The 288,358-nt window shown below is 41.1% G+C and overlaps 2 protein-coding genes and 2 pseudogenes across 12 annotated transcripts; 2 read left to right on the forward strand and 2 right to left on the reverse strand.

Annotated features, from left to right (window-relative positions):
- Window positions 1-1,393: 1,393 nt before the first annotated feature.
- On the forward strand, window positions 1,394-28,852 carry SSR1 (signal sequence receptor subunit 1). Of its 2 annotated transcripts, XM_016161011.2 has the most exons (9): window positions 1,394-1,568; window positions 4,087-4,199; window positions 8,439-8,526; window positions 9,816-10,078; window positions 11,467-11,543; window positions 12,271-12,349; window positions 13,957-14,050; window positions 14,335-14,349; window positions 21,752-28,852. In XM_016161011.2, exons 1-9 carry the CDS (start codon window positions 1,490-1,492, stop codon window positions 21,817-21,819), a joined length of 876 nt encoding a protein of 291 aa, XP_016016497.1. In that variant the 5' UTR covers window positions 1,394-1,489; the 3' UTR covers window positions 21,820-28,852. The 2 variants fall into 2 exon arrangements, with proteins under 2 accessions (XP_016016497.1, XP_016016498.1); XM_016161012.2 differs by lacking the exon at window positions 14,335-14,349 and having other exon boundaries at window positions 1,396-1,568.
- A 25,066-nt stretch (window positions 28,853-53,918) lies between these two features.
- On the reverse strand, window positions 53,919-219,030 carry RREB1 (ras responsive element binding protein 1). Of its 10 annotated transcripts, none has more exons than XM_016161001.2 (13): window positions 179,440-179,703; window positions 121,264-121,381; window positions 118,666-118,787; window positions 117,839-118,051; window positions 112,604-112,693; window positions 111,444-111,607; window positions 91,078-91,222; window positions 90,359-90,495; window positions 75,777-75,966; window positions 71,903-74,825; window positions 64,465-64,629; window positions 58,928-59,740; window positions 53,919-57,429 (listed from the first exon to the last, which is right to left on the reverse strand). In XM_016161001.2, the coding sequence occupies exons 4-13, from the start codon at window positions 118,007-118,009 to the stop codon at window positions 56,915-56,917; spliced, it is 5,313 nt and encodes a 1,770-aa protein (XP_016016487.2). In that variant the 5' UTR covers window positions 118,010-118,051; window positions 118,666-118,787; window positions 121,264-121,381; window positions 179,440-179,703; the 3' UTR covers window positions 53,919-56,914. The 10 variants fall into 10 exon arrangements, with proteins under 10 accessions (XP_016016487.2, XP_016016490.2, XP_036093226.1 ...); XM_016161004.2 differs by adding an exon at window positions 177,004-177,090 and having other exon boundaries at window positions 117,839-118,787; XM_036237333.1 differs by lacking the exon at window positions 179,440-179,703 and adding exons at window positions 177,004-177,090; window positions 178,778-179,422 and having other exon boundaries at window positions 117,839-118,787.
- On the forward strand, window positions 171,223-171,338 carry LOC118604057 (annotated as a pseudogene).
- A 44,877-nt stretch (window positions 219,031-263,907) lies between the features above and the next one.
- Window positions 263,908-264,026, reverse strand: LOC118604141 (annotated as a pseudogene).
- Between the last annotated feature and the right edge of the window lie 24,332 nt (window positions 264,027-288,358).

The raw sequence follows: 288,358 nt of genomic DNA on the forward strand, positions 1-288,358 counted from the left end.
CCTGAGAAGGCAGCTTCTTCTCCAATGAGATAACTCCTTCCTCTGCTTGAGTGTATATAACAGCTTGCCCTTAGCCAGGTGCAGCTTTTTGGAGCTCCCATCTGCTGCCATTGGAGCAACCCTACCTTGTGAGTAATAAACAGCATGTCTTATTCCTCTGATAACTCCTGGTGGCTTTCCCAGAATATCCAAAGTTCAGCTGCTAGTTCCAGGACTGAAGCTCCTGCCTTATAGGGAGTCCCTCCATGTCAGCCAGTTAGTTGCCTTAGTGGCAGCAGGGATGGCATTGGTGGCCTTGCAGAGTGGAGTGGAACAGAGCTGGTTCAGCCTAGCACTATCATGTTGTAACTTTAGCAGAGAGAATTAGTGGCAGTAGCAGCCACAAGCTGCCTTTACAAGGGTCCCAGGGCAAGGAGACCTTGAGCAGAGCCAATGCAGGAGTAGAATAGCAGATGTCCTAGGCCCATGGGGCATGAAGTCTAGAATCAGACTGTTAGGTTCAAATCTTGCCATCTGCCATTGACTATCTTTTAAGTCTTGGGTAAATTATTAACCTTTCTGTGTCTGTTTTCTTCTCAGTAAATAATACCTGGCTCATAGGGATTTTTAGAGATTAAATTAGATTATACATGAAAGCAGTTTCTAAAGGAAACTGATTGGCAATCGTAAGCACACAATAAGGGTTAGCTTGTTTGTTTCATCATCCGTATGACATGTTACACTGGTCCAGTCCAACAGTACCTGGTATTCATATTGTTTAATTGCATGAAATACCAGATTATTGGCAGCAACCCAAAGTCCAAACTAGATGAGAAGGGAACTGAAGGGTATTGTACAGCCTTTGCTGCCCCCATCATATATTTGCCAAATACTTTCTACATGCCAGGCACTGTTCTAGGTGATTTATCTTTGGAATGTCACCTAAAATGTAAGAACTGTCACTATGTGGTCAGAGAGGGAACAAGATTTACCACTGTATATTTTTTATGCTCTTGGGTTTTTTAAAACAAGTATCTATTCCAAAACATATTTTTGCTTCTTAACACCACTATAGTTCATGGTCCTTATATCTCTCTTATTTAAAATCATACAAAGAATTTATTGCTCCGGACACCAGGCCGACCGCCCTTCAAATAAAGTAACCATTAACGATGCTAATAAATTGGAGCGGGATGGGTAGGGTAAGTGACAAATTCCAAGTCGCCAACCTGCACTACGGCGGGAGACTGACTCTCGCGGGAATCTCAGAGGCGAGGACAACAGGCCACGTGATTCCTCGGGCCGCCCACGCACCCCACTGCAGTGAGACGACTCGCAGCCACGTTGGCGGCGTACCTCTGCTAGGGAGGGGGCGTGGCGAAGGCCCGTGCGTGGTACGTGCCGTGCCCCGCCCCTCCCCGTTCGGAGCCCGGATGAAGAGTAACGCCATTACCGCCGGAGCGGTCGAGAACACTCGCGGACCGGGACTGGGCGTCGGACGAGCAGCGCCATGAGACTCCTCCCTCGTCTGCTTCTGCTTCTTTTGTTTGTGTTACCCGCCACCCTCTTGCTCCAAAGCGGCCCTAGAGGTGAGGCGAGGGTAGTGGGTGGCGGGGCTCGGCCGGGAAGGAGATGCCAACGACAGCAAGTTTAAAGCTGGAGGCGGTGGCGACTCCTGGGTCCGGCGTCCACCTCGCCGGGCTCCATCCACCGTCTCCCTGATCACAGGCTCGTACTAGGGGCTGCAGGGCGCGCGGGGCGAGACCCCGTTGGGGCCTCCGCCCCTTCTACGCAGAGTGCTGGACAGTGCAGGGAGAACTTGCTGGGTGGCTGCTGGAGGGCTTGGGCTTGTCCCCTGGCCCCGGACCCGCGCCCGCAGCTGTAGCCGGAGCTGTTGGATCCTCAGCTCGAGGGAGGAAGCGAGAGGGCAGTTGGCACGGCTGCGCCCAGAGCGCGCTGCAGCCCCGCTTTATTTCTTCCTGCCACCTCCTGCACCGCTCCACCCCCATCCCCTCGGCTCTGGGTTGACGTGTCTTTAGTTTCCACGTTAGGAGTCCGCCTTCATTCATTTGCTCAAACCTTTGTTTTCTTAACACCTAAACTCTTAGAGCACTTTTTTTTTTCCTGGTCATTTTGCCGTTTATCAGCACCTGGTCCCTGTGTGTTGCCAGGAGTCTTGATTTCAGAAAAACTACCCATCTTCGTCCCCATTGTCCATCACTGTACTGCCACGAGGACTGAAGAATCCCTTTGGGATGTCTGTTACTTGTGCTCTTTTTTCCTCGCTTTTTTTTTTTTTAATGTAACCATTTTTCGTTTCATGGAATTATGTCCTGAAAAAATAGTCTAATTCGAGTTTAACCTTTTTATTTATATTTATTCCTTCCGACAGTTAAACCTCAAAAATGTGGAGACCTGGCTTCTTGCCCTGGCTCTATTGTGAACTTCGATTTTTCTAATCTGTAAAATGTAGTCTGACTAAGTGATCACTAGAATTCTTCTGATTCTATAAGTTTAAGAAGGCTGTGTGGCAAAATGAATGACAGTGACAGGTATCCACGAGTTGTTTCGCAAAGAAAAGTGACTGGCTTCTATTTAGTGGATAGAAAACCAAGTGTGAAAATTAATCAAAACTTTTAATGAATTTGCAGGTTGAGGGATTCTTAACCATTTGCTTCCTGGTTCGTTCTCATTTGTTTTTTAAAGAAAATTTGCCAGTTCTACTTGGATAAAATTCAGACTATATTTTTTCAGGTTTTAAAACATTTTCTTTTTTTTAAGAAACATCAGTATTTGAACTGGGTATCTTTAAAACTTTTTTTTTTTTTTGGTGAGGAATGGTCTTTCAAAAGATGTTTCCTCTTAAACTTTTCCAATTGAAAATTATTAGATTTCATAGGCACAAAATTGTTATTGGCTAACATTAAATGGTATAACATCCACTGAAGCATGGGGTTAAAAACTGTTATGTCTCATTCCTAAAATTTAAATACAGCTTTAAATTAGGTAGACATAGATTTTTTTCTTACTGGTTTTTGAAAACGACTTGTAAGTTAATGAGGGTACTATTTTAGTCTTTGCTCAGCAAGAAGCTGTTTTTCAGTTCATAATGTGTGATTCAGTGTTCTTCAATATTTTGCTTAAATGTTAACAGCCAGTAAGAACTCAAGGAACTGGACAAGACTTCAAATACATGATCCTTAATATGTAGTTTCTTTCGGGTATTGCAACACATGTGTATACTACCTTTCCCACATCTTTTTTCTTCTACTGAATTGCCACATCATCATTCTTAAAAATGTTGAGTCACTAGAAGTTTGAAATTTCTTTTGAGGATCTTGCCTGAAATAAATTTTATGTGGCTTATTTAGAGTTCTTTTACTTATAAAATGATGTTTTACAAAATCTTGGCATGAGTCATGCTTAACTTTTACTTTGCTATTAAGTGTAGTGGAAATTAAAAATATCTTAAAACATGTTTGAGGCCATATACAAAAATAAATGCATGCTTTCTCTGCAGTCAGCCCTCAAATTACCAGTATAGTTTTTGTTGTTGTTGTTTTACTAAATACTGTGTTTTACACAGGCTAATTTTTACCATGGATACCATACAGATATTTCTCCCTTGGATTTACATGCTGTCATGTTCTAAATTTGAGCTGTAGTCAACTCTAGTAACAATGTTTCTAGCCTAGATATTGAGATTGCTGTTTTCCTTTAGACTTGAATTTTTTTTGTTTTGTTTTATATGGTTAATGACAGGGATTAATTTTGGAATTTCTTACTTTTCAAACAATTATTTTCCTTAATTTGCTTAATAATTTGAATTTTTTATATGGACTTTAAGGTATCTAGTTTTAGGAGTTAATTTTTTCAACTGTTAGGTACTTTTTAAAAATTAAACATCACTTCCTATTAAAATATTAACATGTAGTTAAGACTACTAAGATAAAGATATATGAATATTCTTAGGTGCATTGTAACTTGACATCATTTGAGTGCACTGGGTGATTGAGTTACTTCAAGAGGAAATTTTTGTTGCTTATTCTTGAGATTAAAAAACACTAGTATTCCAGGTTAACTGCTTGTTTTATATTTTATTGTTAGGTCCAGTAGCAGCAGCTCAAGATCTTACAGAAGATGAAGAAACAGTGGAAGATTCAATAATTGAAGATGAAGATGATGAAGCAGAGGTGGAAGAAGATGAACCTACAGATTTGGTTAGTGTTATACATATGATTTAATGCATGTATATATCTAGAATTTATCCTTTTTATAGATGAATTTAGGGTTTAAATTCTTGATTTTAGAGATTTATTATTTTGATAAGTGTGGATCGAAGTTGAGAGACTAGAGACCAGTCCTTGGGGATGGATTGTAAGTATTTTTGGAGACAGGGAGGGAGATCATATGGACGTGACTCTGTAAAGGTAACAGTATAGCGGGAATAGCATTGGACCATTTGTTGAGAGATTAGGGATACAAACTGCTTAGCTTTGTGACCTGGGGTAACTTGTCTCTCTTGGTCTCAGTTTACTTTTTTTTCTTTGAGTGTCTTCTGTGTGCCAAGCACTGTTTTGGATGCTTGGTGAACAAACTAGGCATTTTTTCTGCTGTTATGGGAGTTCATGTTCTTGGATCAGTGTGGAGATGTTTTGGTAGCAGGAAAGTGCGGAGCAGACAAAAAAACTGTATATAAAATCTGTGAAGAGTAAAGGGCTGAGAGAAGATCTTTTAGAAGTCATCCAGCTCTGGTACTTTTATTATAAAATTATAGTATGACACTAAGAACATTGGGCTAGAGTAAAGCTTATTGCAGCATTCTTCTAGCTAATTTCATAGCCTCTCTTGTGCTATGTAATCTATCCTAGACGGATATTTTTGTCTTTCTCTTTTTTATTTGCCACATTTGAAACAGGAATTTTTTTGATTCGAGATTTTTGTCCTTTTTTTTTTTGAGCTTAAACTAAGTCCCTATTTTCTTTTAGGTGACCATGAAAATAATTAGCCTGTATATAGATTTCTGCTCCTCTTTTGACTTGTCCTCCTTTTTATAAAGTATACTTTCCAACCAAGCTAATCTGCTCGCTGTTTTGTCAGTGTTTAAGTTACCATTTTTATGCATCTGCACATATTGTTTCACTTGAATAGACTACCCTAATTTTTGTACTTTTTAAATTCCCCGTACTTCAGGAAACCTTTACTGATTATTATGTGTCAGGCCTTTCACAAGTATGTATACCCATAATTTTAGGGTTTATATTAGGGCTTTACTTCTTCAACCCCATTCATTAGATACATGACTTTTAACTAGATCAACACATTCCTCCATCAGTGATGATAGTAAAGACTTTGCCCTTCTAAAAGTGCTACTCATAGTAAGAATTAGAGTGAACATTGGAAAGAAATCCATCCAGGAATTGAGGGTTAGAGATGGTATTTAGGACTCTGAAATTTGGGCATGTACAGACATTTAGTAATATATTGTTAAAACCACTTTGTTGGAATTGTGGCTCTCTAGCACTGGAATGTACTTAATTGTGGAGGAAGAGAGTAGAGAAGGAAACTATTAATGTCTTTGTTAAATTAACAGTTTAGCTAGAACTTTCCTTTGCCTTGATTATCTCAGCCTTGAGAACTGTTAAGAGTTAAAAGAGCAACTCAAATTTGTCCATTCCTTACCCTGGTCAATGAGTGCAAAAGTGTTAGTGTCTTTTGCTATGTTAATATTCCCCAATCAGAAAAACGGTTAGGGCAGATTGAAACAGGAAGGCAGGGAAAGTGTTTCCTTCCTTTGGACTAAACCATACCAGCAATGGTAGGCTTGTGTGGGACCCTGAAGGCTAAAAAGGATAGGCCCTTAGAGCCAGAGTTGCTACATAGTTACCTCCAAATCCTAAGGTTCTAGAATTTTTCCTGTGGTTCCTCAAGATTTATATGATCAACATATACCTAACTACCTTAGGCATCAAGGAATTGGAGGATATAGAAGGATTCTTTGCCCCTGCTCCTGTCCCATGTCTGGAGTCAAGGGACAAAAATGAGATTTTCCTAAGATCTGAGATACCAATAGCTTATATTTAGATGCAAGTTATTGCTTTATATATTTTCAGTGCAAACTTTTTTTAAGTCACCTTGGGCTTTTCTAACCCCTAATTATTCTTTAATCGCTAAAGCTGTGATTAATCTGTTTCTTTACTCTCCTGGAGATAGGCTTTAGAGCACGGTCTCCAACGTTTTTGGCACCAGGGACCAGTGTTCCTTTGAGAATCTAATGCCTGATGATCTGAGATAGAGTTGAGGTGGTAATGCTAATTCTAGGGAACAGCTAGCTGCAAATACAGATAAGACTTTGCTGGCTCACTACTCACCACCTGCTCTGTGGCCTGGGGGTTGGAGACCAGTTTTAGAGTAAAAGCAGGTAGTAGCAATATACATTTTATGATATACATTTTATGCATTAGCCGTAAAAGAGTTGTTTACCTTTACTTCCATGTACTTGCCAGTTTTCACAATTAGCATTCCAAACATTTAACACTTTCAAACTCTGAAATCAGTCTTTTACAATCTTAGCAACAACTTTACCTTCACTGTCATAAATGAAGACCATCAAGTGTGAACTCTCTTCAGCTTTCTGCTTCTAAATGTATTATTCACTCATACTTTCTGTGTTTTTTTTTAACCAGCATGCTTCTCATCTGTTCATTTCATATTTGTTTTCTTAGTTATTTGGTCCCCTGTATCTAGTAAAACTATTCTTGTTAAGTCACCAGTGACGTAATTGCCAAATTCCTAGCCTGTTTGGCATTGTTATCCTATTTGAGCTCTTTCTAGCATTTGCTAATTACCCCTTTCTTAAGTCCCTTCATGGTGACTTCTTTGGCATCCCTCTTAGTTTTCTCTGCCTACCCGTTTCTGCTAGGTCTCTACTACCTTCTCTTCCTCTGCTCTCTTGTGATTTCAGTCACCACCACCTTACATTTAAAAAAAAATAAAAAATAATGACTTTCAGATCACATGTCTAGTCACCTACCTTACTGTCACTGAGCTTTAAACCTGTATTTTCAGCACTTTGCAGTATAGCACCATCTGGATGCTAAAATTTTATATGTCCAAAATGGAATTTAGCTTATACCATCCATCCCACCTCCATAAATTATTTTTGTTTTGATATGGCCATTTCCCTGTCACTTCCATTCCTTTTTACTCCACAGCCCATTAATTAAAACTTGGGGATGGTTCCTTTTAACTGTTTCTTCAGATATATCATTTTCTCTTTATTCCTACAGCTTACGGTTCCTGTCTTCCTGTCTTTGGTCTCTTTTTCCACTTGTGGGCCTCTTTTCCTAAAAGTGGAAATTTACTATTATTAAATGAAAGTATTATTAAGGATACTTAAAATTCAACATACTATTGCACAGTCATCAAATGAGTGCTTTCTCTCTCAAACGTATGAACCGAGTGTGGGGAATTGAAGTATAGGACAGGCTTTGCCCTTAAGAAGTCTATCTATTGAAAGAAAACATTTTATGTAAATGAAAAGGTAAATGCCAATACACTATGGTGCCCTCCAGCATCTCAATTTATTAAGGGTCTGGACACTTCAAATACTAAATCACTTTGAAATCCTCATTGATACCTGGAGAAATACTGAAGTGAGGTTTTTAAATTTTTCAACTAAAATTGGTTCACATTTTTAAACAACTCTATTGAGGTATAATTTATATATCATAATAGTCACCTGTTTTAAGCATACAATTCATTGATTTTTAGGAAATGTACCAAGTTGTGCAAGTTTAATCCCATTCTAGGATATCATCATCCCAGTATGATCTTTAGTCACCTTTTTTAAAACTATTTCTTCCAGTTGTGTGACGAATTCTCACAGGAATATTTTTCTGTTAATTTAGAAATCTTTTTGGGCTGATGAGGTGTTCTAGAATAGGGTCGTAAAAATGTGGCTGCGTGCCAAATCCAACTGTACCCAGCTTTTATGTATTGTGTCTACTTTCCCACTACAGCCACATGGAAAGGCAGAGTCGAGTAGTTGCAACAGGCCACCTAATTCATGGTTCTCAAAGCAAAAAATATTTGATATCTGGCCCTTTAAAGAAAAAATTTGCCAACCCATGCTCTGGAACCTTGTAGTTCAGTTTGGTTTGAGTACCAGCAACATAGCATTTCCTGGGTGCTTATTAGAAATACAGAATTTAGGCTTCACTCTCGACCTGAATCAGATTTGCAAAATCTTAAAGAGATGGTATGCACATTACTATTTGAGATGAACTGCTCTAGAATTTTTATTTTAACTGATAAGACACAATGAAATTCCTGCCACAGCTAATCCCAACAAAACCCTGGAGAGGCAATATTTTGTCACACATCTTAGAGATGTTGTTATTTTTAAACAGTGGTATTATTTTTTTCCTGTAGTAATCCCTTTTTAATGTTTTTCTTAGGCAGAAGATAAAGAGGAAGAAGATGTATCCGGTGAACCTGAAGCTTCACCAAGTGCAGATACAACTATTTTGTTTGTGAAAGGAGAAGGTAATAGAGAAGTACTAGTTTTAACTTAGATATAGGAATTTTTTAAATGGTAAGTTCACTTTTTTGGGAAGCATTAGTAATGCTTAAGATCTTTATTCCTCTTTTACAAATTATAGTGTAAACATGTATTTTGAAAAAAATACATACTATAAATATATATAATAATACTCATGTCTGTAAGATAGTATTTCTTGCATTTAAATTAAGGGGAAAATAAATACTACCCATTTTAACTAGAAATTAAATGTTTCTTTGAAAGAAACTTTTAAACTTTTTTCACACTGCCACAGTAAATTAACTCATATTTTGAGTAAAAACATTATGAAACATTATATCTGTACAAGTAGGCCTTGGTTGGACCCTAGGTTTCATTAAGAGAAAATAAATATTATGGCTTAAATTTAATGAAAACTATGGCAGGCACTGTTCTGAATACTTTGCATGTATTATTAAATTCTAGCAAATCCTATGAGGTTAGTTACAATTGCTAAACTGAGATTTAGAGAGATTAACAACTTTTCCAGAGTTATCCAGTTAGTAAATACAGTGTGGAGACAGGATTCAGACCCAAAAGCCTGTTCTGACCCCAAAACCTGGGCTATGCTGGGTGAAACCCAGCTGTGTAAACTACAGTATAATTATCGAAGACATTATTTGAAGTTATAATTTTCTTCTCATGTTTTCTGTTTTATTCTCATGTATGTTCAGATTTTATGCCTACAAAAAGTATAATTTGATTAAGAGATCCCCCCCCCCCCGCCCCCCGTTTTGTAGCTGCTTCTGTAGGTCTTCAAATTTGCATTTGACTAATTAATTGCTTAAAGTGGTAGGGATTGCCTGATTTTTTTTTTAAATGTTCTAACAAATATTACAATTTTGGTAAACTTCTTAGACCTGATCTTTTTGTCATTTTTCATTATTTGCACAGATAACAGATAGAACTCAGGGAGAAGTCAACTTCATCATGACATAGCCCCACTGCAAGATAATTTTACTGTCAGAAGTACACCAGTCTCTCTTAGACCACTTGGATGTGTCTGGTCTGAAATGAGATGCTTAATTTAACTCTTAAGTTAAAATGCTGAAATACAAAAGTTACAGTTTTTACATCTAACTCCAGTACTAGTTAGTGTATGACTGGAGTGCTCTATTGAAAGGGATTCTGAAATCAAGTCTACATGCATCAGGAAAAGGTGCCAAAATCTGTTAGTAATGTCTAAATTTTATTTCATGCCCTTTGAACATTTTCTGATCTATCTGTCTCTTTTTTTTTTTCTTATGTTTCTTAGATTTTCCAGCCAATAACATTGTGAAATTCCTGGTAGGCTTTACAAACAAGGGTACAGAAGATTTCATTGTTGAATCCCTAGATGCCTCATTTCGTTATCCTCAGGACTACCAGTTTTATATCCAGAATTTCACAGCTCTTCCTCTGAACACTGTAGTGCCACCCCAGAGACAGGCAACTTTTGAGTACTCCTTCATTCCTGCAGAGCCCATGGGTGGACGACCCTTTGGTCTAGTCATCAACCTGAACTACAAAGATTTGAACGTAAGGACTAATAAATTTTCAGGATTTGTTGTTGTTTTTAAGTTAGAAATATATAAGGACAGCTGACATTTGGATATTCTTGTATTTAATCATTCATGTGCCTGTTTTGTGGTTGAAACTATGATAGGTACCAGGGAGGCAAAGATAAATTGCATGTCTGTCTTCAAGTAGATAATCTACTGGAGGAGATGAATGTTAGCAGGCGATATTGCAACATGATAAGTGATCCATACTAGAGATAAGTGTAAGGTGCTGAAATATGAAAGTGGTAGTAACTGGTTGGATCTTAAAAGGAAAAGGAGCAGTAAAGCACACTGTGGAATCTATTTTTAATGTAATTTTAGTAGTAAGGTTTATGGCTTATGAGAACCAGAAAGCCTAATATAGGCTCTGTTGTGTTTCTTATGATTTTTAATCTATATAGTATATATCCAATGAATGAATGAGAGAAGCCTGCCACAATTGAACTGCTGAGAGTTGACCTCTAGATGCCAACTATTAAGTCCACCTTCATATAAGGACATATTTAAACCATTATCTTTTCAAAGAGTTTTCAGAGAAAGAAATTTTATCCTCTCTTGGAAGCTTTTACAACCTTTCATCATCCTAATGTCAATATTTTTACCCTATGTCTTGCAGTTAGTTTTCTCTTTTTTAAAATTACTTAGTACAGTCGGAAGAATAAGTATGACATTTGTGCAAAGCATCAAACACTGAAAAATAGATATTTATGTAGTGTTCCAGTAATTTCAATATATTTTAAAACTTAAATTGTGTTGAACTGACAAAATTGTTTCAAGATCACAACCGAAAATTATTTTTATCTTGAAAAATCGCTAGCCCATATTTATTATAAAGAAATTCATTTCCAGTCCCTTGTCAGTTTAGAACATAAATTTGACTTTTGTTCAGTTTTAGTTCTTAAAGTGATCTGTTATTGCAGCTACTGCTGTACATATTCATGTTCTTCCTTATTTTGGAGAATTACACACACAAGAAGTTAGGACTTCTGGTTGTGAGAGTGTTCTGTGGGCTTTGTTTCTTTCTGCACATTCTATCTCATTTTTATCTTATCTGGTTCCTCAAGTCCCACCCCCCTTCCCATCCTACCCCCCCCCCCCCCAAAATAGCAGGGGACAACTTTGGCAAAGTTGGAGGCATTTTTTATTTGTGGGAGAAAGTGGCATCATATGTCGAATGCCTGACACAGGATTAGCAACATTACATATGACCTTGTTGAGTCTTCTAAATGATAAAGCTATAGTATATAGTATATCTCTTAGGGTAATGGTTTTAAGAAATCTTATAAGCTTGCATTTTCCCAATATATTTCTTATTTATTTATTTATTTATTTATTTATTTATTTATTTATTTATTTTTTAAACAGGGTAATGTATTCCAAGATGCTGTCTTCAATCAAACAGTTACAATTATCGAAAGAGAGGATGGGTTAGATGGAGAAACGTAAGTGAAAGTTGAAATATGTAGGTCTTGATGTCATTAAGTAGGACTGGAAGACTTGCTCTTGACATATTTTTATTAAATGATGAAAATGGAATGGACTATAGGTTTGGCAAAATCCTTACTGCATAAATCCATACTTTAGATGATTCTTATAACAATACCAAGTTAGGAAAGATACTTGAAAAATTTGTTTTCAAAAGATAGCTTTGGCTTTCCATCCTTCCCCTCTTCTAAATTCTTTTTCATCCCATACTCTTAAACTGCTTACCAGCCTAATCCAAGTTGCATTCCTTTAAGATCGCTATTGAAAACATAAATTATAACATTTTATCTTGAAAAATGTGTCCTTTGTGAATGACATTTCTTATTGTATACTTTTATGTAATTCACCAGAAGTAATTTTCAAAACAAACTGCAAAGTATAGTATTTGAGGGAAATAAAACCCAATGCAAATATAAAGTAGTTTTATTCATTTTAAGTCATATAATTGTTTTTTTTAATTGATTAATTGTTCTTAGAGCTATAGTAAAACTTCATCAAACTTATTCCCTGGATCTTTGTTGAGTTTAAAATATTTTATTCCTTTTCTAAAGACTTATATTGTATAAGCATTATAGATGTAATTAGCTGTGGTGTTTCTTATAAGTTAAAACAGAATTATAGTTTTAATTAGCTGTGGCATTTCTTAGGATTTAAGCCAGTTTATATTTTCTCCTTTTATATCAGAATCTTTATGTATATGTTCCTTGCTGGTCTTGGGCTCTTGGTGGTTATTGGCCTTCATCAACTCCTAGAATCCAGAAAGGTAATTACAGATAAACTCTTATAGCCGTACTTCAAAAATTGTTACAGTACTAAATTAAGTACAGTCTATTTATCCGTGGCTTCTTGCTTTCACTGTGGGTTTATATATTTACAGGTTTGTTGTACCTTTTAAAAATAAAACCGGAAGGTGAGACTTTGGATTTGTGACTTGGATCAGATTAGACTTTTTTACACATGTGCAATTAATGTCCTTTGTCTTTACTCTCCAGAGTTATCTTTACCTACTTGTTATCGTAACTAAATTATACTAGAATTTTTATTAAACTTAGGCATAAGATTTCATTTTTCTATTATACTTTTTCTAGGATGTTATTTTATCTGTAAGCACTTCAGCTTTTATATTCGCTTTAATACTCAAACTGTAAGGTTAATTCCTAATTAGCAATTAAATGATCCTTTTCTTTTGAAAAGACTAAATTATCTGTATTCTATTTGTCTTAACTTCTGTTTTCTTGTTAGGATAGTAAAGTGGCAGCATTAAAGCACCAGCTACAATCATAGTTGCTCTCTATGGACATGCTAGCAAATTCCCCCACTGTCCTCATCTCACTCTCTTCCCTCTCCTGCAGAACAAAACACCCATACTATTTCTCTCAATGGGAAGTATAACATGATTGTGTCAAATATATTAATATCAACTAGCTCCTTATATTAAAATTAACAATTACTGTTATTAATAAGCACTTTTTTAAAATTAAGTTTATTGGGGTGACATTGGTTAATTATATAGGTTTCAAGTGTACAATTCAGTAATATGTCATATGTACATTGCATTGTGTGTTCACCACCCAAAGTCAAATTGCGGCACTTGTTCTTTAAAAGGGAAATACTTAGTGCTTAAATTTCAATTTCCATAACTCTTTGGCTCATTTTCATAATAGCATTTTTGCTATAAATTTGTATGTTCGCTATAATGGCATGTCAGATTTCTTTGCATTTGAATAAAGCCATTTTTTAAATTGTGGTTACCTTTCCATCTACTCAGAATCTCATTTTTGGACTGAATAATTTTTTTTATATAAATAATTGGTTTTTTTGTTTTTTTTTAAGAGCAGAGCTAAAGAATGGAATTGAATTACTTTCAAGCAGTTTTGCTGCAAATACTCTAGGGCCAGTGTTTTAGGCTGTTAGCTTAAATGAGATTTTATGTTTTCATTTCGTTTTATCTATGCCATCTGTTTAAGTATAGCTAACAATGCAGGAATCTGCCTGCATGCATCATTTCAGTAATTATCCTGAATTTTGTTGAATGTATAAATAAATTTATTTTTTAAGATTTGATTTCCCAAGGGAGAGAAAATCATCGTATAAATTGAAATTACTTGGTCCACCAATTGCTTAATAACATATGAAGCTTTGTAGCAGAGGAAAATGTCTTTAAAGCCTAAAAATAAATAATTGTTCTTAAGATTTATTCCTTTTCATACTTTATAATTGGAGCTCGACATGATTTCTCCCTTCTGATTAATAAAAGCTAGAAGAGACCATATTTTTTATTAAGATATTTAACTAGCTTGATAGATCTTTTAAAATTATAGTAAACAATATAACGAAACTCCTTTAAAGTAATGTTTTATGTTCTCTTAGCGCAAGAGACCCATACAGAAAGTAGAGATGGGTACATCAAGTCAGAATGATGTTGACATGAGTTGGATTCCTCAAGAAACTTTAAATCAGATCAGTAAGTACTCTTAATAACTTGGCTGGGAACTTTTTCTCTTTAAGTGGAAATTATATTAAATATTTTAGATTTAGCTAAAGTGCTTGATCATTGCTATTTAACACTTATCTTTTCCATTACTTTAGAATCTAGTATTATGTGATTAATGAGTGCTTAAAATTTTATTCTATCTAGTATTTTTACTCTATAATTTTAAAATGCTTCCAAATCTGCAGTTTATATTCAAATGTGTGAATTCACTACTTTCCTAATCTTTTTCCTGTCTCTTTTTTCTGTTGCTTCAGTGCAGAGTAGAAGAGGTGAGGCAATTTTTTTAATGGTATTGTCTGTGTATTGGGGGCTCTTATATAGCACGTGAATACTTTACAGTAAGTTTAATGAGGAATGGAACTGTTCTCTAACACTATATTTGTTGGAAAAACTAACTACTAACTACCCGCTATAGTTTGAAAGAATAAATCTAAAATACTGCCCGATATTTTACTTAACAGGTATATTTCAGTTTTATTACATATACAAATCGTTAAAATATTAACCTTTATAAAAGAATGTACAATTTTTTCCCCCTAATTGTAAATGGACTTTTTAAAAACATAAAAGCAATAAAGCTTCATTGTAATAAATAATAGCACAGAAGTGAAAAGCTAACATTACCTCTTGGATCAACTAATACCATTTTCCATAAATAATTTGCATTTGTTCATTGTTCTAAGTATTTTTTTACATATATCAGCATATATGTCTTGTTTCTGTGTTTTACACAGTGGCATCATTTTGCACAATTCTACAACTTGAGTTCATGTCTTGGATATATTTTTGTGATAGTTTCTTATATATTTACCTCATTAAATATTCTTTTTAATAACTAGATAGTGTTCTTTTGTATAAATGTGTCGCGATAGTTTAAACCTGTTCTGTATTGAAGGATATTTGTTATTTCTAGTTTTTCACTCTCACAATTAACTCTGTAAGGAGGAAGCTTGTCATATAGCTTAGTAGGAGGAGCCAGGATTTAAATAAGTTTGTACAATTAAATACTGCACCATGCTGTCTAAAATAGTAGTATAAAGATGAGTGGGCTATAATTATCAAATAATACTAAGTGCTCCTATGTAAGCATTTATTTAATAAAACATAATTATATTTAAATGTATGGGATTTTTGAAAGTAGAGATATAATTGACATATAATATTAGTTTTGGGTGTGTAAAATAATGATTTGATGTTTGTGCATACTATAGACTTTATCAAAGTTAAGTCTAGTTAACATCCATCACCACAGTTACAAATTTGTCTTATGATGAGAACTTTTAAGATCTGTGTTACGAACTTTAAATGTGCAATACAGTATCACATCCCCATGACTTACTTATTTTATAACTGGAAGTTTGTACCTTTTGACACCCCCTTCACCTGTTTCACCCACTCCCCACATATGATAGTTTCTTAAAAGTAAAATAGCTAGGTCTAAGAATATGTGCATTTTAATTTTTATGAATAGTTAAGAATGAGGTTTGTACTATGCTAAGGACTTTTGACTTTCCTTCTGGGTTAAAGACAAGCAAGCTATCAGATACTTTAAAGCAGAGAAATAACAAATTTCTGTTTTAAAAGAAATGATAGCTTTTTGAGGATAGCTAGCAAGCAGGAGCTACTGGAAGATGATTTAAAAAAAAAAAAAATGAGTAGGGCCTAAGCTAAGGCAGTAGTGATGGGAGTAAAAAGCAGTAGAAAGTTATTTCAGAAATGGAGCAGACCAGGTTTTTGGTGACTTTTTGGATGTTTTAGGAAGAATGAAATAGTACTCTGAGCTTAGGCAGCGGGTTGGAAGATGGTCCTATTAATGTAGGAAATGTGGGAACAATGAGTAAGCATGAGATGAGTTTGGATTAGATCGGTTGAATATAAGGAGCCCATGGAACTCTACAATGCATCAGAATTACTTACGAAGTATGTATTATGTTTAAATACATTATTTCTTCAAATATATTTTAAATGTCTTACACAGAATTAGCTGAAACTGCTAAAAGCATTAAAAATTATAATTAAAAACTGATGTCACTAACGGCTGTGGAGTCAACTTCTTCAAAAGAATGTTTACATGACAAATAGATTAGGAGGTTAGTTTTGTAGTATCTTTCTCCCTGACATTGTTATTCACGAACTTAAAAGCTGAGTATTGTCACATTTGTAAAGCAAAATTAAAATCATGTATAATTGTTTTCATTAAAAAAATGCTAAGTATCTACTATGTCATAATTACTAGGTTCTGAGTGGTATGTTAAAAAGTTAGTTACTGTTTAGGAATTTACATTTCTACTTGAGCTAAATAAAGCACATTCATTAAATATCTGAATAATCAAAGATAGTATGTTATTATCTGCTAGAATGAATAATATGGATAACTTACACATTAGTAACAGGAGCCATATTAGAGTCAGGAGCGGCCTTGTTGAAGTAAAGAATTTAACTTAAGTTAGGTACCTTCTGTGTGCTAGGTGGTCACTCTGCAAAGTAAGCCTGCTATCTGTATTTACTGCTGAGAAATTACTTGTAAGGAAAAGGCTTCATAACTACATTTATCTCACTCTAAAGCCCATATATTTTTCTCAGTAAGACTTAATAGTCAAAGATTTTTTTTTTTTATAACAGTTGTTTATCTTGCTCAGAATCTGATTGTCTAGCCTGAGTTTTAGGACCACATCTAACCACCAAAGACACTCTTTTCTCTCCCATTTAAGTGAAATTCCTTGTCTTGAAAAAACTTCATTGATAGCAGAACTTTTAAACAGCAGTAAACTAATCTAGTTATCCAATTAAAGTATAAATTTTTTTTTATCAAATTCAAGGTGGTTTTGATACTTTGTCCTTTACAAGCTTATCATTAAGAAGCATGTTATTTGTTGATTGTTTTTTTGGAATTTGAAAATAGCTGAAAGACACACAGCACCCATAACTCACTTTTATAGCAAACTCTGGAAGCCTGGGGCCCCAGACGGAGCCTCATTCTGTGAAATCAAAGAGGCCCTGAGAGCATTTCAGAAATCCGGGACATAGAGGTTAAAGAGAAGGGTGTAAATAAATAAGCGTAGTTGGCAAAAACAATATTTGCTATTTTATAAATTTCTTTTTTTCTATACAATAGTCATTTTTAACTTGCTTTTTTGATATGAGATACTTTAAATTACAGATATAATGACACATGTTGATGTAAGAAACATCCAAACCTGTAGAGACTTTTTATAAGAGTTTATTTCAGCCAAACTGGCTATATGCCAGGAAGCAAGATCTCAAGTGTTCCCATAATGACACTTTCTTTTATACATTTGGAATTAAGGAGGGAATGTAAGGAAGAGTACATGAAATTTAGTAAGGCAGAGAAATCTATGATTGGGTTATAGATTGGTTGACAAGATTAGGTCCTCTTTTGAATGTGGTTATTCTTCCCTGGAGTCTGAAAAAGGCATTTCAAAGGTTTGTTAACCTAGATAAACAAAAACAATGGGTTGGACTTGCTTAAGGAAAAGATAATCTTTTACTAGGGAATTCATAGGCCTGACTACCCACCATGATATTCCCAGTTAGGAATTTATGATCAGATCACCCCGTGAGATTACTTTTGATTAGATTTATTACAGAGCCCTTTTTTATCTACACACTCTACCTCTAAAATATTTTACTTTGCAAAGAAGTAACATTATTCTAACAAACAGCATCCCATTTAAAGATTTATTATTATGAATAGTAACCAGTCTATATTGAAATTCCTTCAGTTTTAAAAATATCCTTCATAACTTTTTTTCCAACATAGGATGATGCATTGCATATGGTGGTTATATCCCTAAATCTTTTAAAATTTACTATAGCTCTAGAAATTGGCCACTTGCCCTGTAGAAAAGGGCTTCTCAAACGTTAATAGTGTACAAATCACTTGAAAATCTTGTTAGAATGCCTGTCTGGATTCAGAAACTCCAGGGTGGGGTTGAGGAGTTGGTGTTTCTAACAAGCTCCTAGGTGACCTATTGATCACACTGAGTAATAAGGATCTAACGTCTCACCTTCCAGATTTGTCCGATAGTTTTCTTCTGGTGTCTTTTAACTAAAATTTATTTAACTTTGAAGATTATAAGCTTGATTAGATTTAAATTGCTCTTTTTTGGCTTCATAGCATATATCATACGTAGCTCATGAGTACTTACTACATCACATCGAGAGACAATATATGATTGTTTCATCATTAGTGATGCTAAATTGAGCACTAGGGTAGTAGCCATGTAATCCTCCCATGTGACTAGGAAAAGTGAGGTCTTTTCTGCTTGTCACCTAGAAATTACTGTGTGATGTTACATTGTTGTCACACAGATGTCCAGTTCTCTAAACCATTCACCAGTTGATAATTCTCTCATGAAGTAATGTTTTAGAGGTTGTGATGATTCTCAGTTGAATTCTTTGGTTTTTACTAACTGCCATTATTTTGTAAAGTAGAGCTTTTCACTCTACTGGGACTTTTTGGTTTCCCTAAAAGGCAGTTCCTACTGAAAAAGCCAAGTTCTTTTTATTTTCCAATTTTCAAGGTAAAGAGTTAATCTAAAAGCCACCCCAATGGTGACAAATGAATGTTTTTTCTTATTTTCCGCCTTTGTTTTTTGATTATTGTCTCTAAATTCAGATTTTCATACAGTGTGTTTTAGTTAACTATATCCTCGTTGATGTTCAAATTGTTACAGTTTCGTATAATGGCTTCCTTTTTGAACTGCCTCGAACTTTATCCCTTCCATCTTCGCATGGTCCCTTACTTGCTGGCTCAGCAAGATAATCCAAACTTGTACTTCTCTGCTGTAGGCATGGACTTAGCTCTTTTTCCAAGGACCCCTGGATGATATAAGTGAAAACTCAGACTTTAAGGATGTCATTGATACTGGGTGACATTGTTTGTAGGCCTGTTCTGTGAACCGAACTAGAAAATGCATATTTTGTAATCATAAAATCATTGATACTTTCAACTTCAACAGTATTTTTAATTTTGTGTGCTTTATTTTTCCTCTTACTACACTTGATTTCTTAAAGTGATTCTTAAACGTCAGCATTTATCAAAATCAACTGGGTTGCTTATTAAGCCTGCCTAGCCCCACCCCCTAGAGGTTCTAGTTGAGTAGGGCTCAGGTGAGACCTAATAAATTTGCATATCTAAGTTCTCAGTGATTTTGAGGCTGCTGGTCCAGACCACACTTTGAGAAACACCGTCTTAGACTATGGTTTTCCTAGAGTAAAGGAATTGAGCCAAATTGCAGGTAATTTAGGGAAAAAATGGCCATTTCTTTCTAAGATAGGACACATACTTTGCATATTTGAAAATAGAATGGAGAAAATGAAGAGAAATTTTGAAGATCATGGTGCAGGAAGTGTGCATGGAAGTGAAGGTACCTCAAACTTTGAGGAATTAACCTTTGGAGAGGGAAGTTGTGAGCAGTAGGATATTTAAGAGGCCAGTATTTAATTTGGCAAGAGCTTTTTCTCATCTCAATCTCATCAGAATGTAAAGGAAGGGAGGGGTGGTTTGAACCAATTTGGATCTATTATTAATAACCTTTTTCCTGATAGTTTTGTAGTTCAAATTAGGGCGCTTCAACTTCCCTAAAGTCTTTTTGACTATAAGCGACAGCTTACCTGATTTTGATAAAGACTATAGGATCTTTGCTTAATTACTAGTATTCTAAGTATATATAGGGAAACCTTAATCAGCAACTATAAGAATGAAGTTTTTTATGTAATTTGACTTTCTTATTTAACTCATAAATCTGTCAGAAAACTTGTGATTTAATGAAAAAGTCCATGTGAAAGCTATTTATATGGCACTGCTCTCTGTAGGTAAGGTAGGAAATTAGATTATGTCATCTAAGAAAGACCAGGTTTAAGTTTCTGCTAACATTTTGCCTTTGTCTTCTAAAAAGGAAAAAAGTTGCTGTAATGATTGAACCACAGTTAGGTGTATTTCTTTAACATCTTTTAAATGGGCAGTGCAGGCATTTTCAGATCTCCAGTCAACATCATGTTTAGGTTTTTTTCTCACTTAAATGATTTCTTTTTTCATAAATTTTTTTTCTTGAAACTTGAAACATTTTGACTTGAATTAGTTGGGCTTTTCTTTTTAAGTTTTTTAGGATTCGAGGGTAGTGGTGGGAGATTGGGCTGAAAAGCATCATTATACATCTCTGTTAATTGTTCTCTGCTGAAATAAAATGTTACTTTCTGGGTGTTTGAGAATTTGGAGCTATTCTCCCAAAAGCTCAGTAACTCCAGAATGCTCTCTTATTCTTTCTCATTTGTCTGTTTCTTAACTTTGATGAACTAGATAGTAGGTGATGAAAGTTTTTTTTCATGCATTATCATGTTTAAAAGCCTGCTGCAGGTCATTGAAATTGTGGAAGTCAGTAATCACCACTTAACGTCTGCCTGGTAACAGCTGTGTTCACACTGATAGCTGTTAGATTCTGAAGTACTTCTTAAATCCTCAAAAATTATATTCAACATATTGTTTATTTTTAAAAATTATTTACAATTGGTCAACTGTGTAAAGGCAGTAGTTCTTAGTCTAGCCTTTTTTGAAACTGATGAAAATTCTAGGCTATCTTCATCAGAAAAATGCTTCTGTGCTCCATTTTAGGCAAGCTGAATCCCTTAAACATAACATTACTAACCTATTTAATAAAGGCCAGTTTTCATGTAATTCATAGAGTTAATATTTGAGTCATTAACTCTTAAGCAGATTTTTAAAAAGAACTAATTTCTAAATATGTTTGATAAAAATCTGTTATGTATTTTTAAATAGGTATGATCTAGTGATTTTAGATAATAAAAATTAAGATCTTTTAGGCACATTATTTTTTCTGTGCCACTGTTCATGAAATGCTTACAAATGAACCCCATATATTGGCAAAACTATCTTTCCAGCCCACTTTTTAACTGGAAAAATAATTACAGTTTGGATTTTGTAATTTATTCCACAAAGAAGGCTTATCTTTCTAACAGAAAAGCGTTCCTATAAAATACAGTGATCAGAAAGGATAGCCCTTCTCTTCTTAAAGATATTAAAAGATTACTCCTCTTACTGGATGGAAGTAAAAGAAACTCACCAATTTATTTTTTAATAGACTCCACTAATACTATAACAAAGAGAAAAAATTAAAAAGATAATGTGTACAGGATGGTTTTAGTATTGCTCTATACTGTCTAATGTCCTTTATCCTACTTATTCCAGATAAATTATGAAATTACCAATATTACACAAACTGCATGGCTATACTTGTAAATGTTGTCTTTAATTTATAACCAATAATAAATTTTTTTGAGCTGCAAAATACCTTTTATACTGTTCCGAAAGTGTTTACTTATGCATGTATGATCATGTTAATTTGTAGAACTTGGGAAGATTTTCAGTAGTGGCTTCATTTTGGTAACCAAGATTAGATCTTCTTCTACTCTAATTGCAAAATTTTTCTTCATTTTAATTGAGTTACTTCATGAAGGATTATTTTAAAGGTTAAAATATCTAAACTAAATAACCATATTATTAGATGGTATTTTTGCATGTTTTTGTTTTTGTTTTTTTTAACTTAATTATAAAGTTAAAGGGAAAAATGTCTTTTGACTCCAACATACTTATTATAGTCAGGCGAGTTAAAACTTTCTCTTTTCTTCCAGATAAAGCTTCACCAAGAAGATTGCCCAGGAAACGGGCACAGAAGAGATCAGTGGGATTTGATGAGTAAATGTTCCTTTGTGCAACAATTCAGTCTTTACTTAACCTGCCCTAATGTTTTTCGGCCTGATGGGAATTAGTGCAGAGAAGCCATATCACCATAGAAGGCAACTACTACTATGTGTGGACTGAGCAATCAGAGTCTATGGCGATAATATTGCTGAAAGTGCACTGCATTCATTTTTCTAAAGTAACATTTAGGTTTTTTTAAAAAACCATTAAAATCTATGTGTGTGCGTGTGTATGTATGTGAGCATTTGGTCTTACCAGAATCATTGTTGAACCTGAAGCATGCCTTTAGAATACTAAGTATATTTTCTCTTCCTTTTTGACATTTTCTGATATTTTCTCCCCAAAATCAATATTTACCCAATGTGATTATAGATGGTCCTGCCTTAGGACTGTTTTAAAGAAAATAATTTGCTTTTTCCTGAGACCAGCTCAAATCCCAGTTGATGGTACAGATTATTAGCATTTGGTTATTACTGTTATTTTACAACAGTATTCTAAAGGCACAAACAGGAGCAGCTGCTTTTTAGCAATAGAATTGTTTTGGTATTTTGCTGCTGTTTACTTTAATAACGCACCTTCAAAAAACTTCCCAAATGAGTTGAAGGAATTTGGGAATCTCTAGCAACAAAATCGTGAAACATGAAAATTCTGCTGATTTGATATATAAAACCAACCCCACTCTCTTTTTATCAAAAGGAAAATGGTATATTTGTGGAAACCGAGTTGTGTTGTCCATCATTGTTCTATTTCTGACCCAAGAGATAGCTTTGAAATGATTTTATACCTACTTAGTGTTTTTTTTAAAGAGATTATTTTTCTCTCCTTAATAGAAGCATTAAGTGCCCTTGGTCTATAGACTAAGCAAAACGTCAGTTAATAATGGCAGAGATGCCTTTCAACTAATTCTAATCTGTTTTTAAAAAAATGAGTTGGGTGTTTTTTAAGTGATTAATCAGTTGCTTTTTATCTAATCTTTTGGGGATTTTGGTCGTTGATATAATCTTTTTTAAGTTAATCTGAAGAATTCCAAAATTTTAAGCACTTAAAATCTAAAGAACTAAATTGGACTTGATCAAATCCTCTTACAGAGTTATTTGCCCTATAGGTAGTAAATTAAGTTTGGCATCATTGTCAGACTGGATAAAGGGTAAAATATAATAGTGTGAACAAATAAGAGGCTTTTTCCTCTGTCCTTAAGCCATATTCTCCCACATGTATTTTGTAAGGAAATGATAAATGAAATTTTATTGGCTGATTAATTCCTGGTTGTCTTCATTATAGTGAACTAACCTCTCTTCACTATTATCCCCACCTATACCCAGGCCTACACAAAAACAAAACACCAAAAAAAATCTTTCCACGTTGCTTAAGTATTTACACATCTGAGCCAAAAACAGTGAAAATAAAATAGAAATTATTAGGTAGTTATTAATCACATTGCAGGTAGGGACCATGGTGTCAAAATATCTATGTTGGCATTGGTGAACTATAAACTTTCTATACCTGTAATATAAAATGTTTGAGTTTTTAATTGGGCTGTATGATCAGTAGTTTATTTTGAAAAGGCTCTATGAGCTCTAAAAAACTGCATGGTTTTTTGTTTAATGTAATATAGGAGACCCTCCATTTTCTCAAAGAATATATTCTCCAAATATTTTTGTGAATGTCCAAGTTTGTGAACCTACTAGAACATAATGCAGTGAGGTGTGATAACAAAATTTAACCTCTGGAGAGTTTTATTGAATACCTGGTGACAGGTGCCAGCCCTTCTGACTCCTAAATAATTTGCCTTACATGTTAGCCCTTCCACTTCTGAGGTTCAAATTAGAGCCTCAGAAATTATTTGTCATGTTTTATTTTTTTAGCATAGATTGGGAACACTTGAAAACTCAGATGCCAGGGGTCTTCTCTTGTATCAGTTAAATGTTTAGCAGAAACTAACTCCATAATAATTGGAATTCAATTCCACACATGGTTTGTTCAAGCACACTTAATAAGTAGCCTATTTTTAATGTCTTTTTTAAATGTAAATATTTGGATGAAGTTTTTCTTTGTTTTGATATATTCATTTGCTGCATCAACCATGGTTTCAGAATTTACCTTTTGAACAGCTTGGTTTCAGAATCTGTAAAATGAACTAAGAATCTTGTGTATTAATTCAGACATGTGAGACTAATGTGTTCATAAAGCATGGATCTTGTTTTGGTTGTATAGCTTCATCATTCATTTCATGGTCTTACATAGTGACTTTTAAGAGCCCTCTAAAGTGTTGGAGGGGGGAAAGGGAAATGGGATCACCAAGGTAGAAGCAGAAGCCTGAGGCCTGAGGAAAACAGCAGTCAGGAGGAAAGGAACTTTGACTTGATTTTAGTGACGTTTTTAATTTTAAATAAGCCTCAGAAAATAGTTACTGACGGAAAAAGGCAAATTTAGATCTTAAAAAAAGAAAAAAACATTAAAAAGCCAGTGCCTTACAGATGTATTTGCAGTGCATCAGCATGGAATTGTATTTTGGCTCTATTTGGGAGAAGTAAATGATGGTAATGTGACAGCGAAACCTTTATTTAATGACTTGTGTTATTTTGGAGCTACAGTAGATAAATGTAATAATATGTGAGGCTCATATGACATTTTTTTTGTGTGTGGTACAATGATATCCATACCCTTGGTATGAAGGAAATTTTACTTGGTTAATGCATTTACATAATGACATAGTTTTTTTTTTTTTTTTTTTTAAAGCTATGTGTTGCAATACACATCTTTCACCAAGAATTTGATAGGTTATACCTTGGTTTTTCAGTCTTAATTTTATTTCCAAAACTAGATGTTAGCTTAAATTTTAAAATATTTCCAAATATGCTTGAGGTAATTTACCACAGTTTGGGACAACATCATTTATAGTTGTAAAATTAATATTTTTTTTTCATTTTATTAAATAAAATCCTACTTTTCTTTGAACTGTCTCCAGCTTAGTGGGAAAAAAAGCTTGACACATAAATAAGACCCTTGTTACTAGTATAAGTGAAATGTTAGGTTTTTTTATTAAGCTGATCTGTTTATAAGAACATCATCATCCTTAGAGGACATTAGGAGGAAAGGGTAAAATTTAAGGATTTACAAACACCTAAATAATAGTTTCATTAGGACGCATGCATTTTACTAATTAGTATTTATTTGCATGATTTTATCCTTTTTTCATTTACAAAGACGCTTGACCTTTTATAGTTATATAATCTGAAGCTCAAGTTCTTTTAGATTTTGGATTTATTTAGGAATATGGCACTAAGGTTTGAGTACCATTTAGCTGCTTCTCCCCCCCCGCCCCCGCCTTTTTTTTTTTAAGGTAGTAGGAAAGGAGCTGCACTGAGTTCTGTTAGGACTTTTCATTCATCATCTCAAAACAACTCACTGAAGGAAGGTGATACTGTTTTCATATAGATGGAAGAAAAATCTGAGTGCTCAGGGTCACACATTGAATATGGATTCAGAACTATCTGATTCTAATTCACACACTCTTTACCCTTCACTGTGTTTAAGATAGAAATTTTTATAAAAAGCATTTGGACAACTTACAAATACTTCATTTTCTGGAATCCAGTCAGAAAGTCCAAATAACCTCCATATTGATTATACTATATATAGACACAAATACACACACTTGCTGTACTGTACAATAGTGCATAAATGCCACTCCAGAAAAATATAAAGCCCCAAAGAGTCTGCTGAGCTGTTATAAATTGATTCTTGTGATATGTATGTATAATTTGAAATTTAACACTTAATTTTTTATATTTCAGTTAATCCACAATACCCTGTTACATCTCAACAATGGCATATTTCTTGAAATGTCCCACTGATTAACAAAAGCATAATCTTTAAAAACATTTTTTTCCAAGTAGACTTCCTAGTTTAATTGGGTTTTCAAGTTATAAAGGGTTGAAAGATTCATCTTCGTGTTAGAGATGATAGCGAAGTATCTGTTCTTAGGTTGCACAACCTAATAGTGGTAGAACTGGGATTACAGGTTAGGTTTCTGTTTGTCTTTTTTCTGTTCAAATAAGGATCTCTCTTAATAGGCACAATGGAGCATTAAAGAGAACACCTGAAGAAAACTCTTATTTGAAACGCATAAGTCACAGCCAAAGATGATTTGACAAGGGCTTCTTTTTGTTCCCCTGCTGTCCTATGTAGATTTTTGTTGTACCTGTGACAATCTGTCATCTTGTTGACATGTCTGTGTCCCTCTGCTGGACTGTGAGTTCTATATCACAATGCCAGGTGGAAACCTATCACGGGTGTTAAAGAACAAAAAATGTGGCCCAGTTTCATTTGCCATTCTTCTGTGAGATTGTGTTCGGAAGTATTGCTGGTGATAACCCAGTCCTACTGGCAGTTCTACAAGGTCGCACAAAGAGAGGTGATATGGTATGCTAGTTTGGGGATTAGGATGTAGTCAGCCCTGGCCACTAACCAGTGATGACTTTCAAAAGGCAGCTCATATCTGGATTCTTAATGTATGCTTTCTAAATTGAGAGATACTTGAAGGGTCAGTCCCAAATTGTCTGATTCTGTTAATTACATACCCTTGCCTAATACAATGATATTAAATCATTCTTCCTTAAATCTCCTTTACTCAGCAAAGGAAGAAAGAACTAAGGTGTAGAATGGACACATGGCAGGCTGCCTGGGTTCAAATCCCAGCTCTCCTCTTCTTAGTTGGAGGCAAGTTATATAACCTCACTGGGCTTCAGTTCGGGGTGTTTAGAACGTTGTTTGGCATGTAGAAAGCTGTGTAAGCGATTGCTGTTGCTGTTGTAAGGCACCATATTGTCATGACATTCCATGAAGTATCTGACAGGGAATCTAATGTAGTCCTTTTGGGGCTTTGGTGTGGAGTGATAGTTAAAAGTCTACTGAATAGAAAAGTTAAACAGTATTCTAACTAAAGAGTAAAAGTCTTAAGACAGTCATGAAATGTGGCTAGTTCTATGGATTTAATAATGAACAGGAATAATAGGGCTGCCAAGAGGAGTTTTTGTTTGCTTTAATAAATCTGGTAAAACCTGCCATCCAATTGAGAATTCTTTTTCAAAACGCTCGAGAGGCTCCATGTTTTCCGTGTCTCCATTTTTGAAACTCAGAATTTCTTTCAGCTTTGGACTGTGAGCCAGCCAAAGAGATTCAGTCTTTATATGTTTTTAGAAATCCATTTGTCTGGTCACCCATACTGTTCACATTTGTCAAAATAGGTGCTGAAGCTCTAAAGACATTTTAGAAAGCAGCATGAGAAATATTTTAGTCAAGAATAGTATTTGGATTGAGCACATATAAAACATCTGCTCTGTGTTCTTTCACATACATTCTTATTTAATCCTCAACTACCCTAGATAGTGGATAATCCCATTTTCCATGATCCACACATACCTGGTTTATACTGAAACCCCTGCCTAGAATTACTCTTTCTGGTCACTACAGTGGCTTTTGACATGTGGCTGATGGCCTGATTTCAAGGAGGAATCCTGTACATGTGCTGTCTTGGTCATGTCTGTACAGTGAAGACTTTGCCAACTGCAGACTACCCAAGGCTTTCACAACTATTAACTGAGTCTTACTCATTGTCACCAGGTTCTTTCTTCCAGATTCTTGAGAAACCTTATCTGCAGGTGTGCACCTGTTTTCCTGTCACCTTTTCCATTTCTGATTTCTTTCCTGTTGTGTCTACCTATACAAAAACCTTCATGCCTTGAATTATTTGCATAACCTTGCCTTTCTAGCTCCGTTCCTGTTTTTGTTATGTTTCCCCCTTTTTTGTCAAAATATCATCTAAGCTATTGGCTTCTTTTTCTTTACCAGGCTTTCAATCTTTTAAATTTCCTTCAATTTAGCTTCCCTGCCCCTCCAAAAACAAAAATAAACAAACAAACAAAAACTGTTCTCTTGGGATCTCATGGCTCTCTACTTGCCAGCCTTCTTCAGTCTTAGTTCTTCAGCCTTGACTTGTGCATCAAACTCATTGATTACCAGCCCCCCAATTCTCTTTAGCTTCTGTGACCTGCTCTTATCTCTTTTTGTTTCCATTGTGTAACCCCAAGCTCAGGCTCATTGCCTCTTTCTCTTAACTAGCCTTTGGAGAGTTCTCATCGCACTTAATCATAGCTTCCTCTGTTAACCATGTTACCTCAATTCTAATTTTCTTGATATAAATTATTAGTGACATTCTATCTGTGATTTGACTTATATTTTTTATTGTGACTCTAACAAATCACGGGTGTTTATTTCCCTCCATAAGCCTCCCCAGTCTTGTCATTCTTCAGTAACATAACTCTCCCATTTATCCAACATTAAATTTTAAAGAGCCCAAGTATGGTGATTTACACATAAGTATATATTAAATATTTACTAATTTTAGCTCTTTTATGAATTAAATTAGATTTCAGGATATTTTGCTACAAAATCTAACAATTTAAGAACTTTAAAGAAATTTGAATTCATTCAATATAAGCAGTGTACCTCTGGTTCAAAATATATATATTTCCTAATTCACTACAGGAGATCACGGGTTTGCTATTTTAATTCTAGCACTTGCACACTTGAAATGTGATTTCTGGCAGTGTGTATTAAGTTATTTATGATAAAAACTGCTGCAACATGAGGTGTTATCTGTTGCCTGAGAATGTTATCTGGCTATCTTTTAGGACTTTGTAGTGAAAGTGAAAGTAGTGAATCCAGAAAACTTGTGCAGCTTTGAGAAATGTTCGTGCTCTATAAGTATCTGGAAATCAGTTTTTTCAGCTTGGCAACCCCAGGAGCATCTTTTTTCCTTGGTTACTTCCATCAGTCTGTCCTACTGCTTAAACTCTTCCTCTGTCCCATCAGATGCATCTTTTTTTAATTAACATATCCCTTAATTAAAGGTGATCTTCAAAGTATTTGTGTGTAATATGAAGTGTTTCCTAAAGTGCCAACGCATATTACTGCTAGGTCTTAAAAGATGAAAAGCACAAGGTGAATCTAAAGTATTAAGCAAAATTTAAAAAAAACTACAATACTGATCTTGATTTTCTTCTGAATTTATAAAAAGTTTCACAGATTTCTGCATATAAAATTTAGACATTTTAAGTAACAGTCTTGTTTTAGAATAAAGATGATTAAAGACGAGTTTTACATGTGTTCTTTGGTTGTCAGCTAGTTGACTTTTCAGGTGATGGTCATAAGACTGCCGCCCACCCACACAGGTGTTGAGAGTTTAGGTTCCCAGTAATTGTAAGGACTACATATTCTGACCATGTAAACATTTTTAAGCAAGCAGAGATGGCCTTCGATTTAACTTCCTAGTCTGTTTTATCAGTAAGCTTTCCTTTTCAAGATGTTACTGTAAGTGATAGATCTGAATTATGTGTTTTTTATAAAAAAAGTAACTTCTGATTAGAGGCTGTACAAAATGTAGATTTAGTCTTTGTAACTATGTAATGTTTTTAGTCTTTTCTGTTGAAAGGAAAAAAATGAATCAGAATATTTAATTAGGACAGTTGAGAACCAACATTTAAATTTCTTCTTTGCAGTGCTTGAATGTTTATTATTAAATTTTAAGATTCATCCAAAATCTGAAAAGAAATATAAAAATTGTTAAAGCAGTTTTTGTGGTAAGGTGGTGGATTTTTTCCTCTTTAAAATGTAATGTGCATATATTTTATAACAGAAGAAATAAAATGTAAAGGTTAAATTTACCTGAGCTTCCTACAATGAGTATGGTAATCACTGTGCTTATGAGCGAGCAGCTTTTCTGTACCCCAAAACGAAAATGAGCCCATTTTTAAAACTTGAGTGTACTGTCACTCTACACATTCAAAGCAAGTCAAGATAGATTATTGCTGGAAAACACTTGAAATTATGTTTCCTTTAAAGGAACCTAAGCTTCCCATTTGTTACTTTTAAAAATTATAAAGCCACCTGCATCTACAGATGGGTTTGTGCCAGGCACTGTGCTAAGTGCTGCCTTTCCTGCCCCACCCTTTGCCTTCCAGTCCCTCTGCACGCAATGGCAGATGAGCCCAGTCCTGCCCTTGCCTGGCTGGAAACCCTCTGCCCCCAGTTGCATTTAGGTAAACATGGAGGGCCACTGTTGCCCGAGGCCCTCCAGGATCTGGTCCTTACCTGCCTCTTTACCTTCTGCTTCCCTCCTGCCCCAACCTTGGCAGTGAATGCCTCTGCCCAGGTCTCAGCCCCAACTCAGCCCCTTCCCTGACCACCTTACCTCATTGAAGGCAAGCACCAGCATCACACCCCCCTGTCTATTGTCCTTCCATTACCTGTCACATTCTTGAAATGTAAGCTTCATGACAGCAAAATTTTGTCTTGATTCTGTTATCAGATCACCAAGTCTAAAAATAATGCATGGCACATGGTAAATGTTTAATAAAAATGATTTATGTATCACAATCGTACAGTGAAATAGATAAATCCCATTTTGCAAATGGGGAAATTGAACACTCAGGTTAAATAACTTACTAAATATCGCTCAACTATTAAAAGGCAAAGCTGAGACTGGAACACAGCTTCACATGATTCTACTGCTTCCCTTAAAATAGGGAAGTTCTCTAGGTGGCCCCCTGGTCACCATTCACTGAAAACTCCAGAGAAAATACTAGGTTGAATTGTCATGCTTTGGATTCACATATGCCAAGTCTCCTATATGCACATATACACAAAACTTTCAGGCTCATGGCTGCATCTTGAGGATTCTAGTGAAGGATGAGAGGTTGAAATGGCCTCTTAGTTACACATTGCAGCTCTTACTGGGAAGCGTTTACCAAAACAAAACTAAGGAAACGGGCCAGCAAGTGCCCAGGAGCTGCTGTAATTGTGATTCCTGTGAAATCCCTTAGGTGAGTTCTAGAAAAGGAAGTGAAACAATAGGGAGAACACAGCCGGAGTTTCGGAATGGAAAGTTAGTTCCTGAATTATGAGTGAATTGTAACCGTAAATATTTTTTCCCTTAAACGCATGACAAGCTTAGTGAATTATACCAAAATGAAACAACTAAATAAGCTCTCCCGGATGCACAAAAGGGGCACACCGACCATTATGAGAACATCATGAGGAAAGAGACTAAAAGGAACTGTCTGTAGACATGCCCGCCCCCTTCAAGTGGTGTTTCAAGTCTAGAGACTAGCTGTGTCATTAACTCTTTTTTCCAAGGGCTGTTTCTTAAAAGGGAATAATTCATTACTGTGACTGTGTTTTTGTTTTCATAATTCTAAATAGGTAGTGTTACTCTACAAGAATTCTCCAAATGATATGAAAGCATTTTAAAGGCATAGCTGTTACTCCCAGGCCCCAGCGTTACTGGTCAGTATGAAGTGCTTTGCTGCCCTCTGCTGCTCATGATTGGTACAGCAGTGAAGAACCCGTTCCCAGGGCTGCCCCTTGGCTTTACCAGAAAGGTGGAGAAGGATTGGGAAGAAGAGAAGACTGTGCGTTAGGAATTGTTCTCTCCTAAACCAAACTACATACTGCAAGCAGCCTGTGCGTGCCTGTGCTCCACCTCTATCCCAAAACTAAACAAGTTAAAGCGAAAAATACTACTTTCGCTAAGACATAAATGAAATAATTTGGATTTTTAAGCAATTTGAACGTGTCAGTAGAAAAATGAATGCTGTAAGAGACACACCCTTGTGGGTCACCTGTAGAACTGGCTGACCCCACTCAGAATGTGCTCTCTAGATTATCTTGTCTCCCAAGAGAGAGACGTGACCTCAGAGGACAGACAAAGCCAACCGCCCCTCTGCCTCCCTCGTGTCCATATATATACACACATGCATGTTTCTTTTGGATGAACTAATTGAATATTTTTATTCATTGAACAGTATAGTGTGATGGTTAGTAGCTGTTGAAATTAGCTCTTGTTTTCATCAAGACTTACCCACTTACTGGCTGGATAACCTTTCGACAAGTCACCTAATTGGTTCCCCCCTATTTCTTCATCTATAAAATGGGGATAATAGTAACTAGAGTTATTAGTTATTAGTAGTCCATAAATGTCAGATGGTTTTGTTGCATTTTTAAAGATACTGCATGTAAATAAGAACCCCAGTGTGTGGCTCAGAATAACCTAATTTTCTCTATAGGGAATGTTTATTTTCCTCATTACACACAATATTCATTTGTCAGCCAACTAAAAACTATCATCAGCAACTTTTTTTTCTAGAACTATGAAGTTCTGTTTAAAAGGTGTGGTCCTTATTTTTTTCTGTACTTAAAGGAGCCTCATATAACAGTCATCCAGTTTCACTTTCTGCCCAGTGCAGGACTCTCCTGCTTAACTGCAGGAGCCCTGTACGGACACCACCTGCGGTTGGGTCTCAACAGCCCATCCCATCTTTGGCCAGCTCAACTGTTACTTCTTTCTTGAACTCAAATAAACGACCCTATAATATATGTCCTGGTTCTGCTCCCCACATACCTGAGGGGGAGGGGGGAATCTTTATTACGACAGTTCTTTATATATTTGAAGAGATCTATCACTTTTTCCTTGTCCGAAATCATCTTTTATTCAGGCTAAGGTAAAAATAATAATCACTTCAACCTACATGAACTTTTTTTCTGAAACGTTCCGATAGAGTAAATGTTCTTGAGGAGAATGCTGCCTTTATTAAGATGATGGAAATTGCCTGGCTACATAAAACTTTACATATTTTATCGAATAATAGAAATTAAAGGGTCCCAAATGATTACTTGAGATACAGGATAAAAATAATCGCCATTAGTTCTCTCCCTCCAAAATGCATTACTTCAATTATTTCTTGATCTTAAGCAGCACTCAAAAATTTAATTGCCCATAAGCGTGGGGGCGGTGGGGGGAAGAGGAGGCATGTTTGAAATGCAGAGTTCAGGGCACCATTCTCAGAGCTTCTGGGCTGGCGCCTAGGATTTGCATTTTAATAAACACCACTGGCTTCCCAAAGCCATACTGCAAAACATTCCCCAGGATCCTGGAGGCACTGCCTGGCTGCCACATAATGAGCTGGTGTACTCTGCCTGCCCTCGGGAAGTCCTTAACTAGCCCTGTGGCAGGACAGCACGTGCACTACAGACAGTAATGGTGAGCCTGGACGGGATTAGTCCCTTTTTCCTTGTCCAGAAGTGGAGCTGCTTCCTTTCCCCCTTCCTATTGTTTTCTATGTTCTTATTGGATGCATGAGAGGCCAACTGAAATTGCCAGTGGTGGTGGTGGTGGTTGACCTTTCTGAGTACTTCCTCTGTTCCAGGGACTCTTCTAAGCCTCTTACCTGTGTTAACTCATTTCGTTCTCAGGGCAAACAGCCCTATTTGACATAGGTTCTAATATCACCATGTTGCAGTTGAGAAGCTTAAAGTACAGAACGATTAAGCAACTTGCTCATGGTCACCCATCTAGTAAGAGATAAGGCCCCCCAAAATTTAGAGACAGGCAGTGGGATGCCAAGAGTCCTGCCTATCCACTCTTGGACCACTCCTGGGAGCCTCGGACTCATCCAGCCAAACACCCACTGTCACAAAGGCCCCTCAACCTCAACATGGGAACTGGACATTTTCCTTCCTTAAATTGCTTTCTCTCAGTATCCGCTCTCTCAGTCGGTGCCATCACTCCCACAGGAGATTGCCTTTCTACAGGGTCTCCTCCATCCTCTTACCTCTTAAATCCAACACTTCTCTGTCCCCGTTATACCACCCTGCTGTTGGCCCTCATCCTGAATGTTTGGGAAGCCCTTAGCTTAGTTCCTGCATGTTAAAGAAGCACTTGATGCGTGCAGTGGCCCCACGTGATTGTGCTGGCGTGACCTCAAGTGCTTGGACCCAGTTTCCTGCTGCCATCTCACCCCCTTCTAACCCGCCACCCACAAATGGCACTGTGATCATTTTAAAATTGCCTTCTTTAGCTGTTCCCCCTGCTTAAAACCTTTCAGCAATTCCCCACAGTCTGCAGGATGCAGACCAAAACCTCTACTCTTGCCTCAGCCAAACCTTCGAACCTGATCCCTCACTAGTCCCTGCTCTGAACTTGTACCCCAGCTGAACCGTGTGTTCCCGTACACCTCCCACCATTGCACAGCGGGCCCTCCCCCTAGACAGAAGATGCTGATACCCTGCACCCTACCAGTTCGAGAGTAACTTGTAATCTTACTGCAATTAAAATAAATTTTTAAATACAGTTTTAAACTCACACAGAAGTTGCAAAATAGTACAAAGAAATTCTCTATATCTTTCACCTGCACCTAGATTATTAATTCGTTAACATTTTGCCACACGTACACATACACACACACACATATTTTTGATCTATTTGCAAGTGAATTGTAGACATCGTGTCCCTTTGCTCCTGACATAGCAGAGTTTATACCCTAACAACAAACACAGTCTCTGACATAACCAAATTACAGTTATCAAAATCAGCAAATTTAACATTAATGCACTGTTTTCTAACCCACAGGCTATGGTCAGATTTCACTAGTTGTCTCAGTAAGACCCATCACAGCTATTTTTCTCCTGGTTCAGAATCCAGGCCCAGATCACGTATTACATTTAGTTGGCATGTCTCCTTAGTCTCCTTTAATCTGAAACATTTCCTCGGTCTTCCAGGATGCCGTTGTTTTTAAAGAATACAGGGTAGTTGTTAGCTTCGCAGGGTGTCCCCAGCTTAGAGGGCCAGAGTGTGCCACTTCCTTGTGATGAGATTCACATTATGCCCTTTTGGCAGGAATCACGTGGAAGCAAGGCCCGGCCCTTCTCAGCGCAGCCAATCAAGAGGCACCAGATGTTGCTGGTGGGTCCCTCTATTGTGATGTTGATACTGGTGACTTGGGAAAGGCGGAGTCTCTTTGAGTTTTTCAACCTCAGTTTTCTTGTCAACTCTTCAAACGAGGCTTTCATAGGACCCCACCCCCATTCCAGGAGCCTATAGTTATGTCAGATGTCTGTTCCCATAATGCCTTAGACTTAATCTCCATTCACATGACTTGACTGAATCCTGGTAGCCATGTGCCTGTCTTTCCCACTCTACTGGAGGCTCAATAAATATTAGTTGAATGAATGAAAGAATGAGTGAGACTATTGGAGGACTGATTCAGTTAAAAGCAAAAACCTTCAAATCTCTCCAGATGAATCTTTCTGCCTTTTTTTTTTTTTTTTCTGCTTTATTTATGGAGCATGGCTAAATTTTTTGATTTCTTTTTATGCCAGATTCTCACCAAATGCATGAAAGTCTGACAAAATCCCACTGTAGAGACACAGTATTTATCCTTCCTTTTGGGAAACCCAGAACAGGCTAATTTTGGAAACTTGGAACCCCCATCCTAGATTTTGCCATTTGTTTCTTCATGGGAGGAAGGGTGAGAGTGAAGGGGGATCCTCTGGGTCTTTTATTGTGTGAAATATTTGGACTCTAAAGAGCAGCATGAAGTGTCTTTCTTAGTAAGACAGGCCCTCGATCCCCGTCCAGACGCAGCCCGCACACCCCAGTAGAGAAGTGACTGAAGGGCTGTCCCGAAGCCTCTCAGGAGATCACTCTCTCCCTTTGTTGTTTCAGACGCAGGAGGAGAGACACGCACTGATGTTGTTGTCAGACCTCTCCTGCAGCTCTGCCACCTTATGGTCTCCAGGTGCCAGGGCTGCGCACTTCGCCAAGGCTGCTACAGGAAAACCCCTGGACGTGTGGTTCCTGGAGACTGGCCATCCTTTTTGCACCGTTTTGCTATTTGTGAAACTTAGAACAGCACCAGTCCACTCAGCTGGACCTTCAACTGCTCCTGCTGAGATTTCACCGCTGGGAATGGCTGTGTAACCAGGGCTTTGTGGCTTATGAATAATAGCTGCTGTGCATTGTTTCTGGGTGGAGAATTCACAGTCAGTCAGGCCTCCTTTGCCAGCCAGTAGGATGGGGGATGTGGGTCCCCACCGGAGAGGACTGGATGAACCCTGCTACCCAAGCTGTAGGTTTATTCAGTTCAGCTTGCTCTTATATAGATGGTGACCGAGGTCAGGAGACAAATGCTCTGGGTGAAGTGAGCTCGTGAGCCCCTGTGACATGAGGGTTGCAACACATGCAGCTTCCAGTTTCATCTTAAGGACATGTTCAAAGATGAGCTGGGTTGGGGAGGGGCCTCCAAAAAGCTTGGGCAACTGCAGCAATCACTGGGGCCTCTGGTGGAGGAAGAGCTTGTTGCTCAAATGGAATAATGCTTCACGTGAATACAAGTCTTCATGCCTTATCAGTGAGTGGGGTCCTTCCACCCTTAACTCTCTGAGGCCTGATTTCTGTGTATGAGTACTCATAATGGGCTCCCCAGGGCTCTTTTATTATGCTGACACGAATTGAGTTGCATTGCATTGAATCGAATTGGACTGAAATAAATTGAATTGAAAGGCCTACAAACAAGTATGAATCTCTTGCTGAGTGCCTCGCCCTGGGGGATCACAGAGGCATAAGACAGTCCCTGTCTGCACTCTAGTTGGGCCTGTAACTATGTTAATGTGGACTTGTGACAAGAACACTTTTATGGATTGTGGCACGAATAGGGAGGGCAGATAGGAGGCTTCAAGAGGAGATGATCTTTGAGCTGAACCTTCAAGTACAGAGTGGGAATTTTGGAGAAAAGCGGGTAAAGGCAAGAAGGACAGTATGGACCCAGGAAATAGCAGGAGCAAAGGCCCATGTGTTTGGGGAATAGAAGAGAGACGGTGATGAAGCAGATGGGGGTAGCTCTCCAGCTGATGATACAGACAGCCATGTGCTCAGACATGTTCATGTGGAGAAACTGCATCGCAAATGTGGCTGTTGAACCACATGCATCAGAATCACTAAAAGCAGAATCTCAGGGAGCTGGCCCAGGAATTCGCGTTTTAAAACAAACTCCGCTAGTGAATTCAAAGTTGGAGACTCATTGTTAGGGGGCGGGAGTGAGCCTCTGCTAGATGATAAGGAGCCACTAAATGATTTTAAGGTGGAAGCATCAAGATTAGTTCCTGTGTCAAGACACTAATTGTAACACTTGAGTGCACATCGGAATCCCCTGGAGGGATTACTGACATGCAGACTGCTGGGCCTACTCCCCAACATTCTGGGTCAGTAAGTCTGGGGAGGGGCCTGGTTCTTTGCTTTGCTGGTAAGTTCCCAGGTGGATGATGCTGATGCTGTTGGGACACAGGCAGTTCAAAGGAGATTGATCTTAGAGAGATTTTGAGGAATCCAGGCAAAATGAAGGAAGCCCCACTGACTCTTCTGAGGCTTTGAGGAGTCAAGATGGTCGCAGTATTTGGAGCACTTAGATTTGACCAGATGCACCTTTCTTATTTATACACCCGCCCTAGGTTTCAAACCGTCTGACAGAAGTGTGGCACTTGGGCATGTGATGGGGCACTTTGGCATTCCACCCTCAGGGTTATGCTGTCTCCCAAGCAGGCCCTGCAGAGGCCTATGAGCTGGGTGCATTTCTAGGAATCCATGCAATGCCTAGATCCCTGCAACCAGAAACAGTCTTGCTTTCCCCTAACATAACAGGTACAATCCCCATATGCCCCTTGGAAGGGCTGTGCTTGCCATCACCCTCGGGCCCGGTCACTGCCTAGAAGTGTATGTAGTAGGCATTTATATATGAGCAGCCTACACAGAACTGAAATCAGGCTCCACTTGAAGTGACAGGTCTGTTCCTGCTACCATCCCGTTTCCCACTGGCAAAGAGCTCAGCACTGCACTCAGGCCCAAAAGAGCAACAAGCCAATTCCCAAATCCCAGCTTCCTGAGTCTGTCTTGCGGGACTGTTCATGGTATCAGTTCTGTATCAGCCAAGGTCCAGTATTTGAACAGGGAAAGTTTTATGTCGCTCTAATGAGGTTAGACTAATAAGGGATTGGTTAGTAAGAAGTAAAGAGAACGCTAAACAGTATAGGAATTACAGTTACAAGGAGCCTCTCCCCTGACGCACTGGAGGAAGAGCCCCACCCCCAGCACCAGGATGAGCGCTCATCTGAGAGAGCACTGCTGCAGGTCAGTGGACGGCTGGCAGGTGTTGGTGGCACCGCACTAGAGGCTTGCTGGAAATCCAGCCTCTAGGCTCCCAGGGTAAGCTGTTCGCAGGGAAGTGTCTTACTAGAGGAAGCTTGCTACAAACCTTCTGAGGGGGATGCCAGAGGAAGGAGTAGGTGCTGGGTGCTGCTGACCAACATGCATCACAGGAGGCGCTGGAGAATCCTCGAACTACTGCAGGAATCAGCTGAGTGAGCATACAGTAACCCAGTCTTCTTGCAATGTCTCTCCACTGCCCTCTGCTGATGAAACTGAGTATTGTCCCAGCAAGCAAAGGACAAATTTTTAAAGGGCCCAGATCCACTTTCTCAGAGCAATCAACAAACGGTGAACTTGGAACTGCACTAAACTAAATTGGCAAGTGACGCAATTCCCAAAGATTGTTTAGTTTTTGACAAAAGAGTCCAGGTTATGGGAGTTTAGCAAATCTATTCTTTGATCAGAGGAACCGACTTGTGGAATTGGAAGGGACATTTAAGAGCTTCTCTGTCAAATCCCTTCACATTACGGGTGCCAGATGACTTGATTCGGGCCATACAGCTAGTTAGGGTAGTCAGAGTGGGAGAGAGGGACCGCCTAACTGTTTTCCTCACTTTTCCATTCTGTCTTCCATAGGGCTTTGCCATTTAAAAAGGCAAGTAGACCACTAACACCTCTTTTACACCCAAGTTGAAAAACCTCATTTAAATGAATAAATACTCCCACCCCAAAGAAAACTCAAGTCACAGGTTGTCTAGTTATAGGCAAGGGGAATATCTTGACTTTCAAAAAGCAAAACAAAACAAAACTCACTTTCTTGTTTTTCTGATCCTATAGAGTTATTTTTAATGAAATGCGAGGAAAAGATAGTGTGACGAATGCAGCCCTTTACAAACTGAGTTTGGCATTGTAGGGCCCAGCAAAGATTTGCTGATTTGATTTATGCCTCACCTGGCACAGTCCTTGGAGCTTGGGCCATGTGTTCTCTTGTGAATATTAAGCTAACCGTTTTCATAGCAATGCTAGTAACGATTCCTCACATTTATTGTACCTGACCTCATGCTATGTGCTTTGCAAGCAGGAGCTCATGAGACTCCACTTTCTTTCTTTTCCTCTAATTCTAAAATAATTTGCTCATCAGGTATCAAGTACACCCAGAAAAATCAAACCATAGAAGTGTCTTAATCTTCTAGGGCTGCCGTGAACAATATCACAGACCATATGGGTTAAACTACAGAAATTTATTTCCTCACAGTCCTAGAGGCTGGATGTCCTGGATCAAGGTGTCATTTGGCAGTGTTGATCTTTCCTGAGGCCCCTCTCCTTGCTTGCAGATGACCGCCTTCTCCCTGTGCCCTCGCACGGTCTTTTCCTGTGCACACACGTGCCTGGTGTGTCCGCGTGTCCAGATTTCCTCTTCTTTTAAGGACACCAGTCAGACTGGATTAGGGCCCACCCTAATGGCCCCACTTTAACTAATCACCTCTTGTAAGGTCCTGTCTCCAAATATAGTCACATTCTGATATACTAGGGGGGATACGATTGAAATCTGGAGGGGGTACGATTTGTCAAAAGTTCAGAAATCACTCAAGTAACATCAACGAATCACTGAGGTAGTGGTACTTAATAAAAGTTTACTGTGCACACACCAAAAAGAGTTTACAAATCGGAGCGTTCAAACCAAAACGTGGGGTGAGGCTCAGGGGTGCATCCTTATAAAGCAGCTTACAAGGTTAGAAAGCGTGGCTGTTTATTGTTCGCAGTGAATGGTTGTCATTTTAGAACGTTCAGTGGTCACCTCATATCAAACTTGGGAACCAGTTCAAGTTCTGACTGATTTCGAGGCATAAGCAAGAAATGACCCAGGTCAAGTTATCTTGCAAAATAAGCTAAAGTTTGTATGACTAAACTGGTTTGTATGTTCAGGGAATCTTCAAGGCTGGTCTCTGTTTGTTTGTTTGTTTGTTTGTTCGTTTTTAACAAATTGAACATATGAATTTGGGTTGAATTCAGCCCATAGCAGGCAGTACTTTTTTTTTTTTTCTATAAACTTGAATATATACGTGGTTACAGGCTTTGAGTAACAGTTTAAGAAGCACCATCTGTCAAATTTCAGCTGCCCTTCTGTACCTCATGATCCTGTTAAGTTTGTCTTCTGATAAACATGTAAGATTGGCAGCCTCCAAACTCTAAAAAATATGTGAAGCCCATTCCACTTTTAAAATTTGAAGTGGCTTCTTGGAGGCCTCTCTCTAGTACCAATAAAAAATTGAACTCTGGACCCAGAATTTCTGTGATATAATGTAGAGGATCTAGTCCAACCACCCTGGGACACAACAGAGACCTACGACTCTCATTGGCTAATGCTCCTTGCACACCCAATGGGTGAAAGGGATTATTCGCTGCCTCCCACAGACAGTGCAGACTTGGAAGAAGAGCTCGCGCTCCCTCACAGAGAGAAGGGGGAAGCTATGTTGTCAGAATCCAGGCCCCTCCTCAGGGCTCAGGTGGGAGCGATGCAGGACTTGCCAAGAGCAGAACTCAGCACTGGGCTTTGCCACAGCTGATCGCCTGCGCCCAGACCCAGGGTCTCCTGTTGCCTTTTAGAAAATGAAATTTTAAAATGAATAGAGAATAGATGATAATTTTGTATGACATGAAGAAGCATTTAAATGGGTCAAGTTAGGGAGACTTTTTCTGTATAATCAGAAATGAAATTAAGGCTTTTCTTGTCCCACTCTGTGAAATAACTATGGCTGCCATCGTCTGAGTCACGGCAGCTTCTGAAAGGGCTTCGTTGTCCCCATGTGATCCTAGATATAGAAGACCGAAGGCCTATCTCAGTGAAGGCCTTAAGTACTCAAAGAGGTCTGGGGACTGTCACTTTCAGGGCCTTCTACTTATTTGAAGCTCTATACACACCTTACATTCTGGGAAGTGGGCATTTTATACCCATTTTGGAATCAGATATAGAGGGTCCAAAGAAGCAGGACCGCATGCAGATTGTGGGGCTGGGATTTGAACCCTGGGCTGTTTGGCTCCAAATCCCAGAAACTTTGCACTGTATCACCCTCCAGGACACCTGTCAGTGGACGGGTCCCAGAGTTCTGCATATTAGAAAGTTCGGGGTGCAGGGGTGGGGTGGGGGTAGGGTTAAAATTCAGCATGTAGCTGAACCTCAGAGACTCTGATGAAATTGACCCTGGGTAGGGTCCCATCATGTGGGATCTAAACAGTAGCCAGGTGAGTCTAATAGGCAGCTAAGGCAGAGAACAACCGCCTTCTATGAAGAGCACTTGGGAATGTCAAAGCTAGTAAGTGTGCTCTCTGTGAAGTGAGTAGGAGTCATTAATTGAAAACTTTCATATCAGCTTGGCTTGGGCAAAGACACCAGTCCTGCCACTGGCCTACTTTAGGGATGAGCCAAAACCTGGCATCCCACCCACTGCCCAGATTATACAGCCGCTCGGGGGTGGCGAATCGGCTTTGTTCCCATCCATAAAATTACAGATACTGAATAGCTAAAATGTGTGGGGCACTGGGCTAACTTTTGGAGGGAACACAAAACAGAAAATTGCTCCAGCCCTGTTCTTCAGTTTAGCTAAGACAGCTCAGCCAAAAAAAGAAAAACAAACAAACAAACAGACAAAAAGACAACATATTGCAATATATGATAAGAATAAAGAACAAAGTGAGTGATCTTTCAAGAACCAGAGTAGTCAGGGAAGGCTTCCAGGAGGGGGTGAGATTGAAGGAGCAGAACTGGACTTGGAAGAATCTGCCAGGAGGGCATGGTGGTGCAGGGGCATAGTGGTCATTAATGGAGTGGTCCATCAGGGGACAGGGTGGGTTGCACCAGCTTTGCGAAGTGGAGTTTGGAGGTCATCCTCCAAGCTCTGAGGCCGTTGGAGGTGTTGGGTAGGGAAGACTCTCGAGGAAGGCTCATCTGGTGTGTGCCAAGACAGATGTTTGCTATCAAGAGACAGGTGAGTGTGAGCCCTGTCTTAATTCCCCCCAACCCCACTGCCCCCCTCACGCATACTCGCCAGGCTTCAGTGCGAAGTGGGTTAACCTTTTCCCAGGAACAGGAGAACTGTATTGCTGCTTTGGGAGGCTCTGCAGGCAGGAGGAAGAGTGCTGCTGTTTCTCTGCCACAGGAGGACCTGGTAAAAGCTACCTCAGATGTCCCCCTTTTCTACTTGAGGCAAGGACTGGGGGTAGAGCACACAAATCAGTTCCTAACCTGCCCTTGCCCCTGCCCCGGGCTGTGGAGCAGGTTGGGCCTTTGCCTTCTTTGGCGAAAAGAAGAGCTGTTCTTTGGACCTTCTTTACTGGCTGCTCCAGCCTAAAAGCTTGAACTCCCCAGTCCTGCCTTTTTTCTCCTTCTCCCAATGGGGTAGACCCTCTTGAGGCATTTGGTTTTTTCACTCTGAGTTTCCCCTATCTAGAAACATCCAAAAACTCAGGGAGTTGACCCTGTCCTGAGTCCCTGCTCTTGGCCACAGCTGATTGACCCAGCCGATTGACCCCAGCCAGCTCAATCAGATGCGCCTGCCTGGGAATTCAGAGGTGACAGAGGGAAACTCAGAGTCCCTGAGGTGCCCAGCGGAGAGAAGAACCTGGACATCCATGGGAGTTACGCCAGTCAGAGTCTGTTTCTGCTGTTTTTCATTCAAAAGAGCCCACGCAACTCCACCTGTCCTTCCCCCACCTCACTGTTCTGCCCGCTCTGTCTCCCTTTTGGGCTCGTCTGCTTCCCTAGCCACTCCTCTCTTCCAGACCCATCCTCAGGCCTTCCAACCCTGGGGGACTCTATCCTGGGATGTTGCAAAGCTACATGGGTCCTCGGCAAGGAGGGCTGCTCTTTGCAGATGATCTCGGGCTGCACCGAAACAGGGGAGCCTCTCATCTGAATTTCTCAGCGCTCCTCCTCGCCTGGAGTCGGGTCAGGGGCCTGCATTTTCTTCTCTTCCTGGGTTCCCATCTCAGAGGAATCTGGCCCTTGTTCTTTAGAGCCAGGTCATCCCTTCTTCCCTGTTTGCCTCCTCTAGGACCTTGGTGAACTTTCTCCCTTGCCTTATCAATGATTTCCCCCCAACTGAGAGAGGGAATGTTTCTCAAACTCCCCCCACCGTGTCCCCCAAAATATTTTCCTAGGTCCTTAAAAGTCTCCCCAGCACTCTGCAATCCCCTCCAGAAACAACCTAACTCGCTCCTTCCCTCCAGTCTCTGCCAAACTCCTTGTCCTCACGTCTTCACCTCTACTCATCCCAGCTGCGTCCATCAGGCTTCTGCCTCCATGCGCCTCCTGCTGGGCGGGTCACAGCAAGGCACCAAACGCAACAGCCTGTCTTCATCTTCCCTGTCCTGGTGGTGGTGGGCACCCCGCCTCCCTTTTTGCAGGCAGTACTGTTCTCCCTGCTTCTCGGAGCTTTTTGTCCTCTTATCCTCCGACTCTTTCTTCCCCAGGGCATCATGTCTCTCTCTGGGTCTCTGTCTCTCTGTCTCTCTTTCCCTCTCTCCCCTCTCCCACTCCCCATTGGCGATCTCATTCACTCTTAGAGCTTCGGGTCCCACATGACTCAAATCCCGCCCTAGCTCTCACCTGTCCCCTAGCTATAGGACATCCCCACCTGGATGCCCGTAGTGGACCCTGAAAATGCTCCCTCTCCTCCTGGTGGCCACTCTTAGTTCTCCTCTTGAGGAATTTTCCATTCAGGAAGTTCAGGGCCATCTGACTTGTCCACTGCTCCACAAATGGCATGTGACTCAGACCAGCCAGAGTAAATAAATCCTGGTGCCTAGCGAGAACTCACTGCTGGGTTTGCTAAACTGTTGAATGTGAGGCTGAGTTCCTGGGGCCACTATTGCTGCCATTCTGGGCACCTTCCTTGAGGATGAAAGCAACATAAAGAAAATGGAGAAGCGAGAAGGGACAAGGCAATTCCAGCGCCATCCTGTGAGCACCTGGGTCCGGCCGTGTGTAAAGCCCGCACTCCGGGACTTTCTGCAAGGTGGCCGACCCAGGCTCATTTGTGTGTAAGCTGGTCTGGGTTGGGCTTCTGTCACTTGCTATCAAAGGCCTCCTCCTAGAGGCGCCCCAAACAAGACTGAACCCACGATGTCCATGACCCAACAGACCAGCTCCTCATCTGGCTTCACTCACGGCCCCGCCTCTTCCAGCCACGCACCCACCCGCGTCTCTGACTGCTGACCTCTCCCTCTCCAATCTCCCACGAGCAGTGCGAAGCGTTCTCTCTCCATCACGCCTCCCTTCTCCATCCCACTCCAAACCCGCATTATCTGTAGCCCAGATGATTTTAATACCTTCCTCGCTGGGCTTCCTGCCCCCACTCCACTCTACACTCTACTGCTTGGATGTTTTCAGACTGCAGCTCTGACCTGCTAAGTGATGTGCGCAATGACCTTCCGTGACTGCACTTGCTACCAGATCCCAGCTCAAGTTTTCAAAGCTCTCCCAATTCCCTATTTCACTTATTCATACATTTTTCACCATCCAGGGTGCGAGTCAGGCAGTATCACTACCTACCCTTCTGCCATCAGCTCACCCCACTCCGGCAGGCTCCGCACCCTGCACCCCACTGCTCCCTGCACCCAGGCCTCCCTGGCATCCCAGCCCCACCATGTCCTTCCGGCCTGTTGAAACTTTCCAAAGTGCCTCTCTCCAGGAGCCTCTGAGTCCCCTTCCGGAAGTATCCTGGCTCCCTCTGAGCACCCACGGTGCCCTGAGCCTCTGCGTCGCTGAACAGTGCTGTCCTCCCACCAGGTTACTTGCCTACATCCCTCCCTCCTAGGCTCCTAGAGAGCAGTCTGTGTCTCTCTCATCTTTGGACTTCCCCTAAGGAAGTCCCCGCACACCCTGCGTGCTCACAGGGATTTGCTGACTGCGATGCCTCCTGGGCCCCAGGTTCCTCTTCATCCTTCCAGGAGGTTCCAACATGCCAGAGAGCCCTGTTTGCTCTTTGCCTGGCCGTGCTGCCCCAACCTTGCTTTCAGAGATAATCACAAAACTCATCTTAGAGAAAGCCAACCTGCAAACACTTTTCCTGCTCCTTTCCTCTCCCACAGTTAAACACAAACTTGCTCACTGCACTGTCCCCAGGTCTCCCTGGGCTTGGCGTCCCACACAACACAATGCAGGGAGGGAGGGCTGAATGGTGGAGCACGGGGAGTTTTTAGGGCGGTGAAACTACTCTGCGCAACACTATAATGGTGGATACACGTCACCATACATTTGTTTAAACCCACAGAGTATGCGGCACCAAGAGTGAGCCCTCGTGTCAACCATGGACTTGGCGATGATGTGTCGACGGAGGTTCATCGATTGTAACAAATGTCCCACTATGATGAGGGGTGTTGATAGTGGGGGAGCCTGCACATGTAGGGGAAAGGGGGTGCACAGGAAATCTCTTCATCTTCTTCTCAGTTATGCCATGAACCTAAAACTGCTCTAAAAAAATAAGTCTTAAAGAAAAAGAGATAATACATAACAGGAAAAATTGGCATGGTATAATTCAGTTTCGATAAAAAAAATTACTGTTTTCCTCTTTTTATTTTTACTGCTCACACCCTCCAGGCCCTACGCCCACATCCTCCCTGGCTTCTGCCCTCACTCTCTTTTTGGCACTGGCAGGTCCCCCTGTGACTCACCTTTCACTATGCCTCCCTCCCCTGCCTTCTCCCTTCGCTCACGGTCACAAAACCTTTCTCACCTCAGCCCTGCCTTTCTCAGGCAGCATCCAAACTCTCGAGAATCACTTACGCTGGGTGAGGGAGGCGGGCCATTCTGCTGGCTGTTGTGGCCCCTGCTGGCCCACAGGTCCCAGGGCTGGAGGAAGGGCACCATCGGCGAGCGGGCACACGCCACACGCAGCAAAGTGCTGCACTTTCACTAAGAGCCCAGGGCAGGCATTGGCACAGGCCTTGTGTGGTAAAGATGGAAGGAAGGCAAACCTAACATTACTGCTGGCTTGACAGAGCCTCACTAGTGCTGATCATGAAACTAGAGACCATTTTCCGTAAAACAGCAAATACTACTGCGTGGAGACCCAAGGGGAGCAAATATGTTCTGGGCTTGAGGTTGGTGGGGAGACAACAGCCCCTAAGGAAACCAGTGGACCAGCCTGAGACACTGAAGTGGGTGCTGGGCCCTGGGGCTGGGGCCAATGAAAACACGCAGCTGGGTTCTGGACCTCTGAGGCGAGCGCCTCAGAGAGAGGAGAATGGAGCAGTGTCGCAGCACCAGCGCTTGGAGTTCGGTGCTCTGAAGGCACCATCTTGGAATTCTTTACGCTTTTATCTCCGAACTGGGTTTTGCGAGTGAAATCCCGTGACACAATGGCATGTGTACTGAGGCTTAGAGCCTTGGCTCGTGCGTGGTCCTGTCTCCCTCCACCTCCTGCCTTCGTGGGATAGAGATTGCCCCTCCCTTGGTCCCTAGTGGAGGCCTGGGTATGGGTGCATGAAAAGTCAGAGTGCGTCCCATATGCCCAGTTTCAAGTGAGGCCTCAGGTAACCTGTGGCCACAAGGATCCCCATGCGTGAGGGAGTGTGACTTTAAATAGCAAAGAAACACTGGAGACAGAGGGTGGGGGGTGAGGGGGATGGGAGGTTGGGGGGGTTGGGGGTGGGGCGGTGGGCAGGGGGAAGAGAGGAAAAGGTTCTTCTTGCTTTTTGAACCAGGGCTCTGCATTTTCATTTGGCACTGGGTCCTGCAAAGCATGCAGCCAACTCTGGCTAAAAAAACAGCAGGGGTCATAAGACAGGTGGCCCAGAGTTCTAGGAAGGCAAGTTACGTGGAGGCACTTGCTTGCTGAACTTGGTGCGGGTATGACTGAGGGCCAGGACTCGGGGACTGTCTTTGACTTCTGGAGCAGTGGTTTTCAAACTTTCCTGGGCTTCAGAATTCTCTGGGAATTTTCTAAGATAGCTAGGCCCCACTTCCTGAGATCTTGAATCAATAGGTCTGAAGCTGAACTTTTAACGAACAATTCAGGGAATTCTTTTTAGTGGGTGGGTGACCCACACTGAGGTGCCTGGTGAGAGGGAGAAGAATGTCCTCTGGAGGTTCTGGCCAGTAGGCGCAGGCGGGGCAGAGGTGGGCTGTCCCTGCAGAGCCCTGCCCACTGCCGAGTTCTGACCCTACGTTTTGGTGTTGTTTGTTGTGCAGCAGAAGAGAGCTGGAATGGTTGGGAATTCACTGAGTAACCTTGGGAATATAGGGATGGCACCCAAATCATATCTGTTTCCATGTTTCACAGAAGCATATGTTGGAGGAGGTCACTGAGAGGACATGACCTCTGGCTGACCCTTGAGCTGACCAGACCTGGGCAATCGGAGACTCCCCACCTCCCCTCCATCTTTGGAATGTATGTTCTACTCACTGTTCGTACGGTGGGAGCCGTTTTCAAGGATGCAGCCTGGAGAGGAAAAGGTGTCATTGAGACCGCCCAAAGGTGCATGTGACTGAGCCCTGCTAAGGCCTCTCTACATACTTTTAAGACCCCGGCAGATGGGTGTGGAGACATGCTATCTTGCAGTTGTCCGAGACGAGCCTCGTGTGTCAGCTCCTTGCTTATTAACCTGCTACCCGCTAATCTGGAGCAGTCTGCCTCTTCCTTCCGCCTCTCCTTGCCCTCTGTGTGCAGGGGCTGCTTTAAGAACCAACAGCACGTGCTGCTCTTTCAGTGGACAACACACCAGCACAGTACCCCATACTGTCCACATTCAGTTCAGAATTTTTCTGGTGGGCAGTTTCAGCCCAACAAGGCCATGCATTAGCTGGCCAACCTGAGCAAATCATTTCAACTCTCCTCTCTGCTCCGATGCGATAAGGATTTTTTTCCTTCCCAACTCATGGGACATGGGTGATGACAAAAACTAAATACAGGAACATACTCTTGCAACGTGCAAAGTGCTGTCAGAACAGGTTCGAGAATAAGAAAGGCCAAAAAAAAAAAAAAAGTTGGGCCTAATTAAACAATCATAATATTCAATGAATAAAAAATGGTGTCGGAAAAGTAAGAAGACTACTTTAATTTTTCTCTTCATATTTTCTTGCAGTTCTCAAAATTTCTAAACTGAGCAGCTATCACTTTTATTTAAAAGCCCCGTGAAAGATCTGTCCCAGGTCCACGGACGAAGGCAGGGCATGGAGAGCAGATGCCTGCCTCTGGCCTCCCCCGCCAGCCTGCGCTGACTCTGCCCCGACAGCCAGCGAGGCTTGAGGCAGCCAAGAGCAAGGGCCACCAGGTATGTCACTTCACATTTGGCTGTGGCTTCCTTCCCGTAAAAGTAAATTGGGAAAGGAGTGCCCGCTGGTTTCTTATTTAAGACACTGACTTCGGCGGCCTGGAATCGAAGGGGACTGTTTTGTTGTTGTTAAAGAGCAACCTTCAATTTTAAGTTTAAAATAAACCCAGTCGTCCTCTCTAGTTCCTGGCTCCTCAGGGAGTTTGGGATGGAAGAGGAGGGGCCAGGCAGCTGGGCTGTCAGCAGCACGTTGGAGTGTCTTTCTCCCTACTTGGTCCCTTCAATGAGCCTTTGTATCCAAGAGTAAGACAAAAGTACAGAAACTGTGAAGGAGATTTTAGGGTGAAGCAAGGGAGTTGTCACCAGAAGGGCCCGGAATCTACACACTCCAGAGTCCTTTCTGGCTTAGAATTCCTCCTCCCCATAGAGCTTCTCTCTTTTAACTGAGAAGCTACAGCCATCTCTGCAGCAGCTGCCAGGGTCACGTTCTTTGGAACCTAGATTTGGGCTCTGGACCAGACTTCTCACACATTCATCGCGTGCACAAATCCGTGGGGCTCCTGTCACCAAGCCGGGCTGTGGACTCGGCAGGTCTGGGCCGGCCAAGGCGCTTGTTTCTAACAAGCTCCGGGGGTGCTGATGCTGCAGGTCTGCAGCCCACACTTTGAGTAACAAGGCTAAAAGGAAGGACTGGGTCTCATCCTGGTGCTGGGGCCGCCCTGCCCCCACACCCTCTGGTAGACAGACTAGGCCTGCACCGCAGTGGAAGAGGCTGAGATCTGGGACTTCCTCCTGACGGAGCCTGATGTGAAGGAGGAGTGAGAGCTCAAGGCGCCTCCCTCCCACAACCCCAGGGTGGGATGTCTGATAAGCACCAAGGCCAAAACAGAGTCCTGGTGGCTGGGAGTGGCGGGTGACTGAACTACACAGCCAAAGGGGGCGGCTACTCTCTGCGACCCGCTTCCGCTTCCGTTGTAGGGAGCATTTTGACGGGCTGGGTGAAGTTGCAACCCCACGCTTCTCCAGTCCAGGTGGGCAGCAGGACAGGTTGCCCCAGGGTGGGAGGCTCCCAGGACTCTCTCCTGGGCCTCTTCTCTTCCCACGATCAAACTGGCGAAAGCCAGGCCTGTGGAAAGGTGGGAAGAACTGCTGTGTTCTAGTGGCCTGGGGCTGACTTGAGATCTTGGGGACTGAATGTGGTGCCAGAAATTGGTCAAGATCAAGGACTTTCCATATGGAGAACCCCTTCCTTGGTTGTTTGTCTTCCACCCCCACCCAGGTGTCCAGCCAGCAGGGCTCTTGGTCACCCAGGGAGGAGGAGGTGGCCTTGAGGGCCGTTCCTGAAGCTCAGTCATCCCCCACAAGCCTCCTCCTCAGGCCGTCCCTCCAACATCTGTGGAATGAATGTGTCCTGTGGAACGTCTGCCCACTTGCCTCCCCAGGCGACAGGTGCGGCATTCTTACGCGGAGACGTGCACAGAAACCACAGTAATGAGAGACGACGACAATTCCTGTCATGCTTACTTGGCAGCAGGTGCTGTCCCAAGCACCTTATGTATATTAAATCATTTGGTCTTCCCCATAGTCCTCTGGTGGGTACTATTGCTACCCTCTTCTTAGAGATGGGGACACTGAGGCACAAGGCCATTCATCTGGCATAAGAGTCAGAGCTGGGATTTGCATGCCAGCCAGCTTGCCCCAAGACCTGGCTCTTGGCCATTTCTCTACTCTGCATCTCTGAGGCAGGGCGGATAGCTGGCTGTGTATTCAGGCAGGAGGACCTGACATTTGAGACCCTCCCCCCAGAGCTGGCTCCCCTCCACCCGCACCCTGGATAAGTTCCCCGCATGTCCCTTATCTGAGCTCCCACATATCAGTCTCTCAGTGTGTTGATTAAACTCCCTGTCTCTCGAAGGTTTAAGGTTTTCCTTTTATAGAGATACTCAAGAGCAGGTCTGCAAATGGAATACTACATAGCCAGTACAAAAATCATATTGTAGTAGTAGAGAAATATTTCTTGATGGGAAGTGTTTATGATCTGTTGCTTAGTAAAAAGTAACAGCTTCCATAACAGTATGCATAGAACGATATCCATTTTATAAAAACTATAGCGGATGTGTATATGTGCACATATGATATATATGTGTGTGTTAACATAGACCACATATATCTAAACGATGAAATGATGAAGCAGTCATCTCTGGATGGCGGGATTATCTGTGAGTTTCTTTTTCTTTGCGCTCTTTTGTATTTTCAAAGTTTCCTGCATTATGCATGTATTACTTCTATAACTAGAAAAAAAAACTTTTTTTCAGAAAAAAAAAGTCCCTGTCTCTCAGACATGCGATGATGTTCTTTCCACTAATATGAGGTTCCTAGAGTAGTCAAATCCATAGAGACAGAAAGTAAAAGGGTGGTTGCCTGGGGCTAAGGGAGGGGATGGGAGTCAGTGTCAGATTTACAAGGTGAATGGTGGTGTTGGGTGCTCAGCAGTGTGAGTGGACTTAGCACTACTTGAAAAAGGGTAAGATGGTAAATTTTGCTGTGTATTTGATCACACACACAAATAACACGTGTCCTTCTAACTTGAGATCAGCAACAAAAGGTAGGTACTCTTTAATGCTATTTTTGGGGGGAGAGGGAATAGCTGCTTGGATCTAAATGTTCAAGGCACAGAGGGACTGATGATTGTCTCATGGGTCAGCAGCACTGACCTTGGAATCAAGGAAGTCAAGGTCAAGCCCAGCCCCACCTCCCACCGGCCATGGCTCCTCCAGCAATGGCCAAATCAGAGAGAGTGATCGGCACGACTGCCCAGGTGGTTGATGTGCTCATGCTCATCTGTTATTGTGGACACATTGTCTGGGGAACGGAGACCTGAAATTGCAGGCAGGGCCATTTGGATTAATGTCCACTCAGCCCATCAAAACTTATCCTATTCAAGCAGAACCATCAGACTGTAGTCAGGAACTTGACATTTTCAGGCTTTCCCTCCCCGTCGGGAACAGTCCCATGAAGGGCACGCGTCTGGTGTTCCAGCCTTTTGCTCTGCCTCTTGTCCCTCATGCATATTTTCAGGGGGTGGCCTGGCAAACTGCAGCTGTAGCTTGCCCTGAAGCCTCTGCTGGGTTCGTGACCTTCAGAGGACAAACAAGCAGGATGGTCCTAACAGTGAGTACATAAGGCTGAGTGTCAGGGTGGTGGGGCAGGCCCAGAAATCACTGTGAGGAGGAGGATGCCGTTTCTTTGGGACCCACCACAGAAAGACTTTTGTGGTCCTGGTCACAGGGACGTCAGTAGCCACGTTCCAGAAAATGGGGTACGTACATGGGGTGGACAGAAAGGATCAAGGATTTCTTCCCTTTTTCTCTTTTTCTTGGCAACATATCCTCTACCGGGGTTATTTTTTCAGGAGTGAAGCCCCCTCTTTTAAAAGTTAATTCCAATCATCTAGAAGTCACAGCTAACCTCCAAGCCTGTTTTCTGGGTAAACTCTCAAAGCTTTGACTTCTCTGTAGCTTGTGTTCTGTCTGATTTGTCATCCATTCCCTGGTGGCTCCCCTTGAAAACATATCCTAAGCCAAACTTCTCGATGACTTCACCCCCGTCACTCTGCTCCAAGCCACTGCCATCTCTTGCCTGCATTACTGTGGCTGCCTCTTGGGGATCTCCCTGCATCTGCCCGCGTCCCCATCACTCCACTGTCATACGCAACCACCGTGCCCTTCCTTCCCTCATCCACTGTCACCCCCTCCCCTTGCTCATCCTTCTCCGGTCATGATGGCTTCCGGAGGGCCCAGGATGGTTCCCGGGGCCTTTCTGTCCGGGGTCCTCCACAGACATCTGGGTGGGAGCTTTCTTACTGCTTGCTGTCCTGAGACCTTTCTGGTCATCATGCCCCGTCTCTTCCAGGCCCCACTCCCTCGTGGCCTACTCTTCCCCTTCGACTTGCACTTCCTCTCTATCGCCCTCCTCCAGTCTATTTACTATTTCCCACGATGAAAATCTAAGTTCCACAAGGAAAAAAAATCCGTTTTGTTTTCTGTTGTATTCTCCATGCCCAGGACAGTGCTTGGCACAGCGGCTGCCCAGCAAACGCTTTGTGGAATCAATGCGTAGTCAATATCACTTGGATACTGAGCCAGAAGAGACGACTCGAACACCCCAAGCTCAGTTTGGGTCATAGGCCTTAGCTGCAGTTTGACAAACACAGAAGTGAAACTGATTTTTAAACATAAGCTCCTTTCATTGTCCCCTTCTAACTGGGAAAGTCGACACCAGTGCCCAGAACGCAGCTGCAGGGCGGAGGCAGAAAGAGCATCATGGCTCCGGGGGCTACCTGTGCTTGACTGGGATTCTCTGAAGGTGCAGCAGAAAACCCAAACCCAATTTTTTGCCTAACAAACATTATTCTTAATGATGAGGCTCAATCACTACTGGAGTCGAAAAATAAATTCTGTAAAAAAATGTCCATCTGTCCGTGCTTGCTTTCTCCTCTTCCAAGACCACTACCGGGAAAACAACACAACCCGAGACCTGGGCCTTCTCCGCCATCTGTCCGGGGTGTCAGCCAGCGCGGAGGACTCACTGAGGGCGCAGTGACGAATGCAGGGGAGAGGGAGGGGATGTGGGAAAGAAAAGGGTGGTAGTGGAGGGCAGCTCATTCCGAGGCTGGAGTCCGCTCAAGGTACCAGTCCAGATGCACTGCATCTGCTTGACATCAGATCTCGACAGGCAGAACTCTTGATAAATTCCATCTTTTCACCTCCAGTAGGCCTTTCCCCATTGTAACCCAGACCCAGGGGGTGTGCTCTGAGGATGGGCAGGCTTTGAGTGGGTACGTTTCCCACATGGTCCGCACTCCGGGTTTTTTCTATCACACTCCAAAGGGCTGCCCCTTCACCCTTCACGTGGACCAAGTACAGTCTGAATTCCCAGGCAGGAAAGTGATTCCATCCATATGGGGGGTGGGGGTGTTGGAAATGTTGCTCATTGGAGGCCAGCAGCACCCAAACCCCACAATCGGAGAGGTTGGGGAGCTTGTTTCTTGTGAGTTGCTTATGTTATAACCAGCTCTGAGTTACTTGGTTGTTTTTCTTTGCACTAGTCAGGACCCTTCACTGGTATCTCAGCACAGCCAGTCTCCTGGGGCTGGTAAGGGAGGAGTGTGTGTGTGTGTGTGAGTACAGGTGCATGTGGCGGTGGGAGAATTCTGGGAAGCTGTTAAAGGCCAAGGCATCGCAACTCATCTTGTTGTGACCCAGTGCTTAGGAACTATGCGTGTTCAACACATTTAAGCAACATCTACTATCGGCTTCCCCTGAGGCCAGCATCCTTCAGAGTTGCTTTTTTGAGTACTCCCAGCTTAGAAGATTGAGGACTCTCTCTGCCCATTTGCTGCTTTACAGGGACAGACCTCCCCCCCGGCCACGTGGTTTTGGACCTGCTCCATTCCCCTGGGGTCATCATATGTCCGGATCCCTCCCTGGATTATCGGGGTTCTTCCTCCCTCAGAGGTAATGCTAGCCTTCTAAGTGGGAAGGGGAGAGGCAGGGTGGACTTAGGTGTTGCTGCCCATAAAAAAAATTTTAGCTATTGCTAAACTAACTCGGGGCCCATCCACTGGCCCTGGGAGAACTCACCCTGTGCACTAGGGATGAAGTCATGACCACAGCCAAGCTCAAGGGGCTGCTGAGTGATGGAGCTTTTGTGGGTACCAGGGATGTCTGTGCTGATGGGAAGCAGGGCAAGCTGAAAGGATTACAGCAAATCACAGGACGATGGTGTGACAGGCAATCTGCCATCTTTAAAATATAACATTTATTGCTTAGATGGTTTGATACAGAACAGCTTTTCTTCTCATTTTGAATTTGGAAGTACTATACAACTGAATACAAAGAGGAACAAAAAGTACCAAAACCAAACTTGTGATTCTGTTCATGTGGCATAAACCAGTTTTGTACATAACACGTAGCAGCAGTTTTTAAGTTCCCTTTAGAAAAATATGAATTCTACACATTTATTATTGTTTCCTGTTTAATGCATGGGCTGAAATCACTAGGATCAACTTCCTTCTTGAAGAAAGAGCGGAGAGGAAAGAGACGAACAGAGGGTTGAAGGTACGACGAATCTTTCTGAAACTGGCATCTGACTGTCACGTAGCTTCCCTGGGACTGCTTGGAAGAAGAAGAGCCCTCTGGGTTTTTTGTTTTGTTTTCACAGCCAGTAGTTTCTTGTAGTGATTGAATCTCTGCATTGTGTCCACAAATCAAAGAGAAAAACAAAAGAGAAAAACTTGCACCTCAAAAAACTTTTCAAAAGATCCACATATATATATATATATTTTTTCTTTTGTGTGTGTGTGTGTGTAAAAGCCCTGAGAGAAGGAGAAAGAGAATCAAACAAAATGTATGGAAACAAATTAGCTGGACATGCAAACTAAGCTATGATTCACCCAGAGTTTAAACAAATCACAAATTTCACAGTTTAATATTGGGGGTGGGGGAGCAGAACAACCAACAAATAATACATCTCTCAACCTCACTAATAAAATGTGGCAAGACCTTATTGACTACAAGGGCACAGATGAAGGCTAAATAAAGCTTTAAATCAATAGTGATTATTGCGAGCTGCAGCCCTGGCTGCATTTGCCAGGGCGATTCCTGCTACATCTCACTGCAGCGTAGAGTTAAGTCATGGCTTCTCCCCACATGTTGCAAGTTTTAGTGTGGAGAGTTGCAAAGAAAAAACAAAACACGAGAAATCCCAAATAATAATAACAACAAAAATAACAACAATCATCATAAAAAATTAAGGGATGCATGAACTGGTTTTAACTAAGCAGACCACACCTGGTATGAAGTGATAGAAGGGGATCACTGGTTCTGATGTGTATTTATCTAGAGTAAATAAAACCTCATTTTGAAACTGGTTCATACATCCCTAATACAGTTAAAAATCATATATACCTCACCATTTTTTCTTTCACATGCAAAGATATCACTTTTCATTATCTCAAGAATATCTATCTTCCTTTGAAGTCTGGGTGGTAGAATTTTGGCCACCAGAAACTGGTGTGGAAGTGGAGAGAAAAGGGTCTGTCTGCACACTTACACTGAGTGTAAAAGGGGAACACTTAGGGACAAAGGGCAGGGGTCCAGGGAGGGGCAGACAGGGGCCGGGGAGGCTCCCCCGGGGCAAGGCGAGAGGATCTGAGTGGTGGAGCAGCACAGGAGGCCCTGGCGACACTAAGCCTCGGGCATCCCAGAGGTTCTGGCTGAAGGACAGGATGCCGAGCACAAGCTCAGCTACAGTAGGACATCTTTCTTTTCACTGCTTGTGGCTACAGTGAGGGAAGTCTATTGCCTGCATTAAGATACTCACAGAAAAAAATCCTGCCTTTTTGCACCCAGGGGTTCAGGCTATTTCAGACACTAGAAACAACATGTTTATCACCAAGCACCAATCCCAAATCGCAGGAAGGTAAATATAAATCTACTTCTCATCTTCAACCTTTCTTGCATGTGCAGTTTCATTACCAGTAGTAGTATTTCCTTGCTCTGCAAATGACAGTAGCACAGGAGGGTAAGGCTTGGGCTGGGTCTGGCAGAAGACCGGTGAGTTACAGGTCTCCGCGCTGCCTGGCTTTCTCAGAAGCCTCGGGCACACGCGCCCTCATGCTCCCCTCTCTGAGCTGCTCCTTGGCGCATGCGGACAGCCACTCATGGCCCCTGCTGGATTCTGCAGTCACAGAAGAAAGGCTTGTCTAAGTACAGTAGAAGAGCTCCCACCCAAGTGGCGAGGAAAGCTGCGGGCAGACGCTTACACGGGGACCCGGGGACAGCCCAGGTCTCCAGGACAAATATTGCCCATTTGTTTCTGCTGACTGCAGAGACCAGCAAACTGATGAACTAAAAATAATAATAATAATAATATTAATAATACATATACCGAAAGGGGGGAAATCAGATACATGACATCTGTGCATGTTCTCCATAGATTAAGTTGCCAGGGTTAACTCTTCTCTGTAAGTGAGGAACAAATGTCTTGAGACTTGAACAGTAATAGCGTGTCTGACGCTGAAAGAGTGGAAACAGGTATGAGGTTGCAGCTAGAATCCTTCCCGGTTTTGGCTTGAACCAAACTGGAAACCTTCATCAACCACATCCTGCAATACCTAGGCCCAAATTATAGCTCCACCATGTAGCAGACAAAAAAGAAAGGAAAAAAAAAAAAAAAGAAAAATAGGGCTATCTGAGAAATGAGCATCTCATCCATGTTTCCTCTGGGAATTTACACGAAATTCACATCATTTTCTTCCAGTTATTGGCTATGGGTGTCCTAGGGCACGTTTTTTTTCTTCTGTTTCCAGCTCACAGAACAAATGTTACTATCACAGATTCGCAAGAACAAGCTCTCACACACCAACACAGAAGGTAACGTTAATGCTTAAATGAAAAGGTCCTCTCCAAATAATTCATTAAAATATCTGCTTTGTTTTTTAAAAAGTCAATACAATGTAACACCCAGGACGACACTGAAGGGCTGGTTAAGTAGTTAAGGCACTCGGACTGTCCGTGCTGTGCTGGTCTCTCGCACGGGCATGTGTAAGGCTATGGCACCGAGCGAGTCGGCCCGCTCCTGCTCGGCTCCCTCTCTCCCTCTCTCTCGCTCTCTTTCACTCCCTGACAGCTGATGGGCCCTGAGGAACCCTCAGGAAACAAGATTCAGGACACTCTGCTCTGCTGGTTCTCGTCTGTGTGCTGGGGGACGGGGTGAGCCGTCATTCCACTCCCAGGAGTGGCGAGGCGCCATCAGCGGCGGCCAGCATGGGGCGGGCAGGCCTCTTGGCGTGCAGCTCCAGCAGGTCTTGCACAAGGGCTGCCGGGCTCTCCGGGTCAGGGTCACCCTGAGGTGCCTGCTCCTTGGGGCTGCCCTCAGAAGCGGCCTTGGGAGCACTCCTGCTGGCTTCAGCCTGCCCGGTAACGGCTGTCCGACCTGCTGCCGCCCTCTCCTCCCTGCGGCTGGCATCCTTGGCCAGGCTCTCCTTCCGGCTCCGGGTGACAGCCACGTGGTTGTTGGCCAACAGGGCTGAGTCAGCCTCGTTCTCTGAGACGGGGTTGTTGCCGCTGTGGGTGGACTCGCTCTCACTGTCCTCCTCACCCCGCTCGTCCTTGTCACTGTCCTTCCCGTGGTGTTTGGCGTGTTTGGCTTTCTGGTGGACCCGCTGATGGCGAACCAGGCTGTGCTTCAAGGTGAAGGTTCGCTCGCAAGTCTGACATTTGTATGGCCTTTCTCCTGGGGCAACAGGGGAAAGAAACTGTCTGTTAACGGCAGGCCACCAGTAACCATCTCTCTGCTCCACACAAGAGCAAGAATGAGAGGAAACCAAGGGGTAGAGGGTGACAGGGGCCTGGATACCCTCTTACTGAAGGAAACCCCCTTACTTGTCTGAACTGGCAAAATGGAGAAACAGATATGCCAGGGGCTATGTTTTCTCTCTTCCTTTCATCTTGCAACCCAGGTTTTTCCTATACTGATCTAGGAACCAGGATCTCAGACGTGGAAACCTCAGAGACATCCAGACCAGCCTGAGAAGAATCTCATGGGAAGACAGCAGCAGCATCCCTCCCACAGGGACAGGCACCATTTGAGGGCTCTGCTGACAGCGGCACCTCCTAATTCCAAGGCACCAGACATGGTGTGTACTGTTATGAAGCAGCTGGGGCCTCCTTCTCATTCACAAACCCTGGGCTGTAAGCAGCTGAGACCACCACCTGCCAGGAACCCAAGAATATCTCTGTTGGGGGGCCAGCCCCGGAGCCCTCCAAATCCCTCAGCCCAGGGCCGAGCTGACTGCACGAGGTGGGGACAGGGTACAGGGAACATGTGTGTGCACCACAGGCTGCAGCCAAAGAGGAAAGCCAAGACCAAGACACAGGGCCTAGATGTTTTTCTTCGTGTGTGTGTAAGTGTGTGGCGGCGGGGGTGGGGAGGGGGCATGATGATGTTTGCATCTTCTGGCTTCCTGCGTATATCCAGGTCCCCTTCTTTCTACTAAAACAATGGCCCATGCTGTGCAGTTAGTTTGTGGCCTCAACTCCATAGGGGCAAGTTCCATGGGAGGTAAGGATGTGTACAGAGCACAGACACGATGACAGGCCTCTGTGGCAACCAGGTGAGGACCCTGTTCAGTCACATCAGCCTAGCTGCTGCAAAGCCAGGACAGGAAGAGCCCCTCACAGGGCAGGTCTGCAGCGAACTTCCCACCTGAATTTGTAATAATGATGAAACGAACCCAGGTGTCTTCCAACAGAGCCCCACAAAGCATCTGTCCCTACTGCCTGTTTCCCAGGCCACACCCCACAGTCCTTACAGGTTCAGGACTTGATGAGCCACAGGCTCCAAAAGCCCAGCACCCACATTCTTATAGGTGCTTATATGAAGACAGCCATCATCCCCATTCTAGAGATAGGAAGACAGAGGCTCAGAGGGCTAAGTGACTCTCAGCGTACTCTCAAGAACTGCTGAGGGACCACTCCACTGCCTCTCTGCACAGAGCCTGTTGCAGGTGCTACGAGAACTGGTCACATTCCTAGTTTAACAGGCACATGTGCAAGCTCAGGCACTGCTTGCTCTCCGGCCCAGGTTTCCTCACTGCTTCAGGGGAGACTCCTCCTGAGTTTCATGGGTCAGAGGAAGAAACGGGAAGCAAACTCACCTTCCTTAACAGGCTTGGGAACGGGTCCCCCTGAACCACCACCACAGCCCCTTAGGAGGCCGGGCCCGTCCTTACCTGTGTGGGACCTCATGTGCCGGGTCAGATCCTGCAGAGACCAGAACCTCTTGTTGCATACTGTGCAGACCTTCTTTCTCTTGTCCGCCTTGCTGGCCACACTTCGGGAGGAGTCTGTCTTTGGCTTCTTATCATCGTCACTTTTAGAGGACTTCTTTTCGACCATGCCTTCCCCGTCGGAGGTGCCCTCAGCCTCCTCACTCTGCTTCTCTGCTGAGCCTTCGGATGTGGCCTCCCCCTCGGCCAAAGGCTCGGGCTTCTCTTCTGGGTCTAGGGCAGGGGTGGTGGGGACAGGCAGTGGCCCTTCGGCCACCCCGCCCTCGCCCTGGCCCTCCCGCGGGAGCATACTCTCCTCTCTGGGCTCCTCACGGCCATGGGCCTTCCTGTGGCGGCTCAGGGTCCCAAGGAACTTGAAGGTCTTGCCACAGACGTCACAGGCATGCTTCTGGTCCTGCTGGGCAGAGCCTCCACTGCCCATGGCACTGGCATCACCCTCGGCCAGCTTGAAGCCCATCAGCTTGCTGGCAAGGTTGAGGTCCAGGCTCTTGTTGCTGACAGTGTCTTCTTCCGGGCCATCTGCATCCTCGTCCTGCTCCTCCACACCACGCTTTCCCTCAGGCTCCAGGTCCTCAGCTTCCCGTTCCTCCCTGTCTACGGGCTGAGCGGTTCCCTGAGTCACCTCCTCTGCGGGGAGCTCCTCTTTGACCTGGCCAGCCTCAGACGCCCCCACTGATGACGGCTGCTCTTTTTCCCGAGAGGTGAGGTCCAGCACTTCGCCTCCTGTGGCTGATGTCTCCATGTCAGACTGGCTGTCTGTGGGAGCAAGCACAAGGGCATGGGTTGAGATCAAATGCTACCACACACGCCTCTTGCAAGGGCTGTTGTGACTCTCAGCCGGATTCCGCCCCCCACCCCCCACCCAACAGAAGCCTGTATCCCAGTCCCAGCAAGGACTTGTCAACGCCCTGAATCCTCAACACCCCGTACTTCTCTGGAGGGCTCGGACAAATCTGGAGTTAACTTATTAAAGGCAGAAAGAGCCTCTACATATACACAAGCTGGGGTCACAGGGCTGACTGTGCCTCGGAACCCCTGCCACACACAGGGATGCTCAGGCCCCAGGAAGGTGTGAGGGACTGAGGGCAGCGCAGACAGAAGGGACGGCGAGAGAGGAAGAGCTGGTGCATTCCAAAGATTCGCAGCGCTGAGGAGGTTGAGGAAGCTGAGCTGTAAAAGTTATTTTTCCAGTGCAGAGATTATACAAACATGCAACATACACAAGACCACCCCAAACCCCCAAACGTGATATCTAATGAAGAAATGACCCAAAGCATGTACTCTGCGTTGTGGTACATGCTCTCGCCAGACGCCCAACTTCTAGGTAGAGTTCCAAGGCAAAAGGAGACGCATGCACACCTGTGGGCCTCTCTGGCTGCTGTCGGGATTCTGTGTGGGGAGTGGAAACATTTCCTGTCTCTTGATTTGTTCCTAGCTGTCCACTCTCCACAGCAAAATCAGATGTGGACAGTCCACCACCTTCTTAAAGGACCGGCACTGTGACAATACCACGACATCAAACAGATGACAATTTTCATTAGAAACACCATCTTTTCTTGATTCAGGTTGAACAAGGGCTTAATGACTTTTGAATTATATCCTATGACAAGGAAGCTGTCTGCTGAGCCCTACTATTAAACTACAGATCCAGTGGCCAGTTTATTAGGCTGACTAAATTCATTGTTTCACAGCAGACAAATTAGACGCACCTACCTCACGGGAGATCCCTGATTACAGCGTGTGAGCCAGCAGATTCACGCACCCCATCTGGACCCTCCCTCACTTGATGTACAACAACGTCCACCCACGTCCATCACTCTGAGTCACATGTGCGATTACTTGCCATCAAGGTGGTCCTGGGACTGGGGGTAAAGGAGCTGGCACTGCCCCTCCTAGGGTCACATCTGTCTGGGGCTTTTGGCTCATCTACAATCCTCTGCTCAGCACTTCCACTTACATCATTTCCTTGGTTTTATTCTGACGGCACCTTTTGGCAAAGACTGTTTATCTCAAGAGATTTCAGAAAAAAATAATTATGGTGTGAATGTAAAATTTCTGACAATGATTTTTGAAAATTATCTAAAAGCTTCAAGATGAATCCTGAGCTATACACACTGATGTCTAGGCTATATTCTAAGGAAAAACTAGATGCTCATTTTCTTGAATCATTCCAATAAGGAGCATCTATTAAATGGAATTTGGTATAAACTCTACAATAAAAATATAAAATGCTCAGTTTCTTATTTGTTGGCTTTGCAATAGTTGCATTTTTAAAAAGAGGTATGATCTCTGGCTACTTTCAATTTATCCCAGTACATTCTAGGTTGTTTCTGTTATTTATTTTTTTTCACCAAAGAATATAGATTATTTTAAAGTTTAACTGTAAGACATATTAAGATGATCTTGGGAAAAGAAAAATGATAATGAACTCTAAAACAAAGATCAGATGGTTCTTACTCCTAGGCCCTTCTTTAGTGACGATAATGGAGAGTTCACCCTAAATGCGATGAAAGGGCAACTCACTGCCTCTGGGGAGCCAAAGGGGCTTGGCTGTGCTCTACCAAACCTCCACTAGGGGGCGTGTTTTAGCAGGGCAGCCTGCGCCCTTCAAATTCCAAGCAACTCCAACTGATTTTTATTAGTGATTCTTGGGGACAATACACTTAAGCTCTTCTCATCGTCTTCTGAATGCCCAGCTGACAATATCGGGTCTCATTTTGACCCCTGCCCTCCTCAACCACTCACACCTCCAAATGACGGGAGCCGAGCTGATGACTTTTATAAGCACTTCCTGTGGTGCAGTCCATGCCAGCACATGGGGTTCTGGGCTGGTAAGGGTTGCCGCCATTCGGGGACAGTTTAAACACCCCCACATTCATGCTGATTTAAAAACTCATATGTAGGTGCCCACAAATACAGAGGCTCCTTCCTTATAAGCACCGTCAGAGAAAGAAGCACCAGTATTCCCCAAGGGCAAAGTGGGCCCACCTCTCTGCCCACAAGAAAGTAAAAACGGAGTTTCAGTTTAACTCTGAATGATCTATATATCCCTTTAAGCTAGAACTGCCTCAATTGTAGTATTGTTAGCATTTCTTTGGGGGAAAAATCTAGGGTGGGTTTTCGTGAAAAACCTAATGTAATGACAAAGTCAGACATACATTATAAAACACTTTTAGGGATTTTAAGAAAATGCAACCCAGGCATATAAACCTAGAAACCCCCTCAAGAACTTCCTTGGTCATTTCCTGCCTTTGCTTTTTTATGGTCTTCCTCTAAGGCCTCACTTTTAACCTCATGGGAGGGAGCGCCTGAAGGAACCCCTTCACCCCTCCATCACACTCACCTGGCTTTAAAAATTCTCCTTGAAATCACTGAACTCCACCTCCCTGACCCTTTTCTCCCCTTCTTAAACCCCAGTCCTCTTTCTTACCATGGATTGTGACCACAGTGAAACCAAACATATATTTTCTCTTTGCCGGTTTCACATTACAACTTTCAGTGAATTCTCTTTTTCCAGAGGTTTTGTCCCTTAAAGAAAACCTACGGAACTCCTGCAGCAGGGCAGAAGTGAGGAAGGGCTCTGACTGGACTTGGAAAGACAAAAACTCTTCACTACAAATTTAAAAACTAAATACACCCACAATGTAAAACAAAGTGCTGAACTGAAGCTAAGACACAAATTCTGATTAGCTTTGTGTCTGCAGGCTTCTACTGCAGCTGCCCCCTCAGAGGTAGGAAGGAGTCTCCGGTTTGGCATTTGTCCTCATGATCAAGAAGTGGAACCCAAAATGTGCATCCAGCACATGGTTATTAAACTTTAAGATCTGTCTGCAACCTTGGGAAACCAAGAGCTCCCCTTGACCACCTCAGATAGCCACTGCTCTTCCTTTGGGACCAGTACAGGTAAAAGAATCACATAGCTGCTTTCTCAACCAGACTGAGGAAATGTGCTAGCCACTAGGTCACACAGCGTCCACTGTTTAAGAGTGATCGTCTGCAGGAAACTCAAGTTCTGCCAGCACTGCTGTGGGTTTCCTGGGGGTTGAAGAGCATACCATCCACCACCTTCGGCTCAAGTGGATTTCCAAGTCATGGCAAAATTCTGTGGGCGTCCACATCTTTCTTTACTCAAAGATCCTTGCAGTTTACGTGGCAATGGAAGCTAGGGGTGGAGCCAGCAAACTGGCCTACATCTTTATACCTTAGAGGGTTTGATCTTAACCAAAGGGCCTGGTAGTTCAAGGACTTGTTTCGCTAGGGTTCAGTGGGAGGTGCAGGGATAAAGCAGAAGGTCTGGATCAAATCTTCTTCCTGGACATACTACCCATCCAGATGCACCCCTCTCCCGGGGTAACTGAGATTTAGAAAAGGGGGCTAGGATTAGAGCCTGACCTTTAGTCCACAGTAACTGGGAGTGGAGGGAGGGGCGACAACTCCCAGACAACACAGAGCCCCATCCCTACCCAATTCTGAGGGAGAGAAGTACAGGACTCAATTACAATCCTAGAAAAATACATTTGGGGAAATTGTATCTGCTTCAAGTAATCGGAACATGCCAAACTTTCAGGATTTACAGAACTGAATCCACGCCTATACTACTGTTACTAGTCAACAGCCAGCTAGCTGTGTGTCTAAGTGACCTGCAGCAGCCAATTTTTAGACTGTGGGGTGGAGGGTGCAGAACCACAGTAGCTGGAGATGGTGAGTGTACTGAACAGAGGACATGAGTAAATACAGAAGCTGTAAGGGTAAAAAAAAAAAACAAAAAAAAAGGTGGCACGAGAGCACTGGCAGCCGTTAATTGCTCTGTAGGGGGCTGGAGGAAGGAAGCGCATATCAGCACAGAAGAATAATAGAATAATACCCGGATTCAGGTCAAGCAGAAATGTGATTAAAGAAAGGACATGCAGAGTGCTTTTTCAAACAAGGCAAAAAAAATTTTTTTTTTTTTTTTAATAACTGGGAAGAGAGTTATTGAAAAGAAAAGCACTCCCAACTCCACCCTGCCCCTCCCTGTCAAGGGCTGGGCATCTAGTTCCTGCAATACCCTGACATCTGGGAGCCCACCCCTGCTCTGCAGGATGCAGCAGAGGCTGGGGTTTGAGAAAACAACAGCCCAAGCCTTTAAGGTTTCACATCCCTTTTAGTTGGGTTCCTACCAAGAGCTAAATCTGTACACCCTCCCTCCTATCCCACCTCCAGCAGGGCCCAAAAGCCTGAACAAAGGGTTCTGCTAGAGAAAGACAGATCTTCCCTAGTAGCTCAGAAAAGCAACCTAGGGGCACTGTCATTGTTTCCCACATCCCCATCCTGCTGTATGCTCCTAGTGCTTGGCAGGGCCCACTCCTCTGGACTGTGGAGTGCTACAGGGAGGTGGCAAAGGCAACCCTGCCATGCTTGGAGGGCTGGAGTTTGCTAGGCAGCTAACCAACTGGCCCTCCTCTCTCCCTCTCATCCTCTCCATCACCTGGAGGCACTACCTGTGCTATCATGGGGTCCAACATCACTCTCTTTTGACTGGGGGATAAGCCCGTTTCTTCTCAGGGAACAGTTGTTAACTCCATGTTTGCGCAACTGGTGGCGTTCACAGTTAGATTTGGTGGAAAAGGAGGCGTCGCATTTTTGACAAGGGAAGGGTTTCTGACCTGAAGCAGGAAAAAAAATAGATATTTATCTGGCTTTCTACTGCAATGAAAAAGAAAGTCGCTTTCGATTCACTCTCCTGGGATTGTTGGCATTTGTTTCCCCCCTCCTCCACCAAGTTTTTTTTTTTTTTTTTTTTTAAATAAAGAAAGCACATTAAAAAAAATACTGAGAACACCAAGTCAAATGATCATCTTTCCTTAGTCTGAGTAGATGGAATGAACGTTTTGATTTCAAAGCACTAAGTTAACAACGAAACCAAGATACATGTTTAAAGTAAAACAGTATTACAATTAAAAATCTTATATAACAACAAAAAGTACATGGATTTTAGGGTACAGCAAGAAAACACCTATAGTCTGCCATAAGGAGAAGTCAGCTTTTAATAATTTCTAGCCTAGCAAGTGCTTTGCATACTGGAAAATCAAATGGGATGCTCAGCCCTCCTGGAGAAACTGGGAACCCCCTGCATGTCTTTTAAGGCCAGTCCTCTCTTCCAGACCTGGATGAGCCTGACCTCCCAAAGAGGACTGGAAATAGTGAGTTCTGACTTCTCAGGCCTCCTTCTGTCTGACTTGCTAAGCAGTCCCGCAGTGACCTCTGCCCAAGGTTACTGTGGCCCTAGCCAGCAAGTCAGAGGAGGTCTGCCCAATACATGAAAAGTTCTTCGTTCCCCTGCTCTAAGCTCTTGCTAGTAGTAAATAAGTGACCAACAAATACTGAGTCAACAAATACTGAGTCTGCATTAGGAGATCAAATCCTCCACTCAACAGACCTGCATGCGAAGAGAAGTCACTGACCAGCTCCCAATCTTAACCAACTCCACTAATGGGATTACCTGTTGAGGGAGAACCATGCCCCTCCTTCCACCCAGGAGTTATCTGCTTTGGTTTGCCTATCCTCTCCTCTTATTTGGATTCCTTTGTGATGTAACACGTTTCAAAATGCAAGCCCGGCTCCTTTGCAACTTGTCCCATTTTTGTCTGGATGAGTGTGAGGGGGGAATGCAGGGGCCCAGACAGAAAGTGTGGACAGAAAGAGGGAAGGGAAGTGATTGATGGGCCTCAGGAGAGAGAAGATGGGGGTAAATTATTCACAATCACTGGGTTCTTGTGTTTCCTCCCAGTATCCAGATTCTAAGGTCCCAGTTTCTAATTTTATAGGGGAAAAAGTTTGTGTACTAATAAATCAGAGTTCAGAGCTGCAGCCCAGTATGACTGTCTTGTAACCTTGGGGTTGCTACAATCAGACACACACGTTAAGAACTGGGAGGAAAAATAAAAAATATAACTGTCATAAGATCCAGCAATTCCACTTCTGGGTATTTATCTGAAGAAAACAAATACTAATTTGAAAAGATACCCCTAGGTTCGCTGCAGCATTACTGTTAACAGCCAAGAAATGGAAGTAACGTAGATGTCCATCAATAGATGAATGGATAAAAAGATGTAATTAATACACACAGTGGAATATTATTTGGCAATAAAAAAGAATAAAATGTTGCTATCTGTGACAACATGGATGAACCTAGAGGGTATTATGATCGGCAAAATAAGACAGAGAAAGATAGCTACCATATGATTTCACTTACATGTGAAATCTAAAAAACAAAACTAATGAATAAATAAAACAGAAACAAGACCCACAGATACAGAGAACAAGCTAATGGTTGCCAAAGTGGAGATGGGAATAAAAAATAACAAAAAAAATTAAATAATAAAAATAAGGCATGACACTAAATGCAAATACATCAACCCAAATTGGATTATCGGCTAGCGGGGAAAAATAGCTCAAAGGATATTTTTGGGTTAACTGATGAAATTTGATTATGACTGTGGATTATGGGGAAATAAAAACTGGCAGGGAAATCAACCTGTGTAGTTCCCTCAAAACACCAATCACAGGGCCTTCGGCATTCCGTTTAGATTACTATGGAAGCACAGGTGCACAAGTCCAGGCACTCACTGCTAATGGACAGCACGGGCCTGGCACCTGGGCTTCGCAGAAGGAAGGACTAGCATTAGCAGCATATAGCAGCATTAGCAGCAGCAGCAGAAGCACTGTCACGTCACACAACTCCACAAAGTGCCGTTCACACAGAGTACACTGGTGTGTGACCCAGCACCGCCAGAATCACCAACCTGCCAAGTTAGAGCATCAGCACTAATCAAAGAAAGGAGGCATTTATTCTCCCCTAAGCTAAAAGACCCTTTCAGGTGATGGTTCCTGAGTTTTTTAAGAATACAAATGCCTGGAACAATCAAAGATCAGGAAATTAGAAACCTGAGAAGGGTGGAATCAGAAATCCAGGAACCCAGCGAGTGTACTTATAAGGAGATGAGAATAAGGGCCTATAGCATAAAAAAGCAAACCCACTGACTGCTTTAAAGTTTCTTTACAAAGCTCAGTAGGTGTTTTCTGCTAAAATAACAATGACCACGTTTTAAACAATTACGCTTTCACGTGAAGATGAGTTTTAAAGTATTTTAATGTTCATTGTGCACCCTCCAAATTATGTTTGCTTTCCACTAAAAACTGAAAATAATAATTATTTGGGCTCTGTTTTAGGTAAGAAGAAAATGCTTTTCCTTTAGCATTTTATTGCTAAGAGGCAACATCATGGCTTCTCTGAGTCAGGCCAGATGAGAGGAAGAAAATTAGGCCAAAAGATAAACAAGTCAGAGGCAAGGACTATGAACTATGACACGATCCTCAATTTCAAATAAAACAATTGGTTTCTTGCTTCTATCTATTACATGATTTACTCTGTAATTTTCAAGTTGGTAAATGTTTCACTTTTATAGCTGCTTTGGACAGCTAGACTGATGTTCCATGATGAAGGTTTGTATTAATGCTAAATTCAGAAAACAATTCAATGACGTCAAAGTATTGTATCAAGTTGTGAAGATTCCTAAAGTGACACTAACAAGAATCTTTAAAAGTTCATATTTCACTATATACATAAATCTTACATTTTAAATAGCAGTATACTCTCTAGATTGCACCATAGGAAAACATAAACCTTTTTATTATTTTATAGTCGTATAGGTTTTTAAAAAACTTAACTGGTGACCTATATAGAAAGTATCAAATGATTTGGTAACTGCCACAAATTAACTCCTTAGCAGGAATGTTTTTAAATGTACCTGTAACCCTAAGGAGTTAGTTACCTTTGTGTCAAAGACCTAAGAGAGTCCCTCTACCCTCCACTTGGTAAATACTATCAACCTGCCAGTTCTCATTTGCATAGAACAGTCAAGAAAGGAAGAGAGAAACTTTATACTAAAAGGTATTATCTGGCAGGCACTGGGGCAATGAGAATAGAAGGAAGAACAATGAGAATAATAAGGTTCATAATGCGGGTTCATGCCTCAGACTTCTCTCCATCACCCTTCCACCCTCGTAGTGAAGGTTTCTTTATTTGGCAGCGGTGCATGCAGGGCTGGCAGGGTTAAAATGGCCAAAGCTGCCACTTAAGGAAGTTAAAGGTAAACAAACACCTGGTGTCAGAAGTGATTTCTGCACTTAGATTTGCAAATCTTATGGATTTCAACTATGATGCCTATGGCCTGTGAGTAGTGAGAAGGGAAGGTAAATGGGGAGGGCTCCAGGCTGGCACAAAAAAAAAAAAAAAAAAAAAGAAAAAAAGAGGGAGGGCGATTAAAACCAACCATGAGAGAATGAGTGAGCCAGGGCTCCCAGAACATCAGAGCTGGCGGGCATCTCAGATATCACTGGGTCCCAACTCCTTCATGTTATGAGGACAGGGTGGACATGGGCTGGCTATGTTTTTCTGGCATTCACACCTCTACTTGTGGCCTAAAAACACATGAGATGCTCACAAAGGGGAAAAGGAAGGAACAATGAACTGTCCCCCACTAAAGAGGCAACACTGCAGGCAGAGAGAGGTAAGGAATCAGGAAATGTCCCCAATCAACAGGATGCTGTGGGCTAGGAGAGGGGTGGAAGGAGGAAATTCAGCTGTGTGTGGAGAGCATGCCACGGGATATAAAATACGACAGCCAACACCAGCTTCCTCATAAGATGCCAGCTCCTAGAACCTGAACCATGCAGACAGGGTTGAAATCAGGTGCCCCTAACCTGCAGCAACAGTGAACCCCTAGCTGGACACTTTAACACCTGGTCTACTCAATGCTGCCTGTTTGGAGGGTGGGGTGGACTGGAAACTTGTCTATCACACAATGTACAGACATTATGATAATGTTTGTTGAGTGGCAGGGAGAAGGCTGACTCTCAAGATAGACACAGTCTGCCTAAATATAATCTAAAACTGGACACTGCTCATAGCTTCTGGCTGGAAAGCAGCTAGATTTTAATGCTACAATTAAAAAAAAAGGAGTACTTCTTCTCTGTATAACACTTGTTCACAAGTTCATTTCAGAATTCATGTTCAAATTTCTCTTAATTACTTTTCTATATGAGCCTTATTCTCATTTCAAAGTTCCTGGAGGGAGCATGTCACAGAAAGCTGGGGAGCTGGGAGCCAGGTAGCTCAGAGATTCTTCAAAGCAGAGTCGCCTACCAGGAAAACGTTGGTCTGTGGAAGAGGGGGTGGATCGATGACTTCCTAGGCTCTGTCAAGCTCTCACATTTGGTGAATAGAAAATGTTCTAACATAGCACCAGACATAGCCAAGCACTCTACAAAATAATTTAACAGAGGTGATGCTGAGACTGTCGCTGGAAGATGAAGCAGTGAAACAGCAGTGAGCGGCAACTTCATGTGTGTTTATGTGTGTGGCTAATGCCATTCTATAGTTATTAAGTCTCTGATTAATAGTATTCTCATCCATAACTGCATGTTACCTTTTTCTCAAACCCCTTCCCAATCTTCCACAATGGGACAAGTGAGGTTACTGGAAGCGGAAGGAGGGATGCCCTGTACATCTTCAGACAGAGGACCAGCAGCCACACCATCCTGACCATGGGGCAGCTGCAGGTATCTTGACCCTGGCTATGAACTCTAGCTCTACTTCTCACTGTTCATATGATCATAGGCAAGTTACTCGATCTTCCTAAGCCTTCATTTCCTCAGGACAAAACGTGGACACTACCACCCTCATGAGGTGGTCATAAAAGACTGGCTCTGAAAGTTTTCTCTACCAACTCTGAATATTTCCCTCATGGGTCAAGGCCTATAATCCCATTCACTACAAGAACATAGTAATGATGGGATGTCAGAGACAGGGCCGAAACAGATACTGCCATCAAGGGTATAGTAACTGTGAAGGGAGAGGTAGGAGAGCATCTGTATTATTTACACCCACTCTGTGCTACGCTGTCTTCAAAAAACCTTCCATCTTTCTTGCTTGGTTTTAGATGCTACCAAATTTTAAACCAACTAGGAAATTTTGGCATTCAAAAGCTAGGCAATCGAAATGACTGGATTCACAGCAGGAACTTCTACCAGGCACCTGCAAAGACACGGGCACAACTCTTGAAAAGGAATCCTGGCTGTGCCAGCCCTCCTGAGGACGACGGTTGGTTCACCAGGAAAATAACGTTTGGGAATGAACAGCCTTATCTGAGGAAAATGTGCACAAGGTCAATCTACTAAGCATAGGACTCCTAGCTGGAGGAAGGTGGTGGGGAGGCTGGGTGATGGCAGCGGGAGTTGGGAGGGCGAGGCAGGACAAGAGCGACACCCATCGTCAGATCCAGACCATCAGCTTTCTGAAAAGCGAGACCAGAAGTACTTCTCCAGACTCTGCAGTTGACAAATAGGTGTAGCAAGAGATATAGCTGTGTGGAGCACTTTCTCTTTAAGATGCAACCTTTCTGAACTGCTGTCCTCATTAGAACTGTTATTTTACTTCGTCAAGCTTAAATGATTTTAAATGGAAGGAAAATGATAGCCTGATAATGTAGCATATACTTTATATATCTAGAAATTCTGGTTCTGGTTAAATGAAACCTCTATGCACAGGCACGCTGGACTGTCACCTTTGGATTCTTGGATGCAAGATCCTACCACACCAGAGAAATGCCGCATCTGTGTGGCAACCAGCCTCAGAGATAGTCCACAGCTTGTGCTCCCTTCCCATCCCCTCTGCATGTTCTCTTCTATCTCCCATTCACAGCAACAGCTTTCTTCTGTGGGCTTCTCCAAAGCATCAAGTGATGATCAACTCTGAATGAAGCATTTCGACCTGGGTACACAGTGCGGCTCACACCCAGTTCCCACCACCTCCTCTCACCACACCGTCATAGGCTTCCTAACTACCTAGGGTTGTCAGACTTAACTAAAAATACAGGTTGCCTAGCTGAATTTGAATTTCTGAAAAATAGCAAATACATTTTTTAATCTATCCCAAATATTACATGAAAAACATGTATACTAAAAACAATTTTTGTTACTTAATTGAAATTCAAATTTAACTGGCATTTGTATTTTATCTGGTAATTTTATACCATATAATTCTTTATTTGGTTTTCGGTTCTATCTTATTAATAGCTGGGTTATCCAAATATTACCTAAAGGTTAAGGATCTCACCCAATTTATCTTAGTTCAATGATATGAATCCTATGTGAAAATTCAGTAACAGAATTAAAGATACTCTGCAGCTAACATTTTGGTAATTTAAGTCTGTTAATTATAATATATTTGTATTTGTGTGTTTCTCCAGAACAGCTGACAATTTTAGTACAAATAAAATTTTTTTAAAATTCTAGAACTATTCATCACTTATTTTCACAATAAACAGGGGAAGATGGGACCACTTTAGTAAACTAAAAAAGAACTGCAAAATTTGTAATATTTCCCTTTAAAAATACATGGCAGCCAAAAGAACCTCACAGAATGTTGAAAATTTTAAAAGATGTCTTGAGAATACCGGGATGCAATTTATTCTAAAATCCTGGCCGAATATCCTGATACGAAGTTCAACTTCTCTCTAGCTGTCTGCTGTGGGTAATGGAGTGGATAATCTTGCTATCCTCTCCAGAAGGGGTGGGGTGGATCCAGTGAGTGAACCTATGGGCCTATGACCATTTTTCTTAAACACCTTACTTTTAAGACCTCCCTTCACCAGCAGCTCCCCGAGGGCTCAGACAATATGAACAGGTCATTCTGGTTACCTGAGCACAGGGCCCCACCAGGCAAGCCCGCTGCTTCTGAGATCGAGGAAGAGAAGCTGGGAATGGGATCGTGGGACAAAGGTCCCATGCTTTTGACCCCACATCTTGTTCTCCCTCACTCTGGCCAGTAGTCCCCCTGCTGGGAAGTAGCAGTCATGGCCTGGCAGGCCCTCTTACCAGTGTGTGTGAGCATGTGCCTCTGGAGGGAGCTAGCCCAAGGGAAGACGCGGGGGCAGTGGGGACAGTTGATCTTCTGTAGGCAGTTGGCATAGGAGTTCCGCTTTGCCCTCAACAGCTTGTCTTCCGGGGGGCTGCCCTGCTCTTCATCACTGTGTCCATTTTGGTCAGTGGGGGCACCGGCCACCTCATCCTGAGCATCATCATCCTCCGCGGTCTGCAAAAATGGACTGAACTTGTTGGTGTCTGTGGTGGCCAGCATCTTCTCAATGCTGGCAAACTCGCCACTAGAATCTAGGTCCACCCCGCCACTGCTGGCACGGGGCCGACTCCTCAGTCCCTTTTTCCGGCCCCTCTTCTTTGACAAACTAGCTGGCCCCTGCTCAGTGGGCGAGGCTGCCTCTGGACTGTTAACAGCAGGGGGTGAGTCGCTGGATTCTTTTTGGCTGGTGTTATCAGTGGGAGTGGTGGTAGCTTTGGGGATGGTGACTCCTAAGCTGTCTGAAGCTGTGGTGTTACTGTTGGTGCTTGTAGGCCCTGGGTCAGCCACCTTGGTTTTCAGCAAGGTGGGAGCTGAGGACACAGATGAGATGATCTGGGCAATGGAGGCCAGTGGGGGCAGCTCTTCTGCCACAGGGGGCTTTGGCAAGAGCAAGGGGGGCTTGGGGCGCAGCGGCCGCAACAAGGCTGGACTGCTTATGAGAGTGGAGTTGCCCAAGATGGGGGAGCTGTTGACGACGGCTGATGAGTAAATGGGGACAGCAAGCTGAACGGAGCCCTGCAGGGGCTGAGCATGGGCTTCTAGAGTGCTGGCTGCCAAAGCTGCTGCTCCTGCAGAGGCCACAGGTTTTTCTAGGATCCCATTGGGCCCCAAGGTCACTGGCAGGGCTGGGCATGGTGGTGGACAGGGAGAGGGTGGCTCCTTGCTCCCTGGTTCCTGCTCAGGGTTCTTGGCTTCGCTGGGAGCAGTCAAATCCTTGTCTCCTCTCCTGAAGTTCTTGGGGATGGACAGGTCAATGGGCTCCATGGAGTAGTCATAGGGGGCCGAAGAAGAGGGGCTCAGAAATAAGGCTGCGTTTTCCTGCTTTACTTGGACCAGGGCCAGGCCCTTCTGGGAAAAGTCCAGGGGCTCATTAAAGTCCACTGTGAAGTTGCTGGCGGGCTCCAATTTGACGGAGACGTGGTGAGGCGGTGGTTGGGCGGGGCCTCCATGAAGATAGCCATTCTGGGACTCCAGGAAGGTGGCAAGGGGCTTTAACTCTCCAAAGGTCCCGTCTCTCTCCTCCATCCTTCCAGAGGCCTCAGACATCGGGGCCTCCTTGGGGCCCAGGCCATCGGCTGCCAAGATGTAGCTTTCAATGTCGTGTTCCGGAACGTGCAGGTGCTGCTTAAGGATGTGGTGGATGCAGTTGCGCTTGGCTGAGAAGGCGGCGCTGCACTCCTTGCACTCGAAGGGCTTGCGGCCTTTGGGGCAACCGCCCAGGCCGCGGCCACAGTGCGTGCGCATGTGGATGCGCAGGGCGCGGTAGTGCTTCAGGTCCTCTCCGCACAGCCGGCACACGGTATCTGGGGAGCAGAAGGCGTCCACCATCTCGGCCGCACTGCTCGTCACATACTCGATGTTCTTCTCAATGTCCTTCCGGGTGGCCTTGAGGTGCTTCTTGCGCAGGTGCCGCTCGCAGTTGGCCTTGACGGTGAAGGGGTAGTGGCAGATCTTGCAGATGTAGGGCCGCTCACCACTGTGTGTGCGCAGGTGGCGGATGAGCGCGGCCTTGTCGGCGGCGATGTAGTCGCAGATGTTGCACTGGTATGGCGAGATGCCCAAGTGGGACCGCACATGCGCGCGCAGTACCCCCGAGAAGGCGAACACCTGGTTGCAGAAGCGGCAGGGGTAGAGCACCTTGCGCATGGCCGGCGATTTCTTGCTGCTGGGGCCCGTCATGATGGCCTTGAGGTCCCCCTCCGTTATCTCCTGCTTAATTTTGGCCTCCATGTTCAGGGGCAGCAGGGCCTCAATGATGCTGTCCTGCTCCAGCTGCATCTTCATCTCGGCCTGGCCTGGCAGTTCCACTCGTGGCTGCTGCAGGAAGAGCTGCATGGCCGTGTTTGGCTGGGCCCCGGACTTGGACTGCAGCAGGTGGGTGCTGGAGGCCACCTCCACGGAGCCTTTGAGGAGCTTCAGGGGCGGCGGGGGGAGGCTGGGGCTAATGCAGCCCGGGGAGGCCTGCTGAGCATTGATGAGAGGAGGGGGCGTGGAGGTGGCCACCACTGTCCGAGGTGTGACCAGGGGCTTTGGCTTCAGAGGGGGCATGTGTTTGAAAATCGCCTGTATAGGGGTGGCAGGGGCCTTGGAGAGAGGCGGAAGACTGATTTGAGGGGGCGCTGAGGCTGCCATCTTCAGGATCTGCTGGATGTCAGCCAGCTCAATGGCAGACTCGCCAGAGATGGGCTTGACCACAATACTACTGTCGGGCTGGATGATGAAGCCCTTCTGAAAGGGCTGCAGGGACAGGTGCTTCATGCTCTCCCTAGTAGCTGGGAGCACTGTGAGCGAGCCGCCCAGGGAAGCAGCTTCAAAAGGAGACAGCCTCAGCATGTTGGTGCAGCCGGGGTCCTGAGGTAGCTGACACTTGAGTGTCTGGAGCTGTATTGCTTGGTTGTCATCTGGCATGGGCTCCTCGACCAGGACGGGCCTGATGTCTTTGGTGTACTGCAGGCCAAGCAAGGCCAGGAAGACCTTCTGGTCCAGGGCGTCACCAGGCAGGGTCTTAGCTTGCAGCCTTTCCTGCCCCTGGTCCGCAGCGACGTGGGTCTGCTTATGCAGGGCAAGTGAGGAGAGCATGGGGAACGCCTTGTCACAGATGTCACAGACAAAACGGTGCTGCTCGCTGATGCACCTTCGCAGGTTTGTTTCACACCAGGCCTGCAAGGAAACCGGGTCAGCAACAGCAAGGAAATAAAGAGGAGGATTTAAAAATCATCACTAAACTGAGATGCAGGAAATATCTGCTGTACGACTGCCCCAGTGTCCAGTCATTCTCCGTAAAATATAAGGAGCTGACCTTTCCCTGCTTGCTAACTCCCACAAAAGATAAGCACCACAAAGCATCTTAAGAATCCTGTTTGCCTGATGAATGACATCAACTCCCAGAGTATCTCAGCAGAGAAGCAATTCAATGCTTCTCTGCTGAGAAGCAATGAAGTATGGTTAAGTAATACTACCATGAAGGTAGGATTTTCTTTTTAAAAATGGGTACCCTGCGAAACTAACTGATGGGGACTACCCACCATCAGTGGAGAACCAGGTACCTCTGTTATACTGGGTAAGTAAGCATGGACTGGGAAGGGGCATGAACGTGCGCCACCTGGGGATTACATGAGTGTACACGTGTGCCTACATATAGGCATACACACATGGAATAATTTATTGAACTTGAGACTTATGCACTTGAAGAATTTCACCCATCCATTTGTCTTATTTTTTGTTGTTGCTTCGTTTATAAATGAAAAAATAAAATGAAGTAACGAATTATAATAAATGAAAAGTAAAAATGATATTTAAAAAGTACAAATTAATTTCTGACGGGGCTGGGGTGGTGGAGGCGAACAATCCAAATCCTAAGAACAGGCAAAAGCACTAATGAGCTAGACCCAAATGCAAGTGAATATGAGACCCAACCACTCAATGAAGACTAAAAAGGCCAAGCTGAATTTCAAGAGGAAAAGTGTTATAAAAACAAAACAAAACAAACAAAAAAACCCCCAAAACTCAACGAACAACACTTTAAGGAAAGGATACCTTAGCGTAAGGAAGTTTAGTCCTACTATGTGGACCACAGAGGTGGTGGCCAATTCTGCCCGCCAATCAGCATACCTGAGAAATCCAAGGAAACTTCCTACAGGAGAAGTCAGTGAATCCTAAGTCATGGAAGCCAGCAGGAATGGAAGGATTGTTCTGGATGAAAGGCCTTCCCATTGCATCTCTGGGAAGCTGTTTGTGGACAAGCGCATTGTGGCGTAGCAATCCTCGATGTGTTCGAAAGGTGATGCAGCAAATGTCACATCTGGGAGAAGAAGGACAGGATACACGGAGGCAGCTAAGACACAATTTCCACCCATCCGTTTATCTTATTTTTTGTTGTTGCTTCATTTATAAATGAAAACCAAATAATATAAGAAATTATAATAAATGAAAAGTAACAATGATATGACATCAAGAAGCCAGTATGCTCACAGTTAGCAATAAAAAAAACTCTCCCTTAAAAAAAAATTTTATATCCTACCAACTTCTAGATATCCAATCTTTGCAGACAGTACAGATGTGTACAAGATGATAACCACTGTTGCAGGCCTACTTTGTTCTTATCTGAATTATGGCACATAGAGTTATCATTTCAAAGGCTTTCTCCTTCCTTCTGCTCAGTGGCTTCTAATTATCGAAAATGTCTAAAAGCCAGAAACTCAAATTTACATAGCATCTGCAGCAATCACATCAGCATCCCTGGTACCTGATCAGGATAAAATGATAATCAAATTCTCCAACTGAAGTAGCAGCATGTGACAGTGATTATGTACTCAATTCTGTTATCATTACAATCACTATCTGAAAAATAACCAGAGTTCCCAACTTTTGAGCACACACTAAGTGCAGGACACCCTACAGGGGCAGTGGGTATGACCTGGCAGGTAGGGAGGTATCCTGACGGTCATTTTACAGATGAAAACATTGAGGCTGAGGTCACATAAGCAGGTAAGATGCAAAGACGAAATGTGAGCCCTGTTCATACTCCACCCTCACCTATCACAAGGATGTCTCTCTTTCCTAGAAAGATCCCACAAATGCAGTCCCTCGAAAGATAACACTTTACTTTAGAGATGACCTCCTCCTTCATCTTAAATGTCCTAGGCCACACCCAGATGCATGATAAACCCCATTTTAAAATACTTTCCCCACTCTTCGCATGAGCGTCATCTTCTAGGTCTTCGCTGAGAAACACCATCTTAAAAACTACACAATCATTAGGATATTATCAAAAACCCATAGACTGGCACTGAATACAGGAGTCACTAGAGCCACATATGGCTATTTAAATTTCCTCAATCACATTAGCCTCATTTTATGGGCTATCATGTCGAGTAGTGCCGACCTAGCACATTTCCATGACCACAGTGCTGTGTGCCAAGCATCGTTCCAGTATTCACATGGACAAGCACACCTTTAATGCAGGTCTTATTGTTTTACAGAGAAAGAACTTGGGGCACAGAGAAGTAAAGCAATCTGCTCAAGGTCACACTGCGCACGCTTTATTGGAAACCTTTTTTTTGCTTTGAAATTCTTCTCTGAAAATAAAGATAACAAAATCACCCGTAAAGCAGCTGAGCTCATTTTCATCTGGTGATGAAAGAAAGAAGTGCCAAGTATGTGCAACTCTGCTCCCCTTATCATGCTGTGGCAGGACACAGTCAATGCAGTCTTGTTGTGTATCTGCCTCTCCTATCTCTCCTGCTAACTTGGCTGCATCTCGTCATCAAAATTCCTGTCATCGTTCAATTAAATTTAGAATACTAGGTTCCTCAGAGCCATGCAAAGCCCAAAACCCTTTTTGAGGGAATTATGCTTAAGCTCATCAACTGTGATAAAGGCTCTGGGGAAGAGATGGTTTCAGAGAGCCCAGAACACCTTTAGGTAATCAAAGTTCTCACAGCTGTGGGCCAAGACAATGCACCTTCTCTCCCTCTCCTGGCTCTGCTCCATGGCAATCTCTGTAGCCCATGCTCTGGACGAACGAACCCCAAACCAGAGGAGCTATTCCCTGCCAAATGTACCAGAGGGCTAAAGCACAGGCTATGAGACAGTCAAATAGGGAAGCTGAATGGCTGCGGCCACTCTGGGTGAGGCTCTACTGGCTGGAATGTATCCAAGTTCCATACTGCGTACTCCAGGCGGCTGCCATTCTTGGGGCCTCACAACTGCTCTGTCCTTTCCTACTGCCCTGGATAGGGTGCTCTTTCCCATCTGTCACCTTGACTCTAGTCCTAGGCTCAAGTGCAACTGCACACTCCACGTGGTCATCAACCCATCACCACGCTATTGGTCAGCTGAAAGCTCTGTACTGAATTGAAAGGATGAAAGTAGAGAAACATCTGAATTGGGGAAATTTATCATTTAACCAGATATTAGTTATTAAGATACTACTGTTCACTTTTTAGTTATGATTATGGTATTTTGGGTATGCTTTAAGAAAAAAGTCCTTTCCCTTTACGGATAGATAATATTTATAAATGAAATGTGTTGCCTGGAAATGGTTTTGAAATTATCTGGGGTGGGGAAGAAATGAAACACAATTGGCTGTGAGTTGATAATTTCTGAAACTGGTGATGAGTGTGTGGGGATCATTAGACTATTCTCTCTACTTCTGCTTATGCTTGAAATGATTCTTAATACATCTAAAAGAAAGATTTCATTACAAATAGCTAGTGACAGTGGGTTGACTTTTTACTTCTTTAAATTTTAACAACGTCCAAACCACTATTTGCAGGAGGTGTTATGTGTGTAGGGGGTACTCAATTTATAAAAACTCCAGAAGAGAAGCCCCTACACTGTCTCACTGTGGCACAGGCAGTGTGAAGGAGCCCATTTTCTTAGCAAGTGTACTGGACAATCGGAGCCTGTTGGAAAAGTGGAGGGGCCAGGGGTCTGGAGGGAGGTGCTGAGCCCAGGCCTCAGAAGGCCCCACAGGCTTGCAGAGAGAGCTACCTAAGACAAATGGGGAGGTCAAATCAAGCCTAAGGCCCATCTGGTTTGGTGCTACATGACCTGGAGATAGTCCAGATTTTCTCTCTCCCTTCCCCTTCCCCTCTGTCCTGTCTAGAGGCATAAAGCAGGTGAGATCAGGGAAGCTGTGGAAGATGGATGCTGGTCTGTACCTTCCCTGGAAAATCAGAGTAGGAGAAAGAAGTAAGGAAGCATGGGCAAGTACAGGCAGTAGAGAGCTGTCGCCCAGTAGGCTCTACAGTGATCTTCCCCACTAAGCCTACACTCACACTTCCCAAATTCATAATTAGCGCTGCCTACATACATTTTGTGTAGAATATTTACAAAATGTTTTAAATTAAAGTTTACCAGTGACCAGACTGTCCTGGATACTGGGACATTGCAACAAATATCTAAGCTCATTCCATCCTAACAACCCAGTAAGACAAACATCATTAGTAAGAATTAGTGATTGTGTGTGATCAATCACACCTGAAGGTCAAGGCCTGTTCCAGTTTACCTTCCCCCTATGAAGACAGCAGAGCTTACTCTGCCTTGCAGAGAGGGGCTCATTAATCAAAGGCAGGAAAAAAGGGGAGGGGGCTCATAATTCATGCATACCTTAATTATTTTATTTAACCTATACAGTTAAATAAACACATACAGTGATCATTACTTGTGAGTTCTATATTTGTGAATCTGCCTATTTGTTAAAATTTATTCGTAAGCCCCAAATTAGTACTCATAGCAAGCACTTTTTTTGATTATTCGTGGACATGCCCAGCACAGTGAAAAATCTGGGTTGCCCTACGCACACATTTCCAGGAGAAGTCACATAAGGAAATGCTCTGCCTTCATGTTTCAGCTCTCATACTGTAAACAAAAGTCTTTTTTGCAGTCTATTTAGCTCCACAGTCTATTTAGTTGTTTTTTGTTGCTTTTTGTTGGAAATTCTGCTGTTGAAAATGGTCCAAGCGTAGTGCTGTAGTGCTGTCTAATGTACCTAAGTGCAAGAAGGCTGTAATATGGAGAAGAGACGTTAGACAAGCTTCATTCAGGTATAAGCTGCAGCAGTGCTATTGGCTGTGATTTCAATGTTAATACGTCAATCGTATTTACTAAATAAGGTGTCTTTAAAAAGAAACACACTTAAAACAAGGCAATGAGATTGCTTAACTGATGAAAATGTTGTGACCCTGTATTTTCTGTAGGAACAATGGTTCAGTATGCACTAATTCTGTATTCCGGGTGACTCTATATAACATAACTACTCTGAATAAAAAGGATTGACCATACATTCATTCACCTGTCTTATGTTTGAGTTTAGTTCCACTGAGTGAAGTTCAATGTCACTGTCGCTGCATGAATCATACTCATAACTTTTGATTTCCAACTTTAGACTCTTTAAAGGTAGAGCAAGAACCTAGATTTCTGCAAACCAAACTAAGCCAGAATTGTAGATTTTTACTTCTCTCAACTATTCATAGATATCTTGCCCACTCTAAAGCTGACAGCAATTAAAGAACCCAATAAAACATACTGTCCAATTTGGACTATACACAAGTCTGCCCAACTCAGTTTTCAGACTATTTAAATAAAAAACAACTGTATTTCATTGGCTTCCATAAAGTTTAATGAAATTATAGCAACTAATTACAAGTATTAGTGACAAACAGGTTGGGAAGGAATAACCTGGACTCACTTGGTAGCACACAAATCAACCATGAAAAGTGAGCAGGTAGGCCTAAAAAGTGGGCTGCAAATTTGTAAACAGTGCACTTAATAATTATTTTTGAGCATGGGTCCCATATCTGTTTGCTGTTTAACTGAGAAATGTGTATTATATATAATATGTATTTATATATACATATACATTTCTATGAATATAATATGCCTTTAAAATTTTCTATTTTAATATTATAAAATATTAGAACATACGGAAAATTTTAAAGGGTCATATAAGAAAGTTCTATTATATTTTCTTGTACCTCAGATTTTTCCGAACACACTCAACTTCTGAGACTATTGCACAAGTGCACAACCTACTGGTCACGAATATTCAGTGTGAGGGACATCATAAGTAGGTTTTATTTATTTATTTTAAAAAAGGAGAGTCTCTCTTAATAGAGCAATCAGAATTTACTGCACTTCTATTGTAGCAATGAATTTTTAATAACACTAAGTTTTCATCACTTATTTCTACATGTCTATCTCCTTCTCTTTTCTCTTTAGCTGCAAATGAAGGTCACTGTATATCTGGCATCTAGGACAGCGTTTCATGCATAGTAAGTACTCAATAAACACAAGGCAGCGTGAACCAGTGCCAAACACAAGCTGTGTGTCCTCTGTGGAAGGCAACTATGGAGCCATGGGGAGATGGGCATAAGGACCAGAGACTCTGGGCGGGGAAGTACAGCATGTGTGACCTTGGACGACTTATCTCTGCATTTCAGTTGCCTGCTATGTAAAATTTCCCAAACAATCCTGATAGGAATCCCCTCATGACTTTATTAAGAAACCAGAATCCAAGTAACCAGAGGATGGGCCTAGGCATCTATATGTGAACAAGCACACCAGGTGATTCATAGTTAGGCAAGTTTGGAAAACAAATTATAGTGAGAATTAAGTGAGAAGATTTCGAATCTATAAACACCTTAAGCTACAAGCCTGTTGGAGCCCTTTACCTTTCCTCCTCTAAGCCTCTGTTTCCCTCATCTGTAATACGGGATCTTCAGAGTTACTATGAATAACAGATACTAACATGCTTTGAAAACTATAAGGTGCTATTTCAAATTTAATCATTATTTTATATTACTAGGAATGACAACAACAAAATCAGAAACAGCTCATTTCCTGGCAATTAGAACTGAAAATTCAGGAAAACAGAATTTTGATTTCAAAAGCAAGTGTTTTTTCTCTTTTCACTCAAGAACTTCACAATTGTCTTTACTACTTATATTTAATCTTGAGACTCATGGGGAGAAACACATGTTCTTCCTGGTCAACCTCTGTCCTATATACAACACCGGCTTCTTCATCACCCCCTACCATTCTCCTGGAGTCACAGCTCACGAAGAGAAGTGAGTACCATTCCAGCCCACACACTCACTCAGAACCTTCTAATAAAGTCTAAGTAAGGCCTTAGATCTACAACTTCACACCTCTGTTTTCATGGGTTTTCAACTAGGGTGCTCCCATTTCACTTCTAAAAAGATAAAGAATGTCAACCCACAAATGAGCAGCTTGAAAACAGCAGAGGAAAAAAAATATGCTTTGAAACCAGAAGCACATTGTGATGCTGGGTAAAAGGAAGAAAAAAAACCCCACAGGAAAACACTGTTTCCCATCTCACGCTTGGAACCTGGTGACGGGCCTTACATAAAACCAGTGTGGAAACCCATCACCCAGGGACATTTGGATCAGTGTTGTCAGCCAGAGACACTCTAGTTCAACCAGCCCTCCCAAGGCCCCCCGGGAAGAATGCTTTGCAACTTTGTTTCTAAGCGGCTCTTCAAGGACAATGAAGGTCATTATACATCTGTAAGCGATGCTCCTAGATCTAGATGCAGAGCTGGCACAGGCACTGTTCTAACCTCACTTGGGCCTGTCAGTCTTCATTAAGGCCACAGCTATTGGTCGAGTGGTCCCTACTACTCTCCCCTTACCCCAGTTTGGGGGACTCTCTCAACTCTGCCAGGAACTCGTGAACAATATGGTTGCAAAATATTTTGATGGAGCAGAACTGTACTTAAATGTTGTAACTGTACTTAGAGTCACAGAAGAGGGGAGCACTATAGGACAATTTCATTTTGCAAAGTGATTCTGACGATGTGCCAGGGGGAAATTTTACAAACCCAAGAGGCTGCTTTCTGATTTTATGGCAACACAGATGGCCCTATGTTAGGAAACTGAGGGTAACTTTTCCAAATGGAAACTTCCCTGTCCGTAAAACAAATCCATTCGGGAGAAAGTGTATCTAGTTGTAGGATTTAAACAAACTAATAGAACCCCATCTACTTCTAAAAATAAAACCCGCTTGCTTAAATCACATATGGAAATAGGTTACTCTAAGGAAAATGAAAATTCATCAGTGGAAAAACTGCAAAAGACAATTTAAATAAAGGTGAGATCACATATGAAACACAGGGATGCATGCTAATGTAGGCATTCAGCTTGTCTTCAAGTTACAAAAGGATAATCACTGGTATGTGAATGTTAAATCATTTTGCTCAAATAAATAGTTTATTTACCTCAAGGCAGTTCACCAGAGCCTATTTCACCCAGAAAACACCTAAATTTCAGCACATGTTAGCAAATGCTGCCATAACAGAGTAAGAAAACTTAATTTAGGATACTGGAGACTTTAGATTTTAGCATTCCCCACTCCCCTACATGTGACATCCTAGCCCCTGAACCATGGGTCCTATCTCTCGCAGGTTCCTAAGGCTGGGGCAGGGGCTCTAGCAGCTCTGTTAGGGGTGGGTGGGAAGGGAGAAGCTATAGCTTTAGGAGTACGCAAGTTGGAGCTCTCTGGAGCAGCAGAGGGGGAAAATAGCTGCCTGCAGCTTAATATCTCCTCTCTCTCCTTCCCTTAGTACCACACCTGTAATGTCACTGAAGGGGCATGAGTATGTGTATAGCACTTATAGGAGAGGGCTGAGGCAGGGGTCCAAGGGCAGGGAAATGCCTCCTGGCAGCATGCAGAGGGGTTAGCCCAGTTTTCACTGTGGACCCTGGTATACAAATGGACAGATGACAGGAATGGGGGAAGCCGCCACTAGGGGCTGGAGGGAGGCACCACAGAGAGCCTGCAACACATACTTATGCCTTTCCTTGCCCTTTCTCCTCTGGAAATCGCACACATGAGCAAAATCCCGCAGCACACCAGCAACGGCCTTGAGATTGGCAGGGTTGGAAATAATGCATTGCTGACACGGTTAAAGAAGTCTGACTTCTACAAGGACAGCAAACTGCCCTTGGTCCTGAAGACACGGAGAGACCCAACCAGCCAGCCAGTGTTCAAACTCTGCCTCTGGCTGCCACAGCAAAGTAAGGGCTAGAACAAGTCGGCTCCTGTTGGCCAAGGAAATAAATATTCTCCTTAGCTGAGGGTTTGTCCTTTCAATTCTCGAAGGATTTTACGGTAAATGGATGATGTTCTTGTTAACAGCCAGATCTACTAGTCTTAAAAAAAAAGTTAAAAATTTAAAGCCATTGAATTGAGAACTGACACGTACCACAGACTGTCCAATGAGGCAGGGCACCACAGCATCTGTTCTTCTCTTTTTTCTTTTTTAAAAGAAAACTGCACAATTTTGGGCTGGGGGTAGAAATGCAATGTGATGTGCTATTATGGTAGTGGCATTCTGTGTACAGAGTAAGGGTATAAAAAGCCTGAAGTAGTCAGCAGTTTGATGGTACTTATGAGAAAAAAACGAACAAACAACTGTCACCATTTAAGGTATCAGCCCTGATAACCACTGACTGAAGCATGTTTCCCAAACAACCTTCCCAAAGATGCTGAAGTGAAAGGAAAGCATGTAGATACATAGAAGATGAAAGAGTCAGGCCTGGAGGCAAATTTATCAGCAATGGGATTTATAGAAATGGAAAACAAGGCCACCAAAGCTTTTTTTTTTTTTTTTTTTTTAACCTTGTGGCTAAATAATTATGGGATTATCTCCTCCAAGTGCTTGCTACCATAATATTTTGTTCATCTGGTGACCTTAACTCTCCAGAACAAGATGAAAACCCTGAAGTCAACAAAAAAAAGCTCAGAGTAGCCCAAAATGATAAAGCTCGGGTGGCTTACTTTTCTATCATTCTATCAATTAATTTTACCTTCATGGCAGGTTAAGGGACCTCAGATGACCCCAACAAGGGCAAAAAAAATTTTTTTTCTATGCTAAGTATACTTTCAAAAGAATGCTTTGGCAAATTTCAAACATCAGGAAACACATTTCTTTAGAATCTCAGGTTTCCTCAACAATGATGGTGGTTCTCTTACTTAAAGGTATCAAGTCCCTTCAAGCTTCTAAATATCTGGCTTTCAACACAGGTGGATTACAAAATTTGGTAGACAGGACTCAAACCAAATTTAAATAGCCACTCAGTTTCCCAATTGTTACAAAAGCAAAACTAGGTAAAAGTGGCTCTTTATAACAATAAAGACTAAAGGACAACCTGCTTTCATGTTCCCTGTCAAATATATAGTACCTGGGAGAAACCTGGGAAGAATTCGACTCCTTCATTTCATTGCAATGGGGCACCCAAAGAATGACACGAAACCGTAACTATAACCATAAATGTAAATGTTGCAAAGCTTAAAATATTAAAAAGGACACATTCTAAATAACAGTATTCATTTAGCCCTTGTTAAGGACTGTGAATTGCTCCCTTTATCCTCACAAGAATCTTCAAATCCATTTTCCAGATGGGGAAACCAAGTCTCAATGTCCCTGAGGCCACGGAGCTGCCAGGCAGTTGGGATGTAGCCAGTGGCTTAACTCCCTGCTACACTGCTAAGCTGTCCATTCAGAAGACAGTTATTTGCAGATGCCCAGCTCCTTCTATAACCCATACCACGTTCTTAATGCCTGGACACTGGACAGGGGCTCAACTGGGAGCCTTTCTTAGCATGAACCCCAGCCTGTCATCGGAACCTGTGAAATACCATGCTGAGAAAGCTGCTGCTCAACCCTCACCACTTCCCTGAGATACTGGATTTCTTGCTCATTATAGTGTTTTAATCAAGAAACTGACATTCCTTTTTTAAAGGGATTTCATGCTTCATTTTTCCTGCTCTGTCTCCGGAGGCAAGAAGGGCTAAGTACAAACAACCTCTCCTCGGAGCCCTGCCCAATTCAGACATTCCTCTCTCCTTGAGCCCACCCTCCCCTCTAGCCCTGTCCCAGCTGAGAACTGACATCCAACAGCTGCACTAATCTCTCCCAGTTGCTGGGAGCAACAGTGCGGGCCCTGTGACAGGGCCCTGGCCAGCAGCGGGTGGCAGCCTGCCCTCCCCACACCCAGGAATCCACCACCCTGCACACTCTGCTCAGACTGTTCAACCAAACCAGTGTGGCGTGAAGCCAGGGCAGGTCTAGGGACTTCACAACAGCAGGGGTTGGGGGAGGCTGGGGTAAGCCCAAGTCACAGAGGCCACTTGGGCAGGGCAGAGAGGGGCAGTCCTGAAAAAGGTGCCTTCAGCTTCCAGGCCCGCTGAGGTGGGTGGGGGTGGGGGTGGGGGTGGGTGTGGGGGTGGAGGGGAGGAAGGAATGTCCTGCCCTCCACCCTCAGCCGCCAGCATCGTTTTAAATCTACTTCCACCTGGCCAAGTCTCAGACCCCTGAGACTCTTGAATACAAGATGCTGACAAATATTTTGTTATACCCCTCCCTTTTTTTAGAATGGCACTTAACAAGAATGGGATCAATGCCATGTTAATTAGTTTGAGGGTCTTACTGCAGGTGATGGGTGTGTGTGTGTGCGGGGGGCAGCGGGGCAGTGCAGTAAAGGGAGTTGAACACGTGAGAATCCAGATGAAAGGTTCTGGTACCTCTTTCTACTACGAACATGAGGGGTAGCCCCCAGCCTACTCTCCACGCCTGCAGCAGCACTTAACCTCCCCTCACAAAGCCATGCCTGTCAGAGCCCACTTGGGTTCCCCACATACTAATTTCTGGCATAGATTTAAGAGAGCATCACGTTAAAATTTAAAATCACCTCACAGACAAGATCGAGAATTAAACCAGAGTGAGGATGGCCTCCACGGGAGGAAACGCAGTGAAGCGCCTCATGATATCTGATGTAAAGTGCTGAGGGAAGCTTCACCTCAGCCAGATCAGGTTCCCTCTGTTTGAACAATAGGCTCCCATGAGCCCCTTGGCCATAAAGGGACCCCCTTCGCTTTGTTTTATAACCACCCCTTTGCTTGTTTTCTTACTGGCCCATAAAGGGCCCTATCTCCAACGTCACCATTTTTTCCCTCAAGTCTGGTCAAATGCCTGACACATACTAAGCATTCAATCATTTCCCGGGTCCATTTTAACTGAAGTAATTTAAAAATTATTTATTAACCTATCTCCTTTAATCAAGAAACCATGTAAGATTATACAGCTTTTGCCAAAGTTTGCCCCCAGCTGCAGCTATATTGCCACGGTGACCAGCTGCCATTCCAGCCATTCTGCCCTGGTCAGCCTGAGAGTACCCATTCATACACAAGACCAAGGGCTTCCGAAGCAAAGCCGCTGCCTTGGCACCCTCTCTGCTATAGGTGGCCTTGTGTTAGACCTGCATTTGTATGGTGAGCTGCTGAGCACTTGAGATACACCTGTTCAAACTGCGATGGCCTGTGATCAAACCACACACCCTGGATTGCAAAGACTTAGTATGTAAACAAGAATGTGAAACGTATCACTGACAATTTTTATACCGTGTCTATGTTGACATTATATTTGGAACATATTGGTATAATCAACAAAGCATGATTGATTTCACCTGTTTCTTAAGTAGCTACTAGAAAATTTAAAATGATACACATGGCTCTCATCCTATTTGTACTCGTCAGTGCTGACCTGGACTTCCCTCTCAGCTAACTTTACTCGCGGCAGCGTACGGCCTGTTACTCTGTTCTATTCTTATAACCAAGGAAGATATTCAACACCCTGAAACATCCTCGCAGAGGGATGTCCTCTTTGCATCCACCTGCTTGCTGAACACTCTTGTCTGTCACCTACAATTCCAAATGCCAGTTCTCAATAAGCCCTGTGTTTCTCCTTGTCTGGGGAGCTGTCCAGAGGGGCCGATTTATCTCTGGTCATGCCAGGGTGCAAGCAATAATGGATACTAAGAACAAGAATCACTACAAGCAGTTCCATGTCTTCTTTTTGCTGTATGCTGACACTTCATTAATTTAAAACACAAGAGAATGGAGATCGGCTTCAGCATTTACACAAGTTTGGATTTCCAATACTTTTTGTTAAGAACAACAGGCACCTTGCCAGCTTTGGGGGTGGAGGTGTAATGGCAGGAGAGAGAGAAGCCAACAGCTGTTTTGAGTTACAAACTTTCTGTTTAAACTGGTAGCATCCATCCCACTGTGGTTCTGCTGCCTTTGGGGTTTGCAGATGGAGTTGGTGTCTATTTTAGCTCTGGGCTAACAAGCAGTTTCTCCCACTAGCTCCTGTCACAGTTCACTGCCTGGCTGGGCCTTGCCGGCTCCTGCCTGCCCCAATGGCCTCCCTCTGATAGCAGGCTATTATGTGGAACAGCAGAGCAGAAAGGAGAAAAGGGAAATTAACTATGTTCTGTAATCAACTCCTTTTGGTTTCTAGACATAAACCCCACCCCACCTAGCAAAAGCCACTAGACAGGGGACGGCCTGCTTGTTCCCCACAATGGACACAAGGCAACCCCTTCTTAATGGCCACTGCCGGCACTGTTGGGTGCATGGTCCAGGGGCTCCAGTGGGAGGGAAGGCTGCCAGGCAACAAAAACTCTCCAGTCAACCCCTCACCAAACGACAGGGTAAGTAAGGAAAATAGGCAGGACTTAAGTTTCAAAAGTTTCAAATTTACAGCCTATTGGCTACTCTGGTGGCCTTGGAGTCATGAAAGTGAATTACCCACCAAACCGTGCAGAAAGGAACAACCCGTGTCAGTGCAATTCCCATCTCAATCCACCTTGGGTAGCAAACCCAGCCTGGAGTAGGTGCTTGTCCAGAAGGCCTTGCTCCAGAAGAACCCACGCCCATGTCCAGGCCAGCATTTAAGAAGGGGAGACTTGAGACCTTCATCTCCCACTGCTATACACGGTGTTATGGACGCTGCAGTCACCCAGAGACCTCTCTGGAGAGTCAAGTTATTTTCGTTGTAGGACAGAATTATCTGAAAGGGGGCAAATGGGTAGTTCCTAATGATATCTGAACACGGAATAAAGCATAGTGTGAAATAACACATAGGAGGGAGCAGTGTGTTTACTATGCAGTACTGGGTCAGATGGCTGTTTGGCAGAAATAGGAGTTGGGGAACCTATGGGCTATCCTTGCCTCTGCCCATGACTGGCCATGTGAGGCTCATCTGGTAAGTTCACCTCTGTTTGCTCAGGTCCTCAGTCTAGACAACTATTTTAATATTCATCACCCACCACAAGCCCACATCCTGGAGATGCTGTGGACATTAATGAAACCATGAAGACAAGTTTATAAATCTCTCAGAACTATAGGCCCTATACACAGACGAGCTAAATGCTTTTTCTTGGTAGACAGAAGAACAACTGTTCAGAGACAGGTTTCGGAATCACAGAATTTAAGGCCTGAAAGGGAACATAGAGGTTATTTGGTCCAGCTCTCCTTCACGGTTCAGATGTAGCTGGTCGAAGTCTCAAGTGAGCAGAGATGAAACTGGGATCCAGGAGTCTGGACAACAGGTCCATGCCCACTCCCACACATCGTGCAACTTCCTCAGACGGGGGAGTTACATGAAGACATTTTATAGCACTCAACTACTCAGTGGTTAAAACTCTTCATACTTTTTCCCCTTAATGGAGGAAGGTCAAGCTAATATGATTAAGGATAATGATATTTGACATGGCTTTAAGTTACCATACAATTAGGCTCTCCCCACTCAACACGAACATCTTTCTTCAGCTTGCTCAGACCTTTTCACTCCTAAGTCGCAACCAAACACGTGTCTTCAGGAAGGAAATGTGGTCTATATACCGGTGAGTCACACACACAGATGTCCAGATTTCTACACTCCCAAGCCATCTTCTGAAACCCAAAGCTGCAGCCATGTAAGTGCTCGCTTCTGCCCTAGGTGACCCTGGCAGACATGCTACTTTCCAGCCTTGTACTGTATCAGATTCCTCGTGGCGCTGTTCTTTTCAATGCTTAAAAACTATGGCATAGATTTTAAAAGTGGCAGTTCTGCACGAAGAGGTTCCAAGTCTATATGCTAAGAACATAGGACTTTCTGCCTGATGAAAAAGGCCCCAGAGAAGACAAAGAAAGAAAGCTGAGTACCCTGCTCCTCAGAACCCCACACTTTGCTGGAAAGTCGTATTACCATCTACGTTTTCTGTCTGGGGGGGCTGAGGATCAGAAAAACTAAAACCAGTGGAGCCCTAAAATTGAGGCCAGACCAGCAGAACGAGCACGTATCACTGTTCTTCTGTGACGGGCTTCACTTTGAGTTGAAGGTCTTGCACAAAGTAGAACCTGGACTTACCCCAAAATGCGTTCTTAGTGTTCTGTGCTACCAGTCCAGTCCAGTCCAAACACCCATGAACAGCTGGTATGCCTTTTGTGTCCTTACCACACACCCGTGCACAGCTAGCAATCATGTGGGTTGCAACACCTTCTGTGTAGACAATGTGTCTGCTGCCCAAAAGCCCCCTGTGAGAGGAGACTCCCCATGCACCGGAGCTCATGGTGATGGCTTCAGGGGCCTCGCTGAGAGTGAAGGAAGCAGACTGAACCTCGGTGAACACACCCTGTGGCTACAGCCACCTTCTCTCACACCCTTCAGCCTGGCTTCTTCCCCACACCATACGCCATTCTGAAAGGCCCTACTAATGTCATCATACCCAAGAAATTTCAGCTGAGTGTGGAGTAATGGGAAATAAGGATGTGTGTCATATGCCAGAACAAACAGGAATGGAAAAGTTTCCAGGGGACAGGTACATTCCACCCTTTCTCCTACCTTAGTGGGTTATCTGAGTGGGTCTCCATATGGGTCTCCAGTCCATACTTGCAAACAAACTCCTTGAAACATACTGGGCAGTGAAAAACTTCATCAGCTTTCTTTTCCAGGTCACCTGACTTCCCATCTTCTACCATCTTAGGGGGGAAAATAAAGTGAAGTCATGAAAGAGGCCTCCCACATGAGTTTGCTTCTGAAGAGAAGATGACATGAAATTCAGAGGCCATCTAAAGAGAAAAGGATGCCTCCCTCCTATGTATTAAAAATGCTACTGACCAGTCCTTTATTCAAATAATAATACTTGCTGAATTCTACCATCCATCTGTCCACCCATCCATCTAGTCACCCTCAACCCACTCGTTCATTCAGCAAATATTTATAAGAGCACCTAGCATCTGACAGGCACTGGGAATAAACCAGTGAGGACGAAAGAGTTCCTAACACTTATGAAACTCCCATTCTAGCTGAAAAAGACAAAAAAAGCACAGAACAATGGAGCAAGCTCTCCATTTCATCAGTGGGCTCAGCAAGGAGGCTCCACAGAGGAAGTGCACAGGTACGTTTTTCTGCAGACACCTTACAGAACAGCATGAAAAAAACAAAAGTAAAAAGGTTCAGATGGATGTCTGCCAGGTCCCCAAACTGCAAAAATAAAGACTAGAGGTATTTCCGCCCCAAGTCCTGTGGTTAGGCGCATCTGTGTTGGGAGCAGAAAGGACCTTTTTAGCAGGTGCTGGGTCTTCTTTCTCCGACTCAGCATCATGACTCAGTTTCCTTTTGGATGAGAGCCGCCTACGTTTCAGTGGGGATGGTGGTGCTGCAGCTGTAGCACTATTAGGGTCCTTTTCATGAATCTTCATATGTCTGGAGAGCACAAACACACACACACAAACACAATGTGATTTAGCAAAAAACTGAATTGGTTTATTTGAAATTTTCTATATTTTATAATAAGGCACTGGCAAATTTTCTTAAGAGATATGGAGTATAATTTATAAAGTGACTTCTGTCTTTTTAAAACCTTATAACCTGAACCCCTCTTGAAGCTCTTGCAACGGCTATCCAAAAAATGTTGCTTAATGTCTTGCTGCCTATTGGGAGACATTTGTGAACTTCACTGGCACTAATGAAATGAAAACAAACTATCTGATGACTAGTTCTAATGCAGACAAAATATTCTCCTATAAAGAAGTCCTAGAAGCTAACCAAGTAATTACTATGTATTTGCCTCCCGGAACTCACACCTCCACGTACCAGTTAGTGTATGTTCTCTCTCTTCTTCTTTCTGAAGCATGTTAGGGGTAAATGTGAGAAGCAGTGACAGAGCAAATGTCTGGAGTGCTTATTAAGACCTGAAAGCCTTTCCATGTTGTTCATGGCATTACATGGATTAACAGATCACGAAAGTAGCTAGGACAATGAAGTGAGTTAATTACATGTTGCGACCCTGACATCTACGGGACTAGGAACACAAATGTAAGTAAGTAGTACATATACGTACAATTTGTATACATACATACGTATTATAAGGAGAGTTTTATGGTGACCTGATTTAAGTGATCTAACTTTATCAAGTTCTAAAACAACCATCCTAACAAGGTTCCAAGACCTATAGGGAAAGAATGACATTACAAAAAATAGTCTCAATTTCCTTACTTTGTGACGTAAAAGGTCGAGTTTTCCTAATTGACAGTCATCATCACCATCATCATCACCTTTGACCAGGGTTAAACTGTGCCACATGTAGGAATGTAGCCATAGCTTTTTATAAATAGCTCTTTTATAAAAGATGATCATAATGGAGAAGTTCTTAGGAACAGAAAAAGACAGTAAAGTTTTCATAAACCATTCTGTCATACTTACCAGGAGTAGCAACAATTCAGGCTCTTAGGCCACTAGAGTCAATGACATTGCTAAGATAATGCCTTTCCCTCACACAACCCCTGTGCTGCAATACCCATGTTTGTTCTGAGCATGTGGAAATAAGATGCTGACAGCTCTTGTTCTGGTTCTACAGACATACTCTAGAATGTGGAGGTGACCCCGCATTAGCCCCCTGCCCAAAGAGCACCAGCCCGACCATCTGTCAGCAGTTTAGATGTAACCTAACTTTTGAGGAAATGAGCCTCAGGGAAGGAGGCTCAGGCCAAACCTCTGCTTCCTTAGCGGGAATCAGTATGGTGGAACAGAAACACACAGCGGGAGAGAATGGAAAAGAATCACAACCATCATGCCCATGTCCACAGAGTTCTTCACTTAGATTATCTGGGAAGGATGCTTTGTTACTAGTTTTTGGTTACTTAAAGCCTCGGGAAAGTTCATGGAAATAAACAGTGCTGCTCAAGTACCTGCTCAAGTCTAAGGTGATTAAGGAGGCCATCACTTATTTTCAGCATTTGGAGAGACATTCCAACTTTAGAAATGCAAAAAAAATTTTTTTTCAAAGCATCTAAGAACTGAGGAAGTATAATAATACTAAGGGATATAAATTAGTACCAAAACCATCCTTTCAATAAATCACTCAAAATCAATTTAAAAAATACCTTTCAAGGCCAAGCCTTTGGATCATGGCCTACAATCTTTTATGGCTTGAACCTGAACCCAGACACTTCCTTTCTGAGTAACTGTGGCCTAAGGTCTAGCGGCTGGTACCAAACTAATAACCAAATTTCATTAGGGAGTGAAGGGCCCAAGGTCAGACACAGAACATTCCCCACCTCCAGTCCTGCCTGTCTTATTCTGAAAAACTGGGGCTGCCCCTGAACTGCGTCACTGCCAAAGGCAGGGAGAGGAGAACAGGTCAAAGCAGTCTCACTCAAGGGCTTGGTGGCAAGTACAAGGCCGCTGAACACATCCACTCATTCCAGTTCTCCTACTGAGCCCAGCTAGAGCCCCAGGCTTGAAGCCCAAGCAATGCTCCAGTCTAGGGTTAAACCTCCAGTTCCTGACCAAGACATGGGGTGTTGCCAATCTTTCCTTTCAGCTACATGGTGACCAACAGCTGCAGGCTCATTTAAGAACTTAATTCAGTCAACAGTTGAACTGCCAGAGTTGGAGGCTCCAGTAATTTCTGAAGTTGGATATGATCTGTAATTACAAGTTTCTCCCCACCATGACCCCTACTTTTCTTCCCTGGCCTCTGATAGCAGGAACGGCAACCTTAGCTGTCCATTTCCTCCTAAATGCTCACAGGAAGTCACCATGATGAGCCAGTCATGGCCTCTTTCCCAAGGAATGTGACCAAAACAGAGAAGAGGGCTGGTGGGGAGGAGACAATTCTATTCCTCTTCTTTAGAAGGCCTGGGTCTGTTTTTGTCTCAGGTTTTATTTCAAGGGCTAATTCATCTAACTTCCGGGTATCTTAAGAATCAATAAATTACAACAAGCCTCAAAACTGGAAGGAAGCTAAGATGCTATCCAACCTCCCACTCAGCACAGAAAGTCCTCTCCACAGCACACCGGGAGACCATCTCCCTGCCTTTGGAAGTGATGCAGTTCAGGGGCAGCCCCAGTTTTTCAGAGACCATCATTTAGTTTGCTTGAATACTTCCTGCCACAAGGACTTCTCCATTTTTAACAGTGCTAATTACTAAAACCATCTTCCCTATGCTGAGTCAAAAATTCCATCCTTCCTTTAAAGTCTACCTGTCCTGGGGGACAACACAGAATCAGTCTATATTCTTTTCTACATGACGGCTCTTCCAGTAGTTCAGGAAGATGACTGCATTTCTCCAAAACTTTCTTAAAACAGTACTCCAGCTCTTTCAACTAGGCCCAAGTCCACTGAGTTATACCAATTAGTACTGACCTTGGATTACGCTCTAGTTTGTAAACGTCTTTCATAAAATGCTGGATCAGAAGTGAACATCAATTTGGATGTAGTCTGAATGAAAGCCACAGGGCTGGGCCCATCACCTCCAGGGGCTGTGTAAACAGAGCTGGAATACCTTTCTGAGTATGTAATGGCAACAATGCACCCTCAATTCCTACTAAGATCCCCATGATTTCTTCATTCAAACTGCTTTCAAGCCACGTCTCCTCTATTCTGTACCCTAAACAGTTAATGCCTTTCATACCTCTCAGATTGGCAAGGATGAGAAATATGCAACGTCAGAGTGGTGAAGTATCTCTCTTGTTCTCTACATTAGCTCCTGGTGACACATAGTAGGTGGTCAATAAATATCTGCCAAAAGGCTAAGTGACTGGAGAGGTGGATGGATACATGAATGAAGTACATGCAGACCATGTTACACTGGCAACATCACCACAACACATGTACTGGAACCCTAACACATTATTGACAGGAGTGAGAACTGGTAATAATAATACCCCTTCTGCAAAAGTCGCTGAGCAAGAGGGACTGAATTTTAAATATGTACACTCTCTTATCCCATTAATTCAACTTCTAGGAATTTGTCTCAAAGAATAACAATTGGAAAAATGTGCAAAGGTTTATGTATAGGTATTGATATACCACAATTCACAGAGGGATATAGTGGAATAACACTAACTACAGAATTTTCAACCAGTTGGTCTTAATATTTTAAACTGACCACCTTGCTTTTCCTCTTTGCCCTTCTACTGTCCACTCACTCTCTCTACACAGCAGGCAGAGTAAGCTTCTAAAACATGGATCAAATCATACCAGTCCTCTGCTTAAATGCCTAGGACAGTCCCGTTCTTGGAAGGAAATTTGGTCTTGGCCTATTTCTCTGACCTCGTTTGGTAGCACTCAACCCCAATCCCACAGCCTTTTTAGGCTTACCAGCTCTCTCTGGGTTCCTCAAACCCTTCCAACTAGTCCGGCCTTCAGGCTGCTCCACCAGACTTTCGAGGGCTGGCTCTTGCCATTCATGTTTCTCGTCAAGTGGCCTACCCCACTCTTGCAGATGCTCACAAGTCTTTTTTTTTTTTTTACTTTCTTTACAGCACACAGCAGTAACTGCAAATATCGTGTATTTACTTGTTGGACTTTCCCTTGGCCTCAATTGAAAATAAGTTCCATTACAGAAAGAAGCCTGTCTCCCTTGTTCTCTGCACTAGTCCCTGGCAGCACATAGTAGGTAGTCAATAAATACTTGCCAAATGGTTGAATGGACGAAAACAAATGAAGTGAGTATTTGCTGAATCACTGAAAGAAAGGAAGGATGAAGTATATGCAGAAAACCTGTCATACTTGCAGTATTATAACAGATGTCTTCAGTTTCCAAGACATCTTATAATTTACTAAGGTTTAATGTTAGCAAACTTGATAAGAGACTATAAATAGTGCTATACTGAAGAGACTTTAATGAAAAACGCCCCAAATGAGGACATATACTAAGTTTTTCTCTACTGGAATTAATCTGTGTTCAGGCATTCAACCACATCTACATTTATAGTAGAGAGAAATTAATGTGAAGTCAAAGTAGGCGACTGCTTTTAGCATAAAACTCTAGAATTTTCTTTTGGAGGCATGCCACATTAATAGTAGAAATCCTGCCACACCGTGGTCTCAGGAAGGAATTTTATCAGAACTCTTTCAGGAGTCAAGTAAAGTTTCCTCTCATTCATAACACCAGGAGGGGCTTTTACAGTAACAAACCAAAACAAATATTGCAGATGTTTCTTAAACTAGGAAAAAAGTCTAAATCTGAGTACTTTTTAGTACTTTATAGGAGCCTACTTTGAATTTTGGGATCGATGTTTATTTCCTCCTGTAAATGTAATTATTCATTTCCTAAAATGTGAAGAGATAAATTGTAGCTAGGGTGGGTTATCTGCAAGAATATGGAATATACCAGACCCATTTCTAAAGCACATCCCTCCCTTCCTTTCCAAACTTCTTTGGTTCCAGTTCCAAACACAGGAACCCTCTGCTGACTTTTCTTAGGTATGTAAATCTGTAGATTTGGAAATGGAGGTAAACTCAACCATTCAAGCACTGGCTTACTCTGAGAAGCAAGCAGGAATGGGGATAGATGAAAAAGCAAATTTTAGTGGAAGATGGTATAGGAGATAGACCATGTGGTGGCAATAAAGTCTTGGGGTGGCCTCAGAGCTGTGAGACATGTTAGAAGCTATATTCTAGTTTTATCATCTAGTAACCATGAAGACTCCCCAAATTATTTAGGTGACCTCAGCTTCAGTTTCTACATCTGTAAAATTCTCAGGAGAATACTACCAGTCTTCCAGAGTACTAATTTTCAAACTGCGGTCCTCTAATGAGTAGCACTGGCATCATCTGGGGAGCCCATTACAAATCAAATGCAAGTTCTCAGGCCCGGCCCCAGCACTCTGGGTTTCCATATGCCTTCCAGGTGATGATACTCATGCCAAATCAAGTGTGAGAGTTATTAGATCACAGGGAAATTCTAACCCTTCATACTGTTTGTGGGTCTGGTTAACTAAGACACTGACATTTTTCTTGGATGTAAACATTAAACCTCTCCCAGGCTCACCTGACAACATACCAGCAGCCCCTGCACAAATTTAGCAGGTATAAATAGATAACAAAAAACGATGTGATGTTTACCATTCGTAAAATATTTGGGATAGAATCATTTGGAAAACTCTCAAGTTTAAAGGATCATTTAGTAGAAGATGTCAAGGCAAATTTCAACCATTCTTCAAATTTTCCCAAATCTAACTTCCGTGTGAAGGTCAAAGCTCAAGTGAGATCTAGATTATTCCAGTATTTGCTAACTTTTCAGTCTTAATTTCCTCATAGGTTTCATTAATCTAGGAGCTGAATTATTTGATCCTCCGAGTTAACAGCATTATAAGGAAGGTCGTTCTTTCAGGACAAAGGACGCGAACTGTACACAAATAGCAAGTAGCACCACTCAGGCCTCCAGGCGGCCAAACTGAAGTCAACAGGCTCCAACAGGATTTTACGGCCTGATTAGAGATACATCTCCACCCCCTACCTGTACCCTGTGCTAGCTTTGCTTTTCCAACAAAGCCTTGTGATAAACGAAGAGGGAATGAATGAGATTTAGAAGCATCACAGCTCTACAACCTATGTTTTGGGCCAAAGAAAAGTAAGCTTCCTGAAAGATGTGTATATGTTTCAAAGGGGAGTTTAAGGGTGGGGAGCTGTGAGTGACACTTGTAATGTCAACCAAGTCCTGTGCCAGAAAATAAGGGGATGGGGAGTGAAGACAGAGGATGGAGATGGACTAAGGGATGGGAGGGGGGTAGGGAAAGGATGGCATGGCATCAACCAAGCCATTCCCAGTGTGGCTCCACCTTTGCACTCAAAGGCACCTTCTAGTAATTCGTGTGTTGTTCAGGTTTAGTCATGCTTATCCAGAAGGCAGGTCACACCAGCTGTGCCTGGGTGTGGAGGAAGGTTGGACAATAGTGTAAGCAGCCTTGCTGACCAAGGAGACAGCACTCCCATAAAGATGTAGAAGTCAGCCTTGCATGAAGTGCAGACCTGAGAGAGGCGTCTCTGCTGTCTGCATGCTGGCTGTGGGAACACCTTGGCCAAGCTGTCCCCAGAGCTCTTGAGAAGCATTTAGTGAAATACTGAGATGCTGAGCCTACTGCACCAGGAGCCAGTAGGATTCTATGACCTCTGACACCAGCACTGTGACTAACACAGGCTAAGGGAAGCTTTGCACCTTAGTAATAACACTCAAGTTTACTCCTGCTGCCTCCACCTCCACTCAGGAGCAAAAGATGAGGGGTGGCTGACTGCAGCTCTGTTGACTGTAGCCAGACATTTTGTGGAGCCATAAAACTCAAGTGTATGAAAAGTTAAAGAATCTTAATTCAAAGTAGAGGTGTGCCAGGGATTCAGTTTCGCATTACTCATTAATAACTGTATTTGCGCTATCTCTAACACTCCTCAGCCCCAGAGCTGCTCTCCAACCCCAACTCAGGGGTGCAGTTCTGGCTGGATCTCCACTTCTGCTCTCCTGTCCCATCAGTTCCCGTCTCCTTTGTCATGTTTGAGAAGGCAATTCCTTCTCCATCTTGGTCTTGCGTAAGACCTTGGTACGAACACTGCCTCGTTGATGGACAGAGCTGGGAGAATGACTCCTGAAGATTATTTTTTCCTTAATGCTCCCAATCTTCCAGCCCCCCTTCAGGTAGGAGAGATAACCTTTCGGCTGTTGCATTCCTCTCCTCTACACTTCCACCTTGATACTGGAAGCTGCTGACCTCGAAACAGAATTGAGGTACAATGTTTTCCAATGGCTTGTCTACTTCGAAAACGGAGAACCCTTCACCGCTCATTTTAAAGCTCCTTCTTCCTTTCCTGATTTTCAAACAGTACAGGGAGCTTGGCAGACGGCCCATGTCAATAAATATCAACCTGTACAAAAACTTGATTCTAGATCTGTTCCTAACTGCCATGTCTTTGAATTAGTATACCCAAAACCCTTTGTATAATTTTTCCTTTGCCCACCCCCTTGTTTTGTTTTATTTTTCATTTGTTGTAACATTCTCCATACATTATCTGGCTCCCTGAACACCTGTATATAATATCCACAAAAGTACATAGCACATATTTCCATATAAAATAAATTCTTAAAAGACAACTGAAAGACCTCAGAGGTTGGATGAGTTGACTTCTCTCTTACCCAAAGAGCACTTTCTCATTCATGCAAAGCTGCAACTGGCCTGCCTGGACCTTCCCTGTGTTAAACTGGAGAAATGATAAGTAGAAAGTTCACTCTCTTTTAGCTATTTTAGGGCAGCTGCCATGTTGAAATGGATTCTTCTCCTTCCTCACACTATACTCCTTCCATTTCTTCAAACTTCCCATATAGGCCAGGTTACTGATTACATACTCAGAGCCGGCCCTGTCCCAGGACTCTGGTACCCACAGTTTTAGGTGATGAAGTCCACGTGAAGTTGACATTCCCAAAATGGCCTCATCAGCTCAAGCCATTACCTCTGAGGGAAACAACCACCACCCCTACGGCTGGAGAATGCCCTTCTGTGGCAAATGACTAAAAAACTACAGTCAATCCAAACCTTAAGCCTAAGCTTCATGGTAGAATAAAAATCCTCAAGTCACCAAGATCTTTTATCACTTCAACCCTGAGGGAATTAGCTTTAGCTTTCTTAAGATGGCAGAAGCTAGTTATTCACATCCTCTTTCTTCTTGCAGAAGAGGAAGAGATGATTATCTCCATAATAAGGTGGTGCCAAGTCACTGTTTGCTGCTCCTCAGCGGCTTGTTCCAAAAGAGGAACAAGAAATGCTTAGACCAGGCCCTTTGAGATGGCCTACCGCGCCACAGAGGGAAATGGAAGGTATGGGCGGTGGAAGCAGAGATGGAGCACCATGAAAAAGAAAGCCATCACCACTATGGGGACACCATTTTATATTATTTAGAGGCTGTCAAAAATAGCTGAGAAGGAACAGGGTACCAAGATCACTTCATCTCTGATTTGAAAGAGAATGAAAATTAATCCAAAGAGAAATGTCACCTGAAAAACCCAACTAGGCAACAGAGCCCCTGCTTTTATCTAAAATGGGATGAATGCGGTACGCATGGCCTCTGCTTGCCATAGGTGACACACATCATCAAATGATGTTGCAGAAAGAGCAGTATGCTGTTCTATCAACAGGCACCCAGAAAGAAAAGGCGCTCAGGAAGACGCGTCCAAGATTTGCTTCTGATCTTAGCTGAACTGCATAACATTGCAGACCTCAATTTTCCCACCTGTAGAATTAGAACGATCCTCTTGAGTGAGCTGGGTTATATAAGCATAAAGAATACGAATTAAATGCTGACACCACATACCAATGAACTAATTATGCAACTGAATCTCTGGTTTAAGGAAATATGAAATCCCTCCCCACTGAAGGCCAACAGGCTCTCCATCAACCCAGAGTCTTGGAGGAAGCAAAGGAGAAAGGCCCATGGGTGCGCACACACACCCAAGTGGGATCCAGTGTGACATATACATATGCTAAGGTTTCTGTGCTGCTGGTTCACTGTTTAGTAGAGGAGTGGGGCAGATTTTATTGCTAATCACCTTCCTTAACAAATCAGAAAAACGTTGACAGTGAGTGGGCACGTTTAGACGTTTGCTAGCACCAGCTTGTTCAGCCCAAACAGGTTGGACGGGTTGAATATTTAAACAAAGGCGGAAAAATGCAAGGTATAAAGAAGGACATGCTGCGGTGGAACTGCAGCCAGCACCTGCAGGTTTAAGTTTGTGATCTAATGCTGGCGATCAGACTTGTTCTCCTCCTCCTCCTCCTCTTCCTCTTTAATACTTTTATATTATAAAACTATATGGGACACACACTTGTGATCTGTTCAAAATTCTCAGGACGTCAGAGAGTGACGTGGTGAGAGAGAAGAACAGGGCCTGTCACACTCCGGAGAAACAGCCAGCTCTCCACTCATCCTACCCTCAGCAAATACATACTTACTTTCTGTGACCTAATTTCTAGCTCACAATCGCCAGGTTATTCAAGTGTGGGCAAGCAAGGATGCTCCAGGTTGTGATGCTATTCAGCAGTTTTATGTGGTACAACTGAGCTTTTGAAATATTTCAACAAGATATGTCAAAACCATCATGCTGTTTGCATTCAAGAGAATATTTCTTTTGCATCTGCTTAATCCCAAAAACAAACTAACAGACAAACACCACTTCTACCAAAACAGAAGAAAATTTAAGTTATAAACAACAGCTTTCCAGCTGGCGAAATGATAACAAACGAACTATGAAGCAAGATTGTGATTTCGAGAATCAGTGATAGGAAAAAAAAGGCCTGACCGGTGTTTAAGACATCCTGAACTTGGATAATTTTATGAGTGAACTGCTCCGTCAGAGAAAAACGCAGAATCAAAAGTGAGCACCAGCCACAAGCACATTTTTTGAATATTTTTTAAAAATATAAATAAATTATTCTGATTGTTAAGGAGTACAAACAAACAAACAAAACCCCAAACAAAGTGGAAGGGCAAATGCTTTAGAGAATGTCAGTTTAGGAAACACAAAAAAGTCTTCAGAGACTGTCAACTGAAATGAATACACTTTCACTTTGCTATTTTTTAATGCTTTTTATCTTACTTGAATAATAAAATTATGTGACAAATCACTCTGACCTTTCCTTTTTAAAAATTTGAGGTATAACTGATACAGCACTATATTAGCTTCTGGTGTACAACATCACGATTTACTATTTGCACACAGATCGTTCTTTTTCTCAGGGAATGGTGATAGCTTCCTACTATTTACAGATTTCTAAAATGTAAAGAATTCTGAAAGGAACTACAAATGTTCATCCAATATAAATGATAATCCACATGAAACATATAAAAAAAAAACAGAACAAGCAATCCCCAAAATGGCATTAAAATAATAATGAGGATTTTCACAGTTCGAAAAAGGAAATTTAGGTATAGGGCACACAACTACTCTATATAACACCACTCAAACACTTCTGGGTTCTTAGAACACAGTTTAATGTAGATCCTCTTGTGGTTGAAAGGCACAGAGTCTTGGTTTTGTAAACTATACTTGCTTACCAGCATGCAAAAAGGAACTGATAGGTTAAATTTTTCAAAGGAAGACAAGAAAGGAAGGGAACTACAATTTGTTGAATATTTTCTGTGAACCAGAGGCTTGGGTATATATTATAACATTTCATTCTCACAATAACTCTGTGAGCAAAACGTTACCCTGATAAAGCTGAAGAGGAGGAGGCTCCTTTTACCATTCTGCGAGCAACTCTTATCGGTCTTAGCCAGAGAGGAAGGAAGAGCTCTCAGGACACACAGACAGGTGGTCTTTATTGAAACCACTATTGAAGTTAAAATAAAAGCAAACAGGTTTCAATTCTGGCCAATGAGATTTAAAGAGAGGCCAAAAACATTTAGATATAATCAAACAACAGAACTGTGATTATTTTTTTTCTGGTTAAAAAGGGTTTCAACACTTATTAAAGAGATAATTTTTAAATTATATCTGAAGTATGTCTGACTATTTCAGTATACAGAGAATTAAATGCACAGGAACAGCTGTGATATCCAAGTACTATCATCAGGAAACTACCAAACATTCACTGAACACCCATTGTATGGAAGAATCGCATGTCTCACACAGTTCATACGGTTATACTGTGTCTGCATTAGTCATTAAAATCTCGTTTATATAAACCCCTCAGCCACCTTTGTACAGAGCCACATGTGTGGTCACAGAGCACTTATCATAGGTGGAGCTGAATATGTTACAATCTTTGAATATCCTTGAAAGACATATTCTGATTTATCTTTCTCCCAAGGGAAAAATACTTAATTGTAGGTAACTGAAATGTTATTATATAATGATTTTTTCCTTCTTTTCAAAACAAATGTACCAAATAAAAGCAGATGTTCATACAGTCCTAAGTAGGGTGATCCACAGATTTTTATCCTACAAGTAATTTCTTCCCATGTGAACTTGCCTGGAGTCTTCCTTCTCTCTCAGGAGTTTGTCAGGGGAGCAGGCACCTGGTGACTAAGACTCATTTCAAGATGGAACTAGCTGAGCCTTTGAGTGGTCACCTCTACTCTTGAGAAGTAGCAAGTTCCACAGCTAGTCACAGAGTGTTTTCAGAAACTCAGTATTACCATGACAGAAGTTCATGGGGGCCCTTCCTCTTGCTGGGCTCTGAGGGTAAAAAAGTGACTGACTATATCCTTCCGAGACACTGTCCTACCTCTGCTCCTTCTGTCCTTTACTGCTGGCCACCTGTTCAGATACCCAAGTTCAGTTGTGCATGCCAAGGGCTGGCTCTGCCTAAGCATCTGAGAGTAGTATGCTAAATTCAGAGTCTCTGAGGTCTCATTTGTCATAGAGCAGGTCACATTTCTGTGCAGCGAATGTTTTCTTCCAGCATAATAGGAACACATAAGCCTCTGTTCCTGAAGACTGTCCATTATCCAGTGGCATCCTCAGGGGCTATGTTCCTCTACTTAGCAACAGAAAAAGTCATGCTTGCTGCAGGAGGAAAGGAAGCCCTTGGAAAACAACTAAAGGATGTTCTAGGGATTTCCCTCCCTCATCTTTACCCCCCCAATACCACAGATGAAATGAGAACACATCTTGCTCTTTGAAGAATAAATGGAGGAGTTAGGGAAGTTTGCTCCTGCCAGTCTTCAGTGTGTCCTTACCCATAACACATACTCCATAGCTCTATAGCTTAAAAGTCTATAGTCTGTAAAACGAGGAGCAAAATATTAGTTAATTTCCTATCGTCCCAAAGTAATTACATTCTGCGAAAGAAAAAATCCTATTTTTTTTCAAATGAGGTCTGTTTTAACCCTCTCAAGTATCATCACTTCTTCATACCCCTGCAGTTCAGCACTTTCTGGGAAGTTTTGCAAATTGCAAAATGCTCAATGCCCTTTTTCCTACAACATACTCTCCCAGAGGGCGTGTTCTGGCTCAGTTTCCCAAGTTTGTTTTGGAAGACGAGCACCGCGCAATCCAAATTTTCAACGTGGGAGCAACTGATAAAGAGTTCTGGAAAGTTAAAAGCTGGAGCCATGATGATGTTTCCATGATACATGTTTTGTACTTGATGGCAACCTACTATTCTGCTCAGGAACTAAGCTGTGGTTAGAAAGGTTTGGGATAAAGGATTTTCAAACCTCAAAAACATGAAAATCCACAGACAGGGAAGTGGCAACTTGAAACACTATACAATAGTAATAAACTGAAAAGGTCTCTACCCCGACCATTTTCAAAATGAGTTAGATATTTATATTGCTCTTGTCTCCCCAGTTACAAAACATTCAATTACTTTAAAAATATTTAAATTTATTTACTAGAATTAAATTATAAGAAGTTATGGGCTTTATCAGAGCTACAAGGCAACTGCCAACATGATTATACAAAATGTAATTTAATGTGCTACCTGCATAATTTAATGTGCCAAGTTTATTTTTTTTTTACTAATATAACAATTCTGCTGCATTATGTGCTTGCTGATGGTCCTCTCATCAAACCAAGATAAAGGAAACGCTATATAAAGACTGACAAGCCTTATAAACAAAGATAACTAACACGTCCTCATACAATGACTAGTGGTCAAAGGAAATTGAGTTGTTCCATAAAGTGGGTGGTGACAAAGAGTACCTCCATATCAGTTAAGAATAACCTGAAACTAAAAAGGAGAGAGTTCTTGGGGTCCATGTTGTAAGATGTATAATGAGGCCTTCTGACTGTTGCAGCAACAAAAATCTGGGATGGAGCCCAGACCTGCCTCCTACAGCAGGCTGCTCAACAGTAAACACGAGGTAGGCAAGGCTTATCTGCAGGAATGTGCACACACGGAGATATGCATCACATGTGCATGTACAGGCGACCTTCAGGACAGGGGGTTGAGCAAAAGGACAGGGCAGGTGAACTGTGTGCTTCTAAACGCAGCGTGTTCCAGACCACCCTTGTAGGATCGAGGCACAGAGAACTGGATCTAGAAATCCACACACCGGGAATCCTGTCATGGCAGGGTCCTCGACCTGTGCCCCTCAGTGAAGAGACTGAGAATCAGAACAGACAACCATGTCACATGAGGCTGGCACAAAAAAGGGGGGCTGGAGTAGGTTATAAACAAGATGAATGGGGACACGGGATGAGGGAATGGTACTCAGGTCACAAGGGAAGTGCAGGCTGGAGGCTCTCTAATCACTTCACTAAGCATGTTCTCCAGTACCCCTCAAGTCAGCTCCTGGCTCTACTCAATTCTAGCTGGTCCACAGATCTTGGGAATTGCAGCAGCAGAAAGAAAATGAGATTAAAAACTTTGGTCTTCAGCACAACTCACAGCTAAATGACATTTTTCCATGCTTTGAAAATCAAGCAAGGATGCAGTTAATTGATTTGGATTTTCAGGATTCTGTTTAATTTCTGTACACACATCCCAGGGCAGCTCTGGTCCCTGATTAACCCAACAAAGGTATGTGCTTAGGAGAGATCACAGCTCACCATTTGAGTCTCGGATTCTGGAACAGATCCGCCAGGGCAAATAAATCTAACTCTACTTTCTCTGGCACATTTTTGTAACTGTTTTCACATTTTTTATAATTTTCCCCCAAAACTAAAGTTTCACCAACAAGTAAAAATGGTTATGATGGTGACTGCTTACCAAAACTCAAATATTCTTTTAACCCATCATTTGTAATTTTCTGCAGAGAATGTAAAAGTAGTGTGATAAACTAAAACAGTCTAAGATTTTGTTAAATTACAGATTTTGTATAGCAAAAAGCAAAACAAAAACAACCTCAATTTATTTTCTGGCATTATATGAAAGTTTACTTGGTATATTTTCCCTCAGTGGCACATACAACAACAATAACAACAGTAGAGTAGTGACCATTTCTTTATAAGTATTATTTAACAAACATCATCCTAAGTGCTTTGCACGTATTGATTCGTGATTCCCCAGAATGCTCTTATGATGCCAATAAAGATATCACTGCCTTCTATGGATGAAGTAACTGAGACACAGAAAGGTCAAATAACTTGTTTAGGGTCACACAGCTAAGAGTGGCCCACCTCTCACAGATTATCACAAGGGTTCCCTTAGCTTTAACAATACAAACTCAGAAACATCCCCTACCTGGGACATTTCCATAGTACACTGTAAGTGCTCAGAATGATTTCAAAATATTACTGCATTTGAGCACAAGCTCTAAATGAGGTTTTACTATGCTATTTTGTTATAAGAATAGAAAAAATAAAGAATTCTAAAGAATTAGGACTAGAACCTAATTCACCAGTCCTTTCCTTCAAATCAAGATGACTCACAAAACATAAAATGAGTACAAAGCCCAAAATCAGCACAAACAAAACATCCCTAAGGCCTGCTTTTAAAAATATTTATAAATAGTAATTTACAAACAACTCCAAGTTACACTGTTCATAAATGAGAAATGTATCTTAGGATAATATCAAGGGCTGTACTATAAAAAATTCAAAATTATTTCTAAGTCTATTCATGTATACCCAAACAATACACCATAATAAAATTTAATAAAAAGCTATTCCATGCTCACCGAATACAGTGTACTATGCTTGTAGGATGGCTTAAGTAGTTTAACAATGAAAATAGGAGACACCAGCCGGACCTAACAGCACATCTAGAGAACACTCTACCCAGCAACAGCAGAATACACATGCTTCTCAAACGGACATGGGACACTCTCCAGGACGAACTACATGCTAGGCCATAAAATGAGTCTAAATTTAAAAGGACTGAAATCATACAAAGTATGTTCACCAACTACAATGGAAATTAATAACTGAGAACGAATCTGGAAAGTCACAAATATATGGAAATTGAACACACTCCTAAATAACTAATGGGTCAAAGAAGAAATCACAAGAAAAATTAGGACATACTTTGAGATAAGTGAAAAAAAAAATACAAATACAAAAACCTGCGGGATGACATTAAAGCAATGTTTAAAGGGACCTTGACAGCTATAAATGCCTATGTTAAGAAAGTAGTTCTCAAATCAATAACCTCATTTTCTCTATCTTAAAACACTAGAAAAAGGGCTAAATAAACCCAAAACAAGCAGAGTGAGGGAAATAATGTTTAGAGTAGTAAATTAATAAGATAATATACCCAAACACCACACCATAATACAATTTAATAAAAAGCTATTCCATGCTCACCAAATACAGTGTACTATGCTTGTAGGATAGTAATAGGATAGCAATAGAGGAAAATCAATGAAACTAAAAGTTGTCTCTTTGAAAAGACCAATAAAATTGACAAATGTTTAGCTAGAATAACTAAGAAAAAAAATAGAGATGACTCACATTATTAAAATCAGGAAAGAAAGAGGGGACAATACTACTGATCCTACAGAATGAAAAGGATTCTAAGGGGATACTATGAACAACTGTATGCCGACCAATTAGATAACATATATAAATGGCCAAATTCCCAGAAAAAACAAAGTACTGAAACTGACTCAAGAAGAAATATAAATGTGAGCAGATCTGTCACAAGTAAAGAGATTGAATTAGTAATTTAAAAACTTCTTAGAAAGGAAAGTCCAGATGGCTTCGCTGGTGAACTCTACTAAATACTTAAAGAATAATTAATATCAACTCTTCACAAACTCTTTCAAAAAACTGAGGAGGAAATACTTCCCAACTCACTTTATGAGGCTAGTATTACTCTGACATAAAAACCGGACATGGACATCACAAGAAAACTACAGACCAATGATCTCTTATGAATACTGGCAAAAACCTTTAATGAAACACTAGCAAACCAAACCCATCATATATGAAAATGATTATATATTGTGACCAAGTGGGATGTATCCCAGGAATAAGGTTAATTTAATATTCAAAACAGAACAGAATGACAAAAAAAAACTTGACCATCTCAGTAAATGCAGAAAAATAATTTGACAAAATCCAATATCCTTTCGTGAAAAAAACACTCAGCAAACTAGGAATAGAAAGGAACCACAAACTGATAAAGGGCATTTATGAAAAACCCCCAATTTCCATCATATTTAATGGGAAAAGACTGAATGCTTTTTCCTGAGGTCAGAAATAAAACAAGGATGTCCATTCTCTTCACTTCTATTTAACACTGCACTGGAGAGTCTAGCCAGGGCTAACAGGGAAAAAATTAAATAAATAAAAGGCAGCCGGATTAGTTTCAAAAGAAGAAGTAAAATTCTCTTTGCAGCCAGAATGATCTTGTATACAGAAAATCCTAAGGAAGCCACTAAACTATTAGAATGAATAAGGTCAGCAACATGGCAGGAAATGAGACAAATATAAATTTTGAACTATGTTTTTATATACTAGCAATGCATAGTCAAAAAATGAAATTAGAAAACAATTCCACTTACAATACCACCAAAAAGAATAAAACACTTAGGAATAAATTTAACAGAATACAAAACTTGCACTCTGAAAACTATAAAACATAGTTGAAAGAAATATAGTAAGACCTATGACGATGGAAAATATCCCGTGGTCGGAGATTTAGTATTGTTCAGATGGCAATGCTCCCAAATTGATCTACATATTTCACAATCTCCATAATTATTCTAGCTTCCTTTTTTTCAGAAATTGACAAGCTGATTCTAAAATTCATATAGAAATGTAAGGAACCCAGAACAGCTACAACAATCTTTAAAAAGATCTAAGTTGGAGGCTCTATATCTCCCAATTTTAAAACTTACCAAAATCTACAGTAATCAGATAATGTTAGCCTCAGGAGAGACAAAGATCAAGAGGACAGAACTGAGAGGACATAAATAAGTTCTTACATTTATGGTCAACTGAATTTTGACAAGGGTGGCATGACAACTCAAGAAGTCTTTTCAACAAATAGTGCAAAAAACTGAACTTGGACTCCATCCTTACGCATACATAAATATTAACTCAAATAGATCACAGACTTAAATCTAAGAACTAAAATTATGAAACTCATGAGATTCTATTTCACGCCTATTAGGATGGCTGTAAAAAGAAAGTTAATAAGTGCTGACGAGGACGTGGAAAAACTAGAATCCTCATACGTTACTGGTGGACATGTAAAAGGATGCATTTGGAGAACAGTGTGGCAGTTCCTTAAAATGTTAAACAATGGAATTACCACATGACCCAGCAATTCTAGTCCTAAGTATCTACCTAGGAGAAATGAAAACATGTGTCCATACGAAGAACTGTTCAATAATGGTCACGGCAGCTTTATTCGTAATAGGCAAAAAGTGGAAATGACTTCAATGTCTACCAACCGATGAAGAGACAAGTAAAATGTGGTAGCCATACAACAGACGATTATTTGACAATACAAACGAATGAATTATTGATACACGCTACAAAATAGCTGAATCTTGAAAACATTATACTAAGTGAAAGAAGCCTGTCACAAAAGACCACATATTATGAGTCTATTTATATGAAATGTCCGGAATATGCAAATCAAGAGACGGCAAGTAGATTAGTGTTTTCCTGGGGCGAGAGGGTAAGAAGTAATGGAAGTAACTGCCAATGGGTGTAGGTTTCTTTTTGGGGTGATGAAAATATCCTAAAATTGACTGTAGTAATGGTTACATAACTCTGAATATACTAAATTCCATTGAACTGCATACTTGAAAAATGAGTGAAATGTATAGTATATAAATTATATCTCATAAAGATGCAAGCAAAATCAATAGAAAGTGTTCAGCCCAGTACCTGATAGTGTACCATAGGTTTAGTTATGATTATCTATAAAATGCATTGTCAGACACATCACAGTAGAAGATAGTAACTTCTACTTTTATAGGTATGTTTACCATTTGTCATATTCAATCATGGATATTGTCTTAAAATGGAAATTTTCCAAATCAGGAGTGACTGGGCCTAATAGCAGCGACGGCTCATGGAGGATCTTATGCAGTAGGTGTCAGGGTTAAAGCAACCAGGAGGAGGGTACTTCTCACTGATGCACCCTTCTCATTCTCTACCAATTTAGAGCTTGCCCCTAGGGAGTTCTACTGAGCAGGGAGGGCTCAGGAGGAGAAAGTGGAGAAACTGCCCAAGGGATCAGGCTAGACCTCTAGGACCAGATTTGGAGAGGGCAAATACGTAAAGGAGGACCTTTTTGGGGGGAACATGGGGAAGATAAGAGAAGCAGGCAAAACAAAATAAAATGACAAACAGAAGGCAAAATGATACAGGCTGATATGGTGGTAAAATGCAAATAGCTAAAATGTAAAATATCATATTAAAAAATGGCTACAGCGTTCACTTCCTTCATTGTACCCAAAAACACTCCTGGAGGAGATGAGGGGGCAAAGAGGATTTAAAGTTCTACATGGGGGAAAAAAGAACAAAAGGCACTTTGTAAAAAGTCTTTAAAATGTTGATACTTTCAGAAAGTCATACTATACCACACTTCTAACAGTTCAGATTGAGAAATCTATAGACTTTACATTATTGCAGCACACTTAGAAATGTAAATAATGATAGGAAACATTTATTGAGTGTTTACCATGCACTGAAATGATTATTTCCTAATCCTCACCCTAGTCCAATGACATGGATACTATCAAAAATCTCATTTTAAAGAGGAGGTAACTGAGGTATGAAGATTAAGTAAGTAACTTGCTCAAGGATGGGAAATTTACAAGTGGCGGAGCTGAGATTTGAAATCAGATGCCTAATTTCAAAATCCAGAAATTTATCACTATATCAGTATGTTCCAAGAAATCATTTTAGATGGAACAAACTGGATTATCTCATATTAGTGTTTACGTATAATAAAACACAAATTTCACAATAACTAATATAATTTTTATAAAGAAAGCAGCCTAATGCGTAGAAAGAAACATGGCAAAGTAAAATTAGAATGATTTTCTGAGAAGGAAAAATTTTGAATCCCTTTAAAAATTTTTCTTGGAGTTCTAATGTTCCTAAAATATGTAAAAAATAAAAATAAAAAAGAACATTAAAAAAAGTGTTTCTGTTCTAATCCCTCAAAACATATGTATATTTTATGAAGTATATTTTCCATTGGTTCATCCCGTGAAATTTTAATATACCCACCCCTCACCCCCCTCCCACTTCTGAGTGAGCCACTTTCTCCCTCAGGAAGTAAATTCCTGACATTTATCAGATCTTTTTTCTTCATTTTATCCTATCTTATCCTATCTTATCCTAAAGCTCCAGGACCAGGCCACTTAACTATTTATTCAAAAAGCCCAGAAATTTTCCACAAAAAAGAGATCTGCAGGGAATCTGGTAGGCATATTCAGGTAGTTTTAAAAAGGCAAGAGTTACTGTGTTATTCCTTGAGCGTTCCTCTGTATCTAATATGTTGTCCACATCTGGCACCCAAACAGAGAAACTCCGATTGGCAAAGGGGGAAAGACTATATATTTCATCCTGATCCCCAAAGGACCAAAGACCTAGCCCAGGTACTTCTGTACTCTGATAAGATACCTCTAATGCACTGGAGATAGTATGCACAAACAAAACCATCTCTGGCTTTTCTATACAGTGAACAGAACTCAGAACTCTTAACGCTTTTTGGGCAAGTCCTCTGATGGCTAAGAGGCCACCTTACTTTCTATCAACTTCTAGATGCTAGCAACCAGGCCAAGGCAACCCTCACCCACCTGTGCATGTTCCCATTGGTGGTAAAAGACTGGCCACACACAGTGCACTTGTAAGGCCTCTCGCCAGAGTGAACCAGCATGTGGCGGTCCAGGGAGCTGGCCGAGCTCAGTGACTTCCCGCAGATGCTGCATGAATGGTCTGCCCCTCCAGTGTCCGTGTTGTGCTGCAGAAAGCAATCACAGTGGTCACTTAAGAAGATGGGTCAAACTTGGTAATGAAAATCCAGAGCTTTATTTAAAAAACCAGCAAAGCTTCTTAGTTATTTTTTTGTTTCATTTTAAATACCTCCCTGAATGTCAAAAGCTACCAGGAACAAAGGCAAATAAATACTTTGTATGGTCTTCTACTCCCATGTTCCGGTTTTGAAAAATACTTCTGCCAAGGCTGAGAGAGAGGTGGAATCTTTGAAGGTCTTCCTTGAAGACACATTCAGATTAACTGACCACATATATTCACACGAACAGAAAGACTCTCAATTATGAAATACAACCCTCACATAAAGTATCACAGTCCATTCTTCAGCTTTGATGACCCAGTCTTGCTCTCAGGGAAAGAGAACTAAACCTGTAGTTTAGAGCATTCTGGCCTCTGATTTTGTTAAGAAGGAACATTTCCATCCAAATTAAGTTACTAAATGACGTACCACATTCTAACTATAATATTGTCAATCCTTCATTGCTGTAGATTCATCAATACTTTGTCAGGAATCAGGCAGAGCAGCGAGAGAGAAGGAGAAATCTCATAACAAAGGAGAAGAGCCAAAAGAGATCCCAATCAAGTCACTTCCCTGCTGCATGACGAAAGATTATTGCAATATAAAAAACAGGGGTCTACGCCTACACTCTCACTGCACTGTGAGGGGATGTGGTTCATAGTGACGAGTCATGTATGATGCAGTCTTCTGTTATATGTGGTCAGTGAACTCTGTTTGCTAAATTTTGAAACGGTATTCTGTGTTGACCTGGGGCTTTGATATAATAACATGAACACACAAAAATTATTTCAGAAGCATCCCTCAAATAATTAAATATTTAAATTAAATAATTAAAATAGTAAATCTAAATTAAACACAGCCACAATTTATTCATTAAGATCGAATCATCTTGTTATTGTTAAATGAAGAATGATTTAAAACAAAAATATAAAAGCAGCAGCAAACCTGACGAATGTGCATAGTTAACTGATGCTGTGTAGTGCAAATCTTTTCACACAGGGGACAGTTATAGGAAGACTTCTCCTCTTTCGTTTCCTGAAAAGATATAATAAAAGGGAGAATCAATTTCACCTCACAGTAAACTAGTGCCTTTTATTTCTGTTATGAGCATTTGAAGCAATGAAACAACTGAAAGCATAGGTTCTGGGGCCTGTCTGGGTAGTAGACTGGGCAAGTCATCATCTTGTTGCCCCTCAGTTTCCTCGTTTGTGAAATGGGAAGAATAATAGCATCCACCACATCACACCATGATGAGAATTAATTCAATCAACATGTGCAAAACACTGGACTAGCGTCCGGCACAGGGTAAGTGCTCAATAAGTATTAGTGTTCTTAATTAATAATTGGTGCTGGTGAAAAATTAAACATCGAGTCATGGCAGAGCTAGAAAAGGAATATATTTCTCCCCAAGTCCAACCAGGGATCCAGCCACTATTTTCTACCTGGTTTTGAGGTCCCCAAGAACACATGAGAGGTAATGAAGATTTCACGACAAACACCCGCCCTCTCAATGGAAGGTCTCAGTACCCAGCTGTGTGCCCAAGAGGCATCGACATGACCCTTTTCACTTGCTGCTAGCATCTGCTTGATGCTACTCATAAATAGTAAATAAGAATAAGAATGCTGGCCTGTGGAAACTGTGATAGGGAATGACAACCCTATCACAAAGGTGATGACAAAAGGACCAGCTCACTACTTCATGTGGAGGCTCATTTTATGTTCCCTCAAAACACATAGGACAAGGTTTCCTCAAGCAATTTATTTTACATTTTTAAGAGAAACGACAAGCTTCTTCACTAGCCACATACTGTAATTCCTCTTACAAAATAATTCATCGAGGAGTGCCATGGATATACCCACCCCATTATTGCCTCCTCACCCACATAGTCCCTAAGCACCATAGGTCTCTGTCCACAGCCCCAGAACTAATGGGATCAAGGCCTGGACACCTCTCCCAGTAATATGGAATTAAGATGCTTAGAGACCTTTAAGATCAGCAGGTTTCCAAAGATTAGGAGAATCACCTGGGGAGCTTTCTGAACTACAGATTTCTAGACCAGGCTTGTGATAGGCTGAATTAGAATCACTGGGGCAAAGGGCCTGAATCCCAGAAATCTGTTTCACAAGCTCCCCAGGACATGTTGGTTTGGGGATGACTAAGTTACTAAGTCATCATGAGCACTTGAATTAAAAGTTCGCACAGGGTTGGGACCTGACCCAGCACTGTGGAAAGCCAAAGCCACGAGATGTTGGTGGGAAAATAGCTAGCCAATGAAAGTGGGAGATTAGGCAGCCCAAGAGAGAGGGAAGAGCTGGGCCCTTGGGCATTTTCAAAAGACCTCTTTTTCCCTGTACTCATTTGAATGAGTTTCTGTTCCTTCCCCAAATATCAATTATTGAATGCATATTATGTGTTAAACTCTGTACATAACAGAAACTGGTTTTTTTCACAATCCCTGAGACAGCCACTATTACAGATCCCATTTGCTGGATGAGGAAACTGGGGCACAGAGAGGCAAGTCACCTGCCCCAAATCAAAAAACTATTACATAGTAGACCCAGGATTAAAACTCAGGCCAGCTGCTTGACAGCCCAGGCCCTAAACCACTATGCTATATAAATCTGACCCCCCACCCCCCACCCCCCAAAAAGAAAAAAAGATTAACTCCAAGGCACAGAAAGGAATCCCCCTTGTGGGTGGCTTATGCGAGATGACAAAAATAAGTCACCCTGAAGACAATAAAAACAAATGGCACCATATACCAGATGGGGTGGAGTGAATGCATGATGATGTCAAGTACATAGCTGCCTACAGTGGTTCTCTCACTCCTCTCCAAAGACTAGTAAGTCTCATTTTAAGCAATACAGTAGTCCATCCCTATCCTCAGTTTCGCTTTTCACCGTTTCAATTACCCAGTCAACCATGGTCCAAAAAAATTAAGCGAACAATTCTAGAAATAAACAATTCATAAGTTTTAAATTGCGCACTGTTCTGAGTTGTGTGATGAAACCTCACACCATCCTGCTCTGCCTGCTTGGGACATGAATCATCCTTTGGTCTAGCATCTCCAAGCTGTATACACTCATTAGCCACTTAATAGCCAACTCAGTTATCAACCATTATGGTATAACTGTGTTTATGTTCAAGGAATGCTCATTTTACTTAGCAATGACCCCAAAGTACAATAGTGATCTAGCAATTTGGATATGCCAAAGAGAAGCAGTGAAGTGCTTACTTTAAGTGAAAAGGTATGTAGAGGAAAAAATATTACACACATATATATATATTTTTCAATACTATTCACTGTTTCAGGCATCCACTGAGGATCTTGGAAAGTATCCCCTGTGGATAAGGAGGGACTAGTGGACAAACCTTTCTCTAGTCTGTGGCAATGCATCTAAGAACTAAGTATACTATATATTTTTTCACTCTCAAATTTTTTAAAAATTACAGATATAAATTCTAAGGAAGTTGTTAACCCAGAGACCATCAAAAAACAACAACAATAACAACAACAACAACAAACTTCCAGTCTCACTCAGTCACCCAAACACTCCTCCCAGACATATAATGTATGTGTGTGTTGGGAGTAGGGTAGGGATCGGGGGGTTTTACCTTCTCAGTTCAGTTCTACTACAGTCAGAATGGAGCTGGCCAAGAATCACCGAACAGATAAAAAAAAAAAAGTAGTAAAAATTAAATAAGGGAACTCGCTATAATAATGAGAAATCTCACAGCCAGGCCAAAGCTCAGTCTTTGAGTATTTCTGTTAAATTATTGGATTAGCGATAACATACTTAAAAGAAATTTTAAAGAAAGATTCATCATAGGATGTAAATAAATGTTAAAAGCCAGGTCTCCAAGTGACTGGCTTCTTGAGGAGGCAAACTGAAAGAAAAATCACCTTTCATTTACCCTGAAGTAGAAACCAGACAAACTGGCATTGGTTCTAGGATTTATCATGATCTGGAACTCAAACTTTCTGAGGCTGGCACTGGCATACTACAGACCATAATAAAGGTCCACAAAATCCATGGTGGTCTGGGAGAAGGAAGTCTGTGTACTCAGATGTAATTTTTATAAGCAAACCAACAGAAAAGGGAGCATCGTGATACTGGAAGAAGCTATATTAGAGAATTTTGAATCCAGTTATTGGGGCCAGGCTTGTGGAAGAAGCACACTTCCTGAGCTGACAGATAAAATTAGCAGCTAATGTGATAACTAACCATTCCATAATGAAACAATCTGGCACCTGTGTCAGCACTGCACAGTGGCTAATCTATCCTGGAACTCAGTGTACTAGCGCTGATGGGACTTCTCCCCAAGGCTCCTTCTCTCAGCCCTCCCCATCCACTCTCAGGTGAGGATGGAGAACCCTCTCCCTCCAACTGCATTATTTTTTGTTTTCTGTTTTGTTTGTTTGTTTGTTTGTTTTTTAAATGCACTGTCATTCTCATGCTACCTCTGGCCCAGACCTCCTTTCAAAAAGGAAGACAGTGCCCCAGGGAACACTGAAGGGCACAGGAGATAAATGCAAAATGGCCCAGGCACATACCTGTACCATCTGCTTTACCACACTTACAGAGTCGCCTCCACTTACCACGTAGGGATGGAAGTGCTGGTGGTCTCCTCTACGGTTCTACCTATAGTCCGTGAACCACTGGAAAAGGACTGGAGCCCGGACTTGTGCCAACTCTGCTTAAGCGGGGGCAATGCTGGGCTATTTAAAGAAGAGCTCATCCTTACCCACTCCACTTTTTCCTTGTGGAACAGAGAAAAAAGAGGAGACAATGGCCTTATCTATCTCATTCATCCTAAAATGCTCACACCTGGCATAGTATCTGGCTGAAGTGAGAGCTAGGTATATGTTGTGAAATGGGTAAATGGATGAATAGATGGACGAATAGATGGATGGATAGACGGTCATGTCAGAGTGGAAATAAACCTTTTCTTCCCAGAGCTAGCACTCCTTCTTGACTCAGGCCACAGTCATACAGGCTGAGTATTTTCTCAGGTACCCATAGGAAGAGAGGCACGCGGAGACAAGGAAAAAAAGAGAGAAAAAGGTATCAATGCTCCAATCCTAAAACATTGGTTAACTCTGCCAAATCTTCAGCTTTGAGAAAGATATGGAGAAAACATACGCTCTCATGCTGCTAGAGGGATTTTAGGCTGGTACAATTTTTCCTGGAGGGCCAGTTATATCCAAAGCCTAAGAATTTATAGACAATCATCATAGATGTGCTCAGAGAATTCTGTATAAGAACAGTCACTGTAGTATTATTAATCAAAAAGAAAATTCACAAAAGCCCAACAGGTTTACTTTTGTTTCCATCCTTGGTATCCAGACAAATTCATAAGCTTGCCTTCTCCTCATTAAATCGGGTAAACCAAAAACTAAATGTGGAAGAGTCAGTTCATATTACATGGATTCAGAAACAAAATGAAAACTATCCTCTCTGCCCTACTCCTTGAGCTTCGTTGAACATCTTGCTAACGAGAGCAACAACTTTTCAAGTGCCCCATTTGTATATTATCTAAAAGATTCATCTTATTTCTCAAGGGAGGGGACACGACTTTTGTAACATCATTGATCTTCCCAATCCCTGCCCACGCATTTACTCTTTCACACTTCTCTTGATCCAATGCCCACTAAGTTCAAAAGGACTAAATTGCCTCTTAAGTGGAATTCTTTGGAGCTAAATTTTCTGCTTTGTCAAGGATGGAAAGCTGGATAGCAGCTCCAGCACAGCCAATACTTATTTGCTCCTTAATCTGAAGAACCTTAAAAAAAATAATCAAGGAGGCGGCTTCGATAAACAAATTAACCAGCTGTGAGCAAGAAAATGAACCATGTCACAGTAGAGAATGCAGTCAAGTTCTTTGCCTTGGCCATCACGTAAAGAAAGCTGGCATTCAAATCAAATTACAGGACAAAGAATCAGGGAGCCTTCACCAGTACTGACAACATGGAAGAAGAAATTTTCTCCGTGAAAGGGAACTGAAATAAGCTATGAAAAGTTTGCTCTTAAAAACAATTATAATCTCTGGGTATGTTTATTTGTTCTGAACACATCCACGATTTGGTCAGGAAGCTGGGGCTCAAGGGAACATCCTTCTCCCAATGTTCTCAGAGACTAAAGCCACCAGACATCATTGCCTAGTGCACAAGAGCTTACCTGGTTCCTTCTGCCAATCCGATTTGGTCCTGGAGGCTTCGTGAGGGACTTGATGCTCTGGGGGCTCCCGCCATTCTCGGCGACCTTCCCTACACTCATTACCGCTGACATCATGGTGTTGATGGAAGACAAGTCTGAACCTTCCAAGCCAATGGGCGAACTTGACGTCATTGGGACAAGGGTTTAAGCTTCTAAGAAGCCTCTTCTATAGAACTGAAAATTGGAAATTGCTGATGTGATCACTGGGAAGTTGAGGCTTCTGTCAGAGCCAGGTGACACTGGCCACGGCTACCGTAACTGTGAGTCAGGTCAAAACCTAAAACCCTCCTTCATCAGTTCAAGCTGATACACTCATAATGACTTAAAAGCTTTCATCTAAAAAAATGTCATACCAAAGAATAATCTTGCTTCCTTTCTAAGCGTATGCAACGCAACTCCTGAAGCCACCTGAGGCAGGTCTCTTTGTCTTTCCTAATCTTCCATTAGGCAGAGTAGAAAAGGCTGACCCAACAATTAGGAAGCTCAGGGAGCTACCACTTGGCCAGCACTCTCCTAATAATCTAATTCATTTGCTATTACACGAATGTTGTATACCTGACAACTAACAATGAAAGTCATCAGGTTTCACTTAACTCCACTGCTGCAATCCAGTGATTTCAACGGGGAGCCTGCATTGTATAAAACAATTGAGATGCCAACCCTACCAGGATTACAACCAAATTTCAAATTAACATAAAAAGACAGTTTCCTGAAAAAAATACAAGTAGATAACATACCTATACCCCAGAAGATAGACAGAAGAAAACCCAGCCCCCACTGTGAATTACCTCCATTTTCTGCCCCAACTGCTATACTATGAGATTTTCCCCTGCTATATCTATCATCCACGTGGAGTAGGAAAGGAGTCTGTGTTTCACTTTTTTTCTTCTTTTGGTATCACTCTTTGACACTAGAAGGGAAACAAAGGCAAAAATGGTCAGTGAATGTCTTTTTAGTGAAGAAAAAACTGAAACCACTTATTTGCCTTAATCTCAGACCACGATATTCATGAGAATATAGAAAACACAAAGAGAGGCAATTTCTAAGTCTTCTTTTTCTTCCCAAACCACATTTTGTGGTTGTTTTTCAACCTTAACTGATGTTCCCTATAGTCACCCTCACTCCCAACAGCCAAAACGATTTTGTGGTATTTTACTTTCTGAAGCCCATATTTATATATATGCGCCAAATTTTCTTTCATATTTTAAACCCCCTCCCCCCATAAGGACGCTCAGACTCTGACTTGACCCATCTGAACCTAAAACTGACCAAAGACAAAGCAGTTGAGGAATTCATTAAGGCTCACTGTCTAGAAAGTACTGGGTTAGACCTAAAGGAAATCAGGTAATGTGAAAAGAATGATCAAAGGGAAAACTGTGGCCCATGGCTACATCAAAACTTACTTCTTCAGTAAGTTTCTATTATATTCCTTACAACTGGAAGTACTATGGCTTCTGTACTATAGGTATGGCCACAAATAAATGATTCCTCTCATTTTATCTGAGATGTTTTATAGCTGAAGCTCTACCATAAGCTGCACACTCTCTTATCCTACAGTGTGCATTAGTAAATTCGACAAATCCACAACTGTGAAGATCATTCTCTCAGCAGCAAAGTGAATGCTTAGGAAACACCAGAAAGAACACTGCTTGTGGTTTCCTCCTCCAACTTTAGGTGATGGGACCCTAGGATATGACAAATGGTAACACCCAGAGCAGCTACAAATGTGTCCAGCACCAACCAGAGCAGAAAAAGCCTGGGAATATAACTTTAATAAGTGATGTTGCCATCGGCTTAGAAGTCCCAAACTAAAATCCTACCAGAAGAGTCATAGAAGATCTCAGGAACAGTACTTTTCTTGTCAAGAGACAAACTGTGCCTTCTTATTAAAAGACAGTTTGAAGATATGAACTCGATGGTTTCCCAAATGGCAGGTGAAAGGACTAATTGGAGAAATATACACCTTAAGGCAACTAATTCAGCCTCACTCTTCACATATTTCCCCGTAAAGAAAAGAAAGTTATGATCCAAATTAAAGGAAAAAACCAAACTGCTGTCTTTCCATGAAGTTTCCTCATGCTAGAAGACCATTTAAACTTATTAAAAATTGTCCTTCAAATGTCCCATTTTTAACTATCTTTGAAAGTTTATTTGGGAGATTTCATTCTAGGAAAAGACATGTGATAGTGCACACATATAAGTGTGCATGCACACACACCTCATTTCTTTTTTAATAGCATTCTAACAAAATTATCATCAGTTCTCTATAATTGCTGTAGTCAATCAGCATGTAAATTATTTGTTTGATTCAAATAAGTGGACACCTTCAATACCAAAATCACCTTCATTCTTTTAAATATACTTCCCCTGTAGTTTTAATGTACAGCAAATTATAAAATAACTGACTAGAATCTTCTTTACTATAGTTATGTTATATCGGTAAAAAGAAAACCTTTCTACCAATTATGGTAGAAATTTAGAAGATTGTCCTATGACTATATTTAGAAAAAAATGTGGTGAGACTTTATGCAAATCTGGCAATAGGTTAAAGTAAACAATCTGAGAACTAAATGTAAAATTTTAAGTTACAAAAAATACATATTTTAATTCTCATCTATACACTAACCAGAAGCCAGTGGCCAGTGTTAATTCTACCTACTGTATGTCTGGCCCCGGACTCTATTGAAGTAATAACCCAAACTAACCTAAAACTGTTGAAACTCCATTCTTAGGGAATGAAAGATAAATTTAACAGTTTAAAGTCCATTTACAAAGCACATTTTTCTTTATGGTTATTTATAGTCTTAATATTTTCATTCTCTCCTTTGCCCCACTTTTTCTCCCTGATAGCACATCAGCATCCCTCCTTCCCCCAACGCAAATAAATAAATAAATAAATAAATAAATAAATAATAATAATAAAAGTAAAAATCACTGGCCCCATTCTAATACAATCTCCTCCAACTGGAATCAGAGAGGACTGGGAACCAAGATGAAATTCCCAAATCACAGATATGAAAAGAAATCATCATCTTCATTGACACTCCCAAGGGGATGGGTCTGGTGTTCCAGTTTTTAACACAAACAGTCTGGATTGGGGGTGGAGAGAGAGAAGCAGGGAATGGAGGTGTCTGCAGTGCTGCTTCTTGTGAGGTAAACACTAGGCACCCTTTCTGAGATTTCTCATCCCATACCCAGGCCCAGTAGGTCAGGAAGAACTAGCAATTCAGTTACAATTTCCCTGTGGTTTTTCGCCAAAGCCTCGGGAGGATCTGGAGAAGAGGGAGGGCAACTCAAAGGGAACATGGGGAGGGAGAGGGAGAGAAAGGAAGACTCAACATTCAAAGTTATTGTGACTCAAGGAAAGCCAATAAAGTTTTACTGACCTGTTTTCTTTGTCTTATCAAGCTGGCTCTTCTTACTAAGGGGCTAGTGCTGGCTGGGCCCAAACGTAAGCAGAGTCACACCTTAAAGCAACCACCTCTGGAGCAGAGTCGAAGCAACCTACAAAAACAGGAAAAGGTGACATTATGAGGGAGTGAGCAACAAAAACGATCCCATCCTGTATCTATTTCTCTACTCAATAGCACCGTGAGTCACAAATTAAGGACAAGAAAACATTTCCCACCCCCTGCCTGCACTTTATAAGCAAGTTTCCAGCTCCTAGGTTGATTTCACCCATTCATCTATCAGCATCCAAGCAAGAAAAGCTGGAGGTGAGTGTGCCCCAGACAGAGAGGAACTCCCAGAGTATGCCCCAACAATGTCACAGGCAACACCACCCGAGAATAGTTTGGACCACTGGCTCCAGGTGGAGCTTCGAGCATCTTAAGCATATTAATGCTGATGGACAGCCAGTTTAAAGAGTAGAGAAGGGCGAGACATCACTAAGGGCTATCAGAAATAGATGAAAAAAAAAAAAAAAAAAGCTGATGAAAGTAAAAAACAAGGAATTAAACGGTCCTGCAATATAAAGGAGAAATTATTTTATCTTTTCCTCTAAGTGATGGGGAATGTATCCATAATAATTCAAATAAGACCAAACGCATATTTTTGTTTTCTGTAGAGAAGATGCAGAAAACTACTCAAATTACAAGCATCCTTCAAGAGACTGAGAATCTCTGCTCTGAGTACAAAGGCCTCAAATGCCTGACCTAGGAGAAAGCTGTCTGGCCCTCTACAAAGTGAGGGGAAACTGGAATGCAGCATTTCCCAGAGCTACGGTGTTCAGCCACACTCTCTAGGTCTCTGTAAACAACATCCCATAGCTAAACTGAAGAGGAGAAAACTGGGAGAAGTAAAAAAGTAAAATAAACAGCCACATGGACAAAACCTGTTGAGAAATATTTGCTTGGCATGTTTTCTCATTTTTATTCCCTTCTAGAGAGTTGGGGAAAGCTGCCCAATCAAGTAACACACCCAGTTATCATCTTGAATCTTACTCACTTTGTCCACGCGTAGTTACTGAGCACTGAGGTGGCAAACTCTTGCTAGACCGGTCTGTTGGAGGTGAGATAGCTCCACCAACCCTTTCAGTTAGAAGCAGCTCCTCACCACTTGACACCATGAAGTTTCTGTCTTTACACATCACTGCTTCAATTTGCCACTGTTTTTCTTTGGGCCTTTGTCTTTTGAAAAGTTCTTTGGATTTTGAACAAAGTATCAAGAAACAAGGAGTGACTCATAGAGAAAGCCCCTGAATGAGGCAGAGACCCTTGAAGCCTAGAGGAACCCTTACTACTACTCCAGTAATTCTCAACATTTCTTGGGGGAAGACCCTCCTTAAGATCCTATGAAAATTATGGACCCTCCCACAGAAAAACATACATAAGCTACATTCAACATTTTCTTTCAGGATCAAGAGTGTCTGAAACTCCTAGAACCCATCAGGGATAAGTAGGAGAAGAATATATAACCCACCTTCTTTTAAACTATGAATGTAATCAATGTTATTAAAATTCCCATAAGGTTTCAGAAATACAGGGAGAAAAAACACCTTTTAAATCATCTCTACATAAAAAAAAAATAGTAAGGTTTCTCTGTTATTCACTTCTTAATTAATAGTAATTTTATTAGGAAGAGTCTAGAAAGGAATAGCTGCATGGTTTATTTCTAGAAACCACTAAGACCTCAGTCAGAATAAGTGAACTGTAGTTCTATACATAATAAAAACATGCCAGAGACAAAATTTTTCCAGAATATTACTAAGACTCTCATTAAAATTTGACCCACACTGTCCCCTCATTTTTTTTTTTTTTAAAGATACTTTAAAAAGTCCAAGGAACCTCCTCAGCATACAAGGGGAACCAAGGGGAGGAGAGGGCCAATCTGAGAGACTTGACCCTGAAACTTCCATCATCTGATCTTGGATGTAAATGATTGGAATACTGAGAATGTCTTGCAATTAAGCTGAGTAACAAAAGTCACTACCCTTTTTGTTTTGGGTTCCATAGGGCAGAAGGGATTCACAGAACTCAGAGTGGAAAAGTACAGGCACTTCTTGGAAGAAAATTCAACATACTCCTTACCTCTATCAACAATGCCTTAGGGGAAAAAAAAAAGAAAAAAGACCTGTGAGGAGAGGCTGTGCCCTAGAAGATGATTCCAGTAGGGGAAATGTGACAGAACACAGGCTGAGGAGGGATGGGAGAAGGGGTGGGTCTCCTGGCTCCTGAGGGAGGATGCTGAGTTTCTGAATTTGCATTCCCACACAGGCTTTGCCCAGATCCAATGCAAGGAGGATGACTTGGAGAGGGCAGAGGTCCATCTGTGAGGCAGGTCCATCTGTGAGGCGGAAGAGAAGGCCAGCCCCTAGCTCAAGAAGAGATAAGGGACAATGCTATGTAAAGCCAGAAAGAAAAGATTAAGGAGCATGTCCCCAGGTCCAAGATAACAAAGAGATGAAAGATAAAAGAGAAGATGCTCTAGAAACAAAGCTTTTCAGCATTTTAAAAACCCTGCAGATTCTTAAAGTGAAATCTAAAATCTGTCCTAAAAAAGATGGTCTCCCAGAAAAGATGGTCTCAGATGCCTGAGATGACAGAAGAGGCCCCCTGGACAATATAATAGTGAGCTTTACAATCCCAAACCAGGATAGATGCAGTGCTGAGCCTGCACAGATGTCCTCAAATACTTGGGATGGCTGATCCACTGATTAGAACAGCCTAGTGAACAGCCTTGTTGGCCGGTTATGGCCAGCCCAGGACAGGCTAAAAGATTTTTAATTGGAGTTCAGATACTAAAATGCTGTGAGCTACTACGGAGTTTAACAACAGTAAGGACGACTCTGTAAAGATGGGCTGAGGCAGAAAGGAAATATTCTTCCCCAGTCTTGGCTAGCTGGGGACAGAACCAAACCAGACTAGATGTTGCACCATGGCACTGCCTGTTCTCCCCTGCCTGCCAAGCTCAGGGCAAAACTGTCTCCTCTAACCAGGACAGCCTCGCGTGTTCTCTGAAGGCTAAGACAGCTGTGATGACGCTCTGAGTTCCAGGAAGTTGATGTGTTTCTTGGCTTAGGGTTCAGTCTATGCCTTGGATAGGGCGGCAACCCATCCAAGTTACCCTCCCCCACTTGCTGACATGGGCTTTGGTCAAATGGAGCCTTAGAGTATCACACAGAGTATTTGAGCAGGCTCTGCACAATCAAGTACTATGAGATGCTCCAGCCAGTTCTGGATCTTCCCCCACTGGGTGAGGAGGGACCACTAAAAGGGGTGATGCACCTCTCAGCTGGCCTGCATTCAAGAGAACAAAGTGTGGCGGGACTGTGGCAACCCTGGGACCCAAGACCAGAAATGTAGGCCTCCCCTTGGGTTGTCTTCTGATCTCTGCTTCAAGACCACAGAATGGAAATGGTCAGACTTTTAAACTGCCATTCAAAGCCCCCCCCCACTCTGGCCTCAGTTTACCTTCTGACCTTCTCACCTAGTGCAGTCCCCAGGGTTATCTCTCTGTCTAGTTTCTTCACCCAGAACATTCCTCTCCCCACCCTATCCCTCAGGGGCCACTTCCCACGTGCAGCCTCCCTGATTCCCACTGACCCCAGGCTCTTTGTTCCAAAATTTAATTCTAGTAGTAGTAGGAGCTAACACTTTAAATAACATGTGCCACATGCTTTAATCTTTATAGCAAGCATTCCACGAGGGGTACAGATGACAAAACTAAGGTGTGGGGGTTAAATAATTTGCCCCCAAGATCATGGAGGTAGAGGGAAATGAATCCAGTTTCTAATCTGCTAAGTTTCTTTTGGACAACATTTGCAACTCCTGGCACATGGCTTCAGAGAACAGATGCGCTCCCCCAGTCACATTCTCTGACTTCTGACAATCATTTTGAGTCATTTCTGCCCTTCCAGACTGCATAGAGCCTGGCCTCCCATTTCCGCCTGTTTCTAGGCAGGAAAAAGGAGCTCTCTCCTCCTATCTTCACTTCTGCCTTTCTCTCTGTGGCAGGAGGCAGGACTGAACTTCCGTCTCAGACTAAAAAATTCATTGCACAGAGTAAGAGTTTGCAACCATTCATTGCCCTTGCTGCACAAAGGAAAGAAGGACTCCACATCCGGCACTGTTGTGTTCTAGAAGTACCTAGGCAAGGAGACGACCGGATGGGACCCCAGGCTCTGCCTGAAATCCCGACAGCACAGTCCTGTCCAAGTGGCTGGATCCAACTGATCCACCAATGTGAGCTCGGGCTCAGAAGTGACCTGCATGTGTTCTCGGTCACTTCTGCTTCCATGGAAACTAAATGCAGACCTGGAGCGAGGAGAAACTCTGATAGGGGAGCCCACACTTTCAGGTGCTGGGGTTCCAACAAGGTATGTGTAGGAAGAAGTGGGAGGCAAAAGATGAGAAACACAGATGGTGGGGACTGAGCAGGCAGAACTACACAGATCAAAAATTAAGCAAACTCCACATGAAAGAAATCTTTTGGTCTCATCTAGTGATTGAGCAGTTAGTTACCTGCCACTGACCCTCCAACAGAGCCACCCATCCGAAAGAATAGTCCCCATCCAGAGCTTTTTTAGAAATGTAGATTCTCAATATATGGAAGTCATTATGTGGTACACCTTAAACTTACACAGTGCTGTATGTTGTTATATCTCAATAAAATTAAATAAAAATGCAGATTCTCAGGCCACACCCCAGAACTGTGGCCTCAAAAACTCCTCTGGGGGGTGGGCTCTGCAGTCCGTGTATTAGCTCCCCCAGGGACTGTGATCCAGCTTGAGAACCAGCACTGGCTTTTTGAAGAATTCTAAAAGAAGTCACCGTGACACAAAACCAAGGATTTCTCCGAAAAACCTTCCTTCTGTGGTGATTTGGAAGGGACCACTGGTTGATCACATCCCTAGAGCAAAAATCAAGGCGCTGGTTCTAATTTCGGCTTTATTTACTACAATAAAATAATAAATAAGTAAGGGGGGATTCATCTATGCTTCCTCAGGAATGGGATGTATCGGATGGATGTGAGCATCAAACAGGGCAGCCCAGCCTACAGTGCACGAGAAACAAAACCCTTCAGCCAGGGCCTCCCCGCAGCTCTAGATCCTCAAAGCCATTTGTCTCCAAAGGCAAGCCCTTTGGCGAGAATTTCCAGGGCTCCTGGACACCCCCAAATTCCTCCCCTTCTTTGCTGTTTCTGGGCACTAAGAATGTCACAAAGGGTGGGTGAAGAGGAAGAATTAGGGAGGATAACCCCAAGGGAAAGCAACTCTACCACCTATGGCTCCTCCCAAGGCCTCAGAACCACTTCACCATCTACTACAGTTTGTCTCTTAATAATGACAAATCAATGAAGGACGAAAATTCAACCAGAGATTATTCCTGCAGCCTAGAGCGACTGCCTCTTACCGACTGGGTAGGTTTCAGGCGCCCCAGTGAATATTAGTACTAACACAAGCTGCTGATGTGACTTTTCAAAAATTATGTTTACTGTCCTCAGGTAAAGGAACACTTTGATATTCAGCAAACTAAGGTGGGGGTGGGGGGGTGGGGGAAGGACCCGCTTACAGGAGAGTGACAGGTTCCATGCTAGAAGCAGTTTCTCTCTTAAAAACCACTTAAGACATTTTAATTGTTCTATTACATACAATTTCAGCAGGGAGGCAAGTATTGACTGGGAAGACAGGGTTCTTGTTTACCAAATTTATCTACCTAAATCAGATTAAATTTACTACTTAAAATATGAACTGCTGGAAAGATAGATTTTCTGGTACATGCTAGATGAAACCATCCTATGATACTCCATTCTTCCTGCACCTCTCTGAAGGGCTCTTGGTTTCTTTAGAGGGAGGAAATGGGACAAAGTCTTGATTATAACCTTTTCTGTCAGTAAAAAAGACAGAAGAAGCTGGCTCCACTTCTTGCAGCTCTTCTCCTTGGAGCAGGTCTTACTGACAGGATCTAACTACTGCCAGACTCGCGAAGGCACCAAGTGGCTGCCACGTGGCAGCCATTTGTTATCCAGGGCCCTGCTCTTCTGAAAGGGGGCCCTGTCCCTCTCCCCAGGTGAGCCAGTCTTTTCCCAAACATTACATTCTGCAGGGGCACCAGGACCAGCACCTTCCTGTCCAACTTAGCAGAAGCCTGTATGGTTCTCTATTCTGCCTGAGGAAGCTGATGAGAAAGGAGGTGGGTAGCAAAAGGGGCCTGAATAAGAGAGCACTCAAGCTGGGCAGAGGAGTACAGGGCCCAGTAGTTAGCTTCACCTACCTCCAGGGCAGGGAAGGGTCTTCCAGGATAAGACAGAATGAGTCAGGACCCCACCCCACCCTAAGAGATACTCTGCTGGCTTATCAGGAAAGGGTGGGGGAGAGGCCTCCAAATCACACATTGGCAGAGGAGTTTAAAAACAGAAAAGAAGGACATTGCTACAATAGAAAATAGGATTTGAGTTAGAGAATATCAGAAGACTAGTGTATATCTAATTACACGTCCCTTCCCCAATAACTAGGGGGCATTAACTATTTGTGACAAAAACTCAAGGCCAGAAAATGTGTTAGGCACTTTACATCTATTTTTCTTCCCCAGATCTTATAAGGTAATGATTATGTTATCTGCTGGGTATTTCATAGCTCCTAAGGGCCAAAGCCAAAATTCGTGTACTTTCTGCTGCACCACAAAACGGATCATTGAAAAATCATTCAGAAAAGGGAGATTAGCAAACTAGAGGATTAGGAAACCAAATCAGGGTAAAACAAGAAATGGCTGAAGGAACTAGAGATGCTCAGCCCATCAAAGAGAAAGAACCGGAACATAGCAAGGCTGAGTGCAAACACCTAGTGCATGGAACAGGGGTACACTCTTCCCATGTGTCCACCATGGCAGAAACAAGGTTTGAGTGGGAAGCACAAAGGAGCAGGTCTGGGACCATAATTCTTTATACCAAAACTTTGAAGGACTGATGTTGCCCATAAAAAGAATGAGGCCTCATAAGGTAATGAGATTGCTATCCCTAAGAGTATTCAAGCAGAGGGTACTGTCGTTAGTGGGAGACCAAATGTCCAGATTCTGTGCTTCTAAGAGGATGGTCCCTTTTTCATAATACTGTAAGATTCCGAAGCATGTACCAGGAGAATAAACCACATCAGTATAACTTAAAAAGCACATGATGTGGAGTCTTAAATCTTGGACTGGAAACTCTGCTTGCCACCAGTGGAGCAACTTTCAGCCTCTGGGCCGCAGTTCTCTCATCCAGAAAATAAAGCTAATGATACTTGCCTTCCATACCTTATGGTACAAAAATCAATCAAAGGAATATTTATTAAAACACTTTACAAATGGTACAGTATCAGCCAGGACGAGCTCCTGATGTTTTGCTCTTTACCTCTTAACATTACAATTCGTTTAGCCCCTGGGGGCCAGCTCTCCCCAATTCCTTAATTTCCCCATGAGCCTCCCCACTGGACTGCCAATCCTTTCAGGGCAGGGGCCAGTTTGATAACCTTAAAAATTTTCTGCTCCAGCCCATAAGTTTAACAAGGAAATATACATATAATTTAGTTTAGCACAAATGCAATCCCATTGACAATAAGTAGAGCACAGTCTGTGACAAGCAGGAAATAAAACCCCTCCCGATTCTATTCACCCACTGAGACAAATCCTAGTGAGTTTCACATTTACTTAATCAAGGAAGTTCACACTGCTAGCTCCCACAAGGACAAGGGTCACTCTTCCATATTCTCCCATACCAATTCCCTCCCAGCTGTAGAATGTGCTACAACACAGCTGACATCCAGCAACTTGCCCCAGACTCTCAGGCAATTGGGACCATAGTAAGTGGCTATTTGGACACTACTCTCAAGTGGATCTCAGTGCCTTCAGTCACATTTACAGCTTAGGGGAGGAAGCTGGGGTAAAGTTCAGTAGCAGTTTGCTGAGAGTTTTAGGCAATATCCTGCAACTCTTTCACAGGCCCTGAGGTGGTGGGGCTGGCCTTTCTGACATGCTCCAGTATAGGGTCAGCAGCTGCAGAAACAGAATTCTCTACTTTTCCCTAAGGTGGAGCTGGATGCAAGCTAAGCTCACCCAGGGCAGGTGGTTAACCTAGGATCTGAGCTTTAAATTCCCAGAATTCAGGGTGGGTCAGCAGGACAGCCCTTATAAAAGCAAAACAACTTTGTGAAAGACAGTGTTGCTTGAAATGCTTCTACCCTAACAGCTCAGAGAAGGCAGTGGAAGGAGATCACATCTTTCCTCGCCCATACGAAAAGCGGTCAGCTGTGGTCAAAATTTCAGTGGGTAACCAGACATTACAAACCATCAGCTGAGAATGACTATGCTCAGTGAATTTACCAGGAGTTCGATGGCCTGTCCTCTAATGCCTTCTAATGGATGACCTTGTTCCCCTCTATTTTGCCTCTAAGAAAATTATTCACCCCTGTATCTATTAAGAAAAACAAATACTCCAAGATATAAAGTGGTTGATAAGTGTTTATCACAAGCCAACCAAATCAAAAACACTAGCAAGCCAATGGATTTTCTTAAAGTAAAACCTGATAGCTGCTCCAGGGCACTGGGAGGGAAGGCTGCTTGTGGGGCAGGTTTCTGTCCCCAACCCAGCACTAGGAGCAGACCAACAGAGGCACCAGGAAAGGAAGGCAACAGTGTGGGATTGGCACGGTCCTAGAGGAAGCCTGAAGCACTCAGGCCTCTTTGGCATTTCTCTCCTAACCTGCTGAGGAGAGGGTGATTAGTTCAGGACAACTGCACTCCCTGGGGTGTCTAATTGCACTATGCTAGACCAGCACAAAGGGCCAAGCCCCCTAGCCCAGCAGGGTCTGAAACAACCATAATGTGCCCAAAGCACATTTGTTCTTTTGTGTGTTGAATAAGCTCACACAGGGCACTGACCATGACCTGGCTCTTCAAGGTGGGTTCACATTTTACAAACCCCACCCTGAGAAAAAGATAACCTATTTGCAAGCTCCTAATGCCTCACCCCAAACAAAGTTACAAAGAAAAGAAAGGAGAATCTGAAAGAGGAGATCATCAGGAGGACAGGTCTCTTCCCTTACCCTCTCCTGTACCTGCGTGAGAGTTCAGCCAGGTTAACAGAGTGCTGGCTGGTGCTCCCACTGGCAAACCAGGTACATAGCCACAGTGCGGGGCTGCTCTGCTTATCTGCTTGACCCACAGCCTGACACTTCTACCCATGGATCAGACACTTTCACAGGTTAATCTCTGGAGCACAAAGATTTGGGAACCCAAGCCAATGCCCATTTACTTCAGCAGTATTTAATGAAAACACTCCCAGTCCAATGGACTGTTTTGGTTAAAAAAGGACTGGCCTCTACCAATATTTTCATGACAGGAAATTGTTTTAGTGCATTTGTGAAACCATGTCCTGCTTCTTTCTCAAAGAGTTCTTTAACATACTTACAATCATAAAGCTGAGGATCTCTTGCTCACCCCCTTCGTTTTACTTGAAGGCCTGTGATAAAGGCACCCTCCTGTTGTTCAAAAAGAACATCCCTGCTCTTTCCTTTTATCTTCCCTTAACAGTTTGCCATCCACTGATAGGAGGGGTCTTGCCTTCAACAGTCCACACTTTTATCTCCCGCTGACCATGCAGCAACATGAAGCCAAGGGCTGGATTTCCTGCAGCTTGCCTAGAGGGGCTGTTTGACTTGTTTAAAATATTACTGGCCTCTAGAACCTTGGAACAATGCCCAAGCAACACCTACCCAGCATCCATTTCAGCTCCAACTTTATAAATCTCCAAGTCCAATGTACCAGCACTCCCTGTGCCTCAGTGTGGGAGAGGCCTGGCCACTTCCAAGAAAGGGAACTCATTTCTGGGCTCACATACATATCTGTTTTCTGTCTGCAGCAAATGGTAAGAACTATCTTCATCGAAGTCCACATACCCCAGAAGGTAGTACCAGTAGCTCAAGTATAGCTCTCAATATTTTTACTACTATTATTAAAACAATTCAGTAGCATTAAATAACCCTTTAACTACTAGAACTTGGAACAGTACACCACACGTGCTTCCTTGCATAAGCAAATGGCTGGGAACACAATGAACCCCTCATCTGTAGAGTAATGAGGCCATGACCTTTGACATCCCTCCCAGGCCTGAGTCTGTGTATCTGAGTTAACTCTACTGGAAAGTCTGCATGTTTTGGGGTCCAGTGTCAAAATCACTTCCACCTGCCTAACACTGTGTGCATTCTGGTGAATATCCAGGACTGGGAATAGCAGCAAACTCCACTTCTTAATCAAGGCAGTCGTGGGACTGCGTGCCACTTTTAGGATGGGTTGGCCAGAGGGAGTACACACATCAGAGCAGAGGACCCTGACTCCCTGCCATCCAAGGCCAGGAGTTCCATTTTATTGGCATCACACCAACATCTCTGAGGTTAATGGGTTCAGGGGATAAGATCAGATGTTTAAAACGGTCCCCCAGTGTTCCTTTCTAGAGTATAAGGAATCTTTCCAAAGTCAATTAAAGAAAAGAAAAACGTCCTTGCCTAAATACCCCTTCACCTCTACAATTGCAGAGGTAAGAAGACTGGGTGGGAGAAAGAGTGATGACAGTATAGGCAAGGCGACAGAGAAAATGGTGGCAAATGAGTGGCAGAAGCCAGGTTACAGATTAAATCCACAACATCAACTTCTATGCCAACACTGCAAAACGAACCTGATATTTTTAGGATCTTTTTTTTATATAAGGCTAGATGACAGAGTAACAAAGAGTGCGCAGAGACCAGAGCAGCCATGCTGTCCTTCTGTAAAACCTAGCACACGTTGCATTCTGTGTGGCCCCTCTCCTATAGCCACAGGACATGGCTCTGTCATTGGCCCATCTGAGAATAGGAGCCAGCTAACCGGTTTGGCGGCAAGCACTCTTTAACATCCTCAATTTCCTCCCAGCCATGAAGTCAGGAACAACCTGTACAGACAAAGAAAGGAGAAAACTTGCGAAACAACGGCATCTACGTGCTCACTAAATATGCCTGAGGAAACTTTCAAAGCCCTTTAAGATGCGATGCTTCATTACAACTCTGGAAAGAAAACGCAGTCCACTACACCCAGGCATGCACACGTTAACACAAACCCAATTTCATGCTCTGCCAGCCCCAGAACTAAAGCGCAGAATTCAAACTATAACTAGAGAGAGTGGCCCTGGTTGCTTAACAGTTTTGGAATTGTAACGGGCACTTTTCCATAAATTCTATTAGAGGCCTGTGACATCCTGGCTTGTTCCCAACCTGGAAACAGAATTTTCCTAAGGAGGGGGGGGAAAAGGTCTAACAGATTATACAATTGCTACCTGGACACAGTGAAAATGCTACTTACAGGATTTAAGAAAAGAAACCTTAGTGTCTCTTTATTCCTTGTAGTTAACCCCTAATGCTGTGCTCTGGCCAAGGCTAGAATAATCCTTTCAAGGCCTCGCCCACAAAAAAACTAATTGCTGTGAAGACTTTTTTTTTTTTTTTTGTACCCTACTAGCTAAGATTCATTTAATTGGATGAGTTTGGAAGACAAATGCTGAAGTAATTCTGCTTCTGCCTATTTTACATAAAGATTTTGAAAGAACCATGCTATTCCTATTCTGTACAACCCAAATTTAAAGCCAAATATTATTTTCATTCATAACATTAGGCAAATGGTCCTTTCATTTTTTTTTTTTTTATCTTGTAGAAAGAGAAAACAAAGGGACACATTAATCCATCAAAGTTCGAGGCCTTAAAATTTTCAGAGCTTCTTCATACTATCTATGGCTCTGGCCAACAAACAAGTTTTATTTTAAAAATGGGTCTCTTTAGTTTCTTGCAGTTGGATTCCAAGGCTACTCCTGCTGCTTTCAGAATGTTCGAACCAAAGTCTAGGAGAGAGTACACGGAAAAATGTGCATTCTCTGCAAGGGGTTAAAATTAGTTGCTTAAGATGTTCTATACTATTTTTGTACCCTAGACATAGAGCAAGATTTGGTATCAATGTAAAGACCTGAAATAGGATGAAGATCGTTCTTGGGCATTAGTCTACTACTGTTCCAGCTGTTAGAACCACCAAAAGCGGAAAGGCAGAGCCCCTAGCCTCAAATGCTGATACTTAGGCTGGGGAGATAGAGTAGACATGACACGAAGAGATAAATTCCAATCTAGGGGAAAATGTTTTATGAGCCAAACACTCTGAGGGCTGCAGGGCTCCCCCGAGGTAAGCCATCAGGCATGATGGCAGTAGGTCAAAAGCGAACCTGAGCTGAAGGAGAGATCTGGCTTTCAGAAGATAGGGCATTCCAGTTAGAAGGAAATGCAGAGGGAAAAGCACAAAGATTCAAGAGGTACATCTGGATGGAGGGAGCACACTGTCATGAAAACATTCTCCTGTCTGTGTTTTTACACTTCTCAAGTGAAATTTAAAAAAAAGTTATTCAGATTCTCACAATGCTGAATTCATTTTATTTTTAAGGTTAAAATGCCCACTTTTCAAATGTGATGATAAAGATGGTAGATGGTAAGACTTTTTTAATGCCCTTATTTGGCAAAAGAAAAAAGTGGCAATCCTGGGTCTAACTGCAAAAGTTCTGCCTTAGGTTTCTGGTTCATGAAAACAAAGCCCTTGGGAGACCTGATTACATTACCACATCGTGCTGTGCTGAAAGGAGGAATAGGAGTGGGGGAAATGGCAAAGATGGGGTTGGCAAAATTAGGTGGAGGTCAGGGTTCCATAGCACAGGGATGGACTTTATTCGAGAGGGAGAGAGTGACCAAGAGGTGTGGAGGGGGTAAAGGGGAGAGAGAAGAGAAAAGGAAGGGGAGGGAGAGGAGAGGAAAGGAGAAAGGAGAGAGAAAGGAGAAGGAATAGAGAGGAAAGGAGGGGAAGGAAAGAAAGAGGAGAGGGTTGGAGAAGAGAGATAGAGGGAGGGAAAAGATACTGATTGGGCTTCTGGCATTAGGAACAGAGAGGGCAGGGCTGCAAGGCAGTTAACTGAGATGCAGAAAAAATTTCCTATACAGGAGAGAATAAAGAGAACACAGCAGGAAGAGACTGGTTGTCCAGTAGCAGGATTAAGAGAGGAGTTCTGTTTAAGAGAAAAACGAAGAACATCCATAGAAAGAAAAAGGTAGGAAAAAGGAAGAGGTCCTAGAGAAGGTAGAAAAAGAGGACCACGGCACTCCCAAGTACTAGGAAGATGAAACACCTGTGATCACAGAATCCATAGCATATATAGCCATATAAATATCAATAAGTATCACTGTCTCATCAGACTCTGCTAAAGAAAAGTGACCATCATAAGCAGCTGATATAGGGGAAAGTGCTTAAAAAGACTTAAGGTTACAAGTCTACACAAAACTTTACCTAAAACAAGAAAAAATCCATCCTTTTTCTCACTTTCACTAACCCTGTAGATACTGAGTTAAAATATTTTATTAAATTGATATGATCTGGAGCAATGCTGTCCAGATGAAAGCTCTATAAAGATGAAAATATTCTCTATATGGGCTCTCCCATGTGGTCATATCCACTAGCCAACATAAACAAGCATTTAGCACTTGCAATGAGACTAATCTGAGTAAAGAACTAAATTTTGAATTTTCATTTAAGTTTAATTTAAACTTAAATACCTACATGTGGCTAGCAGCTATCTGCCTATTGTACTGAATAGCACGGGTCTATACTATTTTTTCTTTCTCCAGTAATCTTAGGTTTCTAGATTGTAGTTCTTCTTCTGTTTGCTGCCTTATTTTGTTTGTTTGCTGCCTGGAGTTTTTAAGCCCTAAGGCAGAAATAAAGATGATCTAATATGGTTTTATCTGTAGGCAGGGGACAGGATCATAAGCTGATCCCAGAAGTAACTTACTTTACCATGATTCTTCATTCTTCTGGTGTTTATCAGCTTCAATGTATAAAGGGAAATAACCCATGAAATCAACAATAGAGGGACATCTCCTAAAGTAGACTGACTTCTCCTAGGTGAGTCATCACCACCCTGTCCCATCTACTCAAAACCTGCTCAGGCCTGGTCCCACCTCAAACGTGAAGGCCAATGTGTGAAAACGTAGGACAAAAAGTTTTTTAAATTACATCAAGTTTAAAAAGCAAGTTAGTACATTTAAGCAGTCTAGTATGATAATGGATTTAATGGATAAAATCTGGAAGATGCAACCTGAAGCGTCATTGAAATATGGTGATTTTCAAAAAAATAAAAGTATAATGTCACTGTAAACTTGATTTTTGTAATTTAAAATGCTTTTTTAAAATACACAAGAAAATAATCAAACTTGAATTCCTTCTTAAAATGTGAAACTATTCCCCTCCTTCCCTCCCCCAATTTATATCTAGTCATAGCCCAGTACCTGGCACACAGTAGGCAGTTGCTTAGTTAATTCTACAAATATGAGCCTATTATGGGCCACCTATGAGGGCTACAGATATGCTTAGGTTCCACAGACAGGTAAAAGATTCATACTGTACATAAAATTTATGTGATATTCATTTTTTTTGGAAAAGAGCCCATAATTTTTTTTTGGGGGGGGGGAGTCCATAAATTTGATCAGACTTTTACAAACCTTCCTTTTTTCTATGATGATGAGCTCAACCATGCAATTCATTTTAAATAGCATCTGACACATACGTGGCAGTAACAATAAGTTAGTGAAATCAATCCCCTAAACAATCTCCCACTGGCTGCCATAAACAGTTAAAATTTCAGAATGGAGCTCATCCTACAGAAAGGAAGGGGGCAGATTCCTGTGCTCACCTCTATGTCCTGCATTTCTATGGTTTTTGTTCCATCCCCTCCCCCAACCCCATTACTCAAAGAATAACAAACTGTTCTACTAACAAGAGCTAGTTTCTTGACTATTAAATTAAAACTTTCTAAATGCATATTGTCACCATCTCTAGGCCATCAAAGGCATGGAGGTTTCCCATAATCCACATATAGGTGTAAATGTGGTCCAAGCATTAGCAATTCCTGGGAATCTCAAAGGGGTCCCAGAATAGTGTGTGGTCTTGTGGAGGATGTTTGTTTTGCAATTAACAAAAAGGTAATGGAGATCTTAGTGAGCCTTTTAAATTGAAGCCAAAAATTAAAACTGAATCCTCTATGCATTGAACAGTTCCTACCTAAATTGCAGTGCATAAATAAAATAAATTGGCTATAAAAGGATTATATCAACTATAAAATTCAAAAGTCACAACCAAGGGAATGGGAAAAATGACTGTAATTAAGAGTGGTAGGCGGGGGGGGGGGGGTGCATCTCTGCCCTTTTCTCATGTATCCTGTGAAGGTAAAAACAAAAAAATCCTTCTGAAAAAAATAAACAAATGAGACCTGCAATCTCCCTTAAAATGATTTCTGGGGGAAAATATTCCACTTAAGGTCTTCGAATATTTCTTGATAAAAATGCACTTGTCATATATCTTAATTAGTTAACTATCCATCTACTACTAGACTTTGGGGGCAGGGTATTCCATGAGCTCACCACCTAGCTGAGAGTAAAAAAGAAAACATGAGAAAATAAAAGAATTAAGCGGTGTCTATGCAATACTAATTTTGAATCCAGAAAAAAACACTGGACTGTGTAAGTGAGGGGATATCAGATATGGGAGATAGGGTGGAAGGAGCTGATACCCAGTAAGGATCACAAGAAGCCAGGAGCCAGGTCCTAATTACAGAGGGTGCATGGGGCAAATTACTAGGAGCTGGGAAAGCTGGGGCAGTAGGGGGTGTCGGCTTGGTGCAGGTGTGAGCTGATGATGTCAGTTTTAAGAAAACCTGTTTGAACACGGTATGGGACTGCAGGGGAGAGAGACCTGACTAGAAATGAGAACAAAGAGAATGGAGAGGGAAAGGTAAACCAGAACACCTTTCAAAGAACTGTGGGACCTGGTGGCAGGCAAGATATACAATGGAAAGAGCAGAGAGAACTATAGATAAGTCGCTCATGCACCTGCTAGATTTCCTTGGCACTACCAATGGTGACTGTTAAGAGGTTGGGCCAAATTCTTTTCAGACACTTGGAAAGTGAAGAAAAGAAGAGTTAGCAGAGGGGAAGGTACTATTGTACTATTGGTACTATGGTACTATTGGTGAGAGATTGGGGCTAATGAGTACTTTGGGATAGACCCCTCCATATATAGGTGAGCCCTGAGCTAGATGAGCTGAGATTCAGAGACAAGAGGGACCAGGATGGAACATGACGAACACTGATTTTAAGCCAGTGAGCTAGGCATAAAGGCTGGTAGTTAATGAGATCCCCAGGAAGGAGGAGAGTGTGTGTGGTGTCCAAATAAATGTGAAAGCATTAGCAATGAAGGGGCATAATCTTTTTGAGTGTAAAAAGATGAGAGTAAAGAAAAGAACATTTGTCAGAGTGCTCAAGGGAGTGCATGGTTAGATGGTCTTAATCTTGAGCACACAGTAGGCACTCAAGTACTGCACTGATAAGTAATCTCAAGAAAACAGGCAGTGGGTCATATGCTGTGAGTAGGAGGAAGAGAAAAGGGGAACTGATGGCTTAAGGAGCAAGGGACTCCATGGAGCTAGCGGGAGGAGCACAGTGGCAGTAGGTGATAGTAAAGGCCTCCCTGTGGCCAGGGACCACAAGGAAACTGAACAGAGAAAGGCCGACTCTCAGTTAGCTCAGGTATTTATAATCACTTGGCCTGGAGGTGCTCTGCAACAAAAATGGTCTCAAGGGAGCAGAGAGGGGGCCCCCCAGAACACCCTCCTCCTCCTTAGGATAAGTCTGGCATCCCGTTTCCTACTCTGGCTGGCTGGCTAAGGAGAAGGGAGGAAAAGCGTGTTATTTCAAATGGTTGCATCTTTTATTCCTGCTATTTGAGGCAAGCCTGTTAACAGATGCCCAATTCACACATGTAGCTGTTCTCCTAAACAGTAAACAAGTGGATTCTCTACAAATACCAGGGGCACCAGGTCTCCCAGAGAGAAAACATTTTCCAAACACCCAACCCAAAATAGTTTTCACTTTTTTTCAGGCTGCAACTTTGCAACTCTAACCCAGATGCACCTCAGTGCAGAATGCCACGGGGACACCACACAAGGCTTACAGGAGCTGGTTCTAAAAAGGCACACAGCCCACCAGGAGCATGGAGTTCATGGGGTTCCCTGCCTTTCTCCTAGGGCAAGCTGCTCTGAGCAAATCTGCTCACAGGGCTCAGTGATTCAATTAGTGTGAATTCAGTTGCTCTTTTTTAGGTCAGTTCTTTCCTCCTTTGTTTAGATCTGACTAAAGATTTACTTCAATTACCCACACTTCTGTTAAAGCACCTAAGCAAATTAAACCATTTAAAGTGAGGATGGGAAAGGAAGTGACAAAGGGAAAAAGCAAAGGAACTGAATCTTTAAAACAGCATAGGCAAATAATCTCTATTCTCTCCCCTCTATTATCTGTTCTCTTAAATTACTAAACTCCTAGACAAGGAATTGTTTCTCAAAGGAAAATTCTAGACTCTAAGTCTGAATGTGAAAACCCCGTGGTTAAGCCCTGGCTTGCAGAAAACTAAAAATTTCAGCAATTCTGGAATGAAATGTTAAGTTCAGAGCTATACAAAGCATAGCAGCTGTTCCTAGCCAACATGAAAACCGAAAGGGGTGATGCTATCTTTATCCTCTACCTAGAGTCAAAGCTGGTACCGTCCTGGGCAGAGCTGCCAAGAAGCTGTCTCAGTTCTAGTTTGCTGAGCACAAGAGACAAAGGAGGCAAGGGAATGCATGGGCCACCAAAGTACACCTAAACAACAAATCATAAACTCTCCTGTAAGAAAGAAAATGCATTTAATAACTAAAAATGTTGAAGAGATACAAGAAAACAGAACTGCTTGAAAAGTAGTTTTTAATGTCATTTGGAAAATACTTTTCAATCCAATCAGTTCAAAATTCAAAAGATTAGATCGCATCTAACTCTACCTCAATATCCCAAATGGAAGAGGGAGAACCCTTTTATCAATTTTCTTGGAAGGACAAACATTTCTCCATTTAAACGCAAGTCTTGCTCATAAAAACTTAACAGAAATCTTCTTCAGACCATCTCATGGGATCAGGCCTCAGATGAGCATCTCAGAGAGGGCAAATGATGATGGAAAATGAAAGACACGAGAAGAATCGAAAGAGAAGGTTATGAGAACAGGCTTCTCATAAGCCTGAAGCTCACACACAGGTTAACTGAAGAAAATGTTCTTCTGGTGAGACTAAAACTACCTCACTCAGAAAACTCTTCCCACTAGTAACTCCATTCTACTTCTAACAACCCTATTCTATTTACTGTTCACTTTTAAATGACTGAGCTACTGCTGCCTAGCTGTGCATCTCCGGGATTGGCCAACACTGTCACCAGCCCACCACACATGTAAACCACCAACGAATGAAGCTGGTGGTAAGCGGACTTAACTTGTAATGTGAACTGCCACTGACACACACTTCCTGCTAATTCTGACACTGTCTCCATTCAAGAAAAAGTCAAAAACTACCACGGGGCCTAGTGGGCTATCACCCTAAGCTTAGCAAGCAGAATTGCACAATTGTTAAGGAGAGGACTCAGGGGCCACATTGCCCAATTCAAATCCTGCTTCTTCTACTTGCCAGCTACGGTAAGTGGCTTGACCTTGTGGCTCTGCTCTTAAGACAGTTACAAAAATTCTTTCTGCCTCAGTTTCGTCATCTATAAGACAGAGACTGATAATACCTACTTCACATGGTTACTGCAAAAAACAAGTTAAATAACCTGTAGTGCTTAAACACAGTCTAAGACATATAGTACAACCCCCGTAAGTGATTGCTATTATTATGTTACGAGCTCACATCTGAGCATACCTTTACGATACAAATACACTAGGCAAGTGCATATCAGTGCTTCAGGGTTGATTCACTAATTATCAGTTAACAGGTGGTAAAGACATTCCACTCATCCAGGGCAGTGGTTTTCAAATGCAGTGGTTTTCAAACTATCATGCATCTAGAGAGCTTTTTGTTAACAGATTTCTGGGCCCCACCCCTAGAGTTTCTGATTCAGAAGGTCTAGGGTAAGGCCCAAGAATCTATGTTTCTCACAAGTTCCCAGGTGATGCTGATGTGCTGGTCTGGAGATCAAACTTTGAGAACCATTACTCTAAAGAACAGTTAACTCCTTATGTTCTATGTTTCAGATCTACACTTTACCCAGTTTATGTGCACAGTAAGCCTAAAATAAGAAAGGAGAAGCAAATATGCCAGTGGCAAAGAGGTTTACTGCTCAGAGACTGTGTTCTTCCACATTGCCTAGCACCCCTACACCTTCGTATGTGGCAAACCACATGACAAGTTCTGGCCAATTGGCTATAAGCAAATATGATATGCATCATTTCCAGTCTGAAGCTTTTAAAAGCTCACGTGTGACCCTCTAGCCTTTCCTTACTGTGGTGACCTGGATGCATGTGTAATGGCAGGGATAGCTATAAGATGACAGCAGCCTGGGTACCTGGGCTGTTTGGAAGGGAGCTTTACTAGAGAGCTGCTAGACCTATAGTGGATTTCACAAGAACAATCAAGAGCATTTTATGGGTTGGGCCACTGATATCTTAAAGCTGCTCTGATACTCAGCAAAGTTTAGCTTATCCTGAATAAAACAATTCTTATCATCATTAGAAAAAGGACCTCCACATCAATACTCGATCCAATCTACCAAACAAAGCTGTGAAAATAAAATCGGCTAGAATTTCTACCCTATTCTCATTCACTTCAATTTGTTAAAATAGATGTTTGTTTAATCTTTTACTTTTTAACCTCCGATTGGGGTCTGTTTCTCACCAAATATAAAAATTCTTCACTGCAACATGATTATGTATGTAACAGTTGCCAGTAATTTAGAAAGCCAAATATGCTAAGAAGTGTTGGAAATGTGAAAAGTAAATACACTGAAGGATTCGGATCAAGAACCCCATGAAACGAAGAATATGAACACACACATACACTACTGGAATCCCTTGACTCTAAAGGGCAGACCAGGAAGAAAGGACTTCAATTTTATTTATTGAATCATATATGAATTGGTAACATTTTGCCCAAATGGGAGGAAGTAATTTCTCAAAAGTAAAAATGTCACCACAGAACCACAAAACTGTTCTTAAAAATATATAACAATTTCTAGTCAACCTAGAAGTTTGCAATTTACCGTGCAGGTAATGAGCTGCCCATGGTATACTATCTTTCAGGCCATGTGGAATTAAACATAATAAAAATTCTCATCTCAAAAAAATTATCACCACACATACAGAGCCAACACAAAGTACAATCCAGAACTCAATTAACTTAAACAAGAAATTTATGAAATACAAAATTAAAAGAATTAAGGATAGAGAATTTAAAAACATATACTGGAATCACATAGGTCCTTCTTGGTTTATAGAGCAAAACAGCACTTCTTTGCAGAGGACTATGAGTGGAATCTACAAACAATCTCAAAAGTGAGAAAATTCTCTAATTCTTTCTATAAATGGCAGGAGAACAGCCCCCTTGTGCACACACACGCACACGCACACATTTGCACACTTTCAAACTCATCTTCAAAGCTCTGTGGCTCTCTGCTCCCCTATTAGCACTGGCAAAGCTCAGTGTTAAAATAAGGGATCTTGCTGCTTCTGGCCTTCTCAATTTCTGAGGCCCTTTGAGTGCCTCATTCTCTGGGTGTGTCACATTCCATCTCTTTAGGTACTTCCACGTGGCCAAAAAGGAAAAAAAGGTAAACACTCATGTAATGCATTTGGTCACATATTACAACTCAGCTGTAAAATCAGAGTTGAAAATAATAAAAAGGCCCCAATGCTAAATGCTGAACTTCTCTAATATGTTTTATAGCTATTTAGCAACCGTTAAGTTTTTTTGGTGAACATATTTTTCTTTTTTTCATTTCTTTCAGGAGGCATGAAAAACAAAAACTTGAAAATTTAAACACCTCTCTGTTTTAAAAAAATCGTATGACACTACCTTTAAAACCTTAGAGTAACCAACAATCTCCACACACAGCCTAAAACAGGGTTACTTCTTTACTTTTAAGGAGCTAACACTGGGTGACATTCTCATAGGATACCAGAGATAATAAGAATAATGTACAATTAGATAATAGGTAGATGTACTAATAATCAAAGAGTTTAAAAAAAAAAAAAACCCTCAGCATCACATCTTGCTAATACTCTCCCGTAGAGCCCCTTAAAACTTCCTATTATTTAGCAAGTTGATTTTATAGCGCTCAAAATGTATCCTCAAATTAGTCACTGTGTGCACCCACAAGAGAAACATAATAGGAAAATCCACCTTTAGAGAATAAAAACCATATAAAAGCAATCTTATAAGACTTTTGTAGTCCAACTTGCTGAGTTTATTTCTTCCATAGTCATGTTAATGAAAGAATCAAGCTATAAGTAAATTCCTGGGAGTTTATAAACATGCTTTATATAACCAAAAGCCCTTTTCCATTTATGCCTAAAGAGGATTGTGGTTGCAGACTTCGTTCTACACATTGTCCACACGTCAGGAATTTACTTGGAAGCTTAATTAACAAGATAGTTCTCTCTATTCCCCCACACCATTCCAGCAGGGCCAGCCAGCTTCTCCCCAGTAGCCCAGTAGCACAGGAACTGCAGTGTGCTCATCGGCAGAGCTGCTCCCTCTGCTCTCACTACTGCTGCCTCCTCCAATGTGCACCCGAATAAATCTTAGGCCATACAAATGTCATGTCTCTGCGATGTGCAACTTTTATGCAGACCTAAGGCCACGACCAAAACCTGTTCTCGGCTAAATGAGCCCCAAATCGGCACATCCCACAGACTCTGAAGTTGCTTCTCTCCACACACTCCTCAGCAGAGACTGCTGCGCGTGCTGCTCTCCTGGGGGCTGGTGCGCAGATCATATGACTACTGAAATCCCTTGGATAAAAGCGAGCATTGTCCACTTTTCCTTAAAATCTCAAAATCCTGGATAAGATCAGCAATCAAGTAACATTTCAATCCTTTAACAGCCTTAAACCAATTGATCAAGTTCTTCTCTTTGGCTCTCAACATACCCCTCCCCTAATAAATAATGAGATGTCCAGGAAAAGCCAGGTTTAGTCAGCTTTTAAAGCAGACTGACAGCATTTACTTTAAATAAAAGATTAGGATTATGAGAAGAAAAGCTTTTAAACAAACAATGTACGTTATAGACTGAGATGCTAATAACTGCCCAACAAATCTCTGTCATGCCTTTAAAGTACTCAGAGGGCATCGGGAGTATTAACTTAAAAGCATGCTCCCCTCCTTCTTCACGTTCAGCCTCCAGTCACACAGATGAGTTCTCTGTGCCTGTGATTCATGGAGGCTGATCTCCAGGCAGCCAGCAGCTGTTTAAATCCATGCCTGGATGTTTTCCTCTCCTGCACCTCCAGCTCCACACTTGTCTGAGGCTTGCCTACCCAATGGATGCTATAAAAGCACATCATCTTAAACTGTGCCAACGTAAGGAGCTACAGGTCACTTCATAGGTTATACACAGAACGAAACACAAACCTTTTCACCCTTTGCCACATCTCTCCTGCAAGCCTCTCTGTGCTGTTCCCACCCAAAGAGTCTGCATGAAGATCTGATCCTCAATTCCTAGGAAGTAATGGTTTTTATTATGTTTCCATCTGCTGTGAATCTCTAACACCCAGAGAATTATTTCCTTCCTATTCCTTATATGCAATCCACATACATTTCCATTCCCTGACAGAGGCACAAACGTGACCATAGGAGAATACTTTCCCCCTTCAACATGACAATCAGGAGGCAGTTCCCATGGACACTCAGAAAGCCAAATTTCAAAACTAATTAAATTTTCAAAGGGAATAATTTCTCTTAAAAAAAAAAAAACATTTGATTCAGGAACAGAAAAGTTTGTACCAACTTTACCCATACGTTAACTGAATTATAGCAAATCTAAGTGCATGAAAGACTTAAACTTAATATTATTAGAAGCTAATATGTATTTAAAATGCATCTGTGATTATTAAACCTTAGGCCCAGCAATGCTCTCAGAGATAATCAAAATGCTTGAAAACCTTTAGTAGGTACTGCCTACCGTGGGGCATTTTCAACCCTGAGATTTCCATGAAAATGCCCACAAATACCTAACAATGTCAAGAGAGATTTTGTTGTGCCACCATGCAGTGCTGCGGTCATCTCCATCTGTAAAACGGAGCCACTGAGAAAAATAAAATTAACAACCTAAAAATTATAATAAACTCTACCAAGTGAACACATTGAATTTTTCAAGTTAGGATTATTTTTCCTGGTTAAAAAAAGTCACATGGACACTACTCCAGGTGACATGTTCAATTCTGAGCACAGAAATGAATTATGGAAGAATACTGAATAAAATGAAGGCAAACTCATGAAAACAGTCCAAGTGACTGCTAAAGTCCCTTCCAGCTCTAAATTCTATGGTTCTTAGAATGAGCCTACAGTTGGGATGAGGGGAGGAAATACCATTCCTTCCCTCCACTTGTCATTTGATGGTTTAAAGCTGATGTATTAAATATTTAAGTTTTCTAAGGCTTTCTTTAAGCTCGGAATTCCTTTTCTTAGAGATAATTCCTCTGGTACCCACCAGAAAGAGGTTTTCACCAGCACCTGCTTTTCAAAAGACATGACCTTTTATGTATTATTTTAGCTAAAAATATGAAAGAATATTTCACATTAGGAATACAGATAAATGACCTAGTAATGGTATTTGGACATCACTGGAATCTGTTAATGAATTACTTTTTTTTCCTACAAATCTGGGCAAAATAAATTATATTTTAGTAATGATTTGAATACAGTGGAACGTTCATCCTAACCCTTTACGTTAACTCATAAAGCAGCTGCACATTACTCAGAGGTGTTCAGAAATTACTTTTCTACATAAAACTCTTGGGTGTAAATCATTCTTAAGTATCTTTCAAACCTTCCCCTCTCCTTAAAGCAGATCATGGTGAATCAATGTATGATTAATCGAACTTTTTTGGGCAGTGACTCAGGATCATTACAATGAACAACTATTACACAAGGAACCTTCTTCGGAAACTAGCATAACATCCCTTCTGCTTCATTTCTGCCCTTGTATCCCATGGCCTCAGCCATGATTTTTTTTAAACTGACATTTCATTGAGAACATTGTGGATGCATATGTAGTTGTAAAACATAACACAGAGGACTCCTCCACTGGCTTTGCCCAGTTTTTCCCCAATGGTAACCAGCCATACTGTTTGCACTCTTTCGTCTCATCTCCTGACATCCTTTCTTATTGCTGTCACTGTACCTCCTTCTGACAGTTTTTCTCCACCCCGAACTACCAACTTTGACTTCTAATTTACTGTTGACTGGAAATGGGAGAAACAAGGTGTTCAGGACCATATCTATAATAAGAATAAACTGCAAAAAAGTGTGGCCTAAAGGATCATCATAAATCAAGAGGAGGGTTAGTACCAGGACTTCCTACACCTGCAAGGCTTTTTTGAAAGCCTTATTTTGCATACCCCCCACATCTCCTGCAGGTTTTCCTTCATTCACATGCTGCATATTCTGGCTCTAAGAATGCCAAATAAGTGACCTCCACATAAGTGATATATTACTTTTTACTCAACTGAATACTAGCTAATTAGTAGTTGTTTCCATACTGGTAACTGGTACTCTTGGCAGTACCCAGGGTCGTATTCTGAACATTTTCTACCAAGCCCTGTTAATACTTTGAAATGAATACGCATAGCCTTTAAAAAATTTTTTTTTTCTGGACTCGCTGATATTTTTGAAGACTTTTAACTCATTAGTCACTTGTACTAATTGGAACAATTCAATTATATAAGTTGAAAAAATAAAGTTCTAAAAAAGATATGATAAAGAACCTAATAAATGTGCTTTAGAGACTTCAGTAAATAAGAAAACTGTCACTTTGTTCTACTGCATTAGGAACTTCTCAAACAAAGAGGCCTGATGGAGGCAGACAGAAAGGGGCTTAACAGCTTATGAAATGGGAAGGGATGGTACAATTAACTGTCACACAGTCAGATATAATTCACTCTGATGAGGCCAAAGAAAGAAAACAAGGCAAAAAGAAAGTGCCCAACTTGTCTCTTTACGTAACACCCAGATATCCCAGCATTGCAAACCACCTTTTCCTCAAGGGTTATCTATGCAAGTGGCCTGAGAAGAAAGGAAATAGCCTTTGGAGGGAAGGGGAAGGAAGGAAAAGAAAAAAAGGAAGAGGAAAAAGCCTCTTATGTGAACCACAAACACCTCCCATGGCTCACTTCAACAAACTGAAGTGCCTATCCTAGGTATTCCAAGGCAAAAAACAACTGCATTTCTTTCTTATTACTGTGCCCTCTCTGCTCCACAGACCCCACCCTGCCAAGTGCAAAACTACTGCCATCAGTTCTGTGGAGAGCTGCATGCTTTGCCCCGGCAATCTGAGGGTGAAGTATTGTAAACACACTAGGACAGTTCGGGGAGGATGGAGAGGAAATGGGGGATGGGAGGGACAACACAAACACTAGAGCAACTTCTCCACTGGTGCCAATAATGCATGTTACAGAGGAGAGCTCACTCTCACAGTGTTAAAAGATGCTCCAAAAACAAACAGTTGAAGACCAGGGATCGTAAAACACAAAATGTGTGTGGTGTTAAAGATACTAAGAAAAACAAGGTTTTTATTCTAAAACAGATGTAGAAAGAGAATTCAGTTTCTCCTCACGTGACAATACAGTTTCTTTAGTTTTCAGAATGCCAGACACACTAGAATCAGAAACATGTTTCAAATAGTGTGACGATGGAAAGGAAAAAAGCCTCCTTCCCCTTCCCTCCAAAAAAAGAAAACAGCAAGCCACACCAGAAATAGTCTGAGCCTGCTGCTAAGCTTGGGAGGATCCGTGCATTACAAGAGGTTCCCTGCAAGATGTGTTATAGGGAGCTCAAGTATGCCTATATATGGTATGTTTACTGTGGAATTGGACACAAACATCATGCAGACATATCACACCAGAATCGGCATTTAAAGAGCACCATTTTTCCGCTTTTTTGGCACAAGATATCCGCTAAATCCAAGCTAACTTCAGATGCTTCAAGGAGCAATGTCTCAAGACTTACTGGCCCTTGGAGCACAGGGACTACCACTCACTGCCCTCCACTTTCCTTCCCAACCTCTCCCCCGCTCTCCTTCCCTCTCACAGGCCATCCACCCCCCCAAGCCCAGAGAGGCATAACTGCACACTGAAGAATGTCTCTGCTGAATGAGGCCAATGTTATATGATGAAGGGCACGGACAAGCGTGCCATCAATTTCTCAAGAAACAGCTGGGAAGGCTGAGGCCTCTTACAAGGCTGCTCATCATCTCAAAGTATTTTCATCACATCAAATGTTCTGCTGGGGGTAGAGGGTGGTGGTTAGGGGATAAACTGAAGATGTTTTAAAGTCCTGGAGAAGAAAAGGGAATGGAGGAGGAAGGCGGGGGAGGGGAGAGGATGGGGAGGTGGGGGGGGGGGCGGGAGAGAAAGAGAGACAGACACCGAGAGAAGGGCTTCATAACTGGCTTTAACAGTCTTGCCCAACCTGTTCTGCGGTATGTTCTGTTAACTCCTTTCTGGCAAATGGATGCAAACAGCAACCCCTTTCTTTCCTCCTCTTTTCCCACAACCATATTGCAATTTAAGGCAGACTTGTAGAGAAAGATCCCAAAGAAAAAGGCTAAACTCATTACTGGCTGGACTCAAACCCATAATTTTTATCATATAGTGTGCAACCTTCACGACCAGCTCCTTGGGCTGTCATCTTGCTGGATAATATCGACTTCCCAGCCCTCCACATCTCAACTCTCCTCCTCCCATTGAAAAAACATAAATTGAGGTTAGGTCCTCAAAAACAGGTAAGTCAGTGTTAGGCTGGGCTAGGCCTAGTTTTCATTCATTTGAACAAAGCACTACATAAGAAGGAAGCATAAAGGTGACGCTTTTTCTTTTTTGCTTCACATTGGACATTTACAGGGTTAACAGATGGCCTGCAGACAAGAAATCTACCTGCTTAGCAACAGAAGCATCAACTAAGCCACACTGGTTGTTTTGACACAGGAAAAGCAGTTTCTACCTGATGAAAATACCTGGTGATGTTTCAGTTGCCGTTTTAAGCAACACACATATTAATCACATGAGAAGAGCAGTCAAGAAACAATGTAATGGGAGAAAAGTCCAATGAGAGTTTACCCGGCTTAAAGGTGTAGATCAAAACCAATCATGAAAATGCAGGACTGCATATGGAAAATGCAAAGAGCAGACTCAAGGCTGAGGAAATTGCTCGTGGAAGTGGTAAGACCTGGGCTCACTTTCCCTTGAACTTACAACTGCTTAGTTTCTACATGGACTTTGAGGCCTATTCAGGCAGTGGGAGATTTAATCATCACAAAAAGGCCGATTTTCCCTTCCATATAGTGAGGGGAAAAAAGCATCAATCTCATGAAAGATTACATACACTTTTTTCCTCAACATGTTAGTATGTCTCAATATTAACAAAAATGCAAATGCAACCCAAGCCTCCAAAACCTCTTTGAAAGACAACAAATATTCCTTAAAAGCTAAGTATCTACTTTAAAATTTAACTACGGAACACTTCTTCATTTTCAGCAAATGATTATTTCATTTTTGAAAGCTCCAGGATTCTAAGGATAGTAGAGTTGGTTGCTGTAGGATGTTTACTGTTTTTTTTTTTTTAACAGAAATTTGTTTTCTTAGCCAGAGCAAAGAAGGCCTAAAAGCAGTAAGAACTCAACAATTTTGCCTAGTTGTTGAATAAGTAAAACACAGCAGAAAAATGTTAATACACTCTTTTAACTAAAATACAATTAAATAAAATGTAAAGAAGGAATACTGTCAAGGTATATATAACAAATACCATTACAGGGCCCAAGAAGGTATATGTGAAAGAAACAAAACAGAAGTAAAAACTTTAATGTTAATGGTATCTTTGTATGTGACCTTGTTTCAAGAGATGAAAAGAATGATAAACTGTTATTTGTAATGACGATATTGAAATATTCTAGAAAATCACATTAAGATTTTGGTTTTGATAGCTTCCCTAAAATTCTAAACTGAAGACACTACTTGATGACAAAGAGATTGTGTATAAAGCTTAAGAATTTAATGACCCAGGAAAAAAACAAAACTTTCTAACTTCAAGGCAATTTAAAATAAAAATTTGAAGTCATATGGTTCTTTGAGGTTATTAAAAAAAGCATGTAAGCAAAATGAAGCCACAAAAATAATTTCCTTTAATAAAGTAAAAGACATGTGCTCATTCAGAACCCCTATACTAACAATTGGAGCAAATTAAACCTTATTTCTGAACTCACATTTCGAAAATGTAAGCTGGGTCAAAGAAACTAGTTTGGATAAAATGGTGGTATTTAAAGCAAAAATCTGGCCTATGCAGAAACCGCACCCCCCCCCCCAACAAAAAAAAGGGAAAGAAAAGGGAGAAAAAAGGCCACAGTGATGCACTCTGGTCACAGGCAGAGTGGGCTGCAAGGCCAGTTGTATCTAACAGTTGTGCTCAAAACAACAAATGGTGCATTCATAAACTGCAAAAGCCGGGGCTGTTCAGAGGCTGTAAAGTCTGCACATGAAATGATGAGCAGCCGACTTTGCTGTTGTTCCACAGTAAAGGAGTAAAAAAAAAGGACTGAATTCAGTTAGAGGCACAGACTGTTCCTTCAGCTGTGGCAAAGTGGTGAGCAAGAGGGTCTAGATAAAGAGGTCCCAAGTACCATATACTCTTTTCTAACAAGAGCTGGGCCTAATGATAATTGAGTAAACACCTCTACATAAGATAATACTGCCAAGAGCCTTGCAAGGAGAAAAGGTCAAGTAGAAACTAGAGTATAGAGCCTCTCCCTATCCTTTTTCATCTCCTACCCTTTTTAAAGAAAATATTCAGCATCCCCAAATCCACAGCTTCAGACCAAAGGATTAAATACCCATAGTCTTACTACCTGTGACATTACCTCTCCATGGTTTTACCAAAAGAAACATCTGGTACCAGCTACTCAGCATCCCTGATAATTGTCAGACTGTCAACTTCTTAAAAAATTAATTAGTGGCATTTACATTTGCCAGTACAGACAGCCTATCAGGGTTCTAGCATAGGTACCACAGTATGTCACTTAATAGGAAACTCAGGGTTGCAACAAGCAAGCATTACATGGAATAATTTCAAGGTTTATATGTCATTTCCTAACTATTTAAAAAAAAAAAAAGAAAGAAAGAAAAAAAAACCTCCCTGTGGCTTAAATGTATTCATTTGCCTCATTAGAAACAACTGTAAAAGTAACCTGTTTGAATCATCAAGAAGCATTTTCCAATGCACAAGCCCCAGCCTTACAACTGACCTACTGAATCTCAAACTCCTGGGGTGAGCACTGGCTGGCATGTGTGTTACGGAAAAGTTTTCACCATTTAAGAATCACTGTTTTGGATGCTGCAGCCAAGTGAAAAGTGATCACAAAAGAGAGCACACCAAAAATAAGACAAATCACAACGTGGAGAGGCTGTGCAATATAAGTAACCAGAATTGTTCTACCATACTATGTTTGTTGCTCATGGAGTAGGAACGAAGTCTCCCTGGTGCAGAAGGCAGTGTCCATGGTTCAGTTAGCTGGCCACCTCGGATTTTGCTCCAGCCACACATCCAAATAAAGAAGCAGGCAGGAGCTGTGTGCATCGTCCACTGTGCCAGCTCACAATGCAGGGCCGCCCAGGGAAGTAGGGCACACTCAGCAGGGTGTCTCGGTGGCAGGTGGCCTTCAACCATCAGAAGTAAGGCTAGTTACCAAATGACCTGTTATCCTCACTAGTCATGTACCACAGTACAGAACATTAAAGAAACTGAATGGGCTCAACATTAACCACTGATTCTGGAGGGAAAATGGGGGCATGCCCCACTTTCAGAAGAAGTACCCAGGGTCTCACTCCAGCACTGCTGTTAAGTGGTCAAGGTTTAAAACGTGAAGCCAGTATGGCTTGTTTAGTTCAATTTCCCTGCTCTGCTCCACTATCAGAAGGCAGGTCATACTACAAAGGAGAAAACAACTGCCCATTACTCTTTTGAAAAGGACAGAAAGGACCAGAAGCCATCCTGCTTCCAAGCTCAGTGCACAGATTCTGTCTCATTACACACAAGCTGCTCTCTTCTTTCTCCTCCACACATTCCTTTTCCCTTACAGTTTCAGGCTTAGTGTTGGTAATGTCCGCACCCCTCCTCCTTGTACTGAAGGGCTCTGGGGGTAATTTTTTTAGCTACAGGCTGTCTTCATTTTAAAATAGCAACCAGGTAAACCAAACGTCTTAACATAGACTACTTCTGCGGAATATATATAAAATGTGAGTGGACAAACTCACACACCTATCCTGAAAGTTATAGTTAAATGGCCTCAAATTGGCCTCCCCCAAAAAAGAGATTTTTCCCAAAGTGCACATATTAAGAGGAATTCATTTTTTAAAAACGAGCTCAATTACTGAACGGGTTCTCTGACGATCTCTGGTCGTTCATTAAATTGCTGTTCGGCCAACGCGGGCTGAGGAGAGCCCGTCGTCTTGGAAGAGAGGCCGGCGCTGCCCACCGGGAAGACCAGCCCCAGGCACCGCCCCCTCCCCGCCCCCGCTGACCTCTCGACCAATAGGCGCCCGCCGCCCTGACTGACGGCCCTGCGGCCCACTCATGGGGCCGCCTAGGGCGGGGGGCCGAGGTGGGGCGAACTGCCCAAGAGGGCCAGAGCTGAACCTGCGTCCCCTTAGACCCCGCCAGCCTTCCACCCACTGGTCACTTGCCACACTCGTCGGGGAATTACATGAGCGAGTACCCTGGGACAACGGCCGATGCACTTTCAGTTTTGCAAACACTTCTGCTGAGATTACGTCCTAGTGCACAAAGGCTCCTTGGCCCCAGGGCAGGGCCGACGTGCCCAGGCCGCCTTCCATCCCGGCGTCCTCCCTGGACCCAGCCAGCCGCCCACCTCTCAGCGTGCCTTCCTGACGCCTGTCCGGGATCACAGGACCCAAATCCGGCCTAACAGCTTCAATTCAGTGCTTCCAGGGAAGGGACACGACCCTACGGAACAACTCTTTTCTCATTTACCCTTCAGAGCTGTCTGCTATAGTCGTCAGGGCAAAGGCAGGGACGACCATGTGGCCAGGGAGCAAAAACGATGCCCAGTGGCAAACTTTATTTGCCCGCTTCCATATATACTGCACTGAATGGCAGGAAGAGAATAATTTTGTCAGTAATTTTTTAAAACTTGCATGCCCTTTTAATTAAAAAGCATAAATCATATTCCTATTTTCGAAAAGGATACAGAGGAGTTTTAAAATATTGCATGATTTCCGAAACAAGCATATTTATTCTATACTTGGGCAATATTTCAATCTAGCACTTAGTTTACGAAATGAAATTAGTTACTAGAAGGTAATCCCAATAACTTTTGAGAAAGGAAACCAAGGAATTCTCTAAAAAGTGGAATCACCATGATAAATGTTATATTTGCTGGGACCTTGAGAACCTTTCATCCTAGAAGGCAGCCCTGAATAAATCTATTTTTTTTTTAATGGAAGAAAAAATGTTTTAAAATCACTTGCTATTCAGAGGGAGTTTCTGAAGAAATCTGTTTTAACCGCAGTACATAAGTGCTAGGCAAAACAGCCTTGTATTAGGCCCACATGTCTCAAGAGAAGCTATTTAGTGTGAAACAATGTGTTTTTTTTTTTTAATTCTCAATAATTTTTAAAAATTCGACATCCTTGTGACCTTGGACTCTCATTTTCATCTGTCTCTTGCAGTTCACTCTCTTTGCTAACCATTCAGCACACTGCGAGTTCTGATAAAAGTAGTTAATGTTTACTAAAACCTGTGCATGAACTGTACTAAACCTGATAGGAGTGAAAAGGCAAAGTTCTGTTAACAGCATCCATGTACAATAAAAAAAAGGTGTGTGTGTGTGGGGGGGGGGAACCTAAGAAGGGAGGAATCATTTTCTTCTTTTAATTTGAACTTAAAATTTCTCACTGATAAATAAGTTGCTATACATCACCAAAGAGGCTTTTCATCTATTTTGTTCTTTTGGGGAAATTTTTGACACAAATATACTTCAATTATTTAATAACATTTTTCTAATTTTTTTTTACGTAATTTAAAACTGAAACCAATCTATTTATATCTCATGTTCTCTCTTTTTTTGAAGATGTAGCTACTGGATCAATAACCAGTTTATATTATACTCTCATTTATTCATCTGAATGGCTGCTTATAGGTAATAGCTGAAGAACTATTTCATGCAAAAATAAATTTAACATTTCAAGGGTTACCAACTAAAATTTTCTTCCCTTGACTCTTTAGTTTTTCAAATGTAAAATTAATTTCAATCTAATCAGATTTTTAATTCTAACATTTTTTAATATTATATGTACTCTAAGTATACTGAGTTAAATATCAGAACTTACTGAAATTTTTACCTTAGTGATAATTTCTTTTTCTCTCATTTCTACACAATCCACTTTTCTCCCATTATCTTAGTTAAAATATTTCAACTTACACACACACACACACACACACACACACACACACACACACACACACACACTGTATCCAGAACAGGATGCTCTCAGGTGTTTAAAGCCAACTTTCTCTCCCCCTGCCCCGCCCCCCCCACCCCCCCTGCTTAAAGGGCAGCAATAGAACCAGTCACCTTGGAAACAAACATCACCCAGTGTTTGCAGAACAAACAATGGTACCTTTTCAGCCAGTACCAGGCAGGCAGGCCAAGGGGCAGCCAGAGCAATTCTGCGCTGTACAGGAGTGTTAACATATTGCATTCATTCAGCACGCGAAAAAGTAGTTCAATACTGAAAATAAAGTGCTCTCAAACATGTGAACCTTTGGCCAGAAACCACAGACAAAGTAAGGTTTAAAGTCAAATTAGGTTACCCCTAGTTAGGAAAAAAATCTTTTCATTTGTACAATTGTTTTATCTGCCTTATAATACATACAAACAACTATACTCTCATCACTGAAAACTACTTTCTCCAGCAACTAGGAAGATGTTGCTTATATTTTTTTAAAGCATGTTTTATCTTATTACTCCTACAAAATCATGTTGTTTTTCCTTTTAACATGCCACCATGTGTACTGTTTTTAAAAACATGTATATTCTCAGCACCTTAACCCACTTGTAAATTTTTGGTACTGATAAGTCTGACTGTAAGCTAAAAAATTAAATTCAAATTTTTTAATGGCACCAAACAGATGTACAAACTTATAAGGGCACTGAGTAACAATAACCACTTTTTGACCTTAGATAACAATTAATAAGCTTCTAATTTATTGGAGACTTATAAAAGCTAATCATTTGTGGTAGCTCAAGTTTTCGGGGAGATTCCTGTTACTGTTTTTAAAAAGTTCTACTGAATAGTTAACTTAAAAAATATGCAGGTGTTCTTCAGAAATTTTAGAACGTTAAATTTAAGTAACAGTTTCCTCCTTATTCTGGGTGCGAGCGGAAATTTTCCTTTTTTCCAATTAAGAGAGAAGGCTGCACCCAAATGAATTATTTGGACAGGAGTTTCATGTCAGTTAAATACCACAGCATTTTCTGTCACCTCCAAACTAAAGGACAAATGCCTAATTAACATGGACCAACATGCAGCTTAAACTGGAAAAGTGCCTGTCCTTTTTCTTTTTTTCTCAAAGACTTAGATCTTTAACATCCTTGAGTTAAAGTGCACAAAAAGTGTCTAATGCCATCTGACTGAGGTGTAAAAGTCTAATTAACTAATGCCTTTTTTGCACTGACAGTAAATCAGTTAACATTATTAATCTTCACTGGGCATAAGTGAGTGAGGAGGGCTATTGAAACGGAGCTAAATGGTTATACTGGGTGCCCTTGAAAATGAAAAGAAACTCTGCAAGTGATGACTGATAATCCTGAAAACTACTGAGAAATACTTTAAAGTACAACCGCTGGGCGCAGCACCAGGCCCGATACTCTAAAAAGTGATGCTGTGGCTCCAGGGCAGGCAGAGAAAGAGGAGGAGTCAGACAGGCCAGGCCTGGCGTCTGAGAAGTGACTCTTGTCTCCCATCCTTTCCTTCCAGCATCACACACAGAGAGCAGAGAGGGTGACCAATGAAAGCAGAACTGGAACCTTACACTCCTTTATCTGATATTGTACCTTTCCGAGTAATTTTTTTAGCTGACCACGCAAAAATTACTACCTGGAGTAGTTTGGGCAAATGAATTCCACATTTTGGCAAGTTAGGCTAGTTTCAATTCGTGAAACAACAACTATTTTAACATTTGGCTTCTTAATTTTATTACCAGCTTAGTAGCCCCCACAATGTATTTGCATATCACACTCATATTAGCAAACCATCAATTTATCAAATGCATTCACTGAATGCCAATACCTGCAGACAAAAAGCCATCAGCTAGACAACTTCTGAACCACAGCTTAGTCAGTACTGAAACAATGGCCGGCCCGTCCCTGCACCCATTCCAGAAGATAGCTCCTTCCCTGGTGACCCAGAGGGCAACAAGGAGGGCATGGACGAGTAAAGCACTTTCTCAATACCTGCTTCTGTCTCCTCCCAAACCTTGCCAGAAAACCAGGAGACAGTTCTGAATGTGAAGAGTCAGCGCTGGACTTTGGGGAAGGAGCTCCCAGTGCTGAGCCACTCCCTTCCCAGAGCCAGATCCAGGGTAATGACCCCAACCACAAGCAGCTTCCTCCATCTTCTTGAAGAACATCTCAAAAGGGCAGAGTTGGGAAAGGAAGTGAAAAAAGGCCCAGGTGCCACATGTCTTTATCTTTTTCCCTCCTCAGTATTTCTAAGTTTCTGTTTCACTGCCCCTTCCCATAAAGGGTATTAAACCAATGCATACCTTTTAAATAAAATTCTACAGAAACACAACAGGTTTGATTAACGGCATGCTTTTACAAGCCACTTGATAATAAAGCACTCTTGGAAGCGGCAGGATTGAGAACTCAATCCATTTTGAAAATAGTTATGCTTTGTAGATTGTAGATTTAAATGTAAATGTCTTTAGAGACTGGTATACAACTTTGTGCACTATTATGCCTAAAAATCATTTTTCTCCTGTTAAAAAAGAAAGTTTATGGAAACCCCCCCTCCTCAAATAACATCTCTTACAAAAAGCTTAGTTGTTTGCTATTATTGCCTAATCACTGGGACCTGAAGCAAGCTACTAAAGAGGGAAAAACCCCAGTTGATTAAATAATTATTCAAAATAAACTGCACTGAAATCTTTAAAATATAATTTATAACTATTTTTTAAAAAGATAATAACATCTATAAAAACAAGGCAAGAGAAGGTGCTGATGGAGTCCCCTTTCAAAGTAAACCTGTTAGAATCAGAATTGTAAAATTACTTTGGAATTCCTGAAATTATGTTTGGAGGGTTTTTTCCTTGGAAACCTTTATGAGGTCAGTGTCAAGAGTAACCACCAACTTCAGTGCATACACAGGAGCCTTGCAGTGGCTGAGTGCACCAGTCAGGGGAAGTACGGGTCCCATTGTACAGATGGCCACACCACCCTGTAACTGAGATCAGCTGACTCTAGTCACATGCCACCTTTCTCACCGGATCCACTTAATGAAGTACGTAATTCGTTTTGCTTACTTTGTAAGAATCCAGTTTTATTATTTGCGGAAAATAATAAATAATGGTCTTTTGGGGGCAGTAGCTTCCCAAACCCTACTCTTCCCCAGGCTCAGCTTATACATGCTTACTGTGCACCCTGATTTGCTAAGAAACTGCTGAAGATTCTCTAGAGCAATTTGAAAAGGCTTTTGAAGCTTGAAATAAAGATTACATTCAATATTCACCACATAAACAGAATGCCTGCTCCCAGCCCTGACTCCTAAGAAAAGGTGGAACATTGGGATGAGTTGCCTTCAGATAACAAGGGGATATCAGTCATGAGGCAGCAGCTTCTATCAGAATCTCAGGGGTTAAGCAATACAAGAACTTTGTTATTGGAGCCCAAGAAGAGTAATATAGGCACCACTGCTGAATAACAATTACTAAGCTGCTAACACCCCATTTTAAAGAGTATAAAATAAGACCACAGGAAAATAGAGATAAGGTTTTCAAGAAAGGTCACCCACTGGTAGGTCTTTTGGTTGCTGCCCTGCCTTAAACTTTCAGGACGCTTAGAATTCCCAGAGTGTGATGGCACTTCTCTTTTATACGAAAACAACAGCTAAATTCACAAAGATTTTTTTCTGTTTGTTTGTTTTTACTGATTAAAAAGAACAATAATGCTACCTAGGGCATCACATGTCACTTCTAAGGCTATGATAAAGAGATTCTGCCCATTTTACAGATGGATAACTTGAGGTGTAGGGTATAGTATCTTTTCATTAACCATAATCAAAGTTGGGCAGGGTTTAGGACCTTAGTCTCCTAGCTAACAAATCCGACCCTCTCTCTAAAGATCATATTAAATTAATTAAAAAGGCAAAGGAAGATAGGTAACGAGGTACGTTGAAATGTTTCTGATTCAATTCACTTCAACATTCCTTCCTTTGAAATTATGAGAATGAGGCGAGGTGGACACCTCTGGAAACTTCAGTAGTGAGCAGGTGGGAACAAAATGCATCTTCCTAACTTATACAATGGCCCTCAAATCCTCCACCCACACAGTCAGTTAGAGAATTTCACTTGGCTTTCAGAACTGGTCTAATTGTTATTTCCCTAACATTAGATTTTACTTATTCATATGCAGAATCTATTTTCCACCAACACAGGAGACTCCAGGGAGTTACTCTGAGGGGTCCACTTATTTATATGTTCATCATGTATCTTCAAACCAAGTAAATCATTCATATATTTGTACTATTATTTGGCTAGTGTATGAAGATGCTGATGTAATTAATATAAATTCCACTGAAAGCATTATTTTAAAGAATTTTTTTAAGAGCTTCCCAACAAATTCTAAAAACATAAAAATATGTTTGCTCTGGAAAAAAATTTTACAGTAAAAGAGGTCCTTATATTTGAAAAGATTGGGAATAACTGCTCTTAAATGTCCAAATAACATTACATTGATTAAAACAAAATATTCAATGAAAAACATAACCACAGGTTAATAACATATAAATTCATCCACTAACTTCACAATACAGTATCCTATAAGACAGAAAACACCCTCCTCTCATGAGAATTTGACCCTTTAGAAGGACTCTTTGAACTGCTCAATTTGTCTTTCCTAGGTAACTCATTTGTTTGGAGTAATAAGATGATAGATCATATGCTAATAAAAAAATAAATACATTTTGTTCGGTGTAGTATTTTCCTCTATAGAATAAGTCGATTCTCGATTAACTGTATATTTATATATTTAAAGTAAAAATTTTAATCCCACATTGGCTTCATTTAACCCAAGAAAAATACCCTTCCTTACCTTACACAATAAATACCCAGGGAATGTAAAATAATTAAAACATTAGCCTAACAAATTATGCCACATTAAAACAGCCCAACAAATGAAGCCACATAATGTTGACTTTCATGTCTAAGAACATTTGATTATATAATTTCACCAATTTTTGATATGGTATAATTTAAGGCATGTACAAAAATGAACTTTTTATTGTCCACATATATAATAAATCTCATTTCTGTAATATGTCTATATAGCCATATGGGACCATTTAGAAGGAGATATATAATAAAGTTATCTCTGACTCATGAGAGGAAATAATTTTACTTTCTTTTCCTTTATGTTTTATTAGATTTTTCTTTTTTATTCATTTAGAATTTTTCTATGGTGAATATGAGTTATATGGGCAGTGAAATAAAAACCTAATGGGAAAAACAATTTTTATACTTAGGAATATTCCTTTGTAATCTGACTGACAGGATGACAGGAGGTTTTTATTTTCTTCACACTCCCTCGTATTATCTATAGTGAATATGAACATTTTACAATGAGAAAATGTTTACACAGTATATAATTCTGATTTATCACTCTTGGTGGGTTATTGATATGTAACCTGATAACTAACATCCTTAGTATTAATGATAGCTCCATCACCCAAGTGTTCAGATGAGCCCACAGAGAATCTAACTCCAGGCACCTAGACTTGGCAAGGTTGCTAACTTTGAAGAGACTCTAACACTCAAGACCAAAGGTTCCCCTCAGCCCTGCCCCTGCATCTCTCCCAGCCTCATGTTCCTCACTTGCAAATTACAGGAGTATAAAGAGGATAACTAACTGTGACCCCTGAGGCCCCTTCCGGTACAATATTCTGATTATAAACAGAGAAGATGCAAATATAGTTTAATCAAATCTTGCCAGTCATAACCACTTGCCCAGAGTAGATTTAAACTGATTTTACCAACTTTACTACTTGTATCACTTGATAGATAGTACAGCAAAAACAGGAACATCAGATTAATAAAACATGTTTTTTAAAAGTTTTAGTGGCTAGCAAATTTTCAGCTTGTTAATTTGTATGGCAACCCTGCCCCAAATGAAGGCATACGCAGACAAGAGACCTGAAATATAACAAATGCAAGGCCACTTATCGAATGTTTACACTCACTGTGTCAGGTCCTGGGTAAGTATTTATAGTGCTTTATATCATGCCCTACAATCCCATGACATAGATCTGATTACTCCCTAAATTTTATAGGTGTAAAAAAATATATCTGTTAAAAAAAAAAAAAGGGGGTCTGTGGCATGAAGAGCAAAAGTTGTTTTCGACTGCAGTGCGTGCCTATGGGCAAGTTACCCACTGCGCTGTCTCAATGCCTCCACCTAAAAAACAGGTAAAATAACCCCTGCCTCATTCACTCATTCAACAAATACTGACTGATCATCCAAGATGTGCCAGACACTAAGGTAGGTGCTTAGCATCATGGGTGAACAAAACAAGTAAAAAGGGACAAAAAGCTCTCTTGGAGCTTACACCCTAGTACACCCTAGGAAAATAGGTAATAAATATGTGACTAAAACATAGTGGGTGTCTGATGAACATCGGCTCTCTCTCTTCCCCTTACAGAAGTGGAAAAAACACTGGAAAACGAATCCAATAGAAGCCACCAGCTTTTAAGTTAGCCCCAAAGTAGAAATTTTTATTTAGTAAACAAGAGCACTCGTACTGAAGTACATTGGCTGGGCTCAAAGTCTGACTCTGTCTTATGGCCGGAGTGACCTCAGGCAAGTTATTTAAACTCTCTTAAGCCTCAGCTTTCCCATCCATAAAATGGGAGATGATGACCTCATAAGATTGATGCAACGATTATATAAGGCCAAGTACAAAAGAGCAGGGAGTATAGTGCCTCCTATACATTAAGGGTAGCTGGTATGATTAGGACCTCCTCTTCAAACCCCATCTTCCGTATCTGCAAAATGTGGACAATTACACCAGTTTGGTAAGGCTGTTGTGAGGACTACAAATATAATGCACAGAAAGCACCTAACACAACTGGCACATAAGATGGTACATATTTACTTCTTTAAAATGACTATTAACACAAATGAATGGGGAGAGAGCATGGATGGCATCCCCATCGGCAGAGCTCCAAGAGAAACAGCTGGGGAGGCCGTACCCGGGGTTAGAAGCCAGGGAAGAGCACTTTGCTCTTAACATAGGTATGAGTTATGTTCACAGAGCGGGATCAGAAGCAGATGATTGTGAAATGACAAATCAACCAAATCTGAGTCACCAGGGTGGCATCCAGAGTGTGTGGATTATGTAGGCCCTGGCTCTGGCCATTTTTCCTTCAGCCACTTCCAGCGTCATTAGAGGGCTGAAGGAGCAAAGGAAAGGAGTGGAAAGGGATTTATACTTTGCAGATTTCTAGAGGGTAGAAATGACTGGGGGGTTTATCAGTAAAGCTCAGACATCCAGACCTCCTGTTGCCCTCAGTTAGGGCAGGAGAGGGCACCCCTTCTCTCCTTTTGGGCTGTGGCAGAAAATACCAGCATATTTATCACCACCAGGAATGCAAAACACTAAAACCCTGAAAACTGGAGTAGGTAGGGGGTAGGCTGGGCTCAAGTCCCACCCACAGCTGCAACACCTAGGCAGGTGTTCACAGTGCTCTGGGCCAGGTTTCCACATACCACAGAACACACGTGCTAGGAAAGCTTTCAGCCCTACCTTCAGTTAGCCGGTGTTACTAACATATAAACCAATAGGCCGACATTGTAAACATGATACTTAAGTAAACAAGCCCTCAAAGAGATAGACCAGACCAAATGGATCTGAACCCAAATCTCCTATGTCAGGGCCCAAACTGAAAACAGGTCTCCTGTCACCCTATGTACCCTTCTCACCATGCATCATCCTCTTAAGGGTAGCTAACCAGGAGTTAGTAGCTAAGAAGTCAAATTCAAAGCCAGAGTATGTGATTCACCTTTAAAACAAGTCTATGGCTGTAAAGAAATAAAGCCTGCCTGTGTGTGTACATCACTCCAGTGGCCTTAGGCAATTCAGAGATCCTGAGTGCTACTTGGTTCATCCTGTACCAGCTGACGTGGGATTCACTCCCCGCCTCCGGCCAGAAATAAACAGTGAAGTGAGCCACAGCAGCCACCCAAGCACAGGCATGGCCTCTCCCCCTGTTCTGAGGATACCTCCAAAGCCTCATCAGATCAGCCAGCCACTTCTTGACTTAAAAGCTTGGAACTCCCTCCCACTTACAGGAAAAAAGTCTCACTTCTGCTCCACACCCCCACTCTGCCCCAGGTAGCCCTCCAACCCGATAATCTTCCAGTACGCGGTCCTTGGCCCCAAATTACACCCGAAACTCCAACCTACCCTGCCCTTTACTGCCTGGACAAGAGCCTATGCTTTTGCTTTTTCTGTAAGCCTCAGCCTTTCCAGGGGAACCTGGCTCAGGTCTATACTGCACTGCAAATTCCATTCATAATGTAAACTCCCAAAGGCAAGAACCACCATGCTCTACCATGCCTAAATGCAGGAGTTGCTCAATTAGAGATACTACATACGAATTGTGAAGTATTCAAATAATGTGTTATGCTGTTTAAAAATCAAGACAAAAGAACCAAGTTAAGGTTAAGAATTGCTGGACTAGAACTCTCCAGGTACCAAGGTCTAATGAGATTTCGTGTAACAAAAGAACATCTCTTAAGCCTGTGGAGATGGGCCATAAACTTTCTTAGTGGTCTGTGGCTGCAAGATCTCAGAAACGGGAACACCTCTAAGCTTGTTTCCTGTCTTGAAAAAAGGAGAATAATACCTATACCTCAATCGTGGAATAACACATGCAACCACCCAACACAAGCACTGGGCATGACAGAGCCTTCCTTCTCTCACTAATACGTCCTGGCTGGTCACACAGGCAAAAGGAACTCGGCAGCACTTTCAGATTCCTCCCCACACGAATTCCCCTCCTGGGCCCCAAAGCCCTGCTACAGCTTACCAGCATCCCACTTCCTCCTGCATAATTCTAGCTCAAATGAGAGAACACATTAAAAAACAAAACTAAACAAAAAAAGGTTGCCAACAGTTCATTAAATCATAACATTTAAGTCATTTTTAGGTGATGAAATTGTTAAAGTTAAGGTATGTGTTCTATCCAGCCTACCAAATCCACAGGGGCCTACCCAATTTTTCACAACCTTCTCAGTCAGGTCTGTGGGTACTTGCTTTGAAATGTATAAAATCATGCATACAAAAAAGTGATTATATCCTCCCCAGAGAACACTCTAAAAACCTAAGAGTAAAAGGCAATATTGTATCTCTATAATAATTACTAAACCACTAATTGTCTTTGAGGCCTGCTATCTGATTCCCTTCACATTCCCGTCCTGGATTTTTTAAGCGTTGGGTGGCACACAGCACTCCCTTTTCCTGGCTGGCTGAGCTCATCTGTAGTGAGGGAGTTGGAAAGTCCAGCAGAGGCCTGGGAACATATGAGGGGTAGAGCAGTTACCTAGACGAGTGCAAATACTATGCAGGTGAGCATGCGCTCTGCTCAAAGTCAGCCCCACCTTTATAAACAGATTCTATCTCCACCAGCAGCTTTCAGCCCCTAAGCTGGGTCATCAAGATGGCAAATAGCTAGCCCCCACTTGCTCTCTCCTCCAAGCCTACATTCACTCCCAGCTGACAAACTGGTGATAATAATGAATAAACAGTCCCTTCCAACAACCAATGTCCACCCTCAATATCTGAGAGAAAAAAATGATTCTCTCCTCTTTTTCCACTACTTGATGAGCTTCAATACCAAGGAGTACAACATAGCTAAGGGAGTTTAAACACAATTAAACTGAATTCCATTTGCTGAAAATAAAGGCTCCATCTTTCTAATTATTTAACAACACTTCAGATGGCTGCCCACAGGTTCTAGGATGAAAAATCTCTTGGGGTTAAAACAAAAGAGAGAGGGAGGGAAGAAACTACTCTGTTAAACATGGCACGAAATTCCAACTTCATTCTGCACTTTACTGAACTGTTTCCTCTACAGACTGCCTAATTTTTTTTAAAGGGTTACTAGTGTTCTCTCTGAGACAGAGCTACTCACATCACAGCCCTGCTTCAAAGCATTTGACAGCCCACAACTGCCTACACAACTGAGCCTGTCTGTTTTTCTAGTCGCCTCTCAACAACCCTCTCATCCCAACTCAACGTAGCACCCGCGGCCCTATTCCCTAGTCACTCTCCTGCCCCATCCTGTCTATCCCCAAAGAAACCTCACATTTTTGTACTACAGGATCTGTAGTTACACTGTTATTTTGCCTAGAAGTTCATTTTCCTTTCCCCACGTTTCTCCACATGGTCAGCTCTTCACATTTGAAGACATCACTTCCTCTTTTCCAGACCACTTCCCACTTCCAGGTCCTCTGCCTGTCCTGGTGTCTCTACTGGTTTGATGCACTGGTAAATTTTAGGGCAAGGACCATGTTGTACTCATCTTTGCATCCCCAATGTGCCTGGGGCTACAAGAACGGGTTCCTGATACAGGGAAGCCAATGGTGGTATTCCATAGATGAGAAAAAAGGAGCATAGAATGCTGATTTCCCACTCCAGATTTCTTTTCATTATTGTTCTGCTGAAACTAGCAAATGCCAAGAGCAAACTGACAATTATTATAATAACAATAGTAAATAGAAGATAGCTCAGTTATAACTGAGCTGGTGGCACAAAAGGCTGAAATTTTCTATTTGTTACTAATTTCAAAACAATCCTTCTGCATAGACCCACCACAGAAACAGGAAATAGGCCATCAAGTGCTCATCATTAATTCAAGATCTGCCAGTTCCATAACCTGCTCAGGCACCCCCACAAAAGTGCAGGAACAACACACACTGGTGACCTGCCCCCCCCCCCATCCCAAAAACATCCTGAGAGAGACTGGACATTCTCTTATTACTGTTCTGCAGTGTGCATGGCTCCTACTGCTTAAAAAGCAAAGCAAAAACAAAAAACAAAAAACAAAACCAAAAATACCTTCTACAGGCAATCTTCGAATACAGACAAATTTTAAGATTAGGTTAGTAATTATATCAATTCAATTGCTGTTCCTATTTCACGAGTACCCCCAGATCATGGGCCTCTTATACTGCTAATCCTGACTACCAATACCAATTTCATGACAAAATCTTGAATTTATACATTAAATGACAATAATCTATTATAACATAAAACAACAAGAAGCCTATTTACAAGGCACTGGCCTTACAGAAACCCAAAGCAACATAAAATCCCCCAAATGCTTATAGTGCTTAAAGTTCCAGGCTCCTCAGAAGTGGCTGACACACTATTCTTACTTTCAAACAAAGCTCAAGGACTTTTAGTGAGGTTAAAAGTGGGTATCCACAATCATTTGAGAGACTAATGCACACTCCCCTGCCCACCACAGAGGACTAGCAGAAGACCCACCATGTGAAAGACAATTTCCCTTTCATTGGAAGCCCTTGAATTGGAACGTGGGGAAAATTTTACCCTCCAACAGGATTTGTACAAAGCTGCACCCTACCCCTCCACAGGATCTCTCCTACAGTGCTGGCCCGAGACACTGTGGGGACAGCCACTTCCCCACTGGCTGACCTGTGAACCAGCACCATTTCTGCAAGTCTCCCCTCCTGATCTTCCACAGAAGTGATGGTCTAACTCACTTTGTCAAATACTGGGTAGAATGGCCTGTTTCACAAGTAAGTTTTAATCTGCTATTTCCAGAAGCCAGCAACCTGTCACATATTTGTTCTTGCCCACCTTTCCCCTTGAAGTGTACCACAGAGCTCTGCACACTGCATGTTTTCAAGGGATATTTATTTGGTGCCTGTATCATGACATTATGAAAGGCGGTTTGACAGTGGCTGCAAGCACAGGCTCTGGAGTCAGGCTGCACTGCTTCCTACTAGCTGGCTGCCTCTCTGGGTCTCAATTTCCTCATCTGAATAATGGGGTTAATAATTGTTCCCGCATCACAGGATCAAAGACTTGTGAGGAATGAATGAGATGACTCATGTCAAGGATTTAGGACTATGGTAACTAGTACCTGCTCAAGTAATGCTAGATCTTATTTCTACTATTCTCACTACTACCATGCTGAGAGTTTTTACACACTGAAAAGCCTAACAACCAAAAAAGGGTGAAAATTAAAGTGGAATAACTTAACGACTTATCAGATTGGAGTCATATGAATTAAGTCTAGCAAGCGCAGAAGAGAAACTGAAAGACTTAACTTCTGGTTTATCTGATTTACAGCAAATATAAGGGGGTCTATAACTCAAATACCTATGTTAAACTTATTTAAATGTATCCTAGGTAGATCCTCTTGTAACATGAATAACTACCTCATCGTTTCTGCTGTTTGAGGCTGGATTACTATGTATTTCTATGTTTTCTGTGGAGATACAGGAAGTAGTACTTCTACTATCAGACTTCCCAGAGACAAGCTAGCCAAAGATGCCTTTTCCAAAATTCCATTTACCATAAAAATAACAATGAAATAAAGTGCTGGGCCATTTTGATCATGTTCTCTAAATAAAATAATTTGACCAGTGCTAACCACACCACATCCTCAATACACATAAACTCCCCCCTTTTTATCTTGACTACACCACAACGTGGACACATGACCGCACACCATCTACACTCCACTGGACTGGTAAAGACACAAAGCAAGCTTCAGAAGACACATGCCATGATTATTCACCCACATCAACATCGAGAGATGCTCAAAAAGAAAAACAAAACAACAACAAAAACAAGAAGAGGGGTAACCACCCGTTTCCAGCACTTACCGCTACAACATGACCCACCATGTACGGCACTCACCCATCCTAAAGCAGAGCAGCCACTTTCCTGAGGAAAAAGTAGTCTTTCCAGCATGTATCCCCATGCCACACTCTTAGCATGATCACAATGGCTTTGGGTTCAAAATGAAGGGACATATCACAGACACTCTTAATATGCATCACATGATGTGGGCCTGACTGTTTTTGAACTTCTCTGAAGAAATCTCACTAAAATTCCAAAGGATGTATTTCTTTATTAACTTGTTTAATCAACCTCTTCAAGAGCTTTACATAAATATACTCAATTTTCGTTCAATTGGTCTTAACACAGCAGATGGTCTAACACATCCAGAAGGCAGCCAAGTAGAAGACATTCTAACATCCCAAAGGTTAGGGAACCTAACACCACAAGCCCCTCAAAAGCCAACACCAGGGATGCAAGTGCACAACTGTTTAAAGAGAAGGAAATTACCCAATAGATAGAGGCATCATCACCACTATCTAGCAGTTATGGATGGGTTATCTAAAAGTGAGTTTATATACGTTTGCCGCCAGTACTGACACCAATTCTGGATATCCATTACAAGGTCATTATCTAGTGAGCTACATTTGCAATAAACTTATTTGACCTCCAAATCCACCGTTTTGCTTGGGTCACAGTGAGGTGAAAGACTGAGTTGTTTGCACAATATCTTAAGGTTAAAATTTTCTAAAAACATGTTTAAACTCAGTTTTAAAAACTTTTCTTCCCAGCATCTCCTTACCAAGCTATTTCAATGAGAAAAAAAAAAAAAAAAAATGGGAGGGGGCAAAGACTTTGTTGAGTTTTTCCCTAATCAGTTAATCTTATCAAAAAGTAAGATTGGAATAAAGTGTGACCTGTTCCATGCTCCCGAGCAAGAGATGGAAAATCATGTTCTCCCCAATGTGAGCAAGTGACCAGTGTTATCTGGTGCCTAGTGAGAACTTCAAGTTACATTGGTCAGGACTAATACCATCAAGAAGCGTCTCCTGAGGTTTTCAGGAATCATTTGGATGACGTCAGGGAAAAGCATTACCCAAATCTGGGAGCATTGCTCAGACTTTCTTGTGAGATAGTCTTAAAGGATGGGTGTCCCAGTTCACACACAAAGGAATGGCTGTGCAGGCAAGAGAGGCAGGCACGCCCTCACAGAAGCAGGAATTCCAGTACAGGGGACAGTAACTGAGGGTAGCACTCACCGAGTGGGCCCAGAACACTCACTGATGGAACTCCCTGAGGGTCAGGGTGCACAAGGCAGCATGCCTGTGCTTCAGCTTATAGTTTTTACCTACTCGGCGGAAAACACATCACTTTTTTATCTGGTTCCACAAAGATTTTGTTTGCCTTGAAAAAAGTTAATTAACACAGTAAAAAAAAAAACAAGGACTGCCTGGGGGTAGCAAGTCTGCCATCACCAGAGGTGTTCAAAAATAGGCTAGACAATTGCTCAGTGGGGACAAACTCCATTCCTTATGGAAGGGATTAAATCTTTTTGACACCCACACATCTAGTGTAAAGTCCTAGCAGACAGCAGATACACAAGTTTTGTTTACTGAATGAACCTTGTTTTCACAGATTACTGCTCAAGCAAAATAATAGTGGTGTTGGTCTAACTAAAACACTCAGAGCATCAGGTGACCACTGAGAAACTAAGAAAATGGAAAATCAGGTCGTGAAAGGAGTCCTGACATTCCTAAGTAAAAGGCTCTAGCAATCTGAGTCCTAACTTTGTTCTTATCTGAAGCCTCTTCCCCTGTGCTTATGAATCAAACAGATAAAACATCACTAAAACAAACAGCAACTTAAATGCTCTTCAGATTTAATTTTATATCTCATCTGAAAATCATTCAGAAGCTCAGGCTATCTATAAGAAATCATCCATGTTCCTTCTTGCACCAGGAAATTAAAAGGAAGAAGGAAAAGGAGAAAAGGGAAGAAAGGAGGAGGCCATTCATTTGTTTCCAAGTGAGGAACATAACTTCCCTTTTCACTTTTCTAAGTACTTTTTTTCATGCTTCATCCATGCCAAGTATATAATTTTTAAACAATGAAAACGTAATACAAGTAGAGAAAATGCTTTAAAAATCTAAAAAAATAACAATTTAGCTCTTTATAAAGGTAAGAGATGTATCTTGCTCATAATAAACCTTGCTTTATCCTGCTTTCTGATGTCAGAGAAAGGTGTATCAGCACCCACTCACCACCAAAGCCAGAGATCTGGAAGTCATCTCTCTCTTCCCCCACCCCTCCCCATTCTACCCCACCCAGCAACAAGTCCTTCCTACTGCTTAAATCTCTATCAAACCCATTTTAGCCTCCCTATCTCTCTTGCCACCATACTCCACTGGTTTTCAGGGTTTTGAAAAACTAGTCTTCTCATCAGTCTTGAAAACAGAAAGCAAATTAGTTGACTCCTTCTGGTCTAATCTAGTCTATTCTCTACTCTGGGCAGGAGTAGTGTTTTAAAATGCAGATCTCATCATGCCATTCCTTGGCCTAACACTCTTATGGCTTCCCAGAGTTCTTGAAAAAAAATTCAAATAAATGTGAGCTACAAGCAGTGTGTTCTAGCCACCACCAGCCTTACTATGCATGTCATTCACTCCTTCTGTGTCTTTTCTCCCTCCACACACACACTGCGCTTCACACTTCTGTGGACATACCCTCCACTCCAACCTCAGAACCTTTGTGTAAGCTTTCTCCAACATACTCCCATTCTCTTCACCATTCTTCAGCTATTAGCTCAAATGCTACTTCGGTAGGATGCCTTCCTTGACCTGCCTCCCAGCATCCTCTGGTCCTCCCTCCCACAGATACGGAGGCCAAACTTCACCTCATATGTTGTCTTAACTTTTAGCACTTAGCACAGACACAAATGACTTAGTGGTTGGATGTCTCTTTTAACATCTATGAAGCAGCTATCCACTGTCTCTCATATTAGTAATCTTGGTTCTTATCACAGCCCTCACATAGTAGATATTGAAATATTTATTAAATAAAAATCAGTAATAAAGATCTATAAATGTTTTTATTTATTTATTTTAAATGTTTTAAAAAAATAACACCATAAGGTTGGCAAATGTAAGGCTGTTTTCCAAAAGGATACTGAATCTGATACTAAATCCAACTTGATAAAATATTTTAGTTAAAGGGGGTTGTAAAGTTTTGCTAAGCTCTTGAACCATAACTTTTTCTTAGAAACCTTATTTCCATGATTTTAGTACAAATTAAATTCAGAGATGTAAGAGTTAAGCCTCCTTTAAATTATACTTGGTTTAAAATTTTAAGTAGAATAAATTAATGCAATATAGGTTTAACTAATCAAGTCGTGAAAAATCTGTTTGAGATATTCACTAAACAGTTTTATATAGTTTTCTCTTAAAACAATTGAAAGCCCTATGGCAGATGAGAAAATGACTTTAAAAATGTTTTAATTCCCTATTTTAAAAGGAAACCCGTTCACGGGATTCAAAAGTAAAGGTACAGAAGCAAAACACCTCTCACCCCATCTTCCTGGTACCTCCTCTATTTCTGGAAATATAGGTACCTCTTTTAAAAGAAAGTTCCCTTAAAACCATGAAAATTATTTTCTAAAAAAAGATCTATAATTAATTTCTATCAAGTATGTATATTATGCACACACACAAACCAAAAAAGCAAGACTCATACCCCACAGGTTTCTGGTTTGGTATTTCTTTTTAAATCCAACGAGTAATGGGGGAAAAAAATAAAAGTTAAATTATACATAGCCCAACACTCCTATTAACTTATACCACTAATGAAACAAAAATTTAACTAAGCAGAGAAAATGCGCCCACACACTGGAGCTCTGAAAACGATTCTGGTCTTTGATCGGTGTGCCCTTCTCTCCTATTTTAACGTAAAATTCAAACCAAGAGCCATGAAAAGTGGTTATAAGTAGCAAAGACCCAAGTGTGACTGTTTTAGTTCAGACACTAACAAAGACTTTTCTCTTAAATTTCAAATAAATTAAGCTGAGAAAACTTTTATTTTAAAATGTCTGTAATTAAAAATTCTTTCTTACCAGTGTGCACTTAGCACCAAATTTCTGCATGATGAGTGTGCTGAAAATGTTAGTTCTATTTTCTTCTCTTACTTTGTACTAATATTTAGGACTTAGCTTCTAAATTACATGTGCTCTTCTCCAAAAATAACCTGCACTTCTTCAAAAACTCTTGTGTTTGTATTAGAAAACAGCTCCAATCAACACACATTATCGAATAAGGACCAACTGTGTAACCTTTAAGCTAGGTACAGAAGATGGGAAAATATGATTAAAGTCCCCTCCCTATTCTCAAGGTGGGGATAACATGTATGTCAGCAGGTAAATTACAACAGACAGACTGGACAGACAGGGGTAAGAGTTATTCTGGGTGAAGGACCTAATTCTCCCTGCAAGAGGTGGTATTTGAGATGCGTATTAAAAAAAAAATTTAAGGACATGGTTCCATAGTGTAGTGGTTAGCACATCTGCTTTACATGCAGAAGGTCCTGGGTTCACACCCCAGTGGAGCCACGGCCCATGGTCTATAGCCTTGCCACCCTGAACAAGCCCAATGTCTGATCTTGGAAGCTAAGCAGGGTTGGGCCTGGTTAGTACTTGGATGGGAGACCACTTAGGAAGATCAGGTGCTGTAGGCATAAATAATAATAAATAAAAAAAAGATTTAAGAAATGTTTGCTGGGGATGGGGACAAAACATAATAACTAATCCAAGCATAAGCAGAAGCAGTGAGGTATTATTCAGGTATTATTTAGTGTGGCAATTATATAGGAGAAAGTAGCAAGAGCTGAAACTAGAAAGACAGTTTGGAAACTGATGACAACAGTCCTTGTGTGCCACGTTGAGGAGTTTGGATATCTTCCTGTAGACAAAAGAGAGCCAAGCGATGTTTTATAGGAGGCAAACACCATGTCCAGCTTTAGTTTTAGAGCAGAGAATGAACTGGAGTAGGGAGGCATGGGTGGCAGGAAATTAACTTAGGAGGCATTTGTGACATAATAAAGACCTTAGGTCACGAGCAGTGGGATAGGCAATATCAGAGTCAGATTGGAGAGAAATTCTAGGGAGGGTCTGTTGACTGAATGTGGGGCTGAGAGAGACGTGCGTCAAGGATAGCAACATGATTTCTGGCCTGGAAGACTGGGTAAATGGTGCATTTCAGATTACCTCCTAGAAGTGAGGGAGATGACTTACCTTCCTTTACAAGTTGCCTCTGAGATACCTACAGGTGATCCAGGTAACAATATGTCCCAGTTTGGGAAAAACTTTAAATGGAGATAGGGAGCAGGGAGTTGCCCATTTATAGGTTAGAGAAAAGGGAAGAAAAGAAAGGCACCAGAATCCACAGCTCCTAACAGGTACAGGAGGGCACAGGTAGCTTTAGAGCAGGTCACTCACTAAACACCTTCAAGAGATACCCTTCTAGAAGGTAAGTGGGAGTCCAGGCTGTTTTAGGGCCAATTATCACTTCCCACCACAGGCAGCCCCCTTCTTTTCGAGATTCTGTCTCTCTCTTCCTGCCTGCCTCCTTCTCTGTACCAGAGTTTGTTTCATCCTCGCCTCTTGCCTCTTGCCTAGGCTTGGGGGGACCCAGAATAAATGTCACCTAAGGCTAAAAAATCACTCCTGTCACAATCCAAAACATTTCTGGTCTGAGAAAATTCAATTTTATATTTGTACACCACATATTTTTTTCTTTAAATCAACCACCTTTTTGTGTATTTGAGGTCCAGGAGTCCCGAGAATATAAAAATAACCATGGCCTCTTCCCCATTGTTCCTTCCCCTCATCTTTTCCAGTCCTGGTAGCAGTCTACTGTTCACCCTCTCAAGAGAAGATGTATAGACAGAAGACCAGACTCAAAAACACTACCCTGTAAAAAGGGCAGTTAGTTATGTAAGAATTTTGCAAAAACTTGAAAAAACAAAATAAGGGAGACTATGAATGCAGAAACATGAACTGTCAGACGAGTAAGGGCTAGTTCTGATGCTTTTTTAAAAGGGTGGGTGGAGGTATACTCTACATAAGTTAAAACATGAGGATGGATTGGCAGCTGAGAGCACCAGAGCAAGGTTCCTAAATGACTAAAGAAACAACTCGGAACGCTGAGCCACCTACCAGAGCAGTTTCCCTGTGCCAATGAATCTAGTTTGTTTTAGAAACAGATGAGTTCTAGAACTTTTATTTACGAAGAGGTTTTTAAAATACATTTAATACCATTTAATGTTTCCCCAATCCCAAATTTTCTGCGAAACCTTGTACTTGCCAACCAAGGTATCTTATAGGCATGTAATAATTACTTGGTTTATGAAACTTTGTATGTCCAAATATACCGCATGCAATACTATGAATACACCAAGGCCACCTGTACATACCACACAGGCTGGATGACTACAGTACCTTTAAAGCAGGATTTCTCATTCTCCACTGACATTTGGGACTGAGTAATCCTTTGTTGTGGGGCCATCACTGTGAGATGGATAGCAGTATCTCAGGCCTCTACCCACTTAAGGCCAGTACCACCCCTCCCCCAGCAATCAAAAATGTCTCCAGACACTGCCAAATGCCCCCTGAAGGCAAAACCGCCAAGTTGAGAACCACTGCTTTAAAGGGAGAGTCCAAAGCTTACAGCCTGCCTTTCCTTAAAAGCCAGCCCTATGTGAACTTCGCTGAGTCTCTCAGCTCTCAAAGCAAAAAAAAAAAAAAAAAAAAAAAGTGCTACCTTCCCTGATTTGAACCAACTCCTAGGCAAATTCTGCCTAAAGGAACAGAATTGTGCACAATTCTGGAAAGGAAATCCAGAGTGGGCACCCACAAAGCTTCCTGAGCTCAAAATATACTACTTTCTTCCATATATAGATTTTGACTTTCTGGGATATTTATTTCACCCTTACAACAACCCTGCAAAGAAAACCTACTGAAAAAAATGGGTAAAATCACATTCATCAACAGAAATGCTGCCAAAGGTTAAAAAGTTTTTTTTTAATTGCCTTACATCTTCAAATTCGACCACAGAATGAAAAGGATCTGGTCTCATTTTAAAAATACACACAAAGATAAAGAGGGACTGTATAATGCTCAGTCTTCTGAGGCCAAGCTGTCTAAAAAGCAGGTGTTGTACCGAGTTAGGCTGGGGTTAGAAGTTTTAGGTCCTAGGCTTGATTTATTATCAGCTACTGGGTGGAAATTGGCACAGTTATAAAATGGGTTAATATACTCACTCGACCCCTCACTGTGCTGCTCTGAGGATAAAACTGCAATCTTTCTTAAGGGCCTTTATAAAAGCAGGTGAAGTTAACTTTGCCCAAGGTACACCCTAATGAAAAAGAGAATTTTCAACGTAATTAAAAAACTAAAAGTCTCAAACATTCGTGTAACAATCCTATCCCCAAAGTCTCTGAAAAGTGGGTAAAATCAGATGAGATACGAAGCAGGCCAGGGAAAAAACAAATAGAGCCATTTAAAAGCTTTATCTAATTACCCCCACTGAGACTTTTTCTCTGCAGTCTGGCTGGCTAACAAAGAATGTGAAGGTTTTCATTGGGCTTTTTCCACCCTATCAGGACCACCCGCCCTCATGGAGTCTAAAAGGCCTCAGGTGAATCCTGCAGGAGCAGTCAGTACCCAGTCTTGGGGATTTTACAGAGGCTTTCAAATTCTCTTAGCATTACTTGCTTGAATCACACTGAACAAACAGTCTCCACCCTCTCCCACTTCTTTTGTCTGAAGCACCTATTCACAGGCAGTCACCTTTACTGATGGCTGACTGGCTCACCGATAACCTGAAGTACCATCAGAAACAAGATGCACCAGTAGCTAAAAGGAACAGCTCCCTCTGCCCTCCTCTCAGGGCCTCCCTTCCTCTCCGCTCCACCCCATCTCCACCAACCAAGCGTCAGGGCGCAAACTCCAGCTACACTTGGCTTGACTTCATACCAATAGTCAACACCCAGGGAAGGTGACGAGAAACTGAGACCAGCACAGTCAACGACACTGTCCTGCAGGATAGCTAACATAAAAGGAAAAAGTTCATCACCCTCACTCCCTATCTTCCTCATTCTTCTACCTCAGTCATAATGCAAACACAGCAGATGGTTTTCCTCTCTGTATTCTGCCTCCTATGGGAGTGGGGGAAATTAAAAATAAGTGATGCATTTCAGAAAGCACATCGTATGCCTCCCTCTGTGTTTCATATGGTACACCTTTTACCTCTGATTTATGGGGAGGCCCCCCAGGGTGTGGAAATCACAATATGACTCCTGCTTTTTGAAGAGGCCCATGGCTATTTTTACTTAAAAATCACTTCTTAAGTCAGAGAGAGAAAACTCATTTGTCCTTCCCTGCAAAAGAGCCCATCCAATTTCTTAATTATATTTGGATATAAAAAATATTACTCAACTTTGCCTTTTCAGTAGGTCAGATGTACACAAGTAACCCTGACACAAGGAAACTTCTGACTTATGGTGGAATTGCCCTGTCACAAACCATGGTTTCAGTTTGACTTCAACCATTTTATCTCACTGAAAAACTCCAAGATCCTTTGACATACTTATGGCAAAAATACAATGTAAATCACAATTTTTTCCCTAATATTTGGTCAGTCCTTCCAAAGATACTCTAAAACTAACTATTAAAAAATAAAAATAAAAAATAAAAAATAAAGGTGTTAGGAACTGGGCTGGCTAAAGTGAGATGGAGAAGTGGAGCGAAAAGGAAAAAGACCCCTATCAAAATCTCAGTAAAGGGAGAAGAAAACTATCATCCTGTTATCAGGAGAGACTATACTGCATCCTTCCTATTGATACTATATTACATTCTATCTTTTAAATGCTAATCTGTTTAATAAGGAGTGAAATATGACATTGCTTTATGTATTAGGTAGATGTTCCAAAACAAACTAAACGTTCTGTTAATAAATGAAATATAGTGATGTTACTCACACATATCCTTGGAAAGGGAAAGTTTAACCTAAACACATGGGTAATAGACAAGAAGTCTACTAAGACAAGCTGCCCCATCTGACACCAGAGTTGGTCAGAAAGCATGAACTTCAATTAAAAGGCTTACAAAAGAAAGAGAGATTATTTAAATATGATAAAACTTAACATTTTACTTTTCCGGTCAGAGGACGTGGAGGACTCAGAAATTAATTAAATCTAGTAAATAATGTAAAATGAGGAAAGACTCCCTTTCAAAAATGCTTTGGTTAATTTTAGCATCCTTCTGTTTAGCTGCTTAGCAACCCTTATCCTATGACCTTTTAAGCATCACCTACTTTTCAGAAGGATAATGAATAGAAACATCAAAAGAATTCACTCGGACTGCTTCTACTAACACATTTAACCAATTTTTATAGGACTTAAATTTATGTTAATTATGCCATACAAAACCCTAAAAGAATAGAATTTTTAAAACTTTACTAATCATCAGGAAATATCCTTTGCTGAAGGTAATAAATGATGTTCACAACTGAGTATGAGAAAGCAAGCAAAGATTTCCAAACTGACCTAGGACGTGGACCAACCCAGCAATTCAAAATTGAACAGTAAAAATGAAAGTTACATAATGGCAATTAGCTACTAACTGATATACAGCAAGTAACTAATAAACAGCTGTTATCAGGTGCAGGACTAAGAAGGTTAGGTTTCTTTTCCTCCTTCAACATTTTGTACCTGTCTTGGATGCAAATGAGACCTCAGGAGTCAGCCTGAAGAAATTTAAAATAAAACGCACTTCAATTAAAAGGTCAATTGTTGGGTAAAGCAAACAGTTAGGAATGGATGTACTACCACCTTGCCAGGTGAATCAGACCCATCTTCCCCAATACATTACACTTTTCTTCCATAAAGGCTTAGACTCTTATTTTCTGATGAGAAATATTGAAAAAAAAAACCTAGAGAATGATATGCTATAGGACAGTCATCATTGGCAGCACTTAAGAGTATCACATAACCAGCAAATCCTCTTTAAAAAACAAAACATCCTAAAATGTAACCAGTTTAGCAGTATTTTTAAGAATAATAAAAAAGTGCAAGTTCATTAACAACCTAAAATGGAGCACAAGCAAAACAAATAAATCAAAGGGTTCTCCCTTTCTTTTGTAAAAGGGTGTAGGAGGGAAGGTATTTTTTCACACATTTAAAACTTGATAAAAGCCATTCAAATGTTTAATTCATCAGTGTAACCAAAGCTCAAAACACATCAAAGCAGGATCCATCAGCCAGTACCCAGAAGGCTCACTCCAAAGGTAAAAAAATACACAAAAATAACCTCTACCCCCAAACCATAAAATTAGTGGCTCACCTTTGCATAAATTATTTGAATAATAATTCTGAACCCATTCCTTCAAAAGTTCTTTTTGACTCTTGAAGGAAGCACAGAACTAAACGTCTGCAAAAAAAAAAAAAAAAAAGACGGTTCAGCCAAGACTTCGACCTCTTAGACTTCCGGGTTACATTATGTCTTAGAACCATACCTGCCTACTCAAAAAAGCACCAGAACTGGAGGATGCTTTTAAGGACTGTGAAGGGGGGCACCCTAAAAAACAAAACGAAAACCATTCTTTTCTTTGCAGTTCCCTTTTCTCCACCTTCCACTTCAATTAAACTTATTTCAGAATACACACACACGCATGCACATACTGCACATCTAAAAGGAAAAAAGTCTCAAAAAATATGGGATGCACATTAGCAACTCAGCCTTTGCAGAAATTACCTCATGTCTCCTCTTAAAGACAGTATCCCTATCCAACAGGCAAACTTTATTTCCATTGGCTTTCAAAAGGCTGTTTAAATCTAAATTCTAAAACAAGCATAAAGTTTAATTCTGCTACTAACGAAAACCCTCGGACAGGTTTTTCAGCTTACCAAAAAGTCATATTTTTTATTCACTCTTTTATCCCCTTCTACCACCATCACCATCCGCCCCAAAAGAAGGAAAAACTCCAAAATGCCCCGAATGTGTGCTGCTGCTGGCTCTGAAGCCGTGTAGAATTTCGTAATGGAATGTGAACTGCTCGTCCGGATCTGGGCTCACGTTCTATCTTCTAACCAGTAAGGAGCGAGGGAGGGCAAATCTGCTGAGCAAGGAGAAATACTTTCCTCCTCTTTTATAACCCATCACGGATGCACCGCGGACGCTGGGACGCGAGCTGCACGCGGTGCCTGTCACCCGCCCGCCGGCCAGTCCTCGCGCCCCCTGTGCCCCTCTTCTGCCCGGGGCCGCCCCCAGCCCCCAAAAGTAAAGAATCTGCGCCGAGAAGCAGGCTCGGCTGCCGCGTCCTACACTCCCGTGCCTCGCCCGGCCCCGCGAGCGGCCGGGGAGCGACTCACCACATCCTCGACGCGACCCTCGGCCCCGTTCAGAAAACACGCAGCTTCCCAGGGAGGGGGCTGGCGACGGGAAGGACCTCCCCTGCTCCTTAGCAACCATGAAGGTCGCAGTTTCCTAAGAGACCGCGAGCGGGGAGGGGGCGCGGGGGGCCGGGCCAGAGGCTGGGGGGGGGGCACACTGGGTCCCCAACCTCTCGACGACACTGCCCCTCCGCCCCGGCTCGGCACTGCGGGCCGGGATGGGAGGAGGAAGGGAAGCCCCAGAACTCGCAAAAAATTGGTCCAGCGGGCGGCGGACAAAAGTTTCCGAGCGCGCTCCACAGCTGGGCGGCGAAGCGGGCCCCGGCGGCCGGCCCCGCCTCGGATGCTCCCGGCCTCCTTCCTGTGCTCGTGACGGCGCCGGCCGCCGAGCGCGCCCCCCCCCCGCCCCCCCGCGATGCAGGCTCCGCTCCACACCGATGGCTCCCACGAAAACACGTACACCGCCAACGGAAGGGCAAGGGAACAATACACGGACAGGGCTCTGGCCCCCTCCTCCCCTGGTCACCCGGAGCGGTGGTCTGCGTGACCCCCAGCCACGAGTCGGGAACGCGCGAGGGCGCAGGGCTACCCGCGGCCCCCTCCCGGCCGGCGCCGTCCGCCGGCGAGGATCAAAGTCCGCAGAGCAAGGCGCGGCGGATGCTCCCACCGCTCAGCTCCGAGCGGGCACCCCCGAGCCAGCACCCCAGGCAGGCACCCCCCGATACCTTGCGGCGGCGGGCGGGCGCCGTCATCTCCGCGCAGCTCGGCCCGAGAGGGACTCGAAAGTATGTAGGAGAAAAGTTTCCCCTCCCACATGGGGGGAGGATGTCGGGGGAGCGAGGGCGGAAGATGGAGAGCAACGCTGGGAAGATGTTTCTGGCCGGCTGTGCGTGCACTATCCGAGTCCCCGCGGTGCTGGTTAAAAATAAATTGGGCGGCGGGCGCGGCGGCGCGGGTCGGGCCGGATTCCTGCGCTCGGACGGCTAATATGGATGCGCATCAGGTCCCGGCGGCGGGGCGCTGCGGCGTCCGCGGCGGCTCGCGCTGGGAGCTGGTTGGCAGAGCCGGCAGCTCGGGAAGGGGAAAGGAGCGGAGGAAGGGGAGGAGGAGGAGGGGGAGGAGGAGGAGCGGCCCGGCGCGCTGCCCGAGGGGAGAGGGCTGCCCAGCTCATCCCGGGCCAGCCCCGCCGCCCGAGCGCACGCAGCGCGGCGTGGGGCGCTCGGGTCCTCGGCTCCGGGAAACGGCGAGTTTGAAAAGTACAAAGCGCTCTGCAGACTTCACCCTCCTCCTCATCCCTAAAAGTTCTTTAAAAGGTCGCTCCCGCTCAGCCCCGGACATCTCGCTACCACCCGAGTCCCGCCAGCCGGAACCCGGGGCGCGTACTTACGGCTGGGCAGGGCTCTTGGCTCCCAGGCATGATGCCGTGGGGACCGGTGGGCTTCGGGAAGAGAACGAGGAGAGATGCAAACTTGTTCCGGAAAAGGAATCAAAATGGCGTTTCTGGATGTGCAAAGTTCATCAACTCCGCAGTCACTTCCCCTCCTCCTCTTCTCCCACAGGGAGGGAGGTGGGCGAGGAGCTGGCGACCCCGGCGCCCCAGCCGTCGTCCCGGCCCCCGCCTCGGCCCCCCGCCCAGCTTCCTCGCCCGCACGCTCGGAGACTCGCTCTCCCCCTCTCACCCTGATAAGTAGACACATCACGTGTTGCTCCTGCGAGTCTCCTGGGGACGTGTTACTGAGCGGCCGCGGCGGCGGCGGCGGCGGCGGCTCAAGTTGGGGGGGTGGGAGGGACCGCGGTACCCGCCTGTCTCTCCCGCTCCGATTTTAGCGGGGTGACAGCAGTTTCCATCCTGGGATGGATGGAGGTGGAGTCCCCCACCCCACCCCCACCGCAGACCCAGGTTTGCCTCACGCCCTCCGCAGGCGCCCCGGGCCAGGGGATGGGCCGGGCCGCCCCAGGGAAGGGGGCTCAGCGGCCGCAGCTGAGCGGGATTACGATCAGCCCAGTGCTCACCGGCCGGCCACCTTCTGGCACCTCCGCGCCCCCTCCCCTCCAGACCCTCACTGCAGGCGACTCTCCGCCTCCAGCTTCCCATCACTTCACTCTACGGTTTGTTTCACTGTTTTGACGGGGCGGGGGTGGGGGAGGGACAGGCAGCGACGCCCCAGAGACGCGAGAGGGGCGCCTCGGAGGCCAGGAGGGAGTGACGTGGGGATCGGTGTCCCTGACCCGGCACCTCCCCTCTCAGTCTCTGAGACAAATGGGAGGGTGAGCCCCACCCGCGCCATTTCATCTCCGTGCGGTCCTCGCTTCGCATCCAGGTGGGGCGAATAGATGATGAGGCAGGAGATTAAGGAACCCGTGCTTCACCCCGCCCCCAACTTCTGGCTGTTTCTCTCCCAGGGCCCCGTTCTTCTATCTCTGGTGCTGCCGTCCGATCGTGTCCTCCGTCCAACGAATTCAATGCTGCCTTGACTTTTGTCACATTTCCTTCACTACAGTACCCAACTGATGCTTAAATGGGGGCTGCTGGCCCCCAAGGGGCCAAGGATGGCAGAGGCTCCTACTGCCACAGTGTCCCCACCCCGCGATGGAACGGCTGATGCTGTGTCATCCACATCGCCCTCGGAGGCATCAGGGAAGCCACATGCAATATCTCTTTCTCTCAGAGGGCTCCAGTTTCAACTCTGAAATGCAGGGGCCTCCCTCCTCTGAGCTGCTCTCCATCTCTACAGCTCCCGCCACCAAGCTTAGCCCTGGCTGCTGCGGCCCAAGTTATCGCAGAGCCCAGGGTAAGCAGGCCTGGGCTATGCTTCCTCCCTGAAGCAGCTGACCTGTTTCCAACTGTTAAATAATTTTCCTACAGAGGTTCTGAAAGGGCCTGTTCTCAGCCTTTGGAAACATCTTCAGATAGATAAGGGTGACTGTAGTTGTGGAAAATAAACACCATACAGAAGCCAAATCCTAAAAACAAATATGCCTCTTAACTAGTTGCAGAAACTACTACTGTAAAATTATGCATTTGAAGACTAGTTAAGCAAGACGATGGTATACATACAGAAAACTGGCTACTCTCTACTTACCATGACCTTTGACCCTGATGCCACCACACCAGCTCCTCTGAGAATACCTGCACACCTTACAAAGTTCCAAGGCCAAACATGGGCCTTTAATTTGCAGCCTTTAATGGAACTCTAGTTTTCAGGGCTGCAGACAGAAGTGTCTGTTTAAGGACAAACTAAATAGATGGGTTCTGGCCAAGACAGAACTCTCTAGAACCAGGCAAAAGAAGTTGGACCATTACCTCTGACTTGAGATAAGTAGGCTAAACCACAGCCCAAGAAAAGACTGATTCAGCTGGCTATTTTTCTCTGATGTCCAGTCATCAACATTAAGTTTTCAGAACCTGTTATGTTTCCCATGGTATACTGTTTACTGAGGAAAGCTACCCAGAGAAACTTTTAGTGCTTGCATTTTTCTAAGTCTCCCGTTTCCCCTCCTCCATGTCCCCTAATGTATTATCAAATGCTTTTTTTTTTTTTTTAAGACAGGCCTGCCCCTGGAGGAACTGGGCAAGTCTCTAAACGGGAGTAATAGTTCACACAGTCACCACAGAATTGGTGTTTGGAGCTTCCGAGTTGTACCGTGTTCTGATTAGAAGACAAAGGAAAGGCCATTTAGGGAATGCTACTTTATTCATTTGCCCTGCCTTAGATTCAGGAGTTAACCTTTCCTGGTCTCCCCATTCAGTGGTAGGGTCTGAGCAGGAACAATATCAAAGTTGCAATTTTGCTTGGAATTTAGCTTATTCTGTAAAATACAGTTAAACCTGCAAAGCTACATTACAAATCACCTTTACAATATCACTTAGATAACACTAGCAACTAAAAAAGAGAGAAAACAGTATAAAAGTAACTTTTAAAAATTGAATTCTAATGATAGTGGGCTGTGTTCTTTTTAAGCTAATAAACTTGCAAGTCAAACAACCTCTTCAAAGGTCTATTTATTACTATTACATATAAATGCCATTTATCTGATAAATATTTATCAAACATCTAATAGGTAAAAGGAGTCATGCTATCAAAACCACAATGAGATGCTACTACACACCCACTAGGATAGCTGTAATCAAGACAGATAATAACAAATGTTGGAGAGAATATGGAGAAATTGGAACCCGTATACATTGCTAATTGGAATGTAAAATGATGCTGCCACCTTTAAAAACAGCTTTGCAGTTTCTCAAAATGTTAACCATTGAGTTACCATATGGCCCAGCTGTTCTACTCCCAGATACATATACAAGAGATGAAAGCACATGTCCACACAAGGATGAATGTTCATAGCAGCATTATCCATAATAGCTAAAAAGTATAGTCAACCCGAATATCCATCAACTGATGAATGCATAAACAAAATGTGGTATATCCATACATGGAATATTATTCAGCTATAAAAAGGAATGAAGTACCAATATATGCTGCCACATGGGTCAACCTTGAAAACATGTGAAGTGAAATAAGCCAGACCTCGAAGAACAAATATTGCATGATTCTGTTCATGTAAAATGTCCAGAATAGGCAAATCTATAGAGACAGAAAATATATCGATGTTTGCCTAAGGCTGAGGGTTTGACTTGCTCATATGTATGGGGCTTCTTTTGGGGGTGATAAAAATGTTCTAAAATTGATTGTGGTAATGGTTGTACAACTCTGAATATGTCAAAAACCATTGAAGTATATACTTTAAATGGGTAAATGGTAGGGTATGTAAGTTTTATTTCACTAAAGCTGATGTGTGTGTGTGTGTGTATGTATGTATGTATCTACATAGACATGTGTATATATATGAAATTGTGCTAAGTTCTTTAGAGGCAAAGCAATACAAAAATGTATAATTTTATAATCCATGCCTTAAAAAGAGTTCACAATCTAATCTCTACACATTGAAGTATCATGAAATGCAAATTGATGGCATATAAGAACCATTAAATAGGTACAAAATTCAGGGGATCAGAGAAAATCAGTTACTTCTAGTAATAATTGAGGAAAGCTTGATGGAAGAGAAAGCAATGGAGTTGAGCCATGGAGAATAGATAGAAATGTTGTAGGTGGAGAGTGGGATAAGCAGCAGACACAAAGGCATGATTTTAGCACATCATGGGTCCTGTTCTGAGATCAGCAAGGATTACAGTATGGCTGGATTATAACATACAGGAATATATTGGTGCTGAGACTGAAAGGTAAACAAGCTGCGGCTATCCCACACATCCCATGGAATATGAATATCATCCACGAAAAACCTCAGGTATGAAAGCCTGAACTAGGGTGGAGGTAGAGGGCATGGAGAATAGATAATTAAGAACCACTTCACAGGAAAAACTGACAGAAAAACAACTGGTAGACTGGGTATGTGAGGGTGAAGAAGTGAGAGCCAAGATGATACCTCTGTTTTAGCCAGGTGACTGAGAGAATGAAGGACAGAATGAGAAAATCTAAGGTAGGAGCCCATTGGGGTGGAAAGTAAAAGATTAGGTGATATTGAGTTTGCAGGAGAAAACAATGGAAAACATAGAGTTCTGCCATGGAGCAGAATCAAGAAGAAAATGGATGTGGATGTTGGAGAAGGCTGATTGGATGAGGTGACACTTTCTGCTTAATCTCACAAAATGTGTTACGTGCCCCCGGGGGCGGGGAGGAGGAGGGGGCAGGGGCCTCCAAACAGGGAGGGTGAGTAGTAAGCTCAAGGACACAGAAGTATAAAACAAGGTCAGTTTCCTGAACTGCAAGTATCTCCCTCTGTGGCTGGAGCAGAGGGAGGAGGGGAGGCAGCAAGAGATGGAGCTGAAGAAATAGCCAGTGGGCTAGACCGCCCAGAGCTCTGTGTTCCTCACAGTTTACTTGGACTTTATCCCATGGCGAGGCCCTGAATGGGCTTAAGCAGGAAGGTAGACAGAGCCTCCCTCATGGTACTGTGGAGAAGGGTTTGGAAGACGGGACAAGAAGGCTAGTTAAAAATAGGAGTCCATCTAAGAAACAATATGGACCTAGCAAATCACTGGCTGCAGAAGTGTAGAGGAATAAATGGATTTGAGACATAATTAGGACAGATTCAACAGAATTTGACCCATATGATATGAGAGAAGGGAAAAAAAAATCCCTCGGGAGCACTGACCAACAGGTATGTCACCAAAGAAAGTAAACCACTGTAGCAGTCAGTGGTAGAGTGACAAATGACAGTGTAGGCATTAAAGTGAAAGCAGTAGGACAGGCAGAGGGACTATAGATAGATATTAAAGAGATGGAATCCACTGAGCTTGGTCCCAGTTGGTTGTGGAGTGAGAAGAGGGGAGAATTAAGGAAGGCTTCTCTGATCTCAGTTTTGGCTGTCTAGATGGATGGTGGGTCCACTCACTAGTGGCATAAGTCCTGGGTAGAGGAGGGTGGTATATGAACAATCGAAGGAGATTAGACCCAGGAACAAGGCATGGAGAGACATCTGAGGGACAGAGAGAATGGACAGTGAAGAGCCAGAGGTTGAACCCAGGGAAATCCCTGCAATTAGATGGCTGAAGAAGGAATGACAAGTGCTCTTTTTCCTCTAAAGAAGCAGAACAGCCAAAGAAGTGGGGGCTCCCAAGGGAAAAGGTGGTTGCCTACAAATCAAGGCAAGTAGCTGAAAAGGTGGGTGAAATCTGAGAAAGTAAATTAATTTGAGAGTGGAAGGCAGATGGCCAGAAAACAAGTGGTTAAAGAGTGACTTGAAGAGGAAGTGAAGGTCATGCTCTGTGAGAAGTTAGGAGATAAAAGGGAGAGAAAGGAAAGTGACGGCATACATAATAGCAGCTAATATTTATTGAACACCTTCTATGTGCCAGGCACTGTTCTAAGGGCCTCATGTGTATTATCTTGCTTAATCCCCTCCACCCCCCTACCTGGTAGGTGCTGTTATCATTCCCATTCTGCAACTGACTAAACTGAAATAAAGTCCCAATAGCTGGTACGTGGCAGAACTGAGATGCACACAAGGCAGTCTGACCCCAAAACTCACTCTTTTATTGTTATCACCACCCTTGTTAGTCAATTGAGAATTAGCTTGCTAATAATAATGCCTACTTGATTGTCTTGACTAATCTCAATGAAATGCTCTCGATTGGAGTTTTGCATAATGGCCATTATTATCTGCGCAGTTGTTTAACAAGGATTTAATTGAAAATATAAACATGGTTTCTAACCATCTCTCTTTCTCATCAACTGAGGTTCAACCTTCTTTCTGTTCTCCAAGTATTATGATCCCTATGTGCAGACTATATTCTAAAGCTGTAGCTGGATATTTTATGGTCCCAGTGCAGTAGGCTAGAAATAAACTACCAGAGTTTACCCTCTTGACATCTATAATAGCAGTTCTCAACCAGGGTGATTCTGACCCCCAGGGGATGTTTGGCAATGTCTGGAGACATTTTTGGTCGTTACCAGTTGAGCGAGGGGTACCACTGGTATCTATGAATGGATGCCAGAGATGCTGTTTAACTTTCTACAGTGCACAGGACAGTATCCACAACAAAGAATTACCCAGCCCCAATGGCAGCAGTGCTGAGGCTGAGACTCCCTGCTCAATGGTGCCTTGAAAATTATCTCTAGGAATATCAGAGTCTGGGAAAGGGATTTTAGAATGCGTAAACCACCCAGACCATTTATGTCAACAGGAAAGGAATGTAGATCCAGAGGGCAGAGAATACAGATATATGAAACAGAAACAGCTTTTGAAGGAAGCTGTTTGTGTATCTGTCTATCTATGGCAGAGAAGAAATGAGCCTTAGAAAAAAAGTATACCATGACAGGAGGGAAAGGGAAAAGAATAGTAGAAACATATTAATGGGGAAAAGGCAAGTTGTGGGAGTTCCATCCGATGGCTCTGAATGTGGAAAAGCAGCAGTGCAGGAGAGCCAGGGGAGCCGCATGGGGCTGAGGCTCAAAGACAGAACCAGGTATCAGTGGTAGAAAAGTTCGGCTGTTTTAGCTTCGATGCTGTGGAGCCACGGAGGACAGAAAGCATGTGGGAGGGATAAGTAACAATGGGAAATTGAAATGAGTATAATCCATCACAAGGGGGGTGATACTGGAAGGGGCTGAGACTGAGAACTAGAAGTGGTAGAAAGACATGCGATGAGGAAGAAAAGCATGTTCAGAGGCTGGGAGGGTGAAGCAGGGCACAAGGGAAAGAAGGGGCTGAAAGTGGGGAAACAGGGATGGAGACTTTAGGAGAGAAAGAGAACCGAACGACTTGTGGGATGGAGAAGAAATAATACTCACGGGGTCAAGAAAATGGAGAAAACTATGAAGGACAGAACATGAGTCCTGTCACTGAAAACGAAGGAGATGGGCTTGAAAGGAAAAATGTGAAGTTGGTCTCTAGGGCTACGGTGAAAGAAGGGCATTTCAGAGATCAGTAGATAACTGGGGTATAGATAAGAAACAGGTATAAACTGATGACACCAACATCAAAGGAGGTATTACGGGCTAAATTGTGTCCCCCAAAATTCATGTGTTGAAGTCCTGGCCCCCAGTACCTCAGAATGTGACTCTATTTGGAGATATGGCCGTTACAGAGGTAATGAAGGTAAAATGAGGTCATTGGTGTGGGTCTAATCCAACAGGGCTGATATCCTCATAAGGACACAGACATGCACAGAGGGAAGACCAAGTGAAGACACAGAGAGAGGCAGCATTTACAAGCCAAGAAGAGAGGCCTCAGAAGAAACTGTCATGCCAACAATACCTTGATCTCAGACTTCCAGCCTCTGGAATGTGGAGGAAATAAATTTCTGTTGTTTAAGCCACCTAGCCTGTGGTACTTTGTTACAGCAGCCCAAGCTGACTGACATAGGAAGGATGAACTCGAAGATGGAAAAGACAGTAGAAAACATGTTCATAGACTCCACGATCTGCCCCCGTGAACTGGAAGAACTAGTCTTCCTAAGGAAAGGCTTTGGAAGGAAGTTATATCTCTAAGGAGAAACCATCAGGATGCAGGGGTAGAGCAAGTGCTATGGAGAAGGCTGAGAATTAGTTTCTTAGAACAAGGGGTTCCACAGCTTAATGAATGGGACATCTCTTAAAGAAAGGAACAAGTCTTGGCTAATGATTTCTCTATCCCAGCACCAGCACAGGACTGGAATATTGCAGGTCTGTAATGAATACATTTTGTAAAGTGTGCCTAGGAGGAATAGACATACAGAAAGGTTGAGAATAGCCTGGAAAGGGTTGGGGGCATAAGGGAAGTTGCTGGAGGAAGGGGTTTGTTTAGGAGTGGTGAGTATAGCAGAAGGCTGAAAGGCAAGGGATGAGACATCATTCGGAATTTCCAAATCCCCTTAGTAATAGAGCCAATTAAACTCCAGTGTAGTCATAGGAATGGGCTACTGAGAACACCTTAACATAACTCCTGTTATTCTAAATACATTATTATTTTAGCCACCCAGATAACTTGAGGAATGTATTATTTCTGATGGTTGACAGTTTTCCCTTTAAATGTTAACCATTTAAAGAAGTTTTTTCTAAAATGTATTATGCACTGCCTCACTTTTTCTCTCTTTTCTAAAAAGATCCAAACATAAAATATGATATAATAAATTTCAAATATTTATTGGATTGTCATACAAAGCTAACTTTTTATAAACGAGATTTATATTAGACGACAAGATGGTCACATCCTCAAGAAACTAGACATTCTTGAGATATAGCTGTTTGTTAGCATACCCTAGGACTCCACAGTAAATTCCAATCTGAGTTTTTTGTCTAGTTTTGTTATTTTTCCTCCCTATCTAGCTGTTGCTTGTCACTTCTTTCTGAACTCAGTGTGCCTGCCAATAGCAACCTCCTCTTCCCTTTCTAATTGATTGTTTCTAATCTACAGTGGTTAGGAAACTGGATAACCAAGATTGTTAGAAACATGTAAAAAGTAAGCATGAGCACTAGCATCTCCTTTTTCTGCCAAGAAGCCAAAAGTTGCTTATTTCCTGATTCTCATTGGGTTTTAGGTTGATGAGTTGTTAGGATACTTCTAAATTATAAAACTTGTTTCAAAGATATTAGAATATTAGGGAAGGTTAAAGAACTTGTCTAAGCCAACCTTCCCTCCATGACATTAGTTCATTGCTTATTACAATTTGTAAATGATTTAACTTCATGGAACAGGGAAAGGGCCATTCGTCCTTCCTTCTGACTTTAGACAAGGTAGCAGATTTTTTTTTTTAAATAATTGTACTCTCATTGGATGAAGATTTTTTTCTTTGCCTAAAATACTCATACTATAATTCAATTTTTTGTCTTTGTAAGACTGAATTCTTCATTCACAAACCAGAGTATAAGTAAGTGAAATATTTCTTTAATAAGGAGTACGTATGTGTAATTTTGTGTGTTCAAAGGGAAACACATAAAACCAAAGTAAAAATTTCAATTTCAGTTAAGTAGACCCTAAACGGTACTTATAGGTAGGGACCACTGACAGTGCTTTAGTATTCCCAATGACTCTGTCCACATTGCCTGGCCACTGGTCATCTTGCCCAGAGATAGGTTCCATGTTCCCAGGTCAAAGGATTAGAGTTTTCAACTGTAAAAAGTGCTGAAGAAGTTGCAATAAATCACACAACTAGGTAGCCGTGAAAAACCCTGACCATTTGTATACACTAAAAATAACAATACGTATATCCTAATGGATAGAAAACTCTCTCTCCCTCAGAAAAAAAAAAAAAAGTCATATCGAGTGCTTGTGTGTTATTTCATAGTAAGTAGGAAATTGAGTGATTTTATTTTACCCACTGCCTTTGACTTCTATAAGGCAATGTACTTGGCAATTTCAGGCACTTTATCATATGCACACCTCACAAAAGTAATGGAATATGTGCTCAAAAAAATAAGTATGTGGGTTGATTCTATGTTACTATTTCATGTTACCAGGTAAACTTGACATTCTCTTACTCATTCATTCAACCAGCAATTGGTAGATGCTGATGATGTTCCAGGCTCTATATACAACACTAAAGAAAACACGCATGATCCCTGCCCTGGTGGGTCTTACAGGTTACAGATTTGTTATGTGTTAAACAACAAAATGTAAAGTGAACTTTAAAAGCTACACTATAAGTTGTCTCCTCAATGGGACCCTTTACATTAAAGCCAGTGTATATGTCTGTTGTGGGCTGAATTGGGCCTCTGCCAAGTATGTTGAAGTCATAGCCCCTAGTATCTCAGAATGGAGCTGTATTTGGACACAGGGCCTTTACAGAGGTAATTAAGGTAAAATGAGGCCTTTAGACGGGGCCCGAATCCAAAATGGCTGGTGTCCTTATAATGAGATTCACACCCGCAAGCATGCATGCATGCGCGCACACGCACACACATGCACACACACATACACACGGACACCATGTGAGGACACAGGGAGAGGAAGAGGAGAGGATGACAAGCCAAGGAGAGAGGCCTCAGAAGAAATCAACCCTGCTGACTTTGATCTTGGACCTTTTGTCTCCAGAACTGTGAGGAAATAAATGTCTGTTGCTTAAGCCACCAAGTCTGTATTACTTTGTTATAGCAGCTCTAGCAGACTAATACAACCTCCAAAGCCTACACCTTATCTGCCCCAAGTGTAGGGAATACCTGTAAGCTAGAATAATTTCATCAGAACTATAAGCTAGGATGCTGGGATGCGATCACCAATGTGTAGATATACAGTGGAATGCAAAGGACCTAAAGGAGCCAGACAGTATTAGATAATATTATGGTAAGACAATTTTGTGCTAATCCTACAAGTAAAGGTGAAGCAACCTTTTCAAGAATGTGAAATTAACTACTAAAACTATCATACATCCATGAAATGAACACTCTACAGCTATTAAAATGATCCAGGACAAAGACCAAAGGGATGGCTGCCAGAAGTGAGAGGGGTGAGGAGATGGGTAAAAGGCAGGGGAATATAATCAATAATATTATGATAAATTTGCATGGTGACATAAAACTACTAGAATCGGCCGGGTGATCACATTGTAAGGTATAAAAACATCAAATCACTATATTGTATACCTGAAACTAATATAACTAATATGATGTAGCAACTATACCTAAATAAAATTTTGAAAATGATCCTGGAGAAAATTTTATTTTTAAAGTTTATGATATATTTTTAAGTGAAAAAAGCTGGCTACAAATAGATAATCCCACTTCTGTAAACAACAAAAAGTTATACGCACATAAAAATTTTAAAAAACAGAAGGGGTAGATACCAAAAAGTTAGACAGTGATTATTTCCTGGTAGTGGGATTATGAAGGACTTTCTCTTTCACCATTCTGCTTATCTCTTATTTTCTTATTTCAATAAACAGCCATTGATTTTGTTATAAGGAAAAAAAATAGTTTCATTAAATCCATTACATGAGTGACTATTTTTAATGTCATAAATATCTGTGTCAAAGTCAACGATTTGAAGCAATTATCTACAGAATGTGATAAATGTAGCTCTCTCCACATTAAGTCCATTCTTCTTCCCTACAATTTATCTTTAAACTAATTGCATCAGTTTTTCATATATCTTACAAATTATGGCCATAACATTATGTTATCAGATCATGTTTTATTCATAAATTGAAATCCAAGTTTCAGGGCTTCAACTAAAAGAAGAGTTTTTCTTTCTCCTTCAGTTTCTCGGAAATTGGATTTTATAAAGTGAAATAAGGACTGCATATATACTTGGATATGGCACATTACAGTGAAAAGGGAATCTACTGGGACATGAGACAGCTCTAGGTTCCATCCTGGCTCTATCACTTTCTGGTTGTCACTAATACAAATATCCAATCTGGAGAACTTCGGTCCCCGCAACTATAAAATACCTGGGCACTGTTGTGAAGACTAAAAGAGATGAGTTGCATAAGGCATTCAAAAAAAGCATCTGGCCCATTATAGGTGTACAGTAAACTGCAGCTGTTCTACATTTAAAAAATTGATGTTTAATACTTACATTTTGCAGTCAAACAGTTAAACACATATCTCTTAATTCAATGAGTATTAAAGTTACATAAAATTCCCTACATAATCTTAAAAAAAAAAAGAACAATGCCACATCAAGGTCATTATTTCTTCCATGGCCATGCCATCCTGAACATGCCTGACCTCATTTGATCTTGGAAGCTAAGCAGGGTCGGGCCTGGTTAGTACTTGGATGGTAGGCTTAAAAAAAAAAAAAAAAAAAAAAAAAGAAGTCATTATTTCTTGACTGCTAAATGACCATCATCTATTTATGAGTATGTTTACATAGCTGGATTTACATATGTGTTCATGTGTATGCATAATATGCATATAAGGTGCTTATAAAGTAGAGTTGCTCATAATCATCTTAATGTTATTTACATTATATCATGGTGACAACAACAGACAAAACAGTTATTACCAAAATACTGAGTTGGAAATTTTCTGCAGCATTAAAACAATGGCTTATTTTACAGCAAGGGATACGACTCTATGATTGGTCAAATTGGTCTTGTTGTTTCATATGAATTTGGGATAAGTGCTGATTTTCACATGATTACTTCAACAGAGAACCTGAGGTACACAGAGAGTGAATAATACGCCCAATATAAACAGCTAGGCAGTGGTAGAGCCAGGTGTGGAATACAAGTCCTAGGAATTTGTAGCCAAAGTTCTTTCTACTGCATTACTGAATAAAATGACAAAAAAAAAAAAAAAAAAAAAATTAAATCTTGAGCAGGCTGTAAGTGTGTAATTGCATATAGAAACAAACTTGCAGTTTCAAAGAAAATAGATAGGAGGAAGGGGGGATAAATATATCCAGATATTAAACATGCAATAAAGCTAGAATGCACACATGCTATATATACTATGCTATTGCATCAAAGTAATAATAGACTGATGAATGGAATAATGCAGAAAACCTAGAAGTATCTGATATATGATAAAGATGACATTTCAAATCAGTGGAGAAAAAAGATAGGTTAGTTGGAACAATTAAAAGGGAAAAAAAATTCATACCAAATAGCAACTTCACACAAACTTTACACCACAGGCTAAAATTTATTCCAAGTATTTTAAAGAATTATATGTAAATACAAAATGATAAAAGAACCAGAAGAAAAGTAGGTAAATATTTATTTGATCTTTGGGGGTATAGAAGGGTTTTTTTGTTTGTTTGTTTTAGGGAAAAGGAATAAACTTATACCATAAAGGAAAGATATACATTTTAATTTACATAATGAGTTTAAATTTAAGCACATAAAAAAACATTATAGGCTAAATTGAAAGGGAAATTACAAACTAAGCAAAAAGCGTCTTCACAGGCAGAGTTGGTTAAGAACCAAAGTATAATAAAAGCTACACATTATTGAGCCCTTATGAGGCATAAGACATGCTAAAGGCTTTGCACACAATATCTTATCATAATCCTATATGGAAGATATAATTAGTTTCACTTTTAAAATAAAGAAATGGAGATACTGAGTGGCTAAGAAGTAACATGCCCGAGGTCTCATAACTAACAAGTAGCAGAAGAGATGTGGATGTAACTCTGAGTTCCATGCTCCTAATTTTTATGCTCTACTGACTCTTCTAAGTCAATATAAACAGAACACCTCAATTACAAAATGGGCAAAGGTAATGAGGGAGCAATTTACAAAAGAAAACATATAAATACTTAATAAACATTTTTAATGTTCAGTCTTGGTAGCAATAAAAGGTGTAATAAAATATGCAGTAAGACTCCTCTCCCCCCCCCCATCAAATTAGCAAAAATATTTTAAAATTTCAACCTCTGATTTTGGCAAAGTTGAGGAAAATAGGTATATGTTGTTGTGGGAATGATATTGTTTTCAATTGCCTGGAATAGAAATTTGATAATTTAAGTATTATGTCCTTAAAAATGTATATCTCTTGTAGCCAGTCAGTCCACTACCAAAAAAAGAATTCTAGAAACTTTCCCAAAGAAATATAGACAAAGATATTTGTATAAAGATAGCTGTCATTAAATTACTTGCCATTATGAAAACCTGGAAACAAACTAAAGGTCTACTAATAGGGCTTTGGTACATAAATAGTAAAATAGTCTCGTGATGGAATAACGTGTTAACTATTAGCAATCATGAAGTCTAAGGCTTTAAAATTGGGAAATGTTCAAAATACAAAAAGTGAAAAAAAATCTTACAAAACTGTATGTGCCATTTTCAATTTTTATTTTTGTGCTTGTCCACACTTTCCAAATTTCTACAATAAATATAGATTACTAGAAAACAACTGTTTTTTTAAAAGACCAATAAGCTTGAACCTGAAGAATGCCTAGTTTGTAATTACAGAATTTAAATATGGTTTCTACTTAAAACTTAAATGTTCCAAGTTTCAGTATACATGGGATTTCAAAGTAAGACTCAAAATAAAAGGTTCCTGTGGAACCCAAGCCAGATATAAAAGTAAGATATAGATTTCTACATATAAAGAACCAGTGGTTAGGCCATTAAAAGGAAGATTCCCCCTCTTCCTACCCAGGTCACCCCGAGGAGATTAACTGCTTTTCAGTATTCAAATCCATTAAAGAACCTTAAAGACCTCACACAGAGACAAGTATTTTTAGAGGAAACAATAACCTGCATATTCAAGATAGGATTGATTCTTAATTTCTATTTTTCCTCTTAGGTAACATTAATATTGTAATTTATAAATAGAGTTGTTCAAACCATATGAGTCTTCCAAGGTAATAGGTTTCTAACTTAAAAATACTTAAAGGGTAAGAACTGAAATATCCTTCTCCAATATATAAAGGGCATCCATTTTAAACCACAGCCAACATAATTTAGAGGAATTCCTTTCAAAATAAGAACAAAAATTTCTCAGAAAGAAAAAATTATGTAGTATTGTTCTGCAACAAGACATGAAACAGATAAAGAGATTTAAATATTACAAAGAAAATGTTAACATGATTGTTAATTATAGATACTATCTTTTGTCTGACTAGAAAACTGAAAGAAATTAATGGAAAACTATATTCAAGAGAAAGCTAATAGTAATAGGTATCATTTATTGAAATCCTATATGTCCAACACTGCAGTGTTGTATTTTCAGAGGCAGGCCTCTGGTAAGTAGCAGAGGTGAGATCCAAACCCAAGTCTGACAGATTCCAAAGACTCCACAGACTGTGTTCTTTTCAACGCTTTGCTCTGTAAAGTGGACAACTACATCATACATGTGTGTACTTATGTATGTGCACATGTATACACACACACAAACACACACATACACACACTTCCTATATGAAAGCAATAACCATCACAAAAATCCAATTTAAAAAACCCCATTCACAAAGCAACAAATTCAACAAGGTTTGTGTGTAACTAATAAAAGGGGGGAGGGGAAACACCTAGATACTTAGACATAACCTATACATATATTTGCAATAAGAAATAGAAATGAAGCAAGATTTAGATAGAATTTTATTTTTTAAAGGTATATTCTAAATTTATATGTTAAATGCAATTCTGATCAAAACCTCAACTGGATAAAACATTTTATAGGGAGAAATACAACAAGATAATTCCCACATGCACCTAAAAGTAACAAATAGGTGAGAATAGTGAAGAAAATTTTGCTGAAGAACTACATATTACAACAATTTTAAGTCTATGGTTGACAGAACATGGGATTATGCAAGCAAAAACAAATTAATAGAACAGAATAGATACATTAGGAATAGGTATGTCTAATATGCTTATTAGAAGTCAGTTTATGATCGAGGAAGTACCAGTAATCATCAGAAATGGAAAGAATTCTTAAGTAATTAATTATTGTTGGAATAACTAGCTACCAGTTTGGGGGAAAATATCAAGTTAAGTTCTTACCTCACACCATATACACCAAATAAATGCCTTAGGATTAACCAGAGATGTACTTTCGAAACAGAAAAATAAGGTAAAAACAAAATTTGTCATACGCCTAGAGTGAAAAAAAAAAGTATCATTACCACTAAAGGGGAAAGATAATTTAAAACTTGAATGCAAATAAGGCATGGACTATATAAAATTAGAAATCAAAGGGACATTAAAAAAAGAAAAACCATAAATAGCTTAACTCCATAGAAATATGAACCTTCTCTCTGTCAAAAATAAAAAAGTAAAAAAAAAAAAAATCTTTTGTAACAAAAATTACAAAAGAAATTTATATATTAAGAAAAGTAGTTTTTAATTTTTCTCTATAAAAATACCCAAAGTCCACCAAGATATAATAAAATGAATACTTTCATATGCTATATTGCTAATGGCATTATAAATGGGCATAATCCTTTTAGAAAGGTTTATTTATACACTTTATAGCATATTATTATAACTATTTGTTTAAGGAAAAAAGTAAAAAAGTACTGAAAACGAATTTACCAAAATGATTTTTTAAAATGTCAATGATGAGAATGATTTATATTTTTTCTATTTCCCAAATTTTATGTAATGGCATTACTTTATTATTTTAATAATTTAATTAGACTTGATCTTACCCATATTGAACTTTATGTACTATCTCCTTGTATTAAGGAATCTGGGATTAAAGACACAATTTTCAAAATCATCTAGAAAGCAATCATTCCACTTAAAACATAAACCTGCGATAAATAGGTCTTGCATTTTTCCATTTAGCCTGGAAAACTAATGCTTTTGTGGTAGGTGAGTGTCTTTTTAAAAAACAGTGGAAGGAGTAGGATATCTATGTAAAACTAAAAAATGTGTCAGTGGTGAGATAGCCTCCCAATGAAAGCGCTTCCCTCAACTGGTCAAATTAAGTTCTTTTGCTTCTGATCACATGCTTGGGAGAAAGATCTTCGAGGAATCCCAACCCATCTCAAGCTGCTATAACCTCCTTTCTCCAGGATGGAACTGAGAAGCAAGTCCTAGTCACATGTCTCCTATCTGTAATTGCCCAAAAGAGGCTCAGAGCTTAGCTAGGGCAGAACAGAGCACATGCTTAGATTTCTGGACTCCAGGCAACAAGAAGAGTAAGAAGCCTTCTCTTCCTGCCTTGTTCCATCACAAAGATACAGTAGGAGGGTTCAGCTGTGCATGTCACCAAACACCAACATCAAAGCAACCATTGTCTCAAACCACCATAAGAAACTACCTTACACTCATTAGGATGCCTAGCATCAAAAAAACCCAAAAAACAAAAAACAAACAAACAAACAAAAAAAAACAAAAAACAAAAAACAGAAAATGACAACTGTTGGCAAGGATATAGAGAAAATGAAACCCTTGTGCATTGCTGGTGAGAATGTAAATTAGTACAGCCTCTATGAAAAACACTATGGCAGTTTCTCAAAAAATTAAAAATAGAATTACCCTATGATCCAGCAATTCCACTTCTGCATATATACATAAAAGAATCGAAAGCATATTTTGAACACTCATGATTCATAACAGCCAAAATATGGAAGGAACTCAGGTGTTCCTAGATGAATGGATAAACAGAAGTGGCATATACATACAACAAAATATTATTCAGCTTAAAAAGGAATGATACTTTCTACAACATGGATAGATCTCGAAGACATTATGCTGATTGCAATAAGTCAGACATGAAAGGACAAATGTATGATTCTTCTTACATGAGGTACCTAGAGTAGTCAAATTCATAGAGACAGAAAGAATGGTGAGTGCCAGGGAGGGGCTGGGTGGTGGGGTGATGGGGAGCTAGTGTTTAATGTACACAGAAATGAAAAAGTCCTGGAGATGGATGATAGTGTTGACAGTACAATGTGAAGGTACTTAATGCCACCGAAAAATGGTTAAAATGGTAAATTTTATGTAATATATATTTTACTGACATACATATGTTTATGTATATATATGTATATATGTATATATGTATGTGTGTGTGTGTGTATATATATATATATATATATAGAGAGAGAGAGAGAGAGAGAGCGCGCGACAGAGAGAGAGAGACAGAGAGAGAGAGAGAGGAAGAGGGAAAGAGAAATAGACCATTGTTACAAGAATGCTAAAAGTACCAGTCGTGTTGAGTGAATATTTTATCTGAAGATATAGATTGCTCCTGGCAACATCCCAGTGACACAGCTCATATCTGTGGCTAGGCAAACGGGATATACACTGAGCCACAGCCAGTTCTACGTAACTGAGAGCAGGATCATGCTTGCTTCTTAGGCTTCTCATGACTCAAATCAAAGAACATGGGACGCCACAGGAAACTGAATGCTGGAACCATAAAACAGTGAAGAGCAATTTCCTTATCGCCATCTCTTCAACTTAGAATTTTTTACAAAAGTAATTTATAAAGGGCAAAGTTCTCAGCCCACGGAACTCCTGGGGCTTGGCTCATGTGCTGACAGAGTTCTTTCATGTTCCATAGAGAATACCTGAGAGCCTCTCTCTGTGGAGTTGCAAAGGATGACAGCATATACAAAATGAGGCTAAAATGAGGCGGGCTGCGAAGTCTGGTCTGAGTACTTGCTTCAACAGTCTAAGCTCCAGTTTCAGGGATTATTCTGAGAACTTAATTTAGCTATAGTCAAACATGTCAATTTGTAACTTGCCTAAATAAGTCACCTGTCCCTAAACCAGGGTCCTGAAGCACCATTCAACTCCTCCAGCATTGTTTGCTGTACAAAGATACAAATACACTTTTCTTTTTAAAACTTGGTCCAATGGCTCTGAAGCTGTCTTTAGTCTTCTAAAGACTCTCTGGCCACCTACTGGATTTTTTCAGCACGAGAACTGAGCAGAAAAAGAGCAACTTACTGCCCTTGTTCAAAGGAAAGCGAGAAGAGTCGCAGACTAGAAGCTAGAAAGACTTCATTATTCCGTACCCACAGGGATTTGCAAGAGAATAGCTCAGACAGTCTGTTACTACCCTCCTCTCAAGGAAAAAAAGCCAATTATTTCTCTTACCTAAAGAGTTTAGTAGGAGTGTGCAACATAAAAGCTTCTTTGACATCTTAACCCTAGGCATAAGGAAGGACAAATAAAAGGTGACAAATTCGAGTAATTTTATTTTTTTCTAAGTTACCAGGAAGAAAAAGGATTAAATGACTCGCCAGTTTTTTCACATACAGAAAAAGATTATCAGCTACTTTCACTTTCTAAGGAACAGCTCTAGTCTTCTAAATGAGTTGTGTGTAAGCCATTTAATTTAAATCAAAGTTATTTTAATAGAGAAAGAGGTTAGGAAAAAAACCTTTTCTTTTTTATCCAGAGTATCTTGTTGAATGTGGCGCTAAAGTTCAGAGAGCAAAGATAGAAAAAAATTGAAGTTACAGCTTGTTCAGGAAGAGCACACACACCAAGAGTGAAAGATTCATTGATGAGTTTCTAATTCTCAGGCTGTGTGGTAGAAGAGAAGCAGGTTCAAGGTGGAAGCTGAGAAAGGCTGGACTGAGGGGGAAGGAAGCAGAAGTGTGGCTGTGCTGCAGGACATGCTGGGAACTGGTGATTCAGTCAGTTGTTCCAGCAACGCTGGTCTCAGCTCTGTAAAACAAAGTCCAAAAACTATAATTTTTCAAAAACAGATTGGCATTTGAGGTGCTGGTAGTTAAGAGACTGCTCCTCAGGTGCTAATCCTGACAAGTGGTGTTGCCTCTAACAAGGCCTGAAGAGAGGGTTTCAAATGTATACACGTTAGTGTGGGAAAGATCTCGGGGACCGACGAGAGTAATACACACATACACACATTCAAAATACTCATAATATTCATACATATGAGGAAATGACTTGCTGAAGGTCCAAAGCTACACAAAGCTGGGACTTGGACTCAGGCCTCCTGACTCCCAGCATCAAGCATTCTTCTCACTCCTTGACATCTGAATGTGTTCACTGGTGCTAGCTAGCATCAGTCAGAAAGCGACCTGACAAGGCCACGTTGCTGTGTGCAGGCACCACCAGTGTCTGCTCTGTCTTCAGGATATGTGGCATTGGTACAGACTCTCAGAATCCTGCCAAGCTCTCCAGTCATCTGGTGGCAGCCTGTTCAGTAGTAAAAGAAGTCAGGAAAAGAGGAGAAAGCACCTAAATGGCCAGCGGGCTGGGGCACAAACACACCCAGATGGCCCCCCTGGCTTGCATCTGTCTCCGTCCTTTTCATCTGGCTTAAGCCTTTCTTTCTAGCAGTACCCACAGCGTCTCAAGGCTAGAAACATTACTTTTTACTTTCTGCTCTGTTCTTGTTTCCTTTCCCTTCCATTTTTCCAAACAGCTAAGGATACCTTCATCGACATGATCTCCTTTGGCCTTATTAATGCTAATTGGGGGCGGAGGGGGAGGGGCAAGGGAGGAGAGTTTCAGAGCAACAAAAACTTGCCCTGTAAACAGGTCTGGATTAGGAAGTTGGATACAAATAAAAGTTCACATATACCAAGAGCTCTGACTCAATCTTGAGCCCAGTGGTTTGTCTACATGATCCATTTAACCCTTTGTTATTGCCCTTAGAGACAGATATGTGTCCCATTTTGTGGAAGACAGGTTTAGAGAGGTTAAATTGCCCAAGGCCAGAGTGAGCCTGTCTCACTCTAAAGTCTCCACTTTACCAACATTGTTCCAGAAATCACACCAGTGAGGGTTCCTCTGACTGGGTCAGTCTGTACTTGAAATAAAGATTCTGACTCATTTCAAAGGGGCTGTGGTTAAATTAGAGCAACAAATCTTATGTGCTTTGTTCAGACAACTCTGAACTGTACTGGTCTGCTAAAAAGCACCCTCCTGGACAACAAGCCTTACCTAAGGATAGGAAATGCCAGGTGGAAGGGAGAAGCTGACAACCCATTTTCTAAGAAAGGGGAGTAAATTCACAATTATCCCTTGCCAGCTGAAAACACATTTAGCTGTAAATACCCTACTAGAATCATTATTACCTCTTTCCCCAAACACAAACCAAGACGCAGGATTTGAGAAAGAAAGCTGGGGAAGGGCCGTTATTTAAACTATGGTTGAAAGAATTGTGAGAGGTAAGGAGGACCGTGGGATGAAAGGGAGAAAAACTGTTCTGAGCACAGAAGGATTGTTTTCCTGCCTGCCCCGCGAATGTACCAAAAGTTCACCAAGCTAACAGGACAAAGGTTAGAGAGCGATTGATAAGCTGGGCATGAGATCTGAGACTGAGACTGCTATAGCTATTTAACTGCTATAATGAGTAGCTGCAGGAAAGGAGAGGAAAGCAAGTGAGGCTTCGTTGGCAAGCTAACTATAGTAAGTAATTTTTCAACAGAAGAAACCATCCAGAGGAAACTGGTAAAACTGAATATGCTTTGAACGCATATATGATAAATGCTATTCCTCTCTGCACAGTCTACCATTACCAGTTACCTCTCCATGCTTCATCAGCTACATTTACAATGAGTGTTTCAAATTATAGAAGGATATGCATGGAGTTAGGATGTAACTCAAAATCTGGCAAGCAGAGGCCCTAATTCCATCCTGAAATGAAGACTATTTGTTGGTGTGTATAAATGTGCGTTCTCCATTTAGAAAAGACTTATTTCTAGTTCCTGAGACTTTTGAAAGATCCCAGAATTGGACACAGACTTTGAACTGTTTTCTGGAGGGGCTGATACACAAAGCAGTTACTATACTGGGCTATGACCACAGGTGACAATGTCCTTCTGGCAGATGATGGAGAAAGTTCTCTGGGAATGTGAAAGGGGGAGGGGAGGTGGTGCATCAGAAAGCTCAGAGGAGGCTCCTGGGAACCAGAAGTACCTACCACGGCAGCTGCCAGGAAAACCCCAGTGGCTGAAACTTACTGGCTTTGAAGCCAAAGGTGCTTCTAGACCTATCAGGGTCCAAATAAATCACTTACAGGTCCAGATGACAACAATAACAACCTAGGTGACGCTTAACAATAATCTCTGGCAAAGAAAGATGAGATCTGAAATCTTAACTGGCTGTGGCAGAAAGGTAGTATGAGAAAACAGGCCTTGTGGTGGTCATTGCATTGGCTGTTTTTATGGTGGAAGATTCCCAACCTGGACGTCAAGGTTTCTATACCATTGCTCTCTGTGCCTGTGCAAGAACGTAGTCCAAAGACACACTGCCACAGTATGGCAAGGCCAGTCCCTTTATTTAACATGTGGAGATGGCTAAAGGGGAAGTCTATTGGCTCCTTAAAATAGAAAGATGCTACAAAAATGCACAAATCCTGATTGTCTTATTAGCTGACAACTCAAACAAATTATCTAACCTCTCTTAAGCTTCTGTAGGCTGCCTCCCCCCACCAAAATGTATCTAACCTGAGTTTCAATTTCTTCACTTATAAAGGCATATGATATTATATACTCGATAGGACTGCTATAAAATTAAATAACGCACACAAACACTCAGCACAGGGCTGGGCCCAGAGTGAAGAGTGGTACTCATTTAATCAATTCCAGGCTCAACTGTATAATTGATCTTTTATACAAAGTGCTGCAAATGCTTAAAAATTCTGCTTTCTCGACATACATTTGTTAGAAATAAGTTCCATGAGGGCAGAAACCTTTTCTGTTTTCCTAACTGTCATAATCCCAGTGTTAGCTAAATATCTGTTGCATGAACCCACCCTGACAAAGTGGAGATGCCAACACCATCTGAAACTGTGTGTACTTACTTGTAGGTTTGTGTCCAGGCAGTGATGTAGAAGCACATTTCTAGATCTTAGGGACCTAAGGGTGCACACTGCTCTACGTACTATCATTAATGCTTGGTACCAACACAGTCTACAGTACACATCCTTCTAACACAGGGGGCTCAGACTTTTTGGTCTCAGGACTTCTTTGATGGTCCCGAAGAGCTTTGTTTGTGTTGGTTATATCTATTGGTATTTTCCATTTTATGAATTAATCTAAACCTAATTTTTCTAAAATAACAATGATAAACCAATTACATGTTGACATAAATGGCATACTTTTATGAAAAATAACTCTATTTTCCAAAGTAACACTTAATGAGAAGCATATATTGCTTTACATTTTTGCGAATCTCTTTTATTGCTGGGCTCTAGAGAAGATGACTGAATTCTCTGCAGTCTGTTGTGATATCACACATGCATCCTTTGAGTTGGTCCAGAGAGTAAAAGAGTGAAAAAAGCAAGTTTTATTGTTATAAAAACAGTTCTGAGCTCATGGAAAGACATCAGGGATCTCTCAGGTTTCCCAAACCAGACTTTGAGACCTATTGCTTGACCAGTGATGACAATAAAGCATATTTGCTTCTACTATTAAGGGTGGTTTTATTTTGCCAACATCTGAATTTCAAATTTCAAAGCCGAACCCTATTTTTAATTATTTGCCTCTGTGTATAGCCCTGATTCAGCGGCAATCTGCCAGATTCTCTAGCTAACCTAATAGCAAGGATACATATTTATGTGTGTGTGTGCACGTGTGTGTGTGTCGTGTGTATGTGTGTGTTTGTGTGTGTAAAACATAACTTTTCATGCAAGGGGGCTGCAAACCCAACATGTTCAAAACTGACCTCCTTATCCTACTTCCAAACCTACTCCTCAGTGGTGAGGGTACCATAATTTTTTTAATGAAACACCTCCCCAAAATCAAGTCCTTCATGGCACAGGCCTGCATTCTCTAACTAGAGCTGACACCTAGAAAGTTGACTCTGCCTCAGCTTCTCCCAGGTTCATTTTCCCAAGTACTTCCTAAAAATCATGCTTCCTCCTTAAAGTCTTCTATTGAAAAGTAGTTGAAAATTCTTCTTTCCCCAACCAGCCTAAGCATACGATTCCCATTTACCATGCCACTGATTAGTAGATTTAGAAACTTCATAAATGGATTTATTGGATACATGTAACCAGTCTGTATTAATTTTCATTGTATCATTATTATAAAATAGAAAATAGAATTTCATCAGTTTATGGTCCCTTATAAAACTATTTTTACTAAATCAGGCATTGTTTTTGTGCTACCTATACACACTGATGCAGAGCCTAAGACACAGCCCTATAAATCAGATCATTTTATTACAAGGAATCCCATCACTTTACATAGTTTTCCTTATGAAGACTAATGGAAGAAAGGTCTTTGTGACAAGGATAAAACTGTTTCCCCTGCAAAACTGGCTTGTTTTTATATCACAAGGGCTCTCTGAATCTTACTAATCATTTCACCTATTTGCTTTCAGTGCTAGGAAACTCAAAGCCAGCTCTGAAACCTACACCTAGCAAATGATCTAGATTTCATGACAGCATTTCATGTGCCAACCTTACCCCCAAGCTTTAGCTTACATTTCTACATTAGCCTCAATTCATCTATTTGCTTATTTTAAATACTGTTGTACTATATGTATTTCTGAAATTCCTTTTTGGGATGAATAAATACAAAGTGTGAACCTTTAATTTTTTTCAAACCAAGTTTCCCAGATGAGCCCTTGAAAAAAGTGGGCCAAAGTCAGTTGTAGCAAAGTTGGAAGTAAGGATCCCTACAGGGATTTTTCTATAGTCCATATTATTAACTACACTTCCAGATTCACACGAGCTATTACTTAACATTATAAACTTTTAACTACCACACATCTAATCCACTTTGAGGGTGTTCATTTGCAGAAGCGCTCCTGGGATCAGAGAAAGGAAGAAGAATGCCAAGTAAATTAGACATATTATCTTTTACTACCCACAAATACCTTTAAAATACTATTATTTCCTTCCCATTTGATAAGTGAGAAAACTAAGGTTCTAAAAGGTTAAATAATTTGCCTAACATTACACAGATAGTAAGTGCTGAAGCCAGTTTATGAAACCAGGTCTGTGGTACTCGAATGCTGCTGGGGGTGTGTTCATTTTTGAAATTCTGGGAGCTGTACATTTAGAATATATCCACTTTCCTTTGTGAACATTATAATTCAATAAAATGTTAAAAAGAAAAGAAAAAGGCTCTTCTCTTATATCCCAGTGTGAAGTCAATGGCACGAAATTAGTATGATGTAGAGCAAAAGGACAAAGCAACGAGTTGAAAGCCTCGGCCCTGATGTTACTGTCTTATCTGTTAACTGATGGGATTATTTCTGATGAATGAAATAATAAATTTAATAAATGGATTCTCTGTCAGGTCTCCTTCATTCATATGCTCATTCTCCAAAGACAGTGGGTCAGAGGGATGGCATTAATTAAAACCCATGCCTGTATATCTGAGGCCTCCACAATAAGGTAGGAGGCTTAGAACAGATTGGAAAATAACGATGATGAGAACAACATGTACCTATTCCGTTGATTATCTTTTTATTAGGTTTTCTTCTTCACCATTAAAAACACATATAAGCAAAAGGAATACCCATAAGTAGGTTTTCCACTTTGCTGGGTATTAAACCCTCCTTCGGGCCTGATAATATTTTAGAAGAACTTATCCCAGAATCTGCCAATGTATATTTAGAAATGTAAAATAACTTTATCACTAGCCTAAATAATACATAACAGAGAAGGCAAACCTACCTTTAAAAGAAAGCCCTACCACATGAATCATTTTGAAGTTAAAATTCTTATGGTTTATTCATGACATAATTCAGCCTGATTAAAGCAGCGCCAGTATAAAATCATAGGAAAGAGACAGGATGAAGCTACTGTACTGGGTGTCAGCAACCAGCTTCTAGTCCTGCCACTAACTAGTTACCTTGTACAAGGCACTCAACATGTAGGTTTTTCCTTTCCTTTTCAGTAAGATGGAGACATGGAACTAGATGATTTCTAAGGTTTTTTTCACAACCAAAATTTCTAGTACTCCACAATTTTGAGGTGGCTCAAAAATAATTCTGTCGAATTCCTACCTACATATGACACAATATCAGACACTGAACATTCTTTCATAAAAATTAAGGAGCCTAATTAGGGCACAAAAGGCCACTCCCTTTTGCACAGTGGTAAGTAAATGGAATACTTATGGACAATGCTCTGATGCTCCTTCAAAAACATCTAGGCCTCCTCCAATTCCTAGACATCTGTCAATCTTCTTATAGGCCATGAACCTGTCCATGATAATATTACCTCTGAAGGACTTTTACCTTCAGAGGCCAGGCAAAGGCAACAGAACCAGTGGACAAAAGAGGGAAGCCAAGTAAATGACAAATGACATTATAAGTCATTGAAAAGATCTCTTTAAACCTCAGAGTGATCTTGGTGACTAGGCTGTCTGGGTCACCATCACGTGAAAACACTCTAGAAAACAGGAAATCCTATTTGATTGTATAGTGAAAAGCAGAAAATACAGTGGAACAAGGATAGACTCTGGGGAGAGAGGCATTATCTTCATATCACAAACATGACGTAGAATTTGTATAACCATGGCTAAGTTTTTTATGTCACTAAGCTTTAGTTTCCTGTTCAAATTGATTATTAAGAGAAGTTAATTGAGAGGGTTGCTGTGAGGAATAAATGGGAAAATATGTGTAAAACTATTATCACAATGCCTGGCTCAATGAACAGTACTTTCCTTTATTCTACCCCAAACACTTCTCAACCATGCATGGACATCTGCTAAGAAGTTACTAGTTTGTCTGAGAGACTGTAATTTCTTGTATATGCCTTCCTTGTGCAGAATCCCTAACCCAAACCATGTAAACTCTGAATGCTCAGTAAAGACTTCCTAAAGGAATAATTTATAAGCCACCTAACAATACCAAGGCATGGTTATGATCCAAGTAGACCCTTTGGATCCAATTCTGCTGTAGACCAGTTGGTTTTTGGTGGTGGTGGTGGTGGTGGTGTTTTTTGTTTTTTTTTTCGTAATTAACAATGGTCAGGATTTTGCTTTTTTATTTATTTTTTTTATTTTTTAAATGTTTTTTTTTTAGGCAAGGAAACCCTTGGTTGACATCACAGATTGCAAGGACCTTGTCAGTTTACAATCCCTTATTTTTTAATTTTTTATGCCTACAGCACCTGGTCTTCCTAGGTAGTCTCCCATCCAAGTACTAACCAGGCCTGACCCTGCTTAGCTTGCTTAGCTTCCAAGGATCTTGCTTTAAAGATCCAGAAAGACAATGACAATTCTCTATCAGCTGTTTAACTCTGGGCAAGTTATTTAACCTCTCTGTGCCTCAGTTTCCTCTTCTATAAAATAGCAATGACAGTATTCCATTCCTAGGTTTAAATGTGAAATGCCTGACACATGGCATTTGATAGGTGTCGGCCAAATTATTTCAAACCTTTTGTGAAATTTTTCATTTAAGTGCTATGTGACAATGAAAACCTAAGCCTACCATACCTTCAGCATTGTTACCAGGTCCTATTGACTATCAGTACCACTATTAGTACTAGCAAATCTTTTAAAATATTCAAATCCCTGCCTCATCCAATCCCCCCTCATCTTATTCCCTGGGTCTAGGTCAGGCCCAGAAATCTGCATTTTCAACGAATCCCTGGAGTTAGTCCCAGCTGGTGGTCACTGAACTAACAAATACTCCTCTGGATCATGCTCAAGATCAAATGTTGGGTGATTCCCCTCTCCCTCCAAGAGACAGATTTATGGTTTGGGTAAAAACCATTAAGAACACATTGGTTTTTTCATTGGTTTCACTTTGAGTTTCTGCCTCCTGCAATACAAAGTGAAATCATACCGAGCCTGGCAGTTTGGGTCTTTACCACCCACGTGAGGTAGAGTACCACATGACCAGAAAGCGTAGAACTGAAACCAGAGGAAGACACAAGTCAAGGAGACTCTGTTTTTCCCCTGTACTTTCTTTTTATTAAAATAAAATATAGGTATAACCCGAGATACGTATGTAAAAAATGGAAAAATAACAACATGAGTTTTCGTTCAGAGAAAGCTTACTTATGCTGGATGCAAGTCAATGTGCAAAGTTGTGACTCTAATCTCAAAGGGTGTGGCATCTTTACCACCGAATTTAGGGAAAAATAAGAGCATTGGAAATAAAACCTACAAGGGTCTGAAGTACACTGTGGGTAGTCTATAATCAAATATGGAAATATGATGACCTCATGAATTTAAAAGAAATAATGAACGGAAAATAGCTCAAAAAACAAGATAAAACAGACTGCTAAAATTCTCATGTTTCAGCAACAGAAGTCAAGGGGCTACAACAGTTTAAAATTATCCAAAAATCATAAAATATTCAACTCCATGAAATCAGAGCAACAACTGTGATGGGCAATCACCCAGATGGAAGTGTCCGTATTTCTTGCCTGCTCCTAGCAGTATCTTATGCCACACAAACACTTTGTAATTATCAATCAAACATTACCATAATCAGATAATAAAACACACTAATAAAACAGTAATATTATATACCCTCCAAAAAAACTTTAAAAATACTGTTTATAATAGCATCAAAATTTTTAAGTTCCTAGGAATATATATATTACTTATTTCTATATGTTATACATATATGTAGCCATATTATATACATATATATATAATATGTAATATATATAGTTTTATAAAGAAAATTATAAAACATTCTTGGGACATTGAAGAGGATAAAAATCAAGGTTCGTGCATGCATATAATTCTTACTAGGTGCCAGACACTATTCTAAGCACTTTATACATATTATATGCAACATGTTTAATCACTTAATCCTCTCAATTACCTTACAAGATAGGTACTATTATGATCCCTATTTTATGAGTAAGGAAATTGAGGCAAACTAAGGTTAAATAAATTCTCCAGGGTCATGTGGCCAGTGCAGTGAGGAGTAGAACCATGATCTGAACCCGGGAAGTTGGGTACTATCCTTTTAAAGACTACAGGCTCCCTTTCACTGTGGGAGACTCCCTACTGTAATCATGTCAGTTCTCTCCAAATTGGTGTACAGATTCACTGTAGTCCTAATAAAAACTCCAATAGGTTCTGTTAGGGAATTTGAGCTGTTTCTAAAATTTACATAGAAGGGCAAAAAGCCAAGAACAAGACATGCTTGATGAAGAACTAGGGGGAAGAACATGCTCTCCCAGATATCATGATTCACCATGAAGCTGTGATAATTAAGATAGTGTAGGGCTGGATCAGGGATTGACAAAGAGAGCAGTGCAGTCGAACAGAAAGCACAGAAACAGGTACAGCTCAAATGGCCACTGGTATATGACACAGACAGTATCCCAGACTATGTGAGAAAGATGGGCACCTCAGGAGTGGCTAGACAACCGTTTATCCATTTAAACAAAAAATAAAAATAGACTCCTACCTTACAACATTCACAAAAATTAGTTGCAGATTAATAAAATACAATAAAATAAAACACCAAAGGCACAACTACACAGAATACAGGAGAATATCTTAATGAACCTGGGACAGGGAAGAATTTCTTAAACAAGCTACAAAATGTATTGACTATAAAAGACTGATAAATCCAACAATATTAAAATTAAGAGCCTGTGTGCATCCAAAGGCATCACAAACAGAATAAAAAGACAAGTCGCAAAGTGGCAGAAGATATTTGCAACATATGTAATCGACAAAAGATTCATACTAGAATATATAATGGAGCCCTACAAATCAGTAAGAAAAAGGCAATCCATAGAAAAATGGGCAAAACGTTTGAATAAACACTTAAGAAAAAAGGATATCCAAATGGCTAATATTATTAATCAGAAAAAGCAAATAAAAAACACGATGAGAAACCATATCACATTCATCAGATTGACAAAGTCTCACAACAGCTAGTTGTGGTGAAGATGTGAAGCAAAAAAAACCTCATTCATTATTAGAGGAAGTACAAACTGGAACACTGGAAAATCATTTGGAATTATAGCATAAAGTTAAACATACAAATGCCCTATTGATTCCACAGCCGCCTCCTACATACACCCTAGATAACTTTTGCACATCTCTACCAGGAGACATATATGCATGTGTGTAGTACACACACACACACACACACACACACACACACACACACACACACACGTTCTTACTAGCCTTTTTCATAAAGCCAAAAGCTGAAAACAGTTCAAATGTTCCTCAACAGTAAAATGGATTTATGCAACATTGTAGAATATAGGGATACCAAACAATGAAAACCAATAAACCACAGCTATAGGCATCCACACGGCTGCCTTGCAATTATATTATTGATAAAAAAAACAGACAAGGAAAAAAGTAATATATACCAAACACTTACAAAACTAAATGATGTCATTTAAGGATACCTACATAATAGTAAGCTTCCTATGGAGAGAAAAGGAAGGTGGTTTTGAAGTAGAGAAAGTTCTAAAGCAATGTTCTACTTCTTAATCCGCACGCGAGTTACATGTGTGTCCACTTGCCAATTATTCATTAAACTATATGTATCCATTTGTTACATTGTTCTGCATGTATATTTCATAATTTCTAATCATCTTCTTAAGAAAATGCAATTCATCTTCCTGAATAAGAAAGAGGCCTGCTTTTTAAAAAGAAAAGCATACCACAAACTTTCAAACTTAAAAATTCAAAGATATATTTTGGAAGATAATCCATTAAAGGCAACAAGAATGTTCAATTACAAGGAATCCTAAATAAAAGCAATAACTCACCAAAATCTGATTTTACTACCATTTTTATAAAAGTTAAAAGACAAGGCCTAATAATTAACATGGATGTTGGGCTGTATTATACACTGGAGGAATTATCATTAAAATAATTAGAAAACAGGTATAAGAAATGCAGAGCAGAGCAAATACTTAATGATATTTTAGTCACGTTTAAAGGTAAGCTATAAAATTTAAATATAGCAATACAACTATATTTTTTATTTAATAATGCTTTTACATTTCTTCATATTTCCATCTTCTTCACTTTTTAAAAAAAGAATTATGAGACCTTGTCCAAACCTAAGACTTTCTACTCTGACTGCAACTAAGCACAAAACTTTACAGAAAGTACAAATTACTTCCCCGAATGTCTAAACTAAAACTCTGACAGCAAACAGATTTCTGCTCAGCACAAGTTTTCTGAAACCAGTTCTGCATTTGTTTTTACTAGGAGGCCACTTAAATTTTACCCACTTGTTTAGCTGCAAGGATTGAAACAAAATGTTTGCTGGCAAAACAAACACTGGTTTTAAAATTCTCCACTTGGGCTGCTGGATAAAACACTTGTTTACTGAAACAAATGTTTTATTTGGAAAAGGCCTGCCAGTGTGGACATTTTCCAAGAAATACACCAGGATGTGTTAGGATGGTGATGTCACGCCCTTGATAGAAGCTGGCATTTTAGGGCAACTTCACAAAGTTTACTTTCAAAGAACAAAATAAGAAAACCTATCTGTTTAAAAAAAAAAAAAAAAAGCAACCCCCAAGGTTTAAAATGCTCTTACTGGGTCATTAAATAGGCCTGTTCAAAGCTAATCTCTTTATATAATCAAACGAGTCTTATAAGTGACATCCTAATAATAATTATTATTACTATTTTAGAGCCAAACCTTTCCCTTTATATTTATTCTATGCCTTCCTTCTGGCTCTCCTATGTGACATGGCGTGAAAAACCATTTCTATTGCTATACCCCTGAAATGCCATTTTTCGCCACAAAATAAGGCAAGTCTAACCTGAAGCCCATCCAAGAAGATTTACTTGAGGAAACATCTTAACAGATAGCCTCATAACCCTGTGGTTAGTCTCATATGAAGGCTCCAGTAAATACATGATATTTGACCAAATCAGATTCACTTATGAATATTCCTCAAGTTTCCTGCTAATGTTCAGCAAATAAATAGACCATTATTATAGTCCATAATAATGGTTTCCAAACTTCTTAAAGTATATCTCTCATATTTAAAAAAACATTTTGCATATACCCAAGTATATGCATATTTTAATTTATAAACTATACAGTATTATTAGACATTATAAAACATACAAAAATGGACAGTGCAAAGGACTTAATAAACATTTCTCTAAAAAAAAGACATAAAACTGACCAATAAGTACGTGAAAAGATGCTCAACATCATTAGTCATTAGGGAAATGAAAATCAAAGCCAGGAGATGCTATTTTATAGCCACAAGGATGACTATGATCAAAAACAGAAAATAACAAGGGCTGGGAAAGATGGGGAGAATCATAACCTTCATACATTGTTAACAAGAATGTAAAATGGTATAGCTACTGTGGATAACAGTGTTCCAGTTCCTCAAAATGTTAAACATGAAGTTACCACATGACCCAGCAATTCTATTCCTAGGTACATACCCAAAAGAACTGGAACCAGAGATTGGAACATATGTACAGGCATGTTCACGGCAGTATTATTCAAAATAGCCAAAGTATGAAAACCACCCAAATGTCCATCAAGAGATGAATGGATAAACAAAATGTGGTTACGGAGACAATGAAATGTTATTCACCCATAAAAAGAAATGAAGTACTGATACATGCTACAACGTGGATAAACTTTGAAAACATTATGCTAAGTGAAATAAGCCATACCCCAAAGGACATATGTTATATGACTGCACTTATAGGAAATATCTAGAATGGGCATAAAAGACAGAAAGTAGATTAGAGGGTAAAAGTGGACATGGGGAGTTACTGCTTAATGGGTGAGGTTTCTGTTTGGAGTGATACAAATTTTGGAAATAAGAAAGTGGTAACAGCTGTACAACACACTGAATGTAATTAATGCCACTGAATTGTACTCTTAAATACGATTACAATAGCAAGATTTATATTATATCTAACTATTTTGCCACAATTTTAACAAAGTAAAAAAAAAAAAAAAAGGACAAACTGAAAATACAATAGCGGTGCAAAGATTTTTGTACCACATTCTAGTGGGTCACCCTGCATTCTATAGGACTGGGCAGGAGGTGTGGGGAGCATTCTCAAAGTCAAACCAAGAATTAGCGAATTGGATATGGGGTAGAGGGAATACTAGGGAAATAACAGGGTCTGAGTTTTGGTAATGCTTACAATCAAAAATAATTTTATTTTTATTTTTAATTCCAAAGGAAAGAGGACCCCTTTTCTGTAACCTTTCCATCCAACTAAATCCAAACCATCTGTGAGTTCTCCCCATACCTCACATCACAGACATGGAGATCTGAATCACTGCAAAAATACCAGGAAAAGCCTCTTCATGTCTACTACAGTGTTCAAGCACTACCTTACAAAACAGACTGTGTGCTTTTTAAATTGTTTTGTGGTCTCAGGTAAGACCCAAGTCCAACTTAAAATATTCCTTTTAAAAGCTGTTTTCAAAGTCATTTTCATCACTTTTCCCCCCTCAGACTCAAAGCATCAATCATGGGGAAAGGTGACAGGAAATAATAAAAAGATTAACAGCTCAACATCAAGAAGCACCTATAGTGCCTATGCTGAAAGTGTCGAATGTGAGGCTGGCCGAGGACCAAGGTAATCAAAAGCTAAATACACATGAGTCTGAGGGCTAGGCTGACATTTCAGGAGGCAGAAGGCCCTGTTACACACAGAAATGACAAAGCAAAGGGGCATGGCTGTAGAACAATACATTTCTGTACTGACACACAGCATAGAAATGTCCTACGTTTACCACAGTTTCACCATGAAACAGACTCATTGTACATTGTGGGATGGTTTGACTTTAAAAGCTGAAATACCTTTATATAGCAAAATGTAAATACTTGGCTTTAAAAGAAAAGTCGAAATTGAGACTCCCAAGACCATCTAAACTTGCATTTTGTGTAGGTTTGTGATGTGGCAATATGAATTAACTGCTGCTTTCCTTTTGGAAAATCCATTGAAGCTCATGATTACACTGCATAGGGAAGGACAAATATCTTCTAAAACTGCAATACGAAATAGTTGATTCGCACCCTTGAAATCCCTTAAGGTATTGACTCCCAAGATAATCCTTTAGAGAAGGCGCTCATTTGAAATACTATATTTCAAAAAGCTATATAAAGTCTGCTTCTAAACAGAATCAGTAAATTATATTGGGTGTGGGTGTGTGATTATATTGGATTGTGATTATGTAGGTATTCATACAAAAGAACCTATCTTCCAGTTCCTGATGAAACTCTAAATTGCCCATGCCTCCTATTGCTACCGTACTTCTACTGGTAATTAAGTCTCACCACAAAATCCTGGCTTTTAAAAGATGAATCCTCCAAGCACAGAGAAATATATATTACGAATATTCTCGTTTCAGAAAATCATTCAGTTTTAGTTCCAACACTGATATTGTTTCAACACTCTTTTCTCAAAGACCTCTAGCATGGTATATTAAAAAAAAAAAAAAAAAAAAGTTGCCAAACTGGTTTTAACACATCTTCTCAGGACTGATAAGTAAAAGTTTACTAAAGCAGTCTTGGAGAAGGTAAACTCTGGAGAAGGATTCTGTAAGTTTTCTCAAATTCGGCAGCACTTTTTAAATGGACGGCTGTTAAATAAACTATAAATCTCCAAAGCCAGGAGAGATAAATGAAGGCATATCTCCTTCGGTAAAACACAAACTCACAACTTCTTTGGAGCTGCAGTTGACATCCTGTTGGACTGACTAGCTTCAAACCTGTTTTGTGGGTATTATGAATGACTGAGTATAAACAGTAAGGGGTTGTGAGAATAAATTTTTTAATGTTAAAAAAAAAAAGTGAGCTGTTAATAGAACTCCAACGAAAGCAATGATGTTTCTAATATTCCTTGTGAATCTAAACCATTAACCTTAAAAACTTTCCTTTAGTGATGTGATCACCTACATGATAATGAATTTAGAGGTTCTTGCTCATTTAGAATTTTTTTGGTTGACACCCATATTTTCATAAATAAGATGTATTTCAATAGAAAAAGTAGGGTAACAGCAGCAAATATTACCTACCCCTCAATATGTGTCAAGAAAATATTTTCACAGAATATACAATAACAAACTCTGGAACTCTAGGAAATTGTGTAAATTAAATTCTGTAAATTCACATTTGACTGAGAATTTTCTTTTATTCTTCACGGCTTCAAGAAAACTTTTTTAAAGATCTGTGTGGAGATACTAGCACTATTTCTGGCTTCTTAAAAAAATCTCAAGCACAAAATTGCCTTTTTCTTCTGTATTGACTAATTTTACAATTAGCTGCTGTGAAAGGACATACTTGAGTGAGCTCATCCTGCAAAGAGCCATCCATCTCTGCCTCCTCTTAGGAGGGAATATGGATGCGTTAAGTGTTTGCACTTAAGACCATTGTCTCTCATTCATAGTTTTTTGTGTCACCTGTGTTTCATTTTCTGACATTTTTAGAATATTCCCTTATATTCTAAATGAATTTAAAAACCTGGATTCTACTGCATAACAAAGTGAATGTCCTTAACAATACTGAACTGCACACTTAAAAATGGTGAAGATGGTAACTTTTATGTGATATGTATTTTACCACAATTAAGAAAAAAACATCTAGATTCTATCTTCTTCTACTGTTCTTCGGGGAAGAGGGGGGCAGGTGGGGAGCTCAACAACAAAATGACCTATCCTTGGCTTCAACAGTTAGAAACTTGGAAAAATGGTTTAAATTCTGTATGTGGGGGGAGGGGAAGATGCTGCTGCCCCTACAACCTCCACCATCAATTTTAATCATTAGTTTCTGCCTGCAAGTCCACCAGACATGTACAAAATATGGACATATGAATTTGTCCTATTATAGCTTATAAACAAGAAAGGAAAAGGAAGGGCAAATGATCTTTTGTAGCCAGATAATTAGCATCTGGCTAACTGAAAGTTGGCTGTGACAAAATGTTTGCTGCTGCTTAATAGGACAGACTTGTTTTCTAATAGTAAAGAAATAAAGTTACATAGCTAAAAATGTATTCCTTGAAAGAGGTGTGAATAGTTGTCTCCTTTCAGAAATCCAACCCCACATTTCTAACTACTCATTTCTCTCTCAACTAGAAGACCTGTGGTGTTTAGAGCTGACAGCTTGCCTTCCCTTACCTCTGACTACCTAGCTCCCCTGGAGAGGATCAGCCAATCTCCTCCTGAAAATATTGCCAAATACCACACCTTGGATCTGTGTAGCCAAAGGTACAGGAAGTGGTCTGCCCAGGGCCCAGGTTATTGCATCATCTTCAACATGCTTCGATGGACAAAATGTGAGTCACTAGGCACACATATGGCACCTCAACCCCAATCCTTCCTACCTAGCAGGGCAGAGGAGTTTGGATACATCCATCCAGGCTTCCAAACCAGTCCTAAATTTGGAAAGCAGCAGGTCATGTGTATATAAACAACTTCAAGTGCTGCCAATCAATGACTGTCCATCAAATACAAAAGCAAAAGAACAGGTTGAAACCAACACATGAAAACTAAGAACTCTTGCTCTTCCCAGGGGAGATAGGGGACGCAGGGGGAGGTTTCTGACTGTTGAACAAACTGGCTAAGGCACTGGTTCCCCAAAAGGAATCCACATCAGAGTGATCTGTAATGCTTATTAAAAATACAGACTGCCAGCCCAGGAGACTGTGATTCAGTGCCTATGGGATGGGACCCTTTAATGTAATGAGCCAGGTTAGTCAGCTACTAGATTTAAAGCACTTGGGTTAAACAGTGCTGATTCAGTAGATCATCTCTAGCTAAAGCTCCAGGAATAATCACCTTATCGTACTTTATAAGGAAGGAGGAGAATTTTGAAAAATGATATATATGTAAATTTTTGCTAATGTTCCGTAATTATTTACCACCAAGTTCAAATTTAAGAGTTCATTTCACAGCTCTAAGCGACAATCACCTACTTTTATGAAGATGACTCACATCTCTACTTTCAGCCAAGACCCATCCATCTTTCCTAAATCCAGCTGCCAATCATGGCTTCAAATTCCATTTCTCAAAATTAACCCTTTAGTTTACCTTGAACACTGGCTTCTTGTTCCAAATTCTGTTGACAGTGCCACCCCTCTAAAGGTATCTAAATTTAAATTCTCAGTTACCTTAGACACTTCAAGTCCATTGCCCTTCGCATCAAACACTATAAAACATTGTCAGTTTTCCTTTTATAACTACTCACAGTGCATTGCCTTCCAACAGATTCCCATCGATACCATCCTCTTCCAGGTCCCCACGGATTCCTGCAAATAGTCACTTGTGGTCCCTAAACTCTCACTCTAATCTAACTCACGAGATTAACTTTCTCCGATTCTAACATTGTGCATATCTATTACTCAAAATCCTGTCACAATTTCTCAACACCTTCATAGCCTAAGCTATAGAAAGTGGACTGCCCCTAATACCAAACTTGGCCAGGCATTTATGGGCCTTCAGTAGTCTGTCCCTAACCTATCATTCAAATGACATAACTTCATACTTGATCCATCTCCTTAAGAGAAGCTGACCTATGCAAATTCCCCAAACATGTCTTGCAACTTCTTGACTCTTAGCTTATCTCACTTCTACCACTTCTCTCTCTCTAGCTGTAAAGATTGGGTACATCTTTTAAGACCTAAGTTCAAGTTCTATACCACCTCCCTCTGGAGCACTTCCTGATGGCTGCCACCTGACAGCTACCCTCCCAGAACACAAAGAACACCCTGCAACATTTGAGCCTTTCTTAAGTAAGGGTGTGCCCTCTCTTACCTTCTCTTTCACCCCCTGCTCTCTAGCCTCCCCACCACAACTCCCTCGGGGAAGTTCCCCGGGCACTTTATAACTGACCTCCCATTGACAGTCAGCCATACAATGGCAGCCTGGCAAATCTCCCTAAAATAAGCAAACCTTTATTCTTGCACATAAGCAATCCAGGTTCACCATTACCATCTTAGAAAATAAATAGAAGAAAAAAATTTTAATCTCTCATTATTCTATTTTTCAACTCTATAACTCTCGATGAATCCGTTATCTCCTCTTATGCATATGTACACTTTTTTTTTTACTGTTTTTCTTTTTAAATGTAACTTCTGAACAGTTAAACTTCTTATATTTGTCATCTAATTATGGTCCCCGACTAAACTCATATTAAACTCTTTTAGGAACACAAATATACTTCTCTGTATTCTCCACAGTGCTTAAGACAGTTCCATACACAAAGTAGGTAGCTAAGATAAAGTACATGTTCATTCAAAAAAAATTTGGGGGGTAGCAGTGAGTAAATGGTTACAAATGCAGTATCTAGAACAGTCTACATTAAAACCTGCTACATATAGATGATTTCCTGAGGCGTCCAAAAATGTATGTAACAAGTGTTTTAAAATAAGAAAAAACCTCACAATATTAAGGACCCTATACTTTCTTAAGATATTCATTCCTTAATTTGCTTTATAAATCTTATTTATAACCAAAACGAAGATCAATCTACATACAAATGTTTCATGAAGTCAGAGGAAATTAGGGGATGGGAAGAAGGGATGGGAGGAAAGAGAAAGTTTGCCACTTCATTTTTTAACTTAAAAAAAAAAATTTTTCAATTCATTTCTATAGGAACAATTCTGGTTTGAACCAAGATTTTAAAGTCTAATTATCTCACCAAGAGGGAAATCATGCTCCTTAACAGAATGACAAAATCTAAGGTCATGAACATTTTCATTTTTTTCAGTTTCCAGAAAATTTATGTATAACTGCCATTTTCACTCAGAATGCAAAACTATTCAACACAGGGAATTTGTCAGCTTCCAACTATAGTTGTTCTACAGTTTAGGCAAACACCATAAGTGAAAAGAAAGACTTTTGCCAGTTGAACTGAAGATCCTCTACCTAGAGAGTGATGTAAAAAGTCCAGTCTGCCACCCTAAACAAGACCACTATTATTATTATTATTCTCATTTTACTAATTAGACAATTCAGGGAAGTTTTTTAAAAAGCAAACTAAGGATGGTTAGATCTCCAAAAGTTTTCAAAACAAAATGATCTTTTATATATTTATAATGTGATTCAATTTATAAAAATTCAACATAATAGTTTTTGCTTTCTTTCAAAACATACCCTAATGCAAAATACATCTCAGTTTAGATTTATGTACGGTTGCCTTGGAAACAGAAACTTACAATAATTCCTAAGTTACATTTTCAGATAACTCTTAAGATCTCTTTAGAGTATAACACACCCTTTTTGCCTCTGAATAAAACTCCAGCAGCTACACATTTTTTCTGAGTTTTCAGCTGCATGACTCTTTAGGCCTTGCTTCTGCAGCCCTGTCCAGCACTTTGTGATTACAGTCCATAGAAGGAAAAATGGGACAAAACTCAGGAAAGGTGCTCAAGAAGAATCTGGGCTGCAAACTAAACACAACTAAGCTTTCTCTTTGCAGTCTTATCTTAAATTATTTCTTCCTTGACTCTGTGTGTCACCAGTATTCAAACTCAAAGCCCACTACTTTCAAATCTGGATGCCTCCCTCTCCTAATCATATATTTGGGTGTGAGATGCTACTGTGCTCAGGAGGGAACTAACTGGGCTGCTCTCACTTCTTCTGCTTCGAGGGCTCGGTTTTTCGTTTTGTTTTGTTTTGTTTTTTTCCCCCTTCTCCTTTTAATAAAAGCCTTTTCATGTTTGTTTCTCAAGCATTCCCCAAATACAAAACTGTCACTGTCCCCTGCTCCTTCCAACTCTAGGATACCAACTTCAAACCTTTGTATCAACTAAGTCAGCGTTTGTTAAGAACTTTGTTAAATTTATGGCAGCCTGAGCCTGCGTTTGGGAGCCTCAAACTCTAACGCAAAAACGTTTAATTGTTCTCTGGAACAGTAAAAAACAAACACGAAACAGGGCAAAAAAAAACCACCTCACCAACCTTCCTTTCACGTTTTGGTTCAGTAATAAGAAAAATTAATCCACCCCCCCCCCCACCCCCCAGTGCAACTGCAGCCTCCTTTCGGTCAGGCTCACCTAGAACATTCACTGCATCATTGCATCCAAGCCAAACTCGGTTACTGAGGCAACTAAGTTTTTCTTCCCAAAGGGTCACAAGGAAACACATCCCTCGGGATCCCCTGGTAACCATCCACCGATAATGCTGGGGAACCACAACAGAAACGACTCACTTTCCAAGGCTGGCGCTGGCCGCCTCTGCTCGCAACCGGGGGAGGGGGGTTCGTGGGGAGGGGGGTTGCGCAGAGTCCAGTTACATTCCTGACCCACTTTCGCATCCCCTCCCTCCCCCTCCTCTTTCTCCTCCACCCCGGCAGGCTGCGAGGGCACCCGCGCTCTGAAGAACCGTCCGCCAGCACACCAGGCCACCGCGGGCGGGGCGCACCCGCAGTCAGGCTCTGCGGGGCACTGGGAAGGTGCCGGCCCCCGCCACTATCCCCGGCTTCCCTTGCGCGGCCCCTCCCTGGTCACATGGGCTCGCAAGCACCTGTTGGCGACCTCAGCCCCCAGCGGAGCCCCTCCCGCCACCCCCGGCGAAGCCCCCTGCCGGAGGGGAAGGGAACACGGCCCCATTCCCGTTCTGCACACTCCGCTTTGCTCCAGGAGGGCACGGAGGCCGGCGGGCGAAACCTGCCCAGCTCCTTCAGCTTTACAAAGTGCAAAAGCGCCACGGCCGCACAGCAACTGGATAGAAGGGATCGTCCCCCTTCAATACCACCCCCTCCCCGGCGGAGTGGGGAGGTGGGGTGCGCCCGCCCCCAGCCCGCCTCCGCTGGAAACCTGGGCTGCTCGCGGGCGCCAAGAGGGGTGCTGCCGAGACTAGGCGGGGGCCGCAGGGGCGAGGGCAGGTAGCGGGTGGTGACGGGTGGGTGTGTGTTCCGAGCCGCTGAGTCCAGGAAGGGGGCGGGAAGCTGCCGTCTCAGCTGCAACTTCTGAGCGTGCAGAGCAACTCAGCAACTTTGCCTGCGCCGCGCCCCTCCCCCGCGCCGCTGGGCTGGGGGCTGCGCTGAGCCTGAGGGCCCAGGCGCCGAGCCCGGCGGGGAACAGACCGAGGTGCGGGCGAGTGGGAGGGAGCTGGGTTGGGGCTGCAGGAGTGGTACAGCTGCAGGAGGAGGGGGAAACTGGGGGTGCGCCTCCAATGCCCCAAACTTGGAAACGACGCGGGTCCCAGTGCAGCGCACGCCCCCCGCATGCCCCACCGGCTGGGCTGGGCGCGAGGAAGGGGGCGGAGGATGGCGGCGGAGCTATGGAAACTCTGCCGGGTGGTTAAATAAGGAGAGGGCCGCGCGCCGCGGTTCCCCGGCTGCCAGCATCTCCGCGGCGGATGCAGCGCCCTGGGAAGCGCGGCCGACCTTTCACAAGTTTTTGCTCCCGCCCCGCAGCTCCCTCGGGGCCGGGGAAGGTGGGCGCCGCCTGGAGAGGCAGGCCCCGGCCCAGGAGAAAGCGGGCAGGGGAGATCAGCCCCGGGGCGGAGGAGAGGGCTGCAAGGTACGGGTCAAAGGCGAGTGTGAAGGTGACCCGGGCCTCTGGGGTCATCGGCTGTTTGTCCCGGGCCCGAAGAACGGCGCGAGGCCCTGGCTGGAGAAGTTGGAGGAACTACCCTCGTCCAGAAAGATGGGTTCATCCAGTTTAGACTTTCAGAAGCGTCGAGGGGCTCTAAGCTTGGGCGTGCGGAGGAAGATGGGGACCTGGGTTAGCCTGGGGTGGTACACGCTGTCCCCAGAATCATGCCCACACTCCTCAGGCGTCGGATTGGAAAGATGGAGAGAGATGTGAGTGGGTCGACTGGGGTCAGAGAACTCATGCATAGGGAGCCTGAAGACCCCAGCCATCCAAGGCACCCTTTCCCTTTAAACAGATTTACTAATCCTCTAAACTCTCCCCCGCCCCCAACACAGGCACTTCTTTTGACTCACTGTAGAGATGCTTTACGCCCATGCCTATTGCCTGTAAAGTACTGGAGATGTTAATGGAGCTGTTATGAAGTTGAGTCACTTCTGGGTGTGGGGCTTTTCAAAGGCAAAAGAGTTACTTCAAATGAAAGTAAACTACCTGCGTAGAGAAGCCTGTCAAACGGCTGAATAATTTAATTACATGCCATCTTAATTTAAAGAGATTTACATGCTCATTGAGGACAGCTGGACAGTTACATGCTGGTGTGGACCTGGAAATTACGTTTTAACCAAGCAAGGTTTATTTCACACCAAAAATGGGTGACCAGTATTTTTCTTTTTTTTTAACTTTAAAATTTGCTTCTTTTACTTCTTAATAGGAAAAACTAACTTGTTCTCTATATCTCTGAAATAATTGTGAAAGCTCTAGACTAGAGCGTAGTTTTCTAGAGTGTTGTTCCAGAGAACACTAGATTCTTAGTATGTCCATGGTGGATGTTTGAAAGGAATAAAAAGGGGGAGGGGGAGAGTTCTCTGGTCATATACCACATTTCATTGATTCCAAGATGCACATATTTTTGAATTTTAACATCTCTGGTGTCATATTTGATGGCATCTTAGCATTGAGTCCTAGTTTAATTGGCAGTGTTTTTTTTCTTAGTGATACATGAAATAAGTTTGAGAAATGCCAAGTTACACTTATTCGTTATACAACAAAAAAAAATGCACTATATAGCTTCATAGCAAGGCCTTTCAGAATCATGTACTAAGGTATTTTTGAACCACCAAGAGGAGGTTATAATATGCAAACTTTCCTGAATATATTTGTCCAGTCAGTGGGTTTTGTGAGCATTATTGCTTAGGACTAGTATTGCTTTCAGGAAATGCTGTTCTAGGGGTTGTACCAGATTTGAACACAGTTAAGGGAAATACTCACCTTTTGAAATGATACTCAAGTGTAATTATGAATCTTTAAATGATAAACTAAATTTAGTGTCATTATAAAAAAAGGTCAGTTGAGGAAATATTCAAAGGCAGAATTGTCCAATTCAACTATAGTAGAAACTAAATCAGGGTCATCTTTAGGGAAATAGTTTCAGTGAATGTTTCAGTCATCAGAAAATTCATAGCTGATATATACAGTTGCTGTTACACTACCTCTTGCATTATTTTGATTTGTAGAAGTTAATAAAAATGCCTTATTTAAATTAGGCTGGCACTAAACTATTAACCAGTTACTCCAAAAACTTCCCCTGAAAGATGATTATGAAAAAATTAAAAATGATGACAGCATGGAAGTGTACTTTTAATTAAAAAAAAAAAAAAGATGTATAGTAAAAATTTCCAAAGAGAGATAAAATTTAGCGTAGGAAAGATAAAAATGCCTATCATTCATCTCTTACCAAAGGTTAAAGGCAAGGTCAGATTTTTATGAGTAAATGAAATATTTTACTTCCAATGTTTCAAATACAAATAACATTTAATGTTTTTAATACGTAATATAAAAGGTGCATTCTTATATATTAGCTCATTTCACTATACAATAATCCCGTAAGGTAGATGGGGCAGTTATTCTTATCATCAGATTGTATATCCATCCGTGTGTTTACAAGCATTTACCTGGTACCTACCAGGTCTTTGATGATAGAAAGATGGGTATGAGAGAATACTACGGTAGAAATTACAGCTGGTAGAGAGATGGATAAATAAGATAAATAATTGTAATAAAGTATGACATTCAGGCTTAGAAAGATTATTGACTTATCCAAGAAAACTGGAATCAGGATTTAATTGATCTTATAATTTCAGATACCCTGCTCTATTCTACAATATATGTGCTCTCATCTTTGCAAATAACATCATATAGATACAGTATTTGAAATTAATTGAACAAAAAACTCAAACATGTTGAATGTTAAGAGCCAGAAAGAAATTTAGAGATTACATAGGCTAAGCCACTCATTTTACAAGCCTGGAAACTAAGACACAGAAAAGAAGATGGATTTGTTCAAGGTCACACAGTTATATAATGACTGAATTGAGATTAGAATCAAAGTTTCTTGATTCCCAGCTCTTTGCACCATAAGTTGCTGCTTTACAGTAAGAGATAGTGAGACTACCCTTAGTAGAGTCGGTTTCTCCTGTTGCACAGTGTATAGGCCCATCTCAGTAAAGCCTAGAGTGATTGTTAAATCTGTGATAAATTGCCCATGACTAAGCTCTTATTTAAAGAAATATTTCTAAGAGGAACTGCAAGGGGATTTCAGCTATGTGGTTTCCTTAAAAACAGCCACTATCCTTAAAACTTGAAGATCTATTTGATAAAAAATAAATATGGGACATTTGGGGAAATTTGAACACTGACTGACTACATATTAGAGAATATTAAGGAATTATTTTTACTGTTTTAAATGTGAGTGGGTTTGTGCTTATGCTATTTTGAAAAAGGAATTCTCATGTCATAGACATATATAGTGAGATGTTTGCACTGAATTTGTGTGATGTCTGGTATTGAAATAATTTGGGTTTTTTTGGTAGGGGGAGGGGAGGAAATAAATGAAATACAATGCCATATGCTGAAACTAGGAAGTATGTGTGTGAGTACTCATTATACTATTATCTCTACTTTTGAGTATCTTCATAATTTTCCAAAATAAAACTTCTTTTGTAATATCTATATCTATATGTATTATTATTATTTAATGTATCACTTCTCACCCCCACTCCAGGATAAAAGCTCTTCATAGTGTTGAAATACTTTCTTGTTGGAAGTTTCAGAAAGTTATTTTTCCTAACAATTGAGTCAAGGTTAGAAGCATAATTAGTCATTTTAATTGCTGACATTTGCATAGGCTAGCATCTAATAATTTACAAACTCTATTCACATCAACACAGAGCTTTCCTCATGCTCCTGATTTGTCTGAAGTTGAAAGCAAAGGATCTCAGTTGAATCTGTACAGAACAATGCCTGAAGCCCTGTCTGAAAATTAAACTTTCTAGCACTTTTAAATGGTAGTCAAAATCTGAAGGATTTCCAGGAATACTGAAGCCAGGTACATGCTGAGCTACTTCTGCCTTGCAAGAAGATATTTTCCCCTTCATTTTAGGTACACAAGAGGGCATGTGCTAGGATTTATTTCAGCCACATAATGTTCTTCCTATTAAATATTAAGCCAATTCTAAAGCCACATTGTTGTGGAATCTATAGTATTATTAAGAACCTTTTTGCAGCTAAGAAGAGTTGGTGTGTTACTGTTTTTATTATAAGATTTATAGAGCTGGTTTATAACACTGTATTCTTAATTGTATGGATAATATATTTAAAACACATGTGGTAGCTACAGTTCTGGTTCTATTTTGAGTTACTTTGGATTTTTTTCCCCCCTTTCTATTCATATAAGGTATATCTACATCTGGAAACTATCAAAATATCACAAAGACAACACAATGAATGTAGTTAATTAAAGGGATAGACACCACGGAGGTTATAAGCAAGATCATTATCATTCAATAAATATTTTATTGGCAATACTTCTTGTTTTGTAGAGACCTGGAAAACTGTTACATGGGTGGGATTTTCAACCACATAGAAATGGAACTAATTTCAAGATGAGACTAACTGCATGTGCTCAGATGTTTAGGGGAAAGTCGTTTTATCTCGCCTTGCTTAAGTTACAGGAAACACTTTAAGGATGTGTTGAGCATCCCTTCCTGTTTTCACATCATGTTTCAGCTCTAAGACAGTGCTTCTCAATTGGTGACTGAATACCCCCTCAGGGACACTGAGTTATTACAAGGGTTTGGAGATGCTTTATGTACATCACTCTCTATAGGCTGAATAACAGAAAGACTGGCATAGAAATGTACTCCATCCAATTGTATGTATTTGTCATTAATTAATAAACTACAAATTAATTTAAAAGTTTTTCTATTAACCAATGTCACCTCAATGTAAACAACTATTTCCTAAATTTATGCTATCATTTTGTTCTCATGTATCTTTTAAATCAATGAATAATAAACTTACAACTATAGTTAACCCTGAAAAACATGGATTTGAACTGTATAGTTCACCTTATACATGGATTTTTTTCAATAAATATGTACAGTACTGTAAATATATTTTCTCTTGTGATTTTCTTAACATTTTCATTTCTCTAGCTTACTGTTTTTGTAAAAATAGAGAAGATAATACATACAAGAAAATGTGTTAATCAACTGTTGTTATCAGTAAGGCTTCTGGTCAACAGTAGGCTATTAGTAGTTCAGTTTTGGGGAAGTCAAAAGTTAAATGTAGATTTTGACTGTGCAGGGGGTTGGCACCCTTAACCTCAGTTGTCCAAGGGTCACCTGTACTATCTTAGACATGGCGGGGGCAAAAGAGGAGAGCCAGCTCTCAGTGAGAGGCTCTTCTTCATCAGTTTGGTAAAGCGAATTCTCTTTCTCTCTAGCCTTATTCTAAATAACACACACGATTTTTTGTTTGTTTGTTTAATTACATAGCACATGAGATAAAATGATGCTAGAGTTAATTCAATGCACTTATCTCATTCATTTTTTGTCATCTGGTTATCAGAACTAGAAGTTCTAGGCACTTTTTTTATACTCACGTTTTACACTCATTTTAGTGTCCAAAGCCAAGAAAAGTCTTTGAAATTTATGCATACTATCAGACTTGAAATACCCAGGATATAGATCTTTGCAGGAACTTACAGTAATGGAAACCTAAAATTAGGTGATACTTGTCAGAAATGCAAATGATGTTCAGACTTTTAACACAGAATAAATTCGTATTCTCTAAATTTCTCTACTTGCTTTTACACTCCCCCTTCAGGGAGGTATCTTTTTGTTTTTGTTGTTTTAGGGGTTGTTAGTCTTGGATTATTACAACAAGCAAGCAAGCAGATGGCATTATTGCTGAGTGGGTCCAGCATGAGCTCCCAAATCATAATTGGAGGGAGGATTAATTGGGAGATTCTTGTTTATTAGCAAATCCTCTTTATTTCATTTATTCTCCAATAATTATTTGCCACTTATGAAACCCTTACTCTGTACCTGGTATGTTATGCTAATCTTCACAACACCCCTACGAGGTGAATACTATTATTCTTCCATTTTACCAATGAAGAATTTTACACTTAAAGAGGTTAAGTAATTTATCTAAGGTCATGCAGCCAGTGACAGAAGTAGGATTTGAACCTTGGTCTATGACTCCACTTAATCAGCACAGACTACTCACTCCTTCTCAGAGAGGAGTTTACACTCTTGTGCGGCCTCCTCTCCAGCTCTTAAGTATAATGCCTTAAGCACCTGCCTATTCTTATCTTTAGAAAGGCAAGATTTGCTAGAAACTAAACCCAAATAATGACAGCTGTTTCCTCAGACCATTCATCATTAGTCACTTCTTCCTTGATCACTTCCCAGCAAATAGTAGGTTAGTAAGTGGCTTAACTGTTACCAAGATCATCCACACTGTCTATGTACAGATGGCACTGGGCTAGTTATGACTTAACCTAATTACACCGGCCTTTCTAACATTTCACTTCTAGAGATAGTCATCAAAACAGGGGAGATTTTGAAAGACCTATTTAGGTCTTACTACCTTAAAGAGGAGAGAAATTATTTTTGAGGCAAATAAGTCCAAGCCTTCCCATAGAAAGGGAGATTATTATTGTCTAAGTAGAAGTTAATTAAGAGGATATTGCACAGAATAGCTATTAAGTTGGTAATGACATGTGAAAGCTGAAAGATCCCACTATGTGGTGGCTCAAAAAATGGTACATCTTCTTGATACGAATTCCCCCCTACCCTCTCACCTGCTTTGGTATGTAACTCACTCTCACCTCCTAAATTCATTTCAGGACCCTAAGCCATTTTGTCATTATCAGCTGGGGACTTTATCTGGTCACTTTCCTTAGTGTACCTCTCATTTTGAGATGGATGGAGATGAAGTCTTTCTAACCACCCCTACTTTAAATCCAATATGACTGTCTGCCAGAAATAAACTTTCCTCTCTTTTATTAGGAAGACCAAAACCAAATACAAGCAGTAGCACAGGCTGACATCTTATAATATCTTCCATGCATCGCTTAAATCATCACTGCTCCCTTGGTACAGAAGTAGGAGGAAACCTCTTTTATTGGGGAGTTGGAAAGAGGGGAAGTGTTTCAGCCAGGCCAGAAACAGTGGTTTCTGGGTCCTAGGAAACAGTGACACAGTGCTGCCAAGGGCATGTGCCAAGTGTCAGGTAGCAAGCACTGCTGCTGGACCCTGGGCTGCTGGTGTTGGTGGTGGGCGGGGGAGTAGGGTGGAGAAGTTGGATGGGGTGGGGTGGGGTGGGGGAATCCTGTGGAGGGACAGGACAGCGGGAATACCAGACACTGCCTCTTAAAGCAGCTAACACCCCTCTGTGAGACTGAGAGGCTGCATGCTTTGTGGAAATAGCCAAAAATATAGCATGAGGTTAGGTCCTGAATACTGGCTGCCTGCCAGTGGCAAGGAGAGAAACCAGGGTCTCCTATATATAAGACCAGACAACAGCCTTTGCAACCCGGGGCCTGACATGCCTGCCTGCCCAGGATTCTGGCTTAGCCCTGCCTTGTGGAAAGAGCTCAACTTTTAAATACTGTTTGTCCTCTTGCCTGAATAACCAAGAAATAAAAAGGTGTGTCTGTGTTTTTTTTTCCCCCTAGTTGGTTGATTCGGGTTACAGTTGCAGTTTGCACTGTGCCTCTAAATTTTATGTAGAAGAAAAAACAATATTTCAAACCACAAGTTCAGCTGCCAAGAGACGGTTTGCTCTGGCTGTTGTTCTTGACCAGATGAGGCAGGTTAAACCCTTGTCAGCCGTCCGTTGATTTGTTAACACTACCCATGTCCCAGGTAGCGGCCTCAGATAGGTCCCAAAATAGACCAGGCACACATGGCTGATAAGATGCCAGTGGGCAGAAGGTAATGTTACACCATTATGACATAACTTCTAGAATAATCGCTACTGCCCTTTGCTCCAGAATCTAGTTCCAGTGCATTAAAAAGTGAAAAAGTCTTCAAGTAGTTGAGGGTTTAGTGTGTATCTCCTCTCCTTGAAATTGATTAAACCTCCATGCAGCTTTGGAAGCTTATAATAGTTCACAGCCTTTTCTTTCTTTTCCTTTTTTGCTTTAGAGGGACGAATCGCCAAATAAACTTTCTGGTGGCCCTTAAGAAGGACAATATTATTTGTGAAGCACGTGCCAGCATTTTACGATGCACAGCACACATATCAATTGAAAGTTTTTGGCACGCACTGGGGCACAATTGAGTTCTGGAGCTCTAAGGCCAAAGAGTGCTGCTAATTTGTGTAGCTGCTGCTTTAAAATGTGAACAGGGAGGACACTCATTTAAGCAGCAGGAAGTCAGGGCATTGGGGTAAACTGATTTTTTTTTAGGCTGAGTAATGCAGGTAAAAGAAGGGGAAAGCCCTATCTCAGAAAAAATGTCAGTATCTGCCGACCTGTGTGTCTGATGTCAAGTATCTTGCCCTTCCCCAGAATGACCTGTATCTAAAAGCCTTCTCTCCTGGGAAGCTGCCTCTCCAAAGGGAGTATACTCTAATATTTATAGGGAAAACCAGGAAGTGAGCAGTCACAGGCCCTGCTTCCTGGTCAGGCTGCTGACTCACACTGTCATCCTTTAGGCGATTTCCTTCATTTCTCTGTACCTCAGTTTCTAACTTACATGAAGGATGAAAATGGAATTCCCCTAGAGGCACTGGGAACACCTAATTAATGTTTATGTTTCTTCGAGATAACTGGGATTAAGAGGTCCCATTACTGCAAAGCATCATTATATGGAAGATTACATCTTTATTGTCAACTCCAGGCATACATTGAATAAATAGCTTCAGTCTTTGGGACTCTCCACTCATGACATCCCCTTCCCCTCTACTTTTATTCTTTTCCATGTTGATTTCAACTTACATCATTTACATGAAGTTTTATTTCTAAAAAGGAGACTTTAATTTCTCTTTGCTCATTCTAGATCTTTTTAGTCCATAAGTTTCTGCCACACGGCTGCCTAGATATGAGAGAGACAGAGACAGAGACAGAGACAGAGACAGACAGAGACAGAAGTTTCTGAGGGAAGGGATGGGATGCTGCTAACTGCAGTCCTTTCAGACACAACTCTCCACATTCTTTAAGGAATTTCGGCTGTCCCTTTGTACTTGATTTTCTTTTTCCTTTTCAAAGTGTTAACTTCATTGTTTGCCTAGGGTGAATACATCACTTCCTCTTGGGGAGAGGGGCCTGTGTTTTGTCTCCTGCTGGGTCTGAAACGTCATGTAATTTGTTGGGTTTTGCTGGATTATGTCGGGGGTTTGTTTGTTTTTCAGTGTTCCCAAATCATCACTGGTCACCAGAACCCTTGCCACTTTACCTCTTGATTAATGATGTGATAGAAATTGGCAGCCCTCAGCATTTAACAAGAGATATGCGTTTATGCGTTTGTGCGTAACTGTTCTCTTGGTTCTGTTGCCTATAAAGGGAGTTTCCTTGCACGGGCAAACCCAACAAACCCACACTGCTGTTATCTTTTCTTCCTGCTGTATAGTCAGGCTGCTGTAATGCTTTTTCATTATCTGAACTTCATTGAATAGAAGATTGCCATGCCTCTCCTCCGGAATATGGTGCCAGCCTCAGATCTTTTCTTCTTCAGACTTACCAGTCCTTTCTTGGCTCCTCATAGATTACTTTTTCTCCCCCCTCCCCTTTCAATCCCTGTACCCGCTTCCACTCCGACCCATGCCTGCTGCGTGCACCCAGGGCCTGGTGCCCCTGGGACATGGTCTGTGGCTTCACCTGGGGCACGAATTTAGCACCTTCTGTGTGCAAAGCAGATGTGCTAACCACTACACTATGGAGCCACCCTCATAGATTACTTTTTCCATTCCTGGAAGCAGCATTTCTCTGCTCTCATCAGTGCATTTTGGTAGATACACTTGGAATTTATTAACTCATTCTACAAGCATTATTGACTTACTGCATGTGCCAGACACACTAGACGCTGGGTGTGTGATGGGAATTGCGAGGCTAAATTCCTGCTCTCTGAGAGCAGTGTTGTGGGCAGGGCAGGAGTGTGGAGGTGCAGGTGGTGATGGGGAGGGTTAGGAAAGATCCACAGACTCATAAATTACAATGCAAAGACAAAGATTTCAGAAGGTGCCTGGGATCTAGTACTGATGATATTCATAATATTCACAGCATGAAATTATTATTTATTACAACAACTATTTCCCTCAGCTATTACTATGTGCTAGGCACTGTGCTAAGTTATCTTATTTAATCCTCACTCAGCCCTTTGTGCTGTTCTATTTTCATCTTTATTTTCCTAATTGGGGAATAGAAACTTGGGAAGGCTAAGTAATGAATGTAGGGGCTAATTTCAAGCTATGCTGTTCAGGGAAAGAAAAGCTGGCCAGGGCCTTTTTGGATGGGGTCCTACCTGTACCTGTGATAGCACTAGAAATTAAGTCCTGTCCCCCATGTTTTCCTGAAAAAAAAAAAAAAAAAAGAATTTATTTCTTGTGTTCTAGGAGGATGTTGAGTGAAGTTGCTGTTCTCTGAAGCACATCAATGTCTTGGGAACTAGACTCCTCTAATATGTTCCTACCTCAGTGTTGTCTGAGTGAGCACTCTGATGAATTTAGGGAAAACTTTGGGCCATTCTGCCAATCCAATGAGGGGCTATCTACTTAGAAAGAGATTTCTTTTTGGAGAGATACCAGTGGCAGAGTAGCTTTCCCTTTATCTATTTATAAAGAAAAAATTCTTTCTAATGTATTTAAGACTATCAAGATTACCTTGGAGACCTCAGATGAGCATCCCTGAAGCTGATGTGCTATATTCAAGGGCCATATCATAGTTCTTACTATTTGACTTTTGGTGTAATTTGCTGCTAACTGCCATCTTTCGAATGAATTGTTCTTTTGATTTTCTAATTTTCTTCCCATCTCTTTGGAATTGCTTTATTTGCCTTTCAGTATTTGTGCTCTCCAAAGATACATTCTCTTGTTTTAGAGCACTCTCATTTTTGAAGATCGCTCATTCTGCTGGGGCTGCCATAATAAGGTCCCACAGACGAGGTGGCTTAAACAACAGCTATTTATTCCCTTACAGTTCTGAAGGCTGGAAGGCTGGAAGGCTGTAAGGCTGTGAAGATCTCCCGAGTCTCTATCTCCAGACTGGCTCTTTCTTCTAAGGTGTGGAACATATTCCTAACTAGCTTGTGTGGCTCACAGTCACCTCAGACTCAAAAGGTCTAACACCGAACTTGTTCTCTTTACAACAAATCCTCTTCACGCGTTCACTCTGTGAAAGGTTCCACTTGCCCAAGCCAGGGGCCTGGACAGCGTTCTTCGTTCTTCCCTTTCCCTCCTCTTACAACAGCTATTTCTTCAACAAATTCCATTGTTTTTTTTTTTTTTTTATTCTAGAATTACTTGAATCTTTTATTTCTCTCCACCCCATTGCTACCACTTTAGTTCATGCTACCAACATCCGCTGCTGGTTTCCTGCAGTAACCTCCTAACCAGTATTCCCTGTGTGAATTTGTGCTCCTACCAATTCATTCTCAGCCAGGTAGCTAGAGTGAATTTTCTAAAATGCAGATTTCTGATGATGTGACCCCCCTACTTAAAACTTTCCAATGGTTGCTACTGCTCTCAGGATAAAATTTCAGTCCTTTAGCATGGTTTATAAGACCCTGTGTGATCTGGTCCCAGTTTTTGCTATATTCCCTCAATTCACACTTACAACTCTCCAGTTTAAGATGTTATAAATTGCCTACATAGTCTTTAGTACACGCCAGTCTATCTGCCTGGATTATTCTCCCCTCTCCTCATATGATTTCACCTGGGTTATGGGTTGAATTATGTCTCTCCTACCCTCCAACCCAAATTCATAAGTTGAAGTCCTAACCTCCAGTACCTCAGAGTGTGACCTTTTTGGAAATAGGAGTGTTACAGAAGTAGTCAAGTTAAAGTGAGGTCATCAGGGTGGGCCCTAATCCAATATGATTAGTGTCCTTATAAAAAGGGGCAATTTGGACCTAGATATGCATAGAGAGAAGATGGTATGAAGATGCATAGGGAGAAGATGGCCATCTATAAGCCAAAAAAAAGCGACCTAGAACAGATCCTTCCTTCACAGCCTCAGAAGGAACCAACCCTGTCAACACCTTGATCTTAGACTTCCAGCCTTCAGAACTGTAAGGGAGTAAATAGCTGTTGTTTAAGCCACCCAGTCTGTGGGACCTTATTATGGCAGCCCCAGCAGAATAATACACCTGGATATTTCCTGCTTATTTTTTGATCTACAACTTAGCTATCATTTAGCTAAGGACTCCTAAACTGGGCTAAATGACCCTCTTCTGTGCTCCCTTGAATCCCTCCTCATGGGTATCTCATTCTTTCTATTAGAGCATATGTCACTATATCAATTGTTTTTTTTTTGTCTGCGCTGCCTAACAGAGAGGGTGATTCAAGAGAGAGAATGGAAACTTCTATGTCTCATATGTCCTAATCGCAGGTGGACCATTACTTCTGCCATATTAGCCATTTATATTAATTAGAAGTGACTAAATACAGTTACCCTCTGAAGGGAAGAGTATCAAAGAATTTGTGGACATATTTTAAAACCACTACAGGACTTGCTGAAAAATGAAAACATTTTGAGTATGTGCACCGATATAAGACTCCCCCATTCATTGACTTAGCTAGATGTTTACTGAGCACCTACTACTGCAGGACTTCTTCTGGGTAGAAGGCGGCTGACAATTCCCCTGGGAGAGTAGAAAACATAAAAGTAGAGGTGACACTGGTGCCTAATCTCTCAAATATGTTGTGACAAAGACAAGGGGCCACTCTATCCCAGGAGCCCTGTTATTGCTGCTCCCAAATGATCCCAATTCCTGGTCTAATTTTACCCATTTACATTGTTGGTTTCTCTCACATTACCTCTGAGCTTTAATAACAATTTTTTCTTGTTTTTATTTTGTAGTATATGTTTTGGAACTATTTTCCTGATTATTTGTTCTGCATCTCCTCAGATCATCAGTTCTTGGAAGACAAAGCTGAGGTGTATTATGTTTAGTACAGAGCTTTGCATATATTGGTTGCTGAACAAATGTTAACGGACTGTGTAGGTGCAATCTGTCACAAGTGTGTGCACATAATGGTAGCTTTATGTGAATCTACTGCTGCTGTCAGTTTTTGGAGAGGCGGGAAACCACCTTTGGCCCTTCTCCCATTCCCATTCTTGTTCCTCTGGCCCCATGAAAAGAGTCAGAACCTTGACTTTATTTTTTTCTAGGTCGCCAACCTCTGACACAGCCTTTTCTATTTTTTAACAGTCTTTTGCAAAAATGTCCTCGTTTCCTTCCCCTGCAATCCCTGAGACTCACGGAAGTCAAACTTGTGGTTTCTGGAAAATCAGAATGAAAGTGCTAAAGAATGGCAGTAGAGCATTTTTTGGCCGAGCATTTTCAGATCTTCATTTTACTTAATGTCTCAGAGTGAGCTAGTAGCAAGTATCAAAAGTCAGACTTGAGGCTAGGTCGGTCTTCTGACTTCTCTGCAGTGCTCTGCCTTCCTATTCAACAAGAAGGCAGTAGAGCTCAGTAGTGAAGAATATGGGCTCTCTAGGAAGACTGGGTGCATAGCTTGGTACTGCCACTTACTAGACACTTTAAGCTTCAGTTAATCACCTGTAAAATGGTAATAATAGTGATACCTCCCTCATAAGATTGTTGTGAGGTCTGAGTGAGATAATCCATGCAGAGCTTGGCATTTAAGTACTCAGTAAATATTAGCAATTATTATATCATCTCTGCCTATATTTTATTGGGGGGAGGGGACTAGGCAAATAGAAAAGATTCCTTATTACCCATGTCAGTCCAGGATCTATATTTCCTCATTTTTATATCCTAAATCAGCAACTCCAAATGGTTTATTTTTTTCATACAGTATACTTTTGGTTTCCCTGAAGTAGAAAGCTTACTAGAAGCAGTTCTGACAGTTTAATTTAAAGCAGTGCATGTGTGTGCATATATCATTTATTTGATATTTTGCATAAAGTTCCTTACTGTCAGCACATCAGCTTTGGGTTATGAGACTTGTTGATGGAGCTACTCCCCTAAGATCAACTTATTGGAGACTCCCGTTTCATACCTATACAATAAGAGAGAGAGAGGGAGAGGGAGAGGGAGAGGGAGAGAGAGAGAGAGAGAGAGAGAGAGAGAGAGAGAGAGAGAGAGAGAGAAGTGTGAATTTTTAAAAATTTTGTCTAACACTGGCAACAAACGTAGGCTGGGACAGGGATTGGATATTTATTGCATGAGTCATGCAGAGTAAAAGATGGAAGAATGGATCACGTTTTCCTTAACTACTTGGATAAGAAGAGAAAGGAGAAGGGAGTTTTTTTTTGGTAGGTATCAACATCTGAGGAAGGAACCATAACTCAACGATTCCCAATTTTTTCAAGTTTCTTTGTCACATTGCTCTCTGATTAAGAACTTTCATTCTGACAAAAACATTTTTTAAATCAATGCAAATCGAAAATAATTTTATTTGAGGATAAACTAAATCACAATTCCCTTAGGTGATAATTTGAAATAATGAGATACATTCAAACAAGGCCCAGAAACCCCTGGGCAACTTTCTCCGCCAGGTGTTCGCCATTGACTGAGGTGGGCTCCAGTGCTTGCTCCTGGTGCTCTTTCCATGCTTCATTACTTTCCAAACCACTGGAGTTGTTCTTTTTCCTTTTAATTCTTCCAAAGGGAAATTTTTCCTTAGAAAATTCCCTGTAGCTACTTATTTTACAGACATGGAGTCCAACTTTCTACATAACCTGAGTAGCTTAAGCAAGTAGCTTAAGCAAGTAGCTTAAATTTCCTTTGATTTTCTTATCCTCATACAGATAACTTAAGACAGAAACTTCAGATAAGGTCCCAGGCAGCAAATGGATTATTTGTGGCATAGACTGAAAAGGAGGAGGAACTCGGATGGATTTATTTAACTCTAATTCCAACCTTATTTACTAAGGAAATTTGGAGCTGGAGGGAGGAGGGCGGGGAGAATGATTTGCTTTTCGGCCTTTAAAGTGCCGAGATGCTCCTTCCCCCTCTTCTTCTCCTTTATCCCTTGGCAGTGATTCTTCTTTTGCAATCCACTGTAGCTTTGCTGCTCACAGTGCCTCCTGAAATATGCTGTACATTCCTTTTAAAAGCACTAAGGTGAGGGCTGATGTCCTTGAAAATCCTAATGTACTTATTAGAAAGGAGTTTTTATTTTGAATGTTCCTTTGAATCACTTTAGCTGTTTTTGCCTTCCTTCAATTTTTTAAAATTCTGGGTCTAGCTTCCGGAAGCCAGATTTATCTGAATAAATGCACAATGAAAAGTAATGGATTTTAACTGAGACACAGCATGATCTATTGCTTAGAACTTGAGCTGGGGACCAGGCATGTGGTGCCCAATAAACGATTGATGTGACTTGGGTATATGACGATTTTCACAAACTTCTATGACTTGCCTCTCTTTCTGGAGGGTACCAGTCTCAGCAGTTTGCAAGGTATGTTTTCATTTTACACCCCTTAGGATGTCCATTTCTTGATTTTTCTGCTCTGCCCTTCATTTACCTTTTACTTTCTGCCCCACATTGCTGCTGCAGCTCTTCATTTTTCAGACTTGGGAAGCCAAGGAGCAAGAGGTTGCAGAGCCAGGAGACAGCAATGGAAACTGCTCAGAAAACACTGGCCTACAAGGCTTAGAATTCAGGGTCAAGGTTCCATTTCTTGTCCCTCACTGACAGGCGATATCAAGCATAAGAGAACTGCTTTCTGTGCACAGGGCAGGAAAAAGGATATTTTTCAACATTACTGTGTGCAAACATGTGGGCTGCTTTGGAAACAAGGCCACACACATATTGTGTAAACTCATCGATATTGTTTAAAGCACCTTAATCTGCATAGAGTATTAGACTGTTTTCTTGAAAGATGTCCCCTTTGCAGAAATACATGACAAGCTTATAGTTCCTGAGTACAGGAGAATGACAAGGAAAATCACACAAAATGGAATTGGAACACACGGGACAGACAGACGGGAATGACACCCTGACACATCTGAGTCGTCTACATTTTACCCCAGAATGGAAAAGCAAAGAAACTATAATACTTTCAGAATCTTTACTTTTCAATGGTTTTCCTTCTTTGTGTGTATGTTTTTCCCAAGGCAAACTCATCTTCTTCAGGGTGTGTTTACTCACTAGGTATGCATGAAACGCTTTATAAGAAAACCTCCTTTGTGATGAGGTTAAAAGATCATCAGCCTTAGAACCATATAGACATGAATTAGAACTTTTTCATTTATATGAGCTTTGTGATGTTCAATATATTTGCTGACATCTAGGAGCCTGTTTTTTTTTAAAGGGAATATGTGATTTATTATTTTTAAGATTGGTCTATAAGGCACGTTCCCAAAGTTTTGAAATAGGACTGGCAATATCTTCCTTTTGAGATTGTCATTGTGAATTAATGAAAGAGTGAATAAAAGTACAGTGAGTGGCATCAATAAATTCTTAACCATTTCAGTCTCCTTTCTCTTTGTGTTTATTGTACCTGTTCTGCAGGTGTGCCCCACTGTATATAATAAAAGGTTATGCATGCACCAATTTTTATTTAAGGGCTTGAGAGTAACTCTCTAAGAAACTACTGGTGAATTACTTAGCACAGTAAAATTAAATTCATAAAACAAACAACTTCTTTGGTTCATATATATTTTATCTACTACGTAGCCAGACTTATGGAGAAACAGATGAAACCAACAGGCTCTGCCCTCAAAAGCTCTTGGTCTGTTAGATTTAACTATGTGAAATTGCCATATTAATGGGACAGACACTTTGGATCGTAGGCAGTTTCATATGGCTCGACCTGGTGATAGGATAGAAGAGGGGGATATTTGTGGCCAAAGATCTGGGAAGGCTTAATAGAGGGATGGCTACCCAACATGGCAGAAGGCTCTTAAGTAGCCGCCCCTCTGAGTATCACGTACCATGTTATAGGGGAACTTCCACAGCACTGTTATGTTCACAGTATTCCTTCTGAGCTGCTTGCTTACACCGATATGCTGCTTTGCCCTTTACTGCTCTTGACTCTCAGCATTCCAGCCTAGCCCTTGGGACAGGACACAATCATGTGGGCATTGACCTTGGTTTTCTCTCCAGCTGGCTCAGACTCCTCCTCTCTCTGGACTGTATTGGGAAAACAAGGCTTCTGGTTGGACTTGGCCCCAGAACCCCTTCCTCAAGGTCACTCATTTAAGTATATAGGGTTCTGTTTTAGGTGCAGAGGAAAATATTTTCAAAAGGTGGTGGTGTGTGTAGGGGAAGTGGGGATTGGGATATGGCCTGTAGTCCAGCTGAGCAGCAATGTAGAGTCCTTTCCTGGGATTGGCCTTATGGGATCCCTCTCTGATCTTACTCAGCACAGGGTCTATCTGAGAGGTCCCTCCTGCCCAGTGAGACACGCTTTCCCTTTCATTGGGCCTCCTGGATGCTGACTATACTTCATTGCCTGTTGTCACACTTTCCACTGAGCATCTTCTTCCTCTGAGAGGGACTCCCCTGCTCCCAGCCACTGCAGTGGGTCTGCTTTTCCCAGAGCCTGCTGCATCTCTCCCTGCTACAAGAGTGCCAGTCCGCTGCAGCAATCCTCAGGGGCCCCCTGGGTTACCCCTAAACAGGACACCTGTAAGAGCATAGTAGAGACAGGACAGAGGCAGATTCGTTGTCCATTTTATTTACCCCTTCCCAGTTTCTGAGCTCCGGGCTGAGTTTTAGGCGGAGGGTGGGAGAGTAGGGGGCTTGTGATGAAGAGGAGTCACTGGTGGAGAAGCTTGGTCTCTGAGCAAATGATCTGGTATAGAGGGTAGAGTGCTAAGAAACAGATACGCGCGGGTGAGGGAATATCTGATGGACAGACTCCAAAAAGCGAAGCTTCCATAAGAAGTGGAATCTGGAGGACTGAGAAGAGAATTTATTTGTTGTTTCACAAAGCAAATATTAACTGGGCCCTATTTTGTGGCAAGCAGTGTACTGGGTACTGGGAGATGCAATGATAAGCAAAATCAGATAAGGTTCTGCCCTTGTGGAATTTAGTATCTATTGGGGGAGACAGATTATTAATCAAATAAGCACAAACATAAATGAATACTTAAAAACTGTTGGAAGGATGAGAGAGCATCGGCAGAGATTATGACAGGTGACCTGGTTGGTCTGGGGCCTGAGCAGGGATTGAGATTTGAAGAATAAATCAGAGTTTGGTGTAAAGGGAGCAACTGAGAGCATTTCAAAGAGGGACAGAGCTGACGAGGGCTCAGTGGTGGGGAAGAACCACACATCCAGAGAGCCGTGGCTGTAGCTTAGCATCAGAGGAAGAGAAAGACCAGGATAAGGATTTGTTTAGGCTTTATCCCAAGAATGATGGGATCCCAAGGTCAGGCTTTAAGCTGGGACGGAGGGACAGGGTGGGCACAGGGCTGGTGACAGGATCAGATCTGAATTTTGAAAAGGTTTCTGGCAGCCAAATAGGGGATTACAGAGTGTAAGTGTAGAGGCAGGAAGTCAGTATTTATTTATTTATTTATTTATTTATTTATTTATTTATTTATTTATATAAACGAGAATATATCGTATGTATTGTTCTGTAATTTGCCTTTAAAAAAAAACTTATTATGTCATATTGATCTCTCTCATTCAACTTTATGATGTTCAATATTCCAAGTATAGATGTACATAGTCTATGTAACCATCCATAGTTTATTTAATGACTTCTAAGTTGTTCCTAATTTTTCATTTTTACAAACTGCTGGCAGGAACATCTTTGAACATGGATGTGGTGGCTGGAATTCTGAGATAGCCCCAAGATTCCCACCCCTGTTGCATCCAACCTTGTGTAGTTCCTCCCCTTGAGTGTGGGTAGAACCTGTGAATAGGTTGGGATAAAACTCCGAGACTGGGTTAATGAGCCTGGATTATCTTGGGCGGGACTGGTTTACACTGGGGATTCCTTAAAAGGGGATCTCTGAAGTGAACAACTTGAAGTGTGAAGGGGTGGGGGGTGGGGCTGAAGGATGAGGTCACATGGCAAGGTCCTGAGAGTGGGCTCTCCTTGTGAGAGTGGCCTGACTGACAACTAACAGGAAACAGGACCTCCCTACACAACTGCAAGGAAATGAATTCCATGAACAACTTGAGGGAGCTTGGAAGTGGATCTTTCCTGAATTGAACCTCCAGATGAAAACGCACTGGGCTGACCTCTTTCTTCACTTGAGTCTTATGACATCCTGGGCAGAGGACCCAACTAAAACATGCCTAACTCTTGACCCTCAGAAACTGAGATAACAATCTGTGTTGTTTTAAGCTGCTAAATTTGTGGCAATTTATTATGTGGCATTAGAAAACTAATATCATGACCTTTTGAATACATTTTCTACTATGTCTCTAGGGTTGACATAGTGCAATGGATTTCCTGGAGTTTGAAGCATGCATATTTAAATTTTTCATAATTATCTTCAAATTATTCCCTCAAAAGATTGTACCAACTTATATTCCCACCAGAGGAGAATAAAAATTTACCTATGCTCTTGCTGATTATTATCAATTTTTTTAAGTTATGCCAATCTGATGGGTAAAAATGGTATCTCATTTTTGTTTTTTATGAAAATATCCTTTGTTTTTTCCTCTATACAGTTTTTTTGTCTTTTTCTTCTACTAAAAAAAAGGTATAAAAAAGTCCTGGTGCATGCTAAGTGCTTGATAAATTTTAGTGATCATTGTCACCATCATCATCATTATTGATTTATAGGAATTAAAAATATAAATATTCTATTACTTTTTTGTTACAATTGTGGCATATGTTTTATTTCAGCATGATTTTTATGAAGAAAAAAATCTCATTTTTTAAATGTTGGCAATAAATTGAACCAGCTAAAATTAATAGATAGATCGACTATATTTTAATAAAAAAATCGATAAAGCAATTGTTTGGGTCAAACGAAACCACTTATGTGGTTTCCTTCGATTTTGCTACCCTTACTCATTTTTTAGTACAATGATATTTATTTCTATTAAATGAGTGAGGAGGCCTTGGGTCATGTCTCATGTCAGGAAACAACTTTTAAGTAAGAATTATCTGTTTTCTGAAGGATTGAAAAAACTCACCTATAAACCTATCTGCATTTTATGGCGTTTTGTTTTGGAGGGGGAGATGAGGTATATTTTTGGCTGTCTTCTTAATTTCTTATCTAGCCATTAGCCTTGTATGTTTTTCTTTCTTTTCTGGGAGTTGATTTTTGACATTTGTATTTTCCCCAAAATTATCCTTTTCATTTAGATTTGCATATGTATTGGAATGAACATTTAAATGAGGTTCTCTGATATTTTTTGAATTTCTGTCAAATGTATAGTTATGACTATTTTGTCATTCCTAATGTAATTTATCATAAAATATTATTTTATTTATTTGTGAAGAGGTTGTTGTAAATGTGATAGAAAACGCAATATGCACACAAGATATACAGTACACGCCCCATCAGGTTCCCTTCTTAGAAGCAACAACTGTCATCTGTTTCTTGTGCAACCTCTACCGCAATTGATTTTAGGACATTTTCATCTTCTCAGAAAGAAATCTTGTACCCATTAGCTGTCACTCTCCATTTCCTCCCAACTCCCTTCAGCTCTAGGCAACTGTTTATCAATCTACTTCCTACTTGCAGATTTCCCATTCTGGATGTTTCATATAAAAGATATCATAAATATATTAGCATACTGTTTTCAAGGTTCATCCATGTTGCGATATGTATCAGTACTTCATTTTTTAAATCGTCAAATAATAATCCATTATATGGATATACCACTTTTTTATCCATTCATAATTTGATGGATATTTGGTTGATTTCACCCTTTGGCTATTACAAATAATGCTGGTGTGAACATTCTTATACAACATTTTGAGTGAATATGTTTCATTTCTCTAGAACGGAATTGCTGGGCCATATGGTAACTTCATGTTTAACATTTTGTGGGACTGCTAAACTGTTTACCACAGTGGGCGCACCATTGTACATTCCTACCTACCAATGTTTAAGGATCCCAGCTTCTTCGCATTCCTCCCCAACACTTATAATTTTCCATTTTTTCCATATGGCCATCCTCATGGGTGCGAAGTGATATATTATAGTGATTTTGATGTGCATTTCCCTAATGAGTAATGATGTTGAACATTAGCCATTTGTATATCTTCTTTGTAAAAATGTATTTTCACATCTTTTGCCCACTTTTCCACTGGGCTCTTTGTCTTTTCATTGTTGCATTCCATTACTTTCTTAGGAACAATTTCTGAACAATTGCATTAAGCTTCACAGCCATACTATCCCCAACTATTTAGACCAATGCTGTGCAATTGAAATACAGTGCTAGCCACAAATGCAAGCTGCATGTGTAGTTAAATTTTTTTTTGTAACCACAGTCACATTAAAAATAAACAAGAAGAAACAAATAAAATTAATTTTAATGGTATGTTTTATTTAACAGTATATTTTGCTTAACCCAACATATCCAGAGTAGTATCATTTCAATGTGTACTTTATACAAAAATTATTTGCATTCTTTTTTTTTTCATGTAAGTCTTTTAAAAGCATATTTTACAGCACATCTCAATTCAGACTAGTCACATTACAAGGGTTCAATAGCCTCATGTAGCTATTGTCTATTGTGTTGGATAGCACATGCTTAGATTCTACCATGAGGTTTATAATAGTAAAACTACGGTTTTGCTTGCTGCTGTCTCTCATATTCCATGTTTTCATCTCTGTTGGCTTCATCTTTTGGGATGCAAAGTTGAAAAAATTCAACTATAGTGGCCTCTTTTTACCCTGAGCAGCATGTAGCCAGTTTGGAGATGGTGTTTGGGACTCGCAGGGAGCACCTAGAGATAATGAAGGAATATCATAGACTAGATAATAAAGAAATATTGTGCGGCACTTGTAATAGTACAGAATGATAGCTATAATTGGGATAGTGGCTGTCAAAAAGGAAAAGAAGGAGCATATTCCAAAGACATTGAGGAAAAGACACAGAAGGGGCTTAACTGATCAACTGGGTGTTAAGAACTAGGGAGAGGGGAGAGCTGAGAATGATTGCGGACTCCAGTCTGGGTAAATAGGAACTGCACACTCAAGAAGAACTTCAGAAGAAGGAAATGGTTTGGGGAAGGTGGTGAGCAGTTTGATCCCATTGAATCTGAGAGGCTGATATGACATCAACTGGGGAAGCAAGTTTGGAAATGTGGGTGTGGCGCTTAGTGGGGAGAGCGGAACCACAGAGAAGTAATAGCTGCCGAGGAGGGGTGGAGCGAGAAGATGAAGAGGATGCAGGAAAACAATGAAAAGGAGCAGCCAGGAAGAAGAGAGAAAATCTGTGACCTAGGATTTGAAGAAGGAAGCAAGTGATCAGTGCGAGATGCAGTAGGAAAGTAAATAACAATAATAAAATAATGATAATAATCATCTTGGAGCTTATTACCCCTTGACTTCACTCACTGAACTCTGGAGAATGAGAAAACTATAGTTTTTCATGTGTAAGTTTGTAACGACTACTAATACATTTAGTAACTCTGAAAGATAGGGTACATTTTAGGTCTTTGAAGGTAGAATTTAATCCAAATGCTAGCTCCTTGCTGTTTGGGAAATCCAGGACCTTAACACCACCCATCAATCCGAAAGCCACTGGGTAAACTTAGTAAATCCTGAGCATGTCAATCCTGCTTCAAGACCTCCAGAACCTGCCTGGAGTCTTCAAGGTAACTGTCCGGTGTGGTACATGAGAACCTTGGTGGTCTGGCTCCGGCCTCTCCAGTCTCACCTCTCGCCATCTACCTGTTTCTCTGCAGCTGGCCTCACACACACCCCTTGGAATGGGCTACACTTCCAAGGGCCTTTGCACGTGCTGCTTCTTTGAAGCATTCTCTTTCCTCCCCACTCCCTCACATGACCAAACAGCTGGGGAGATTGCTTTAAACACAAATCCAATTATGTCACTTTCTGACTTAAAACCCTTTAACAACTTCCTAGGGTACATACAATAAAATCTAAACTTGTAACCTTAATCCATAAAGCCTTGTGTGATCTGGTCTTGCTTAACTCCCTGACCTCAGACCCTTTACAATGCTCCTTGCTCACTAAATTTTAGCCACACAGGTCCTTTTTTCTCCCTACTCCAATAGCACACCAAGATTGATCTTGCAGGCCATTTCCTCTGCTCGAAAACCCCCTCCTTCCATCTGATCATTAGAGTCTCAGCTTAAATACCGCCTCCTCAGGCCTCCTTGGCCATGTGCTCACTCTATCACATCCTTTTGTGCATTGGTGGGTCTCTTCCTCTTGAAATATTTCTAGTGAGGAGAGTCTTGAGTATTGGGTCCATGGCTCTATCTCAGCACTCAGAGCAGCTCTGGGTACATGATAAACACTCGATACAGGTTAAATAGATGTAGACGTTAGGGTCACCTCCTCCAGGCAGTCTTCCCTGACTCCTGCTCCACCTCATTTTGGTTTAGGTTCTGCTCTGATGTGCTCACGTGTAATCTAGGCTTCTCTTGGCTTGAAATCTTCTACACTAGGTTGTAACTGCCCTCTTATCTGCCCAGTGACCCTGGAGGCCCAGAATAACTCATCTTGCTATTCCTAGTGTGTAGCAGAGCTCATTGCCAGCACAGACCTGCAACCAATGTCCATTGGATGAATGAGGAAGGGGTAAGAATAACTCTAAAAGAGGAGTCCCCTCTTCCTGTGACTCCTGGAAAACATTTGGGTCCCTGTGGCTCCCTCCTGCCAAAGCAAGAGGCAGTCATTCTTCCAAAGTGGAGCCCTTGCCTGCACCTCTGGGTATGTCATTTCCTGGTGTGTCTGTTCCAGACAAGTGCCAGCAAATCTTCCTGGGAGAGCCAGCTAGTTGGAGTGTGCCTGGGAGGACAGTACAAAAAATACAGACTGCCCTGGAGGCTTGTCTTGTTGGGGAGAGGGTAATGTCTAGAAACTGGCCTGGCTGATTTTTATCAATCTGTTTTTCAGTGAAATTGTATGGTGGGAAATGTAACAAAACAATTACTTAACAATCACTGTCTGCAAAACCATTTTAAACAAAAGCAGTTTTTACTCAACTTGATTTTGGTGAAATAATAAAAGCTTTAAATATCACATACCTGGATTTAAGTGTCAAACATTGTTTAAGAATTAACATCACTAACATTTAACTTTCTATTTGCTTTAAAAGAATGCTGCCCTTAGGTATTAACCCCATTATCTTTTTACAGGTGTGATGCTATGGTTGAGGTGGTGAAATTAATTAAATAATGTGGGGTGGGAGATAATGGGCTTTTCTTGCTATGGGGAAATACAATAAAGCAGAGCACACGGAAACTGGAAATTAAGTAATGTAAATCCAATGAAATTAATGTCCTTTTGGTTTTCTCATTCTATTCTCCTGGTCCGTCCATTCTCATTTCTTGACCCTCTTGATCTTTTTTCCCCACCCCTGCTCCATCAATTCTTACCTCCAACTCCTCAAACAAAATTTGATTCCAAGTCATACTTCCTTGTTCAAAATTAGAGCCCCAGGCATTGCCTGAGAGGGCTAGAATTCCCTTGCTTATGTCTCCCTGGGACAAAAGCAAGCGGAAGAAGTTTGTGGTAGATTGAGAGAGAAAGTTATGAAATAATTCTTATTTACCTAGTATTATACGCAGGCACAGTGACAGACTGACTCCAACACTGGCAAGGCCCTCCCACCGTGGCACCTGCAGAAGTGCCAGGCAGGCCAGGGTGTCCCAGAACTCAGAGAGATGTCTGCTGGTCTCATGTGCTATGACTCCACATAAGGGTCCTTCCTTGGTTGATTGACTTCTCAATGAATTACCAGAAGTGTAGGCAGCAAAGTAGCTTTATTGTGACTATTTTTTACATTCAAAGCACTTCCAATGTTGTCACTCCCTCTCTTTTATTTTTATTTGTTTTTGAGAAACTTGTATTACTGTTGTTTTTTGGGCAGATTGTGGTGGGATGAAGGTTCTCAGAGGCCCTAACCCTCACCCCTGGCAAAGTGTGCTTTTACCTGGACCACTTATTTTTACTTCATCTTTGCTCCTGACTTTTACTGTTCTAGGCTTTTACTGAAATGGATGTCCTCAGTGCCTTTTGCCAGTAATCAGCCTGGCTGGTCAGATGGGCACATGGATGACCTGAGTCTAGGACTCTTTAGTGACACCTGTGGAATCTTCTTCCAGTGTAGCATTTGTACCATGCATCCCAAAATCCCAATTTAATCTTATGACTTTTATATTTGCTCCCATGCCAAAAAGGAGTCACAATGTGTCCAAATGTTTTTATGCAGTTTATAATACTGCTAAGCTATGGGGATTTTGTACCCATTTCTTTTCTCCCTGAGGCATAGTTTCCACTTATATTTTTGTAAGGGTTCTTCATGAAGATGCGCCTGAATTTCCTAATTCTGTCTCTTCTGCATAGCCTTTCTTCACCTTTCCTCTTTTGTTCCCTCTTCCTTCCTGTGGCTCGGCTGTTACCAGGACTTTTTGGATAGATTCCACCCATCTGATCATTGCTAGGTACTTCTCCCAGCAGCCTGCTTCTTGCCTTTTCTGAGTGGGTGACCTTTGGAAACTTAGGTTGACTTTAGAGCCTTTGTTGTTCTGATCACAATTGTAGATGAAACTCTAAGTTAGGTGTGAAAGATGGAGGTTTTGAAATCTGAAATCCCCTTTGAATTCTCTATAAAGTGCTACGTGTGTGACAAAGACAGATAGGCTTTTCTTAGAGAGCCCAGTGCCTAGTAGAGGATAAGAGAAGTTAAGCAAGGATGATAACCAAAGAAAGGTGGGCTGGAGGATATTTAGGGAGATACAAGTAACTTACTTTCTCACCCGGATGTTCCTTTCCTTTATGGCTCACTATAGTCAATAATTTCAGGGAAGGAAAAGGAACCAGGAGAAAAATTCTACCATTATCTTCTCCACTCAATGTGTTTGTGTTATTCATGCCTTCCAAACTTGCCCAGGCCCTGACTTCCCCATTTTTGTACCTGCATTATCTTCTCCTTGTTGTGGGTCACGTGGCACTCCTTGCTGCTCCCTCTCCCCCAGAACCTGCTGGGGCATGTCCAGTAGATTCTCACATCTGTCTTCTTCTTTCCTCACTTTCCTCAATAGTCTCCTTCCCTAGCTTCCAGTGGTCTGTACTCTACTCTGTCCTATCCTGGACTCTTTAAATATTGTTGACCAGCCCACACATCACATCCTTGCTTAACTGTTTGTACTCTATCTCTCCTTTTGTTTCTTTGGCTCCGTACTCCAACTTGGTCTACACTATCCCCTTCTAGCCTTCCTAGGTATGGTACTTTATCCTGCTTTCTTCCTTTATTTGGATCTCTGTTCCCTGGCATGCTTTCTGGTCTGGCCAGAGCCAATCCCTTGTGGAACAGCATTTTGTAGAGATGCTTCGTTTTTATGTGACTTATACTCAAATGAAAGGGGTTATATTGAGAGAACAGGTTGAAAGGACAGGTTCTCAGGGGGCACTATAGAGGCCAAACCCCCTCTTATATTTCTGCTAAAAAGCCTATAGGGAACCTATGGAAGACCTAGGATCTAAGCCGTATCTATTAAAACAAAACAAAACAAAACAAAACACACTACTGTAGTTGTAGAAAAGTGAATAACAAGAGATGTACAAATACTTAGAAAAGGTGCTGGAAGAATATGGTATACCAAACTAATAAAAGGAGAATATTCTGAGTTTCTTTCTATAGTCTTCCATAATAAGAATGTACTAATATAATGTGTTTTGTATATATAATTTTTTAATGGAAAAATAAAACCCAGCTTACCAGTGCTGGAGAGGACAACTTTATTGGCATCTCTAACCTGGTCCTTGGTGGTGATCAACACTGCGATAGGATCCATAGGAAGGACTGACTATACTCTGGGCTCTGTCAGTGAGCGGTTAGCTGAAAACAGTCCATTATGCTTCTTTAGGCTATCTGAGACGGAGGATAAGACCTCTGGGAAGGATTTTAATAGGTAATGTGAGCTTGGCCTACTAGGAAATGTGAGGGAATAAAACAGATGTCGACTCAATTAACTTGCCAATGAAGCAAACCAAACATCACCACAGTGAGAATTGGATTGATGTTATTATTTTATTTTTATTGTTTAGGTGAATTTAGTGTGAACTCCCTTTTCTAGTGTGGACTTTATCAGTTACTTTACATATCACTACGGCAGGACCTTGGAAATATTGTGTTCTGGATTGTCATAAGAGCATAATAGATTCCTAGTTCATAAACTGTATAGGTAATGTGTATAAACTTCCCTAATTGCTAATATCTGGTTCTGTTTTAATAACTCGATTTCCATGACCTCTGGACTTCCCTGCAGAGGTAACAGTAAATGTATGTCCTGTTACCTGGTTAGTTGTTATTTTAACAAATAGATGGGTTTCTGTTTTTGCTGGCTTTGATTTTTAGAATTGAAAAAAATCTCTTACATCATTTGTGTTTATTGTCAAATATATTTGTACGTGTATGCTTTCCTTGGGCTACCATAATTCTCTTTTCAAATTGCATTGTTCTTACACAGGAATAGTGAAACCACTCCACAATGTTGGAATTAGAGGTGGAAATAACACTCTCCTTAAGACTCAGTAATAATCTTGTTATTACGGAGCCAATATACTTACCATGTTTATAGTAAGCACTTTCTGACCTGAGGAATGTTCAGATGCTTGTGCTAATGAGCTGTGTTATAATGGCGTTCTCCTGGTCTTCAAGTACTACCTTTTACAGACAGAGCTACCTCAGCTCCATCGTTGAAGCACAACTGGCAGCTGGGGGGATTGACACCTGTTGAAGCAAAATGACTTCCTCAGTTGGTGATACAATTTGTCACTTTTCAATTTTGCTAGAAGGAAAAAAGAGTCTTTTCTTATATGGTTGAGGAAACCTAGTAAAATATTTCATTAACAACTAGAATTGAGTCATGGCCCTAAGTCATTTATAGAAAACCTATGCTTTGTCATGAAGCACAATATACAGTAGCAAGCAAGCCAGAGAGAAAATGGTAATGTTGCCTGAATTGGTTGTTAACCTCTTCTAACTTCACTTTTCTGGGTCTTAAGACTCTCAACACTGGTGTTAACTACCCCTGGATGATGCTTGGAGCTCCTCAAGAGATGAAGTATCTATGTTTAAAATTAAAATCTTTGTGACACCACCTCCTGTCCTCCTCTTGAGCCCCCTGTTCAGTCTCTATTTCCTAAGAACCTCACTCCAAGCTTATTGTTCTGTGGAAAACCAGTCTTTCAAGATAAGGCATGTGGTTCAATAATGACTTTCCCTCAGAGCTATTTTTATTTTACTAGGAGATTCCCGATAAAGGTACCAGTGCTTTCATCTAAGTAAATAAATCTCTGGTGTTGGGAATTTGAGGTATGTAGCATGACAAGTTGTGTAGATCTTTTTGCCTAGGAGAGAAGTTCCCCTCTGAAAATGTAGGAACTAAACATTTTACAAACCATCCTAGCTAAGTCACTTAATGTCCATTTCCTCATGTACAAATAAATATTGATGACGATTTCATAATTGTTTTTTGCTCTATTATTTTCTGATTCCATGAAATGAGTGATTTGCTGGCATTAGTAAAATAGAGGTTACCTACTTAATGTGACTCACCAATTCTTAAAATTTGCATCGAATATTAGTATACCCATGTTCATCATAGAAACACTATTCACAATAGCCAACAGGTGGAAGCAACCCAAGAATCCATTGGTGGATAAATGCATAAGTAAAAAGTGGTATATACAAATGATGAAATATGATTTAGCCTTAAAAAGATAGGAAATTCTGACACATGCTACAACATGGATGAAACTTGAGGACATTATTCTAAGTTAAATAAGGCAGACACAAAAGGAAAAATATTTTATGATTCCATTTATTGAGGTTCGTAGGTAGGCAAGTCCATAGAGCTAGTAAGCAGAATGGTGGTTGCAAGAGGCTGGAGGGAGGAAGATAGGGAGTTAGTGTCTAGTGAGCACGGAATTTCAGTTTTGCAAGAGAAAAATATTCTGGAGATGGATGATGGTGACGGTTGTGCAACAATGTGAATGTACTTAATGCACTGAACTGTACATTTAAAAGCAACTAAAATGGTTAATTTATGTTACGTATATTTTACCAAAATAGAAAATTTTAAAGAAATAAAATCTGTAATAAGTATGTGTTTTACTCTGATACTCAGGGAAAAAATAAAATTAAGGAAAAATTAAATTAAAATTATGGTTTTGACTAAATCATTTCCCTTCCAGATTTTGCCTTCCATATCTTAATATCATGTTCAATGTTCAGCCTCACATGAACATGAGTGCCCCAAGGCTGAGCTAAAGAGAGATCTTCAGACTCAAAACTCAGGTACATGGGGAAGCTGTTATTTAAGTCAAAATAATTAAGCTTAATTATTTCCTTTTAATAAATTTGTTTTATGTTTTATACTAAGTCTTAACCCTCTGCTGATGAAAGAGAGAGAGAGAGAGAGAGAGAGAGAGAGGAGGCACAACTGAGAGAGAGAAGAAAAAGAAAGAAAATTCCAAATTTAAACTCAGTGTTTGAGGATAAAAGATATACTTGTCTTAAAAAAATTTTTTTTTTCATCATCATGAGGAAGAAATTAAAGATAGTGTCACATTACTTGTGAATTTCCTATATTATGTCACATTTCCCCCATTTAGATAAGTGATAATATTTGGCAAGATGTGCTACACCTTCCTACTCAATGATTTTCAAAACCAAGATGTGGCAGAGTCATGGCTGTGTTCATATCCCTGCCTTTTAAACCCACCATGGCTAGAGAAGATGCTGTGTAAAAACCAACTAGAGTTATGGTAATGTGGTTCAACTACTTTTAGCAGGTATAAACAAATAGAGTAAAATAAAATGACTATGAATAGAAATATGATGTACTTGTGTTCATGTATTGATTAATTATTATCAAGTACTCACTCTAAGATCAATGCAAACTTTTTATTGTGGCAAAATACACATAACGTTTTAAACGTTTTTTAGTGTACAGTTCACTGGCACTGAGTACATTCGCATTGTTGTGCAACCATCACCACCATCCATCCCCAGAATATTTTTCTCTTGCAAAACTGAAACTCCGTGCTCACTAGACACTAACTCCCTATCTCTCGCCCTCCAGTCTCTTGCAACCACCATTCTGCTTACTAGCTCTATGGATTTGCCTACCTAGGAACCTCACATAAGTGGAATCATAAAGTATTTTTCCTTTTGTGACTGCCTTATTTAACTTAGCAGAATGTCCTCAAGTTTCATCCATGTCATAGCATGGGTCAGAATTTCCTTCCTTTTTAAGGCTGAAACAGATTCTATTGTATGTATATATCACATTTTGTATATCCATTCATCTGTGGATGGATATTTGAGTTGTTTCTCACCAAAGATAGTTTTGGAAAATACAGCTACACATAACGAAAAAGAGAAAACTAAAACTCTGTTATCCCATTGCCGAGAGGCAATCATCATGAACGTGTTGGCACGTTTCCGTTTAGTGGTGAATCCTGACATTTATGACTGACTCTTCTTAAGCATAAGAGGTGACATCTTTATATATGTCTTTTTGTCTGGATTTCTGATGTTTCTTAGAAAAGGAATCAGTGGGCCAATGGGAGTAAGCATTTTAAAAATATTTGATGGATAACGCCAAAATGCCTTCCAGAAATAACTAATTTTAACACTAGAAAACTGAGTAGCAGAGAGGCTTCATTTGTTTCTTTGTGGCCCTCTTTACGAAAAAATACTCTGATAAAAGAGAATTTACACATTCAACTGAGTAATTTCACATGTGCAGGCTATAGGTATCATGTAAATAGAATATCTGGATACTTGATTAACTTCTTTCCCCTCATGACCTGTCAGAGATTGGTACTTGAACATTCTTGTTTATGCAGGGGTAGAATTATTGCTTCTGTGTGCAGGTTTGGTTGGGATCTGGCATCAGGGACTGGAAGAGGCTCAGGGATTTGTGCTGATTTACACGAGGTGATGACAGCGAGAGGGACAGTGTGAGGTCTGGTACATCACTTGGGCTACGTCTAGACTCACCTGCTAAACTGAGAGTGGAGCTGAAATGGAGTGTCTCCCACTCAGGTGACTGGTGTGTGGGGGAGGCCGGGCACTCAGCTCCACCCTCTGGAACTCTCCATGTGGTGTTACAAACAAGCTCAGCAGTGGTCCTGGTCCTGGTGAATCTTTGTTAACAATGGGCAACCACTTTGAGATGCTAGACTGCCCAGACTAGCCAGTTTCTTTCCAGAGGCCACATGATTGTCTACAGAGCACCTCATATAGCATTGGAAGTCCATCCCTGACATTTATTAACTTGATGACCTTGGGGATGTTGATCACTTCTTTGAGCTTTGGTTTCCCTCTTGGTTTCCTTAGTGAGAATCAACCCAGATTGCTCTTTTAAAGGAACTTGGAAACCAGAAAAGATCTAAATAAATACCTTGTGTTATTATGAGTCCAGGGGCAATTATTTAATGATGCAAAGATGGAGGTGTTTATCAACTTTGAAAACAACTAGTTCTCTCAAATCTTATTATCATTGTAACAGTATCACTTCAAAACAGTACAGCATTTCTTATGTTATTGCTTGATGCATTTAATTTACTATTATTTTACATTTGCACAGCTCTGTTACATGTTATCTCATGTAATCTCTACAGCAACAGAAGATAGGTGCTGCCACTTTTAATACAGAGGAACACACTGTCCCGTGAGGCTTAGTGATTTACCCCAAATCACACAGGAACAGAACTGGGGCTGAATGCTGGACTCCTGCATCCAAGGCCATTATATCTCTACCAAATCCCTGGAATCTGAACATCCTCGGATAGGAAGATTCCATGGATATTTTTGCTTTGTGTGAGCTTGGGCAAGTTACTGCAAATTGAGGACCTAGCAGGCTAAAGTTCAAGGGATGTGAAGGTTCTTTCCAGATTTAGATTCTGTAGTTCAGGCAGTGTTTGCCCCAAGTTTACATGGCCCTGCATCCCCCCTCTCTAGGGAGTAATGCAAGGACAAGAACTGAGTCCCGAACACCTCCTCTCCACCTCCAACCAGTGAAAGCTACTTCTTACCACAGTGCCCAGAATAATATGCTTCTTCTCTGTTGTTAATTTTGAAGGCAAGACACTTATTATTTATTAGTCATTCTGAGTCAGTCTATTTAGAGCTGTTATTGCCTATTTTGCAAACATATTTTAGCGATATGTACATATTGTGGTGTTTGACCCTGTAAATAAGAATTTATTATTATCCTCAAATGCTCACACTGCCATATAAAAAAAGTGACATTAATACCTTACATGTTTCCTCGCTGTGGTAAATGCTAACTAGTAATCTGTGTTAACCATTTTCGGACTGTTCTCATGGTGAGGAAGAAAAAGGACTTCTTATGCTATTTGTGAGTGGAAAATGGCAGATGGTCAGAGGAAAGGTAAATGGTTAAGGTTTTAGTGCTTTTTCCATTTTCAGATGTGAGGAACCCCTGTGGAGCTACTTGCTGGGCACAGGCATGGGAGTAACCAAACTTTGGTGTGCTGGATCTGATTTTATGCAAACCTATAATAATGCCCAAACTTGGTTTCAGCATGAGATGTCCAGACAGCCTTCTGTGGACTGTGGCCATGGAAAACCATCTACTGAGTTGAGCAAATCCAGAGTCTACTAAATACCAGCAATTGTCTTGCCGAGAACAGTTCTGTTCTCTGTGCAGATGGGTGATGAGAATCAAGGAAATTACAGGCTGCCAAGCCACTAGGCCTTCTGAAAAGATTATGGGGTGACTTACTGATCTTTAGGTAGGTCAGGGGTTTTGGGGGAAGGTTAGATTTAAAGTATGTAGTTAGAGTTGAAAAGACTGGGCCTGGAATCTCAGAGAGATAGGGATGAAGCAGAGAAAGCTCCAAGCAAAAAGATATCTGGGCTCTAGTATGGGTTCTGACACAGCTGATGGAGTCCCTTGAGCCTTTTGTATAGCCGGTTGTGCACCCCTCCATCTTGCTCAAACTTCTCTAGCTGATAGGAGTCAGAATCAGGACTATAACCCACAAGTTTTGATGTCCAGGCTAGGACAACTTCTATTACTAGAAATCATTGCATTTCAGTGATTCACCATCAGTTTTTCTCTATTCCCTTGGCAGTTTGCCTGATGCTTCAGATATTCTACTTTTTTTTTTTTTTTTATCTTCATATATAATGAAAGAGGTGTTACTAGGGACAACCATAAAAAGAGTGAATATAAGGAGTTTGGGAGGTTTCGGTAGGAATACTGACCTCTTTTCTTGTTATGGGCTGAACTGTGTCCCCTAAAATTCGTATGTTGAAGTCTTAACCCCCAATACCTCATGAAGTGACCTTATTTGGAATTGGGTCAGTGCAGATGTAATTAGTTAAGGTGAGGTCACACTGGAGTAGGGTGGGTCCCTACTCCAATATTAATGGTGTCCTTATTAAAAGAGAAATCTGGACAGACACATACACAGGGAGAACATCATGTGAAGATGGAGGCAGAGGTCAGGGTGATTATTTCTACACGTCAACGATATTTCTACTATAGCAACCATTGGAAGCTAAAATAAGCCTGGAACAGCCTCCCTCACAGTTCTCAGAAAGAAACAATCCTGCCGACATCTCAGTTTCGGACTTCTGCTCTCCAGAACTGTGAAATCATACACTTTTGTTGTTTGAGCCACCTCGTTTGTGGTGCTCTGTTGTGGCAGCCCTGGCAAAGTCCTACATTACTCAGTGCTCTCATCAGACGAGCACCTCACTGGCTGTCTGCCGTATGGCCTTCATCGGCTTCTTCTCTCACCCACATATTTCATGTTCTCTATAGTCGTTTTCTTTCTTTTTTTTATTTTTATTTTTTGTACTGAAAAGAGCATGGTAATAGGGCAGAAAAGTTAAAGAAAAGGTAAGTAGCTCATTTATTCTAAGATTTTTAGTTTTTATGTTTTTTGATAAAAAACGAAATATTTTCTAAAGCAATTTATTTGACAATTCTTTTTTAGGGATTTTATTGGCATTCTACTGTTTAAGCTACTCACCCGGGTCATTTAACTCTCAGGTTAGTCCCAGGATTTATATTTCCTGCGAGGTTTGTATCAAATTTTATGTAACAGAGAATGTGTTTCTTTTCTTTGACCTGAATATTGCCCATACATCCTAGCCATGTCAGAAGGGCTGCCAGAGCACCAGGGTCATTGATTCTGTGGAGCTGTTGCTAAAAGCTTCCACTACTCATTACGGGTCCTTCTGAAGTCCACTCTTCCAGAATGTCTTTGGCCTGACCCAACCACCCAGAAGCCATGTCACAGAGAGAGTCGAGCTGCCTCTTCTGCAGTCAGGTCCTCACAAGGGTGGACTAGCATGTGTCCATCACACCCTTAAAGGCTATCCTTGGCTTTGTAGAGCTCAAAACCTAATTTTATCCACTTACTCAGTCTGTTCCATGACAGTGAAACTTTTAAGCCTGCATATCAAAAGATGTGTATCTTTCTGGGAATTGGAGTACCCATGCTCCTAGCCCATGCTGCTTAGTGGAGGCAGGGTCAAGACAAAGGAAGCTGGTGTCCCTAAAAAACGTCTCCTGATCACTGTTGCCCTGCTAAGTTTATATAGTTCAATCTAATAGGTTTTTAAACCTTTTATTTTAGTTTAATAACGGATGAGCAAAAAGTTTGGAAAGTAGATGTTCCTTGTACCCATTACCCAAGCTTCCCCTAGCGGTGGCATCTTTCATAAAATTATTCACTATCAAAACCAGGAAATTGATATTGGCACCATACAATTGACTAGTTTTCAAGCCATACTTGGCTGTACCACATTTTCATTTATTGTAGGTTCACTGAGTGAAAGATAAAGTTCTCAGACTGGCTTCCTCTGCCCTGTTTGGTGATTTTCTCCACCTTTAGCTTTCTCCTTTAATCCAGCCTCCATGATACGGATGAGATTGTCTTCCCTGAATTCCTTGCCTCCTTGTCATTCCATTTTTCCAAAGCGATTCCATCCTTTTCCACCAGGGTCTAAACAGGCACGAACTCCTGGACCCTCTTTAGTGGGCCAGCTTCTTTGCCTTCCTTTTCCACCTTGTTCACCCTCTCAGGGCCAGCTATGTGTACCAGCAATCCGTGATCTCCTTCTCACCCTGTCATGCTTATCATTTATAATTTCACATTTGTCAGACCTGTGTCTCTCCTGATATTGTTAATTCAGAACACATTTATTCAACCTTTATGGACTTTTTGTTTCCTCATCATGTAAAGAGAGAGGACTAGATCACTGATAGGCTATATGGTCTAGAGCAGGGGTAGGCAAACTTTCTGTAAAGAGTCAGGTAGTAAATATTTTAGACTTTGGGTACCATATGATTTCTGTTACAACTACTCGACTCTGCCCTTATAGTGCAAAAGTAGCCATAAACAATATGTAAATATATAGCTTTGGTTATGTTCCAGTTAAACTTTATTTATGGACACTGAAATTTGAATTTCACATCAAATATTCTTATTTTTTTAAAAAAACTGTTTTAAAATGTAAAAACCATTTTGATTCACAGGTAGTATAGAACAAAAGGCGGTGATCTGAATTTGGTTCATGGTCTATAGTTTGCCAACCCTTGATCTAGTGGAGAGACTGAACTTGGAAGCCAGACAGATAAGGATTTGAGTCACTTTTTTCACTTGTTAGCTGTGTGGCCTGGACAGATTATACAACAGTCTTGAAGCCTTGCAGAGTTGCTGCGAAAATTAAGGATACCTTATACAAAGTTTTTGTCATGCAGAGGGCACTCAATATGTGTTAGTTTCTTTTTCTTTTCCTCAAGGATCTTTCCAAAACTGGAATTCAGTCACCCAGAGCACAAAGTCCCTTTCTGTCATGAAGCCTTTTGGGCTGGCTTTAGCATACTCTTAGCCCTAACTGAAAACATGCATATGTATGCAGAGAGCTTTATCGTATACATCTGGGTTCCATACCTCTCCATGACAACAGGGAGTAATTACCTCTTACCTTGTCCATCTACAAGAGGTCCTGAGTTTTAGATTGTATGTGAAATGCCTCAATTTAGCAAATCCTTAACTTTTAGAATTTTATAGCACTTTATGGTGTTGTTGTTGTTGTTTTTTTATCAGGAAGTTTTAATGAAATTTTAAAAATCAATATGTTTTATATATTCTGTAAAAGAGACATTTCCAAAACTCAAAAACCCTGTTATCTCCCAGTGCTCTGATATAAAAGTTTGGGGTTACATTCCCTGGATGAGAAATCTTTCCAGATGTCCTCTGAACTCACTCGCTTCCCTGTCCAGCCAAGGGTCGTGCTTGGATATTTCAGCCCGTAATAGAATTTAAAGCGATTTACCTAGATTATTTCACTTGACATCCAGGACCAGGTTTATTGGCATCTTTTTATATGAGGAAGCAGTCTCAGAGAGGTTAGGATAATGGACAACACCACTCAATGGTGGGAGAGACTAGAATGCAGGCCATTGGACTCCGGGTCTGGTGCTTTGTCAGCTGCATAGCCTGTTTTCGACACTGCTTCTAAATCTTGTGTTTGGTTCATTCTGCAACTTCATCATATACTTTTTGAAGCTGCAGTCTACATCTTTTTGTGTTCTCTGAGAGATCCTAAGCAACTTTATACAGTGTAATTTGTCAATTGACATTTAATAAACACTTGTTCATTTATCCTGATATCTAGGAACTGCCATTTAGCAGTTTCCCTTCCGTCAGTCAGCTGTAAGCATTTGCTGAATGCTTTCGTGAGCCCATGGACAATATCATAAATGCTATGGAGGCTACACAAAGATGGCCATGTATGTTAGGAGATTTTCAATTTGGTAATAGTTTTAAGAACAGGAACCTCTGGCATTAAACTGACTTGGGTCTAGATCTCAACACTGGTTCTCGTCAGGTGCCAGGTTATTTAACCTCTATAGGTCTTGTATCCTCATCTGTAAAGTGCAGAAATGAAGGTCTGCTTCATAATGATGCGAGTGTGTGGTTTCTAGACGGTGCTTTAAAAATAGAAGCTATTATCAATAATGAGCAATTAATAAACATATCAGAGAGGTTACATTGTGGTAAAAAGGGCTGTAGATATCAGTGGCTTACACTGTTTCCACATGTTTATGCTTTATGTCCATTGTGGGTGAGCTACGGCTCTGCTCTAAGTCATCTTTCCTTGGTACTCAGGCTAACGGAGAAGTTATATCTAGAAAAAGAGAGCATGGGAAAGCCCGAACTGGCTCTTCGAGCTGGAAGTGACATGCATTATTTCTCACCTTCTGTTGGCCAAATCAAGTCAAATAGTTAAGCCTGACATGATTCAGAAGAGAAAATATAATTCTCCTTTAGGTAGAGGCAGCAAATATTTTTGAGAACTATTAGAGTTTACCACAATATATATGCAAAATAACCTGTAAGAAAAGTGGTATAGAAAAGACATGTAAATGCTGAATAACATTAGTGCTGAGTGTGCTTTCAGGCTTAATTGCTTCCAGAATAAACGATTCTTTAAGAATTTTCTGAGAAAGGCTTGTCATTGTCACTCTCTTGTCAGGTTTATATAAAACCAAAGATTACTGTACGTACACTCCCAACAATTGTCAAATACACAAAGTTCTATGAAAGCCAAGCTTCTGTTTATCTTCTTGAAGGTTTTTAGAGGCAAACATTGACTGATCAAAGCAAATAGTTTCTTTTTGTCAGCCAACCTAGGCTTTTAAAATGAATTTGGAGAAATTAATGGCATTTGGAGACTCATTAATTAAAACACACACACACACACACACACATGCACACATATTCACACACATACGCGCACACACACACGTCAACCCTTTGGATCTGATATCAGTCAGGGCCCACTAGTTACAAACAACAGAATCCATTCTAGGGGGGACAAATCTAGTACAAGCAATTAGGTATTTCAGAAACTTTCCAGGAAAGTTTTGCACTTCAGAAACAATGACTGAATTACATTGATTACATTGCCAAGCTGTTCCAGTAGAGAAGTGACTGCTGCCAACATTGGGCATGAAGCACTGTTACCAGAACCTCTGCCAAGTTGCCCCTGAAAGCTAGGTGCCTCCCTTCCCTGTGCTCTGTCACGTTGCCACAATGGATTTTAGGTGACTTCCTCCTTTTTTCTTTTAATTTTAATTTTTTAAACAATCTTTTTCAAATCAAAATCTCATGCATTTACCACTTAACAAAGTGATCAAATTTTGCATCCTTAATTGTGAGAAAATCTGATATACCATGTCTCCTACGTGATATGCTGTGATATACAACGTCTCCTATAAAATATTCTTTTATCTGGATGCATATCATATCTGGTTTTATTTTTGAAATGATAGCAGCTATTGGTAATTGTTACCTAGATGTATTAATTCATTGGGAGTTATTCTAATTGATGTTCTAATTTTACTATTTCTTTAACTATTTTGTAATAACTTAATAAAGATACTCTTCCTCTTATTTATTTTTGGGTTATCTAATTGTTCAGATCATAATGGAAAGGCAAAATAAATATTTAATTTTTGATTCTTTCCCTTTATTTATTAGTTTTTAAGACCATGAATTGGTTCCCTATCACCTTACTATTTTCTAAAGATGACCCATTAATTTTTAAAAAAGATTATTATGACTTTTTGAATAAAAACATATTTAATGAGTTTCAATCAAATAGCAGTTATTATTTTCAAAGTTCAAACTTTTCTATCTTTTGCTAGTGAAAGACTCTCAGTTTGGCTCCTGAGTCCTTTTGATACGATCCTTGTGGTCTTGAATAGTTTCCTCACTATCTGGTACAACAAAGAGTTTCAGGCTCATTTTGTACATTTTGTGCCTCAAACTACAATCAGTCATTTCTTCAAGAAGCCCTAGCTTTTTTTTTTTTACTAAGAAATAGCATTTCGAGGCCATGATCTGGTCACGAATAATAATTGTTGCTACTGAGTTGACTATTGTTTCTGAGTCTCTTCGGTGGACAGAGCTAGAAGAGCTATATGTAATATTACACATATGTAGTATTGTATATATATATAATATATATATAATAAAATGTAAGATAAAGTACCTCATAGATTTATAACTGATACTTCCAATTCGAATTTATGACTAGTTTTTTTTAACTTAATCTTTTCTGTGTTCAATATATATATCTTTTCTTTTATACTGAAAATCTTGATCCTCAAAAATGCAGGAGATGATATAATTACCAATTTATTTTATCTCATATTGAATACACAATAGTCTTAGACTAACAATACTACTACCATCACAAATGGAATTATGTGAACAGTTAAACATCTTTCTCATATGTTCTCATTCTTTTGATTTTTAAATAGTTATGATATATTTAATTTACTTGAGCACACGGTCATTGCATACTGTCCTTTCTCCCCTTTAAACCTCATTTAGTCTTTGTTCTATGATAACTATATGTTTAACTGTCATCGCCAGTCCTTATGTCAGTGTCTCTCTGACCATTTTTCTGATGCTTGTTCTCTAGCACATTCTTTAAAAAAGGCTTATAGATGTCAATAACCCTTGGATCACATTGTCTCTCACTGAAATTCTTTACACATCATTTTCTTCTGGCATAAAGTCTTGCTGTCAAAAAGTTTGATGAAAATTTAATTTTCTTATCTTAAATATCACTACCTTTTTTTGCTTAGGTGCCTAAAGGGTCTTTTAATCTCCAATAATTTTTTCTAGAATATATTTTGCTGTTGGTCATTCTGGGCTGGTATTTTTAGATACTCCATGTGCTCTATCAATACGTAGTTTCAATTTTTCTTGGATGGTTTTTGAAGTAAACTTTTTAGTATTTGTTCTGCTTTGGTTTTCTTCTTCAATATCTCCTGTTAGCCTATGTGTTGGATCATCTTTGCCTATTGTCAATATTTGTAACTTTCTTTTACATCGTTTTTATTTTTGTTTGTTTCTTGTTTATTTAAAAATTTCCTTTAATTTTTTATTCTATTTCTCTCAAGGCATTATCTGTTTATTCATCCGCATTTTCATTTTTGAAAATTTTTTTTATATACAATTATTTCCTGAATCCTATCATCTCTTTCTGAGTTTTTCTTAGTTCTGATTTATGGTGTCCTTTTATGTCTTATATCATTTAAATTTTATTTATTTTTTAATAGAAGGATACAATTTTGATCTGTTTTTTAGACATGGTTTTCTGGTGTTTTTTTTTTGTGTGTGTGTGTGACCTATGGGGATGTTTTTCAACTTCTTAATCTCTTTTTTAAAAATAATAACCATGTGGAATTAGGTCTTGATATTTTTATGTTGCTTATTTTAAAATTTAATTCTCTCGAAGTTTTAGAAAGGGGCATGGTTGAAGTTCTCTCTAATTTTTATCTTCTGTTGTTTTCATATAATGTTTCTAACTTTTCCTCTGCTTTCAACTGGACTGCCTCTTTCCTCGATTATGATTCCACTTCCACAAGTTCTCCTCAGTGTAGATGCCCTGTCCTGAAAAAAGCCCTGACTTAACTGTTGCAAAAAATCACAGGAGCTTAACTTCTCCAGACCCATCAGGCCTTACCGAAAGCCTCTTGTACTCACCTACTGTTAGACTGGGAAAAGCCTTTCCAGTTTCAGCTGCTGTTCTCAGATTGTTCCATTGAACACTCCTCTACACACCTGTTGGCTATTTGCGAGTTCTCCTGTTCTCAGGCTCAGTCTGTGCTGCTTTCTCCTGCACAGATGCTGAGACCATGCAGTTTGTGTGACAGTTGGTGATCTTGTATTTTGGGGTTTGTGGGGGAAATGTTGTCATCTAGTTTTGTTGTAAATGTTGTATATGGTAATTTGGTTTTGCTATCTAGTTACTTTATCTTTTTTTTTTATGTGGGGATTCAGAGAGATTAAAAAATTATACCCCACCACCCCTTTCAAAATTTTCTCTACATGTATTTCTCCTTGAAACTTCCCACACAACTGAAAAAACAAAAACAAAAACAAAAAACTCTCATGCAGGTGTATCTGACTGGTTGAGTTTAAGTCACATGTCTTTGCCCTAGTTGTGGAAGGTGGGGGTGGGGGACTGGGAAAGTAGTTTCCAGCTTCCACTTTGGGAAAGTGGAACTTATCAGGTTGGAAATGCCCTAACATAGGAAGGATATTGAAAATGTGTGAACTACATCTATTGTGGATCTATACATGAAAGCATGGTTTTTACACAGATAAGCCAGGTTGATGCCTTTGCAATGTCATTTGAAGGGCCTCCAAGGTCCCAACTGCCCTAAATATTTGTACTAATGACTTGCCAGAAATAAGAGGCATTACAGTTACTTCTAGAATAAAGATATGGTCTATTAAAGACTCTAAACTTCATTTTAATAATAAAATGATATTTAGGAGGGTTAGGTCAGTTTATCTGATCAGAGGATTGGGAAACGGGTTGGTTCTTCTTGCAAACCAGTCATTTGGACAAATGTTTTTTGAATTGACTTAATAAACTGTCTGTATGTGTACCTAGAGCTCTTGACTCTACAGATCAACAGAAGCACCCCACATGTAATCTTGTGTCATTTTAGATATTTCTATGAACTGAAGGCAAGCCAGATTGGGTCTTGTGTGTTATACTGTTGAATATCTTTTTCTATGATGGTACTACAGTTCAACTGATTTTGACCCTTTTCTGGTGTATCCCAACTTGTTCACATTCTCTATTGGCCTGACACACAGGTTCTGGTATATTTTAGAGTGAACTCTTATAGCTTATAAATCAAGACATTCAGGAAAAAATTAAACTCTTTTATACATCTGTCCACTAATTAAAGAATATAGATTTCTTTTCTTTCTTTCTTTTTTTTTTTAAAATACAGATTTCTTTAACTCTTTCATCACAGTGGCCCAAGCTACATAGGGATTAAATAAGCATGCAGGAGATGAAGTAGACAAATTTGTGGTGTGTGACATCTGTCTAATCTTTTCAGTAAATGGACTCCTCATTTCTGTACCAGCCAAGGGTTCCTGGTAGAATATGTTATTTATAGCACTACATGAAAGTGCCTAGAAATACAGTGTGGGCAATGAAACATGACAAATGGAAGTTGACTCCTAGGGGAGGAAAGCTTCCTTTAACATTGCCTTGTTTCCTGTTTTTGCTGCTATATTTGCTAAGAGTGTCTGAAGCATATCATTTAATGAGTGTCTAGTCTGAATGCTTTTTCACCCAGACAAGCCAAGACTACCACTATTTTCTAAGGAGATGTTGATTAACAGCGGTAGAGAGCCTGCTGAGTAGAGCTTACTATTGATTCTAGGGCAAATGGAGTCGAGCAGTGGCATGAAAAATCCTGGCAGGTATTGAGCACTTACTATGAATTGACTTCATCTCACACATGTTTATCATTTAATCCTCCCAAGAACATCATGAAGTAGTACTATTATCTTCACTTTCCAAAGAATTTTAAAGTTCAGAGAGATTAAACCATTCAGCTCATAGGCATGTAATCTATATAGCTTCACTGGTCCAAAGTTTAGAGTGTACCCATGTTAGGTTTAAGGCTCTATTAGTATTACCTTCCTGAAATTCTTAATATATATATATATATATTTTTTTTTTTAAGCAAGACGCTCTGCATTTTCATTTGCAGTGGATTCCAGAAATTTTGCAGTGAATCTTGCTTAAAAGCATTAACCCTGAACATTTCAAATGCCCATGTCTCTTTCTGTGGAGGTCATGACTGCCTTTAACTCCCTAGATCTCAGGAGGCAGGCTGCATAGCTCTGCTGTGTGATGAGAGGTGTTTCCTGGATCAGGAGGAAGAGTGGCTATAGGTGGAAGAAGGAGGTGGAAGGAGCTGCCCCATAGGTGCTGTCTTTACCCCTCTCCTATCTGTCATCTTTTTCTCTCTACAGGTTCTTCCCTATCTCCCCAGTCCTGCTAGCCTTCACCATACTCACGATGGAGTGCTGGAATTAGAACCCAGTTCTCCTGATTCCAAACTCCACGCTCTCCTTGCTAATCCTATCTGTGGACAGACAGGTGTGCTGCTTAGTTCCAAATGCTCTAGCAATTCTTTGATTAGCTCAGATTTACACCACCCACAGCAACATTTTGTGTTCTGGCTAGACTTGCTTGCAATTGGGAGGATAACTCTCTAGCTTCAATCTCTAATCAACAACTGCCTTCTAAACTCCAGACATTTATTTCCAGACACCAACTGGACAAATGCAGCTGGTATTTCTGCAGGCACCACAAGTAAATCATCTACTCTTTTACAGCTAGCCTTTCTTCTCATAGTTGTGATCTCATTTAAGAGAGTCTCCTCTCAGCCAAGTGCTCTAGCTGAATAGCTTAAGTTGTCTTCACCTCTTCCCTTTCTCTTATTCTCAGCATTGCTAAATCCTATAGAGATTTTTTTTCCCCTCCAGAAAAGTCCCATCCCCTTTACTACTCCCTTAGTGTGTTCCTTAGCAAACTCTGCTCGATTTTAAAGCCATGGTGATTGGTCACTCTCTCTCTCTCTCTCTCTCTCTCTCTGTCTCTCTCTCTCTTTTTTGGTTAGGAACACTTTATTTTGTAATTAAATTTACAAAATTCATGTAGAGCCTCTGTTTTTAATTTTTATTTTTAATTAAATTAATAAATTTTGTAAATTGAGGTATAATTGGTATATATACATAAATTTATAATTGGTATATAATATTAGTTTGGGGTGTACAATATAATGATTCAATATTTGTATACATTGTAAAATGATCCCCACAATAAGTCTAGTGAACATCTCTCACTTTACATAAGTTAACCAGTGTCTTTGCTTTATCACCGCCCCCTTCCAGGCCGTCCTCCACTTTGCTTCAGAGTTATCTTAATTTTTTTTTTTAGGTGAGGCAACCCTTGGTTAACCTCACAGATTGCAAGGACCTTGTCAGCTTACGATCCCTCATCTGTATTTATCTATCTACCTATTCTATCTATCTATCTATCTATTTATTTATTTATTTATTTATTTATTTATTTATTTATTTACTTATTATGCCTACAGCATCTGGTCTTCCTAGGTAGTCTCTCATCCAAGTACTAACCAGGCCTGACCCTGCTTAGCCCCCGCGATCAGATGGGATCGGGCTTATTCAGGGTAGCATGGCCGTAGACCAGAGTTATCTATTGATAAAACAATCTTGATGATTTAATCTCTTGCTTGAAATCTCCATGGGCTTTTATTGGCCACAGGATAAAGCCTAAACAACTTTCACTGTCTGGCCTCACTCAGTCTTCTCAATTTCACTTTTTGTTTATCTCCTACACTTTATGCATCAGCTGCCCTGGATTCCTGTTCCCTAGTAAAAGTACTTTTTATGCCTCTTTCCTTTTGCATGTGCTATTTCTTACTGGAATTCTCCATCTTGTCTTTCATTTTCCTCTTAGCGATGTATGCATTCTCCAAGATACGGATCAAATGTCACTGGTGCTAGAAAGTTTTCCCAGATCTCCACCTACCCCTTCCCAATCTCTCTTTTTTTCATGCTTTATTTGTAAGAATTTGTCCATGAGTCTATCCGTCAGTGGTTGGAGGGTAAGAATAATGGCTGTTCATCTTTGTACTGCTGGTGACTACTGCAATGTCAGACATACAGGAGGGGGTAATGAGATATATGTGTGTGTGTATGAAATTTTAAGTGACTGCATCATTTTGAAAATTTATTTTGATTTTTAAATGTTTAAACAGATAATTGGCATACGTGTTACTTTTGAATTAGAAAAAATGCCATCAATAACTGTGTTTTTAAAACTCTTTTTATACCCCAGAGGAGCTTACACATGAGAAGATGAAGCATGTACACACAGAGCTGTACAAACATACGTACAACCACAGACAGAACACTATGGCAGAAGTACAAGTCAACCAATAATGTCATGAGCTCAGAGAAAAAGATTCATTCTTCCAGAATTTTATATTGCCAATTGCATAGTATATGACCATACAAAAACCATATTTTATCAAAAATGTATTTTTTAATTCATATTTATTTTGCTCATTAAAAAATTCTATACCGCAGGGTAAGAGAGAGGGATGGGGTAGACGGGGTAAAAGGGGTCAAATATATGGTGACAGAAAGAAATCTAACTATGGGAGGTGAACACACAATGTAAATATATATATGCCTTAGTATTAAAATGCACAGCTGAAACTTATCAGATTTTGTTAACCAATGTCACCATAAAAAAATTAATTACTTAAAAAAATTCTTTGAAGATAAATAAAACTCTTTTTAAAATGGTATGTAGTTAATATACAATGAAATGCACAGGTCTTAAATGTTTAGGTTGATACACTTGATGATTTTTATATACCTGTGTAACGATCATCCCAAGCAAGATAGAATGTTTCCTTTACTTCATAAAGTCCCTTCGCTTCCCATGACCCCAAGAATGACCCATTTTTTGACTTCTATTATCACAGGTTAGCTTTGCCTTTTGTAGAATTTCATTTAAATGGAATCATGCAGTGTGAACTCTCCTGTACCTGCCTTTCCCCCTCATATCATGTTTTTGAGATTGTTTTGCTTAGTGATCGTTCATTCCTTTTTATTGTTGAGAAACATTCTGTTGTAGGAATGTACCACAATTCATTTAAAAATCTGAGAAGGCATAAGCCGTCCTGTAGACCTGGACGGTGGCATCAATGAGAGTAGAACAGTCCATTTGGCTCTTATCATAGACCCTCAAGGTCAGGTGTTATATATGGCAAATGTCAGCAGACCGATTGGTTCTTTTTATTGCTCTTGTTCTATTGCCATTAGACTGGTCAACATACCTTTTTTGCTCATATTGCGCTTGTTTATGTCATTTTTCTTGCTGATTTTGGGCTTCTGTGTTGCAATGGAACACAGATAACCAAATATCTGAGAATCATACTCTGTGGAGTGGTCTTTTATGAGGGTCCATGATGTTGATTTTAGCTCCTCAGAGGTCTTCTTTTCTCCATATTTCTAGCTTCTTAGCCATGTTCCAGGTGGTTGGAACCGCTTCTGGATTGTACTCTGTGGCTCAGTTTGGGTCTCTGAGCTCCGGATTCCACTCTACTCTAACCACAGGTGTCCCATGCCCACTGTCAGGCTTACCATCTCTATTGACTAGGCCAGCCTGCACACCCTCCAGGTGCCACTTATGATCCTCTTGCTTAGGATTCTCAGCACTGGCCTAATCTCCTACTTCGATAATTGAAACTTGTCTGTGTGTCCCTAAGCCCAACTTTGTGTCCCAGACCCTGACCTCAGCTTTGCCCTCATCACCTGTTATGTCACACACCCTCTTGGCTTATACATCTTTCAAAGTGAAACTACATAGGTGCCAGCTTAAAAACACTGGGAAGAGCTAAATGCATCCTTATTCATCACACCTGCCCATGGTCCCTCCTAAGACTGCCAAGTATTGGCTCTATGTACTTGTATTAATGTTAAACACTTCAACTCTCACAACAGAACCATGGAGCTAGTGATAGTACCACTGTTTTAGGACAAATGTAGGAATGAATATGGAAAAATAAAACAACCAAAAAAGACCCCCCCCCATAGGTTATGCATTCCTTAATGGGTTCCCAGTTCCACACAATTTAAAAGGGCAATAAACTGTACCCGTTTGCCCAAGACTGTCCCAGTTTAACACTACATCCTGTATTCTGGGAGACCTCATGGTCATAGGCTAACCTAGATAGCTGGTTAACGTAAAACTTAAAAACAACATTGAAAAAACCTGTTTTAGTCAGAAGAAATTCTTGCATTTAGTTTACTTAAATTAAGCAATGGTATTATAATCTCAAAGTGCATTTATTAACCCAAAGGAGACAAATGTTTAGAGTATGGCTCTTATAGAATATGCTCTTCTCCAGGATTAGCTAGCTGCATGTCTGCATTTTTCAGTGCTTCAGGGTTTGGTATAGGCCAGACTGAGGACAAGCACACAAGACTTACCTCTCTGGAGAGTTCAGATATTCACGTGTTCACATTTGGAACTTTTTTCCTTAAATTTTTTTTTTGACTTTCACAGCAGGAATTTAACATATTTTTGGATCATGAATGCTTCAGGTACTTTGTCCTTAGAATGTATATAATCACATAATACTGCACTATAGGAGGAGAAATTTACTCCCTCTCTCCACACCCAGGAAGTGCCAACTTGTATAACCTCTTTATTCAGGAAAATCTAGAAGAAAGCCATAACAAAGACAAGAAATACTCTCAACACTTCTCACACAGGAGTGCATGCTTTGGACAATGGAGAACGTGGTGGCATCCTGACTCTCAGAGAGTGGAGATTTATAGCTCTTTGTTTCATGTTTTTTCAACCTTGAGAGAAGGACATTGTAATGTTAGTGAAATTTATGCTGTTGTCAATAAAATAATTTCCTCTCAGTAGATATCTCAGATTCACGGAAAACTTTTGAAAACAAAAGTGGCAGAGCAAAATCAGACTTATGGTCAGACGGGCATGGGTGAAGCTGGGGAAACGGTGTAAATACATGAAAATTAGAATCACTTTCTAGGCAGAAAGGGATTCATTTTCAAAAGAGCAATGGAGACCAACATCTGAGAGGAGGGTGAGTTTATCATGAGCTATATAGGCTTTGGGGGAGAAGGAGTTACCTAACTGGATCCCGAAGGAAAAGTAGTATATGAATGAAGGTAAATGCGTAGGAAAGTGAGGTACATCCTGGACACATGTGCATGTGCATGTGTGTTTCTGGCTCCCAAGGCCATGTACTTTTCACTTTATACGGGGCCTCTCTTTTTTGTACTTTCTCCAGCAAACTGTCATGGCAAGCACTAAATATATGTGTATTTAATTGAACCAGTACAATTCTTTATTTTTGTTAAGGGATCCAGCGTCCCACAGCCCTGGATTTGAATTCTAGCTCTACCACTTACCAGTTTTGTGTTCCCTGGATGAGTTGTGGAACTCCCCACCCTCAGGTTCCTCCTTTGTACGATGGGGGTAACGCCTGCCTTGTCTCTCTCCAGATTCGTTGGGAGGATTATAAATGAAAACGTACAAGAAAGTCCTTTGAAAACTGTAGACTATGCAAATAGTTTAGCAAGTTGTTAGGTACTAAATTGTGTTTCCCCCAAATTCATATGTTGAAACCCTAATCCTCAATGCAACTGAATTAGGAGATAGAGCCTTTAAGGAGGTAACTAAGGACAGATGAGGTCATAAGGTGGGCCCTAATACAACAGGACTCATGTCTTATAAGAAGAGGAAGAGACCAGAGCTCTCTCTTCCCCTCTGTATGAGTACGAAGGAAAGGCCTTGTGAGCACTGAGTGAGAATGTAGCAAGCTAGGAAGAGAGGCCTCACTAGAAACCAACTTTGCCGGCAGCTTAATCTTGGACTTCCAGAACTGTGAGAAGATAAATATCTGTTGTTTAAGCCGTACAGTCTGCAATATTTTATGGCAGCCCGAGTAGACTAGTATAGAAGAAAACCGATGCTTACATGACAATTAAAATTTATAGAATGCTTTCCTGTGCATATTCTTTTCTTTTTATTTTTTTGTTCACAGGATAACAAAATGCTATCAAGCAGTGTGTACAAATTTGATTCAATTAAATGCATATGTTTCTTGCATCACGAAGTATAGAGTTTAGGTTTGTGTCTTGCCTTCCTTCCTGCTGCTTTTACGTCCTATGAAACAGGTAGAAATGTCTGACAGTTAAGTAGAGCAGCTAAAAGTGCAAAAACTCCTAAAAGTGGTAGAAACTCCATGTACTTTTTACCCTAAATCTCCACTTTACTGTCACCCTGCATGTTCCAGAGCTTCTGGAGCTGATATAATTTTTTTTTTTCCAGTTGTGGGAAATGGTGTGCAATGCTGGTTTAAGACAAGAGGCTACCATCTTGAGAAAAAAATTCTCAGAAATGTGAATTCTCTTTCTCCTCCTTGCAAATCTGACTTCTTTTACTAGTAAGTCATGGACATAATTGCTACACTCTGGTTCCAGTTTGTTGTTCCTAATGGTTCACATGAGTTTATCTGCCTTTTCTCTCTTCCTATCTGCTCCCTACTAACAACTTTCCTCTCTCGCCTACCCCACCAACACCCTGCCTCCCCCTCTTAATTTTAATAAGAACCATAGACAGCTGGAGTTAAGAGGGACCACTTCACATTATCTCAATCCAGCAGGGCCTTGGAAAGCTAGAAGGAAAGCATCACCTTTGTCATATTGGCAATAAATACTAGATACTTAAGTATTTGGTGTATATTGACACTATTGGCGTGACTGATTAACTGATAGAAAATGTAGCCCTTCTGGTCTTTTTTCTTTCCTTTATAAAATATGTTAATCTTGCCCAGGTAGGGAAAGTTCCCATCTTCCAAAATCTTTGAGCATCGACCTGTCACCTATAGATAAGTGACAGTTTTAAAGGGATGGCTGAGAATGATCAGGGCAAACGTGGCCACAGGCATTGAAGGTTTTGTGGGGTAGCCTCAATGGGAGGATTATCCTCAGAGTAGGCACCACGTTTTCTTTTTTTTTTATTTATTGTAATAAAATACACATACATAAAATTTACTATCTTAACCATTTTTAAGTGTACATTTCAGTGGCTTTACATACATTCACGTTGTTATACAACCGTCTCTGCCATCCATTTCCAGAACTTTTCATCTTCCCAAACTATAGCTCTGTATCCATTAAATATTAATTCCCCATTTCCCCTCCTCCTAGCCCCTGGCAACCATCCATTCTATTTTCTGTCTCTATGAATTTGACTATTCTAGGTACTTTATATAAGTAGAAAGAGAACAATACGTGCCCTTTTGTGTCTGGCTTATTTCACTGAGTGTAATATCCTCAGGTTCATCCATGTTGTAGCATGTGTCAGAATTTTTTCCCTTTTTTTTTGCATGAATAATATTTTATTCTATGTATAAATCATGTTTTGTTTATCAGTTCATCTGTGGATGGACACTTGGGTCATTTTCACCTTTTGGCTATTGTGAATAATGCTGCTATGTATATTGGCGTATAACTATCAGGTCGAGTCTTTCAAATATTTTGGCCATATACCAAAAAGTGGAATTGCTGAGTCATCAGTAATTCTATGTTTAACTTTTTGAGGAACCACTAAACTGTTTTCTATAGCAGCTACACCATTTAACTTTCATACCAGCAATGACAGGCATCTTCATAATGGGTACAGTGATGTACTGGGCATCCTGTAAAGCTATAAATAAATGACAGGTACACATTCTAAAAAGTACAATGGCACATGGGCCATTACATGCCTTATAAAGTTGTCTTTTTTTCATGTTTTCTCATCCCACCAGATAGAAAGTACAATAGCTTTGAGTTTGAGAGGTTTAACACATAGAAATATTTGATCAAAGACAAACTGAACTAGTGCGCTCTATTAAAAGTGAACTTCTTCTAATAAATAAACACCATGGACACACTTGCAGCCATATGCCCAAACATGATATGGTATTTACATGCCCAGTAACAAAATCTATTTCTTCATTTATTCTGCAAGAGTTTATTGAGCTTATTTGGAAATATTCTTCCTTAGTCTAAGTTTTTTCCCTTTGCCCTTGAAATCAAATAAATATATACTTTTCTTTCAACTTAAAATTTTATAAACTGCATGGGCATCTGGAGGGTAACGTATAAAAGTTGCTTAGTAAATGTCTCTTGGAACAAACAGATGTTTTCTGCTCAGTTTGGAGCATCAGAAGGCACCAAAACTGGAGTCTGGGAGATGGGATAGAAGGCAACAGAAATAATGAGGACCTAAAATGAAGACCCAATGTACCAGGGTGGAGCAGAAGGCTGGCTCATGAGTCAGGAGGTGTAATTGGCCAGACAGGGTAGTGTATCAGCTATCCCTAAACTCTTAGTGAGTGGTGGGAGAAAAACTTTTTTTTCACGTGTCATTTTAGAGAGATGTTTTAAGTGTGACTGCTCTAGTACTTGCCAGTGACAAACAAAACACTAGTCTTTAAAGACTCTACACAAGTCTCTCCTGCAGTGCCAAACACACAATGTTTAAATGGTCAATGAAGCAGCTGGCTCCCCTACTGGACTAGAAGCTACTCCAGGGCAGGTTTGCTGGAGAGAGACTGATCCTGTAGGGGTGAGCCCCAGGAAGGCCCAGTCCCCCAAAATGACCCTTCTTTACCTGACAAGATAGCTTAGAAGGCAGTGGGAGAGGATTGAAGGCCCATGAGGCACAAACACTAATCCTGGGCTTACTAGGGGAAGAAGCAGGGGTGACCCTTTTCCACCAGCTGCTACTATGTCCCAGACCTGCTGCTATTCCTGAATCCTATGCGAATGAACAGGAAATCCATGTGTGAGGAAAGGAGGAGGTCCATGGTCTCTACTTAGTTTCTTTGGTGTAGAATCTGTTTTTCTTTTTCTTACAGCTTGTTGACTTCACATGTTGACCAATTCTTTGCCTTCAAGAAGCTTGGGAGAGGGACTCAGAAGCAAAGAGTCACATCAACATGACCGTTGCTACTGCAGAGGTTTGAAGCCAATGCATAGAGATGGCTTCTCTTTCTTTCATGGAAGAAAAGAGAGCTCTGAGGAAGCAGGAAGAAGAAGGGTTGAGCTAAGTCTAGACCAGAGTTTCTCATGCTTGGAACTGTTGACATTTTAGACCAGGTCATTCTTCATTGTGGGGTCTGTCCTGTGCATTGTAGGATGTGGGGTAGATCCTTGGCTTCTACCCGCACTAGATGACAGTGATAACCTCTCTCCAGCTTATATTAATTAAAAAAAATGCCTCCAGACATAGCCAAATGTCCCCTGGGAAAAAAATTGCACCTGGTTGAGAATCACTGAGCCACCGAGGAAATCAGAGAAGAAAAAGGCCTTACATGCACAGGCATGGAGGTGGGAGAGAGCGCAGCCCATTTGGGCTCCCTCAAGTGGTTCAGAATGGGTGGAACTCAGGATGCCAGAGACCAGAGCACAGACTGACCACTTAGGTGCAGGGGCAGGCATCAGGGAATGGCACCGCACGGTTAGCTCGGGGTGTTACCGGGTGGCTATCCAATGGGTGTCATTGATAATACGTACCATACTGGCAGCTTCCTAGTATAAGTAATTAGTTTTGCTAACTATACTCTAAGCTTTTAAAACCCCAGTTAAACTCTAATCATTATTTTAAAATACTGGACCTAAAGTTCGATGCCTTGGGACAAAGCCCCAGTCTCTTTGTTCATGACCATGCTTTGGAAAGAGGGCTTCATGTATGCCCACCAGGAGCCAGTGAGGAAGGGTATAGTAGAAGACCCTTGCCATAGCAAGATGACCTGCCATGGAGCATCAGAAGGCACCAAAACTAGAGTCTGGGAGATGGGATAGAAGGCAGCAGAAATAATGAGGACCTAAAATGAAGACCCAATGTACCAGGGTGGAGCGGAAGGCTGGCTCATGAGTCCATTAGGAGGTATAATTGGCCAGACAAGGGACTGAGGAAAGGAAGGAGCAGCCTCGATGAGCCCGGCTTGTTTGGTTTGGACATCTTCCTTTGGTAGGTGCACTGAGATGGAAGGTAGGAGAGGAGCCAAAGCAGGTACAGAGCTAGAGAGGACAAAGTTGGCGAGTCAGAGTTAGGACAGCGGGGAAATGACCTCACTGACCATTAAAATCTGGAGTCAGGGAGAAAGGACCAGGCCGAAGATACAGATTGTGGGTGTTGTACTGAGGCGGTAGTTGACGCTGGGCAGGATAGCCCAGGGGAATGTATAGAAAGAGAAAGAATGCAGAGGTTAGGGTGGGGTCCTGAGGAACAACAGCCGTTTTTTATTGCTATCAAATCCCACCCAAGTCCCTCCTCACACGATCCCTTTACAAACCCACAGCCCACCGTGATGTCTCTAACTACCCGCACCTTTTAAAATCTAACCCACTCATGTTCTACCTAAGCAATTACCACACTGGATTCATTTTGAGTCCAACACTCTGTATTTCTGTGAACTGTTCTGTGTTTTGCTTTTGTCTTCCCAGCTCCACCGGGGCTTCATTTTTTGTCTTTTCCCACCTAATTCTGAATTGCTTAATCCTAGTAACAATTCCCCCATAAGGGCTATGGGAAACTTAGTTGAAGATTCTGAGTTCAGTTAGACATTCTGACAAGAGGACGAAGTTCAGTTTGCTCGGAAAAGCCCTACACCCTTGTCCTTCCTGCCAGCACCTGGGGCTCGGGATGACTCACTGAGTCAGCACATCTTGGGTCTCTTGGTGGATTCCAAACCCTGATTCCATGAGCAGCCTGAAAGGGGAAGAACCACCTTGGCCTTAGCTCTGAAAACACCCCTTGGAAGACTGGTGGTTTGTTTTACTAAATATAATAAATGGGTGAACTATTTTTTTTAGTTTAAATAAATTGAATTAAAAAAAGAATAAAAATAAGCTCGATGTTGAAGCAGGATGTTGAAAAATAAGACACTGTGCTTATTGTTTATTTTGGAAAAAAATATTAAAATCCCGTTAATCCTGTTGCAATTGGTGATCAGCACCAGAAAGACTGGTTGGAGGCTCTTAGTAGGAAGGCTACTGGAAGGACAGCTTAGAGGTATTGTAAAATGTGTGCTCTCCTGCTGGGGTTATCTGCTAGGAAAGGTGCAGCTTATCCCTGTGGGTGTTTTCACCAGGCTGCCTCTGAACTTTAACCCACTGTTGCAACTGGGGTCATGCGCAGGAGCTACAGGCTCTGGGCCCCTGGTACAGCAAACGCAGACTGCTGGCTTGATGTCAGCAGCGTGATCCGACCTGCACAGCGGGCACAGGCGGTGAGGGATGTCAGCGGCTCAGTGGGTAGTTCTGGTGTATTAAAACAGGGTGTGACGGCAGTGGGAAGTGGCAACTCCCTGGAGAAGCAAGTGTGGTCCAGACGGAGCGAGGCTTCCCTACTCTAGGCTCCTCTCTCCTCTGGAGGGAAAAGTAGCACTGTCCGGGGGCAGAAGTGCATCTGGCAGTCACACCATATGTACACATTCATCTCTGTGTGCACTCGCTTCAATTTTTGCTTTCAGTTCTGGGTCCTAGGTGATTTTGCTTCTCGCCCAGGTTGCTGGTTTAATGATGGTGTGAATCAGAAGCCGCGATTAGCCAGCACCCACAAGCATGTAGCATCCAGGCATGTTTCAGCGTAACAGAAGCTGCAGGAGTTTCAATCTCCCTAAAGTCAGGGCTTTATTTCAGGGCTGTGGCCAAGGGCTGGATTGACTGTTACTGGTGTGTTCTGGCCTCCCTCCTCCCTCCATGCAGCCAGGTTTCCAGCCCCGCAACTACCAGTAACTCAGGAGTGGAGAGTGGCTTTCCTGGAACTTATTGAGGTTTCATACCTTATTGTGGGGTATCAGAGAGGATGCATATACCTGTTCCCACATACCCAAATCTGTCTCCGCATCACTGTGGTGTTTTTAGGTTTAAAGGCATCAAGAGAAGCAGCAGGGCACAAGCACTTCCATTCAGAGTAATGTAATTTAAAATCTGTGCTCTCTTCTGTTATTTCCACGTGTGTGCCAAATTTGTAGTTATCAGTTTCCATAACCTCAATTGCACATGACTTTTTAATTTTACTTAATTCTATTTTTGGTTGGAGGCATACAGCACAGAAAGAAAGGTGTGTCAAGCCTTGCTTTTCTATCTTTACCCAGAGGTTTGCTAACAGCTCAGGGTGGATGAAAGCCTCAGGTGCCTCTGTCTTTAGGGCAGAGTGAATTTGGACTAAGGTTGGGATCAGAGCAGAGAGGCAGAGAGACAAGGCCTTGACTCTACATGTTAGTTGGCATGATTGGGGAAAAGTGGATAAATGCTTCAGAGATGTAGAAGGTAGGGGGAGCAGTAGGGATGGGATCAAGGGAAGCTTTTTTGCTAAGTTCTCCCTCCATTACTAACATACCTCCACCCTTCCTCTTCTGGTGGAGACACTGAAAACCAGCCACATTTCTACTTCCTCATCTGATGAAGGGGGCCCTTCTGTTGAGCACAGCCTGCTGGGTGCTGCTGCCTGGGAACTGTGGAAACATAGTAGCCACAAAGGCAGTGAGTCAGCATCCCACCTTTCTAAGAGGCCCTGGGAACCGGGCAAGAGTGTTCATCACCCCTGGTTAATATTAACTGTCCAGGCAGGCCCAAGGCAAATCCAGGAAGAGAGGTACAGCGTCCTCAGGGCAGATGGCTGGGTGCAGGAGATGGGAGCCAAGAGTCCTCTTAAGCTGGTCCTCAAATCACCCAGCTTATCCTCTCCCAAAAATTCATTTTCTCATTCACTACTGTGCAGGTTTCTGGGTAAAATACTGCAGCTGGCTTACCCCATGATGGGGAGGGGCACTAGGGCCAAAGTATGGTCATGATTTTTTAGAGGTTAAGAATGGCTTTGGAGTCAGAACAAGATTAGAGGTTAAGGTCCACTGTTGATTGCTGTAAGTCCTTGGAAGGGTTATTCTCTAAGCCTTAGTTTTCTCATCTGAGGAAAACAGACATCATAGCATGTACAGTGAATATAACACAGAATAGGTGGCAGTTGTCATTATCTTTCTTCTTATGAATGACTATTTTCCGGCTTTCCTGTTACTTCAACTAATATGGGAAGAATTCTCAAACAATTCTGCTGTAAAACCTGGAGATGGAATTTGATGCATCGTAATGGGCAGCTGTTTTCTACTTCCCTGAGTGGGTGTGAGAAGGGGAGGGTGACTGTGTGCATGGAGATAGGGGGACCATGCAGAGGGTGCCTGCTGGGCTGCACCAGACTCATCACAAGTGTTGGAGGGGCCACGAAGAGTCTCTTCATCTACAGAGAATGATCCTTAGTGATCCTGAATCCAGTAGGGGCCTGAGATGTCTTGATTATGGAATAACATCAGGCCTCTGACATCGGGGAAGGTGATGTCAGAATGATTGTGAGGGTGCACTCTAGCCTTGAGAATTTTGGCAAAAGGGTCATGAAGTTGGCCTTGTCAAGTCTCCTGTCCTTGGAGCCTTATCATCATCTGCTGACAGATAGCCAGCCTCTTGACCAGATGACTCAGGAGGATGGTTTAACTCCTTCTGGGATTGTTCATGATCAGCTCCAGTAGGGAAATTGGGGAGAACAAGAAAAAGAGGAAAATTTGTTTGTTTACTTGACACCATTACGTGACAGGCTTGTTCTGAGCCACTGAAGATGCAAAGTCATGAACAAGATGGACAAGTTCTCAGTTTTCATGTACCTTCCATTCCAGTGAGGGAGGACAAGAAATAAATAAGGCATTTAAATAAATAAACAAGAGAACTCAGTAAGCAGTAATCACTGTGACGATAAAAAACTAGGCAATGGTTCTCAAATGTGAGTCAGACTTACCTGGAGGGCCAGTTAAAGCAGAGGGCTGGGCCCCATCCCGAACATTTCTGGTTCAGTGTGTCTAGGGAGGGACCATAATTTGCCTTTCTAACAAGTTCTCAGATGATGGATACCACTTTGAGAACCACTGACTAGGCTACTCTTTTCAAGGGGTGGGGGCTGGTTTAGAAACAAAATTCGAGAAGATTAGGGTTGCATTCTCTTTTAGTTGGCTTGAGGTAAAAGGGGTGGAGGCTGTATGTTATTTGGAGTTCTTTTGTTGAAAGGACAGCTGCAGAGAAGAGGAAAACAGTCTCTCTCAGTCTCCCTCTTCTCTTACTCTACTTTTGTTCTTATTCATTAGCATTGGAATCTCATTCCTCTAGGAAGCTGGCCGATTCCCTTGGCCTTAAGGAAAGATGCTACATTGTGGCCTAGAGTATTCTCCTCTATTTGTTGGTTCTCATGAAGCAGCAGTTTTAAGGCCAGATCTGAGTCTAAACACTTCAGAAATATCATTTATACCAAAGAGAAGAACCTTCTTGTTCTAGTTGTAACCTGCCCCAGGGATTACTGGGTCCTTTCTGACCAATTACCCACTGGATAGTTTGCTTGTTTGTTTGTTTTTTAATATAAAAATCTGTTTGTACGTGAAATAAAGGTAATAGTCATCACAATCAATAGATTATAATTTATCTGAAGGCAGAGACATAATTTCTTCATCTTCTTATTTTCATTGTCTAGCAGCATGATTGCCTGTAATGGTAAGCCATAAATGTTTGGTGAGTTCAGATATTCATCCAATTGTTTATTCACAGCTGGTCAGTATGTTAGGTGCCAGTGATACAATGGCAAAAAAAGACAGACCCAGGCCCTGCCCTCGTGAGTTCATGGTCTAAACAGCGGGTAAAAGTTAACTGGTAATTACCATGAGGAGTGTTGGCTCACTTTCTATGTTAGGAGTGGGACAGGATGCTATGAAAATATATTACCTGGGAAGGTCAGGAGTAGTGCAGATAAGGCCCCTAGCAGAGAGTTTTCTGGATAAGGACATGGCATATACAAAGGCCCAGAGGTCAGAGAGAGCATGGCATATTCCCTGACAACTGAGGCCGAGAACTAGAACTCAATCCTGACAGGCCTTTTAGGGATCAGGCAAATGTCTTAGGGTTTTCAATGGTTGGTTGCTGTTTACACTAATTGTACGCCCAGAATGGGAATTAACCTAGTATCTAGGTTGGGGAAACTTACTGTGGTGATGATTGGATTTTGTTTGGAGTTGGCTCTTCTCGCAGGTCTTGGTTCCCAGATTTTCATTTCCTCCCACCTGTTGAGCGAGGAGGTCTGGGTAAACCAGTTTGAATCAAGGAAGAAGCTTGTTGAACTCTTCACCATCAAAGAGCATTCTTGGAACAAAAGTGACATCTATTACGAGGTGGCTTGGGGAAAGATTATGTCCAAAATGATTGCCAAAATGCTAAAATATAATTTTAGTGTCAATGGCTTTTGCCTTGAAGAGGCACAGATAGTTTCCTGTGAACTCTTTTTGCCTGCCTGGCATGACCTATGGCCAGTCAGTTAGTCTTTGGCACCTCACTTTTTTCTAGTTACAAAGTGGGGATAGTAGGCCTCTAGGAATGTTCTGGGAAGGTTGCGTATAGATATGAGATAGAGTTTGTGAAAACACTGGGCTCCTGAAGGGATGGGTCAAATATACAGGATGTTGATTGTTAAAGGCATTTAGTTGGTATGGCAATGACCACTGCTTATTCTGTGTGTGTGTGCATGCGTGTGTGTGTGTGTGTGTGTGTGTGTCTGTGTATGTGCATATGTGTGTACTTAATGGCTAACTATTCAGCCTAGAATTTGTATCTAGTTTATTTCCATAAAAATTCTTTCTATTTGCTTTTATATAGACCTTCTGTTTTATTTATGTAGAGAATAGTATGTTCAGAAACTTTAGGTTAATAAAGCATTCCAAATATAAAGAGAATGGCTGAACATAACTTTTTCAGCTAATCTTTCATGTGTATGGAAAAGCTGCAAATTTTCAGCTAAAAGTTTGTGTTTTGTCTCAAAGACTCTTTGAATCCCTCAGCTTCCTTTTTGCAATGCTTTCTCTTTAAATGATTGAGATTCTCTGGAGCACCCAGGTTCTTTCTTCATCATGCAGCACCCCCTTAGAAGCATTCGGGTCTTGTTTAAAGTTGACAATCGACTAATAACACCCTCTGTTCTGATGAACTTGTTTTCTGGTCAGGCTTCCTCCTGCTACAGCTGGCCTGGATTCTCTCCCTTCCACTTTGGCATTTTTAACCCTATGAATTACTGAAGATGAGACTGAAGTTACTTGTAGGTAAGACATGTGGAATTTCGTAATTGTTAATGCTGACTCGTATGTTTATTTTGCACACAAGAAAGAAACTTTCAACTCTGAGAGAAAGAGTGAGACTTTTCACAGGTTTCTCCTTTTGCATGCTCCATTTCCTTCTGATTTCTCTACTGTTTTGAGGAATGGCATGGAAGGTCCACCTTAAAACATGAGCAATGTGCTTGATGTAAGAAAAGTGGAAGTTACTGATTCTAAGCGACTGATTTTAGTTCATGGCAAATTTTAGTTTGTGGCTGAGAGAATAGTTAAGCTCGACTTTTTTTTCTTTAACCCTGAAGTCCAATGTGCAGATTTCTAAAGGAAAGCTAAATGCTTTTAACCAACCTTTGGACGAAGCCTGAAAAGCCAACTTCCATTCTTCCGATAGGTGCCTTAAGGATATGTAACTAGAGGCAGAGTTTTAAATTTTTGTGTTCTTTTAAAGTCCAAACTTGGCTTCAAATGGAAGAACATTGGAAGTCTAACAAAATGCAACTTACTTCAGGCTATATGAGGTAGACTCACCTTGGAACACCATTTCCTGTTTGAGCCTATCACTTTTTAAGGCCATCTGCACAGGCTAGATCCCTCAGCCTTCTAGCTGGTCTTTTTGATGTTAGTTCTGTTTCCTTCGGTCATCTTTCCAACAACTACAATAGATATATTTAAAAACAAACAGATAACAACAACAACAACAACAACAACAACAAATAGAACTGTTGTGTTTCTCCACTGCTTAATTTCTTTCAGTGGCTCTCATGAACTGTCAAATTCGTTCCAGACTCCTTTGCATGCATTAGACTCCTACCTTTTCCCCTAACATCTACTGCTCTGACTACAGTGTATCTTTCACACACCTGCCAAGAATCCCTCTGCCAGCCTTCCTTCCTATCCTTCAGCACTCAGGCCTAATAGCCTGTTCTCTCTGCAGCCCACTCCTCCTTCTGAACTGGACGCCTCTCCTTTGGGCTTCCACAGCACCATGCCTGCATTGTCGTGTTACCACCCTAACTCACAATTTTTGTTGATGCTCCATGTGCTTTACTAGGCTGGGAGATTTGAAGGTAAGGATGTGTCTGATTTCAACTAGCAGAGGGTCTGGTTCAGAGCAGGTGATCAATAATTTTGTGTTGAATCAATGAATCAATGATTGGTATGGGATGGGGGAGGTATGAAAGTAAGAATTCATTAAAAAATACTGAAACTACAAGAGCACTTACTCTGGTTGATTGGTGCCTGACCTGGTGTGTGCTTGGTCCCAAGTACTATCAAGGAAGCTTTGCTGTCACAGATGAATGACTGTGACTGGAGAGTAGAGAGACTGGTAGGAGGAACAACTGACAGAGTTTGAAGTATGGAGAAAAGGGATATACGGAGACGTAGAAAGACTTTGGAACACACTGAGAATAAGTAGAATTTCAAGATGGAGCTGTCTGGTTTTTGTGATTTTAAAAATTGCATGAGTTACCAGAACTAGAAGAGATTTTCAGAAAGCAAAACTTATCGTAAAGATAGCTGAGTGATCAGGCTAGAAGACTATAGTCTGATTTTGGTCCTTTTCTTTTTCAGCTTTCCATTAGATTGCTAGCTGATTGAAGTCAAAGGCAATGTTCAAAATTTCCAGTTATTTTCCAATTATTTTCATCGTAAGAGTGATAACGTTTGTTCGACAAATGATGCACAAATATACAGAATAAAGATGCAAGGTCCCCTTCATAGGACTGTCACTAGCCTATAAGGTATGTTAGTATGAATTAGAAAAAGGCACTCCTGTCTGCTGCCAGAAAATTGTATAACAACAAATATGTAAATCACCCATATCCATTGTAGGAATGCCCCATGCTCAGTCTACATAACCACATGTGGCCACCTTGCCTCTTTATGCCTCCCTCAGTCCACTCTCCTCAGAGGGGGACAGATCTTTATCTATCCACATATTTACCTACATGTGTGTGTGCATATGTATTATAAACACATTTATACACAAACATGCATATTCATATACAGAGAGGAGAATAAAGAGGAGGTTTATAGAAATGGGACAATATTTTACATACTGTTTGGTCACTTTACTTTTTATCCCTTGACAGTGTATCTTGGATATACTTTTCTGTCAGTTTATAAAGATTTATCTCATTCTTTCTAGTGGCTGCATGGTATTTCATAGTGTGGCTATACTATATTTAATCATCCTTCCATAGAAAGATATTTAGTTTGTGTCCAGTTTTATTTGATTATATACAATGATGTAACAGATATGACTACTCTAAAGTATAAGTATAGGTCTAGGCCAAAGGGTACTAAGCTTTCACATTTTGGTAGATAATGCAAAGTTGTCCCCCAAAAGTTTATGTTGAGTTATTCTCTTGTTTCTCGACATCCTTACCAACGGTTACTATTAGTCTTTTATATTTTTACCAGCTTGATGGAGGAAAAATAGCATCCCATTTTAATTCCTATATTCCTGATTACTAGTGAGGTTTAGTATCTTTTCATGTGTGTATCAGTTGTTTGTGTTTCTTTTCAAAAACGCATGTATTTATAGTTTGTATTTTTTAATCGACTTGTTTAACTTTTACTTTATAATTATTTATTACCATATATTTTTTTCAACATACATTCAATTCCTCCTATTAACTGCATTGGAAATACATGATGAAGGATGAGTGAGAGAGAATGTAGTAAATTAGAAAGATCACAGCATTTTGGAGCAAAAAAGAGTCATGCAGATTATGTTGTCTTAATGCCTTATTTTACAGATGAGAAAATTAATATTTTGAGAGGCAAAAGATGTCTCATAGCTGGTTAGTGGCAGGTCTGAAACCTGGTTTTAGTTCGAGTAGTTTTTTTCTCCTCTTGCTCCTTCATGAAACAGTGCTTATGAAGAATATCATTGGTTATTCTTTTCTGGGTATTGTGTCTTCCAAGTAAATTTGCACTCTAGCAGAAAGCAAATGCAAATCTGAGTATCAGAGGAAGAGAGTAAGCTGTATTAGTCATGTGGGAACGGCTCTCAAGAGCTCTATTACCTGGTAAAGTTAAGGACAGTTTCTTAGTGAAACAAGCCAGTTTTGTGGGACAAGAAGTATCATATGCTGATGAAGAAAAGGTATTCTTTTTAGAAATGGGGGAGTGGCTGCTAATAGACCACTGCCCACATGTAAAGCTTCCGGTGGCTGCGTGTTTTCATTTTTCGGTTGTTTCAGAATCTATAGTAAGTTATCAGTAGAAGTTTGATTCAGGAACCTCCTTCCTACAATACTCTAAAAAGTACCCCAGGTGATCTAGGGGTGGGCTTTCCAACATGCATCACATTTGGCTTGCAGAGCAGATGGAATGTGAACCTTCTTTTAAGGAAAGGAAAAGTGCGAAGGATCTGGCAAAACCTTGGTCTTCAAGTCAAATTAGAGACCAAAGTCAGACTTCCAGTTCAGGACCTGAGCACGGTGACAGTTTCCTCCAGTCTGGAAAAGGAACCTACGCTGTCGAAGGCAAGGCAGAGAGAGTGACAGCAATGCTTTATGCTGTGCATGTGGTTAGAGTTTGAGGTGGGTGAGTTTTCTTGGTTCTCATATAATATTACAAGGCAAGGAGGCAAGATGGGCAAGACCAGGAATGTTCTCAGGTCTGTTGACCATACTGCCCAGGGTAGCCTGGGGCTGCGTTTCCTGCACATGTTGGATAGGAATTTGGGAAAGTGAAACAATTTTTATCTGAATACTTGTCTATAGCACTGGGAATGGAGGCCTCCCTGAATTCTCAGCAGATTCCAGATCCACCATTTCCCTTCCCTGAATCATGTGTCTACCAGAACCATTTCAGAGCCTATTATCACTTAATATCCACTCAGTGTTTATATTTTCTCAATTAGAAGATGGTGATGATTATCGTTAATTATAAGACACTTTGCTTGTTTGAATTAGGATCCAAATAAAGTTTATACAGTGGGATTAGTTGACATGACTGTCTTTTTAAATCTATAGGTTCCCCTTTACCTTTTTTCCCTTGTAATTTTTAGAATCTTTGCTTGTTTTTGAAGAAACTAGGTAATTTTTCCTGCGGAGTTTCCCACAGTCTTAATTTTGCTGATTATGTCCCCAGGGTGTTGTTTACTATGTTTCTCTGTCACCTATATTTCTAACCCTCTGAGGTGGGGGTGATATTTGACCACATCCGAGTTTGATTCGGGAAGCGATCTTGCCACCTCTCCAGCCTCACCTACCCGCTCCTTCTTGCCCATTTGGTTTCTGCCCCCCTGGCCTTGATCATTCTAGGCTCCCTCCATAGGGCTGTTGCATGGCTGTCCCTTCTGTTTCTTACCTCCTTCAAGTCTTGGCTCAGATATCCTCTCCTTGATGAGGCCTACTGTGGCCACCTATGAATACATATATCCTCAGACCAGCACCCCTGGGTGTAGAAAAGTATCTGACACATGGTAATGGTCCATACATATGTGTTGGATGAATTAAAGAAAGGGAAAGAACTCTCTGTCTAATTCTTACTCTGCCTATGATGCCAATAGCAATAATAGCAAACATTTACTAAATACCCACTCTGTGCCAGTATGCTATGTGCTTAGCTTATTTCATCGTCACAACAACATAGGATCAGTCCTATTATTATGATCCGCATTCTACAAACAAGTGTAGTGGGATAGAGATGCATTGCTAGGTCCTCCTTGAAAGGAAGGCTTATACTCCCTGTTGGTAGAGAGTGCTGTCAGTGGAGAGCCTCCAGCAGTCAGCCTCTTGTTTAACGCCATGCATACATATCCTGGCCTGTCTACATAGATGATGGATCCAGGCAGGAGTATAAAGGCCTGGCCATCCCAGCCAACAAGGGCCATCTCTGATGGACCACATACGTTCTAGACTTCCCTTTGAGACTGGCTGAGGCTTTGTTGCAGTTCGGGGTTTCCTTCTTCTGCCTAACCTTGATTCCTCCACTCCCCCTGTCTGTAAGCATTGATTTCTAATAAATGCCCTATAAGCCAAGCTCCATCTCAGCATCTTCATATGGGAAACCCCAATTTGTGACGTCAAGGAAACGAAAGTTTAGAGAGTGTGTTAATCTTCCCAAGATTACAGTGTGGTGGGTGGTAGAGCAGGGATTTTACTGAGCTGTGGTCTCTTTGATGTGATGTGCTGTTTCTAGAAGTACTACATACCTCTCAGAACCCAGAATGCAGGGAAGGACCATAAGCAGTATAATTCAGCTCTTTTCTGGTTTTCACCAGTTTTGGTGAGGCAGCCTATCAACAGCTAACATGTTTCCATAGGAAACTGGGTTCTTAGTCACAAATGTCTGGGCTGAGTGAGGTGAGGGGTAGTAGAATGTTAGAAGGGTGGAGAGAGGCCCCTCCATGGAGAGCCTGGAAAGCTAGCAGAGGTCCATCCTCTGGCAATGGGGAGCCTCTGAGTTTCTTATGGAGGGAATGATCTGCTGAAAGGATGCTTTAGCAAGATAAACGCAATGTGTGGAAGGGGCTGGAGGAGGGGAAGACTGGAGCCAGGGAGACAAGTTAGGCCAGGAAGATAGTAGGGGAGAAGCGATGTGGCTTGAACTGAGCTGAGACATCAAGACAGGGACAAAGTAGAGGAACCATCAAAGAAAAAACAATGTGGCTTTGGAGTAGGGGGCAAAGAAGGAAGAAGCAAATTAAAGATGAATTCCATGCCATTAAACTTGAAAACATGCTTATTTTACTAGTAATCAAAGAGGTTTAAAGCAATACAACCATCAGATTCCATTTTTACTCATCAGAGTGACATCAATTGAGAGTGCTTGAGGTTTTTAAGGTTTTGTGGAAATGAACATTCTCATATTCTCCAGTGGGATCAGTACATCCTTTTTAGACAAATATGTCACAATTCTGACAAGAAACCTTAAAATAGTGGTCTTTGATTTCTTAATTTCAGTCAATTAACTGTGTGGGGAATGGGAAAAAGAGGTGAAAAAGATCACATTTCATAAAGTAGGGATCCCTGTGACTCCCTGCTTTCACCTTTGGAGCTTTTAGTGACCTCAGGACCGTAAATCTTGCCTTATCTCCTGGTCCCACGGTGGGCCCCTTCCTTGTGTCCCATAACACTGGTTACTTTTTTTTTTTTTTTTTTTTAAACCACTAGTATCACTTTGTAATCTGTTTTATTCCTTCCCTCTAAACTTTGGGATCCTCAGGTCATGACTATATGTGTTTCTCTTGCCCAGCCTGGAGAAGGCACTCATCACATATTTGATAAGTAAATGATTAAAGCCTAAGTAGTGAGGAATGACTTATTTTCAAGTTCGACTCCTACAATTCAATAATACCTGCAAGCTACCGGTATATGTGTGTGAGGGTACCATGCAGAGAGGTGACTGTCCATCTGGCTTTATCTAGTTTGAGGACAAGTTCCTGATTCCTTTGCTGAGTTCCAGGGTCTGGCCCCTAGAGCTTGTTTCCATACTTCCTTAAGAAGTATGTATGTTTTTCTGGTCTTGTCTGAATTCTGCTCAGGTTCAGGTGGAAGTCCTTTCCAGCTCAACTGCCACAGAAGGAAAAAGATCCCTTCAGCTCCCCAGTCCTAGGGCAGGTGTTTCCCAGGTGGAGTCAACCAACTCTTTCTTCTTTCTTTGGCGTTTGTGGCATATTTGGGCTCCTCTTTGATCTATTGTTCCATGGATACCAGAGGTCCCTTGGAAACTCCTCCCTTGTTTATCTGACAGTAATTAACTGTTAACAACCTTTTACCAAAGTTCTCTGGCTTTGAGCAGGTAGTCTAAAGGCTGTGATGTGACTGCCTCAGAGAGGTGGTGGGAGAGGCTTTCAGACTAAAGGAGAGCCGGCTGTCATCCTGTCAGTGAAATGGAGGCTGCAGACAGGGACCTGTGTTTGTGGATTGGCTAGGAAAAATGAATATGTATTGAACTCTGGTTAAGTGAAAGCCACAGGGCACTCTGAGTTAGGCCTGGGCATGCCGAAGTGGATGCAGCTGGATGGGGAGGCCCGGTTATGGCTTAGGGATCCTTGCCGAGTTAGTTCGGCTACTTCAAGTAGTGAAAGTGGAGACAACGCAGGTTGTCTCAGGTCTGGGGCTTCGGTGTAGAGATACCAGGAAGGAAGCAGGGTGGGAAACATTTCCATAGGCCTCATGGAGAATGGGAAGGTTGTTCAAGGTCTAGTGTTACTCTAGCAACCAGCTATTCTCCCCTTGAAACTGGGGTGGGGGCTGGGAACCCGGCATCCTCCAAGAATTTCCCACCATTGTGGTTTCTGTGCTCTCTCTGTCTCTGCTCTCTTGCTGCTTCAGACTGGCTCTTTTTATCTGCTGCCTTGTGGCCCCAGCTGACTGCCATTCCTTGTAGTGCTCTCTGCTTCATGTTACCACTCTGCTCTCTATTGATTCTATGTGTATTATATTTAGAAATTCTTAAGAATAAAGAGCTGGTTTGAGAATGGCCATTGAGGGTGAGTCATAACCCACCTCTCAGGCCGGTCTATAGGTGGCTACTTTTGGGGAAGGTCTGACATCTGGTTCAATCAGAGAGCCCAGGGTGGCAAGGTAATCTGGTGCAGAGGTGTCCAGAGCTGCCTGTGGGCCTGGCGGGCCCTCAGAGCAGCATGCCCCATGTCTTGCCAGAGCAAACCAGAGTCCCTGTCCTAGGGGGCGTTTGATATCTATTAGGATACCAAGAAGATTTCTAGAAATTTCCAGAATATTCAGACAAGGGGAATGAGATGAGATTTTATTTTTCAGAACTAAAATGTAGGGTGGGTAGGATGTGGTGTGTTGAGCAACCCGCAAGCCCACAGCTGGGAGAAATATTAGAGAAAGTTGGATGAGGTAGAGGGAGATGACAATAAGTGTCAGAGGTTTTGAGCTAATAGCCCTTAAACCCCTCCTGCCTGGCGTAGGTCCTGATCCTGGGTGCTAAAGCTGAGCTGGGCTTGCAGGAAAGGGTCTGAAAGCTTCAGCTGTGAGTATAGGCAGTGATGGATTGACCATGGCCACAGTGGACGAGTGAAGACGGACCTACATGTAACAAGTGATGACAGTACCACGTCTATGTAGGAAAGGGGATTTTCCACATAACATACGCCATTGGGACCTGTTTTCAAATGAAGAGAATTCTGTTCTCACTTTAAACTCCTAAATGCTGGCAAAAACCACCTAATTTGTGAACATATTGCTAAAGCCAGTCCTAAGGAGATTTCTACCCAAGGAAAAGTTTTATGGTCAGAAGCCACAGAATAGGGATATAAGGAGGGGCTGGAGATGGGTGAGGAGTCCCCTGAGAATATCCCAGCAGGGGCCGAAGGATTGCTGACTAGCTCTCCTGGTTAGGGACTGTAAGCATTGGTAGAAGCAGGGGTGAACCCTGTGGTCTTCGAGGACCTTCCTTACTCTGACCCTGTATGGATTAGAGGTCCCGGGTTCTGTCTTTGGCAGGCCTACAGCCATAGGGCTGCCCATCCTATCCTTCCAGGAGCAAAAGGGGTCTTCAGAAGACAGTCCTTTTGAGTTCTTTGCTGTCCCGTAGATCATTGGAAACTCATTCAGGATGCATAATTTTCTGAATGACAATACAATGTATGTGTGTATTATAGCTATGTCTCATAAGGCCCCCCCTGGCAAAGCAAACTCAAGTCAAAGCAAATATATTCTTTTAAAGTCCCTTTGAGGGAGATGACTGATGTGCCCTCTTATCTTCCATCCGTGGAGTGTGAACACCTAGTCCACCTACCTTCCCTCTCCTCCCCCCGCAAAAGAAAGGAAATAAAAAGGAAAGAAAAAAATGTCCCTTTGTCCTACATTGGTATTGCTCTCACGGTGGGTCATTTTCTACACTGGGTTATAGTAATTGGTGTCCTTGTCTGTCCTCCTCTGTTAGACTGTGGTTCTCTAAGCAGGATCTTTGCCTTTTAATAATGACTTTGTCTTGTGTTTGTCCATCTTTTTACACATATAGTACCTTCAGTATCCATCATATCAGTGAAACCTCACTTCGTGAGGGAGGTGAAGAGGGCATTGCCATTATATACTTGTCTGGTAAATGAGAATTAAATACCTTGCCTCAGTAATAGGCAATAATGGTTTTGCAGACCATTAGAACAGCTTCGAACCTGGCTCTGCTTGCTACTCCCTCTGTGGCCTCATGAAAGATATTTTATCTCTCCAAGCCTTGGTTTTTTCATCTACAAAAGGAAGATAACATTTACTTCATAAAATTACTGTGAGGCTTAAGATAGTTGATGTGTATGTATGTGCGTGTGTGTGTCTATATATATACATATATATGTGTATATATATACACACATGCATATAATCTTTTAGCACAGCATCTTTCACATAGCAAATGCTCAATAAATATTAGGTATTACTGTGAATAGAAAGCCTGAGTCTTGTTCCTTTGTGATGTTATTCATTACTATTTATTGAGCAATTATATGTGCTACCTCTGAGTTAGGCGTCTTGCCCCAGTTAATTTTCATAAAACTGTGAATTTTTTTCCCCTTTTATTTTATAGATGAGGAAATGGAGACCCAGAAAGGTTAAATTCTTAACTGAGGGCATCCTGCTGTTAAGTGACCCAATCAATATTTAAAATAATTTTTTGCTAACATTTATGCTTGTGCTTGTCACTATTTGCTAAGTTGTCTCCCTATAAGGCCTGAGCTCAGTTCTGGATTTAAAGGAAGTCAAAAATGACCTTTAAGCTCTGTCCAAGTTTCACAGACTTTCACAGTTTGGTTCATTTGCGAGCCACCTAAGAGTGCAAAAGAAATATGAGT

This window comes from Rousettus aegyptiacus, unplaced genomic scaffold (assembly GCF_014176215.1).
Source record: "Rousettus aegyptiacus isolate mRouAeg1 unplaced genomic scaffold, mRouAeg1.p scaffold_m13_p_1, whole genome shotgun sequence".
Taxonomy (NCBI): Eukaryota; Metazoa; Chordata; class Mammalia; order Chiroptera; family Pteropodidae; genus Rousettus; species Rousettus aegyptiacus.

Excerpts from the sequence above, each read along its gene's own strand:
- SSR1 (XM_016161011.2), top strand. The coding sequence starts at position 1,490 with ATGAGACTCCTCCCTCGTCTGCTTCTGCTTCTTTTGTTTGTGTTACCC. Across the intron at positions 4,200-8,438 it reads AAGATGAACCTACAGATTTG|GCAGAAGATAAAGAGGAAGA; the intron begins GTTAGTGTTATA and ends TGTTTTTCTTAG. Across the intron at positions 11,544-12,270 it reads GATGGGTTAGATGGAGAAAC|AATCTTTATGTATATGTTCC; the intron begins GTAAGTGAAAGT and ends CTTTTATATCAG.
- RREB1 (XM_016161005.2), bottom strand. The coding sequence starts at position 118,009 with ATGACGTCAAGTTCGCCCATTGGCTTGGAAGGTTCAGACTTGTCTTCC. Across the intron at positions 112,694-117,838 it reads GGATTGGCAGAAGGAACCAG|GAAACGAAAGAGGAGAAGTC; the intron begins GTAAGCTCTTGT and ends ATATCTTTTCAG. Across the intron at positions 91,223-111,443 it reads ACCAATGGGAACATGCACAG|ACATATGAAGATTCATGAAA; the intron begins GTGGGTGAGGGT and ends TGTGCTCTCCAG.